Source organism: Macrosteles quadrilineatus, unplaced genomic scaffold (genome assembly GCF_028750875.1).
Source record: "Macrosteles quadrilineatus isolate MER2022 unplaced genomic scaffold, UCM_ALF_1.0 Scaffold_9__3_contigs__length_116548681, whole genome shotgun sequence".
In the NCBI taxonomy this organism is placed as follows: Eukaryota; Metazoa; Arthropoda; class Insecta; order Hemiptera; family Cicadellidae; genus Macrosteles; species Macrosteles quadrilineatus.
Window position 1 is genome coordinate 53797727 of NW_026542602.1, and position 288358 is coordinate 54086084.

At 34.6% G+C, this 288358-nt stretch overlaps 6 protein-coding genes across 10 annotated transcripts; 2 read left to right on the forward strand and 4 right to left on the reverse strand.

Annotated features, from left to right (window-relative positions):
* Positions 1-391: 391 nt before the first annotated feature.
* LOC129004332 (E3 ubiquitin-protein ligase Ubr3-like) lies at positions 392-77509 on the reverse strand. Of its 2 annotated transcripts, none has more exons than XM_054432886.1 (31): positions 76896-77509; positions 72189-72402; positions 70577-70705; positions 69410-69542; positions 61753-61867; positions 58962-59095; positions 57124-57352; positions 55750-55929; positions 54790-55016; positions 50948-51103; positions 21246-21427; positions 20087-20226; positions 19385-19527; positions 16174-16340; positions 15039-15279; positions 14145-14298; positions 12935-13081; positions 12057-12316; positions 11262-11485; positions 10825-11012; positions 10417-10550; positions 9517-9672; positions 9161-9297; positions 8171-8336; positions 7294-7516; positions 6357-6572; positions 5680-5942; positions 4820-4955; positions 3420-3628; positions 2476-2747; positions 392-1844 (listed from the first exon to the last, which is right to left on the reverse strand). In XM_054432886.1, exons 1-31 carry the CDS (start codon positions 77116-77118, stop codon positions 1727-1729), a joined length of 5616 nt encoding a protein of 1871 aa, XP_054288861.1. In that variant the 5' UTR covers positions 77119-77509; the 3' UTR covers positions 392-1726. The 2 variants fall into 2 exon arrangements, with proteins under 2 accessions (XP_054288861.1, XP_054288860.1); XM_054432885.1 differs by having other exon boundaries at positions 10417-10553.
* Positions 28457-45504, forward strand: LOC129004333 (uncharacterized). 3 transcript variants are annotated; one of them, XM_054432887.1, is made up of 11 exons: positions 28457-28761; positions 29340-29494; positions 30088-30290; positions 41999-42140; positions 42285-42457; positions 42640-42822; positions 43125-43217; positions 43549-43673; positions 43997-44223; positions 44355-44502; positions 45036-45504. In XM_054432887.1, the coding sequence occupies exons 1-11, from the start codon at positions 28523-28525 to the stop codon at positions 45349-45351; spliced, it is 2004 nt and encodes a 667-aa protein (XP_054288862.1). In that variant the 5' UTR covers positions 28457-28522; the 3' UTR covers positions 45352-45504. The 3 variants fall into 3 exon arrangements, with proteins under 3 accessions (XP_054288862.1, XP_054288864.1, XP_054288863.1); XM_054432889.1 differs by lacking the exons at positions 28457-28761; positions 29340-29494; positions 30088-30290 and adding exons at positions 38136-38283; positions 40927-41489; XM_054432888.1 differs by lacking the exons at positions 28457-28761; positions 29340-29494; positions 30088-30290 and adding exons at positions 38140-38340; positions 40927-41489.
* A 3561-nt stretch (positions 77510-81070) lies between the features above and the next one.
* Positions 81071-128768, forward strand: LOC129002551 (SNF-related serine/threonine-protein kinase-like). Of its 2 annotated transcripts, none has more exons than XR_008491587.1 (13): positions 81071-81318; positions 111620-111818; positions 114297-114586; positions 116488-116597; positions 117433-117574; positions 118162-118368; positions 119251-119352; positions 119903-120170; positions 120433-120814; positions 121004-121177; positions 122899-123141; positions 125827-125914; positions 126627-128768. XR_008491587.1 is itself a non-coding variant. In XM_054430433.1 (13 exons), exons 2-12 carry the CDS (start codon positions 111627-111629, stop codon positions 125899-125901), a joined length of 2133 nt encoding a protein of 710 aa, XP_054286408.1. In that variant the 5' UTR covers positions 81071-81318; positions 111620-111626; the 3' UTR covers positions 125902-125914; positions 126627-128766. The 2 variants fall into 2 exon arrangements, 1 of the variants encoding a protein (XP_054286408.1); XM_054430433.1 differs by having other exon boundaries at positions 122899-123089; positions 126627-128766.
* A 5526-nt stretch (positions 128769-134294) lies between these two features.
* On the reverse strand, positions 134295-143647 carry LOC129002542 (COP9 signalosome complex subunit 3-like). The gene is made up of 9 exons (XM_054430420.1): positions 143377-143647; positions 142752-142828; positions 142403-142646; positions 141134-141351; positions 140298-140492; positions 139377-139528; positions 138810-138969; positions 137996-138109; positions 134295-134743 (listed from the first exon to the last, which is right to left on the reverse strand). Exons 1-9 carry the CDS (start codon positions 143429-143431, stop codon positions 134594-134596), a joined length of 1365 nt encoding a protein of 454 aa, XP_054286395.1. The 5' UTR covers positions 143432-143647; the 3' UTR covers positions 134295-134593.
* A 14489-nt stretch (positions 143648-158136) lies between these two features.
* LOC129003452 (transcription factor Sox-10-like) lies at positions 158137-196624 on the reverse strand. The gene is made up of 6 exons (XM_054431747.1): positions 196410-196624; positions 170391-170537; positions 161339-161557; positions 160405-160562; positions 158651-158874; positions 158137-158214 (listed from the first exon to the last, which is right to left on the reverse strand). The coding sequence occupies exons 1-6, from the start codon at positions 196562-196564 to the stop codon at positions 158137-158139; spliced, it is 981 nt and encodes a 326-aa protein (XP_054287722.1). The 5' UTR covers positions 196565-196624.
* A 29580-nt stretch (positions 196625-226204) lies between these two features.
* LOC129003453 (N-acetylneuraminate 9-O-acetyltransferase-like) lies at positions 226205-248431 on the reverse strand. The gene is made up of 20 exons (XM_054431748.1): positions 248078-248431; positions 247596-247692; positions 246534-246780; positions 245416-245535; positions 242237-242368; positions 242037-242174; positions 241810-241881; positions 241654-241734; positions 240551-241588; positions 239705-239842; positions 239339-239550; positions 238822-238959; positions 238347-238495; positions 237546-237715; positions 236758-236994; positions 236291-236397; positions 233565-233781; positions 232646-232864; positions 230347-230477; positions 226205-228693 (listed from the first exon to the last, which is right to left on the reverse strand). Exons 1-19 carry the CDS (start codon positions 248268-248270, stop codon positions 230352-230354), a joined length of 3831 nt encoding a protein of 1276 aa, XP_054287723.1. The 5' UTR covers positions 248271-248431; the 3' UTR covers positions 226205-228693; positions 230347-230351.
* Between the last annotated feature and the right edge of the window lie 39927 nt (positions 248432-288358).

Consider the following 288358-nt stretch of genomic DNA (forward strand, 5'->3'; position numbering starts at 1 on the left):
CACCATAGATATGCAGTTATTTTAAGCCAAGTATGAATGGAGATGAGTAGCGCAATCTCATAGTGACTAAGGCCGACATATTCCTTAGACACAGCTGTTACTTAATAGCCCATACAGCCAATGGCAACTAAGGGACCTACAGTTTATAGTGGAATCCGAGCCACATTTTTGCCTTGTAATTAACAAATTGGTCTAATTATCAGGATAGTACTGCGGATCATCGTAGTGCTCGCTTGTGCGGACCTTAATCCACACCAGGGAGTATTGTATCCGCACTGCATGTATATAAATATCCACAGTTTGTGACCTCCTATTAGCTGGATTACAGGACGATGCCGTAGTCTAACAAGGATAACAAGGGATTAAGGGGTTTGTATAAAACAGAAAAGCATTTCATATCAAACATTTATTCATTCAATTAGCAGATTAAGCCTTTGTCTAGGCGAAGCTTCAACAAGTTATCATTTATTAAAGCGATTGAATAGCTTTGTACAATATATTTACAAGTCGTAATTGTTAAATACAATAAGATATAAACTCATCGAGTCCAACCACTATATACTTTATAATATACATGATATTACATCAGCTGACTCTGAAAGAGTCATGCTTAGCAACAATATAAATGATCATTATATCAGAAATCACATAGAAATAAATATCCCCGTAAAAGTGCCTCCAAGCCGAATCTATGTATTTGATTATTAATTGTTACAAAGATTCTTTTAGATCCTATATAAATGATTGTGAAAATTTTAATGTGGTTCTTAACTATCACTTAAGTTTAATTCTTAAAACATAATTAGTTAATAAACAAATCATTTTCATTGTTAAGCTTACCAATAGTCTTTCCATATTGGATACAAACTTCAGTTGTGTATCCACTATCACAGACATTAGGAGTTTTCTTTTCCTACAGAATCAACAAACCTACAACTTTACTACCTTTTGTAAATTGTATAAGAGTTCAATAATTAACTGTTTCGTGCCGATATAAAAATATATGCATTTCAGCAATAACATGAGCTTAAATATTAAGTTGTTATAGCGAAGGTATATTATTGTGATATAGGTTTGAAAGGAATAAGTTTTCTACTTACACTGCATAAGGAAAATATTTAAACAGTAATATTATAAATAATTAAAATTACATACATGGAGAATGAACACGAGGAAAATTGGAAATGAGAAGTAAAAGGTATCAAAATGCTAATTAACTATTCCGAAAAAACATGAACGATTGCAACTATGATTGGTAATTCAGGGTTTTTAAGAAAAACTATTACCAGTACAAAGATGAAAAACATGGCTGATTACCTTCTATTTTACAGACTTCCAAGGTGTGATAAAAAAAAACAATTTTTCATTAGTTTCTTTGTTTTTCTATGAGGAATTCATCTTTGTAGAGGTAAGCCAATTAACACAGAAAACCTACAAAAAATTGGGTGGAAAAGGTTTAAGGATTGAATCTGTTTGCATTATAAATAAAAATCTGTTAAAGAACAACAAAACATACAAAACTCAGTTCAGAAAAATAAATATCCTAAGAGTAGATAAACTGTAAAGATAATAACAACTCAACAAGTCGAAGGGCGAGAAGCCCGCAAATGTACAAAATAGTTACAAAATACGATGAAAATAAAGATCGAATCCAACAGAACTTTAGAAAGTGAATCGCAGATAATTTAATGGTTACGAGTGTATAAATCGTGAGGGAGTGAGTAGGTTACAGGGCGTCGCGATGCCATACCCACTTCTTGGGCGTGTGGTCGAAGTGATGTCCCAGCCATTGTTGTTGCAACAACTGATACCTGCCTGGACTCAGGTACAACGGCTTACCTCTCCTATAACAGCGTAATATGTAATTACTAGACAAAAGTACAACATTATACAATGAATCGTTATGTAGAGAAAGTGATGTGTTGGCATGACTGATTTAGTTTATTCAAATCAGTGACTACCAATCTACTTCTTTCTTCTGAAGCCCTTTGTAGGGGCAACAAATCAAGGTTGATGTGTTATAAAATAACTTTGAGGTTTCAACTACCTAGAACATTTATCTTAAACTCCGATTCAGGCAAGCCTGCTATCCTCACTAATAATAAAGGTTTAAACTACCTATTGTCTGTAAAATCGGAAATAAACTACAGCTGTTTCGTGCTGTTGGAAATTAATCACATCAGGTTAGGATGTACAGCACGATTTGTGTTAATTTAATTGTGGTGTAATTTAATGGCGTCTTTTTCGTGTTATTTCAATCTCCTGCCAAACTCCACCATGAGGGATTATTAGTTGGACATTCCAAGTTGATGATGTGCTCCACTTCTCTCAGCACAAAACAGCTGTTAATTATACTAGAACAAACCATATTGATAGACAACAGGTAACTGAAACCTTGACCCCTCGTAGGGGTGAAATATAAAACAAATTATGCTGTCAACTTTTTTGTTTAACTTTATTATTCGGTAAACATACTTGAGCTCTCTATCCTCCTCGCCGAAGCTGTCGAGGTAGACGCTGCCCCACAGACAGGCTCGTTTTCCCCGTATGACGATGACGTAGCTGCTGGTGACCACCAGGTACATCGCAGTGCCTGCACCACAGTCCACACTGTGCTGCACAGCTTCGCACACGTTCAGCTGTTTGCAGCAGTTCTCCTTGAGACACACCAGTGCGCCACACACCAGACACACCGACGTCTCCCTGGGTACGCTGTGGCACTGACTGCACTGCCGTCGGTGGTAGTACTGTGACACATAGCATACATCAACACTTGCAACTTAAGTAGTCCATACAGCCTATTCCTCCTGCATTTACACTAACTTCTTGATCTTTTCCTATCATGATCATCTACATGATGTTAAGATATGTAAGGAAACAAATGCACTAGATTAGCTTTTAGGTTGTGGCAAGATTTTTAATTTTTGCCTGTGCAAACTATACAATTCAATTCAAATATACAGAATAAGCATAAATGAATGGAATAAAGATATCTATTCACAATATTATTGCAAGATTCCCACTCAGAAAAAAAACTAAAATAATCCAAATCCTACCTGAGAAAAAAGAAAATTTACCTTCTGATAACTGGGTCCTCATTCCTCAACATATCAGTTGAATAGCTGGTATCCTGAATATTTGAATAATTGCCCCTTGCTACCCACCTTTCTGAACATTAGTGTGAAAAATTGCAACACGTAAAACGTGTTGGAAAAAACGTGTTTGTTATTTTGATACCTTGGATCGATCTACCCAAAAGCTACTTCCACATCCCACCAGTGATTCAGTTGATTGAAAAGCCAGTCTTATTTTTACGGCCATGTTTTCTTTGCTATGACATAGCCTAATGTGTTTATCAATCGCACATTAACATGGGAATAGACAGGTTAGCAAGGATTGCAATATAACCAGTAGCTCACCTGGAATATCTTGTCGTACAGCTCTGGCAGACTGAGCAGCCTGGGCTGATGCCACACCAGGTGTTGCTCGGACAGGAAACTTCTCGCTGTCACCTGGTTGTGGTTGATGAACTCCGACAGCTGACGTGTCCAGGCGAGCAGGTGACAGCCCGTCGGCTCCGGCCAGCTGAGCGCTACCGCTGCATTGAACAGCTCCAGAGTCATGCCACCTGTACAGGGTGGGAGATTAAAATCTAGTTTTGCTTAGAGGGGGATTTTTAGTACGAAGTCTGCTGGCTCGAGAGAAAAAATATTTTGTACAGATAGAGGACCCGTAGATTGAGGTGGATTGCAACAATATCAAGTAGAGTAAATAGCTTGTATAATTGACTACAGCTGATTCTTACTATCAGAAACAGACCACATCAGGTTAGAATGTTAGAATGAACACGAAAAACCCATCAAACCTGAAAATCGCTGGTTGGATGTGGTGGGCATTACCAAACCCAGATCCAATCTGTCACTGGGCCATCAATTAATGAAATTTTTAACAACAGGTCAATATTAGATAGTAACAAGACCAGGGTTTTGACTGTTCCCTTACAAAAAAACCATTAATAAATGCCTGGCACACAATACATTTTTTTGTACATTGTTATGAAATAGTAGTTTACGCAACAATTGCGTTAAGTGAGTCTTTACGACACGAGTAGAAAATTTAAGGCACGAGCCTTGGCGAGTGCCTTAAAAACTTCTACGAGTGTCGTAAAGACTATTAACGCGAGTTGCGTACACTACTTTACCTACGACCGTTTTTTAATTACTATCAATCTGGATTTAATTACTAACAATCACTAATGATAACTTTTTAGAGAGGTTATGTTTTCGTGTATTGTCATTGCCACTGAAAGTGATGCAACGACTTGTTGTATAATCAGCTAATTATGTGTTTGTTAAACTTCGTTAAATATTACATTGCTAGCAGCATTCTTACCATAAATAATATTGTATCAGGTACAATTCGGCAAATATTTCATTTATTTTTGGACTTCCACCAACTTAATTAAGAATACGCGAGTATCAACATGAACAAGTCGGATCAACAATTAAATTGGTCAACTGATCAGCTGATCAGCTGATAGTTGACGTTCGATGCATTACAATTTTAATTCTTTTCTCTCAATACTTGAACCTCATTGGTCCGTTACCTGTGTGGATATGATAAAACTATGCGGATATGAAATGAAACTATGCGGATATGAAAGTAAACAGCTGTAAAGTGAAACTTTTCAATTCTAAGAACTGGACTGAAATGGCTACTTTAAAAAACGGTCGTAGTTAAATATATTTTCCAATCAATATTAGAAGATTATGATTTTTTTACAAAAATGTTAATTAGTTAAAGGACATTGTGAACATACCTTCAACTAGCTCCAGATAGTAAACAAGTATGACAAATTCACTGGACTCTGTATGAATTTTAGGCAATTCTTGCTCATACAGATGATGTCTTAACAGCGCTGCAATGCGAAGAAATGGAAGACATAACTGTTGAATCTGAAACAAGGAATATACGAAACTATAATAGTATACTCGTTACACATTATTGTTTTACTCACAATAACTGATTGCCACATTTGAATAATGCAAAGTATACAGAACATAAATTTTAATAATGTGATTTGTGTGGCGAGTTGTATCGATCCTAATGTGATTTGTGTGGCGAGTTGTATCGATCCACCTCCACCATTTTACACAAACTAAAAAAGAAATCCAGATGCTTTACAGACAATCTGTTCAACCGACCTCCAAACCACCTAAGGAAACCACAGAAGACGCAAGAAGGAACCCCACCTATGACTCTAAGAGAGGACATTCTAAAATTTCCAAACTTGAAAAAAATATTTGAATGTAACATCACACCAATGAATTTCTTAATGACATTTTTACTCTGCATTTGCTAGTTCACATGGGACACAGTGGCCTGTGCGTGGAACGTATCCAGCAAAGCAAGGGGTGAGCTAGTACAGTACAAGGTCGAACTGTACTAATTAAAGTAGTTGTAGGTACCAGGACCCGAACCCACCACATTGCTGCCTTAGGCCCAAAGTCTGTGACGTTACCGACGCCACTGACTCACCAAAAAGATTACAATTAAGATTCTACATCTATGACTAGAAAGTTCCCCACACAACAGCATGACACACACATTCAGCTCAAAGCTGAAAGATGTATTGCTATGAACAAAATTTGTCAACCTACAATACGAGTATGTACAAACCTGGTTTTCGACGGCTGCGCGGTCGACAGTAGGCAGTTCCTGCGAGTCGCGCGCCTCGTCGCTGAGATACAGTGACGTGTGGTCCAGCAGGTGTATAGTTAGAGCCATCGCGTCATCCAGTGTACTGACAGGAGTGTCGGGGGCCGGCGGGGGGCTTCGTCGCCACTGACTACGCTGTGACTCTGACATGAGGCACGACAGCTGCACCGTCACTTGCACGTACAGCAGGTTGTACAGCAGCTTCACCACACACGAGAAGTAAGCTGCAACACCATCATGGTAGATAAGTTGGAACAGGTGGGATTGTGGATAAAGTGAAGGACATATGGTAGATGTTTAATTAGAAGGATGGTATTCCTTCTAGTAGGTTTTAAGCTGAATTTAAAAATTGTTACATAAAATAAATTTTAATTTTATTGTAAATAGTACTTTTATCTCATCTGTGACAAAACTTTAAACATTGTAGACCTTCACCCAGAGATGAATAAGGCAAAAAATAATTTAAATTTGCTCACCATTGTTAGAAAATGCAACAGTTTGCATGCCTCTACATATCAAAAATTATTATTACAATCTGTTACAGCTGTTTCATAAATGTTTAAAGTTAACGATTTTATTTATAAACAAATGGCAATAAAGATGTTTTTAACTCCACAACACAAAACTGTGTAACGTACTCTGGTCGAGGTGCAGCGGAAGCAGTAGAATGAACTGTGTGAGCAGAGCGCAAGGGTCACACAGCAGCAGAGGCACGGGAGGTCCGGCCACAGACAGTGCAGGGGCAGAGTCCTGCTGGGGCTCCTCAGTGGCCCCGGACAACTGTCTGAACGTCTCCCAGGTCGGCCAGTGGGCCAGCATACGAGCGTGGACAGCCAACACGTGTAGCAAAGGCACTGCAACACACAACACATAGTATTGACTTTGGAGAGGTTTATGAGCTACGTTTCATGTTACTTGGATGGTTTAATGAGGCATCAAAGGGATCTAGGTGAAGGTGTGACGTTTTAAATATGCTGTCACTTTGCATTCAATAGTCCTGTGTAACTTGGTAGAACTTACATTTTGATGTTTATAAAGGAATTTTTTAAATTTGGATAGCTATTGACTATTTAATAACACTACAGAACCATTTTGCGTTTATTGGTTAAATTTACAAGATTAACAAATCTTTTAGTCCAACATGAAGAAATCTCTGATTTTCAACTCTGCTCCCATGTGAAAAAATCCTATTTCATAATTGCATAACCACAAGAATAAAAAAAGACTCAATAATTACTAGGCTTATTTCCAAATGATTAGCAACTTAATGGAATATTTTACAGGAAAGCCAAGTAGCTGATTGAACATTTTTTCAAAAGGGATTGAATCCTCTAACTTGAATCTACTCATTGAATAAGTGTCCTGTATTGGAGAAAATACCAATGTAATGGTTTGTGCCTTTTCTCGTGAATCTATCAGCCCCATACTTTAAATTTTCTCAGATAACTCTACTTCTTTCTAAAGAAAACTAAAAATAATTTATGAAATAATACAAAATTTGAATCATTCTGCCTTTCAATGACAACAAAATCGATAGTACACCAAGACTTAACTAAACATATCAGTTTTACTCACTGATACACGATCGCTTGGGTATACAGTCGGTGCTCTTTGGCGTTACCAACGACCCCTCTCGCTGCACCAACTCCACCTCAAGGTTGGTCCGAGCGATGGACGTGACAAAAAGAAACAGTGTCTGCGGCAGCCGCGTGCCGCTCTTCTGTTTGAACTTGAGGTACGTCGAGTTGGTCATATCCTCCATGGACTTGCGCATGGCTTCCATCAGGTTGGATACGACCTGTGAGAGCAAAAACAGTTAAACTTTGTAAGATTATAGTTTTAAGTTAAGGATGTAGCATAGAGCACAAGGGAATCGTTTATAAGGAAATCCTGCTACCATCATAACTTGTAAAACTATATTTATTCTAATAAATATTTATCCTAATAAATAAAACTATGTCCCATCTAAGACGGGAATAAGATTTTACATGTCAATATACTTTTGTCTACTATGATTTGTTTAAAAAAATATATAGGTAAATGAGCCACTCCAGAGCGTGCTAAAATTAAAATCCCCCCCCCTGGTTTTGTTAAGGTGTTGAATTTTTTTATGTGACATCAAAGCAGCATTTACAAGAAGCCAGTTGGTAGGCAACCTGCCTCAGGAAACTTGAAATACATTAGAGGCAAGTAACCTGCCCCGTAACATTGCCTACTGGCCTCGTTTAAACGTGGCTTAAACATGCTTTGTTCACAATAAGTCGTTTCATTTTCAAGTTTTAGTTAAAAAATAATAGTATTTGATAGAAATGAGTAACTAATTAAATAAATAAAAACAGCTTTGTTGGTGGTTTAATTTAAATACTTCCACTTTCATTCTAAAAGCATCAAAAACTAACTTCAACACTGGAATGTGAAATCTACTACTCTATTACAGCTGTTCTGTACATACCGAGTTAGTGGGCGGATTCTCTTTGAGGAACTTGACCAGCTCAGTGATGGTTGCGTTGAGCGTGACCGGCCTGGAGCGGACGACGGCCGCACACTCTCCCAGCTGTGGCGGTAGTGGTAGCACTGAATTGGCTAGCCTTCGACACAGCGGACACGAGTACTCTCCTCTGTAAACAGATTTAAATGTTAGGCTTGATTAACTTACACGTTTTAAATTAAATCATACAGCGACTAAATCAATTCATCAAGGTATTAATGTTCTTCTTGGTTGTAGATTTTAGTTTTAGTTCTTGTTTGACGTGAGTAAATATGTAAACTGTAAATCTGTAAAATCTTTGGACTGAGAAGCACTCAAGAATAAAGGCAGTTTGTTTGATTGAAAAAAAAAACTTCCTCCAAATACACCTGGTATTTTAATTATCTATCACCCTATAGGATCTGCATTTGAACAATTGGCTTCTTTTGCTACTTTCGTAAGATATTGTATTTTGAATTTGAATTTCCCATGTTTTATTCTTTTTTAGCAGGGTTGGAAACAAGAAAGGTCTTAATGGATTCCATAAAATCGAATTTAGGTCGGATTAATACAACAAAATTATATTAAATAAAACACTTGGAACTTTAAAAATATAACCCCTGAGAGAAAAAAAAACTACTGCTGTAACAGTAAAATACATGTATTAGCTATAAATAACCAACCACTAAACTACGGCTCCGATCACACAGAAACCAGACGATAATAGAAATGTATGCAGACATATGAAATTGACAAACAGTGTGGTATTTAAATCTATGACAGTATGTAATGGGCAAAGCAGGTGTCAAATGCAGGTGTTTAAAGCCTGAAACGTATCTTCCATTGATTTAATTTCTATATTGTACAGGTAGCCATGTCACGCGGAAATACCTTGTAATGACTTACACGGAAAGTCAGATAACCAAAGATTGAACAATCATAACTCTACTGTAATCACTTTCACTAGACAGTTACCGTTCAGAGGAGAGCCTCTGTTGGTTACGCAGAGAGCGCAGATAAGCCTTGAGACAGTCGAGATGTAAATGATGTCCACAAGTTTGTACATGGACGCCTCCCTCCCAGCCTAGGTTGACAGACACTAGCCAGGACAACTGAAACACACAAGCACATCAGTAACATCACTCAGACAATCTGACAGCATAATCAACAGCTAGACATTAGGATTAGGGTGAGAGCACCAATGAATTAACGTTTAAGCTTGTGATTCCAATTGCATTTAACATCGGAGAGTAAGCTATTAAACTCCAGAGTAAAGAAAGCCTTATCTGTATTTTCCTGTTCCTCCTAATAAAACTGAATAAATTCTGTACCTGGTCAAACTCGCGGTCAAGCTCTTCAATCTTCCGGTCGAAGTCAGCAGCCAAACTGAGTTTGCCAGTCTGTTGGAACGCCTGCCTCTCTTCGTCTGATGTGGGTAGCACTGCAGGATCTGCACTTCGTCTCTTGTGTCCCAGCACACTTGTAGCCTACCAAGAAAACGTCATTAGTAAAAGTCCATTAATCCATTCATTTAAACTTTCAAATCAATATAATGTATATTTAAGTTCATGTTGAAAAATGAACTTAAGTGTTGATCGACTTAATCTATAACATTTCTTTTTTAACAGATAACAGTAAGGTTCTTGGTTTTTTTTAAAGTCTATGGAATTGAAATTAAAGAGTAAAGCTTTTATTTCACTGAAATAGTGTAAAAAACTGAAAACATTTATCCTTATTAATTCCCAATGCTACTGTAAATGCTACAGTAGGTGAAGGAAGACGTTTTTGCTTCTGTAGGTGGTTGGATTTTGTCATGAGATTAAGATTATTTTCAAGGTCGGAGTATTTTCTTGATACATGTCCTTGTTGCACAAGTAGGTGGAACGAACTTTACAAGCAGTGTACTTTACTCAATTGTTTCTTTGTAGGAATGTGTAATTAATTATTGGAAGTTTAAATTCAAACTATAAATGACAAAGTCTAAGGCTGTCTAATGCTATCTAAGGTCTAACTGCAGGAGAATTGGACAGTCAGCACAACACAAATGAAGAACCGTAGAGTGACATTTGCTTCCTTCGATTTAGATCTTGAGGAGACATTTTTAGAATGTATCCTTAGATTGTTGAATTTATTTTGAACTAGTCTTTTACTTGATGCTGCTTGAGCCTGTTAGCATCTATTTACTATAGCAAATAATACAGTAAACAGCTGAAAAACAACACATTACTGACCTGCACCAACACAGCCAATCCCATAGGCTTCTCATCAGTGCTCGGAGAAGTCTGGCTGCAGATAACACAATCATACTCCTTCTTGGTGGTCAACACTTGCTCAGCTCCGTCCCAGTCCATGCCTAGTGCTTCGTCTTCTGGAACCAGTCAGACCAAACACTCAGAAACAGTATCATTGAACATATGGCTGAATTTTATGGTAATCATCCCCGACACATGTAATTAAATGGAAAAATAGGAACAGCCCAAAAAACACATGTTGAACTTGAACCACTAAAAATGAAGTGTTGCATTTTTGATTTTACTTGATCAAATACATCAGTTTTTTGATGAAAATTTGTTTCACAATTTTTATTGATTGAATGGAAAAGTCATGTCTTAATTTAATCAAGGATGCCAAAAACCTACCGGTTTCCATCGCTTTCTCCATAAACTGCTTCTGTTTGGAGGCAAATTCCTCCATAAGTTTTTGTTGTCTTTCTTTCGCTTTTCTTCTTCGTTCTGCTCTCTCTTTTTCCTCTCTTTCTCTCCTTTCTGCTTCCCCTTCTTCTGGCTGCCGAGGCCATAACCTCTCTCTCGTCTGCACAACATTATCTCTGAAAACATTAACATTTTGTTAGTAATGGCATACTTCTCAGCTTTACAAACTTACAAAAGACTTTAGATACAACTGCATACATACAGTACTGAATCCATTAGTAATGCAAATTCCAGTTTACAGCTAATAAACATATAATAGTTTGCTAGTAGATATACATTGCACAAAATAACGAGGATAGACTGTTTATTTAAAAATAGAATGGTACTCTGTAGTAGGTTTAGAGTTTCATCTGGCATAATCTTACCGACAAAATGAGTCAATTTCCATAATTCTTCGGAGCACTTTTCCTACAAAGAAGGCACCGTCGCCTATCCGAGAGTCCCGGTCCACCTCCAGCTCATCTGGATTGAAGGAGTCCGGAGCACCGGAGAGGTGGGAGTGAAGCTTCAGTAGAAGTGAGATGATGCTCTCATTGGCTTCTATACTTCGCTCTGGACTGGGCAGCTCTACGGAGAAGTCTGGTTGTTTCTGCCACATCAACACAAAGGGAAGAATAAGCAATTGTTGTTGAAGCAGCCAAGTTTTAAGTTCACATTAATTATACTGCTATTTCCAGTACCACTACCTTGTTGCTTTAACACTCAAGACCTGTTACGTCAAAGAATAGCTCGTAATAGAACTAATAGTAACAGGATAGGCCTAATAGCATTATTATTGTATTTTATAACATAAATGAGATTATTTATAAAATAAAAATAAAATTTGAATAAAAAGAGAGATAATATAACGTAAATATTAGAGTTGTGCAAGTGGCTTGCTTTTTGAGCCGAGCTGAGCTTAGCTGCAAACTCAAATGAAACGCCAACGTAGAAAATTGTGCTTTAGTTGAGCTTTTACGATTGCAGTACGAGTCTGCAAGATCATGCCAGGTTCGTGATCCTTGGCTAAAGAAAAAGGTGATGTCTAGTCAGTAAAAATCTTCATACACTCCATTCTACACTCACTCTGCACAGCTCAAATTACTACACAAAATACATAATTGACTTAGTGAAGTGATTAAATTAAACATAAAACTAATTAGAGCGGAAAAAGCACCAACCGATCGATCGCTGTGTGACCTCTTGGAGAGCTGAACGACCGTAGTGGACGAGGTACCACTGGAGCTCGGGCCCGGCAGTGCTCGTAAACATTGACTTCCAGGTTGACGACGGAAGTTGATCATCTGACTGAGGCTGTTGCTACTACCGCTGCTACTGGACGGCTGGTGTTGGAAGCTGCTAGCAGAGATCATCTCATTGCCAGCAGTCACTGCTAGTGGCTGGGTGGACGGAGGCAGTGCTTCCATTGGCTCAGACCCTTCTGTTAAAGACCACCACAGTTACACAGGTGATGTTGAGAAAATACTACTAACCGACATTTTAACTCGGAGACAAAACATTCTGTAGATGGTAAAACGTACGTTTCTTGAGTATTTAATGTTTGAAAAAAATACTGGGTCATCCAAGAAGAAATTCACAAATTTTGTATTACATTTTTTCTAACAAACCTAGAAAGTGGAAAATTTAGGTAATCTTATCTTTGGCATCCACAACATTTGTTGACTCCATGCCTCAGATGAAAAACTGCATATTTTTAGAACTATTTCAATCCATCTTGTGCTACCAAGTTCACGCACGCTATCTGACTCAAAGTGTAGAAGAGGAAAGAGACAATGGCTAGGAGTCTGCAAGTCATTCCTCAATGGATATCCCATCAGTCACATCTCAAAGGATAATGCACTTGCAAGTGAAAAGATAATAGATAATTTTAAAACTAATTGATTTATAAAATGGTCCCAACCAAACCTGAGACAGGGTATACCAACATTCCTATGGGAACATTACAGCTAAACCTTCCCCAGTTTCAAGTAACATTGTCGAATAACTTCTTATCGTTTTGAATAACCCTTTGAATTGCACTAATCATCAACAATCTTACCAATAGCAGCCTGACTGTGTGTGTGAGGCACCAAAGCCATCGACTGGGATTGTGGGTCATCGTTGGCAGGCAGCAGGGCTGGCATGCTGGGCACTTGAGGCAGACCAGTTGGAGTACCACTTCTTACCTGCACCCACTCGCTGTCACCTACAATATTACACGTACACTATAGTCTCAATAATCCAACCTAGACCAACACAAGCAAGAAAGGCCTGATAACACAAAAAATAATAACTATAACTGTTGTGAAAATTATTTTCAAATCTTGTAGCTTTAATAATAATAATAATCTTTATTGTCATTCAGCAACATAAAATTACACTAGACGACGTCAGAAGTCAGGACACAAATATGACATCATGCTTAAATCTATATCATCCTACGAAGCATTGAAAATTTTGTTGCATAAACTGTACATATAGGTCTAATATTTAAATAATATTTAATAATATTATAAATAATAAATATTATAAATAATATTAATATTTAAAAAGGCTTTAAATTTTCCTTCCATTAAAACCACTCATTTACTTGTTTTGAGGTCATTGTTACAAACAGTAGAACCCCTCTTATCCAATATTGGCGTAACTGACTCTTTAGGATATCTGACCTTAGGTCTTATTAAAAGCTATACATATCTATTGAGGCTCGATTTTAAAGTCATGCGATTCTCGCCTACAATCTCGAGAGGCCAAACGCTAAATCAGAAAATTGAGCTCGAGCCGACGTTTACAATCACAACTGCAGGTTTGCAAAAATTGTGAAATCAAAAAATTCACGTTTTACTCCAAGACCCTGGAAATGATGTCGATTTGACCACGGTAGACTTCCACAATTTTGCCAAGATCGCAGGAGATGATTTTTACGTGACCACAGGTAAAATATTGTAAAATAAATAAACTTTCTTACTAGTATACAATTTTTTTTAAACATGGGTTGATGCCCTCGCGACGCTGTACAGTCATACTAAACAAAGTAACTTGTGGTTCATGGAACTCAATTGTCCACAAGGCGGGTTGGTAAAACAAAAGGTGACTGACGATCGGATATTCAAGACTCTACTATAACATATCTCAACCAAACAATTACTTGTACTGGCACAGTTTACATAAAAAAATAAACACTACACACTAAACACGATTATTAATACACCTGAACTCTTGACATCAACAAAACTCTTACTAAACATGATAAACACGTAGACACTTACTATCACTGTCACAGACAAAGATGGGCTCCGGCAGAGTGATTGACTGGATCACAGTACGGAGGTTGCAAGAGAGCCAGTCCGTCTCAAACCAGTTACCGAGGTCCGTATCCCTGACGTGTCTCGATTGAGGCGAACTCACCGTTGTCGGGCACAACTGCAAACATACACGTTGTAACTAGATATCAAGGCAAGATGGACTAGATAAATTTATCAGATGTACAGTTTTAGTTTGTTTGAAAAGAAAATTAATTTAATGTTGAAAATCACAAGCTATTTTACTTCTTATCTACCACAGGTTGAGCATCATGACACTGGATGGTTTGTTTGTTATGGAACTACTTACCTTAAGAAATTTAAAAGATAGATTTGACAAAAGCTAGAGAGAAGGAGAGGAATATCAAAACAAAGATATAATGGAAAGATATGTGAAGATGTGGAAAGATACAAAGATATGTGAAATGTAGTAAGTAATATCATACATAGATTAATCAACATCAACAAGTAGATTCATCTCATTGGAAAATCTCAATCCGAAGCGTGTTTTTCATGTCCAGCTCATGTTGGTGACACAGGGACTAGAGTCGACAAAATTTTGTTCGAATATTTTAAGGTTAATTTTATAAAGTGTTTTACTTTTTTGGTTATATAGCCAAGAGACAAGCTATTATTTAAGACAGATGTTTTATTTAGCTAAACAATGCTTTCAATTGCTGAAAGATCGAAAAACAAATTGTAAACAAAAACACATTCCTTGGCATTGGACAGAACTAACTTTAAATATCTGGTAATATGGCTGAGTCATTGACTGTAAGTAGTTTTGAATTTGTGATTAGGCTACACATACATTTTTGCAAATTAAAAACAAATAAACACACAACAATTTTTTTAAGTCACCTGATCTTGAGGGTCATCGATGGCGATGGCTTGCTCCAGCAGATATATCAAGATGGCAGTGACATGTTCACTGACTGTATGCTCCATTGTAGCCTTGTACAGCACCGTCCACACCAGCGCGTGGAACACCTTGGTGCGCAACACCTTGCGTGGGTCCTGGTACGCCGGGTGTACCGGCCACGGCGTGCGGAATGGTGGCCAGGCGGTCGTACCGTGTCTGATGCGTCCGATCTGCTGCGCACTGTCATACAACATTGTGTTTGAGTTAAGTTTATTCACATTTTAGCCCACAATTAAATTTGTCTTAACTGAGAAAACATATTCAATCTAGGACAAAATTTAAATCCCACTACAGTGGAGTCCCGATAATCCGAACTTCGGTAATCCGAAAGTACGCTTAATCCAAAACCAAAAAATATATATTTTTTGAAATTTTTTTTGAAATTTTTTGATATTTTTTGGAAATTTTTTGAAATTTTTTTATCAAACTTTTGACACAGTTAGCTGTACCTCGTCAAAGTATTCTGTAGTGGCTGGGCGAGATAAACTTTTTTTGTAGAGTATTTTAGTAAAATTTTACGATTTTTGTTATTACTGTAACATTTTACATTTTTGTCCGCCAAATCATAAATGGATTTTATCGTGATAATGCTGCAGCCAATAGGTCTAGCCTTAAGTAATGTGAAAAAACAATCCCGGGCTTGTGCCTGCGTCCGAAAAAAAGTAGTAAGAAGTAAGACAAAAAAAATTTCAAAAAATAAAAAAAAAATAAAAAAAACAAAAAAAACGTTTGATCCGAAATATTTGGTAATCCGAAATGGGCCCGGTCCCAACCATTTCGGACTAACGGGACTCTACTGTATTATTTACATAATTTTAACTTGACTCAAAATCTGAAATTGACTTTAAAATCTGTTAACACCAAACATCACAAAATGCCATAATTTAACAACAAAATGCCACAAGGTATCTGACGACCATCCTAAATTTCCCCACAACAAAACTCACACACTTTTCTCTGGTCCCACAAACTCACTTACAATTGCCGTTTCACCCAGTACAGTCAAATAGACTGCTAATCCTATGTTACAAATCCAAATATTAAGTACAAATAAAATAGAGAAGGTGCACTTACTACTCAGAGAATCTGTCCATGGAGTTCTGGAAGTCCCGGCGGTGTACGGCTCTCAACAGTACATGTATAGGATCATACAGCTGCTCCCACACTTTGGCCTTGGGTACGTACATGCCTTGCTGCATGTTACCACTAGCCTCCAGGTTGGGCGCTTTGTAGTCTGCGACCTGCACAACAATAAAAAACAAGTGTAAGGGATTGAAAACTGCAATTTATTGCTCACAAACAAAAAATACACAAGTTATTTGTTCTGAATGTAATTGTTTTAAGTTCTTGATCAACCAATAGCTGAGCTCTTCTGGAAACTTCAATCTGGAGGGTGCTAGACCCTATCAAAATTCAGATAAAATTTTATTCAAACATATTACGTGCAAATATTTTATACGGTTCAAATTATAAATGCATGACAAATTTTTTTTTTTGTCCACATGTATCAATGGTTGTTTATTTTAACACGTTGACCGCGCGTGCCGACTTTAGTCGGCGTCGCCAGCGCTCCCAGGTGGCGCGCGCCGACTAAAGTCGGCACCAGGCCAACAGAAATATTAGTCCAGGAGCTGAGGGGGGTTGAGCATGCATGAAAGTAGTACGCAATGTTATTGCTGATTATTGTAATATGGACTGTGGTGATCAAAATTACGTATGTCGCCTATTTCAAAAGTGGTCGATAAGGTGGGGGGGAGGGGGCAAACATGGCGGTTTGCGCTATGCGTTAAAACGCTGATAGTTCGAAAACGGTAAAAGATAGAACATCGGTTAAAACGTCGTTGTAATCCTAAACATGTGGACAACAATAATGGTCATTGAGTCCGAGGTCGTATCTCTATAAATAAACAAGTTATTGTATAAAATATGTAAAAATGGACTTTTCGTGTAGATTTTTTACCGAAAGTAGAATTAATTTGTGAGTGTCGCAAAGAAGTAATATCAAATATCTTTGCTGATAGTTGTAATATGGACTGTGGTGATACAAAATACGAATGTCGCCTACTTTTCAGGTGGTCGAGAACTTGGGGGAGGGGGGCAAAGATGGCGGAACGCGCTATACATCGAAATGACTGTAGCTCGAGAACGGTACGAGATAGGACATCGGTTAAAACGTAGTTTTAATCCAAAAAATATTACCAATAGAAAAGGTCATTGGGTAAAAAGTCGTATCTTAACTAATAAAAAAGTTATAACAATAATAAGTTTAACAAAATCTACATCGTACAGCTATTTTTTTCGAAAATCGTATGGATTGTTGATAAATAATAGTGTAATTACTTAATTACTCGGCTAAATATTAACTAGATGCATTTTCTTATAAGAAAAAAATATATTATTACGAATAAATATGGTTTAAAATGTAAAACACGGCCTCCAAACTACATATAATACTTGGGGTTTCGCCGCAATCAATAGCATAATACAGACTACCACTACAAATCCAATTTTAATTATTATAATGTTGTAGGTTATTACAATATGATTATGTAACAGATTCTTATTTAATACAGTTATATGAAAAAAAAAACATTACTACAAAAGTAAATACCTTATAATAAAAAATACGGCAAATCTCTTCATTCTATCCATAACAATTACACTGGTTGTTCATATTATTTGTTGAATTTAACTAGGTACCTTTTTAATTTCTCTTAGCACCTGTAATACAAATAAAAAATTGTAAATATTTTCTTTGATACAAATGTATATACATCTATATATAATTAATGCATGAGAGCGGTCAAGAAATTTAAAGTTTATGGTGTTTATATTTACAATGGAATTAAACTACTATATATTATATTTCATATTTAATTATTATCTTATTTGTTTGATTATTTATTTATCATTATTTCATTTATATACTCAGTGTATAATGAAATACAAAATACAAGCAATCATTATTTTAAAAACAGCAGCAATTATAACGCAACCTAACGGACGAACCCCAAGGCGTTTGGAGGCCGTGTTTTACATTTTAAACCATATGTATTCGTAATAATATATTTTTTTCTTATAAGAAAATGCATCTAGTTAATATTTAGCCAAGTAATTAAGTAATTACACTATTATTTATCAACAATCCATACGATTTTTGAAAAAAATAGCTGTACAATGTAGATTTTGTTAAACTTATTATTGTTATAACTTTTTTATTAGTTAAGATACGACTTTTTACCCAATGACCTTTTCTATTGGTAATATTTTTTGAATTAAAACTACGTTTTAACCGATGTCCTATCTCGTACCGTTCTCGAGCTACAGTCATTTCGATGTATAGCGCGTTCCGCCATCTTTGCCCCCCTCCCCCCAAGTTCTCGACCACCTGAAAAGTAAGCGACATGCGTATTTTGTATCACCACAGTCCATATTACAACTATCAGCAAAGATATTTGATATTACTTCTTTGCGACACTCACAAATTAATTCTACTTTCGGTAAAAAATCTACATGAAAAGTCCATTTTTACATATTTTATACAATAACTTGTTTATTTATAGAGATACGACCTCGGACCCAATGACCATTATTGTTGTCCACATGTTTAGGATTACAACGACGTTTTAACCGATGTTCTATCTTTTACCGTTTTCGAACTATCAGCGTTTTAACGCATAGCGCAAACCGCCATGTTTGCCCCCTCCCCCCCACCTTATCGACCACTTTTGAAATAGGCAACATACGTAATTTTGATCACCACAGTCCATATTACAATAATCAGCAATAACATTGCGTACTACTTTCATGCATGCTCAACCCCCCTCAGCTCCTGGACTATATATTGAGTCAGTGTGAGCTTAGCCTCAGACGGAGACGTTATAATCGTTGCTAGCCTGCCAGCTTAGAATGCGAGCTTTACTTTGGTGTAGGTTGGTACTAAAATTTCCCGTAAAGTCCTGTCTGGCAATGCTTTTGTCCCGGTTTTGGGGATTTTTTCTCTTCAACCCACATTACAAAGACACTGGATACGGATCCGTGCAGTGCTGCTACCTTTGGGTGTTTCAGTGAACTACATCCACTCTCGGGGTAACGCAGCACAGTCACCACTGCTCTTTTGTGATTCGTCAGACTGAAATATTTGAATGCCAATTGCGTTCGCTGATTCGGTTGCGCGCCGGGGCTTCGCCCGCCACTGGGGAGCGCCTGTAAAGTCGGTGCGCGCAGTCAACGTGTTAAATTTGGCACATTCTGCAAGAAAGGATGTATTAAAGTCTACACTAACCTCCTGCAGTACAGATTCAAAGTCACGGCTCTGCGCAGTGCCACATCTCTCTGGCATCAACTCCATCAGCTGACTGTGAGTTTTGTCACACATACACAGCAGTGTCACCATCTCCAGCTGTGACAATGCGCACGGTTTGGCTCCTGCAACAACCACAACAACCCTTAGTAAACCTCAAACTTAGCCTCAAACTACGATTTTGTTCCTATTGTTGTTATTGACATTGTATTAGAGAATTATGAGTTTACTGAAGGTAAATGTGTGACTTCATGACTTCAAAATACTGAAGACTGTAGTTCACAATATGTAATACCAATGGCATATCTGTATTGATGTTACAGGGAAAGTGCTTACCAAGTATTAAAAACTGAAAACAACACATTAAAACATACATTTTGGCTCTTAGACTTTATCAAACATACCCAGTAGCCTAAGTCGATTCTTACACTTATTATTTCTTGGATGTTTCTTAGACTTACCTAGGTTAGTTCTTTCAATTACCTAGTTCCATTCATCTTACAATTTGTTTGGTTTCAAGTCTTGATAATTACATAACATTGTCTTCACATCAAATACGCACCTATAGAGGTGGCGTCCCCATTTTAATTGGTGATAATTTAATATTACTTACACTTAATAAGGCTTACTTAGGCTTGTTCATTGTCTTGGTAAAACTTAGGTTCGCTCTAACACTTAACTTACCTAGGTTTGTTCTTAGGCTGATGAGTGACGCCAGAAACGTAAGGCAGCTCTCCAGCATTGGTGTCTCGGACTCAGAATCTGCTGTGTTGGTGTCACTCATTGGACTGGACACAAAACTGAGCCACTCCTTGATGTGGAACCTACAACACACCATCACATGTAGACACTTGTATGTGGTAGATACGAGACAGTAAGAAGTCCCCACTCAATCTTGAGAATAGAATTCACAGTCAAGTTTACTTATTGTCTGAAGCGTTGATTGGTAACTGGAGGCTTACGCAGGGTACAGACACAGTTTAGGCAGCGTTGTAGCTCTCAAATGGAGCAGTGTAAGGACTCCCCAAAGCTACTGGCATTGCAAGTTTTGAGGAATCAAAAAGCAGAACTATCCACTCTGTTTTTTAAAAATTTTAATCAAAAAATTCATGGCTCAATCCTGGTATATTGTGGTTGACAAAATACTCAGTAGGTGTTAATGGTTGAGTGGGTACGTTGCAAATAGATAATTTTTTTTTTATATTCAAAATTACATTGTTTAATCCGGTTGAGGGTAACACATACAACTGGGAAACTTAATACATAGAGACCACTAAATTAGTGTTACTTTCTGAGCTTAATTTACATGCATTAATGTTATATACTAATTAATTATGAGTTGGTAGCTCAATATTTAATCGTAGAACTACAAATATTTTTTTGAAAAACACTTATTTGACTAGAAGATCACCATTTACCAACTGCTTTAATCCTAACAAGGAAAACTGATAACTAATCCGTATAAAATTGTATTCTTTTCGTCATATTATAACCGCTTTTCGATTAATAAAAATATAAGTATCAGAAATACAACAAAAAAATCAATAAAGAAATTAATAACATTTTATGAATTTCAACATTTTAAGTACAACACACTTAAAAAAAAAACTATTTTAGAAAAAAATTTTCTAAAAAGACGTTAACATTTTTTAAGTGTATTCTCTTCAGGAGAGGACAATTTAAAATTTAAACACTTTTCCACGGTGTTCTGTCTAAAATTATACCCTGACAATACCCTGCAATTAGCATTATACCATGTATTTACTTTATTTAATTTTAATTAAAACATCTCTTTAGAACCTTTTACAAGCTATATAAGATTCAATCCCACAATGTCACTTACTTGTCAATCACAGTCTGTATGTACGTGTCTGCGGGGATCTGTGTCGCGCAGATCTGCAGAAGATACATGTCTGCGTCGACCATGGAGTTGCAGAAGTTACACTGGATGTAGGTCATAGCTTGTCCTTTAATCTGCAGTCCGTTTCGAACCCAGAGACCATTTAGTATTTCGTAGAAAGCCGCCTGTAACAAAGAGAAGACAACTGATATAACCTTATGCATTTTTTTAAAATATAAATTTAGATTAATATTTTTTTTAGGTTGGCAGCCTCTTTTCCTTGCATTTGCATGTCCACATGGGTCACAGAGGCTAGTGTGTGGGACGGTTCGAGCAAAGCAAGGAGTGAGCCAGTACAGTTCACAGGTGAAGTGACTGGGACAGGTGGTGTCGTCCTGTAATCCAGCTACTATGAGGTCACGAATTGTGGTATATTTAGAGGCATGCACTGTGAATGCGATGCTCCCTGGTGTGGATTAACGTCCACACTAGTGAGTACTACGACTATCTGCAGTACTATCCTGATAATTAGACCAATTCTCTAATTACAAGGAAAAATGTGGTTCGGATTCCACTATAAACTGACGGTCCCTTAGTTGCCATTAGCTGTATGGGCTATTAATTAACAGCTGTGTCTAAGGAATATGTCGGCCTTAGTCACTAACAAGACTACAAGATCGCGCCACTCATTCTACACTCATCCTTCACACATATTTGGGTTAAAATACGCACATAGTGGCGTCCCCATCTTAAATAATTGATAATAATTGTACTGATAAAAAGTTGCTTCAGGTACCAGGATCTGAACCGATTGCTGTCTTGAGCCCAAAGTTCAAGGCGCTACCGACTGAGCAACCGACTCACCCAAACTTTCTTGTCTACAACATTTTGTATGAAAGTTATAATAATAATAATAATCTTTATTTTCATTCAGCAACATAAAATTACAATAGACAACGTCAGAAACAAATATGACATCATGCTTAAATCTATATCATCTTATGAAACATTGAACATTTTGTTACATAAACTGTACATACAGGCCTAATATTTAAATTTAAAATTCTAAGATTGAATGCTCTTACACAAATTTATAAAAAACTTAAGTAAATAGTACTTCAAAACTAAACAATTTGTAAATATTCAGGAAATTTGTAAAAGATTTTTGGTCATGCAGGCTGCCTCGTAATGGCCAATAGTGTTAAGAGTTCAGAGTAGGTAATCATTTGTGTTTAAAAAATTGTCTATAGAAAAAAGGCTTTGCTAATTAGCCATCTTGATAATGTTGATTTGAAAAGGTTTATGTTATCAATTTCAATTTCTCTAAATAGAATGGGAAGTTTATTAAAAAGTTGTAATTGTAAATATTTATGGCTTTTTGTGAATTTTGAAAGTCTAACTGGTGGGATGTACAGGTTGTTTGATTGTCTAGTTGAGTGGTTATGTATTGAGTGACATTTAGTAAAATTTGTAATGTTTTGTTTAACATAGACTAAATTATTAAAAATATAAATACTTGAAAGTGTCATTATATTATTATTTATAAAGTTTATTATAAGTGTATTATAAGTTTTTTATAAGTTATTATAAGTTATTATAAGTTTATTATAATTATTTATAAAATTATTTATAAAGTTACTCAATGGCTTTTATGAAAAGTATTCCAAACCCTCAAATTTTTGTGGATATAGCACTGATTGAACCTGTTTACCCCACCAAAGTCCAAGACCTCAAGAAACTGGAGAAAGTATAGGAAATATGTTACAACAAAACAATACAAATAACAATTTTATTGAATTAATCTATTTGATTGAATACTGCTCTTATGTGCAGGTACTTTATGTGCTAAAATATTATTAAGTATAATATTTATTATGTTAGCGAAACTGAACACTAGTGTTGACATAATTTTGTTTATCTTATTTCCAGGTCAATTTTGATATTTTTTGGTTGTAAAATATCCACACTGCAGCAAACCTGCAGACTAAGCAAATTCCAATTAGTAAGTTAGGATTTTAAGTCAACTATTCCTATAAACCAGTTACATTTAAATAACATTAGATGTAACAAGCTCTTAGGCTGCTACGGGAAAGGGAAAAAGTGTTTGTTGATCAAAAAGAGTATGGTATGATCAACATCCATTTATAGGTCTATATTTAATTATTTACAGGGCCGGACTTAGGACTTCAGGGGCCCCGGGCAAATTTTCCAATGGGGCCCTAGGATTTCAGTTTGGGGGGTCTTCCGGGGGGATTGGGGGGCATGGAATACCCCCCAAGCCAAAGGGGGGTCCTCCTCCGGGAAAATTTTCTAAATTTAGGCTTCAAATAGAGCAATTTAAGGCCAAATAAGCAATAAGTTCTATATCAAAAATCGTTCTTAAAATATAAATATTTTTATATACAGCATCTTTTAATTATATACACAAAAAATAAAAATGTTTGAAACCTAATCTCTTGCATTCACTATTTAAACAAACTCTGACCAAATGTTTCAATTGCTTTGTAGTACCAGTGTCGGCATATTTGGTATGGTAGCGTGGTAGGCTACCATAATATATTTAGATTAGAAGTATTGATATATTTTTGTTTATTACGTATTTAAATTATCGATTATTGCCGTCAATTTGTATGATTTTTCAATATTACTACAATATAGGTGTGATTATTTTATTTTCATAATGGTTTTGGTACATATGGCATTCTCGTTTTTATAATATGTTAAAGTCCTAGCATGAAAAGTACCATTGAGGACTTTCAAGTTTGAGTTTTTTATTGACGAGCAAAATCTTGCAATGTCTAATAAACACTCACAAGCTAACTATTTATATGAGTAACTGAAAGATGTTTAAATTGATCCAATATCGATTAATACAACACAAACATCGCATTGAATACAGCATTACTCACTTCAGCTTTGTTTTTGTACTGTTAGTTTGCAGAATTACAATAAAATAACACAAAATTAAGACAATTTCAACCAACTTGACGTGACCACTAGTTTCAAAGGACAAACTATGGGAGTAAAGTGATTTAAATTGTTTTGGATAGGCGATAAGGCATTTTATGTGTGTGTATGCGCGTGCGTGAGACAGACAGGACTACACAGGATCCCTTATCAGCTCATTATTATTTATTGTTGCAGCTGCTTATCGCTTGTTTACGATTTCAGTCGACAATGCTCGCCCACTCCCAATAAATGTAATTTTTTGTTAACATCAGTCAGACGACTCTAGTTGTTTTAAAGTGTCTATATAGATTTTAAAAATCTTACTGGCGCTGTATGATTTTGACTCCAAAGACTAAATTAGAGATAAAAATTTTGACGCATAACTTAATTAAATACTATTTTACAAAACCTTTAAATTGAATGGATAATATACTTCTACTCCTTAAAATCCTGATTGGTATATAGGCCTACTTAGAGGTAAAAGAAAAGAATAACATTTAATAAAACATAAGCGGAGCAATGTTTTTATTTTTAAAAGTATTTGAACTCCAGTGAATCTCCATTTAACACAACACAATTTTACAAGTTACGTTCTACGTTGGGACAAGAGTTTTCATATTTATTGTATTTTTGCCCCAAGCGCGGGGCCCCTTCAACTCATTCGCCGCGGCCGTACGTTCGGGCGAGCGGCTTCGTAACTGAAACTTGTCCGTCACAGCCTAGCACATATGCTCGTGTAAACCAGGCCTAAGCGTGGGGCCCAGTGCAACTCTGAGGAAAAGTCCCTTAGGGTCAAGAATTTTGTTCCTAGTAATGCCTTAAAATGCACCTAACAATAACCTAAAATATAGGATAACGAAAATAAAAATAAAGCTGTTACAAAAGAAGGCCATGTGGTAAGTGTCTGATCAATTTTCAAAGTTATTAATAAAAACTACTGTGCAAGGGGGCCCCTGTCGGGGCCCCCCTTGGCCCGGGGGCCCCGGGCGCTCGCCCCCTTCGCCCATAGGTAAGTCCGGCCCTGATTATTTATCATGCATGTCAAGGAATATTTTGTTATATATTAATGCTGCAATGTAATTGGGTTACACCTGTTTTGAAGCATTGGAATGGAATGAAATAAAATAAAATAAAAATAAATAAGTAAGTGAACCTGGGGAATTTTTAATCTACATACAGTATAGTTTTGGGGGATTTTTCTGTAACCCTTAATTTTACAACAATATTTCAATATACAAAATATTTTGTTTTTTTAATTGATTTTAAAAATTAAGGTTGGAAAAAAAGGCTATAAAAGGTTTAGGCTATAAAAAATGAGTAGTAGAGTAGTGCAAGAATTATCTGTTAGTACAGTATTTGTTTTGTAAATATTAAGTTATGGCATTAGTCAGTTGTTTATGTAAAACTGTAAAGAAGACTTGTATAGTCAAGAGTCAACATATTGGTCTGGACAAGGATCAGGCTAAATAATACATCTTGCTTGATGTATGCATCATATTATTATAGTTACCTACTACTAAATTTCATATATTAAACAATTCTCAGCAGAGTTTCGTAGTATACCAATAAAATTTCCAGGATTACCATTGCCTGTAACCAACCACTCTGCTTTTTAACTAATTTCAATACTCATAAAAATCATGAGTCTTATCTCTTACATGTTAAAATAAATTAGGGTTGGGCCACTTGACCTCAGGTGCAGGTTAATGTGATGGTGTCAGTTGTTGCATTGCAGAAACTCTTTTCGTCTTCCCTGATTGCAATCCTGTCTACCACTAGTCAGGCTAATAAACTATATTTCAAGGTCTTTCCCATATAGGGAATAAGCTATTACCATAGTACTCATCGTAGTACTCATGGTAAGACCTGGACGCGGGACCGATTTTTTTTCGTTTTGAGGTCCCTAGAGGCCAAAAACACCATCCGTTCAAATTCATATATATATATGTCCGTCAGCACGATAACTCGAGCAAAAATGATCCGATTTTGATGAAATTTGGTACAAACGTGTAAACGTACGTTTATTCGAACAAGTTCGCGATCCAGCATGATCGGACCATGGGAACGGGGGTTTACGGGGGGTTTTATGGGGTAAAAATAGGTTTTTTTTCATTTTGACCCAAAAAAACAGAAAATTTAGCAATTTCTTTCCAAACCATTTTGTGGAGCTTAAAAAACAAATAATTTAGTATATTGAAGCGTTATTATGCGCCTAATGGTTACGGAGAAAATTCCAAAAAATTGAAAATTGAAAATTCCCATGTTATTCTTATGGAGAATTAGTAAACTGTTGTAGTTTGCTTGTTTATGAACATATTTTGATCAAATTTGGAAAATGTTTTTATTTCTTACTAACTATTTACATTTTACAAAAAAAACAAAAAAAAAACAGTTTTACCCTCCCTGATGCAGCAAACCTAAGTACTTGTTAAACTAATTCTATTTAAATCGAGAATAAATGTTATATTTTTAAGTAGACATTTCAGTGTAGCCTAAATCTAATCAGTCAAATGGAAATTCGCTTAGTCTGCAGGTTTGCTGCGGCGGGGGTATTTATTATATTATTTAAATAATATAAACTTTTGTTTATATTATTGGCTTTATGTAAATATGTGATTTTAAATATTATTTTTTAAGACGTAGGATTTGGAAATTTATTGACTAATGATATAAAATACAGATAGGATTGTTCTGATTTTCTTGATATGTGTGCAAGATATTCTTCAGTTGAATCTAGATTCTGTTTTCCTTAATAATTAAAACAGCTGATTGTTTAAGGTAACTACCAGTGATGCCAACCATTAACCACAGAAACTTACATTGCTTGATACAGTAAACATTGGTTTATTTCCTTATTTATAAACTGATTTATTAAATTTGGTATTGTTAGAGTTGTAAGTATAATAAAATTGTCTAAATGAGCCATTCATAAAACAGTTTTGTTTACCTAATGTGTATTATGTAATAAAAAAAATGTTAAGTCACTGCCATTTTGAAATCAAACCTAATTAATATACGAATAAAAATTCTCCTAAAATTGGTCTTTGCGTTATGTAGTAAATTTAAATTCACTAAAAAAAACGGCTAACAAACACCCTGAATAGGTGTAGGACCAATTTAAAAAAAGGTGAAACAGACACAAGTTTCACTAACAAATTACAATACGTGTCTTAGGCTATTTTGGCTATGGCACTTAAACGAGACAAGGCAAATTTAAATTATTTTTTTTAACCGACTATAAGTTTTTAAAGAAAAGATACAGTAGCCAAGATGTTATTAGTTAACAGCATCCGCTTGACTGCCAGCGCGAGAATGTCAAACGATTACCCGGAAAAATGACGTCATCAAGAGGAATGGGAATTCCAGACATTCTAACAACAATTTCTATATTTCGAAATTAATTCACAATTTTAATTTACATTCAATCAGTGATGTAAAATTTAAAATACATTTTACACCAAGTTAAAGAATGGTTATTAAAAAGCAGTAGATTACGTAGAGTAGCTCATTAGGCCTCGGGTACGATACGAGCGGCGAGCAGTGAGCGGCAAGCGGCGAGCGGCAACCTGAGCGGCACGTAAGCGGCGGTGGTGGCTACGATACAAGCGATACTTTTATAACGCTCATGAAATTTATCAAGTTTTATGAGTTAGTTTAGTATAAAATGGTAAACTATGCTTACCTGCAAGACGTATTGCAACTTTGGTTGCTATCTGACAATTGTTTGCCTTTAAAGAAAAACTTGTAGGTTTTAGAAAAACCTTAACCATAATTGTTTCCATACTTTTCTGGTGACTGAAGTGTTTTAAAACTTCCTTGCTGGTCATTCCACAAACATTACCTGGACTGCACCTCACGTATCGACTTGTATCGCATGTTTGCTGCTGTTTCCCTGTCATTTTAGGCCGAACTGAAGCATGACTCACCTGAGCGGCGAGCGGCGTTTTCGCGAAAATCGGTTTTGACTTGGAACCATGAGCGGCGCTGAGCGGTGTCGCTCACCACCGCTCGCCGCTCAGACGTATCGTGGCCACCCTCAACCAATTTACACGCAACTAAATGAGACCCGATGTCAGAGCGGCGCCGCTCATGCCGCTCGCCGCTCACCGCTCGCCGCTCGCCGCTCGTATCGTACCCGGGGCCTTAGTCATTGGGCACAAAAGAAAGGGAGATAACCTAGTTCAAGGTCATCTGACAGCCGTCTGCGCATGCGCGCCAATCAGCTGTTAGCTCCTTGAGGAGACATTCTAGACCAAGATGGCGGCCCGACACTAGCACAGCTGTTGTAACGGTCGTGCAGCAACAGCAACATAACCTCAACATAAACAAACATGACGATACGCGTGATATTACTAGTTTTAGTCGCGTCTCCGTTAGCCAATTGTTTGATTAGTCTTGAAGATGTAGGTGATATTATATCGTTCGCACACGAAGTAGTCATCGATGTTCTTCAGGCCTGGAAGCTGGTTAAGCCCTTTGTGGAGGGTGAGGGCCCTCAACACATAGATTTGCCGATAATCAAAAGCAAGGAGAAACAAATCCTGTCCAGGATTGCTTTGGTAACCGACAAGTAAGTTCCAAACTCATTTCATTTACTTCAAAATTTAAAGTTAAATTTTATTTTTTCCTTGAATAAGAAAAATTGCAGATGATAAAATTGGTTTTATACTTAGGTAGATAATAAAGTAGTGGTGATTAGTTTAGAATAAATAAAACCTACCATGACAAAACACGATTTGAATTAGAAAATAATATTTTACTTTGCACGTTTAATTTACTTTTTGTTTCTGTTTACTAAGATTTAATAAAGAATCATACAGTACTTGACTCTGAGGAGATTTAATCAACAGTAATATACAATACAGTATACAGTAGGCTAACCTCCTTACTTTTACAGTACAAGAAAATTATGTTATAGACTTAAAATTTATTCGAGAATGCATTTGAATTGTCTTAAAATAATTAACCATGACCAAAAAGCTTTGGCCAATAAATCTTACGGTACCTTAGATTAAAGGGTTGACCCGCCTTTTTATTTTCAGAATTGATTTCTCCTCACAACTATTCAGGTAGGCTTTAGCACCATAAGGCTATTATAGATTATTTCATTGTATCTTCCACAATAACTAACTGATTTTCTTGTTCCAGAGTTGAGCAAGTGGACAAAATGGTGCAGAGCGTAACTTCTGCCTCGATGTTGAATCTCAAACAAGACATTCCGTCCCAAATAAGACTTGAGCTTCGGATCGATACATTGCTTGACCTCATCTCCATGATGAATTTCGCAGATCACAATTTTAAGCGTAAGTTTTCTCAGGCCAAAGTTGACTCAAAGGAAATATATATCACATTTTCATGGAAGTCGTACACAAAGATTTTGCAAAAGTCAAGTAGAGCAGTTTTACTTGCTTAGAGATAACAACCCGCTTTGGCACATTGCCAATAACAACAAGCAGATAAAACAGAACTGAAGACATTCACTGAGCTCTTTGAAACATTGTTTTAGTATGATAACTCTTATCAAGTAAGCATTGGTTTTTTAGTTAGCTTTTGTTTATGTTGGTTTGCTCGAGTAATTTGACCTTCCTAAATTGTAATTTTGTCAACTGGTATAAAACCATAAATTCTTGATACAAAATTGTGAATATTGTAATCATGTTTAATTTGAGCAAATAAATACTGACAACATAAACAAATCAAATGCCGACAGAATGGGAAGAAAGGAACTTCTCCGTGGAATTTCTGATAATTTGCCATATGCAACTTAAATGGTATAGTGATAAAGATTCAGCGCAAATACTTAAACTCTGCTCTAAAACAATATAGTTGGCACTACCCCTATTTCAAAACATCTGCAATATTTCATACAATGCTTATCCACTTGTCTTTTACACAGAGTACGCAGACATAGACAACGGCACAGAGTTCAAGATAGAGCGTCACACGCTGGAGAGTTTTGCGTCATTCGTAGTCTCCCACAACCCTAACTCCGTATTGGGAATCCTGGATAGGCTCCACACCATGATACATCCAGACCTGGACCAGGGACAAACTTTCCTTCACACCGGAATATTAGAGCAGATCCGGCACGTGCTGCAGGTAAGTGTACAACAATCTAGTTTAACCAATTTGATTACAATATACTGACGCTTTTGATCCACTTTATTTTGGATCTATTTGCCGCAATTCAGAGATACTTAAATGGTTTGAAGTTACCTTAAGTAGAGATGTTTATCTTGATTTTTTTATGGTTTCAGTCTTCTAGTTTCAATAAAATGTGTGATAATGCAGTACAAATATCTTTAGAGTAAATACAATGTGTATTGAATAATTTAGTGATGTAGTAGTGAGTACGGTATGGCAAAATGTTAATGATTTTTCAGGATTAAAATAAAGCCTGATACTTGCAAAATACATGTGTAAATAACTTATTCATCCTCCTAAACCACTGCTTACCCCATGTGTATGTTTATTGTTTGTATTATGTTTTTGCCCTAAAACTCGAAACATCAACTTTAATAAATTGACTAAAAATCGATTAACTCAATGTTAATGAAAGATAATAGAAGGATCTTGTAAAAATTCAAATAATATTTTATAGTAATTTGTATGATTAATGTAGACTAATTGAATTAAATAAGTTTCAATGATAACATAATGGAGTATAATATTGAATATTGAAACTGAAATTAAACACTATACCACACTTAATATCTAAATAATGTCGCTATTAAAAGCAAAATTCAAATATTTTTCTACTCCATATGATTTACAAAACAAAATATTTATGTATTTAATCTAGAGATAATATTGGCAAACGTTTACTTTAATCTTTCTGTGTCTTTTGAAAGATGAAGATTATGAGATTGATAATAACGTTTCAATTTTCAGTCTGAGTATAGTTTGCAAAGCAGTGGTTTCACCAGACACCTTGTGCTAACTAAGTTTGAGTCAGCTTTTCACAATTCACACTCGGATATTAGGATGTCGACTAAGCAACTTACTGAGACAGAGACACAAGACGATGAAACCAAAATTGATCGTTGGTAAAAAGACACACAGAAAAATTCACCTAAACTTTGATTATAATGAATCCAACAAGGTGAATTGAGGGACTCTTATATAAATTAAATGGAAAATCATCAACATAAGTTTTCAAGATAATGCATACTCCTATATAGGAAAATAATTTATCACCCATGATTTTACCATCAAAGATAAATTAAGCCTGAAAACTAAATGGCTGATATTTTAATCACTTATTTTTCAGGCAAAGCTATGTCTAAAATACCCCTGCTGCAGCAAACCTGCCAACTAAGCAAATTTTCATTTGTTTGAATTGATTTTCAATTAAATCTATTTAAATAACATTGGGTACAGTAGAAATTTCTCATTAATTTTATTAATTTTACACTTATTTTTTAATCTAATATGAACATGCCTAATGGTGTACCCATTTATCTAACTTGATAAGGGATCTAATGATTATAATAAAGGAAATGATAATATACAAAGGATATTCTATTTTTAATAAGTCGATTCTTGACAGAGTTTTGACTTCTAACATAATGATTTTAATGGGCTTTCTCTTTCATCGTTAGTTAATTATAAATCATTTAAGTTGATAAACGCATATACTGTTAATAGAAAAGCAACCCCTCAAAATTACTTCTGTTATTTTTTATAGTCTTATATTATAAGATCACCTTGTTAGTCATAACATATATTATTAGTTAATGTTTGTATTGATTTGTAAACGATAATTTGGGTTTAATTTGTCACTTTTTCACCTACTCAGTTTATTATATAACTAGTTCCATATGATAAAAAACAGTAATTTTTTAAGCAATCCATTCTGCATTCCTACCACAGTATTCCGGTTCAATAATAAAGAAATTCTGCGTGCTTAAGTGACCTGTCCGTTTTTACTTAAAATGTGGTTCTACAGCTTAACGTGGGTCTTGAACCATAGCAATTGTCATGGTCAATTGTTGTTTGTGGTTAACAGGATTTGAACCCACGCCACCAAGGACAGAAGTCTACCCTAAACCATATAGTCCTATTTGGGATATTTCACATACCGGTATACTAGAGTGATTCCAGTCATCATTGTCGCTTTTGAATTTTGTGAAGCTAAAATGATTGTACAATGTACATGTACATTCGGCCGACCAAAACTCAGTATCAAATATCTTTCATTTAACCACTGCATTTAATACAATGCCTAAGGATTTATCACATAAGTTACTATGCAATTTGGAGAGACCTGACAGGTTATAGGAGGGAAATCAGTATTGATTTACTGGATAACAAATATAAGGCTCTTATTGCAGTTGACTGATAAGCTTTGGCTTAAGAAGAGAGAATGTATATTGAAGGATATTCTATATCTATCTCTTTGCAATTACTTTCCATGCACATTATCAATTGATTCTATGTTTCACAAAACATACACTATTTAATTTGATGATCGAATAGAAGCCGTTGTAGGAAATGTCAAATTTAAATTGTTGTGACAAAATCGTAGATGCCAATAATACAATTAATTTGGGTTTTGTATTTATAAGGGTAAGAACCGACTATAAATTAATTACTCTTTGAAAAATGTTACAAAATGTACGACCGATTTAAATATAATAGGCTACATGAAATAACACAGTTTCGTCCATAGAATACGTCATATAATCTATAAGACCACAATTTAAAAAATTGCAGTGTAAATTGCATTAATTTCATTTAATACAGTACATCACCAAATAAAATTAATCAACAAGCAAATGATAGTTGAAAAACAATAAATTTGTTTTAAGAACAATATTTGTTGCTTTTTAAACTTTTACTCAAAATTCTTTAAAAAAAATCCCTCCACGGAAGGAATCATTTTTAGCCAAAAACATGATCGCTTTGCAAAGAGTATCTTTTTGTTTTGTTATCTTTAAAAGTAAACAGGGTTTAATTTAAAAAATATTATACATAAGCTATTAAATAAACTAACCCAACTTGCATTCAACGGCTTTCAACATTCAAAGACTGATTTTTATGCTGATATTGACCGAGGTAGGGGGGGTGAGAGACTAAAAATCAGAAACAAAGATATCAGTCATGGGACTCGTTATCAGTTCCGACTCCTCGGTTCTAGGAACTCAAGACCAGCCTTGCACATATGCAAACTGATAAGCGCGTCCTGTCTGCTAACTTCAGTCAATAATGCCGTTGACTGTTGGAAGTCAATCGTCAAAGGTACTACAGTACCAGCTGATCAAATAAAAGTCAGCATGAACACTAGTGTATTCACGATAGATAACAAATCGCGAATGGAAACCAGTTTGTAAATGTGTTAACCAGGGCTTTGAACTTGGACTACATTGTTACTATGTCTGTAGGGTGATCCGTGCCTGGTATTTAGACTAAAATAGTTTCAGACATAAAATAATTAATTTCAATGCATTATAACATACAGGGTGTAAAAGAACTTCCAGAAAGGATTTCAAGTATTTGTTCTTTTGGTCAAAACAATAAAAAACAAATTTAAATTGATGTAAACTGGTTTTCTGTATGTGAATTTTAGAATTGTATCTACTCTATAACTTTTGAAACCCCTTTTGCTATTGACTTCCTACACATTTATACGTACCAATTCAAAATGGCAACCATTTAAAAAATGGGCATCTGAAATAAATTTGAAATCTAGCGGTTTTACAAAAAATTGTAATTAATGTATTAATTTATAACATAATGACAAATCTTAACGGTTCATCGATTAGAGAGACCGTGCATTGCCCAGACCATAATAGGGACATTAAAACATCATTCAACTCCTATACGTGGTCTAGTATAAATGACAATCTAAGTTGTTTATGAACCGAATTTTACAGTTTAAGCATCGTCGAAAACATGATGGTTTTTATTGGAATCGTTCATCATAAAACCATACAGTGTAGATTCACGTTTATGGCTTTTTATTGTTTTGACCAAAGCAATAAATGCACAGGTATCTTTCCAGGAAGTTTGTGTACACCCTGTATGTCACGGGAAGAACGAATGGATGTAATTTAGCCGATATAGGCAGATCGATCAAAATAATTTAAAATACAGTATACACAATAACCACGTACACACAAATAAACATAAAACAACTAAACACTGACCCGATATGAACGCGTGCGGTGACGTCATAAGATGAGTCAAAACGCGTGTCGTTCTCAGATAATTGACGTTATGTCAATCTTCTGGCCTTTCTAAAATCCTTATCTAAGGCACTACTGCCGTCGCTGATAATGTTCGCTATTATCAATTAGTTATGATTTCAAAGTTTATTGTTTACCAAAACTATCGTAAAACGCACGGTTTAATGTGATTCATTAATTTAGCCTATTGTGTTCATGTGATTTCCTATAGTGGAGGGATCTTAATGTGGATTGGAATTTGTATAATAGTATAATTGTTGCTGAAGTCGATGAAGTTGTTTGGTTGGCATTTTTAAGCGGAGAATGTTTAGTCAGCAAATTGTCAAGTGCAAGAGCGTGAGGTTTGGCCGATGTTGAGAAACTGGGACAATCTTATGTGATTTTGTAATTCCCTGTATTGTCGGTTTTATCAATTCATTCATTGCTCGGTAAAATAATACTTTTGATGAAAGACTATATACACAACATACATTTCATGTCGATTGTAGGATTTTACGAAATTTATTTACGAGTTCCGTTTTAGTTTTTGTCTACAATAAGCTGCTATAAACTTTTTAAACTGGAATTTATTTATTTAGTTCTATACTGTAATTACATTGGCTCAGTGCAAAGAAAAGTGATAAAAAATTAAAAGTTAATAAGTCAGTGGAATGAAACTTAGTCACCGAGTTGTTTTATCATACGGGAATCGTGTATCGCCGCACAAGTGGTTTTAGTCAGCTGAAGTTAGGTTTCCTGTATAATTAAACACATCTCTTGGAGTCAGGTACTGTACTACGATTTTTGCACTGCAAAGACGAAATGCTAGGTTTCGGAAAAGCATTTTATGGTTTTCGCTTCGTCGAAAATAAACTTAAGCTATTTACTATAAGCACTAATTATTGTGAGAATATTATCAGAGAGTTATTTTTTAGTTTATTATTTTTTCCTATAAACTAACAGTTTTAACCTAAAATAGTCTGCAAATAAATACGGCCAGCATTGTTTCTATGAAAAATACAATTTTAAATTACTTAAAGCCCACACAATTACCGACGTTATTAAAATATTCGTAAGTTGACGGTCGTGTGCAGGAAGTTCATTCGTAATTGCTGTGTCAAGTGATCGAGGCCAGTGCAGCTGCACTCTGCAGCAACGTCTCCCCACACAAAGCTTTTAACCTTTGATTTCCTACAGTCGATTTGGTGCTTGGTTTTATTTTTGCAAGACGTATTGGCAAAATAAATCTTCATAATAGCTCTGACCAAGTAGCAATTTCACATACGTGTTATAAGTTATTAACAAAACTACTGATTGATTTCAACAGGTAAAACAAATTGAACTGTCAAAACTCTGTCCTGTTTTGAGCACTGCTGACATTCGCAAAAAGCTGTTTGCTGAATCACGATAAAAATGGCAACACAGCAAAATCAAAGTACAAACAGACGGTGACTCAATCACTCTCATCTCTAAACAATGAAACAATTCAAACATTGTTCACTGAATCAAACATCCTGTTGATAAAACAAACTACTGATCGAACTACACCGCGAGTCCGCGACTTCTTAGATTTATTTGTTACAAGCAAACAGTTCCGTAACATATGATTGACAAGCGTTACTAATATTGCTCCACTTTGACGTCACACGACATGCAATAATGTGTAGTTTAAACAAACACAACATTCACAGTATATTCCATTAGACAGAGAAAGGTGATCGATTAATTTAGAGAGCGACATGCCATTGGTTGTCCAATAGAAATGCAGACTGGTTTTCAGATACGTGAGTGAAATTCGATGACTTAAATTAATTCTTTACAATGTTAAAAACCCCCTGTCCACTTATCTTATAGACTAAAAGTAAATTTACATCTCAGATGGGGTGAGTGAAAGATCCATACGAAATTTTATCAGCGGTAACAGCAAACTGACATAATTTCTTACATTAGCTTGTCAAACATTCTCATAATGGGGTTACAATAGGAAGTAAACACTGTACGATATTTCATGGCAAAATCACCAAAGTTGCAATAACTTTTGAACCACAATTTTAATAAAATTTTGGGGTTGTACTATCATGTTTAGTTATAAAAGATCCATAAGACTACTATATTTTAATTAACATCTTTTGTTTATGGGAAAATCGTCATTAAAATATAAATTTAAAAAGGAAACGCCTGGAAAGTAGGCTACTTACATACCACATAATCGGGCCACAGTCCTAGTCTGTAGCTCTGTAGGCCTACATATCCACAAACAGACATCACTTCGAAAAACTTTTTTTGGTTCAGCAGTTCAAGGGACCCAAAAAAGACCCAAAACTCAACCTAGAAATTTTTTTCGAAAAAAATACTTTCTCCATATACTATGCATGTTAGACTATCGATGCTATGTATAGAAGGAGTAAACAAAATGCAGTATACTGCACATTCGTATGCATAATTTCATCCTGTTGTTAGTAGCAAAACAGGTGTATTTGAGGACATTCGCACTGATGATTCATATACCGGGAATGTTCATCACTACGCACCACTGGACTTGGTCGCCCGGGCGTGCTGTTTCCTGGAACACTATTGTTACGTTTTCACCTCTCCAACTCTTCTTCGTAACGTTTACCGCTATTCGACAACTTTTCCTAGAGCCTGGGTCTACATCGAGCCAGTTAAGTCTGAAAATCGTCCGGTTGAAGTTTGACCCTGAGACAAATAATACTAAGTTTTTTTTTCTAATTCGCAGCTAGTTGCTCTATGCTGGGCTTTTATACATCCAACACCCATTCATCTAAAACTACGCACCATAGCGTTTCAACGACGTAGAAGTATAGTGTGAGTAAATCTCAAGTTCATGTAGGTGACTGCTTTTCGACCGTCCACAGTTTTTTATGCAATTACAATCATAAGACGTATACGCGTTTTAAACAATGCACGAGTGTTTCCTTATAATTTTAATGTTTCAGGTAATAATTAAAACCCTTAAATGAAAATGGAACTTTTGTAAATCACACCGATACAACTGTAAACTTCACATATTTAGCAATAAGAAACGACGATTCTGCTATGAGGATTCCAAAAACGTAGCACAAGTCAACGCCCTCTCCTCTAATGTTTTGTTCCAACCCCCCCCCCCCCCCCCCGCATAACAACACAACCCCAATTCCGTCACGGCTGTTTACTCACGCCTCAAACAAAACAAGTCGACAGTGATAAGGATAAAGGAAGCACAACTGGGGAGGGAGAAAAGGTTACGCCATTTGCGTTGGTGCGAGAGAGAAAGAGATTGTTGGTGGGGGGAGGGGGAGGGGGTAGTCCCAATGTCACTAGACAATGTTGGATAGTGGAGGGATTATCCTGGGAAATCCGACTGAGATTAGCAATACCAAAAATGTATTTAATGTGATATAGAAACGGATTTCGTAAATGTAAAGTGTTCAACTTTCTAAACCACAGCGAATCAAATGTATCTACTTAGTTTTCCCTATAAATCAGCAACTGAACTTTAAGGTTACAACCTTGTGTTTCATCATAAGGTAAACATAGAAAAAAATTAAAAAATATATATTCTGGAAAGTGATTAAGATAATTTAAAAACTTTACCGTAACCACTCACAAAAACATTACTTGTCCATTGATACCGAGAGTTTTTAAAGCGGACAGAGTTAATTAGATCAAAAAGGAAGTCGAAGCGAGAAGGAAGTAGCCCCTCCACACCTGGGTGGGGAAATCTGTCGCCGCAAAGGGGGAGAGTGGCAACACTGTGACGCAGTGAGTTTTTGTCACTTCTGTCAGTCGGAGACATTCAGTTTCAGTCAGTGTCAGTGTGTGTGTAGAAGTGTGAGGAACAGTGGATCATTAGGGATGTGATTTCAGTGTGAAAGTCCTCATGTGATAGTGCCAGTGATTTGTTCCTCGGCCTTGTCAATATAACGGTTTGCGACCAAACTGTTACACAACCTACTTAAATGCAACCCAGTGTTATCACAAATGTAATGATTTAATACAATTATTGATTTCAAACGTTCATAAATAACTGTTGTTTGAGTGGTTTCAATTCTAGATCCATAGATTATGTTTGGCTTTAGCTTTTGATCATGCAGGTTTACATAATATTCTACCTTAAATTAAAACTGGCAACATCTTGAATTAACAATACAAAATTTACACCTCACAAAAACTCCAGAATTAACTGTTTAATACTTTAAAAATAATTGTTGACCATATCAATCGTATTACAGACAGAATAATTAACTCGACTAAACAACCTAATGATAACAAATAGAGACTGTTTAAAATATATGCCAAGACAAATTAAAATTGCTAAATCAAATATTAACTTTGTTACTAGTTCTCTTTCTTGATGTTTTACAAAATTATACTAACTTCTCAAATGCACTTGTCAATATGAAATATTTCACTTACAAATTTATTTATGAAAACTCGGTTTGAAACAAGTATTTATAAATCTCAACCAAGATCAAATTCAAAATTCAAATTGTTTATTTGGCCATTAAACATTACATAATAGGCTAAAAATGTGTCACTTAACGAGAGTAGCTTTGAACATTTAATTCAGGTACAAACAATTCTATCATTGACTATAAACCTTGGTTTAATTGCAGGTGTAAAATCATTGTTTCTGATTAGCTTTTGATAAGGAGTTATGACTTAATTAGATGATAACTAATTTATAGGTGCAATTTTTACAGAGACCTGAATCATTCCATTGAAATTGAAGCTAGTTTTAATAGAGCTGCAGATTATTGACAATCAGAACTGGGTCCAACATCTAACATGAACTTGACATTGTTCGAATGATAAGCTTCATGATGTCAGAAATCAATTATAGGCGACCTATAGAATAAACTCCAACTATTTAAATGCCAGAAAACTAATTTCAACTTAAAAGAATAAAATTATAGGTACCGGTAGAATGTTATTAAAATTATGGATACCTAGATTTGCAAAGAATGCAAAAAGAGATAAGGATGAAGAGCAAAGGATAATATTTTTAAATTTGTGTTTTTTTAGTTACCAGTACCTAAAGAAGTATAATTCTCAATATTTTAAATTTGTTTCTGTATTTTTTTACGACAATTGGCAACATTTTTGTGGCTGTAGGAGTTTTCCTGTAATCACTTTGGAATATATATGACTTAAAAATGTGTTTCGCCTTGTTTCAAACCAGAATTTTTGCCAATGAATTTAAATTATTTGTATATTGATTTTTTTGTGCTAAGTTAATTATAAAAACTCTAAAAAAAGATTTTACACTACAGGAAGATAAAGTTAGATTACTAAAGCGGAAGGCATTGATAGCAGTTTAGCGTGTTTACAAGATGTTATGACATTCATTACTGATGTAGCCTCTTTAATTCAATCTTCAACCAATCTCTATGCCTTGTTGAATTAGCTGGATGAAGGTCAAATAAATATTACACACCCTCGTTGCATTTCTTGTCAATCAAATTCCATTGCAGCTAAGTGGCATTGAAGCCATGCAAAATAGTGCATCGTACACATTTAGGGATCAAGTTTTATGGTTATTGAACTGTAGGATTATGTGATGCAAATACAGGATTTTATTTTGTTAATAACTTAAAACAACCAGTCAAAATTATTTTTTAAATGTGACGAACACAAGCAACAAGCCTACACAGATCTGGCAATATATATTTTTTAGCAAAATGTTTTTTTTAATAGCCTTGAGTTATGGTTTAAGGGATATGGTTACTCAGGATAGTTATTGGGACTATGTATTACACTCCTTGTTATTCATACTTGTCTAAACCATCTTGCTTTGATGTAAATATTTTTAATGGCTGTTTGCCGTAGAAATAAATAAATAAACTGAATAATAAGAAAGGAAATTATACGTTTAACAATATTATCAGGATTCAATTTCCTACAAATAAATCGATTTCTGCAAATATAAACCCCAAAGATATTGCAGGGTAGTCCAATACATGATAATTAAAATAAATAACAACATTTAAGGACCAAAACTTAATTTTTTTTTACATTCAAAAAATGTTCTAAAGCTGACAACATGTTAAATAACTCCCCTGATTTAAAACAATTAATGATTACAGCTTGTTGAATGGTCTGTGCAAATCCCAACTCACAGGACAACAAAGAGCAAGTCTCAAGGACAAACATAGTCAGCAGGTGCAAATGTTACAACAACACAGTCTGTGTACAGTAATATCCTTCTGATCAGCACATGCCACACAATAATACCTTGTCATAACGTTTGCAAGTAGGCTAAAATAATTGTCCAAATTTAGTTTCCAATTGGCTTGATGTTTTAAAGTTTAATTTTAATTTGTCTTACTAATATGGAAATGACATTGTTTTCCAGTATTTCTGTTTTTGTTATAGCAGAACTAGGTCAGGAACTTAAATAATTACGACAAACTTGAATGTAATAAAAAACGCTAATTCATAATTGTAACAAAACATTACCAAACTACTTCACATAAACATTATTTATGAACACATAATTTTTTAAGAAAAATGCTTGTAGCGTTAAGATGTTTTACACTAATATGAAAAATATCCCAACATTTTTTCAGGTTCCTCAGCAAATGTAAATAAACCCAAGATGTTAAATCCAAAGATTACGTTAGCAATAGTGCTCCTAGTGGCCACGGCCACCGTCGAAAGCAGGGTACCTCACAAACCACTCAGCGAGGCAGATATAATAAGAAACTCAGCGATAACATACATCGACGAATTGTGGTCAAACATAACAGACAATTACGAGTGGATCTACAATGCGCAAAAATCGCACGGAACGGACTCTGCGATGCTACAGGCGTACAAAGTGATCTGCGATAGGATAGACCGTTTCGTCCCTGCTTCGATTCCCGATGTTTGCGACGATATTTGGAACTACGCTAGAATCAAGGTGGAGCTTGTCGGAGTGGACGGACTTTACGGCAACTTCAGGAAGTACCAGTTGGAGCCGGCGCATAAACACAAGATGTTCCAACGAGCGTGGGAGGACCTCGCGGAGTCCGTACTACACGAGTCTGATACTCTACATTCCGTACCTAGCTCTCTGGAGGCTATACACTACCTGGTGACTGGCAGTGAGCGAACCACTGAACCTTCCCTCTACACTCTCATGGGGGAGGTAAACACGACCATAAAATGCCAGTGCTCGATAATATGTAATTCTGTTTAATTTTTCTGCTTGAATTCAGTTTTGAATTCCAATTATACATATAAGTATTCTTTTTCATCACACAACAGAAATATTTTAAGCAATAAATTTGTCAAATGCCCTTTGCTGTTGAAAAAAAACCTCTTTAATTGTTATTAGAATCCATAATGGTTTTTGGCATTAACTATATTGTCTGGTGTAGATTGCTGTACGATGTTTCACCCTTACTTTTAAGAGACATCTTCAGTGGCTAGGCTGAGACTAGCAAAGACAAAACGTTTGACAAAATCCTTACTTGACAACACAGATGACGCGAAAAACCACTATCCATTCTAATTACATCAGCTGAAAAAGCCTACCAATGGAGATTTTCTATTGTAGTGTGCATTAAACCTAACATTTTTATCATGAAACTTGTTAATGATATTTTGCAGGTGTAATTTGAGAAATTAAAAATTACAAATCCATCAATGTTACAGGAAGGGGAAAACTCGCTATGTCACGTTCAACAATCACCACACCAGATCATCTACAACCTGTACAACTCTCTGCAAATGACACAACTCAAAGGCTACACCATGATGCAGTTCTCCTGGATGCTTCTGCGGCTTTATAAGAAAGGTAGCCTGACTTAATAATTTAATAACTATTATTTTAAAGTATAGATCCCTGTAGTAAGATAGCGAATTGTGCTTTCTGTTTTGTTTTGACTAGTACCGCGTATTACTAGTACTGTCATTGAATTTGAACCAAAATCTTTTACAGGAAATTTCACAACGGAATCACGACTCATGAGGGAGCGTTATCTGGAGAGGATGGCTGAGCAAGCGATTTCTCTCAAAGAGGCACTGAAAGAAGCGGACTCTGCGTATTGGAAATGCGACCCAAAACACCAAGTGGAGGGGGAAACTTACATCCAGCTGACTAGGCTTCTACAGGTAGAGTAACATAGAAATTGAGGTTCATAATCCAAACTACTGTTGAAGTAGTAGAACATATTACAATTAAAAGCAAAGTATCAAAATTATAATCACAAATCAATCTAAATCATTCATTCCTAAATTTAACGTCAAACAGAAAACCATCAGCTATCAGTTTTTCATGTTTGTGTGTTTTCCAGGGTTATATACAGAACGAAGTGGATATGAATCCAAAGCAGACGTGTTCCGAGAACTGCGGCTATTACCAGATGACCAAACAGCATAGTTGTTATGAGAACCAATTCTGCGCCAAACAGAGGGCTTGCCAGGGAGATATTGTCGAGTGTCAATACATCGACTCGGACATGTGGGTTTGTCAGGCTGTAAGTGGAGATTTATCTGATAAAATGTTAACAATTTTGTATAATACGAGTGGTTTTGCAATGACAAAAATCCTCTGAATTTAATTTTATATTTCACAACTTGCCTATGCAGCAAATTAGTAAGCAATTACTTCCAAAATTTTGCATTGTCAAAAACACTTAAGCTTATAATTTTTCCAATTGCTTTTAATTTCAACAATTTTAATTTTCTCTTAGCCCGTAGAACGCCTGTAATTCTTAAGTTTCACTTCTTTTGTCACTTGTCTTCAAATTTCACTACAAAACCATTTATTTTCCTACAGGATCCTACTGTGTCCAAACGTCGCTATGACTGGATTGAATATGAAAATGGAAGAGTCTTAGGCAACAAGGGTTCCTGCCATAGAACGAGCAAGGTAAATGTTTGTGTAGATCAATTGATGTACACGATTCTCAAGCACTTCTCATCATGTGTAATTGGTATAGTCTGTTGGAAAAAACTAAATAATGTAGTCTTGAGTAAGACTACTGAAAAAAAAATTATTAAATAAATTAAAATTAATGAACAAGATTCCTTTTTTGGGGCATTACTGTTTTGCCAATTTAGGTTGGTACAGATAGTTGACAAACTATTTTATTTGTCTTTATTTTTACATTTCACATGATTGTAATGAACACAAGATTTAACTATTAACTATAGTGTGAAAATTAATTGAGTATGAGTTAAACTTTGAAAAATATTTTCAGGTGGACAGCTGGTGGAGATGGCTTTTCTGGCATTGCTCATACTGTTTCTGCATGTGTGACGACCCTACAAACTCCGACAGATACTTCAGTCTGAGGAACGTCTTGTCTGACACGGATAACAACAAGTAAGTATCTTTAAACGGCCGTCCCTGGCATTGCGATAAACAATCAAACAACAGCACAAATTCCTTCCCTGAGAAGAATTCAAATAAAACATAATTCCCTTTAACACTAATTAACTAAAAAAACTTCTAAAATTCTCTAAATTTACTTCGCAGTAAAACTTCTACAATGTAACAATTGTTGACTTTAAGAATATGAATATATCCTTCCAAATTGTCCTCTTGGCAATTTATGGAATTGCCTTTAAATTCCTGCTGGTGAAGTTACCATAATAATAAATTGAAGACACACACCAACAGTCCAGTTAACACAATACATTTTCCAGAGTCGTCACCGGGATCAGATTCGTCAAGATGAACGGAGTCGTCCACATGCAGATCCAAGAGGGCTCGTTGGGTCGTTACGGACACATCAACGGAACTTCATGGCAGTCAGTCGACAACTTCAAGACCAAAGACACCATTGAGGGCAAGGACTACATGAAAATGTCTTACTACAAAAGAGCCATTGATTTGGACGATCTTTTGGCACCTCCGGAACACGTTATTACAGGTGAGTGAGGTGAAAACAGTTAAACAAATTTTTCCCCTGATATCTTGAATTCAAATCAAAGGACAGCTTAACTGAAGAGTTTCTCCTTAATCAATTAACAAAGTAAAAAACAATCATTTTTTTTCTTGCAGGAGTGAAATTCCGAATGGTTGGTTCCCACTTGAATTTGGAAATTCGAGCTACCCCGTTTAACTTCACGTCAGGCCAACTTCTCGACCCAGGCAGGAAAGACCAATGGCTGAGCAATGACAATACAGACGGATCACCAGTTAAACCAAGGTAACAACACTATCAGAAAACATTTCAATTGCTGTAGTCCAAATTAGTTCTTAAGCCAGTGTTTCTATTTAATATAAGGTTTTAGACCGTTGGAAAACTATGGATATTTTTTTAGATTTTTTTTACGAAATTTCAACAAGCCAATGAGAATTGTATGTAATTGATCAGGTAGAACTTGTCACTCACAAAATGTGTTTCAAGGTTGGTTTAGCATCAGTATTAGCCCCTTAATAGCAATAGGAATTCAATGGAAAATTCACAGTTAAACTACCTTTCAACTGTAATTTTTTTTTTTTTTTTTGAGACAGCAACGCCATTGCATAATTTATACTGAATGTGAATGCAACATGAATGTAGAGTAAAAAAAAAAAAATGATTTTCTGTAGCTTTGTTACCGATGAAGATTAGTTATTTCTTGAACCAACACTGTTAATTAGCCCAATTAATCCAGCAACATTTTGTTTGATCACTATAACCACTCAGCTACCAAAGCTGCTATTCTGCGAGTTACTACTTGTTTGTTGTGTTTGCAGGACTAAAGTGAGCCTAGACTCCGCAGACAATCCGCTCCACTCGTTGTCGCCCTCCAGAATAGACTCCAAGTCCGACCAGTACCTATTGTTCACCCACTCGGACATTGATCTAGACGCTGCCCAGACCACCGTACCCTTCATCGACTCTCAGATGGTGTCGCCACAGCCCCCCGTCCCACTCTCAGGCATCGGAGTCTACCACAAGGGAGTCAGGTGGTTCGGAGGATTCATCGGACTCAAAGTGTTCACCTACGACTTTGGCAACCACATCGAAGACAGCTTTACCGACCTTAACGGAATAGACACAGTGAACTAGCCGATGTATCAAAGTCTTAACTGTTGTATCAAATAGCCGTTATCAAGTCAGAAATAACCTTGAACCCTCACAATCGAGGGTGTAATAAAGAATTTATTATTTTGTAATATGTTTTTTAATTAGTAAGTTTTTATAAAGTAATTTTTTGTAAAATGTGTTTCATTGACATGTCCTGCATTAATTTGTATCCATTCATTTTGTAAGTATAAGGACAAGAACAATAAATTATAATTTGTGTAGGCCTAATGCACATTTATCATTACCGTAATTTCATTTCAACCAAAAAACTATTAACATGATTAGTTAATTTATCTTCCAAAGACAGCTTGTGTTTGAAATTTAGTTTCACAATAATTAACTCAAAGACTGGCACTAGGGTCATATGAGTTTGTTTTGACAACATTTGAGAATGACAAAACTATTATGATATATCATTTTATATTTTCTCAAATTTGATCTTTTACGGAATGGGCTTACATTGATAGGTAAACCCATTTCTAAAAGTAAAATATACAAGAGGATGCAGTAAAAACATTAGGTGCGCTGCTTGACTACTTATTATGTAAACATTGCATTTCATCCACAACACATCTTATCAGATCAATACTATCATTAAGTGTCCAAGTATTTAAATAAGTTCATCTTGTATTGTATTTAAATTTTAGTCTATAAGGCACTAAGGCAGTGATACAAACAAATTTACGTTTATTTTGTGGTAAACTAAAAATGACAATAATTTTATTACCACAATGGTGGTACAAAATATGAGATGTATTTGTTTACTTTATTGATTTATTACCAGTATAAATTATTGACTTGCATTTATGTGTTAAAATTTAGATGATTAGTGATTGCCAACTAGAAATCATCTTATTTGAATGTAAACTAGATTTAATTATTTGTAACAAAAAGACTTGCATTAATAAATGAATAAAGAACACATTCATTCAGCTCAACTTTTTATTCAACCATTTCAACCAGTTGTTAAAGCTCCAAGGTTAAATTTTAAAATAAACCTTGTGTTGTTGGTTGTATTTTTATTCATTCACTACAGGGAACTATAAACTTTAATCCGTTGGAGTTATCAGTTAATTAGTTCCTGTGCCAAAACTGGTGATAAGAAAACAATGCATGATTGACCTTGTAGAAAGAGATGATAACATTCACTGCTTCAGAGGATATGTGTTCCAGTAGTGTTTTACTGTAACTACAGACAGTGCTCGATTTGTAAAAAATGAGGTGACGGAACTGTAACTAGGAGTCTCAATCCCGGGATCCCGAACCCCGGTCAGTTTTTGATACCTAGAAATCCCGGGAATGGCGTCTATTAACCTATGTTTATTTTTTAATTAATTTGAGAAGTTTTACTTACAGATAATAAATAAAAATATGGCCAATAATACTTGAAACACATATACTGTTTACTTTTAGGATGATAAATTTATAAATGAAATATGGTATAAGTCGTGATATCTATTTGGATTGGACAATTAATTATCATTAAACTCAATAGGCGAACTTAGTGTATTTGTTTCTAGTTTATTAGACTTATTTTGATTTATGTTCTGTAAATGTTATTAGGCCTACATTAGTTAGAAGTTAATTAAAGTTATTTTGAGTTTTACTTTTGACATTAAACGCAAACAAAGCAATTGATATGGCAAACATAACATGGCAATCTGTAGTTGAAGTATTATTTCCTTAACAACATTGAAGGTCTAAAACACACTATTATTTTTATTAAGATTGCTTATATTTAGCATCTTTATCTTCATACTGTATTTGATTTTTAGTGTGGTGATTAAATTTTGTATAATCCAAAATTAAGTTTTTCGAAAACAGGTTATTTTCAAAATAATTGTTTTCTTGCTATCAACATGAAATCTTTACGCTGAAGCTGGGGATTCTTCCCAAATTATCATATTTTAACTTTATATATTGAGTTATTTAGTTTCTATATTAGCATAGGCATTATTCTTAGTAGTCAAATTTCCAGCTGTGCATCTTGGCAAGTTTAGTGAAGCGTGACGTGTAGGTTACATGCAAGTGTGGTTCTTGTTTTTGTATATTAAATTCTAGAGTGATAAATCAACATTTATACACTGTAAATAAGAAGGATGGGTGATAAAAGTTCCGTGTAGTAATATTTTTTTAAGTTAGAAAACGACAAAATTGCACTGTCTAACAATAAGGCCAGTTTAAAGCATTAGAGGACTCAACAAGGGGACTTCACGCTCATTTAAAATGGCTTCAAAGTTAAAACTAGGGATGGTCAAGTCTCGAAATTTTGGGAAATTTTCGGGAAATTTTCAATCTCGTTACACGAGACGAGATTACTTTTTGGCCGAGATTTTTATCGAGACGAGAATAAAAAAAAAAAAAAAAAAAAAAAATTAAAAACGCCTGCAAAAAGTCAATGCAATACCCGCAATACAGGAGCGTGTTGTAGTTGCCTTTCCTTTTCGAAGGCGTTCTTATTTAATTAATTCTTTTAATGTAAATATTACTTTCATTATTTTAATAATATTACTTTAATAACATTTGAGAAGTTTTGTTAAGTGTAAGCAGTGTGAGGAATGTTTTATTACTATAAAAAAAGTCAAAACAAGTAACTATTTTATAAAAATTAATATTGCTTTTATTTTATGATTTATTTTATTTTAGGATAAGTTGAACTCTACCCTAACTGATATCACCATGTTTCCTAATCGTAGGCATTTTTAATAAGTTAGGCGTGATTAATAAAAAAATGTTATGCTGATGTTATTTAATGAAAGATTGTAAATATTCTTGCCTATTATCATTATTTTAGTATTTAAACAGTCATCTAACAATGTTACAAAATCAGGTAAAAATTTTGAACGTGCATTTCCCGTTGTGTATGAGAAGAGAAATCTCGTCTCGAAATTTTATGAGAAATAAAAAATCTCGTCTCGTCTCGTCTCGAACTAAAAATTAAATCTCGTCCATCCCTAGTTAAAACCATAAAATAATATAATCCCGTAATAGGCTGAAACGAATCCCGAGATTGGATTGAAGGCTCCTAACAGTAAACTATTTATTGTGATTTGTATCTATTTATGCCAATATTTTTATCTTTCAGAAAGAGTTACCAGAACCCCCCCCCCCCCCCCCCCAAACCGAGCACTGACTATAGGTCGAGTAGTAATGTAGGCCGGGTACTTATACCAGGCCTGGATAAATACCCTAGTACTAAGTGTTGGTATTTATAAGAAGTATAAACACTAGCAATGTTTTGCATATTTCACTGGATATTTCATGTCAAAATGAGTAAAAATTGTAGTCATTTGTTGATTACAGGGTATATAATTTGTGATATATAGTGAACTAAAAGCTCACAAAAAATACCCCAAAGCTTAAGAAGTGGGTATTAATAACTTCAATCTACTTAACCGTCAATTTTCACAGATTTTAATTATCTTTGGATCAATACTAATAAATAATTATGTTTATTCATACTCTTCTACATAGGGGCAGCTCCAGAACGGATTCTCGGAGGGTCCATTGCCTGGGATTTTGGGCTTTAGGCTAATTACTCTCGATGGATTTAGTGTACTTGTGGGCCTAGGCGAAATTAACCAGAGATTGGAAAAACCGTGAACATCTCCACTATCAAGGGTACATCATCATAGTCACCAGTGATCACAGCGTTTTTGTACAACACCGAAGCGGCCCCCCTATTGCTTACGGCCCTAGACCACGCAATCACCATCATCTGGTTGAGTTGTTAATCTGATATGTCAGAATTCAATAATATTTTCTGTGGTTGAATAAAATGCCGGTGATAGATAAAGAGATCTTTATTTAAATAATCAACAAGTATGATTGAGCTTTGCCCATATGTTTCCTGGTGAGTGTGTTGTAACTGTTTCTTATAGTAGATTTAAAAAAGTGAATTATTCTTTTCTGCATTTTTCACCCCATAGCAAAGCAAGCGGGTAGAACAACTAGTTTTTAATATTGGTTGAAGGTGAATATTGCAGACATTGAGTATTTAATTGTAGATATAAGTTAATAGTTAGCAACGAGCCATCACATACACACTGCGGTAAGAGACGAATTGCAGAAGCGCCGGTTGTTACTTTCATTATTTATTGAATGTTTTGTTTTCCACACCACCATACATGCTTATAGTACATCTTACACATTCATGCCATGCATAAGTTGATAGGTCACATGCCAGATACGACTCAGCAAAAATCATAACTGTAGCAGCCCTGTTAGTATGAGGGTTGTCCGTAAGTTCAGGTTTTTCGTAATAGTAAAAGTCTCGGACATGATCACTCTGGCCAAACGGCTAATTCATGTTCGTAACCAGCACCTTTACTTCATCCACTACTATTATAGTCGAGTGGCTCTCTTACGAGACGATAAGCCCTGTCATAGTAGACGACAACCATTTGAGGGATAATCGACACTCCCCTGGCATCAATCGTGTTCTTTGATTAGATTTCTTTGGTCTCAGGCCAGAGACCCTCCTAAAAACTGATGGAAGCAAAAAACTAATTGAATTCCATTGCCAGTTGAAAAACATGAACAGAGAAAAAGGCGTAGAATATGTGTGTAAGGAATGAAAGACGTTCGGAGGAGGCCATAATCATTTGTACAGGGTTTTTATGTTTGCATCGGTTAGACTGACAGCAATATCTTATTGTTTGATTTTTTTTATTGATCAAAGTTAGGAAAGTTCTGAAATGAATTGCAGTGTAAATTAACGCACATTGTTGAATTGACATTCACAATTTCGATTCGAACTTGGGAGATGGTAAAGGATATTCACAATTACACTACATCTGCAATAAACTTCCATGAACACAGGAGGTGTAGGATATCTCTCCGGAATCACAGTTGAGTTGACGTTCTTAATTTCAACCTTGTTGTAAGCAAGAAACTGTTATTGCAGTGGTTTGTTTATGGTAAGGCTCTAGGCCAGATTTTGAATTGTAGAATAAAGGGGGATAGTATATTGTAGCTTAACTTGGAAGAAGTACAGGTAGGGTAGGCCATAAGATACATCAAACAAACAGTAGTTTTCTGTATGTTCTATGGCCTACCTGTACTTCTAAAGTAATCTAGCTGCTATATCCTCCTTTATTCTACAATTTGAAATCCTGTTATTGCAGTGGGTCATAAAAATGAGTGGTATTCAATAACTGAGGGTTTGGTCTTGACAGTTCCTCCATTCTGATTTAGAGGAACATAAGTTGTATAGCGGTTAGACAAGCCACCCTCGTCACAACCACTTGCTACAAATGTCAGTGAGCTTAGTGACTGAATAAGTTACCATTGGCAGAATGGCAAACTGGTGGGTTGAAAACGTCAGTGGCCTTTGAAAGGGTAATCAGTGGCATAATTGCATACCGGTGGGTCAAAAACGTCAGTGGGCTTTGAATAAGTAACCAGAGGCAAAATGGCAAACCGGTGGGTCAAAAACCTCAGTGGGCTTTGAATAAGTTACCAGAAGCAAAATGGCTAACCGGTGGGTCAAAAACGACAGTGGGCTTTGAATAAGTTACCAGTGGGTTATTTGCGGGACGAGTCGTATCCAGACATGAGTAAATAGACGAGTGCCTACCTGTACTCTCAGCGGATGCATCATGATCAGCTGCAGCATGTCCTGGGGAGGCAGCACCTCCTGCAGACTCACCCCTTGCACATTGATGGCCTGACACATGAACACCGACAGGTACCTGTGTAGAGGTAGGTGGAACGACACCTGGTTGCTGTCCGGCTGAAACACAAACAGTAAATCAGTATACTGGGCATGCCTTTTATACTTTCTTATTAAATGGCGACCATACAAAGTAGGTATTTTAAGTCAAGTATGAATGGAGATGAGTGTAGGAAGAGTGGCACGATCTTGTAGTCTTGTTATTGACTAAGGCAGACATTCCTTAGACACAGCTAATTAATAGCCCATACAGCTAATGGCAACTAAGGGACCTACAGTTTATAGTGGAATCCGAACTACATTTTTGCCTTGGTATATACTAATTGGTCTAATTATCAGGATAGTCCTGCGGATGGACGTAGAACTCACTTGTGCGGATGTGAATCCACACCAGGGAGTATCACATCCACAGTGCATGCCTATAAATATCCACAATTCGTGACCTCCTAGTAGCTGGATTACAGGACGACGCCACCCGTCCCAGTCATGTTGTGGTGTACAGTAGAACCATTAACCTTAAGATACTGAAGTATACATCCCTTATAAAAGGACCAGCTGTTGCCAATTTATTATTTAATGAGTCAACAATAACATAATTGTTTGAAACAATCACAGATTTTGCCAGCTTTTAAAGTTACAATTTTAAAGTAGGTCTACCTTATTTATGTTAGTGATATAGTTGGCATAAAACGATACTATAACTTCCAAAAAAAATGTCCTGTCAATTTAACCTGGTAAAAAAGTTAGAATATATAGTAATTTACATCGGCACAATCTGTCAGTGGTTCACTACGTCCATTTTGACTTTAAAACTGGCAACAACTTTAACATGGGGTTGGAATGTCTAGTTCTATCCATAATCAAAGGTAAAAACTCCATCAACCAAACCACTAATAACCAAAATACTGAAAACCGAAATGGCCTAAGAAAATAAAATCACCAAAATGTGCATTAGACAAAGCAAGAGAGAGTAAAGTGACCAAACTATAAAGGGCGACAGAGGATTTGGGATTAAGAGTCCTTGGAGGCTAGCAGCCATCTTGGATCGTTTCAAACAGCTGCTAAGAGTTATTAATTTATCATCCAACAATGTTTTTTCTAACAAAGTGATTATTATTTAAATATCTAGGACACTGTGAGAATATAAATTGTCTTTGTAGTTTTGAATTGTTTTCCAAGGGAGTCTAAGGTTAGTCCATGGAAGCTTATGACCATCTCGTGTTTGCTTGGCATAAGAGCAATGTTAATTTCGTTAATTTCAAACAGCCGCTGAAGAGTTATTTACCATATTAAAATATTTTTCAAACACCAAGAGTGATTGTAATTTAATTATCTAGAGTGGGATTAGAAATTTTCTTTGTAGTTTTTAAAACTATTTTATGAGTTAAAACGTCTAGGTTCCAAGGACTCTTAAGGCTATTGACTGATGGTCTTAGAGCAACTGTTTTAGTCTGTTTACTGTCTTTTTCTCTAAGGCCTTAAAACACCTCTCCCTTCTTTGGTTTAAAATGCAGTCAATTACAGTGAAATATTCTAATATTTTGTGTAAAGTGAAAAGTTTTGTGTTTCTTGTACCAGTTTGGAATATTTTGCATCTAGGCAAGTCTGCTATCACCACAAAAAAATCCTAAATAAATAGTAGTATAACTATTTGTTTTTAACCTCTGACTAATACAAAATTCTGTTAAGTTTTTCACATTTATTTGCTTTTTATAGCTGGGTCTAAAAGTTCTGGGTGTGTTTAATGTTTAATACTAATAACAGTAGAAGAAACTGTGTCTAATAATGTTTTAAAAAGTAGAAAAATCAAGGAAGAGACAAGTCTCGAAATTTTTGGACATTTTCAGAAAGTTTTAAATCTATTTCTACGAGACAGAAAAATATTGTTGTATCAAGATTTTTCCAAGACGAGATTAAAAAAACTAAAAACGCCTGCAGAAAGTCAAGGCAATACCCGTAATACAGGAGCGTGTTATAGTTGCGTTTCCTTTGCGAAGGCGTTCTTATTTAATTAATTTATTATTACCTACTTTAATTGTTTTATCATTTGAGAGGTTTACTACCGTAAAACTAGCCAAAACAAGGAAGTATTTTATACAAATTGATATTGTTTTTATTTTACGATTTATTTTATTTTAGGATAAGTTTAACACTATCCTAACTGATATCACCATGTTTCCGTAAGCGTAAGCGTTATTTTTGAATAAGTTAGGCGTAATTAATATACTTTTTTTCATAGGTACTGGTACTGATATTTTTTAATTAAATATTTTAAATATTCTTGCCTATTATTATTATTTTTGTATTTAAACAGTCCTCTAACAATGTTACAAAATCAGGTAAAAATGTCAAACGTGCATTTTCTGTTATGTATGAGAAGGGAAATCCCGTCTCAAAATGTTGTGAGAAATAAAAAATCCTTCTTGCCTCTAATTAAAAATCCAATCTCGTCCATCCCTAGAAAAATATACAGGGTGTTTGTGAACTCTCTCGAAAAAATTCACAGGATTATTCCTTGGGTTAATACATGAATATTTTACATTATAAACGTGGGTCGCCGGAGCCTCGTTTTCTGTCTGTCTGTCTGTACGTGTTTTTTATAAATAACTTTATAACTCGAGTTTGAATCGAGGTACAAACTTTAAATTTGACACACTTGTGTATTTTAACGTGTTACACAAACATGCAAAATTTCATTTCGTTGACTATAGCCGTTTCAAAATGGCAGCCATCTAAAATCTTTGACCTCAAATAACATGAAAACCACTAGAGTTACAAAAAAAACACAAGAATAACAAAATGTGGGAAATTTTATGCCAAACCCTTATGACACCTAGATCTTAAAGATCGGACAACAAACAGCTGAGTTATAAACTTTTTAAATAATTAATAATTTCTTCATCTGAATCAAATTATCTGATCCTTTCTAAATTGTCACAACAATGTAAGACAGCTGGTTGGACATACGATTTTGAGATGATGATCACATGATTATTTTGAGTTATTAATTTTTTTTAATAATTAATAATTTCTTTACTGGATTTTAATTGTTATTGTTTATTATTTGAAATCATCTGATCCTTTCTAAATTGTTACAACAATGTAAGACAGCTGGTTTGCCCTAACAACAACATTTAGTTTTTTTACTAGATGGTAAATGTATTAAGTGTCCTATTTTTACCTTAACTATTGAGATCTGTTTAAGGTTACGTAATGTAATCTGTATCAGATGATTTTAAAGAATAAACAATAACAATTAAAAGCCAGTAAAGAAATTATTAATTATTTAAAAAGTTTATAACTCAGCTGTTTGTTGTCCGATCTTTAAGATCTAGGTGTCATTTGATTTGGCATAAAATTTCCCACATTTTGTTATTCTTGTGTTTTTTTTTTTTTGTAACTCTAGTGGTTTTCATGTTATTTGAGGTCAAAGATTTTAGATGGCCGCCATTTTGAAACGGCTATAGTCAACGAAATGAAATTTTGCATGTTTGTGTAACACGTTAAAATACACAAGTGTGTCAAATTTAAAGTTTGTACCTCGATTCAAACTCGAGTTATAAAGTTATTTATAAAAAACACATACAGACAGACAGACAGAAAACGAGGCTCCGGCGACCCATGTTTATAATGTAAAATATTCATGTTTTAACCCAAGGAATAATCCTGTGAATTTTTTCGAGAGAGTTCACAAACACCCTGTATTACTACCTATAGTTGTCTTACAAACCATCAATTATACTTACAATATCGGGCTGTGTCATGTTGATTGCCTCGAGCCAGTCGCGCAGAGCGGACAGACAACTAGCCAGCACCCTCTTGGTGAGTTCAAGTGTGGACGTGTCGCGCAGATGACTCAACAACGCCCACATGGGGTACGCGCTAGCCTCCAGCTCAGCGGAAAACGCAGCATAGTACGTGTTGGGCTCAAACTCTACGTGCTGCACTAGCTCTCGCTGGTTGACGTTCATACCTGAAAAAACCCAGAATATATCAGTCAAACCGGTGTAAAATATGTTTGGATAAACTTGAGATTGACACTTGTTCACTTGTGTCACTGAAGAGTTATTATTGACTTAGCCAAAAATTATTGAGTAGGGTCAGTGGACATTTAGGGGAACTTCAGTTTTAAAATAACTACTAAACTACTTACTACCTAAAGATTACTTACTTAACTAAAACCTTGATTATCGGTTCTTTTCCTTCATCAAGACAGGATTTTTTAATGACGGGCGGACCCTGCTGCAATAGGTTTTTTCCAAATCGTTCCAAACCATCCCTTGCATTAAATCATCAAAATTTAATATTTAGAAATACCTAGGGGGTATCAACTGGAATTTTAGAAACACTTTCACAACTAAATAGATCTCTAAAGGGTCCATAACCATCTATTGCAGAATCAACCTATCATACTTTACCTGATTGAAAATAACACATCACTCACTTACGATCGGGAATAGGTCTAAAGGATTGAACTGCTAATGAACAATGTGCTGTGTATAGTCCTAATTTGAAACCGTTCACGGACTTGTTGACAAATGCCACCACCTATTGGGTTGCCTGATGAGGAGCAACGTTTTTAACACGTAACGAGGAAAGCTAGTCAAACCGTCTTGAAGGGTTAATGCAAAACTGTAGGCCTAGCAGCAAACATAAGTAATGACTAAGGATTTACCATTTATTTCAATCCAAATTTATTTATTTACCTTGAAACATGGAGAGGAAGTCAAACCACATCTCCAGCAGCGAGTTGTCACTCATGAACCTGACGGCAACCGGACGGTGTGACAGTACGTTGTTTAGATCTGACACCAGAGGCCAATAGCAATGTTCCTTCATCACCTGCAGGCCACAGTCTACCACCAGGTGAAAGTTCTTTTCTGGACCTGTTCAAACACAAGTTAAAACAGGTCAGTCAAATTTGAATTTTATTTTCTCTTAACTATCTTGATGCCTTTTGAATATTTTTTGTGTAGCATAAACTTCATGAAAAAGTAATTTGAATCTAGAATACCCATGATGAAAATACATTTCGGACGTTGATTTTTTTTTTACCAAGGCACCAATCCATCTATAAAAACCAAATGTTAGACTTCTCTATTGAGAATTTGAGAATCATTCTACCAAGACATAAATGACTCCAGAAATCTGTCTAACAATAATTTTAAGTAAAATCTAGGGGTCTGCGGTGCACCGAAAAAGTCGGTACGGTACCGGACGTTGATTTTTTTTTACCAAGGCACCAATCCATCTCTAAAAACCAAATGTTAGACTTCTCTATTGAGAATTTGAGAATCATTCTACCAAGACATAAATGACTCCAGAAATCTGTCTAACAATAATTATAAGTAAAAACTAAACCTTCCCACTTGGCTAGATTTTTGGCCTAGATGAGAAAATACAGTAATTTAAAAAAATCATGATTCAATAGGATTAGTGTAAAGACATTATTTCTATTACGATTGTAAATAAAGTTGGCCACAATGACAATTAACAAATATTTAAATTTTTACCGACTTTTCTAATCAATGTACTCTTTAAAGAAAACCTATGCTAAGATGTAATATCTATATGTTGTGTGACCTTTTTATAAGTCTATTTCAAAGGAAAACCAAGAGTTGTTGATTTAGGTGTCCAATATTGGGACGCAGAAACAGTGTTATGTTATTTGACATTTCATCGTGTATCTATTGGCCTTTGGATTCTATAGTATTTTAAAGCGTAAATGTTCTGAAATTATTTCTTCTTTTTGTTTATCTACTAAGTTTTCAACCTCAACATTCTCAGGTTGCCTTCAAATCTGAAATTTGCTGGTTTTTACAAATCATGTTGAACAATTCTAATGAAATTAAAACACGCAGACCAAGGTTGAGAGGTACATATCACTTTCATCACTACTGCAATATGGGGAGCAGGACTTCGGTCCCGGGTTCAAATCCCGCCAAATCACCAATGTATTTCATCCAAGGGATAATGCCGCAACCCCTAAGTCTAGCCTGAAGTAATGTGAAAACAATCCCGGGCTTGTGCCTAGCGTCCTAGGACAAAACAAAACAAAAACAATATTTCTGATAACTCACAATGCAGTGTGTTGGGTATGAGGATCTTGCTCATCATGTACTTGAGGCTGGTCACCATGACATGTAGCAGGTTCAGTTTGTCCACCATTCGCAGAGCAAGCGCCTCGTTGCTGAACAGTTGCACACTCACGTGCACCACTCGATTACTGAGCGTATCCGGGTCACTCGAGCACTCGAGCATCATCGAGATCCGACTGTAGTGCAGCACAAACGCTTGTGTCAGCGCTTCCTGTTGACATGACACAAGGGAATTGTGAAAAAGCACATGCTAACACTGTTCACCTGTTACTGATAGTAAGGCCTACTTAAAATATTATGATAGCTGGTAATTTTACAAGTTAATAAGTCTGAATGCCAGAAATCATTTTTTTACCTAGCTAGGGTACGGTTGATCCTAGCCGAACTTTTATTTTTGGGATCAAATTAGTTGTGACTGTAGAGGATGTTCTCGATTTTGCTTGGACCACAGAAGACACTATCAATTAGGGATGGACGAGATTGGATTTTTAGTTCGAGACGAGACGAGACGAGATTTTTTATTTCTCATAAAATTTCGAGACGAGATCGAGACGGGATTTCCCTTCTCATACACAACGGGAAATGCACGTTCAAAATTTTTACCTGATTTTGTAACATTGTTAGATGACTGTTTAAATACAAAAATAATGATAATAGGCAAGAATATTTACAATCTTTTATTAAAAAACATCAGCATAACATTTTTTTATTAATCACGCCTAACTTATTAAAAATGCCTACAATTAGGAAACATAGTGATATCAGTTAGGATAGAGTTCAACTTATCCTAAAATAAAATAAATCATAACATAAAAGCAATATTAATTTTTATAAAATAGTTACTTGTTTTGACTTTTTATAGTAATAAAACATTCCTCACACTGCTTACACTTAACAAAACTTCTCAAATGTTATTAAAGTAATATTTACATTTAAAGAATTAATTAAATAAGAACGCCTTCGCAAAGGAAACGCAACTACAACACGCTCCTGTATTGCGGGTATTGCATTGACTTTCTGCAGGCGTTTTTATTTATTTTTTATTATTTTTTTTTTATTCTCGTCTCGATAAAAATCTCGGCCAAAATGAAATCTCGTCTTGTGTAACGAGATTTAAAATTTCCCGAAATTTTGAGACTTGACCATCCCTACTAACAATAAATATTTTTTTTACTATACTTTCCAAAGCAACATGATTTTGACCGACGGCAAAAACCTTTTACCTGACTAGTTTCAAAATAAAAAAAATACTGGGGACTGGCCCAGAATCCCCTAAAGAAAACTACAGTACAAACAGTATTTGAAACTTCTTCCATTTCAAAATATTATTTCTTCATGTTTTTTTAAAGCTTAATCATAAAGAATCCTTTGTAGTTATGAGTGTTATCTGTCTACAGGGATTATGTAAGTAAATTATCAGTGATTTCACTTTTAGGTAGTGTATTTTGAAAATTTATAGAGCATAGTTTTGGGCAGTTAACCTCGTCATTCACACCAACCCGGACATGTTTTGCATCATAAGTGTTATCCAGAAGAACCAAAACATGAAAATTTACGGCTTCTCTAATTATAACTTTAAACAAAACATCTTTTTTTAAATAACTTTTTTATTGAAATTGTTTTGATAGCCAATAAAACTCGTTTTCATACTCAATGGAACTTGGAATCACTCGATTGTGTAAAAATTGATTTTAGTAGCCTACCAAACTGATTGAATTTTTTATTATGTTTTTCAGACAGCGATTTAAAAATACAAGCCAATCTCGTCAGAAATACTCCCATTGGATATTTTCATTTTTTGACAGTGTGAATCAACTCACCTTGTAGTCAGGGTCAGGCAACATGTTGAGTAGAAGACACACAACTTTCTGAGGAAACTCAAACTTGACAGTCCAGAACACAAGTTCCTCCAGAAACGTTTTATGTACCAAGGTTTGGGACAATGCAGGACAATCTGAAACATAAACAAGAAATTGTCAAATTTCTAACTCGTTTATTACCTAGATTACCAAGTCAAATTAATAAGAGTATAATCAAAACTAAAGGATGAAAGTGTGCACTGATTTAAAATTGAGGATTTTCAAGTTATAGGCTAAATTAACAAAAGCTAATTAACGATAGTTGTTAACATCTCTGCAACTGCAAACAGCTAACTAAGCAGATTTCAATTTGAATGATTAGATTTTTAATAAAATATCTCCTTAACAAAAAGTCACAATTATTCTCCATTTAAATAACATTTTTGTCCAACCCCCCCCCCCCCCCCTTCACACTCTAGGATGCTAGTTCTAGTCTGGAAATGTCTTACAGATTACTTCAGGCTAGACAACAGCTAGGTTGCAGCATTATAACATAAAATTCATTCGTGATTGGCTGATTTTTAACCTGGGCCCTCGGTCACCAAAGCCCTACCACTAGACCAGCTCGCTCTCCATTTAAATAACACTAGATACAGTAGACCCCCACTTAACCGACCCTAATGGGACCGGACCTAGGTCGGATAACTCAAAAGGTCGGATAAAACGGAGAATCCCTAAAATCATAACATAATGAAGTGCTATTCATTTGGAATTATATAATCATTATTTTGAAATCATAATTGCATTATTTATCAAATAAACTACTCTTATCTCCTTTTTGCTATTGATAAAAAAGTCCCAAATAAATACAAAACACGGTTAAGTCAAATAGGCCTACTTTCAGTGGAATATATTATAATACTAGGCAAGAGTCAATAAAATTCCTATTTTAATAACTTTGGTACTGTAATTTATTGATGCTTTACAAATCCATCGTAATACGGTACAGAACCTTTTGTCAAAATTAAAGATACAAGCAACCATTTTGTTACAAGGCAGGACGTTTATTTATAGCCTGGAGGCTCGAGGCACAAAAACTATCTTGACCTTGGAGTTGTTAACCCCCCTTCCCTGCCCTCCCTACAAGTTGCGTTGTTTGTTTACTCCAGCAATAAGATAATCAGTTCTCAAAATCGTAACGCACTTTATGATGTTATAAATTTGCCGCACAGATAACAAACAGATCAGATGCGCTCGAGCTACGAACGATGATGACAAACTGACAATAGGCTGTGCTATATTTTTTTTGATCAACACAAAATAACTGATTCTTACTCATATCCTGTGGAGATAAGCGCATGGTTCGGTTCTCATCGCCCAGCGTGGGAGCGGAAATGCAGAGATTCCTAGAAAGCGGCGGTTAAACCGAGCTGCTCTCAAAGCAAGGTCGGTTAAAACAAACTGTATTATTTTACGATCGATGGCGGATAATCCGATTATCGGTTAATACGAGGTCGGTTAAGAGGGGGTCTACTGTATATACAGTAAAGTTGCTACTGGCAAAGTAAAAAGTTTTTTTTTTACCAAATGTCAATAGATAAATACATTTTAGTAGGACGAAATAAATGAATTTGCAAAATTTGATCAACGTGAAGGCCTATCCATAAACTTCATATTTTTTTATTTATTTATATAGAATATTTAATGTGTAGCTTCGATGAGTTACTACTGAGACTCAACTATGTGCAGTTAGTGAAAGTGCTCAGAAAATTTACTGGTCTCCCACTGATTTTTCAGATCGCTTTCTGTAAACAACGGCTTTCTAGTATACCGGGTGGCTGAAAAGTAACTTGCACCCCCCCTTAACTTTTCAACCATTTGACATATTTGAAATCGGTTTGCGGCAACCTTCTTAGATATGAAGGGATATGAATAATGATGGTCAATTTTAAAAATTTTGCCCTTAGGGGTAGTGGGGGTTGGGGGTAGCTTAAAATTTTCAAACAGGAAGTATGGTTGAGTTTGGTATCATTTTACAGGTCTTGATATAACTAAACAATGAACATACAGAAAATAGAAATCGAACCATTAATAACAAAATGGCAGTTAAAAATGATTAAAACAATGGTTATTAAAACTAATTTTAACTGCCATTTTGTTTTTAGTAGTCCGATTTCAATTTTCTTTATGTTAATTGTTTAGTTATGTCAAGACCTGTAAAATGATACCAAACTCGACCATAATTCCTGTTTGAAAATTTTGAGCCACCCCCAACCCCCACTAACCCTAAGGGCAAAATTTTTAAAATTTACCATAATTATTGTAGCCCTTCATATCGAACCAGGTTGCCGCAAACCGATTTCAAATATATCAAATAGTTAAAAAGGTAAAGGGGGGTGCAAGTTAATTTTTAGCCACCCTCATGGTTATTTGGATTTGATACGTTTTAGGGCGCCATTTTGTTATTAGTGGGCCGATCTTCGTTTTCTTTATGTAAATTGTTTTGTTTCGTCAAGACCTGTAAAATGATACCAAACTCGACTATACTTGCCATTTGAAAGTTTTGAGCTACCCCCTACCCCCGCTACCCCTAAGGGAAAAATTTTCTAAATTTACCATAACTATTGTATCCCCTCATATCTAAGAAGGTTGTCGTAACACGATTTCAAATATCTCAAATGTTTGAAAAGTTAAGGGGGGGGGGGGTGCAAGTTACTTTTCAGCCACCCTGTATAAAGAGACCAGTAACCAGGTCCTTACTGTGTAGCCGTAGCGGGTCAAAATAGACTTATAAACTCTAGTAATTATTTACCCAGATATTGCGGATGAGGTTCGGGATTGGGCAGTGAGTCGAGAGCGTCCTTGTATATCCGCTGACTGTCCGTCATGTAGGCATTCTCACAACACTCGGTGAGGTGTTTGTACAGCTGAAACACCAGAGGTTAATTTTAATGAAAACTGTATGTGTAAGCCTACATGAGAAGTTCACAACCTAAGACTGATGAACTTTTGGACTTTTGTGTTAAGAGCAAAGTATCAAGAACTTTCACTATAAGTAAATTGTCATGCTAACGTTTGAAACCACTGTAAATATTTACCGACCCAATTTAATATTTACATCCGTTATCTATTAATGATTTTATCTGTTGATTATTTAAGGAAATATATTTTGTGTACAGTTGAAGATCTTAAGATGACAGGAACGGAAATAACATAAAAACCACTGATGTACCGAAATACCCTTTATAATATTCCAACCATTAAATAACTTTAAAAATAGGTTATCCAAAACCGCTTTACCCCTTAATTTTGGTTATCTATGCTAAACAGAAGGTTGATGGGGTACAAAACTACATTTAATTGAGGCATTGAAAAAGAATACTGTAAATGTCATACAATAAAACTTCATTTAGATGTCTAAGATGAAGTTTTATTGAATGATATTTACAGTATTCTTTTTCAATGCCTCAATTAAATGTAGTTTTGTACCCCATCAACCTTCAGTTTACCACAGAAACACGTCAACAATCTTAAATGCAACTTATTAATTTATCAATGGCATTAAACATAGAATTTTATGCGGTTGGGCACAAATGTACTTTCATACTGTGTATTAAGTGTATATTAAAATCCAATAAAAAATAAAACATTTATTTGTGAAAAATTTGTGAAAATCAATATTTCTTATCTATATAGTAACAACTATTATTTTTAGTTACTATATTTCGGTTCAAAAGTTATTGTAAATTATGTTATTTTCCCATAAAAACCCCATAAAATAACGGAAAATCAGATTTTCCCAAAATTAATTGGCTCGAACGATTTTGATAAAAATTTAGTATGTTATAGTCCTTTAAATTCTGAGGAAAATTGTACAAATCCCATTTCCGTATATTTACTCTCACCGCTTACATATGATGAAGGTTGTTGACAAACTTATGGGAGAAAGTATGTGTCAGAATGCTGATACCGTTTATTTTATAGTTTGATGCACTATTTGTAAAATTCCGTTATGTAGTTTCAGTTTTCAGTTTTATTTGATTAGGTGTAAAAGTTATATTATCTCCAGATTTATCTGGAACTATAATTTTTTTACAGCACATTCGGTTGCAAAATACTTTATGTTAAAAAAAATAAACATTAAATTTAATTTAACCACAAACTTAACTCCTAAAATTTGGACATTAAACGAGTATGTTTTCAAATAATACTTAGAAAATCATTTATTTGCAATATTTGTATTCATTTACTAAGGGGTTTTTATTATAGTACATGACTAGGCTTATTGCAGGTCTTAAAACATTTGTTTATAAATTATTATGCATCCATACTGTATTTTTTTATAAAATAAAGGTATTGATATCATGCAGAGTGAAATTTTCCTGACAGTTTCAACATAGATAAAACACTTCCAATCACTAAACACCTGTGTAATTACGTACTCATATGGTGTAGTTGTAACACATCTAGTGAACATCAGCGATACTGTCGTCTTGTGTACCGGTACCGCGTTATCCTGATGTCTTTCTTGACGATGAGGTGTTTTGTGCAAGTGATCACGTTCTGTGTTTCAATTCAAGTGGTAAGTGGTGATCCAAGTTATGGCGACATCGTGCAATCCATTTTTGGCCTTTTGCCCAAATTGCCGCTTAATGTTGGTAATAAATGTTGGTTTAGCAATCCACTGTCCACCGCCTACGAATCAAGTCGTCACAGCGCCGATGGAATTGTAGAGTGCGGGTGCGTTGGATGTTGGGATGTGACAATAACAGACGCTACCACACTTGAAAAAGATACGTATCATTTTTGGAATAGGAATGATCCTGCGTTCATATTGAAGGTTACAATCCACATACACGAATCTCACAAGTCAGAAATGACAAATGGATTGAAGAAACTCGTTGTAGGCTGCTGCAACCTTAAGACCTTGTACAGATATGAACCATTTGACGTCAAGACTGAACTAAAATTTAACGTGCAAAGATCTCGTTCCTTGGAGGGAACTGTCCATTGCGAATTGAGTTGGGAGGCCACAGATTACGGGTTGATTGACGATAAGAAGACACCAGAATTAGAGGCCGATTGGCCTTTATTGAAATTAACAGTGCGGAATATTATTTCCTCAAACAGATTTCACAAATTCGTTGTCAACCCGTTTAAAGGATGGCAAAAGAAATGCTTATAAACCACACCTGGTATGCAAAAAGACAGGCTTTGTAGTATTGTATTAAACTTATTTTTCATGATGGATACGTGTTTGATTCATTTCCCTTGGTAAGATTGTTGGGGAAAATAAAGGTAGGGTTAATATATTGTAATATAGTATTCAGTTTTTCTTATTTTAAATTTAAACTTGGAATATCTAAGCATATATTCTATGTAATACAACTAACTATCTTCTACTATAACTATTGCTAGTGGTTTAAATACCTTTTTTCTGGAAATCCGATTGTTGTATTCCACAACCTGCTAGGAGGTCGAATAACCACTATCATTAGTTACTATGGGTCTGCGGAATTAGCTAATAGTCCAGGAGCTGAGGGGGTTTGAGCATGCATGAAAGTAGTACGCAATGTTATTGCTGATTATTGTAATATGGACTGTGGTGATCAAAATTACGTATGTCGCCTATTTCAAAAGTGGTCGATAAGGTGGGGGTAGGGGGCAAACATGGCGGATTGCGCTATGCGTTAAAAAGCTGATAGTTCGAAAACGGTAAAAGATAGAACATCGGTTAAAACGTCGTTGGAATTCTAAAAATGTGGACAACAATAATGGTTATTGGGTCCGAGGTCGTATCTCTATAAATAAACAAGTTATTGTATAAAATATGTAAAAATGGACTTTTCGTGTAGTTTTTTTTACCGAAAGTAAAATTAATTTGTGAGTGTCGCAAAGAAGTAATATCAAATATCTTTGCTGATAGTTGTAATATGGACTGTGGTGATAAAAAATACGCATTTCGCCTACTTTTCAGGTGGTCGAGAACTTGGGGGAAGGGGGGCAAAGATGGCGGAACGCGCTATGCATCGAAACGACTGTAGCTCGAGAACGGTACGAGATAGGACATCGGTTAAAACGTAGTTTTAATCCAAAAAATATTACCAATAGAAAAGGTCTTTGGGTAAAAAGTTGTATCTTAACTAATAAAAAAGTTATAACAATAATAAGTTTAACAAAATCTACATTGTACAGCTTTTTTTTTCGAAAATCGTATGGATTATTGATAAATAATAAATTAGTTTTGGTTATCTATGCTAAACAGAAGGTTGATGGGGTACAAAACTACATTTAATTGAGGCAGTGAATAAGAATACTGTAAATGTCGTACAATAAAACTTCATCTTAGACATCTAAATGAAGTTTTATTGTATGACATTTACAGTATTCTTTTTCAATGCCTCAATTAAATGTAGTTTTGTACCCCATCAACCTTCAGTTTAGCACAGAAACACGTCAACAATCTTGAATGCAACTAATTAATTCATCAATGGCATTAAACATAGAATTTTCACAATGTGCTTTCATACTGTATTAAGTGTATATTAAAATCCAATAAAACATTAATTTATTTGTGAAAATCGATATTTCTTATCTATATAGTAAAAACTATTAGATACCTACACAATGATGCTCTGTCGAGCGTTTAGTTTTTAGTTACAATATTTTGTTTAAACTTTGTATGTTTACTCCGACGGAAAAATCTAAATTTTGCGTATTCTATCTCAACTAATATTTTTTCATGAGGATTTTTAATATAAAAAAAGCAGGTAAAATTTCAAATATCTCATTCCAAGCTAAAACTTCAACTAAAAAATTGTTACTCCAAAAGATAAACTCTACCATTTAAATAACCAATTTAAATTTGCAACTAATTTTGTATGACAGGTAAATTATAAACAGTGTTGTTCAAAACACAGCCGTGTGAGATAAGCGCAATAATTAATAAACAAGGAAGCGAGAGAGCCAGAGCCACAGATGAGGTATAAGGTAAAGTATGCAAGGTGAGCCAGGGGTCATTGACCTGGACCTTGGACTTGCCCAAACCCAGCGTTCAGCCAAACAGGCTATCATTAACATCTAAACAATGGACAGGCCTTCAGCATCGATTATCTAACACCTGATGAACTAATAGCTGGACTAGCTTCTCCGATATAATGTATTAATATTTAATAAAATCATTTAAAATATTCAATATTTTGAATTTGGAAATTTGCTTACCAATGTTATCACCACACATGTATTTTAGAAAACATGATTAATGGTAAAAATAATTTTAGTAATATATCACTCAAATTGTTATAATCAAATAAAATTAATATTAGTGGAAAGTGTGTTGCTACTTTTTTTCAAAGGATGAATTTAATACATAGAGATTAAAGAATTATTGTGTTATATTTTTAATTGTTAGATTTAGCCTAAATTGGTCCAAACCCATAAATAACTTTTAAAAAGTATAACTACTTGAACAAGCAATATGTTGTATAATCTTTCTAACCTATATTCAGAAAAGGAATTTCCATCACTTATTAACGAAAACCAAATGTACATGTATGTATTTAATCTTTGTAACTAAAATAATGCTGACAACAATTGACAAAACATCAACTGAACAAAAATAATACACTTCCAAAGTGTAAAAAAATTAGAAAAGAGTCTAGTCCATTTACAATTTTATCGTTGGATGGAAAATACCCCCGCCGCAGCAAACCTGCAGACTAAGCGAATTTCCATTTGCCTGATTCGATTTACACTAAAATGTCTCTTTAAAAATATCAAATTTATTCCCTATTTAAATAACATTAGTTTAACGAGTACCTATTTAGGTTTGCTGCAACAGGGAGGGTAAAAAGGTGTTTTTTTTTGTAAAATGTTAATAGTTTAGTATGAAATGAATGCATTTTCAAAATTTGATCAAAATATGACCATAAACAAGCAAACTACAACAGTTTACTTATTCTCCATAAGAATAACATGGGAATTTTAAATTTACAGTTTTTTGGAATTTTCTCTGTAACCATTAGGCGCATTATAACGCTTCAATACACTAAATTATTTGTTTTTTTAATCTCTACAAAATGGTTTGGAAAGAAAATGCTAAATTTTTAGTTTTTAGGGTAAAAAATGGGAAAAACCAATTTTTTTCCCATAAAACCCCCCATAAACACCTGTTCCCATAGTCCGATCATGCTGGTTCGCGAACTCGTTCGAATAAACGTAGGTTTACACGTTTGTGCCAAATTTCATCAAAATCGGATGATTTTTGCTCGAGTTATCGCGCTAACGGACACATATATATATGAATTTGAACGGATGGTGTTTTTGGTCTCTAGGGACCTCAAAACGAAAAAGTAAATCGGTCCCGGGTCCAGGTCTTACCATGAGTACTACGGTAATAGCTTATTCCCTATATGGGAAATTCGCTAAAATGTAAATTATTATATATCTTCTTATTTGTTATTGTTTTAAAATTACCCTAGAAAAAATTAAATTGGTACCCTGTTTTATTTATTAGGGTACTTGTGACAATACGGTTAAGGCAGTAAAATTGAAGATAAAATAATTATCATAATTAATTGTGTTTATATTCCATATGAATTATGACATTTAAAAGTATTCCTAGATATTAAAAGAAAAAATAATTTTGCTGGTTGATTATCCAAACAACGTGATAACCCAAAACAACCCCGGTTCCAATCAATTCAGTCAACTCTCAGCTTTAATCAATAGCTGTATAAGAAGATTCAAACACATGTTTGTATTGATTAGATTCAATTTTTCCTTGTTTGTATTTTGATACCTCAGAAAGTTTTCGATAAAGATTTACTTTGAATAGGAATTGTATTACCAAATAATCTATTCTATTGGCAGAGGATTATAAAATAAAAGATTGAATACAGAAATCGTTCAGTAGAACTATTAGTGACAATTACTATTAGTCCAAGTAATTACTTGGAAGAAAGAAGAAAAATAGAAATATATATTAAAAGAAAATGTGTAGATTCAAACAGTGCTTGGGGAAATTGTTTAACTGTAGCTTGGATATTTTGTGTTTAAAGGATTAAACTGGACTCTAATCTAAATTTAATGGCCCGATAGCCGTAATTTTGTTTATCAAGATTTGTTGCTTGGTCACGAATGATGAAAAATTTGACTTGTCATTTCAATACACAATTCTAGGTCCAATCCAAATCTAACACTGTTTTCTATACGGAGAGGGAATTCATTTTTTTTTTCATTTTTTTTTTGGTTATTTATCCAAAATTTTTACCCAAATAAAAACATAAAATTCCAGAATTATTGCATGCTCTCTTGTATTAGATTAGATTCATGCAACACTTCAAAGATTTTTTTAAGAAGTAAAAGGGTACACATTTTAAGGTGAAAATAAGTTAAGGATGGGCGTTTAATGGATGTATTCATGTGTTCAATACGTTCCATTCATCAATCCATCCATTCCTATTGGATCCATTCATCCATGTGTATGTGTATGGATAACTATATTTCTGACCAAGATCAGCTGGGTTTTTTACCAAGGTCATTTCCTAAAAACCCAATGATCAATGACAGCTGGGTCTTGTTTAAAACCATCAATATGCAACTAACATTTTAAAGGGTTGGTCCTGCCTTCTCGTTACGATAACACCAAAGCACTAAAATTTACCTTTACCTACAACCGTTTAACTTCCGTAAAACTAACCTTTTCAATTCAATTTATAGAATCAAAAAGATTCAATTTACAACACTAGTGTGGTAAAGTAACAGACCAGTGGGCTTTTAAAAGGATTGAGAGAAAAGAAGTAAAATAGTGATGCTTGGAACGCCAACTTATCAGTATCACCTGGTAACGGACAATTCAATTTTTGATCTACGATTTTCTAACCAACAGTTGTGAACGGTGTTAAGTAAAGTAGTGTAAGCTACTTGTTTAATAACCCTTTACAACACTCGTAGAAGGTATTCGCCAAAGCTTGTGCCTTAAATTTTTGGTTGTGTCGTAATGACTATCTTTACGAGTTGCATAAACTACTTTGACAGGAGACAAACATTTAATAAGATTAAAAGTGGCTGGACAAGGAACTTCTTGTCAAAACAATATAAAATAGAATAAAAGTGTACTTGTATTGTCCAAAGTGGGTGTACTTCTCATATTTATGATACAATCTAAAATTGTACAATCACAGAGAAGTAAGGTACAGAGGAAATATCCAATGGTACACTTAAGTGGTTTCTAGCACTATTCGCTGGTGTCTAGGGGAAAGTCCATCACCGTCCTTAAGTACTATAATGCTCACGGTGGAGAAAACCCCTGTGTGATAGAAATTTCTGTACAGTGCTCACTGTTCAGGCTCTTCCTTGCTCGGCACAGGTATATTTCCAACAATCGCACGGTTGTCCTATAAGCCAGTTTTCTCTGTACCTTACTTCCCAACAAAACTACCGATGTAGAAAATACAGTGTTCTGTTACCTGAGGGTTTGTGAGAGCAGCCGTCATAACTCTCCTCATGGCAGCTCCCATCGCACTGAACTCATGCAGCATTGTCAGGAAGTTATCAGCCTCCATGATGGCTACTATGTGGGCGTCATGTAAAGCCGACTTGCTGCAACACAACATAAGTGGTTGGTAACAACGATCTATTCATCAAAGATATACCTATTGGCAAACAAAATGTTAAAAAACTGACCTTAATTGAAAATTTTCAAAAAGAGAAACGAGTAGAAAATAAAGAGATTTACCTTAAAGTTAAGGTAAATGAGATTGTTAAATACTGCAAGTACCACAAAAACCTTAGTTGAAGACTTCAATTTTGTGAGGAATGCACCCTTGTATCATTTATCAAGTTTTATAGGCAATAAGTTTCCAAAAAAATAAGTTAAATTAATGACAAGACTCAAAACTTGACATTGAACAAAAGAAAAAAACAAGAGAGTCATTCGTTATGTATCCCAGCAGGGAAGGTCTACAATATTAAATTTCTTCCCGAAGCTAAAACTCTTACCGCCAAATTAGAGGTAAGAGCTAATTTGGACGGTCCAAACCAGTCATATATTCCAAGAAATCCTTTTCACTAACGTGAATATGAGCAATTTTCTGTTCCCAAAGACATTTTATAACATTACATACCACTTCTAAAAAATAATCCAAATAAATTAAAATGCTTAAAAATTAAGTGAATTACAACTCTTTTAACATCCACAGTCCTAAAAAATCTAACCAAAGAGCTTTCATTTATACCCGTTCAACCTGATTTAACGGTGTTTTTGGACCAATTCCTATAACTCTTGCTGTGTGTAGGCTGTGTACTGGATGATGCAAGTTATTCTTACACACCTACACACAGCAAGGAGGGGAGGTGATGGCATCGATCCCCGACAATCAAGGAACATGCCATTCTCAATTTGAAAAGATGATTGTCAATAATGGTCAAAAACACCGTTCATATGTTTCATATAGGCTACTGTAATATTTTTTTTTTAAATAACACCTTGTCAAAAGCTCAATGTCAAGTAACAAGTGTCTATTTTTGTGGGATAGTTACATAAATTACGAACAAATAACAAATACAGTAGATACAACAAATCATCCAGAGATACCGAAAACAGATATCAATTCTATCAACTGAATGCCACTAACCTGTTCTCGCGCAGATGCTGTATCAGTCGCAGAATCAGCCGAGGCATGATGGCTTCAGAAGTGCACATGAGGTCGGATGGCACACAGGGCTTGTTGACTTGGGCCTGGGGCCCGTGTCTATCACAGAATCTGCAACAACCATAGAGTAATGCATTTGTCATTCTTAGAAGAGAAAGAAGAGAAGATGAGAAAGTGATGTGTCAAAACCGAATCTCAAATCTCTAAACCATCAAAGCTATCAAAAGTTTCGGTTTTGATATTCGATCGGCCAGTTTTGAGATTCAAAGGTTTTGGCAAATTGATTTTGAACTGCTGAGATTTTTGAGGTCATTATTATTGTTTATAACACTATTTAAACACAAGCTAACCGCAATGATGCAAACGGATCACCTCAAACATTGATGAAACAAGTAATTTATATTCTGAACTGAAATTCAGGTATCACTAATGCTAGATCAATGTACAATACAGTTACATAGGTATTTCCTAAACTCCAATAAATATTAATCATTAGCCATCATATTAATCATCATAAGTGTTTAAATCTAATATGTACTCATGTTTTAAATATCAGTGTCAGGAGTTTCATTTATATTTTAGAGTGCAGTAGAACCCCGATTAACCGAAATAAAGGGGGGAGAGCCATTTCCGATAACCGATTTTTCGGTTAACCCATCAAATGCTAAAAATAGCTTATGTATTACTACGGTGTGTAGGAAAAATTAATTTAAAACAATGTCTTAATAATACAGTGTTTATTTTGGCTACAAAAAAGATAGCTTTGTTCTATTTGTAATAAAAATTAACAAAATCAACAAAACGAAGTTTTAATATGTAGGCCTACAATTATTCATTGATTTTTCATGTTCTTAAAACTGTATTTACTGCTTGTTGAGTTAGTTTTTGTTAGTAATCACTAGAAGGGATAGAGAGCTATTAATTGATTTCTCTTATCAACAATAATTTTGATAGACTAGCACACTGCGGTTGGTTTTATTTCACAATCATGATATCGAAAGGGATAGTTAAAACAGATAAATACTAGGCCCTACTGAATGTGCCAGATTGCCCCTTCATAAAAAATGTATAAGATTCTTATGATAAATGTTTATATTGGGCTGCCTTTTTGATTGACTTGATTAGTGTTCAGTGTTCCTTTAGAAATTACCAAAACGGTAAACGTAAATTAGGTGAACTGGGCAAAAACATTTTATTTTATAAAATTATTAAATCGAACAAATACATTTTTGTAGAAACATTTTAACCATCCAGTTTAGGCAAAGGTGTGTATCAGATGTATTAAACAATTATTTTGGACATTTCCTTCAGCTATAAGGCAGCCTAGGTCCTTAATCAGTCCCTAGCAGTACCGGTAAAAAATTGGCAGTTGAAAAAAAAACTTAAACTCCCAATGAAGGCAGAATATGTCCAACATGAGAAACTGTACGTGTAGGAGTAATTGACCAAAAGAGGCAAAAAAGCAATAACGCCTTGTTGAAATCACTGACAAATTATCAAAACGTCAAAGTGATGTAACACCCACAAAATACCACTTGTTCTCTATCACCGTAGCAAATTTCAATAATTAATTCAGATTTTTATGAAAACTCACCCGGTCTCCTTCATGACGGAAGTGTCGCCGCAGTCGCAAGCACCGCCCGCCTGACTGCGGAACATGTTGAAGTCGTGACCGTCATGATCACCCTTCTGAAAACACTCCGCGCAGAGTGACATGCAAGGTGAGATTCCGCACGTGCGACATCTGTAGGCGACAAAGTTGGCTGTCCATACCAATCCACAGGTGGTGGCGTTGTCGTACCTCCTCACTGTACAACAAAGTCTTGTGAGCAACAGAGATGGTATACTTGGTCAAATAATAAGTTCGCAATATGAAAATATTGCTTTTATTTTCTGCTGCTAACAAATTTCGAATACAGAGCCAGTTAGTCTAGTGGTAGAGCAAGGGACTTGTCCCTGAGGTCCCAGGTTCAAATCAGCAATTTTATCTAAGTTAAAATGCTGCAACCCCTAAGTCTTGCCTGAGGTAATGTAAAAAAACAATCTTAGCTTAGCGTCCTAGGAAAAAATACAGAAGCCTACTTGCATTGGGATGTACTTTTTTTAGTCTTTGGAATACAATAACTAGTGTAAGTAGGCTAGTTATGCTGGCCAAAAAGTAGATAAACCAAATTGCAGTTTGGGCCTTCGCTTACAAGATAAAATGAATGGTTATAAAATGAAGAATACATAAAACAAAGGACATAAGTTACGACAAAGAAATAACATTAAGAACAACATAAGACATTATGAAGTATGACCATTTTTTCTTTAACTGTATGCCTACTTATTTAAAATAATAGAGTGCGTTTTTACCCTATTCTATGAATGTTTGATGGATTTCAAATGCATTCATATAATTATTCTACAAAAATACATTTTCTTTACTTGGAAGATAAACTAAAGGCTAAATTCTAGATCTATTAGTTATGTTTTATTAAAGTTACCAAATAATATTTTGGTTTTCATCAAACTATGGTTGAGATGTGAAGGAAGGGAAGAGTTCATGGCTTTGTTAGATGAAGAGGCTCTGAAACTGTTGCTATTTTAGTCCTAATATGACATGGTAAGTAACCATTTGTTGTTTAACTCCAGTAATTATATCAAGCATTCTGGTAATATCTAGTTTACAATGCAAAATAAAATGTTAATTATTTAGGACATTAAATAAAACTAGCAGTCAAAAAATGTACCAATAAAAAAACAATTCACAGTTGAGACAGTTTTACAGTAACATCTGAGGTCTTAAAAAGCATATGTTTATTGAAGAGCTGTTATAAAGGAAACTATAAAAATATGATGAAGCAGTGTGTAGTTCAAGCTTGAGCATTGTTCTTATTGACTCAAAAGAGAAGCCAAATGGAGTGAATCCAACATGACAGGGTGGCCAACTGTTTGGCCAAACTGCCAACTCTAACGACTAATTTGGCCATAAAGTGACAGCTACCCAGCCACCTAGACTGGATTGAGAGTCTGCTTGTATCATTTTAAAGCAAACTGCATAAAGAAAAAACTTCAACATTTAACTTTACACTGAATGTCAATATACCCCCGTCGCAGCAAACCTGCATACTAAGCGAATTTCCATTTACCCGGCTTGATTTCTACTAAAATATTCCCTATAAATTTTCAGATTTATTTCCTATTTAAATAACATTAATTTTAGTGAGTAGTTAGGTTTGCTGCTACGGAGAAGATCAACATCTTCTCCGTAGCAGCAAACCTAACTACTCACTAAAATTAATGTTATTTAAATAGGAAATAAATCTGAAAATTTATAGGTGTGCTTTTTCAATTGAAATATTGATAGCTTAGTATGAAATATACCAAATTGCCAAATTTGATTAAAATATATCCATAAACAAGCAAACTAGAACAGTTTATTTATTCTCCATAAGAATAACATGGGAATTTTAAATTTACAATTTTTTTAATTTTCTCCGCAGTCAATGAACATTCAAAAACACTTCAATATACTAAATCATTTGTTTTTTTAAGCTCTTCAAAATGGTCTAGAGAGAAATTTAGAAATTTAAAGTTTTTAGGGTCAAAAATGAGAAAAACCCATTTTTACCCCATAAAACCCCCCATAAACCCCTGATCCCATGGTCCGATTATGCTGGTTCGCGAACTCGTTCGAATATGTAGGTTTACACGTGTTTGTACCAAACATTCGGTATTTGGACATCCCTAATTAAAAGATAAAAATCATTAAATCACACTGAATTGTTAATATAGTAGGCTACTCAAAACATTTTTATGTGCTGTCCCGTCCCAAGCTGTATGGGCTATTAATTAACAGCTGTGTCGGCCTTAGTCACTAACAAGACTACAAGATCGCGCCACTCATCCTACACTCATCTCCATTCATACTTGGCTTAAAATAGCCTAGGCCTACCTACTTTGTATGGTCGCCATTTCATCGAAAAGTATTAAAGTATTAAGCTACGGTACCTGCTAGGTACTATTCCGACTCACCCGACTGTATGAGTACCTAGTGAAAAATTATGAGTCTGGATAAAAAAAATGTTTAATGTTTATCCCTTCCCGCAACCTAACGAAAATGCTCCCACTGTGGGTCGCAACCCAAAGTTTGGGAACCACTAGTTCTAAGTTATCTGAATCAGTTTGCAAAATAATCTTATTTTGAAGCGGTCATGTGTTTATCAACAACAGCTAAAACTTAGATACAACTCAACAGGTTAACTTGAGGAAAAGCTTATTAAGTTACCGTAGGAGACCGTAACTTACTGATAAATTGATGGTTGACGTTGAACAATAACCAATCTTGAATTTTAGCATCTATTCCATAAGTAGGTATTGTATAAGTTATTGTAATTAAGATTTTGCTTTCACGTCGTCATGTGTGGTTTAGTTTCTTTAGTATCGAATGGTAAACAACTAACCCCTATAATAAATAGGCCTAGCTCGTTTTCTGAGGGAAAGTTTCCTAGCCAGCTAAAATTGTCTTTGGTAGGGCCAATCTTTAAGAGCGGAGATAGAAGTTCTTGCCATAACTACAGGCCTGTAAGTCTAGTTTTGACGTTCTCAAAGGTTTTTGAGAAAGCAGTAATTAGTAGGCTGTGTGATTTCCTAGAGAAACACAATATATTAGTTGGAAAACAGTACGGCTTTGTAAAGAAGAGTTCCACAACAAAGGCCATACTCAGCCTCATAAATAAAGTAGTCAAATATATTGATTCGGGACAGTCTGTGGCTGGCATGTTCATTGACTTGAGTCGTGCTTTTGACTTAGTTGACCATGGTCTACTTCTGGGAAAAATGCATGATGCTGACATTAGAGGCATTGCTCTTGATTGGTTCGCATCATACCCTGAAGGAAGAAAGCAGTATGTAGCAATCCCTACCATCGATGAAACAGGTCTTCTAAAGTATCATCGTTCTGCTGACGCCTCAGTCACGAGAGGTGTGCCCCAGGGTTCCGTCCTCGGACCGACCTTATTCCTTCTATTTAAAATCAACTTGCCCACTTGCGCAAACAAGGCAAACATTTGTCTGTTTGCCGATGATACATCTCTTACTGTATCCAGTCATTCCACAGAAACACTTGAACAATCAAAATTTCTTGAATCTTATAGCCTGCTTCAATGGTGTGAAGATAATCATCTTGTCCTAAATGCAAAAAAACCCAACTTCTCCAATTTAGCATTTCAAATCATCAAACAAAAAAAAAACCAAGGAACATTTAGCTTACTGTTGGGTGAAAATGAGATCCATCCCTGTCAAGAGGTTAAGTTCCTTGGTGTGGTCCTTGATGAAAATCTTAACTACCACAAACATATCAAACATGTCACAACAAAAATATCAGTTGGTATTTCCATGCTTCGTATGCTTAGCCAAACAGTAAATTCAGAAGTCCTCCTGTCTCCTTATTGGTCTTGTATATCCATATTTATCCTATGCTGTCCCTGTCTGGGGTAGTGAAAGTGAAAAGACGAAGTTTCTTTTCCGACAACAATTGAAAGCCATCCGCATTATATTTTCCCTACCCAAACGTCAGTCCTGCTTAAAGACATTTAAAAAAATTCTGAATTCTAACCTTTCAATCCATACATTTTTGAAACAATATCCTTCACCAGAAAAAATATTTCTTCTTTTTGTTCACAGCTCAACAATAGATAGCCTATCCATTTCGTAATTCTCCCGACCTTGCAATTCCTATACACTCAACGTCATTCGTCCAAAAGAATTTTCAATACAATGCCGTCAAGCTATTCAATGACCTTCCTCCTTCCCTAAAGACCGAACAGGATTTAAATAGATTTCAGAAAAAACTAAAGAATTTTTTGCTGGATAATGCCTTCTGCAGCGTTTGTGAATTTCTTTGCCCTAGAACTGGTAGTGTAAATATAGTAGCATAGTTGACAGTTTTAATTTATACAAGAGAGTTTTATTGTTATGTAAGTTAAATATTGTATTTTATTTTGATTTGTTGACGTACCGGTAGCTAGGCCTAATGCATTTTATGTTAATTTTGCTGAATAAACGACTTATGACTTATTGCAACAATGTTATCAGTGAGTTACATCAAAGGTTGATACCGACGGTGTAACTAGCCTCACCATCAGTGGTGAACATTGATGATTGACCTTACTTAAGTAGGCCTAAGTTTATTGATAACTTATCCGAAGTTAGGCCTACCCGGTACTAAGTTATAGACTGTTAGCCTACATAAGTTATTAAAGAGTGACTTAGCATTGAAACAAATCAAGTTAGCAATGATTGAGGAGTCTAAGCTTACCTATAGAGGAAAATTCATCAGGTGTTCTCCCACCAGCCATAAGCCATTTTATCCAATCAAGTGTCTCCCACTCATCAATATTTTTTGAAGGGTTTAAAAGAATATCTAAAATTTCACCTAATACACCAGATGACGTATTATTTGCACAATCAGCGTGTACATGTGCTGCAGCACCCCTTCTTCCCTTTTTCATGAGGATCTGAGCAGGGGAGTCATCACCCATCTTAAGGCTGTTTAAGTTATTCACTTATTTCAAGTAATGTTTCTTGTCAAAAATAAATTGAATCACCTATAAATGTAGACCTTATTTCCGGGTTAACCACCCGCATAGGCATCGTCTACAAGGTTAAAGGCTAGACTAGGACTAAATATGTGGACAAAAAGTCATAGCTGTCTGTCAAGTTTAGAACAAATGAAAACAATTATTAACAAATACGTTTTGCAACCCGAGAGAATTGGTGGCTAGCCATCACAAATGCACACAATATTCACTTTTACACAGAATCAAAGGGCAAAACATATAACTAAAATTAGGATTTAATCACTAGCCCGAGTTTTACGTTTCAGTAGACACAAAATTACAAGGATTACAAGACTAATGAACTTCCATCCATAGTCAGTGTCAGACAGAACGGCATTGCAGATGGCATTGGCAATCTTCATTAGGTCCCCAAAGAGAAAGAATAAATAAATTGTTAAAATGGCGGTACTATAAAAAATACATCAACAATAATTGCTATAACCATAAACTAACCATGTATGTTTTATCTATGCCATAACCAATCCTTCAGTTAATTATATAAAAACCCTTATGAAAAAAAAACGAATCTATGCATTTTAGAAGTTTTTAAAATATTTAAGTCATTCTAACAATAGTTCCTCTGTTTTTTACGGATTGTGTAGATTATGCGTAAGGGAGTGTGTTTAATCTATAATGGGCACTGTTCAAAGTCACGGCTAAAACGCCGGCCAATTATAGTTATAAATATTTAATTGTTTTTGTCTATGCTTTTATTTATTTTAGAGTATTAACATAATTGAACAGCCGTCCATGTATTCACTCTTGATCAGTTTATTTGTTACTATTAAGCATGCACAACAATGTATTTAACTGTATTGGTTGTAACCGTTAAATGAATAAATGAAATGAAATGAAATGAAATTTATCTAAAAGTCCATATTTACCGTCAGTGAAACCCATGAAAACCACTAATCCATGCCTTCTTTTAAACCTATCCAAGATCCGTAATCTTGACCTGTATCCTTCCTCTTCTATGTTTTCTGGCTGTTTTAATTTGGATATAAATCCAATTTTTATATATTATAACAAATATAAACGAATTCTTTAAAAAAAGAATCAATATTTGAAAAAAGTACAGATTTATTTAAACATGAATAGCAAACCATAATTTGAAACAGAAAAAGAACGAACTGATTTAAAGAGTCGTTCAGAGAGCCTAGTTACCCTCATTTCGTTCACACTTGGCTCACATAATATATATTTTGTCCATTCCATGTTTTCAAGTTTCCTTGTTCGCATCTTTCCGAACACCTGTACAATAATATCATAGGCGATTTTTTAAGGGGGGGGGGTTGGCACACGCCATACAGAAGTATTGGTATGAACATGGGTATGAACAAATTCCCTAAGGTTCTGCCTCAAAGGCTGCCCCAAAGGGAACCTTACATGCTTTCGAAGTTTACATTATTTCAATCAATTAAATGAAATAGCTGGTCAATCTATTAAGAGCAGTTTACTTATTTACTTGAAAGGATTTTTGATGGTATTTTTGCATTCTGTTGATTTGTGAGTTATAAGATGTTTATGTTTGGTTAAAGAAAGTAGACATTTTGTGGAATTTTGCTTTTAGCTTACATTGTAATTTATATAATAACTAGCTGTACCCGCGGGCTTCGCCCCGTTTAACTTCATAAGTATTCGCATGGCTCATTCACGTCCTGGTTGAAGTTCGTTCGCTACGCTCACTCACCTTTAGGTTGGAGCTCGTTCGCTGCGCTCACTTGCCTTCAGGTTAGCTCGTTCGCTACGCTAACTCGCCTCCAGGTTGAAGTTCGTTCGCTACGCTCACTCACCTTTTGGTTGGAAATTAGCTGTTGTCATAAATTAAAAAAAATTAATAGTGCTGCACCCTGTTGGTAATCCTTGTAACTTTTATGCTATTGCACATCATAGAACAGAACCAACTTGTTTAATTGAAACAGCTGTTAAGATTCATTAATTCCTTTTAAATATGAAAAATCATAAGATTAACATGGGGAACTACAGAGCCACTGGGGCGGAGCCCGAAAGGGTTTTTGAGATAAGAATATGCTTTAATGTTAATCGGGAATGTGAGCTATCATCATGCCAAATTTCAGCCCAATCCGTCTAGTAGTTTATGCGTGATTGAGCAACAAACACACAAACACACACACAAACATACACACAAACATACACACAAACTCACAAACTTTCAGATTTATAATATTAGTAAGATAAGCTACAGGTAAAGAAAAGAGGCTTGACTAAAATTGAAGAATTAAGGTCAAATATCTAAAATGTTCAGTTTGATTACTGCTAGAGATGTAACGAATAGTACTTTTGGCCGAATACTGAATACCGAGTATTCGGTGAGGTCTCAGGCCGAAGCGCCGAATATTCGGCGGCCGAATATTCTGCCCCAGTTGTAGTTCTTTTATGTCTAGGTTTAGCTATGCTATGACTCATTGACAAGTCATTACGACTTATTGTCTCTTTGTTATAGTGACGGGGAGAGGCATTGCACCATAATTTTACACCATCACCATCTCAATCATATATATTTAAAATTACTCAATCGAAAATCATAAATTTTATTATTTCTCGGATATTATATTATTTTAACGCTGCGGAGCAGCATGGGTCCTCTAGTTTACTATTAATTGATTGGGTTAATTGATTGTGTTTGGATTATTTATTTGCAAACTTCTGAAAATTAATGTTGGTTCTTAAAATAATAAAAATCTTTTCAAAATAATTTATTAAGGTATTATTTTTTGCACAAAGTCTAATAATTATAACTAAATGAGTATTCGGTATTGGGCCGAATGTCAACTAGTATTCGGCCGAATACCGAATAGTAAAAAATTGGCCGAATAGACCGAATACCGAATAGTAGGTAACCGAATATTCATTACATCTCTAATTACTGCAATGGCGTTACTGAAAAGGTATCAAGTACGGAAGGCTTTGAACGTATGTGTGTGCAATGATTTATTTTTATTTTTAGAGACTGCACCCCAAGATGTTGAGTGGCCTCCCAGCGGAGCATATATCGCATCGAGGACAGCGGAAAAAGTGTGTGTCGCGTCGTCAAGAATGCATGAGCAGTAAATACAGCCAGGTGAATTCGTTTTGGCCATCAAGGGCATGTACGACTGAACATAGCCGTGACTGACAAGAACTGCTTGAGATAGTAGTCAACCTTACCGTGCTGCCGTCCCACCCACAGTTGGATTTGTCTGATGATTCTGTCAGTCCAACGTCCTCGAGTCTCCCTCTCCCAGCTTTCTTGTCACATCTGAAAAGTGCGGAAGCGTCCTTCCCGATGTAGCCTTGTCTCTGGTAGATTGCTTTCCTCTCCACTGCCAAGACTTTGACAGGGATAACTCCAGCAATCACCAAAACGGCCGTTTCGGACACCGTAGGGTAAGCCGAAGCGACTCTGAGTGGACTGAGTGCCACCTGACGCTGCACTAGTGCGAGCCTCTACTTGTGTACGCCTCCTTGTTGAGCGCGTCTGCCCACAGTGTGGCAGTGTGCCCCACACCTCAGATCCATAGAGAAGCAAGGACTGGACTGCAGACATCAAGAGTCTTCTACGGCGAGACCAAGGACCACCGTCATTACTAAGATACATTACTATTTAAATAATTTTTCGTCCATTTATGCAAGTTGTGATATTGTTATACAGTATCTGTTTCTACTCACGCCGAGTTGTGGTTATATTGGCTAGTAAATTCCAAGAACACTTTTTTACTGTCTCTTCGAAACAGCCGAACGTTTATCGCGTATTTCTGTCGGTCTGTTTCTAAAAGAAAAAGAAGAACTATACACACACCACTGAGCTAAAATTATACACACAGACACAGCAGCAGCATCATCTAACTAAGCATCACTCACTACACTACAGCAGCATTTAACAACAGTAGTAAAGGGAGTAATGGAGCTTTTGTAGGCGTAGTTTATTCTGCAGTATTCGGGTTTCGGGTTTATAAAGTTATTTCAGCGTCCTACCTAGACAGTGTTACTTTTAGGGGTCTGCATTTTAAGGTAGTGAAATAAGTGGATTTTGTATTATTTTCAATGTGACTACTTATAGTTGAGTGACAGGACAAACTCAGGAGGAATCGTCTCCCCTTTACATTGCTGAAGAAGCTAAAGGTGAGTTTCTATTTGGTGTTTTTGGGCATTCTATTCTTGTGATATGTTTAAAATGAAATTCAATATCGCTTGAATGGTTTTTAAACGAAGCAATTAAAGCTCTTACTTGTTTTTAGTTCATATTTACTTTTAGAACAGAGCCGTAAGACTTATTCGAAATGACCTTAGCAGAACTGACGTTTCTTCGTTTGTGAGCCTAGGTTTGGATTTGTTTTGTTTGTTGAAATTATTTACTGTTGGCATATTTATAAACCAAGCCGGGGTACAGTTTCTTAATTGGGCTATGCTAATATCCATTGAAAATACCGATTCGATTAGTAAACCTTCATTCAATTTTTTTCTATGGTTTACCAAAACTATATCAATTATAAAATGAAACTGTTTTAACCTAACCTAACCAACCAAACTTGATAATAATGAGAAAATCGAATGAAGGTTAACAAATTAAATCAATATTTTCAATCGATTTAAGTGGTGTGTGTTAGCCCAGTTAAGAAACTAGCCCCAAGCTGCAAAGTTTATTAACCTGCTATATACCTATCTCTACGTATTTATAACTTACAATGTTTTGATTAGCTCAGTTACACAGTCTGGGCCACTGAGGTGGTAATAATGCTACTGAGCTATTAACCTAATTAAGTTAGTTTAGTTCACATACTCACTGACTAAACTTAAAAAACTTAGGCCAAATTAGTCGGTTGCATAGGTCCTTCAATTTATCGGTGTACCTAGCCTAATAAAATATACCTAGGTTTCTAACTTTTAAATATTTTAACCCACATAGGGCCTAACTGATGAGTACCTAACTCCTAAATATTGTAATTCAATATTGTTTAAATTGGCGAAATCCGTTGGCAATAAATAAATAAGTAGTCTAACTTAAGTGACTTCTTAGACAAATTTAATATCAAAATGTTCACTGACCTAAGCGAGGAATTCTGACAGCACACTAGGAATCACTTATAAGGTTAAATAGGGATTACTTGTAAGGTTAGGTTTGTCTATCTTAGGATACCGGTAGTACTTTTGTGTGGTCTAATTGTCATCATTCTTATTGTCTGGCTTCCCGGTAAGCTAAGATTGAAATAGCCCAAGTTATATTCAAGTTAAACCTGTCTTATTTGTCTAACCTTTTAAATACCTAGTAGGGCTAATTTACTGAGGCATAGGCCACTAAGTTACAGTAGCCTAAGTTAGGTAGCCAACGACACTGGTTTTAAACCTACATTATTAAGAGTGAAGTAAAACAGTGAATGACTTATGGCTAAGTTATAGGCTCAGACAAGTTCTATGTAGGCCTAAGTTAACTTGCTCATTATTAACTGATTCCAAGCTGATCTTGGAAGTCCAAGCTCTTGTCAATCGTTATTTAAGAAATTCTAAATGAAGCATTTTTTAATTGAACGGTTTTGGCTGCACTTTACTTTAGGTAGCACCTAAAGCCTACTCCTACTCTCCTACGGCCTACTCTCATTCGAATAAAAATATCGATTATTCTAGATGAGCGACCAATAAGATGTAGCCTACTGTTCCTAGACCATCTGCCCACTAAATTCACTGATTTTCCTTGATTTTATGTAGATATTAATTCATTGAGTTGATTGTATAAGTGAAAGTACTTACCTAGCCTAAACTTATTGATAACTGGCTGTTAAGGAGATTATCAAATTATGCCTCTATAGTTTTTTACCTTCTGATTCCAAATATATCATTATTTTTATCCGCTGATGAATATTACTCAAGATATTGCCGTAAAAATATCCCATACGGTACTTGTATAAGTTAATATGAGTAAAGTTTGAATATTTGTTACATTTCGATCTCGGAATTGGCACATATAAACACGTTTATACTTACGGTATAACTAAGTTCTGTGTCGCAAATAAGTTTAAGACCAGTGGTAAGCCAGGAAGAATCCATTTTTGCCGTAATATGCGTAGTACGTACAAACTTGAAAATTTAACATGGGCCTTATGGGACACCATTCTTTTTATTTGTTCACTTTTTATGACTTACATTTTTATAGTGTACTGTAGACAAAGAGAAAGAGAACACCTTTGCTCCTTTTCATTCATAGAGTAAATGACTTAATGAGCTGCTTAAGTGTTTGTACATTAAGTTATGATTCTAAACTTTCCAGGGTAGTAAGTTCCCAAAGCCAATAAGTCCAAGCTAATCCAAAACCAACTTATTCTAAAATCATCCTCAGCTTTAATAATTACTGTTGATTTTTAATAGTTTTGCTAAAAATCCACACGATATATCCTATTTTTTATATTTTCAACCTAACCATTTTAATAATTATTATCACTGAATTGCTCTTTTCGTCGGTTGGGTCGGTTGTCGTCTGATTCAGAAATATTCTGTCTGTCAGGAGTCTAAGGTCTGTTGTAATATTATTAGCCTAGGCTACCTAACTAAGTTATTACGTCTTGCAATAAACAGTGTGCGATTGTACTGGATGATTGGGCTATCTATTTCAGAAAAATAAAATAAATCTAAACAACTTAACTTGAGATATATGATATATTCTAAAGTTTTGGCCGTTTTGAGATGAATGCGCTTTTGGGTTGATGGTTATAAGCTTAGGACTAGGCTAGATATCAAAGTAACTCCCAATTAACTTATACCGGTAGCCTAGATCATATTTTGTCAGGGTCAATAAAATAGTGCAATTTGATCAATGACAGCCAAACTTGGGGGGTTTCAGGTACTACAACAAACAAGGTAGAACAGATGACATTTTACAAGTGGAATGAACTGCGGGTGAAGTAAAGTAAGCCTACGCTCATGGTTTTCAATTGGCATTTTTACACTCCGGTTGGCTATCCCAAGATATCCACTCTTGACTAATACATTTTTAAGCTAAGGTGAGGCTGGTTAGCAACTGAGCGATTCCGTTTGTTTGACAGGTGATGAGGGGCTACAATTTTCAAAGCAAATGTCATGTCCAACTTATTTTCCACCACTCAACTGACACTGATATTCTCAGGTTTTTGGCGATTTGGAGGTAATTTCAGAGATCTTGAAAGGGCGTAATTTCTGTTAAATTCCACCTCTTCCTACCGAGCCCTATGGCCTTCTTAGAATTTTCTGCCTACAGGTCTAACCAAAAAATAATAACCAGTAAACCTAAATGACATTAAAGTTAATTTGGAAAACCATAGATTTTATGAAAGCTGAAGAGATTGATAGCAAGCACTTTAAATCTCTTAAATCAATTGCGGGTGAACTAATTTCCCAGCTTCAATGATTTCTCTATTTATTGGGATTAGGACACATATTAATCTTTGTTTAAGTTACCTTGTTTTTCTAAATAGTGTTTGTTTAAATCATATTCAACACTAGAAAACCATAGATTTTATGAAAGCTGAAGAGTTTGATTGCAAGCACTTTAAAGCTCTTAAATCAATTGTGAGTGCACTAATTTCCCAACTTCAATGATTTCTCTATTTATTGGGATTAGGACTCATATTAATCTTTGTTTAAGTTACCTTGTTTTTCTAAATAGCGTTTGTTTAAATCATAATTTGGATAATAGTATAATAAATTTGCATAATTAATAGTATAATAGTTTGTTAAAGTTGTTAATCTTATGGTTGTCTTTAATAACAATTTACGGTATGTGAAATAAATATACATTTTACAACTTCTTGTATCTGTTGCTATATAAATCTGTGTCTTAATTTGTCATCATATAAATGATTTATCACAGAATTTTGATGCTTAGACTTTCCACAAATTGCATAAATGTACAAAACAATTATACTGTAGGCTGTACTAAGTACAGTGTTTCATATATTGATGTGGGATTTTGCTGCAATTGCTGATGAATGTTTGTACAAGTTACGTATACATATTCCTTTAAAATTTTATAAGTAAATAATACCTTTAGAGCTTCAATTGAATATTCGGCAATTTGTGCTTGCCCTTTTGACACCAAGAAGACGTCTGAATAAATCACATCGGCATCTTTAACAGCGAGATTTATCTCTGACACCATCTCGTACCTTCTCTAACAGCGCTATATTAATGTTCTCAGGCTATATACTCTTCTTTGAATGGAGGTCAAGGTTTGTTTGCAGCTTTTCCTGAACTTCAGCATTGTCGATTGCACTCCACCTCCTGAAGCAATCTTTTCAGCAATGTATTCATCACCACATGCGTAGGGCCTATATTGATCGTTGACATATTTGTTTAAAGATTTAGCTTCTTGGTTGCTTCCACCCTCTTCAACATCATCTTCATATATTGATAGTTGACATATTTGTCTGAAGTTTTAGCTTCTTGGTTGTTTCCGCCCTCTCCAACATCAAATTCATGACTGTCGTCTGTAGCCCTTATTTCATCTAGAAGACTCGGTATTCACTATTTTGATGTAAATTACATTTAAAGTTCCTGTAACTTAAATAAACAACATCATGTGGATATACATCAGTAAAATTCAAGTGCAAGGGATGTTTTATTTGAAAAATAATATACCTACATGTATGCTATTATATCTATTTGCTATAAGTAAATTATCTATGGAATAAAAAGTAAATACCATTTCTGATTTCAATATTGACCAAGAACCCTCCACTTTGCATAGTATAGACCTACAAAAGACAGCGCACAGAGTACAGAAAAAGTTGATTTTTCTATCTAGCTTCTTCAGTGCCTTTATCTCGAAATCAGGTGTTCTGATAAAAAAAAAAACCATTTCATTGATATATAGGATCTGAAGTAAAGAGCTAAGGATTTTGTTACAATCCATAAGAGGAACATCTAGGGAATAGAGCTTTTATTTCCCTCTAAATACTGTATGTTCATGTAATTAAGTTGACATGTCAAAAAGTCATTCTTAATAATCGATATATTTTAATAATATGATTGATAAGTTGGCCAGTTTTTAACGACAGTCTCAGCAAATTCTTTTCAATCTATCGACTTAAAGAATTAATTGTTTAATTAGTAAATTAATTTCATAGTAGTTTGCCCTCATGAGCAAAACTTGCTATTATTTCAGTAGGAGGGCTTAGCCTAACAGGTTTAATATGTTTGTTGGTGTACGATACGTCGTCATCATACTGTACGTTTTGGGGTCAGGGATGGGGCGTTGTAATAAATACACTTGTTACATTTTAAAAGGGCTCAGAGGGCCGCAAAGGGTATACGGTGTTGACGGGACTAATACATGGTGTGGACTGACGTGAGGAGAGGGGATTTAGGCTTGTTCGGAAAGGTGGTGTGATGGTGGCGTGATATGACGTCACGGGAAATAGCCATGAGCTGCTTTATTAGAAATATCGCCTGATTTTGCATATTGCCAACCTAAACAGAAATTGTGGTTACATGATGGTATGAGTGTCAAACTATGGTAACATTATGGTACAAATTATCAGAATATGGTACAGTTGGCCATACTGTCTTGCATTTGAAAGCTAAAAGAAGTACGCTGATCCAATGACCGGCTTCTTTTCAAGATGCTAAATACTTAACACAATAAAACTGAATGGAAAACTTATTGTAAACTGTAGCATATTCGATGCAATATCCAACTACGTAAACAAATTTAAGGAAAAAATAAAATGTTGGCAGTAGCACACACTAAGAGTTTTCTTTTTGAACTGTGTTGTATTTTAATCTTAAACTACAATTGTTGTAGCTAAGAGAATTTACATTTTGCTGATTTTCCAAATGGGTTTTTACTCAAAATATTTGCTTATTTTACTTAAAAATATATTTATTCCATAAGGTTTTAAAATACTGTTATTAAGTTTCAAGTTTTGAATCTTCATTCTTAAACTTAAATATAGGCCTAAAATAATTCATATAAAACAGCTTATTCCTTGTTAGTGAAAATTCGCTAAAATTGGATTTATCTGTTTGCTATGGATTGTATTTTGACTTCATTATCCAATTTAAAAAATCCATGCACTATTTAGGCCTGTTATAAACAGTTTCAAAAACTTTCTTCCCCCGAAAGTGATCCTATCACAACCTATTGTGGTCATAGTTATTTCTAACTGTGACTCTCAGTCGAGTTTCGTACATAAGTGTCGGTAACAACACGAGCATATATGAGTCAGGCCTCATGTTGATGCTAGCCGAGGAGGGAGGTTATGCCAAGAATCTGTTGATGTTAGAGTGGGCCAAGTTTTCCTTGAATGAATGTCTACGCAGGCGAGCTAATACTGGACCACCAGTGAACGTTTCTGCTTCGCTATATCCGTCAGTCACCGTCGTCGCTGCTATGGTCCCACACTTCCTGTTGGGGTATGGGCTATTATTGGAGGGGTATATTTGGAACTCCACACTATAGTGGGAATGTTCTCAGTTTTAATATTCATTATAAGCCTACAGCAGATTGGTGTAAGATGAAAAGGGTTTTGAAAGTCTTTTAAGTTGGGAGTTATTTTAGTTAAAAATTACAAAATATTGAATTGGGGCTAGAAGTCAATTTGTTGAAATTTTTTGATTATTTTAAATTTAGATCAATAATTTTTTCATGGGGTAGCTATTATTCTTTTCAGGATATTAGAGATGTTTAGGCTGATTTTAGGCCCAACCGCAGTTACCAAGACATCTTTAAAACCATATAATAACAGCAATCTAAAATTAAAAAAAAAATATATATATATTTATCAGGACAGGTAAACTATAAAATATTTACCTTGGCTATATTACATTTAAAAAAATATATTTACTTTAAAAGAGCTTTTTTAATCTTTAAATCTTCTGTGCAGCCTGAAGATATTTTTTTCTAATACTTTTTAAATATTATATTAGTGAAAGGCCTACCATCAGTGTGACATTGACTTATATATTCAATACGAATGAAATAATTCCTACAAATCAAAAATGTATTCAACAGCATTTTGAACATTCTGTTTGCGTCAGGTGTACGTGCGAGCAAATACCATAAACATATGAATGGAATAATCTACGTGTTATGTCATGTGATTATGCGGTGACGGCCTTTGCTAACGCTTATCACTGTTCAAGGTTACCTACCACATTCCTACCTGGCCCTGCAGTCTCTTACTTGGTTTTGTACTTGTAGTATCATAGCTTGTAAAATAAAATAAACAAATAGTATCGATCTATTTGTTGTATAAAGCTCGTCGGTTTTTTAAATTTTGTCATTCTTGTATTATTCAGCGCTTAAGGAATTATTGTTCTCTCAAATATTAGCGAATTTTCCTTATAGGCCTAAGTAAAGCTTTTATATTTTTTAGCTTTTTAGGTCTCACAGTAAGACCTGGTCCCGAAAGTTACTTTTTGGTTTTGATGTCCTCGGTGGCCAAAAACACCACCCGTTCAAATTCATATAGGCTATATGTGTCCGCTAGCAAGTTAAATGGAGAAATCATCATAAGATTTTGATGAAGTTTGGTACAAATATGTAAACCTACATTCATTTAAGCCATTTCACAAACCGGCATGATTCGACTTTGGAAACAGGATTTTACAGGGGGGTTTTATGGGGTAAAAACCGAGGTTTCCCATTTGTAGAGCTTAAAAACAAATAGTTTAGTTTGCTGAAGTTGTACAATTAGTAATGGTTACAGATAAAAAATAAACTGTAAATTTAGAATTCCAATGTTATTCTTGTTGATAACAATTAACGTGTTGTAGTTTGCTTGTTCAATGTATTTTGATCAAATTTTTCAATATTGGTTTATTTCATCTTAAGCTAAACATTTCACCAAAAACGGTACCTTATTACCTTCTCTGTTGCAGAACTGAAAATCTAAATACTCGTTAAACTTAGGGAATAAATCTGCAATTTTTAACAAAATATTTAGGTGAAAATCCAATGAGGATGGATATTTTGCTTAACCTTCAGGTTTTTATACAAAATTGTTTGTAAAATTAATTTTCTATTTTAATATTACTATGTAAAGCATACCAATTTTACTAAGCCATGCAACTTTTATATGTCAGACTCAGACAATAAATTTTAAAGTTTGTGGAGTTTTATTTTGAAGCCACTTCTCCCTCGTTTCTACTTGTAGGTCTCCATTGGTTGACAGTGTTCAATTTCCTTTTCGCCTCGGTCTTTTTATGTTTCAGCTTTACTAGCTTCAATATTTAAACAGTAAAGTTTATCAGTGGATACAGAACTCGGCAAGAATGTTGCCTTGGATGGCTGCCAAGCTTTGAGATAGTCTCTTTGGCGTGTAGCTTACTCCACTACACATAAATAAGATGCTAAGTAATGGAGATAAGTCTCTAAGACAAACTTTCCCTTCTACGTTTGAGGGTGTAGACCCGATCGTTTGTTCTCTGACTGTTTCTGTGTCCTCTTGTCAATCGATACACAAACATAATGTAAATTTGGTTTGTTAGACGTATAGTAAGCATTTGAATAAGACAACCACAGAAAAAGATCAAACTCACGATTTCTATACCACACAACTTGCCGTATTAAATATGTAAAACTTAAGTTGATTTCTTGAACAATTTATCTTTATTGTGAGATAATTCACATGTTTTAATATATTGATGAGTAATATTATTGAATACAGTGTAAGTAATTGCCTCAGTTTTTTTATAACCTTTTTTGTGCACCTTCTGAAATGTGTTCAATATAGTTGACATATTCTGTCTCAATAATTAAGACAGCTGCCCACACTGAAAACACTTTATAATAAAGAAAGAAATCACTTATAGTTGATAGTTTTCTTCATATAAATAATTTCATATGAATTGGATGGTTTAGTTTTGTTGTTTTCATTTAATTTAGACGTAAACTTTTCTTCATAAATTATATCTTTACATTACTGGCTGAATTTTGTAGCTTCTTATTTGGCTAGATGTTTTTACCTTGTTCTTCAATATATTTCTATGCAGTCCATTGTTGGAAAGATTGTTCTTGAAGAAACTCTGATCGGTTTTTAAACTGTTTACTTTATCATTGAACTGCTTGCATTTACGATCCAAATATTGATAACTAAATAACTCTTCAAGCTATACATTTTTATATGGTAAAATTTTGTTGTAAAAATGTATTACGAGAACTTACAGTTTTTAACCTAAAACTAGTACCTACTTGGAAACGTTAATTTCAAATTCCTAATCATTGTGTAGGATTTTATTTGTTATCTTATAGTCGTTCATGTGGGTTTTTTGAATCGATGTAATTTAAATATGAAGGCAAAATTTATTTAGACTAATAAACTACAATTACTCTGCTAAACCATCTAATTTTGTAGGCCAAAATATATACGGTACCTCGACGGTACTGTATTTATTTCCAAAAAGTCTCACCCTACAAATAAAAAAACATAAACTATTTAATTAGCTTATTATTAGCCGGAGTGAGAAATGAAAAGACATGTTCAAGATAGGAATGTCCTTATGGTATTGGATAATGAAGGTAGGGCCTACTCGCCCTGCCTACACTCAACATAGTAAATTAGGCTGGGTGTCCTTGTCACTAACACTAACACTGTTGTCAGTGGAGGGCTGCATGTAGAAAATACTTAGGAACAGGCGACTCTAGGACTTAGCTTGGGCAATTAACCAAAATATTTTATTGGACAAATAATTTTGTATTAGTTTCTTTATTTGACAAAAATTTAATTTACTTATTGTGAATCCATCAAACTACAAGCTTATTTTTCTTCATTCCAGCTGCATTGATCGTATTTTTAAATCTTCTCGGGTGTATTGGGTAGAAATTAACAAATTTCTTGTAAATAGTTGAATTTTTATAACTTGGATAACTTAACTTGAATACTTGGAGTATTCTTCAGTATCGCATCAACAACCGGGTCATCAGTTTTTTTTTTCTTTTTTCACTTCCATACTTTTTACATTTCCTCCTCCAGAAATATAACTGGTCTAGAGGTACATTTCTTGGACAGTGAAGTAGGCCGCTTGACTTAAATTTTTAACTTATTTTTGAATCTTTAAATTAATGGTTCTTGGGCGATATTCTGAGGCGACTTCCCACAGTAGTTTATAACTGTGATCATTCTGATCTATTTTAAAAATAGTTTTAGGGGAATTGATTTAATATATTCAGTGAGTTTAAGATTTTTAGGTTTTTAATAATTTTTCAAAATTATCACCAGGTCATTATGTTGGACAAAGGCACAGCTAGGCGATTTTAAAGTGGTAGGATGCCTTGTGTAGCTTTGTTACTGACCCCAAACTTTTATTTCAGCCAGTATCATTTTATTAAAATCCCAAACTATCAAGGACAGCTGGTTCAGTTTCAAGCTAATGGATTTTTTCAAAGGATCAGTGACCTTCTGAGCACTATAAAGTTTGTCAGTGCCAACCTGTAAACTGTTTCAATTTCACATTTCTGTGTTTAGTGTCATTTTTAATATTTTGCTTCATAATCATTACCCGTCATGTTCAACATCAGCTGTTTTTCATGTTACGTTGGCGTTTTCAACAATATGTTTTGGTATAAATCAGATCAGCTGATTGATCACCTGATTTATTGTTTATTCCGTTGTGCTGGTGGAACTAAATTCGTACACAGTACACACCTTAATTTATGTCAGCTATTTTATGAAACATATTAACATTTTCAAAATTCCAAATGGCAGTGGATTGAAAGTTTAGCAAAGATACTCAATCATTCATTGTGGTAATTAAGAGTCTGGCCTTGGGTACGGAAATACGCCAGAGAAAGAGTGTGTGTGTGTGAGAGAGAGAGAGAGTGTGTGTGTGTATGTGTGTTTGTGAGAGAGAGAGAGAGAGAGAAAGAGAATGTCACAGAGCAGACACCTTGTGTAGAGTTGTATAACTGTCTGTTGGCTGAGGTCCCGGTTGGTATCGTAGTCTCGGCTCGCTTTTGTACCATGTAGCCTAAATACGTCCAAACCAGCCGTAAATAAGTCGTGATAGAAAATAGCCACAATAATTCCACATTGTACCTAGTAAAAAGAAGTAACTTATTCTGATTGTGGTAGAAGCCTCAAAGAAATATTTTGGGAATGAGTTGGAAATATTATTTGGTTTACATGTGTTTTGACTGATTTTACGTTTATTTGTTTCCCTTTCTGACCATTTTTGATGATGATTAGGGGCGATAAATACAAAATACAATCAAGCTGTGTGTTGTATTCCTTTCTTATTAGTCATTATAAGTATTTATAATAAATACTTATTTAAAAATATATATAGGTATACTTATTCATTAGTTATTATTGAACCGTTTATTGATCATGTAAACTAAATTGTGGCTCAAATTACGGCTTATAACTTAAAACAAATCTTAGTTCTGAAATGGTGAATATGTATAATTTGATACATTCAAAACTTATAACGGGTGCATGTTATCTCATAATAGTTTTATTAGTGTTGTGGTACCGGAATTAAAATTTTTTATATCCGATACACTTTTTTTACAGAGTTAAAAATCAAACATAATTTAATGTAAATTTATTTCAGAGAAAACATAAAAAACTTTTTTCCCCTTTAATTTTCCTTTTGTTTGTCTGTTGAATACGTTGGCTTCAAGAACCATTTGACAAAGTGACTCAAATTTAGTGACTTTGCTGCTCATATTGTCAATTTCCCCCAGGAAATAGGTTTAATAGGTCTCATGTTTGCTCGGGTGCAATTACGCTGATTGTCTGCATAATGCATCTTAGAAACAAAATTGTCTTTTCGGCTGACAAATTATTTACTCTGTCTAATCTAATAACAGAAAAAATCTAATATTTTTAATTTAATAGGAGTCTGTTTAATGAAGAACTTGTAATGTTATGCATATTGTTGGATGTTTCAAGTTGAAAAATTCAGATGAAGTGGATTCTGAAAAAAATATTTTTTGTTTGAAGGTAATATGTTAAAAAAGATTAATTCACTCAAGTTTTACCACTCTGTTGTCATAAAATCGAATGATTTTTACTTGAGTTATCACACAGTGTTTAGACGGGATCACATCATTTGTCCGAGTTTTCAACTGTCCGAGTTTGTTAAAAATTACAAAATATTTGAAAAATCATTTGTCCGAGTTTTCAACTGTCCGAGTTTTGATAAATAACTAATAATAATTAGATAAATCAACTGTCCGAGTTTTCATTTGTCCGAGTTTATTAAATTATTTTAAAAAATATCGAAATATCAAGTGTCCGAGTTTTCATTTGTCCGAGTTTTTAAATTATTAAAAAAAATATCAAAATATCATTTGTCCGAGTTTTCAACTGTCCGAGTAGGGGCAACATCAAAATGTGACACTGCGCGCCGAGACTAGCATGTCTAAAGCGCCTGTTCAGAAGTCGATGTGAACCCCTTCTGTGAAGAAGTCAGGCATTGTGCGAGCCGCGAGAGCCCCTCACGTCGAATGAAGAAAAAATATTTTATTTTTATATAAGACTAGTTGTACCCGCGGGCTTTGCCTCGTTTAACTTCATATGTGAGCTCGTTCGCATGGCTCAATCACGTCCTGGTTGAAGTTCGTTCGCTACGCTCACTCACCTATACGGTTGGAGCTCGTTCGCTGCGCTCACTTGCCTTCAGTTTAGCTCGTTCGCTACGCTAACTCGCCTCCGGGTTGAAGTTCGTTAGCTGCGCTCACTCACCTTTTGGTTTCAAATTAGCTGTTGTCAAGTATTTAAAAAAAATAATAGTGCTGCACTCTGTTGTTAATCCTTGTAACTTTAATGATATTGGACATCATAGAACAGAACCAAATTGTTTAATTGAAACAGCTGTTAAGATTCATTAATTCCATTTAAGTATGAGTACTCATTAGGTTAACATGGGAAACTCCAGAGCCACTGGGGCGGAGCCCAAGAGTCCGATCAGAATAAAAACCACTTAGTTTTCCTATTTAATGCCTAAAGAATCAGTGTACCAAATTTCAGCCTCCTAGGTAAGTGGGAAGTGGGAGAATTAGTGATGAGTGAGTGAGTCAGTCAGTCAGTGAGGGCTTTGCCTTTTATATATATAGACTAATTTTACAATTATTAATTGTAAAATTAAATCCTCATCACCTAACACAACCAACCAAACTTGCTGATAATATAAAATACCCCCGCCATTATTATATTATCAGCAAGTTTGGTTGGTTGTGTTTGGTGATGACAGTTTAGTTTTATAATTAAAAATTGTAAAATTAGTCTTATAATAAAAATAATATAATTTTTCTTAAGTTGACGTGAGGGCCTCTCGCGGCTCGCACAATACCCGACTCCTTCGCAGAAGAGGTTCACATCGACTTCTGAACAGGCGCTTTAGACACGCTAGTCTCGGCGCGCAGTGTCACATTTTGATGTTGCCCCTACTCGGACAGTTGAAAACTCGGACAAATGATATTTTGATATTTTTTTAAATAATTTAAAAACTCGGACAAATGAAAACTCGGACAGTTGATTTAACGAAATATTATTATTATTTAAACCATACTCGTACAGTTGAAAACTCGGACACTTGATATTTCGATATTTTTTAAAATAATTTAATAAACTCGGACAAATGAAAACTCGGACAGTTGATTTATCTAATTATTATTAGTTATTTATCAAAACTCGGACAGTTGAAAACTCGGACAAATGATTTTTCAAATATTTTGTAATTTTTAACAAACTCGGACAGTTGAAAACTCGGACAAATGAACCTCACCCGTTTAGACCCCACTCGGGTTTAGGTCTTGCCATGAGACGAAATCAGATTATTCCCTCAGTGGGAAATTAAAAAAATAAATAAAAATGGTGGTGAAGTAATGAATTTGTTATTCCAATTTATTCAGGAAATAAAATACACTCTCCAAAAAAAAACTCTTTCAACAAAAAATAGTCAACAGATCTACGAAAACTCAAAATGTGTTAAGTTCTTGCTGTGTCTTGACTTGGCAGTTTATCAAATTTGGAACAATTCTATCTCATTTTATAGGGGGTTTTCAATTGTATTAGATTGTATCTTCATTATTGAACTCTAAAGTAAAGATATTAGTGTTGTATTGTTTTCTTAAATGTAATACATACAAAAAATGAAATAAGAACATACGGCCTTTCAAAAAGGAAAATGCAGTCATAGTATTTCAACAAACAAAAGATATAACCTAGCCAAAATATTACTACGGCATATTCGGGTCATAACCTACAGTAAGGGGCTACAACTTAATATAAACCAACTCAAGTATCTCTAAGCCACTCTAGACCAAGCCTTGGTAATTGCTTAACCAGCCGTACTTAGTTAACACGTGTTATTCAATATTACTACACGTATACACCTCTGATGAAATCTTGAGACTGGGTTTGTCAGAATCTTTAGAGAGGATTACAACACACAATTTGCATGTTCTTAGATTTTAAAATCTGTAAATGTTTGAAACAATATTCAACGTTTAATATTTGAGGCTCATCTGCTGGATAAAAAATTACTAATAAAATATTTGTTGAGTGTGTGAGCTCAACATCAGATGCTTGATCTGCTTTCTTAGTTCTTTGGGTGTGATTAATGTATGTATTTCTTCACATAGATGCATCCATTGATGGTAACAGAATTTTCTTGTAACTCACCTAAACCCTCTACAGACACATTACACCCCAGCATGCAATATCAGAATTTTTATGCCTTTTAGCGAATTTCCCATAAAGGAAATAAGCTACTGTATTACCATAGGTCTTTTGGAAAAACTAGCATGATGAGCTAGGGAACCACGTTTTTTTTGGGGTTTATTTTTTTTTTTGGGGGGGGGGGGTTTAAGATAAAAATTGGTTTTCCAAAGATGTACAATTTTGCAAATTCTTTCTACACTATTTTGTAGCGCTCAAAAACAAAATAATTTAGTACATTGAAGCATTGTTGTAAGCCTAATGGTTATGAAGAAAATTTCCAAATACAATAAATTTAAAATTTCCATGTTAATCTCATAAAGAATAAGTAAGCTGTTTTAGTTAGCTTGTGTATATGTATGCTAAAATTGATCCAATTTATTAAATTTATTTATTTCTTACCACACTATTAGAGTTACACTTAATTACATCAATTTTGTAGCAGCAAATCTAAATACTCACTTAACTTAATGTTACTTAAGTAGGGAATAAATTGGATATATTTAACAAAATATTTTGGTGGAAATTTGATCAAGTAAATGGACATTCACTCAGAGTGCAGGTTTGCTGCTGTGTGTAGTGATAAAAATTATTTTTAGAGTGTTCCCTTTAAATAATTTGATTTAGAAATATTGGTGTGTATGTATTTTTTACAGAACTATTTCAATATTTTTTTTCTTGGTCCCTTCTGACAATATTTTACGAGGGGCTCCCAAGAGCAAATGCTGCTATAAAACCATAAACACCTTTTTGACGACACAAACTTTTCTGTGATAACAAATTTAAGGCTGATAGGATTTGCCGACTAAACTACTCAAACTAAAAAAAAAATAATTAGCCTACTTATACAGATTATAAAAATACTAGAGAACCCGTGCGGCTCAATGAGCCGCATAGTATGAAACATAACGCCGAGGAAAACATTATGCTTAAATTCGAGTAACTTTAGTTGCATCTTAGAGTTGTTTGAAAACTTGTTAGAAACTAATTTTAAATATCTCTATTGGCGCCGTCAAGGTTCATCTACATTGTTTCTGCTCTCAGTTTTAACTGATAACTTCTAATAAATGCCAAACTATCTGCCTCAACTCGAGTTAACATGTTGCAACAAAGTTTTTCCAGCATTGAGAATTGCAGAACACTGTTACCTTACTGATAACCTGTCTTAAGTAATTTAAGTTGGGTCATTTTATTTCTTTGATTTGAGACATCCCCCTGATCAAATGAATTTTCTCCGTGAAGTAACCTGAAAAGTGGGGTGATATCAACCATTTCATGTGCTCAATTTTTTACCCACAAACTCTTGGTTACCAACTGGACAGTTATAATCTGCTTTGAATAGGCTAAGGCAGCAACACCATTGAAAGATGGTTGACATATTTTAACGTGTTGTCTGTCAATCACAGTAGGCTATATGCCCCGCATCAGAACGTTCTCACGTTGTTCAGTGCAGTTTCTCTTAATTCCTGTCCCAAAGTTTTGAAAGTATGTATACATTTATCGAAATAGGTTGGATAACTCTTGTAGCTATAATATTTGGATAGCAATTTTAATTTTCTTTTTTTGAACAGCGTATATTATATGCCTTTCCTGAATCATAAAAATAAACTTGGCTGTTACTACTCGGTCGTTCAATACATAAACACTAATTCCTTCACTTATGTATGGTCTAATATTGCCACTAAAACTTTCTATAGCAAATGAGTTTTTGAAACTTCTAATTTTTTACTTGAAATGTCTGGATTGTGTTGATGAATTCAGTCAAAAAACTTGGTATAAGTTTGTCCAAGAAACTGGCAACATAACATAGTAGTAAACAATCCATTTAAGTTTTTCTCAATTGAAGAAGAGAGTGTAATACAAAAGTTTACGATAAAAACATAAGGTAGCCAAGATTTGGTATAATCTTACTACTTCACTTATATTTATTATAGTCAAGGAATTATTATAGTTTCTACTAAATGTTTTGAAATATCTCAATCTGTCAGTGTCTGAAGTAAACATTTCTTGCATGCATTCATTTGATCTTACATTAGGCAAGTTTACTTTCCCACCGTGACAACACTATGAGCGTTCGTATATTTTTCCACTTCCAAAGTAAGTTGCATAGCAGAACTGGCAATTTTTATTCATCTTACCAAGTGAATGTGTATCTGGATGGGTATCTGTTGGACCAGGCCTCTCTTTTTATACTCTCCTCATACGCACAAGATATCTTATTATTAATTGTGTCCTCCTCCCGTGTTCAATATTTTCTTCTTTGAACTTGAGGCATTTTCTGTTCTTCCAACAAAACTGATTAACTGTTTAACTTGGTCTTAACCTACTGAATATACAAACATCAATATTTACTCCCAAAAAGCTAATGAGTTTCTTTTTATAAACAGCTGTTTTTGTTTTAAATTTGTTCTATGTATTTCTTATGGGGAAAACCTGACCTTCGAGAGGGTCTCACGCCGTTAAGAGCAGGAATTTTAAAATTCTAAAACCTTATTGCAAAACTACATATTGAGACACCTCAAACGTTGAAATTGGTCCACAAATAAGGGAGGAGTTGCGTTAACAAAAAACGGCTTCACGTATTATATATATAGATTTCAAGCTGGAAGTGTCCTATTACATTTATGTTTTTGCTAATTTCAAACAAATCACTGTACTAATTAATGGCACCCAAAATTAGTTTTTTTATGTTTGAAATATATTCATTCAAAATTATTAATTTTAAAATGTCATTTATAAATATTTTTGGTACGATACCCTACAATTTGTTGAGGCAAATAGATCAAGAATCAAGATCTTTATTGTCATTGACCTTTTACAAGGAATAGACATAGTCAACAATAAATAAAAACTAAAGCTATAAAATACAGTGGGTTCTAAATTAAAAATTAATATTAAACATCAGAAACTAAGTACTCTGTTATACAGTAAAATGGATTTTGGATGAGCCACTCAAACATTTTAGACTTAAACCTATTAAAAGGAACCTGTTTTGCTGTCAAACCTAATTTATTAAAAAACCGTATGCAATTTATTTTATGGCAGTTATCTGTTTTGGCCAATCTATGTGCAGGGATATCTAGATTGGATTTGCCTCTTGTATTGTAAGAGTGTATACTCTCTCTACAAGTGAATTGATGAAGATTGGCTTTAGTGTAGAGGAGTATGTGAAAAATATACAAATTTACAACGGTCATAATTTTAAGGTCTATAAAAAGAAGTCGACAGCTATCCACATTGCCAGCCCCACAAATTGTTCGTATGACTTTTTTTTGTAATAAAAGAATTTCATGGGTGTGGGGGGAGTGTCCCCATAGTATAATCCCGTAAGAAATATGAGATTGAAAAAAACCAAAATAAGTAATCCGAAGGTATTCATTACTAACAAAATCTCTGAGTTTCCAAATTAGATAATTTACTCTGGAAATTTTTTTACAAGTGATTTCTATGTGTTCTTGCCAATTTAATTTTGAATCAATTTGGAAGCCTAATAATTTTACAGATTTTAATTCATTGTCAAGTGGGGATAGACTCAAAAGAATTTTCTGTGTTTTTTCTTGATTACATGTCAATTTATTTGAAGAAAACCAATTTAGTGCTGATGTTATTGATTCATTAGTAATTAAATCAAGCTCATGGATATCTCTATTTGTTGCAATCAAAGTTGTGTCATCAGCATATACAACAGTGTCTACATCAACATTCCTCGGCAGGTCATTTATCGAGATTAAAAACAAGAAGGGTCCCAAAACCGAGCCCTGTGGAACACCTACTTCAACCAATCTTAAGTTAGACTGACTGCCTCCAACAGATACATACTGCTTTCTATTAGTTAAATAGGATTTTAAAATTTTTAAAGTTTCACCTGTAATACCATAAAATTCAAGTTTTTTGAATAAAATATCAAAAGGTACAGAGTCAAAAGCTTTTGTAAGATCAAATAAAGTTAATGAAACAGTTTCTTTATTTTCAAATGCATTTAAAGATTTATTAATTACTTCTAAGACAGCTGCAGTTGTTGATTTACCCTCTCGAAATCCAAACTGTGAATTTGTCAACAAATTGTTATTTTCAAAATATTCATTCATTTGTTTATGCATGAGACATTCAAAAATTTTGGAAAAGATTGGCACTATTGAAATAGGGCGATAATTACTAGGAAGATTTTTATCACCTTTTTTATATACTGAAATAATTTTAGAAATTTTGAGAAGGTCAGAGAAATAACCAATTTTCAAACATTTACTAATACAAAAAGCCAGAGGCTCACTTATAAAATGAATTATTTGTTTGATGCTATAATTTGAAAACCAGTAATGATCCATAGCTTTTGAATTTGAGAAATTAGCTACAACATTGTTAACCTCTTGCCATGATACCTCCCTCCATTGGAAATGTAATTGTCCTATAGGGGGAGTCCCCAGCAACTCATGCGCAGGTGTGTTGGTGAGAGGGATTTCATTTTCCAGCTCATTAACACATTCAATAAAATAGTTATTGAGATTGTCAGCATCCAAAACCTCCGACTTAGTTGATGTAGGAGAATATTCATGCGATATAACTTCCCAAGCAGCCTTGCACCTGTTGGGGGCCTTATCAATATATCTTTCAAAAGCTTGCTTTTTGGCTAATTTTATTTCACGATTGTAGGCCTTTTTACAATCAATATAGGTTCTATAGGCATTTTCCAAATTATTTGATTTATGTTTGAGTAAGCTCTTATAAACAGAAAAACAAAGAAGCATTTTTTCCCTAAGTTTCCTTAACTTTTCATTATACCAATTAAGTTTTCCTTTCTTATGTCTATTGTTTTGTTTGCACTTAACTAATGGGGAACTAAAATGCCACAAAGATACTAATCTCTTAAAAAATTCATCAAATAGTAATTGCTCATTAATTTTACCCATTTTATAGTCCATTATCATTTCCCATTTCTCTTGTACCAATTGATCAACAAAGTGTTTAATATTACTTTCATTTTGCCTTCGTATTATTTGTTTTGTTCCTTCTTTTGAGTTGTTACATTGTTTTATAGTTTTCTGTAAAAAATCTAATATTAAAGGTTCATGGTCTGCAAAACAACCTCCTACTGTATTTATGTTATATAAATCTGATGAAAAGTTTACAATTATATTATCTATGCATGATTTTCGTCTTGTAGGTTTTTTATTTGTACAAACTAAATTTAGACTTCGTAACAGATTGGCAAATTCAATAGATGTCTTCTTTTCCATTTTTATCATTTCTATGTTAAAATCACCTGCAATGGCTACAAATTTAAATGACTTTAACAGCTTTTTCACAGCAAGCTCAAAATTTTCCAGAAACAAACCAATATCACCACTAGGGGATCTGTAAACACTTAAAACTATAAGATCATAATCAATTATTTTAATACAGCTAAATTCACAATGAAGCTCAATGCAGAATAAGCTAACATCTATTTTGGTGAAGGTTAACCCTTCTCTTAAAAATATTCCTACCCCACCATTTTTTTATACTTTTCCTACACATGATATCTGCAGCAATAAAATCTTTAGGAACAAAGAATTCAACTTCCCGCTCCTCTAACCAATGTTCAGACATACAAATCACATGCACTTGCTCTATGGCACAAAAGTGTTCTAATTCTAACATTTTGTTCCTAATAGACTGGATATTAACCTGTAAAATTTTTAAGTATTCTTGATTTTCATTGTTATTTGTTTTAGCATTATTATTTACAGTAAAATCAAAATCATCCATAATTGCAGCTACCGGTAATATGTTATTTATTTTGTTATTTCTAAAAAAACTTCATCGATTTGTTCACCTAACATAGTACTATTTACAGTGGTATTTTCTACATTAATATGACATTTAGATTTACAGATTTCATTAATATTTACACTTGGGCTGATCACAGCAACCCCCGCACACACACCATTACTCTGCTTTAGTGTCTCACTGTAAGTGAGAACACCCGGAGACACTCTCACTTTATCACTGAGTGCAGACTCTAGCAGTGTAGGACCGGAGACAGTAGTGTGCAGCTCAGTAGTAGGTGATGTAAAGTTTGCAGTGTAGATGTTGGTTAGATCAGTGGAATTTACAAGAGATTCAGAAGACATGGTGTCATGTTGGGAAAGATCTCTTGAGGAATGGTCTCCCCTGTTGCCAGAATCATCAACACAAACAGCTTCAGTACCATTTGAGAAGGTTTCTTGAATGTTGGAAATATGAGACTGTCTTGGGACACCGAAGGATTGTTGTAGCATCTTGACAAATTCAACATATGAAAGGCCATTTCTTAGTTTTCTAGTTGACATTTCCTCATAGACTATGACATTTACGCTAGCACCGGTAGACCTTTGAAATTTTTTTATGTTGTCAATAAAAATGGAGGGTGGAATCAAGTCCCTGACACATCCCATTGGCGAACAATATAATGTTTTTAATCCTTTTTTTCTAAAATCCTGTATCAACTGTTGAAAAGCAAGCTGGTAGTCAAATATTGATGGCTTCTCGTAAAACTTGTTTTTAGTAGCTAGTCCATAAACAAAAACACCCTTATATGATTTTTGACATGTTAAATGTGAGTTGATGCGGTCAGAAAGCAGAGGTTTCCCAAAGTTATGTTTGAAGCTTCTTGCGACACCAGCACTCATACACCTCTCACTCGAGAGGTCACGTGAAATACAGTGAGCAAAAGCGGTTTGCTTGTCACCTCCAGCTTGTCTTATTACCTGATTCATGTGGGATTCAATTACTTTTATTTGATGTTCATTGGAATTTGGTTGCAGTCTGTCTAACAATTCAATTATTGAAAAGGCCAGCTTTATTTTCCCTTTAGTGTTCAGATGCATACCATGCCTAGAAAAATGTTTCCGTTCGAAGTTATCAAAATCAATCAAGTGTACTTGGTTAATTTCAACAACCAATTCCCTAATATAATTATTAACCAAGGCAATCTCACAGTGTACCGGATCATTTGGACTCACATCAAAACGAGGAGGGACAGTAGTGATACAGACTGGCCTTGCCTTACTTAGTGCTTTAAGTTCACTTTCCATATTTTGGTATATTTCCTGAGGTTTCTTTTTTGATAAATTGTTAGTCCCAGCTAAGAGTATGAGAGGTGAATTTGGAGATTTGGATGCTAGATTGTAAATTTGCTGCATGGTCCCACCAGGCTTAACTATTCCGCTAATCATCACTTTCCCTTTGCTACATGCGCCAACAATTTCCGGGAGTCCCCTTCCTTGACTGTCAGCATATAGTTCTGCCTTTACTTCCATTCTTGAGGATTTTATTTCTTTAGTTAAGTGAGCTTTAGTACTATTTTTGTTAGGCTTTGTTTTTGTTGGTGTAATACCCTGAGTTTCATTACCAAAATCCCTGGATACTTCATTTTCCGTATACAGCAGTCCATATTTGTTTGATGTACTGATGGTAAATTCTTCAGTGCTTTTAACTCTATGTCCTGGATTCACACCATGTGTCTTCTTTACATTTTGCCAGTTTTCAATTTCACTTTTTCCAGAGTCCGGTTTTGCATTTCCTTTGTCGTCAGTTTTATCATTGGTTTGAGTGTTAATTAACTCTGGTTGATGGAGTCCCTTATGCATCAAACCAAAAACAACTTCAGCATTAAGTCGTAAGGTAGGGCAGTTATGCCAAAGAAGCGCAAGTTGAGCTCTTTTGGTCAGAACAGAAGAATAGTCAATTTTACACGTCAGTTTTTTGTTTTCAGAACTAAATAAGTTAGGTAGGCCTACTTTGCTTTTCATTTCTTGCAACAAAATGTCGGTAAATATTACCAGGTACACACCGCAATCCACATTGTTCGGTTGTTGAGGAACTTCTACTATTTCGACTGGTATTTCAGATGATCCAATAAACTTACTGACCTTTGAAGCAATTTGTTGGGCATGACGTAGATTATATGTACCTTTTGAGTCAAAATAAAAGAACTTTTCTAAGCTTTTGACGAACACTAGCAAGCTCCAGTGTGATCCTTCAGTCCTATATGAATTTTTTGTATCTTCTGGATCATTACTATTTGAAGTGTGCATTGCATCATGTATAGGGAAAAATATGTGCGTCTTGGTATTTATCTTCAGGGGCTCAAGGATATAATGAAAATCTTGTAGACATTTAATTGCATGAGCCATCACAGGACTCATTAATAAAATGTTTTCACTGGGTTCAAGTACAGCCGAGAGTGTATCATAGTACAACTGTATTGTTTCATCAGTGATCCACTTATTTTCCAAAATTGATAGACTAATTGAAGGTATTTTATCAGTGCTAGTTTGCTTATTTACTTGTTTTGTTTCATTTGTATTACATGTTTTACAAGTTTCATGAGGGGAATTCACTTTACCAGATTGGGCCATTGTCTTTAATGACTTATTGGTCATAGACTTTGGTCGGCTGGGTGCACTTAAGCTTAATTTGTTTTGTAGTTGAGTTATTTTTTTACTATCAGGAGTTTTATTTTCATACTTATCTTTGACAGTAACTTTTCCTGTCAGTTTCTCAGCCTCAGAGAGGGCCAATTTATAAGTTTGTTTATGTTTATTGGCAACTGAATCCAGTGTATACTTGGATTTATTAGTATTATAATCACAGATACTAGCTTTGCCCAATATGTTTTTTTCATTCGTGATATGAGCATGATGTAGTATATGAGATGAGCATGATATACTCGTTCTGTGAGAGCCTTAGTGCTTGAAGCAGATGTCTTCATGAGTGGATTAGAATATAAAACGAGTCAATTTCAATATAACATACAGAGCAGTTGAGCCTATGTCTAAATATATTTGTTCTAGTAAAATGAATGTATTTTAAATATAATAGTAATAATTTAAAAAATCAACATTGTTTCAATAATCTCAGTTGAACATAGATGATAATTATAAATTCCTTAACAATCACAACCATGTTCCATGAAAGTACCTAGGCCTACTTCAATTCTTTAAAAAACTTGCAAATATATATTTTTTTCATTTTGTTACTAGATCTGTTTTTTTTTATAATCAATACCTATACATAAACTGGCATTTTAATACACTAAGTAACACCCTACTTTATTTTGTAACGGAAATATTCAACTGATTTAAAATACTTTAATATCAAACTATGGTGTTCACTATAAGCTGTTTTAAGCAACAAGGTTTCATTTACAATATTTACATTTTTACAAGTTAGCAACACATTTGTATATTGATTGATTTAAATTTTCATTAAAAAAAAACAACAAAATAGCTAGCCTATATGTAACAATGAGGGAGCAATTTAATTAATTGTTATACAAATGATGAAATGATGAAAACTAAAGTATACTGTGCTGCGATGTTATTATATTTCATTATTATGTCATTCAAATCTAGGGAATAAACCTGACAATTTATGGAAATATTTTAGTGAAAATTTGCTTTGGGGTGTAATAATCTCTAAAAGAACCTTTTTGGCGAAGAACTGCCTAATTTGGTTGGCCTAGTTTATATTTGCAGGCTTTATGCATTTTAGCACTGAATGTAACGTTGAGTGTGGATACAAATGGCTGGTAGACTCACAGACTCACTAATTAGCCGAGCTCATTACCAGATGTGATTATTAAGGTTCGTCTCTTACATAACTGGATTGTTCATCCCAAGCTCTACTGCCCACTTGTGACTGATGCTGTTTCTTCTCTTTTGTAACTCAGTTTTGCATAAATACTTGTTGGGTTCGTTAAACGGTAAACACAATAAATACTTCTTTTGGATTGATTTTGTTAAGTTATTTAATATTTAAAATACAATGGGAGAGTATTATAAGAATATCTTTAAAGAATTCAATTCAACTTTTTAATTTGGCTTTTTAGCGAATTTCCTCATAGTAGCTTCTTCCGTAGGTGGCACAGTAAGACCGAGGTCCAGGACCGATTTACTTTTTAATTTTTAGTCTCCAGAGGCCAAAACACTATTTGTTCAATTTTTTATATATGTATTTGTATGTCCATGAACACGATAACTTCAACTACGATGGGAATGGGGTCTTTTGGGGGTTTATGGGGTAAAAATTGGGGTTTCTCATTTTTGACCCTCAAAGCAAAAAGTTTTCTAGTTTATCTCTTATCTATTTTGAAGAGCTTTAAATAATTTAGCGTATTGAAGTGTTTTTGTACGGTTATTGGTTACGGTGAAATTAAAAAAAATGTTTAACCTAAAATTCCCATGCTATTCTTATGGAGAATAAGTAAACTGTCGTAGTTTGCTTGTTTATGGATATATTTGGATCGAACTTGGCAAATTTATTTATGTAATACTAAGATATTAATATTTTACTAAAATGAAATGAAATGTGTTTATTGTCTTTTTAATTTCGACAAATCATTGACAATGTCATATTACAGCTATAGTTTATAGCATTGTCAGTTAATAAATACAATGTAGCTAACTAGACAGAATGATACATATTTTAAATACAACAATTGAATAATCTTATTCTTAAGAAAATTTGATGGAATTTAGAATAATGGATGTGATTAAATCCCATAAACAACAAAATCCAACAGTACTTTGGTCAACTCTACTTAAAAATTAATACCAGGCATTAAAAATTGTTTTTTTAAAGAATAGAAGGGGTTTTTGAAAAGACATCTGTAGAAATTAGTTTTTTTTTTTTAGTATGTTCAGGATATTTTTGTATTATATGTATTAGCTTGTTGTTGTTTGCATTGCTTCCATGAATAGGAAACCAATTTGAATTACTTAGTTTTTCAGGGGGTTGGCACAATGAGGTTAATGGCCATGTCAACAACAGTATAAGGAATAAATTTCCACTCTTTGGCAGTCAATTACAAGGGAGTCTGGTAAATATTGTTTTTACAAGATGTGTATAAATCGTTAAGTAACGCTTGCGGTTGGCTAAGAGACATTTTGCACATCGTTTACTCAACATTACTCAATTCTTGATAAGTAAATATTTTGTAAATTAACTGTGTTTTTGGTAATATTTTTCAACAGAATAAGTTAACTTTTATAAAAATCTTTGCTTAGTAGTTTGTCTTTTTGAGGTTTGAATCTTCTCATTTTCGGTATTTAATGTATACAATGATTTGTGGTGTTACGATTCATTTTATGAATAAATTGTTTTGTTTCTCTTATTTCTGAAATCTTGTATTGAGTTTAACATTCTTTACTTTTGCATGGTTAAAATTGGTATCATTGTACAAATAATGTTCTTTCAAATTAAAAATTTCTTATCTATTTCTTATAAAATGTTATGTTATGAAGTTTTACTATGAAGTTCAACAGCCAAAAGTTACATTCTGTTCTGTCAATTCCAAATTTGTAATCACTGGATAAACAGTGTCAGGTAAAAGTTTTTTATTAAAGAGCATCTTTCATATCACTGCTGAAAACCGGTAATTTCTTGTTAAAACCTTACCTACTTGACAACTGACGTGCTTGCAAAGATGTTATAATATGTTTTCAATGATTTCTTGTTTCCTTTGATTTATAATTTGTTGTTTTTAAGCCTTAATTGAGCCCTAGGCCTAAGCTATTTTTTATCAACTAACTTTTTAAGTTAAGGCAAATTTCGACATGACTCTTTGTTTGAGACGTGTGCCAGAATTTCAAAGAGGAAATAAAAACAGGAAACTGCATGTTTTCCAGTGACAGATTTATTTAGTTGGAACTTTCTACTCACAAATCAAATAAAGTTTGAGTAAAGTTTCTTAAGGAAAAAACAAAAGTTTGTTTTAATCTCTGTGCATGCAACGTGAAACAAATAAGTCCAAACCACTGTTTGTAAAATCATCTTATGCTTTATAAAAGTATGTTTTTGTTTGGCATTTATAAAGAGTTTTTATTTTTCATTTTTACAGTTTATTTCTTATTTTCCAATTTTTTACTTATTTACAACCAAATGATTATACATTTATAGATGTAATTATGTGTAACTACTACATGATTTTGTTATTAAATGCCATATAAATTAATAGTTAATCACTGAACTGACATTTGAAATTGACTTGAAACAGACTTTTGCATTTACTTTATTACTAGAAAATATTTAGTTGACATCAGTACACTAAAATCCACCTCGTAAGACTCCGGGATTTACAATAAGAAGTGAAGTCTGCTTTGCAGTATCTTAAATCAATTTATTAGCCACTACTGAAATATCTGTTGAAAATACAGGCTTTGTTAGAATGTCTTCAAACCATCGTTTTTGAAAATTACTCATGAGAGAGTTGGGGTTTATTAACCAAAGCAGTCTCTATTTTTGCGGTAGCTACAAAAAAATAAAAAAACCTAAATGTTTGGACGCACTGGTAAAAGTTACTTGGATTTAAAAAAGTAATACACCAATACTATTTATCGGTTATCATCGATCATCAACCTTTTTCACTTTTTACCTACCTTGATTACCTCCTCCTTGACCGAGACCAGTAGAGCCGGATAGGTTGCGTCAATTTATAATATTTACAGTATATACACTAAAAACTTCCATAGATTGAAATAATAAGTACTTTCGCCAAAAAAGTAAAATTGCCAAAGTATTTTAAATTAATTATATTTTCCAACTATTAATGCTTTTTTTGAGAGTTTACCATTAATCAATTCTTTTAAAATTATCAATTTTTACCAAATTGTCAATTGGTATTTGCAAATCGTCAATTTTTTAATAATTTACAACTACTCTTGTAAAATTTGTCAATTTTTAAATCATCGACAACTTTCATAAAACGTTTTGATTTTCCCTCAAGGTGCAGATTTTGAAAATCCGTTGAACGTAAAACTTTTCTCGTTACCGTGGCTGAAGCAGACAACCCACTTGTGTGTAAACAGTGGGGAAGAATGGGGTGATTGATTATGAATTGATTGAAGCCCCTCCCCCCCCTGACGCTTACTGCCACTTTGTGCCAATAATTGACTGAGCTACGACACAGTGATTCTTACTGACTGACATTTGTGTTATTGAATGGGAGCAAGGTTTTAGGGTTTTGATAGTGTATTTGGTTTTCATTGCAACTTTGTAGATTTATTATTTGCCTCAAAATTTCAACTTGAAGGATAGAGAAGTATTGTGCAAGAGATAAAATTGCAAGATATAATGGACTTGATATAATCAATTGTTTTAGAAAACCATTCAGACTTTTAAGATTAGTTGTTTATGGAAAGTTCAGTTGTACAAAAAATAGAAATTACATTTGTTTTTAACCCAAGTTAAACTATGATTTTTACATTGTAGTTATGCATTTAATGAGTTTTCATTAAAATGGTCATATTTAAAGAACTTAAGAGCTATTTAATCGCCTCAATATAACATACAAGGCAGTTATTTTAATATTTTTCCTCAATTTATTTTCATAAGTCAGGACTTCTTTCAAATTTAGGAATAGGATACAAATGGAATTAAAAAGTATATTGAACACATTTCTAAGTTTTCCTTTTAACTAAAACCATTATGTGAGATTTTTTAATTGTTTATCAAAAGTGCAACTACTAAAATTTTAAAAACCATTACAATTTAAATTTGATAAACGTTTAGTTTATCATCTATACTTATTTAATACGCAAGCAGGATTTTTGTGACAATTACTCCTCCGAAACTACTGAACCGATTGTCATGTTTTTGGTGTCATTGAAAAGAGCGTAGCGTGAAGTTGTGCAGGAAACTTTCTTTTTAGGGAAATAATGAGAGAGTGAGGCCCTGGAGCCCTTTAAAGTTTCGTATTTCTCCATAAGATTAACATTGGAAACAAAAATTGTTATGAAACTCCAGCTGTTGTCAGAAATCAAAAGTGAGAAGAAGAGCATAGGTTAATCCTAAACAGTCAATAAGTTTGCTAATATAGTATTATAACAGTTTGCTACAAATATTTACTTAGCAATTGCTCGAATTCGAGCAACAGGGACACTAGTCAATAATAGTTTTCTTATGGAAATTTGTATTTGCAATGCAATGCAATGGAAAAGTGGTTGTATACTTCCGCTTACTTTCTCCATGTCTGATAGTAATTAACGACTGCAAGGCTCGGTTGCTAATTTCGCCAATGGAAGGTTATTGCCTATTATGCTGCTGGTTGCAATTCTCACCAATCACTGGAATACTACTTCCAGTTTTAAAACTTTACTGTCTTTCACTATCGATTGGCTTTAATTATTGCTGTTTAATGAAGTTAATGTGCTGCTAAGAAATAACTTAAAATCCATTAGGTAAATTTGTTAGGTATACTTAGGCTATTATTAAGTAAAATGTATTTCTACTTTGGTTAATTTGCTGAATTTTCAAAGCAAAATCATAATTGTTAACTTCTCAGGTTGTACTTGTAAATTAACTATAGATCTGTAGAATTGTCAGAAATTCTTGAGCTATTTAAGTTATGTTTTCTTATAACCAAAATGAAAGTCGATTATAATTGGAGTTCTTCAAAAAAACAATTGTTTGAATCCTTCTTCATTTTATTTTTAGTCAGATTGGCTGTGATTAATTATCAAGGCCTTACTAAACTTTTGTTTTAATACCCACTCTTTTTTTTTTATATTCACATTAAAACACAATGTCTGTTAACTTCTTATGAAGATATATCAGTACTGAAATGCAGATCATTGTAGAGGCTACTAAATATTTAGATTTTGCTCATTTAATGTTACTAGCTAGTATAAAATTTTCTCAATATATAGCATTCCAATTCATTGTTTAAAATTATAAAAATAATGTTGGAATTGTTACATCTAGCTTATAATATAACTGTTTATGTATATAATTTATATTTTATTAGTTTGGCAATTAATCATAAACTTTTTATACTTGTCAAAATTGAGTAAAATACATTGTAATTGATTTTATTTCTTTTAAGGTTCAAATTATTTTTAATAGAAAAACTGGGTAAATTGAAACTTGAACTAATTTTCTTATGATACTCGTCAAGGAAGTCGGAATAAAGTGAGTGGGCTAATCAGTCTAAAAGCTCGAGCTATAAAAGAAAATTGCAATGCGCTGAGGCCATTGAAACAAACCAAACACTTGTTTTTTATTGTTTGTAAGCTTGTGAGATTAAACAATCATACTAGACGAAAACTCAAGACGTTGCTGTCTCGGATTTTAGTTATTCTCTATCACGCACAGGTCACTGTGCCCCTTGTGATATTTTTATATTTATTTCTGCAAAAAATGTTTTGTTATCAATAAAGAATTTCTCTCTCTCTAGTCTGCTGCACTTCTGACTATGACAACAACTCTGCAATTTTTTTACATTTCATTACAGTAGACTCCCTCTTATCCAGACACCTTTTAACCGGACTACACTCAGCGGAAATAACATCTCTTAAACATGACAATTTTTATCAGCACTTTGGTTTAACCGGACTAAATTGGCAGGATACTGAAACAACTGTTCTCGTGGGAAAGATTTGAGACCAGTGATCCAGTGTCTAAATACAATGCTCTCCTAAATTTAAGTCAAATATGTATACATTATGCATTAAAACGGTCCGTTTTAACAAATTGTTGGGGAATTTTTGGCCTCAGTCCCGAAGAGTCCCAGATAAGAGGGGGTCTACTGTATAATGATTTCCAATGAAGGTGGACGATGTTCACCTGTGGCCTACTCAAATCAAGCCTTTACTTCATTTGCACTACACTATTTTAAAAGTTCAATACTAAATAAAACACTCTCACATATTTATATTTACTATAAACTTTTCTTTCATAAAATTTGTTTATATCTATCTAATTGTAAAAGATATATTTTAACATTTTCTTGACATGTTTGAGAACAAGTTGGTGACCAACAAATGGTGTTTCAGTGTCGAGATGCACAAGAGTCGCGCGGCGTCGTACGATGGCAAGATCGCAGGACTGTACGACCTGGAGGCGACGCTGGGCAGTGGACACTTTGCTGTGGTCAAGCTGGCGCGCCATGTCTTCACAGGCGAGAAGGTTGCGGTCAAGGTCATCGATAAGACGAAGTTGGACGACGTCTCCAGAGATCATCTGTTCCAAGAGGTGACAACTAGTTTATTTTCATAAAATCAATCTTATTTTTACAAAATCAATCTTTAAATTGTACAGTCAATATATTTTTGTAAAAGATTATGTACACTGTTGTAGAATCAAAAATTAATTTGTGTCGAATTGATGATTTCATTGGTGTAGATACAAAAATTATGTTCTGAATAAGTTTTTCGCCACACTACAACACAAGCACAGCTTCTTTCTTTTTAGACTAGAAAGTCGTTTACAGAAAGTGACCTGTAAAGTCAGCTGGAGTACAGTTAACTTAATAGTCTTTGCAATAAGCTTAAACAAAGGCTATGCTACACCCCCCTTTGCAGTGATAAAATAACCCTAATGGTTTTAAATACTGTAATAACAGGCCTACTATATTAAGTTTACAGTAGAGTTGAATTGGATAACAAATAGTTTGCAACAACATTTTTAGGGTGTGGTTTGCAGGAATACATTTAAACACAAGACAAGAGGCGCTTAATGATGATTCAAAGCTACTAATTTAGTCGACATTTTGACACTTGAATTCATGGAATAGTTTTTGGGTGACTAATCAATTTAATTTCTTCAATGCAAATACTTTTATAACATTGTAGACAAAGTTATATGTATCATTCACCATACTTTTTGAACTTAATTGTACAGTGACAGTTTTTCAACATAAAAATATCAATGAATGCATACTCTGTAATGAAATTAGAATGCCCCACTTTGATGTAGAAACCCAATAAAATGACCAGGCTTGTTTAGAGAAACTCTTTGCTTTTCAACCCAACACATATTGTTTGAAAAATTTGTGTATACATTTTAATAACAAATAAGTCTTAACAATAAAAAATCATTATTCTAAAATACATTTTAAAACTAAAAGGTTATTTTTAGTAATGTTTTTATTAATGTGTATTAAGATTTTTTTTCATTATAGGCAATGTATTCTATATCTAATCTGCAAAAAACAAATACAAAAGTAAAGTAAGGTAGTCTCTTTTATATCTGATTAAATGGAGACAGTTCCCGAGTCTTAAGTTGTACCATATAAAACTAGAGCTAACCCAGCAGCAAGGTCTAATTTATAACTCCAAAGCCAAGAAGAAAAGCTATAGAACAGTGTAAAGTGATTGAATACAAACATAACAAATATGCACACATTTCTTATTTCAATGACTGGAACCACATGTTTAGACAGCTGGTGTATATTTCAACGATGCAGTGCAGATGTTTAACTGTGCTTAATCTCATACGATATTTCGCCACTGTCACATTGATTTCTCCAATGAATTTTTATAGTATGGATGGCTTCACTTATTTGTTAACAAAACTATTGAACTACCCACCATTTTAACTCTTTCCGAAGCAAATTTTGACTCCAATGGGGTCTTTAAGCGAATTTCCTATAAAGGAAATGAGCTGTATTTGCAAGTCTTATGGTAAGACTTGCATCCAGGTCCAATTTACTTTTTTTGTTTTGATATCCCCAGAGGCCAAAACCACCCTCTGTTCAATATGAATATATATTTATGATTACAGCGACTACTTAAAGCCACAGCCTTCTGTAGGTCAACAAAACGAGTTATTATACTGTTAATACTGTTCGATGAAATGGCGACCATACATAGTAGGTATTTTAAGCCAAGTATGAATGGAGATGAGTGTAGGATGAGTGGCGTGATCTTGTAGTGACATAGACATAGACATATAGACATTGACATAGACTTTATTTGCACAAAACATTCCATACATGTCATAACATTTAGAATAGGTGCATTGTCAAAATTAAATCCATACATAAAATATTTAACATTAAAACTTTTAACTTAAAACTAAACACTTAAAAAAAAAATTCTAAATTTTAGTTCTGTAAAAATCTTCAATTAAGTAAAAAGCCTTGTCAATAAGAAAATTATCTATTGTATCTTTAAATTTGGTTTTGCTTAGTGACTTATAGCATGGCGGAAGCACATTGTACAATCTCAGCCCAGCGTACAATGGAGATTTTTCATATAGGGCCAAACGGTGTCTGGGGAGTCTAAATATATTTTAATTTCGGGTTTCATACCTGTGATTAAAATGTATTGTTTCTGGTAGCTAATTTTTAACTGAATGTATGTAATTTAATAATTCTAGACTATACAACCCCGTTAATGTATGAATTCTTAAATTTTGAAAATGTTTCTTACAAGAACTGCGTGGATGAGAGGTGGTAATAATACGAATAATACGTTTTTGTAACCTGAATAAAGTTTTAATACCAGTAGCTTGACCCATAAAATTATGCCATATCTTAACACTGACTCCACATAAGCATGATAAACTACTTTAAGTGTCTCAATAGAAACACAGTCCCTTGAAACAGTGTTTAACAACACTTTCAACCAACGCACACAACATTGCCAACACTTCCTCTCCACAATATTTGCCCCCTACTATTACAGGAGTTCGTTTAGTCTTACTTTACTCATCATCAACTATCTACAGGTGCGATGTATGAAGCTGGTGCAACACCCGAACGTTGTGCGGCTTTACGAGGTGATAGACACACAGACCAAGCTCTACCTCATACTGGAACTGGGCGACGGAGGCGACTTGTACGACTACATCATGCGACACGAGGCAGGACTGAGTGAGGGAGTGGCGCGTGAGTACTTCCGTCAGATAGTGCGTGCCATCTCTTACTGCCACAAGCTGCACGTCGTACATCGGGACTTGAAACCGGAGAATGTGGTGTTCTTCGAGAGGGTCGGGGTGGTTAAACTGACAGACTTTGGGTGAGTTTGAAGATAATTATTGTCTTTATGTTTGTTATAAGTAGTAGGGGAAGTGTGGGAATGGTGTTCCAACTCTGCATTTGCAACAAATCCTATCGGTGACCCTTGGTTTTCAAGAAATAAGAGATGTGTGTAAATGTTCCCTCACTGAAAAATTTATGATTACAAATTTACTATTTACGGCTGTAGTGTCTATAATACAGGTTAAGCACCATATGTTATTGTCAATCCACTATTATTACTTGATACTGAAATCTCCTACTGGAAGAACTGATGTGCCGTGGTTGTCAATTTGTTGTTGGCCTTGTTAGTTATAGCTTCACTTTAAAATCTCAGAAGATAATCAAATTGTCACAAACTCGTATGGCCAAGGGAATGATTGAAGCACGTTAAAAAACTCATTAAAACAGTAAAACGAATTGGTAACCTGATTGCATACCTGACCAAAACGATTAAGGAAAGACACCAAAATGAGTTCTCAAGAGTTGAGGACGGAGCTATATCGCTCTGAAACTAGTAGTATAATAAAAGGTGGGTGATTGACCATGACCTGAGGTGCGTAACTTATATTATTGACGTTGGTTTAAAAAACCTATCTGTATATATGAACATGGTCATAAGTTGCATAGAAAATTATCATTTCTTTATCATGTTTTCATAACAAAAATACCGTACCTACATTTTCAAATCTGGGGTTTGCAAAGTGCTACTATAGTTTTGCAATAGTTTTACTATGGGGTAATAGTTTTTCATTGGTGAGTAGCTGCCTTTGTTGGCATTTTTTATACAGGGTGGTAAAAAAGTCCCTGGACAGTTCAATATTTTAAAAAATAATGTAGATAGAGCTACAATACTTAGTACAAAGTTACAGGGCATAAAACTCTATTTTAACACATATTCAGTGATCCAATAACTCTTCAGGGGGACGGCCCTCAAGGAGTCGGAAGAAAATCTTAAATAGAAGCATAGGTCAATATGCACATCAAATTAAAGGTCTTTTTTAGTAGAATACAATGCCGCAAACCGCACTTCAAAAGGTTGATCCTGCGCAAAATGGCAGATGTTCAAAGATTTCTTAAATCCGCCATTTTGAATCTTTGAACGACTGCCATTTTTTACTCAGGCATTCTTTTGAGCTTGAATTTACGGCATCGTAATCTACAAGTGAAGACCTTTAATTTTATGTGCATATCGACCTATTCTTACGTTAACAATTTTCTTCCGATTCCTAGGGTTGTGCCCTGAGGAGAAAGCGTATAATAGCAATGTTAATTAAATGAATCTTTGAACAACTGTCATTTTGCGCAGGATCAACCTTATGAAGTGCGGTTTGCGGCATTGTATTCTACTAAAAAAGACCTTTAATTTGATGTGCATATTGACCTATGCTTCTATTTAAGATTTTCTTCCGACTCCTTGAGGGCCGTCCCCCTGAAGAGTTATTGGATCACTGAATATGTGTTAAAATAGAGTTTTATGCCCTGTAACTTTGTACTAAGTATTGTAGCTCTATCTACATTATTTTTTAAAATATTGAACTGTCCAGGGACTTTTTTACCACCCTGTATAGGCACTGTATGATTTAGTATGAATTCCTTTACCACGGAAGATTCCACAGTTTATAAACATCTTTTAAAAAGGAAACAGAATATCTAAAATAGTCTGGCACCTCTAAATAAAATACAGAGAGTCGGTGTTGTCATTAAGGTCCCAAACAAAAAATTAATTTGTTTGGATAAATTCGAACAATTCCCAATAACTAGAATAATTAACCATCCACATTAAAATAATATTGCAACTCTATACCCAATCTAAATAACAAAAAAATAAGGTCCATTTTACCTATTATTGCTAGTGTAACTGGAGGTTGAATTATTTTCCTAAATCCTCGTGTTGTCCAGTTTCAGCAATAGATTCTGTCCTGGCCAGAAGCTGGAGACTTCTTGTGGATCTCTTGCTTATTCAGCGCCGGAGATTCTCCTCGGAGATTCTTACGACGCTCCCGCAGTCGGTTAGTTGTAACTCATTTAAATTGAATACCATGTCTTGTACTTAGTTGTGGCATTTTGATAATGCCTAAGTACGCATGTGTAATATGTTTTGGAATGTTTGTGCATCTAATACTTTAGTACAGTCATGCTTCATGTAAAATTTCCGTCTTCAAGATTTGTTTGGTTTGCTGCAACATTTATACAGTGACGGTGAAATAAAAATCAAATTTATCATTAAAACTAAGTTTTATCGAAACGGGTTAAATATTACCTACTAACTCTATAATTATTCATATTTACTTCTGCTTACCCACTTTGAATGGCATCATTAACATAAAGATTATCAACCTAGTATTAGTAAACAATGTCATAAATTTTTAACAGTCCCGTACATTCTAAAGCAGTGAGTGTTGATTCAAGTGTGATTATCTGTGTATGCTCAGTCAATTCTCATCAGGCACAATTGCAGTAATATTCCTTTTTAAAACTCAGCTTATTTAGTTTATCTAATAGAGCCTTTAAAAGTAATATTTTTTAAACTTGACTGTTGCTTATTTATAAACTTGGGGGAATTTTAGGTAAATGAATAATAGAGTTAAGCTAGTTCCCTAAAAAAGTTAAGGTCACAAAACATACACAAACACAAAACATAACTCTGATATTTTGTCCTGATGTAGGACTTTTTCAAACGTGTAGTTGTACCAAGTAGGCCTACCAACAATACACATGCAATTACTTCTGATGTTTCTGCAAGTCATAAAAGGATTTTTTAAATCAAGGACTCTCAATACATCAACTTGGCCATGGATTGTATTTACACATGGTTGGTAACAGGTACCATATGATTTGTTTCAGACGTCTGGTCGTTGGGAGTCATACTGTACATGTTGGTGTGTGGCCAGGCTCCCTTCCAAGAGGCTAATGACAGCGAGACGCTCACTATGATCATGGACTGCAAGTACACTGTGCCAAGTCACGTCTCTGATGGCTGCCGCAGGTAAACCTCACCTCACGCTCATGTGGGTTATGTCTTCATATAACTTAAGTCGAAACTTTTCACCCACCTGTTTATTTTGGCAGATAAGATTTTAGTCCGAGAAATGGTCTTTCTACTTTAAAATAGGCCCTACATTGGCCAAATGTATTGTAATCTTTGTTTAGCCATTTCCCGACAGTTGTCAGAAAAGATACCAATGCTTACTAACATTTGTCTATAAACCTGGATTGCAGGGTTTTTGAATTGGAATTGACTGATACAAAGTGTTATCGAAAAACAAACTCAGCAGGACCAGTGTGAACAAGTCTCTTGTTGTTAAACGTATCCTTGATATTGCCTCTTTAAACAAAGGATATGATCTTAAAAACTCTGATATTAAGATTGCACTAGGCCTACTTAATTTCTTGCACCTTCTGTGAACTCTTTTACTCCTGCAATGAAATACCTGTGACTAGCCCTTTTGCTAGTACTGCAGCTCATTCACATAGCTTTAATTTGATTAGCATTCCTATCGTTCTGCAATTGATCCTCAATCATGATTGAGTGTTCACACCATTGGCATTTTAATGGCACAATTATTCTTGCAGGCTGATAGGCCGGATGTTGGTGAGGCAGCCGGAGAAGAGGGCCACTCTGGAGGAGATAGCCAGTGATTCGTGGCTGGTAGAGGGAGATACGGGTCAAGACCTGTCCATGCCTCTAGTATCCAGACAACAACTGTCAGATGAGGACCATACCCTCATAGTGCAGAAGATGGTCAACGGAAAGATTGCTACCAAAGAGGAAATATTGGAGTGAGTTTATTTTACTAATTATGAACCTGAAATGTTGGGGTCTGCAAGTCCTCAATATTTTCGGGTCGGGCCGGAACAGTAGGTCCAAGGGATCGGTTTAGGCCGGGAATATAATTTTCAGCTGAGCCTCAATTTCTGCGATTGCACCAATTTTGTCTGTGAAGAATCATCAATTAAAGGTGTCAATTTTGTCACAATCCCCTGTTATGTTCTCAGTCTTGATCAATCAACAATGATAGTCTCGCTTTTGTTGTGACTTCTGAAGATATTATAAAATGTAATATGACTGCAGAATACGTTCATGAATTCACTGTGACCACAGAAGATGTTCACAATTTTTCTGTGACCGCGGAAGCAGTCACTATTTTCATTTTGCCATTGCTCGGAAAGATTCTCTTGATTTAGCGGTGACCGTGGAACAGATCAAATCAAATAAAAAAAAATCTTTATTCATTCTTCATCAGTGCATTTATACAGTATGTGTCACAGTTTTCCCCCAGACCACAGACAATGTTCATAATTATGTAAAAATGGGTTGCAGTATTAGGATTACAATTAATAACATTTTCAATACAATACTTCCCAAAGCAAAACTTGTTACCCAAAGTAAAAAAAATTGGCCCTAAATCTCTACTGAAATATTATATTATTGCAAAGGGATGAATAAGTTGTGGGTATTGCTTGTATTTTAACTTATGATAATTAATTCAAACAAATTACTGTCAATACTTTAACTTATAATCCCTTTCCTTTTAAAAAGACCAACTCTCTTTAACAAAAGGGTCCTATCTACACTTACTCTGCATTTTTATTCAGCTCAAGCATTGAGTGTTTTGTTGTAATTCTTAGATAGAAACTCTATTTACTTGTTATTGTTTGCAGTGCGCTGGATAAAAACGAGTACAACCACATAACGGCGACCTACTTCTTGCTGGCCGAGAGGAAACTGAGGTCGCAGGAGCCGAAGCAAGTCAAGAGCCCGGGGTGAGTGGAATGTTGGTCAAATGTATTCTACACTTGATGTGCGCATGAGTCTACAGATTTTGCAATTTTGATTCTTTGCCATACACAAAGAAAGCTTTTGAACATGATGAATTATTTGGCACATTTATTTTTGTTGCTACCAAACCTATCTTGCTCTTTAATAGTGAATATAAGGATGCACTTTCAGCAGTTTTAATTGTCCTGAGAGACTTAGTTATGATAAAGCTCAGATTCAAAGGCAGATATTCTAAATGTCTGCCCAAAAAACCTAACTTGAGGGCAATCTGGTATTTTACTAATTTAGATTTACCACTGTCCTAATCAGGTAGAGTCTACCTGATTTAATTTTATCTCATTTAAATTTGCTTGATTTAAACTTTTTAAATACTGAAATTATTACTAATTTTTGCTTAACCTAAAAATTGGTATAGTTAATAGTACATTTATCTTTGAATAGGTATAGTTAATTGTAAATTTATCTTTAAAGAGCTTATCGCAGACATGGTAATTGGTACATTGTGATGATCTGTATTGGACTGACCTGTTGCAGGGTGTGTGCGCCGAGTGTGCGGGTGGACTCGTGTGAAGGTTCGACGCCGGTCGTTGCACCTGCGCCCACGTCCGTCGGACTGCTGAGGTCGGCCGAGCGAGCGCGCAAGTGCAGCATCGTGGCGGAAGAGGAGGACGACGAAGATGACCGAGGCAGCTGCGGAAGTCACTCCTCTTTGAGCCGTCGTGGCAGTCGCAGTGAGGGTAAACTGCATCTGGCCGTGCAGGAGCTGCGGAGGGAAGCAGTACCAGTCAATATCATCACTGAGGTAGGTACCAACCAGCTGACTCACAGTATGATAACAGTTAACAGAATAGTACCCATAAGTCAATGATTAAACTCATTGGGAGCCTCCTTTATCTCTGTGTTGAAAGTTTTTCTTTACTCCAATTTTTTAAGTTATTCTGCAAAATATCTACCCCACCCCATTTGTCTTTGTACTTGAAACTGAATGGATTTCTCTAAGAGTGTTGTTTGTTAAAACAAAACTCATCATGCATTATTCCCCCTCATGTATTATCTTTGTTTAGGCGTCCACGGCACCCAGTCCTCTCCACACGTCGGGACACGCTCCAGTAAGGTCAGTCAAGACACTTCCTGCTCCTCTCCCCACCGCACTCAGCTCACCTCAGATAGGTCTGGGCGAGATCTCCGAGGAAGGGAAGGAGGGGCAGGCCAAGCCCACAGGCACGCCGCGCTTCACAGCCTACGAACAACGGAGAAACAAGTTCCGCAAGACTCGGACTGCGTCGTGTAGCTCGTCTGACGCCAGCGACGAAGACTCTGAGGGAAGAAAGAAACGTGGGAGTACCAAGTCCCTACACAGAGGGAGAGATCCCCAGGATCCGGGGGGAAGTGGGGGAGGTTCCGGAGGGACAGGTGGAGCTCCACCTCCGGGGGGAAGTGCGTCAGGTGAGAGTTTGGTTTTACATTGACTTTTTTTTACTCTCTTAAAATTTTTAAGTTGATTGATTTTTACAATGTCTTTTTATAGACCTTCTCTCTGGTATACAAAACTTTTAAGATACATAAGCTGCTAACGTTAAATTTCAAGATGTGTTTGAAAATGTTGTTATTGCATGTATGTAACATGTTGTGTAGGGGGAGCAGGTAACTTCCCGCCAGCCAGTAAGGGTCTAGGAGGTGCTGGACCGGGCCAGGGAGGCCCCACTCAAGGTCATCGCCAGTGTCTCAACAGCCGTCACCGTCGCAGGGCCGGGGAAACACGACTAAGGGAGAGTCAGAGTCTCAACAGGATTACTGAGGTTCAGGAAGGTAAGTGCCAACTACCAAGTCAGCATAACATCAGTTCAGCCATAGACTAGCCAACACAAGTAGACTCCTCATCCCATTGTAAATTTTGAAGCTCGTTTTTCGTGTCTAGTTCATATCCGGTGACAATGTTTGCTAGTGTCAACAAAACTTTGTTTCTATTATTTTAGGGTTAATTTAACACTTATACCGAAACCCTACCCAGCCTGACCGAAACCCTCGGTCTGTGAGATCCCATTTGAAAATAATGGACCCCGCTTAGAAACACACAATCCGAAACCCTGGGTCTGTGAGACCCTGCTTTGAAATTCACTAATGCTGGGCTTTTGAGACGGGCATGATATGAACAGACAACCTGTCAAGGTCATGGCACCCACGCAAAATTAATAAACAATATATCAACAGGTAGGGGAGGAAAAGGGGGGAGGTATTGGGGGAATGGAATCCCCCTAGTTAACAGTGTTGCCAACATGCGTTTGTAAAAATTCCCATGGGCCTGTCAGACCGGGGTTTCAGTATAAGTGTTAATGATTTGTGCGTTATTGTTTGGTTATATAACTAGAGGATCAGTTATTATTTATGATTAGATCGTTTTATTCGGTTAAACGAGGTTTTTAATGACTGAAATAACAAGAAAGAAATTGTAAACAAAATACCCCCGCCGCAGCAAACCTGCCGACTAAGCGAATTTCCATTTGCCTGAATTGATTTTCAGTTAAATATATTTTAATAACATTAGGTTTAACGAGTACCTAGGTTTGCTGCTACAAAGAAACTAATAAAGTGTGTTTTTGAGTAAAATATTGATAGCTTAGTACAAAATAAATAAATTTGCCAAGTTTGATCAAAATATATCCATAAACAAGCAAACTACAACATTTGACAATATGCTCCATAAGAATAACATGGGAATTTTAAATTTAAAATTTTTCTAATTTTCTCCGTTACTAATAATCGAACAAAAATTCTTTTATATACTAAATTATTTGTTTTTTTAAGCTCTTTAAAAAGTTCTAAAGAGAAATCGGGAAATTTTGTGTTTTGAGGGTCAAAAGTGAGAAAAACCAATTTTTACCCCATAAAACCCCCCGTAAAGCCCCGTTCCCATGGTCCGATCGTGCTGGTTCGCGAACTCATTCAAGTTTATCCCGCTTTACACCTTTAAACCAAATTTCATCAAAATCGGACAAAAATTACTCAAGTTATCGCGTTCACGGACGTATATATATATATATATATATATATATATATATATATATATATGTCTATATATATATACATATATAAAAATTTGAACGAATGGTGTTTTTGGCCTCTGGGGACATCAAAATGAAAAAGTAAATCGGTCCCGGGTCTAGGTCTTACCGTGCCACCTACGGTAATAGCTACTTCCCTAAAGGGAAATTCGCTAAAAGGACCTCTACAGTGTACCAGACAGAACTAACAATAAAACTATCTTCAGCTGATCCATAAGGATGAGAACTTCACTAAAGTTTTATCTATGGTTCAGCTATGGAGTTATAGTACTGGACCTGATCTATGGCTCACAACTTCTTTTATTACTAGGTAGCATCAATAAATCTGCTACAAACTTCCTTTCAGTAGGATGTTTTCATTGATTACAAGGCATAAGTTGATTTTAAACTGTGTAAATCAAAATGTGATATTTATCAGGAACTTGGTTTACAGGTTGTGTAGTGTGTAATGTGTCGCTATGTTTGTAGGAGAGCCGCCGGTGTCACCCAAACTACCGCCTAGCCCTGTAGAGCGTGATGCTGCAGAGGTGAGGAAACACCAGTCCAAGCGTAACGCTCTCATCGGCCGATACCTCAGTCTGCAGCGCAAGCTGTGCGTGTGGAGCCGCGGCCGCGTACGCAAGGACATCAACCAGAACCTCGGCTCTGCGGCAGTCGCGGTACGTGTCATTGACTTCAGTTCTAGAGGTTGAGTTCATAAATGTCGCAAAGGTTAGTCTGTTTGGGGGGAAAATGTTTAGGAATACAATAAGAGAGGTAGCGGATATACAGTCTAACCTTGATATAACAAACCTCGATATAACGAATTCCTTGATATAACAAATTTTTGGAATCCCCTAGAACTCTCCATATGACACAATGTATGTTATATCTCTACATAACAAACAAACCATATCAACGACCTTGATTTAACGAATTTTTTATGATCCCGGCTAAAATATGACACCTCAATATAACGAATTTGTCATTGTCAGAACCTCTACATAGCGAATTTAACCTCTACTTAACGAATTGTCTGCGTCTCTCCCTCGACACAACGAACCCACCACCCCATCATTGTTTTTTTTAAATAAGTTTCTTCATCAAATGAAATGGAAAGGTGACGTCATCGTTCGCGCTAACATTCGTCTGCTCCATTTTAACACATCGCTGTCTGCCGTCTGCTGTCGTCGCTGCATGCGTGCTATGTTAGAACTGAGAACTGATTTCATTCACTGAGAACTGATGACGACGTAATGTGTAGTAAGCTGTGATCGGGTGATAAGTAAATATGGTGAATTGTACAATTTTTGGAAAGTAAATAAAAGAAACGTCTTATAACACTTAAAACATATATTTACGCTTATACTGTTACTCACAAGACGGTAAATATACAAAAAAGGTGGTAAGTGGTGATCGATTTCGATTGGACACTCCAATCATCATCAGACCCAATAGGCGAATGACAAGAATCTTGAATTGACTTATACCCTATTGGCTACCGGAAGCACCGGCCAATACATTTTTATAAGTACAACTGGAATCAAAATGTATTTGTTCATTAATCAACTTATCTCTATCTTTACATTTTTCCTTATAAATATACAATTCTTCCCAAGCATTCATTACATATCCTTTCTTACAATTCTTTAAAATATCTAGACTATCCTCCATTTTTCCTAGTGAGTGCCCATTTTGTAACAGGTGTTGTGCGACATTTGATCTTTCCGGTTTGTTGTTCCTCCATGCAGATATGTGGTTTTTGAAGCGGTTAACGAAGTTCACAGTCTGTCCAATGTAGAAGCTATCACAATCGTTACAATTGATTTTATATATGCCTGAAGTGTAGAATTTGTTACAATCTTCTATTTTTGGATGCAGTATTTTACTCATGGTGTTCTGAGTCCTGTAGGCTATTGAAACTCCGTATTTCTTGAATCTGTTAGCAGTCCTTTGTGTTGTAGTCCCCGTGTAGCTAAATGTGATATATCTAGTGTTTTCCTCTTTTATCTCTTCTAATTTTGTTCTGCTGTGTAGTGTATTCTGTCTATCAATTTTCCTCCTCGTCTTCCTTGCGATGTCCTCTATCGTCTTGGTCCGAAATCCATTCACTTGAGCGATCTTCTTAATGGTGTCCAGTTCTTTTTTCCTATTGGCTTGGCTAAGTGGGATCTTATAGGCTCGGTACAGCATAGATCTAAAGGCTGCTGTCTTGTGGATTGTCGGATGGATAGACTTGTTGTTGATTGTAGTGTCCGTTTGCGTAGGTTTCCTGTAGATGTCAAACTCTCTATCAATTTTCAATTTCTCTACAATTTTTGGATCAAGAAAATCCTAAGAAAGAAAAAAATAGAAGAACAAAGCAAAGAGAAAGAATAGAAACATCGTTATCTTAACATTCCTTTTACGATTGTTTTTATTATCTTTAAGTTGGCTATGATTATACACTTTTATAACGACTTATCTAATAATTTTATTATTTTCATTTCAATACGATTTGTTTAAACTAAGGCAACACTAATTCCATAGTTGATGATTATTACAGTATTGACATTCCTCTGTTGTGATTTAAAGCAGTACTGTAGCACTGTAACTGTAGCCTACCGGCCTATCACGAACAGTAGCTTATAAAACTCTCTACTGTTTTGTTTTGTTCTTAACGTGGTTTATTGCTATACAATACCTACAGTGTTTGGCTAGGTTTTAGGTGGGTTAGAGAAAGCGAAATTCCTGCAAACCTAACCTCAATATAACGAACCTCGTTTTAACGAAATCCTTGATATAACGAATATTCAGTTCGGTCCCTTCAGATTCGTTATACCGAGGTTGGACTGTACAACTAACCCAAATAAAAAAGTTCCAGAGAGTAGAGAAATTAAAAAATTACTTGATATTTCGCCTCACCAAAGAGCTAGTGCTATAAAATAAAATAATTTACTAAAAAAAATTTACATCAGTTACATCAATTGATGTCTTGTTAATTTACAATGTCTAATCTACTAATTTGGTTGCCATAAAATTAAGCAAACCAAATACTTAATCTATTAACACAAGTTCTTTACATTTGAATACAATTGATATTCCAACATATAAATCAAAGCTCCTCTTGTAATATTCTTGCCTCTCTGCAGCCTTCTACCATGGACTAACCAACACAAGTAGGCTTCTCATCCCATTGTGTGTAGTTCATGTTGGTGACACTGATAGCTAGTGTCGACGAAAGTTTGTTTCTATTATTTTGGGGTTGATTTAATGATTTCTGCTGAGAACTAACAATATAATTGGCTTCAGCTGATAGGGATGACAAATCTACCAAAGGAGTACGTTTCATCTTTATTGCTATTACACTAGTAAAATACCAGTTTCATGTGTTGTGTAGCAGTCGGTTTATTTTATTTTTGTTGATTTATGATTCAGGTTGCAGCTTCCATCGGGATGTGTCACCTGCATTCTCACATGGGAGGTGATACCAAATGCTGCAATCTCTGCTGACACAATATTAACGGTAAGTACATTCATGTTAGTTATCCCTCAACCTGTTTGACACTGTAACGTTAAGCTCATAAAATGACACCAAACAGTAACAATTCATTTATTCTGCAACAACATCTAGAAAGCTAACACAAGTTAACTTAATGTAGGATCAGTCAGTATGTTTTAAATAACTTGCACCTAGGTAGTTTTCAAATTCTAGTGATATAATTAGTTGTTTTTCATTAATTGGAATTGTCAATTATGTGCTGCTACGGATAATGAAACCGTTTTTAAAGGTAATTTTTAAAAGCTACACTTATATTATTACGTTGTAGAATTTTATTATCGAAGGAGAAAATTAAGATTTTAGAGAGGACACAAATTTATTTATTCATATGTATGAGCTGGCAACACTAATACACAGATACAGGCTATAGCAGATGCTCTAGTTATTACTATTGGTTATTGAGAATGCTGGATTACTAAACTTCTTCTAAAAAAGGCAATTTTTTTCAAAAACTAATGGAAATACTCTAGTGGTTACTTGGCGATCGCTCATGACTACCAAACAGGCTGAATCTTGAAAAGAAAATTTTTAAAACCTTTAGACCAATGCCGGTTTATTGAAAATGCCCGACCATTGTATGTCAGATTAACATAAGTGACTTTAAAGTACATTAATTTTCCAATAAGGTTGAGGAGTGTAAATGGTAGGTCCTAATGGTTGTTTGTTTGTTGTACAGACTGAGCCGTGGTGGGGACGTTGTAGGTCTGAGTTGTTTGTTCTCTGCTGGTCGGCTGACTCCAACCCAGATCTCCGAGTCTCACTACGGCCAACACGACAGAATCAAATCTATTCCAAAGTCTTGTGTCATCTTCGTAAGTCACCACCAAAGCAATAATAATAGTTGGATTTCCGTCGCCTTTTTGTTCGTTTTGAACTTTGGTTACGATATTGATCGTCAAAATTTTAAACACAACCAAAGCTGTAATTTTAAGGTTATCGCTTTAAACGTGTCTTAAGTAATTTATTAATGTTATTTAATGTTAAGTCCATTCTGTAAAATATTTGTACATATAATTTGCATTTGTTTGTTATGTTTTTTAATAGTTTACATTTTACATTTATATCCATCCGTTTCACTGTAGTTGATATTTAAGTGTTTAATATTTTTAGTCATTTTTCTGTGTTTGTGTTAAGTCCATCAAATGTTATCTGGATTTGAAAATGGTTTGCAATGGTTTTACTGTTGACCAGTTTTAATGGTTTCTATACAAATAGTAGATTTATGTATATTTCTGTTATAAGAGTTATCAAACATTTATAGCAATTTATAAGATATTTTACTAAATATTTATTATTATACATTTATATTCTAAAGATGTGAAATGAAAAAGTTAAATGAACACTGCAAGTTCTTGTTTAAACATTACAGGTTTTTATTCCAAATCCTACTAAACTGTCCACGGGCAACTGCCTAAAAAACGTTCAGAAACATAATAAATAGTTTATTAATGTTATATATATTTTATGAAGGTGCTGAGGTATGTTGTTTTAGTTTGTCGATAATTTTTTTTTTTTTATCATACCCAACACTTAGCTAAATTTTATTCAATTTGTTTAAATATGAGGTTTGTATTATCAAACAATGATCGGGATGTTATTACATGGTCGTATTTCCTTATCAGCAGACACGGGGGTTGCCAAGGACCTCTTCCTGGAAGGGGTCTCAAAGAAATTTATTTACTCCTGAAAAAAGAATTTGACCGATAGTTGATTAGAGTGTTTGATTTCCGAGCCAAATCGATTATCTCGATCACTGATAGTGTCTGTAAATATTGTGCCATCGAAAAATACTATTTAGACAGTGAAGTCTGTGCGACCGCAAACGATGAGACCTACAGAAATAGCTTAGTCCCTATATGGGAAATTCGTAATTTTAATAACATATAATTTTAAATATAGAGTTTTTTTTAATAAATACTTATTGAACATTTAAAATTTATATCAAGAGATCTTATTTATTTGTATTAAATTGCAATATGATATGGAAAACCCCAATTAGTGATGTGTTGAAGCTAAATCTTGGATCTTGAATTTATTAAATATCAAAAAGGAATTGATGTTTAACCTTCAAATCACATGGCCATTCTCAACCAACACACAAAATTAAATTGGATAGGAATGTTAAGACAAAGAAATTGTGGAATTTCGAGTTACAGTTTTATTGTAGCTTCATAATAATAAATGAAAGTACCAGTGTCAAATTTTTACAGCATATTCTTAGTATTCCAAAACCCTGTATAAGAGTTTGAGATTTAAAATTCTCAGATTCAACCATCACTAAATCTAATTGTGTGCAATTTTTTATTATTTCATATTTATATATAGTTTATTTAACTTTTATCATGGTTTTATTATAAAAAGATTAAAAAGAAGGCATATTAAAGGAGATAGAGTTTATATACATTAACTTTTTTATGGTTTTACTAAGTTAAATCACTAACTAAAAAATCACTGGTTGATGAAATTGAACTCAAAAAGAAATTTTAATACAATTGCAAGCCATTATTGGAGAAATAGTGAGTATCAAGTACTCATTCATTGTTTTTCTATCTTATCTTTTGGTTGCTAAATTTTTTTAATTTTTGAGATTAATTACATTTTTTCAAATGTAAATTATAATCAATCTGAGCATAAACTAGTCATTTATTTTAGCACTATTTTATCCGTCATATACTTAATATAGTTTTATTTTACACACATAGTGGTATTTATGTATGGTTTATATTCATTTTCATCTGTATAAAGTCTCGATCTCCAGGTTTTATTCTGTTTGAGTCTTATTTTGTCACTTTTCAGTTCTTTGTTATTGTATTCATTTTTTCACTCTTATACTCTTTGTAAAGCAATTTTCTAATGAATTTGTCTCTTCACTTGTGTTTTCATTTATTTATTGTAAATTTTCTTTAGTAGTAATTATATATAGATAATAAACAAATTTGATTATTGTTTCTCTTGTTGATTTGTTTACCTTATTTTCTTTTACTTATTTTAATTTACCTTTTAAAAATTGTTTTTATCTTTTTTTATGAAGGTTGGATATTTGTGACTTAAGTTTTCTTTATTGAATGACTTAGGTTTTTTAACCAAGTGGTTATAATAGTGCTCGCCTTCAAATATGAAGGTCGCTTGTTTGATTCCTAGCAAAACCATTTTTGGACACAGATGCCATCTGTCAATCAATTAATGATGCTATCTTTTAGATAGTTGACGTTAGATTGTAAGACCAGGTTTTTGACTGTTTCCTTAAAAACTGTTAGAAAAATACCAATGGCGAGGAAACTCGATGAAGCTAATAAAACATATTATTAGATTGTGGGGTGTCATATTAAAGTGTGAGATTCGGAATCTAGTCAACTTGAGACTTAAGACTTGGTCCCATTGACCATTATGATAAAACAATATTTTTTGTATGAATATGAAACTAAGCTATACAGGGTGTCCCGGAACTCTCTACCAATATTTTAGGGCATTGATCCTGGGTAAGAAACTTACCTAAATATCATATTTAAATTGTCCGGAAGTCCTTAGTTACTCACACAGCCACCATTTAGTTTTTTCAGTTATTAATTTTTTTCTAAAGAATGGTTAAACATACGAAATGGAAACTTTGCACAAACATTTATGACAACTAGAGCATGTTACAAAAAAATTATGACGATTTTTCAAATTCATAAAACAAAATGGCGGCCATTTAAAATTTTCTTTCTTAAATAACTCAAAAACCATTGATTTTACTGAAATGTTAAATGGCTGCCATTTCGTTTTATGAATTCGAATAATCGTGATAGTTTTTTGATAGCTTTGTCTAGTTATCATAAATGTTTGTGCAAAGTTTCCATTTCGTATGTTTAACCATTCATTAGAAAAAAATTGATAACTGAAAAAAACAAAATGGCGGCTGTGTGAGTAACTAAGGACTTCCGGACAATTTAAATATGATATTTAGGTATGTTTCTTACCCAGGAGCAATGTCCTAAAATATTGGTAGAGAGTTCCGGGACACCCTGTATATTTGTTTTGTTTTTAACCATCAAAAATAGGAACCAAATTAACCATAAATTTGATGTAAAAAATAAAACACCTTATAAAAAAGTATTATTTTATGGCTATCCCTCAAGGTAGGTACAGTAATCTTAGAGATCTTGCATTTCAAGTAAATTAATAACTTCATCCACAACCACAAGTAATTTTACTTAGTTACCTTGTACCTGCTGAAGATGGAATATCATCTCATATTTTTGGTTTTACTGCCATTTAATTTTGTGAAAGTTGGCCTTTACTCAATTAGTGTTATTGGAAACTCCTATAAATTCAATATAATCGCCCAGCTACTTCACTTTTGCATGAACACTTAAGCCTATGTTCGTTGATACTGAAAACTGAAAATTACTTTTTGTCAAAATTTAACAAGCGTACATATCAGCCTGAAAGATAGTAATATTTACTTTCAAGTACCGTACAGGAATTTGATTTTAACAGAGATTTCAAGGTTTTAGAGAGTTCTTGAATGTAAATTGTTGTTTAGGTTGGATGTTTACAAAATTGGGTATTTGGGACTAAATTCAGGCATATTTTTTATGAAAACTGGATGTTAACATTTTTTTTAGTGTTTAATGTTGATCACTTGTTGGTACTATTTGACATCCAAAATAAAATATTGTTCAATTTAAACCATTGCAATCCATTTTTCCTAAAAATGCCAATTGTCCAAAACTTGATGTAACGTTATTCTTTTCTTGAAACATATTCTAGGGTAAGGTTAGCAGTTATTGTTCAGAAGGTCTTCCAAGAATGGAATTACAAAAGGGTTGTATTTTTTCAAACACGTTATGTATACAATAATGTAGTGTGGAAATCTTAATAAGGTTAGTTAAAACTGGTTGATGTTTATTGTAGGTAAGTATAAAATTATTGTATCTTTTTTTTACTTGATTGATAAAAGTAAAGTAAAACAGAGATCAATGTTTTAATGTTCTATGTCCGGATTATTTTTTTGGTTAAATGTAAAAGTGTTTACAGTATTAAATTGAATAAAAAAACAAGTTCTTTTATACCTAACTTCAAATTATTAACTAAACAACATACACCAAATTAATTCAACACGAAGCATTAAATATTGCCAGTAAAATATGGGTTTTAATCCAGAGGAAGTAAAAAAAATATATATTCCCAAATTTTTCTTCCTTTCCTTATCACTCTGCTTTATTCCTCATCGATGTTTGTTTTACTATTTATTTATGTACAAGAATATATCTGGAGTCAAAAAGAAAAGTAAAGAAAAGTAGTGGCATTGTTTATTTTGTTAAAATTTTATTCAATTTTATCTTATGTCAGTTTAAAATTGCTTTATATTCTGTAAATCTGTATTAAATCCTCCTGTAGTACCTCAAATCCTCAAACCTACACACTCCGTTATAATACCTCAACATTTCACTTTTTAGTTTCGTGTTTTACAATAAGGTTTTTTCTCTGTTTTTTATAGATTACATCCATGTTCTAAACCCATCACTGTCCCATAATACCTCATCTTGAACCTTGATATTCCGCTGATGCTTATCTTCTCAATATCTATACAGTTGTCATGTTTGTACGTAGCTTTTGTACGTGGAGCAAGTGAGGTTAGCTTGTACGTTAGTTTAGGAATCATCTTGTACGCTTATAAGGCAGTGGCTTGACTGTATTTTGTACGTTTGTACTGGCTATATACCTGAAAGATTAGATTCAGAGCGAAAAGCAATTTATGTGATCTGAGCATTTAATATTGATACAGTAAATGTTATAAGTCGTTTCATCTGCTTCTAGATTTACATACACTTGAAACTGTGTTTGGATTCATGAAAAACCTTGTTAGTGTCAAGTTAATCTTATTGAAATTATTTATCGGGTTTTTTTCTTTCTCTGACATGTACTCTGTCTGTAGATTCATTAGAAATACCTGTTCACGAATACTAGAAAAGACCCAGTATGCATCATAAACATAAACAAATTACGTTTTTGGCCCGAAAGTAAACAAAACCATTTGTTAATTAATGCTATTAGTAGAGGGGTTTTGTTTACTTTCGGGCCAAAAACGACATTTGTTTATGTTTATGATCCATACCGGTATTTTTCTAGTATTCGTGTACCTGCAAAAACCAATTCTAAACAAAGATTTAAAGTCATATTTTAACCCTTTTCATTGACACAATTATAATTTAAACCATTTTGCTAGCTCAATTTGTTTATATCAATTGGTTGGTTTATTTTTAGAAAAAGCACTTTTCTCAAGTCTACATTGAGTAAAAAGGAATATATACAGAATTAACATACCTAAGAAAACAGTTCCAGGTGGTTTAAAGCACAAAGAAAGTTCACAACAAATACAAATATTTCGTACCTAGGGCCGAAAATGAGGTTTTGCCGGCTCGAGATATTTCTCGAGAGCTGTAAAACCATTTCAGTCTGTGGTACGAACGCTATTTTTCACCACACTATACCCTATAACCACTATTCACCACAATAATAAATAATGCACACTGATAGTCAACACAACTACAAATTTAAGGTTGTGTGAAGAAATAATTTGAGGAATCAGCAAAAAAAAAATAGTTGCTAGGCAACGGTGACAATAATACAATTCTATTGCAATGCTATGGATACTGATTGTGTATTTAATATGCATTCATGTTTTGAGAAAGTAAGCGGGCAGCTGATTTTGCGGCCCTAGGGACGTAAAAACCTGCTCGGTCCCCGAAGGACGATGACAGCTGGCATGGCCAGCAAAACTTAATTTTCAGCCACCAATTAACGTATGTAAAACAAACAGTTTAAACATCATAGTGTGGTGAAAAACTTATTGTGTCGTAAACATTGGTTGTGCTTTCAACTATCTGCAACTATTTCCTTCGGTAAGTTGTTCACAAAATGTTGGCACTTTAAGGGGAAGGTTTCATGGGTTCCCCCACCCCTGTTTGAAGCTAAATATATAATATAGCTATCGGCTGCTATTTCAAAGTCGGAGCGAGGTGGAGGGGATGGATTTGCTTCCCCTCAAACGGCCTAAAATTTGTGAAGGACTATAGTTGTCCATTCTTTCTTCCTTATTTTTTTGGTGGCAAGAATTCTTATGTTATTTTGTTTCTTTTAAACCAATTATTATAAGATGTATATCTCTGAGACTAACTTTTTAATTTCACAATTAAAAAAATTCCTTCACAAATTCTATATTTTAAATCTTAATATTATAAACTCGCAAGAATATAATATCTATCTAATAAAGGTGCTATTTTTGCTCTAATGTCCATTGGTTGTTTGATAAATCTGCTTTTAGGAAATAAAGTAATGAATGACAATAAATAATAATGTATTATTATCTTACTGATAATGTATTATTGAATTATAAGTTAAAATTTGTTTTGTAATTTAACGTTTTTATTAAACAAATAGGCGGGTTGTTTGTGTATAGTAAAATATGTAATTCTAACTGATTTGATTTTTTTACGCATATCTGGAAAAAATAACAGAATTAAAAAATAGGGGTTTTTGTAAATTGGGCAGTTCTTAATAATGTAATTGTCAATATAATTATTAACTAATCCCCCCCCCCTTATTAAATTAAATAGTTGTAAAATTACTTTTTTAGCAATGCTCCTATAAATCCATACAATATATCCTAATAAACCATGTAAATAGTATGTGATCAGGTATGTAAAAAATATTTGAAGAATATGTTATAGTATTTAATTTGCTTATTAATGTGTTATTTTGTCAAAAATATTGTGTATGTGTTAAAATTTAAAAGTAAATGGGTTTTTGTGTTATTGTTGTATGTATAGCTGTGTATATTGTAAATACAAGCAAATAAACCAACTGTTTGGACTGTGCTAATGTGTTTTTGCCAGTTAAACCACAGACATGCTACAGTAGTTGGATTCATTGGTGATGAGTTTTGCCTTGTTGCGAGAGACATTCACGGTATCACTGAGATCGCTTGATTTGATATAGCAACGAATGTTACTACAATCGCGAGAGACGATCATGATATAACAATGAGTTATCACGATTGCAGGAGAAGATCGCGGTATCGCCGAGATTGCCAGAGCACAGGTTTTAGTGTGATCACGAAAGATGATTATCGTTATCAATGTTTGCTATCAAACAAATTTCATTTCATCATCCTATTTACTACTGTACTGCAGGTCAAAAAAATCTGCTGGCCGGCGGGATGTACCCGTGGATTGTACGTTTTTAAATATCTTTTTTAGTCCATTAAGATTTTAGTTGATCACACCAACTGGGTGTCCCTCACTAAATATAGTATGTATCACCCAGTAAAAATAGTTCAAGGAATAAATAGAACAAGAACTGTAACAAAAATTATTTATTCACATAAATTGTTGTAATAAAATCACAAAATAAATAATAAAGTAATCCACACAACAGTCCGGTGGCAAACCTAACCAACTCATTCACCTCTAGGTTGATCCCTACCCCACGGACTATTAGCGAAGGATTCACTAAGAGAATTACAAATGTATACTCATGTATTATTAAAATTTCAGAGCAATACATAGATGTTATTTTTAGTGAAAATATCTGCATCGTCGCATCATACAGAATTAATATTAAGATTTGGAGCAAAGAAGGATTAGCACAATTGTTTGTTTACATGGAGTAGGTTGATATTTTTGTTCCTTGGGTAGGAGTCAGATCGTCGTCTTGAGCCCCGAGACATTTCTTGACATACTGAGGATTTACGACAAGTTCTTCCTCCATCAGTTGAATGTGTCGGTTGAAATCCATGCATGTGCTCATCTGTAGCAATAAGATAAAAAAAATATTTAATTATTAGTTCACGTCATACCTTACATAATAAAATCAATAGGTAAGAGGATGTTTTATATTGACCATGTCAATGCCTAATAACAATAAAGGATTTTATGACAACCTGAAAAGAGTGTCACAAACTCAAACATGTCAATATTTATTGCATTTCTTGTAGAGAAAAAACCTCGCATTACACTATCATACGTTAACGATTTAATTACGGTATTACGTTTTCGTCAACTATTACCTCAAGATTATAAGTACAGTAGAGTCCCACAAACTTGGCGTAATGTGGACTGGAAGGATGCCGAGTTTGTGAAATGCCGGGTTATCAGGAACTAGGGTTTAAAACTAGGGTTGCTTTCAGAGAGGTGAAAGCCAGTTGAGCGGAACAAACGTGATTTGATATTTGTATAAGTAACTAAATGTTAAAAGGTCAATAGATTTATTTACTAATGCTGGTTTTAAAGACTAAAATTATAATAATTCAAATTTACCTCTTCGAGAAGTGCATTATGGTAGTTTTGACCAGGAAAATATTACAGTAGTTGGAATCTGATATTAACATCCAAAAAGGGCATTAAAGTATAAAAAAGAGAAAGGAAATTTAACATTCAAATTCAACTGTAGCCTACAACAAAAACATTGGACTTCATTTTTCACCCTTACAATTGGTTAAAGTATTTAAGTATAAAAAACCAGTACCTATTAAAAAACGAGTGTTGTATAACAACAGGAGAGCAAATGTGACATTTAAATTCAACTGTGCAGCATAAACATCGGTTATTGTTAATACCAAGTATTCTTGATGGAGGATATGATTGTAATGTAACTGGAATGTAGGTCTTCTGCCATATTAGGACGATTTAGAGACAGCATTTTAATACATAGGGATGGAATGTCTAGTTGTATTGATAGTCAAAGATAAAACATAGGCCTACGAAAAATGTAGGGCTATTTTAATGCGAGACTCAAATGTAAAACGCCTTTAAAAGACTAAAATAAACTGAATTATCAGTCATGTATTTCAATGTGTAAAAACGTAAAAACTGCAAAAAGACTTACTTATTGAACAATAAAATAAGATGGCTGAAATGTAGGTATAAACATAAGTAATAAGTAAACATCGAATTCAGCTGATTTAAGTGAAAACAGAATAATATAATAAGTAGGGAAGTAGGGGCCTTAAATATACAATGTAGATAATATAATTAGAAATTAGTAGCCTACTTCTGGACAGGCCTAGACAATTATCCATACCGTGGTTAAAAGTGTACTTTTATAAGCCCAGGTTTACTTATTACGGTTGTAACTGGACGTATATATAGTCCGTGGCTTGGCAATCAAATAACAGTATTTATATAGGATAGGCTACTGTTATCAACATTTGAAATGACTGAATTGTTACTAAATTACTGTTTCACAAAATGCAGATTCCATTTTCAGCCGAGCAATTAAAATGAGGATTTGCCGAACAATTAATTGTTAATATTACAGAATAGTATATAATGATATAAAACTTTTCACATTCCATAAATTATATGTTAGTTTTGCTATGGTCAAAGGTCCAAATCCAAATGTTCTCTTTTCTTTTGGTCAGTATGTAATAATTTGCTAGAATCATTGACTTTATATAAAGTCAAAGCTAGAATACTGTAGATGGTTTGTTAAGTTAAGACCATATGCAAGCATTTTTGAAATCGTTTCCCCGTTTAACTTTAACCAACTATTCCATTCCAAAAGATAAAAATTATATGGTGCAACACAAATAAACAACCCGATCACCTACCTGTAACCTACACTTTACCTTCCTAATCTAACCTTACTTCAAAACACTTAATGTAGTCACGAATACTCATAAACCCCGACCTACCTCCCCACATGCCTAAATTAGATCAGTGTTCAATCTGCGTTTTATCAATAAGTGTAATAACTTACTGTACCGTCGATGTAATTCAACATAATATAACCTATGAGGTATTATCGGATTAAATACCGATTTCGATGCGGTTCGATATATCGCTTATTAAATCCTGATTTCTAACATTGGCTGTTTCTAATCAGCTGGCAACACAAATAGGTTCCCAAGAAAGTAGTCACCGGTCCGTATCCCTCCGCTCCTTGTTTATGCTCCGCGCATTGATAAAGTAGTTCCGTATATTTTCTCGATTTTCAGTGAATTCCGCGCCTTAAAAAAATGTTTTAACGGCATTTTCTTGTTTATTAAAATCATAGGAATGGTTTAAAAACGTTAAAAATAGAAGTATAGAAAGTTCAGAAATATCTTATGATTCTCTTGTTTACATTTTTCTTGTAAACAAAAAAACTGTCATAGCTACTTTAGTCCCATAAGCCTAATGTTAAAAATTTGAAATTTTAAGTTCGTTTTAAATTGCATTAGCATTATCTAATTGAAATTTGTTTGTTTGCAAACCATCTCATTATTAGTCTAAGTAGTCTTGTTAAGTTTGGCTGAAATGTGTTCAGCCGTTATTGAGTGATGGTGTTATATTGTTTGCATTGAAGTTGATCCAAAAGAGCTTCGCTCGCTCCGCTCAATAAGAAAAATACAAGTTTTTAAGCTTTTTAATCGCTTTTTTTTATTTATATTTATATTACAAGTCAGTATTAAGTCATCAGATATAGTACAACAAATTCTTGGTATGAGTTGCGAATGATTTGACTTGAGCTGGCTTGAGTCTATTTTTAACACGGACTCAAAAAATCACTAATTTTCTGAGCCAGGTGATGGCCGAGTTATCCAGACTGCCGGGTTATCGAGAGCCGAGTTTGCGGGACTCTACTGTATAAATGCATTGCTGTCATGGTTTTGATTCTATAATTTTTGTAGAAAAAGGTAAATAAGATTACAGACATAAAAAAATAAGTAGGTAATTACCTGAAACTTTTGGAAACTAATCAAATAAGTACAATTATTGTTCAAGGTTGAACTCTAAATTATTTCTTGTAAGTGGTAAATAACAATTGTATTTGTTTAGTTTTGTTTGGGTATGAAAACTACTTGTTTAAACCCATGAATTTTTTTGGGAGCGAGCTGGTCTAGGGGTTAGAGTGCGGGACTTCGGTCCCTGAGGTCCCAGGTTCAAATCCCACCAAATCACCAATGGATTTTATCAAAGTCACAGGCTCGTGCCTAGAATCTTAGAACAAAAAAACCATGAAGCAGGGTCAATATAGAGTTTATAAATCAATTGTAAACCAGTAATCAATTCAACTTGCCTCGTCCTCCAGCCGTTTCAACATCGCTGGTGTGTTATACTTCTCGGGGTCATCGTGAAAGCTGACCATTCCGTCTTTTTGGTTGATTGCCGCAAATATTTCCCCATCCTCAATCTGCAATAAAAAATATGAAAGTCTATATTAGAATTTCAGAACAGATTGTAGTTGAAGAGGGAAGCATTTGATAATAGAGAAGGGGTTTTATGGTTTTATTTAAAAATATAATAACTTCACTCATGCCTAACAATTAGGGATGGATGGGATTGTACTTTTATTTCAAGATGGGATGGTATTTTATTTTTTCTAAAATGGAAAAAAAGTGTTTTAAAAATCTTGACTAAACAATTTTGCTGATAGCAATAATGAAAAATTAAATCAATTTCCAGTCTTTGTAGCACCATAAAAATCAAAATTGGGTCAAAATACATACCTTACAAAAATTGTCAAAACAAGTGAAAGTGTGCATATCAGGGCTGTGTTCAAATCTGACTAACTAAATAAGAAAATATTTAAAAATCAATAAATTTAGAAAACCCCATTATAAATATAAAGAGTTGTTAAAAACCTCTGAATTTGCATTTAGGTGTTGTTCATGTAATAAACTATGTTTAACTCCGTTCTAAGGAGTTAACGGTGGATAAACTAAACATCCACCAGTCCATTGGAAATCCATTAATTGAATCAGGGCCGCATTAGCTAAAGGGTGTAGGGGTTGGGAGCACAAGGAAGAAAAATATTTCCCCAGAAGGAAGGTGGAACCCACACAACTATCTCTTGGACACACACATGCAAACCTCCGCTATGAAATACAAACCATGTTAAGGATGTGCTTCTCTGCGTCGGCAGGACTGGGCAGGTGCACTCTACTGGCCACATCAGTCAGTGACAACGTCAGGAACGTCTTGGTCAGCCTCTGGATGTTCTTCTTATATAGAGACGCAACCACTTGCTTGGTCAGGCCAATGTTGGTGTCCCTTTAATAGGTAACAAACAATTAGCTTTATATTACAATTTACAAAGTGCTTTATCCAACACAGAGATTTCATTTCATTTTTCAGGATCGAACTAGCTACCTCCAGGGTTGAAGGCACGCACTTGTTAAAACATACATTTAAAAACTACTGGTAGTTTTGAATATTTTCTATTAGGCCTAAATCAATACACAGTCACATAAATGCTGGTGAGTTTACCAGCTTCTATCCCGGAAGTTATTCTAATGTATTATTGATAAATGAATTTATTATATAAAGCCAAAATAACGCTTTTCAAACAAGGAAATGACTGATAAGCAAACTTAGCAAGATTGCAGAAAGTAGCATAACGCTAAAAATAAATGAAACTCAATTTAATTCTTGGTATGGTTGAAGGTTGATGGACGAACCTGTTGAATGTGTCGTGGTATTTGGTAAGTATGGCCTGGGCCTCGATCGCGTTGTTGGTCGTGCAGGCATTCGCCAGGTCATGGTAGGCTTGGCTCAGTGGTTTGATAAACCTAGTTACCGTCACAGTCATGTACTTGGGGACGTTCTGGATCTGTCAAACATACGACTACATTAACATTATACACTAATAAGTATTATATTACATAAATTCTAAAACTACATAGCCTAAATAAGGTTAACAGATGTACTATGTTATGTAATATTCATAAATATAGGTAGGCCTACCAAATAGAGTAAATCTTTGATAGTTCAACACTCCTTGTAGTTTGACACGGGCTGAGCTATTTTGTCTAGTGATATTAAATGGTTACTATTGTGATGTAAGCTGACTTGAATATTAATTTGTCATTTATTGTTGGCTTGAGACTTCAATAATGAACAGTGGAATTGTTAAGCTTCTTAGTATTTCATCAATTTTGGTGATTTCTTTATAAGACTTGTGTTTTAATTTTCCTGTATATTAAACTCCATTTACTCCTTATAGTTCGACATTTCGATAGTTTGACACGTCCCTTAAGTCCGCAAAGTGTCGAACTATCTAGATTCTACTGTATATAAATATACCAGGTCTGTACTTTTAGGTCTAGGCATTAATAAGGCATTTATTCCGTCATTCAGCACATTACAAATTAGCAATAGACATCGTCACATTTTATTTACAAGACTTCTCACGGTCTAACAATAAGAAAATGTAAAATTTAAAAACACATCTGACATGTAGGCCTCTAGACCTTCTTTCCACCACAATCTCCAGAAATAGACACATGTTGACATATAATTGCTATTTTCTTCTCCCTACTCTAGAGATACTTCACTATACAGAGCTACTAGAGATACATCACAATGTGCAACATACTGACCTTGCCGTACAGTATGAGAGAGATGAGGATATACTTCTTGTAAGCCTCCAGCATGACATGACTGACCGCGTACGCAGGCGTGGTGATCACCACCTCCAGACAGTACAAAGCTTGCTCGTACTTCTTCAAAGCCGTGTAGATCATACCACCGTAGTAATAGTACGCTAGGAAGTGTTTGCTGTTGAACTGGCTTCCCTAAAACAATATTTCAATATTGTTCAATATTCAATTAAAAGGTAAACAACATAATTAATATTTCAATTATCTGAGTATTTGTTGTAAGCTTAGTAGTGTATGTTTTATTTTAATAATATGCAAACATTGCAAACCATTGTAGTTGTGACTAAAGTAGGTCTAAGTGTTAACTGAATTCTAGCTATTTTGAATAATAAGGCTACAAGAGATTTTTTTTTCAAAAGTAATACCGGTACCTAATACATTTTTTTTAAGTTGATAGAAGGCCTATACAATTTTTTTACTAATAATCAGTCAAACAGCAATGATTGAAATTGAAACAAAAAATTTAAATGTTGCAAAATAAACATTACAGTAGGCCTATTAAACAAGTAAGATGTTTAACAAGTTGACAAAATGAACCTGTGGAATAATTTTGGGAAAAATTAAAATTTTATTATTATTTCCCCGAATTTTATAACAATGATTTCGTGACGGTAGAAGAATAGAACGCTTGAATTTGATAAAAAAATTTACAGTAATTCATTATGTTGTTAATTTTATTATTTTTACGTAAAATTGTTTATTTTCTGTTAACCTGCGTATAAGTTTGCCTGACTTTCTTTCTCCCCTTTTGAAAAAGGATATGTAACAAACTGTACCTCCTCGCTTATTGTGGTGATGTCCGTATCCAAAAACTCCAATGCAGGCTTAAAACATTTAGCTTTAAGGCAGAGCTGGCAAAGGTCAGCGTGAATGGATGTTAGCTGTGCTTCTGATGTCTGGATTTTGCGAATAGCCAACTTTAGGAGCGAGATTCCTCGGATCGCTGCTTTCATTTCAATCAGAACTCTAGTCAGCTGATGGCACAAATTTGCATCTGAAATGTTAGAAAATAATGTTAGCCATACGGTAGGCCTACCATTAAAGTAAAAAAATAATGAAAAAAGAAAAAAGTTAATAAAATTACAAACAAGGATTTTGTAAGAGGGGAAAATCTATTTGATTCGGTATCTGTCATTTTGATATGTTCAATAATCTGGTATAAATCTATTTTTATACATTGAAACCTTACAGGAGTGTTTGAAAAAAGTTCACTAGTACCGGTAATCAAATAAATCAGATATTGCGGAGGTTGGGTATACTGAAAAATTGAAAAGTTTTTAAAAAATTGCTTTGTTACCTAGTAGGCAACAGATGTGTGAGCCCTTTTGACACTCATTTTAGTGGATTACACGCTATTTGTGCAGTAACTACTATTTTTTATGGCCCTTAGTAGCCTAATCCAAAATTGTATTAATCTAGCATTGATGAAATTCCGAACATGCCAAATTAGTTAGTACCGGTAGCTTATCTATTGTAGTGCCTAGTAAAAAAAAAAAAAACAAGATCAACTAGGCCTTGCTCTTTAAACAATGTGTAGATTGAGTTGTCAACAAGTTAGTTAGGTAATTAATGCCAAATAGGGTGTTTTGCTAGCTTAGTGGATAGCATTATCAAACTTAAAAAAAAAAAAACTGTAATGGGTTTGGACCGCGTATCCTTAAAGTTCCAATTGACTAAGTAAAAATGCAGCTAGCGTTAACACAAGCAAAAAATGGATCTAGTCTTGAGCCGGTGGGTAAAAGAAACTAAGGTTGATTGTAATGTTATCAGCCTGAATGCCCTGAATGATGATTTTTGGGCTTTCTACCATTTATATTGGCCAGCATGGCTTAATGACTTTAAAACGATTTTAGACAACCAGGATGGATACGGCTCATTTGATGCTAGAGCGCAGTTGATTGCTCATTGTGGAGACAAGCCATTTAATAAGTTAACTTAGTTCAATTCCAAATTGAAGAATCAGTGACTAATTCCATTAACTTACATTTTCCTAATTGCAAATGTTTATAAAGCTTAGGCCTGCTGGTAACTAAAATTCTACTTACACATCTCTGCGGCAAACCGGACTTGCTCTGCATTGCAGCCTATTATGAACTCTTGGGCTTGGGTAAAGAGTATCTCGTGATAGTCTGTAGGTCCCCCACCTCCACTCGGGGCAACAATGGCAACCGGCGGGATCGCAGGCTGCGGCGGGGAAGTGGAGCTTGTTGGTGGAGGCAGAGTCAGCTTCGCATTCAGGACTGCCAACATACCAAGAGAGTGCTGCTGCAAGTCGAACATTTCCAGTACCTAAAAAATCAAAAGGATCCCACAATTACAATAACATTAGACTCATGGATTAAAAATTCATCTCAACATGCAACAATCAATAGACCTAAACTTAACTTAACTTACCGTGTCAAGTTGAGATCCATTTCGCATCAGCACATCTTGTGACTTATTCAACATATTGACCAAGTCCCGAAAGTTCCCTGGAACAGTTCATTATGGTATTCAATTTAATTCTTCTTCAAGAAAATAATGAATAAAAGAATCCTTAACGCCCTTATCACCTCTACCACTTTCTCCGTAGGTAACGCAAATTGTGCTGTACATGTATTTAACTAAAGCCGTCCAATGATTATGAAGTAATGATACCACCCCTTTATGGGCAGCTCTACACTAACCTCTTTAACAATCGTTTATATTAGGCCTATTTAATATTTTGAAAGATAGACCCTAGCCTAACATTTGAATAATCTCTCTTTATAAAAACTAATATAGCCTAGAAACTGCTAATATTGAAACTGTATGTTTCATATTGCATCTATAGCTTTCTAATGAAATTTGATTGAAGTAAATATTTATGTTACAATACTGGAGATGTAGGCCTACATCCACAAGCCTAGCTTCAAGAAATGAACTGGTCTTTTGTTTATAAATTCATCCTACTTTTCAACTAACCTGATATTATGTGGTCCCCTAATCATTCGTTATGTTTGCAAAGTTACTAACATATTTAAGTCATAATTAAACTCACCTTGTTGGGAATAGGTCCGAACATGATTTACAAATTGTTCCAGTGGAGATGCCATTTTCTGGTTATGTTTTCAAGAAAATTGTAACAGTAGGGGTTCACGTAGTCAATGGTAGTTTCTAATTGTAAACTACACTCTTTGACTAGCTAAATTATGACAAACTTTTACTATGAAACATTCAAATCACTCGACGAATAAAACTTTGCATTAACTGTAATCAGAAATAATTGTACATTCACACACAAATACAAATACACAAACAACACAACACAACCTTTTAGAGGTTTGAGGTTATTATGATTCCATCCAATCCATTTCATTTCATTTCATTTGTAATTTTTTCGAGTCATTTTCTTCAAGCCGGTTGATTCCAACATGGTTGGCTCAAGCTTTCAGCGCTAGTTTCAGCATTGATTATAAAAACTTGAGCAAAAAAGTAATTTTTAAATAAATTTAACTTACAATCACACAATACTGTAGCCACTAACCGGATATAATGTACCCCGTTGTTATTGGTGTTATTAATCAAAGCAACGGTTTTACGCCAAAAAAGTTTAGCGTATGTAAAATGTGACGTATTTTCGTAAGTTGTTAATAATTTTTTTATTCTCAATCTCGGGCAATGATTTGATGTTTCCAAATACAAAACTAATTTACTGGCAGATTGTAATGTTGTAGCAGAAAATTTACTCTTCATTCCCTGTACCCCTATACCCTGGAAACCCCACCAACACAAGATTTGACCTACAACACTTTTTCTGGGGTTGGGGGGCGAGAACCTCTTGGTAACTAGGTTTTTGAGATTTTTAATAAGGAACATTGCCTTTATACGTTTCTAGCAAACCTATGTACTATAGTTCGGCCGCTTAGAAAACGACCTGCGCGCTAATGCTAAACCAATGTTGGAGGAGGTCGCTTTCTAAGCGGCCGAACTATAGCATGATCATTAATTCCATTCCATGCCAGTTTACTGGTCTCATGAAACCAGTTTTACAACATGGTTTAGTTACTCAGTTACTTTTCAAATCTTGTAAGTTTTGATTCTTCTATAAGATAGATTTCCAACACATATAAAAAATTATAAAAAAAAAACTAAAAACATATCTTGTATATTTTCTAAAAATACATCGCCAGATAACTAATCACCCGACATGGTTAGCATTATACAGATGACCCCGGTAAATACCAACATCACAGAGATGTGTTGCATCCGATAACTCTTATCTATCACGACCCTAATAATACATCTAGGTGACATTAAACTGATAATAATACCCTTCTACGCCGCATAGCTCAAGATTGAGTTTAACTTTTGTGAAATTCGTCGGAGTACTATGCAAAATAGATCTGGCTTTTTAGGTAATTATGTATTAGATCAAATGCTCTAACTCCCATTTTCAGGAGTGTTTAAACCAACATTGCAAACTACAAACCAATTTTATTAGTATACCACCAACACCCCACGCCACGCAATACGCCATTGGAATTCTTTACGTTTTTTACGAGGGAATTAATTAATGAAAAATGTCTATACGAATATTAATAGTGGATTTTAGATGGAAAGCTGGTATATTTGTCAACTTTATTGATTAACAGAGGACAAATTTAAAGTTCGCTTTTATCAAGCAGAGTGAGATTTTTAATGTTTGGTAGGGCCTATATTTGCATATAATTTCTTTTGAAATTTTAACAAAAATATGATTAAAGTTTCGTGTAACCATCTATCCTATACGTTTTTGGAGGCACAATTATTATTTTTTTGTTTTGAAACTGGAAACGATTGCTATTTTTTTTAAACGTTTGGTGTAATCTATTATTGCTTGTCCAGGCCTAGTGGTAGAACGCGAAACTAACTGAGGTCCCGAATTCAATATCCCGCTTCACCAATGGATTTTACTCGTGATAACGCTGCAACCCCTAGGTCTATAGCATGAAATGATGTGAAAAACTACCCCAGGCACTGTTCCAGAATCAAAAAATCTATTCATTACATCGGTAAAGGAAAGAATGCATTGTAAAGATTTGCCCATTAATTAGGAAAGGGAAACCTATTTGGACTACGACGATACCATACACGTAGGCTATCGAAATAATGACTTCACACTATGAAATATAATGATAGTTTGTACCATAGAAAAAAAAAAAGAATTAAATACTTTTTTGTCTATGGTTGTACTTGCAGTCGACAAAGTATATGTGTGCTTGAACTCACCCAACAAAGGATAGTAGGCTACGAGTATATTAATCAGAGTAATAAAAATAAAAACATAACTAGATTTGTTTAGTTTTTATTTATATGACCTCCGTAGGAATAAAATAAAAATATATATGGTTAAACAAATAATGTACAAATAAAAAAAGTAATTTAAATCAATTAAGTACAATACTTGAATTAAGCCTACTGTCTGCGCTTACTTAACTATGCAAAATTACGTTCCATTTGGAACCACACAGGTAATAAAGCCAAGGCTCAGAGTGAAATTATTTGAATCATACCTATCAATGAATAGATTAACTAATATCTACATTGATTACCAAATACGTCAAAGTACTCTCTATATTTACAGTGCTTCCAGAGTGTTTGGATAACAATAATGCCAACATTTCACAGTTTTGTTGCATTGTGGTACTGTAACTGTATGTTTTGGCAGCCAAAGAGGTCAGGGTTGGGCGCGGGTCATGTGGTCAAAATCAAAAACCTCTCCACGGCTCTTCAGACTCTATAAGGGGGAGGGGTCGAGTTCGCGCCTTACGTTTCCAGTTTCTAAAAAAAATATTAATTGTCAGTCCCGAAAAAGTATAAGGTAGTACACAAAACTTAAACTTCATCACTTTTCCAGAAAGTTCCCTATGACTTGCACTTTGATAATTTTTCGAATTAATTTTTATAATCTTTAGCACATTCATTTTTAATTAGAAATGACATTATATATTTAATCATATGTTTTCTTATAGGTAATAGTGGTCGAAGACTCGACCAAAAATATGTAATGAACAGTTATCTCTATTTTCACTTCACGCTGTAAATAAAACAAGTGATTGGATTTTTTCCATTTTTGTTTTGATTTTCTATATCGTTGTCTTTTCGTCACCAGCATGGCAACCCATAAGGCCCATGTCAATTTTTTAAAGTTTTAAATTCATTTTTGTGCTTATTTTTAAGCCTATTTTGATGTATAAAAGGATTCTGCACATCTACTGGAAAATGTATTTCTAACAGTACCTATGCGTAGATTTCCTGCGATGCACACAAGATGAGAAAAGTGTTTTCAAGAAACATCCTGGCTTATTAATATATAGAATTCATGAGACTATATAGGGCATACACCTGTTGGAAAGTTGTTTTATAAAAATTATATTCATATATTGTATGTTCCGTGGTTAGTTGTTCAGTATGACCATTTTGTTTCCTTATGGTATGGCAACGCCTCGATAAAATTACATTAACTGCAATTAGATCCTATTGTAAAATTTGAAACATGTTCTGGAATTTTTCCTGCCCGTAAGCTAAGGGTACGTTGATTTCTAATGCCAATATTTTTATCAGTTGACAACATTTGGAATTTGTTTTAACTTTCCTATTGCAGTCTTTATATGCTCACAATAATTATATCCATAGATCATCATTTCCTTAGATACAATTAATTCCTGACTGTCGATCATTATAAGATGCCTCAGTAGCGTTGAGAATAGCAAAAGCTCATAAAGAACATGTTTATTTTGTTACTATTTCCACAACCCAAAATGAGGAATTGATCATATTTCTAATCAACCTCCACGTCTGGCGCCCAAAGTTGAAATTCAGTTTAGGCACGTCCACGGCCCAGATCAGCCCAAAATTTACGACGGGTTGTAGACTACCGGGTTTATGATATTTCTGCCACGACCCTATTTCGATGATTTATCGTTTGGTCTTTTTTCAGTTTGTCTCAGTTATTGTTATTCGTTTCGCTTAAATCTTAATCGTTTCGAGACACTTTGCATGTTCGATGTTCGCGCAAATGTAAAATATTGCAACACAATGTTTGCTTGAAGCAGAAGAAATATTTTTAGAAAAAATTACCGCTGGATAATATTAGGATTTGGAAACCCAATATGAATAAAATACAAGTCATGGCGGGACTCGAAAATTCAAAAGAAAAACATTTGGATTTGTATTCGAGTAGTGACCCCAATACTAATTGCAGTTCTTGAGCGATGTGTTGTGCACGTATCATGTAAGAAACTAAGTTACTTAAATTTCCGAAATAGCTTACTGCAAAAACCATCGACAACCACTATCAAAAATAAACAGTACTGAAATTGAATCAGCTGTAGTTGCCATGGAGAAGGCCACTGAGTCAATTGTTGATTGTTGGCTTCGTGTTTATTACTTCTTTCTTTTGAGGTTAGTTTTTGCTAACACGGTGCCCCTAACAAATTTTAAGAAAACTTTATGGTAGAGCATAATTTTTGCTCAAACGGAATTCAACGTGCGGGTGGGCCAAGCTTGTCACACACTGCATTACGTTAAATACAGTATTTACGTAAGATGTTCGGTAGCGTTGAGCATCCAGAAATTAAATATTTCCGCGGATGGAGCTTACCCATGACCAGAAATAAGGTTAGTATTCTTTACGTAACAATTGTTTCTAAGTAAAAAATACTCAACAGCAATACAATATTGCGAGGATATGTAGATTTCGATTTGAAGTTAAAATTCAAATTCTAATGGTTGTCAACGAATCTGTGGAGCTAAGTATTAATTCAGTGTTACAACATCTTGCCAGTCGCAATGTGCTTTTTCTATGTCATTTTAAAGGTACGTTTTGCATGGAGCGACAGGTGCGACGGTCGCGCAGCGACTGTCGCCGAGCGGCAGTCGCGGGGTGGTAGACTGTTTTGCTTGGAGCGACAACTTCTTCTTCCTGGCGTCACGAGACGTGGCACCGTCAGTGCACCTAACCTCAAAAGTGCGCACTAAGTATAAAGTCTCTAAATAAATTCGATAAATTCACTTAGTAAAACAGGTAAAACTTAACAATAAAGTATTCTTTATAGGCCTAGTTATTTGTTATGAGTAACATTCCAAAACTGCCATGTCACAAGCCAAAATGTAATAAAATTACTCAATTTCTCCGTAAATTGCAGTACACAAGCATAACTTGAATTGGAAATCAGTGTTATAAACAACCTCCTCACAGAGTGAAAATTATATTTTGTTGATTGTATTGTAAATGAAAAAATACCAAATACATTATATACTCCATTAATATTTGAATAGCCTCTTCTTAACACATTACTTTAATAATTGGCATTTTATATATTTACATATGACACGCCTGACTTTTAAGCCAATTTGATCAATAACCATTTATACAGAACAATATTTTATTAAATCACCTAAACGAAAATGTAATTAGAAGTCTTTAAAGTCGACAATATAAATAATCTACTAATATGTTAAAATAACTTATAATATAATAACATAATATTAAACTAACCTGACGTTGTCCTTTATTCCTTGGTCTTTGTAGGATATAATATAAAGCGTGGAGTGTTTTGCCAATTCTTCTAATAAACTGTCGTCTTCCTCACCACTAAAATTTAACTTAACCACAGACGTTGTCCGACGCCATATATCAAAAATAAAAGGTCATTGAACTTGTCAAAATGCTCTACACTATAAAAACAATCAGAAATGTAACTGTCGCTAAGCGACTGTCGCTCCTGACTGGTCTTGGAGCAGTACCCAGCGACTCCAGCTCGCGGCTCTAGCGACAGTAGCTCCAAGCAAAACACGACTATGCAAAACCCCTAAGATTAGTGTCCCGCGACAGCCGCTCGGCGACTGTCGCTGCGCGACCGTCGCACATGTCGCTCCAAGCAAAACGTACCTTTTAGATTTTATAAGTCTAGACCCACTTTTCCAGAAAATGAAAAAGGACAAGTCTCTTAGTATAGAGTAAAGTTTCTCTGAATTGAAAAGTTCGCTACACTTGGCGTACGATCAATCTAGAACCACTCACCTCAATCAAAACAATCCTTGACAATAATTTATTCCTTTTAGAGTTTTGTCGAATTCTCCTAAGTACGTTTGAAGCTCGGCTGTGTCGGGTGGGCATTGATTGCACCAAATGACCTGAGTCAGTTGGGTATTCCTGAATTGCGCCAACTACTCCAGAGAGCCACCCGAGATGTTCTTAAGCCAAGTGGCGACCGTCTTTGACTGTATAATTGAATAGGTTAGGTTAGTAGGTTAGGTTAGGTTAGGTTAAGTTAGGATAGGTTAGATTAGGTTAGGAACACGTAAACAAGGACGTTCCTTCTGCAACTCACCCCTACCTGGCTTGGGCTTGGTGCAACATAATTGATTGATATAATTGATACAAGGAACATTTTTGGAACTCTTTGACTCAATTAATGCACGACCGCTGTGTCTGTGTCGATGTTGGACGGATGCTGCGCCCACCGCCACGGCCAGACTACGCTACATGTCACAAGATAGCATCTCAAACTGAGCATGCGTGACGACAACATCTCACGGTCGACTAAACATGTCTGTCTTCATCCGTCATAACATTCAGGAATTCGTTTTAGCTTACGAAAGTGAATTTCTGCACCATAATTTGTTTTGTTGATAAACACTTGAGCCTTAAAAAATGTACAATTTTTCAACAATAGAAGGTGTATGAACCAAAAAAAGCGTGTTAGCTTTTTGACGGTTCGAAACTGGACCCAGCTGTTCCTGTTCATTGTGCTTTAAATACATGATCCTGACTAATGAAACAGCTGATTTGTAGTCAGTTACATAGCTATACGAAGCATCTCACTTCATTATACACTCACCCTCCACTCATATTTTGGTTCAAATACACACTTAGGTAGCGTCCCTCAGTTGACAACTTGTACTGTACGTGTAAAAATATAAAATATTCAATCAGATGACTGACCAATGATCAGATAAGGTTGAGTCAATTGAAATCCCCCGTGTGAGGTGAGAGATGAGCTTTTAGGGCGTGTGTTGACACCCACAGCGCCCCTGCCCCCCTGCCCCCCTCGGGGCCCCCTGGTGCCCCTGGCGCCCCCAGGGGGCTAATCGGTTTCCTTTCGTCACAGCTTCAATTGACTCACGATTAATTATGTCGATCTAAACAAAGTCGCAGCCGTGAGAAGAGCGGTGGCCTCGTTTGATGAGGAAATGTTGCAATTGGAAACTCAAAATGGTTAAGTGATTAAGGAGAGTAGCTACAGGGAATATTCATATTCATAAACACAATTTAATACTAGGTAATATAGCGTTAAATTCAAATAATTGTTGTACAAATTAAAATGCAATATCAACTGAGCGACGAAAGTGTTATTTTGTATGATTAAGTATTCCTTTGTCAATTTGAAAAACATATAATTATTTTGAACCTGTAGACGTTTTGTTCGATAAATAATCCGAATGAAGTTGAAAAATGGGGAAACTCAAAATTTTATTATCTTAATAGCTTAAAGGAAGGCTTATCTTGGTGCTAAAATATTTATCGATTTATTATATTTCTAATATTATTCATTTAAATTTTTAATTTTTTTATACTAATTGATATTATTTTTAGTTGCCTGTCTCCATAAACATGTATTAAAATTGTGTATATTAATCACTTTTTAAAGGAATATCTTCAAATCATTATCTTTTGTCTCCCTTATTCCAAGAGTAACATTGATAATTACAATATTGTTTCATGTAAATATGTTTTGTTAAATTGTACAAACATTCTCTCCCACTATATTTATTTTTCAAACGTTTCTAAGATTAATTGGATAGTATAATTTTGAACGAGAAATAAACAAAGGTGTTGTTTACTAATTGGCAAATGATAAGTTACTAAGAAAAATAAATATTATCGTGTCTAATCATTTTAGTGATAAACATTTTTTAAATGATAGGCTAATGGATTTTATTTAAAAATTTATTCGGTTACCGGTACCATTAAAAATATTCTGAGGTTGTACATTATGTTAGGTACCATCATAGATAAAAGAAGTAGATCTATGGTACTATTCCTGCAAATAGTGGGAGTGGCTGTTTTTTACGTAGCTTAAGCTGATTAAACATGTTTGAAAATGCATTTCTGTGTTTATATACTAAAAGGGATATTTGTTACATAAGAGCTTCTAATTTTAGTTTTACTCAAACTCAATAACTCGTTTATTGAACCAAATAGACACAATTACATGTATAGGTTAGGTCTCAATTATTAAACTCTCCAACAGTTTGCGTCACTTATCCCTCGTCTCCAAAGACCGCCGAGTTAATGTCTCATCAAGCTCAGATTTGGTGGCCTTTGTCCCCAATAAAAACAGCATGGACGATTGTCTAATCGGCTGTCAACGGCGTTATCAGTATTTATGATAATGACTTTGGAACCGAAGTAAAATATGGGGCATTTTACTGGAATCGAGGGGTGCTGATTTAGAAGTATGCTCGGGAAACAATCGCATACTTAACGATTTCTGAATAAGAAATTAATACTGTATTGATATAATTTGGTGTCATTAAACAAATATTTTCTTTTGATTGACCGATAAAGATAATTCTATTACACAATTTGTGGGACAGTAAATTGTGATTAAATATTCATTAAGTCATAAGAATTGTAAAAAAATGTCGAGAACATCATGGATTGTTTATGTATTATTTTTATCCTACCTAAATTGCATGTAATAATTTTAACTTGTTCACCAAGTTCTTCCTATTTTAAGTAAAATATTAAATATCTATGGAGAAATTTGTTATCAGAAATAAAGTAAATATGCTCAGTACTTGACAGGATGGCTATTGCATCTGCAAAAGACCAAATTTGGAAACGCGATAAATATAATGTTCTGCTACACTCTGCCATTCTGTGAGTAATTACGCGTATTTAAATAGCTAGGGTTTGTGTATGTTAGGTAAGATTTGTTGCAAAATTAGAGATGGACGTTGATGAACACTTGTTTCAATAAAGATGTTTTTATCCATTCATTATTTGAAGGCTGCTGTATTGTATTTGGGTCCTTTTTACCTCTCGTGTATCACAAGTAAGATAAATTATTGACTTAAATATTTTAAGTGAATAAAAATATGTAAATTATTTTCATCTGTATATATTGCGAGGTAAATGCAAACTTACTGAATACCCACTCTCCCATCCGATAGAAGTTAGAAGGGGAAGTACCACGTATTTTGAACAGAACCGGTATGTATGGACCATAAACATAAACAAACTATGTCACTCGCCCAAAATAAACATTGTTTAACATTAATGGAACTCTCCAAATCATATGTTAATGTTAACTAGTGTACATGTTGCTCGAATTCGAGCAATTGCAAAGTATTCTAGGAGTTATTTAAAAACGAATGACAGTCATATTTAAAATAAGTTTAAAAGAGTCAACTCGAAGATTACCAGTGTGTAACTCAGACCATGTTTATCTTCGTTATTGATAAACCTAAAGCATTCCGGCCGGTTTTCTCCTTCTCTAAATCGTGTGCTCCCGCTATCTCCGCGTTCCGCCATCTCCGAACCCAAATGCCTCTAAATGCCTCGCTGTACAGGCAACACAGGTCATTGATAGAGGGCCAATTGAAAACGAAAAGTCGTTTTGGGGTAGTGTTAGGGCGCATTTGTAACCTAATAGTTGAGATTGTCCAGGGTCAGGTGCTGACTGTGATGAGTTAAGCCTATTACGCGCCACTGTTCTGCTGCGGTCGTTATCACGATTACGCCTCCTGTCTATGTTTCGTTTTCGTCGCGTTGGGGACATTAAAAAAAAAAACAACAAATAAACAAATTATAGGTACACAAAACAACAATAAATGCACAAATTGAAGTTAGAATCATGCTAACACGATCCATAGCGACACAAAACAACGATAAATACACCAATTTGAGATACAACCATACTAACACGATCCGTCTTGGGGTTTTGTTTAGACAAACTCGAATAATAAATAAATGTACTCAATGCGTTTCATATGGTTTCATTGAATTAAAAAATAAATCACAGCAATTAAATTATACAGCTGATCAAAATGTAAACAATTATGTTCTCCATAAGGATAACATGGGAACTTTCAAAGCCACTGGGGCAGAGCCCAAAGGACTTTTTCAAAAATGTAAGGCCAGTTTGCAAATCTACACGACACGCTCTTTCCAATGAGACGTCAATGGATAAAATCGGTTAAGAAATGGCGGAGGAGTTCAACCGACAAAGTTTCATGTAGCGTATTAATTATATAGATAATATAGGATTCAGGCCACTAACGTCATTTGTGTATGTTTATGATCCATAACGCTTCTGTTCTAATATTCTTGGGAAGTACTAGCGTACAGAAGGTAAATCGACTTCCCATGTAATGTAAAAATTTGAAGAAAAAAGAAAACATGGTGCAATCTGTTGAGATGGTCACCAACTAATGACAATATTCTGTGTTAAGTAATAAATCAATCAGCTGTTTGCTATGATACTGCATTGGTTTTAATTAACATTCAACCATTGACTATTGGCAACCCAATACACTAGTACACTCTGGTGAGATGGTCCTGAACTTCATCCATTTTCTTGGCTTCAAACTTTCATATCACATGGGAAGTCTATAACATGCAACATTTGCTGCCTCAACTCTTAAATCTGAGTTATCATTACAGTTGGTCCCGACAGCCGCCATCTTGGAGATGATATCTTGCTTTGGCGCCATTAATTGTATCCGCTCCGCGATTCAGGAATGTGATTGGAGGGGGTAATGCGATGTCTCAAGTCCCCTTTTCTTACATTCGTCTCATTCATGTAATATATGCAAGTACTGTAGCCTGCTATGCAGTCTCCCATGGCTAAGCCCTCGCTGGATAGTCAGAACAAAATAGCGGGGCACCAAAATAATCACAAAATGGCAAATCAAGTTCCTATATAATTTAAAATTTGAATAGACGATTTATACAAATCAGTGATGCATGATCAAAGGGAAATAAATACTGTTTTGTTTTTATTCTTATTCAGTTTGAAATAAGGGTGATGAATCAAATTAATACAATTAATGATTTAGCACCATCTAAGTGCTTTAATTTTGTTTAGGTAAATACCTACATCATGCTGTAAAAGATCAAGAATTTATTTCAAAGGTATTGCAAATAACATTACCATAAAAAAAACCAGTGGTGGTCCCAGGATTTTATTTCGGGGGGGGGGGGTGATCACCGGAGGATCCCCCTTCGTAAAAAAATGTGGAATTTATAGCCTAAAACGTGTTTTATACGTATTTGAGATCTAAAATATGCTCAAAATTAGTATTTATGTTAGCTAATAAAATATCAAAACTAGTTTTTACCCACGGGCTTCACCCCGTTTGATATTGGAAAAAAGAAAGTCAATAAGTTAATAAATTACGCACTTAAAAAATTAAACTTCTTATTCACACACTATCAAAAATTATTTATTTAATTGAAAACATAAACATAACTGTAAACGATCCTACTTTGAAAGTTCTAATTTTGTATCACAGCTGCTTGGTTGAAATTAGCAACGTTGTCATAAATTTAGACAATCCTGTTAGTGCTGCATCCTGTTTGGTACATTTTGTAGCCTTTTAATGCTATTGATCATCATAGAATCAATTTGTTTAGTTGAAACAGCTGTTAAGATTCTTTAATTCCGTTTAATATCAACATGGAACTCAAAATGGGAAACTCCAAAGCCACTGGGGCGGAGCCCTTTTGACGGATATACACAAAACTTCACACAAACCATCCTTGAATAATGCTTAATAATACCTGAAAGTTTCATGCCTAAAAGTATGATTGATTAGTCGATACAGAAATGATCTGATAATGCACATTTTTAAGGAGATAAAAATCCATGGAGGCTAAAAACTAGTTAATTCCAATATGAGCGATAGGGAAAAATTAATTTTAGATTGATCCTTTCACATAAAACTTACCATTTATTTATTTGACAAATTCTTAAAGACTATGGTAACGAAGCCGTCAAGTCAACATTTGTTAAGATTAGGCAATAAGACCGGATTATTAACTCCAAAAGCTTTGTTGTATTTCAAAAAGCTTATTATTTTTTGTATATTTTTGTTTGACTACTTATTCTTTTACAAAAGTATTGATTTAAAACGTTTTATTTTGTGCGTAAGATTCAGCCCAAGGTTCGAGTTCATTTAAAGCTATAAATTAATTAGGTTTTGGACGTTTTATTAGCATTATGGCAAAACGCTTTCGATTTGAAGGTTTTACCTAAGTTTATTAGGTACTTTCATGTTAAAGGGAACATTCATTATTATAGATGATTTTGTTTCGATATATCGATATTTTTGTTTTCCGATCAGATCCATTACAAATTGACAACAATAACTAACTGATCTTGTTTAGGCTAAAATAGTCTAATATATGGATTAAAAAATGAAACTGTTCTAAAAAAATAACCTAACATAACTAACAAAACTTGCTGTACCATTTAAAAATTCCGTTTGGGTTTCATAATAGAAAAGGCAAGTTAAAGACGGAATTTTTAAATGTTACAGCAAGTTTGGTTAGTTATGTTAGGTTATTTTTTTAGAACAGTTTCATATACTGAACAATATTTATCGTAGTTGTCAGCTGATATGTTTCAATTTGTTAATATCGATATATCGAAAAAAATCATCGATAATAATGAATGTTCCCTTTAACAGGAAAGTACCGTTTAGGTATTAATTGTTACATAATCGATTGATTTGGTAATAAGTTAATTATTTAATGCAAGTGGTAAAAAAATTATAAAGTACTCTAAAGTATTGTAAAGAACTCTAATGATGGTTTTATTAAACTAATAATTAAAAGTCACCTAGTGAGACGTTACGGTAAATCATCGGTCTTCAATTATTCAAGAAGTAAAATCATACTTAACTTACCTGTTACTGTTTTGAGTGGTACCATTGACTATTAGATACTAAAGTTGTATTAATAGTCAAAGGTGATAAAAAATTTTATCCTTTAATTATAACTTAACTGATATTTTAATTTTCTATGTTTTGAGAAGTAAATCACAGTATGCAGCAGCTGTTTCGGTAGGCCACTTTTTTCTCGCCGCGGCCTTGTACTCCAGGACAGGAGGCCATAGTTCCGTTTTTTGACTCACTACATCCAATGACTTTATATCTACACGTGTAGATATAAAGTCAATGCTACATCTAAGGATACATCGTGGATTAATTGTATAGTTATATTTAAGTATACGTATACCGTGATAAGCCAAAATCTATTTCTTTGTAATTCAACATCACATCATATACATAATGCCATTAGGAAAACAGATAAACAATTACACAAAGACTAAAAAACAACTTTATTATTATAAACGATACGTACTTAAACACTTTATAACAATGTAACTTAATTGGTTTATGATATCTATATACAATTTCCTGAGGTGGAGATTCTATTAAATTTTTTATAAAATAATTAACACTAGCGTATATTTACATATCAATCAAACTATATTGTAATATGAATAAGAAAAATATATTGATATTTTAGAGATTCTGTACATTTTACTTGTATTCTAGATTCTGACATAAGATTATTGTTTTAATATGTTTATATACAGTAAACTGTTCATAATGAATCATTCAATACATTATCATTCTTCAATAACCTATACGTGTTACAATATTTTACAAAAAACTGAAAAACCTGTGGATTGATTGAAAACACCATTAGCCTATAAGAAAAACATGACTAGAGGTTGTTTCCATAAATAATTCATCGTATTTTACAAAACAACCCTTTATTTAGTACCTTTTCGCGTAGTTATGGATAGTGTCCATGTCTATAACCAGATTTAATCATTTTTACGAGACAGTCGTACAATTATTTGCATACTCTTGAATTACCTATAGATTTATTACGAATAGAACATGTATTTAATAGAAACATGCGGGTTGTAAGGCACACAAATCATGAAATAATACATTTTAGGAACTTCATAAAAAGTTCATTAAATAAGTTAGGTATGATAGGATGATTTTACTTAATCCCCAATTTTTTTGCATAACACTTTTATTCATTATCCTTGAAGAGGCAGTGCAGACTATAACTATTAAAATCTACTATGGCAATATTATGAAATATATACACTTATAATGTTTAAACTTTGTCATAAACGATAATAAGATCGAACAATAGAGATTCTTTATCAGATCTTAAGTTTTTTACACACAAATACTGTACAAAAACTATATTGTATCGACAATTACAAATAAACTTAAAACTAAAACGGTGTAAATATACATTTTCAAATCCCCTACAAACTGGTCACGACTATTATATTCTTCCCAACTATTTATTTTGAATGAAATTCTTGTTTTCGACATCTATTTGTAAAAAGTCTTTAGTGTAAAACAATATGATTAATCTTTAGATAATTTAGTGTCATTACACATTTTAACAAGAATATCTTAGGCATCAGGCTACTAAAAAACACTTGAATCTAGGTTGGTTCTTAGCGTAAGATGTGAAAAACAAGTTAATCAACGAACAAAACATGACTAATAAGTCTGTACAAAGCAAGGAAACCCGATTTCTTCACAATTCCGTACTAAATACCTACCTACTCAAAAAACTCTTCAAAATAAAAAAATCAATAAATTATCAAAAATCATTAACAACGCTTTTGATGTTGGGAAAGAACAAGGTGTGTGTGACTTTTTACAGAAATGCTATACAACATTATGTTAATTTGGTTTATGAGCAATGAGGAAAAGTTAGAAGTCAGTTGTAGTTTGGCCACGAAGTGTCCGAAGGCCTCTGTTGAAGGTACTGGTACGACGGCAGGTACTGGTTGTTCCACTGAAAAAAATAGTGAAAGTTATAATCAGCTGATTAACAAGCTATTGACGAGCATTGCATGAATCGTGACCTTTTCTAATACAAGGCCGCGGCGAGTCAAAGTGGCAACGTCGCAGCACCGGCTTACCTAAACATGTGTTATATTCATAATAGTGATAGACCGGCCGGTGCGACGTTATCACACACCAATGCTGTGACCTTGTATTAGAGGAGACCATTGATAAATACTTCAATCAGATGCACATACACATTTCTACCATATTTATGTAACAATCTTTAAAATACTTTTTCTCCGTATCTCATGACTAAGAACCAGAATTTCCTCAAGTTAAAGTTGGCACCAGTTTTAGTTTTAGAATGCACATAGTTCTCTTTTGAAATGAAAAACTGTTATTTCAACACAAACTACGGAAACTTGTTCCAACCACCTACTCACCTGGGCTGGGTGTGCCTGATAGGTCTGTTTGCTGGGTTGTAGCTCGTGGTAGTGCTGACTACAGGCCGCCCCTGAATAGTCGGGGTAGTGGGACGTCCCCTGGGGATGGTACTGGAGATACTGCTCCAGCTCCTGGTAGTCCACTGGGGCGTCGTCCACCAACCCCACGTTGACCGCGGGCAGGTCCATGTCCAGGGGACCACTGGGCTCGCTGAGGTCCATACCTGCAGAAGATCGTAAGTTTGTGAGTTACAATGGTGAAGATGTGAAAGTTACGTTGGGACCTAACCCCTACAATTCTACATTACGTAATTTTTCATAGCCTAATCTAATGCAAGATTGGTGTATGGCAACGTCATTTGCCTATGGTCATACCGGCCTCTTATTGCCCACAGTAACAACATTCATGTAAACATAAACATTGATTTTATTATGATTTAGTAATACAGCTCTTTCGGTAAGCCGGGAGTGCGGCGTTGTCATTTTTGTCTTACCACGGTATTGTAATAGGAGAGGCCATGCTTTTTCATTAACCGAAAAAAACCAAATTATTTGTGAAGAAATTCACATTCTTCATCACTCATAATGAATTCGTCTAGTTTTTACTGTAAATTTTACCACTGTACTTAGTGATTATTTAACATAAGAGGTGAGGACTTCCACAGTCAGCAGCCGGTTAACACTTATCACTACAAAGGTTTTCTGAGTACGGTCACGACTGAGTTAACAGACAGAAACTCGCTGACGTTTCGGCTTCGTTACAAGCGGCTGTCTTCTCAGAGCACCGGAACTGGCGTCAGACGGCACGGACATGTGCAACGTGGCCGACACGTCAGCGTCTGGCTGTGACGCTGTTTTCCCAAAGGTCCAAATTTGCAGAAAATCGATTTTCAACTAATGAACTAAATTGAAATGTGCAGTACTGATACTGCAACTGTTTCGACTTAAAATCAGAAAATTTATCCAATGAATCAACCGGAGCAACCTGAATCAATCCTATTTTCTTACTTTACATTCCCTATACCGAGAAGTCCCAACAAAACACTAGCGTTAACCAAGAGCCAAATTTATTCACTCAAACAGTACTGAAGTTTCTAATTGTGTTACTGGAGTCCCTCAAGGCAGCACCCTCGGGCCGTTCTTGTTCCCGCGGTCGCGCCACAGGCGGCGGCGACCTCTATGAGTGTCAGTGGGTGAGAGAGAACCTTAGGCCACCTAGGGTGACAGCTAAGTGTTTAAGCTTGAACTCGGTCGATCATTTAATTTGTTGGTGTACTTGGTTTAGAGTTGGTAGAAAGCGTACTCAAGGTGTTTTGTACTGGGGTGAAACGCTGAAAAGAAAGGTCCATGTGGATATGTTTTTGTCGGCAAGGATAATATGGATGGTAATAAAATACTTACTAATGGACGTAGTATATCAATCCAATCTACTAAGTTTTTACTTTATGCAGATGACAAGTTATTTCCGAAAAAAAAACATGTGTACAAGGAAAAATCCTCCTCCCAAATATACATGCAAATTAACCTTCCTAATCCTCCTGCAGTGTCGTTTATTATTTCAATTTTCTTCCAATTACTCACATCAACTTTAATTCGCCAAAAACTAATTCTCTCTTTTAATAAACGGTTATTTTTCATTTCCCTGTCTTAAGTCCATATCTAGCAGCAAGGACAGAGTAAGGACATCTTTTACTTCTTCACAAGAACTCTCACAAATTCGTTGACCCTGAAAATATACATTTCACAATACCCACCTGGTAACTGGGAGCAGGAGAGTGGCAGTGACATGTGAGGCCCCTGACGGACCCCTAGATGTCCCCTGTTAGGAGTTGTAGGGGGTGTAGGGGGCCCCTGGCTGTGGGGGCTGCATCGCTCGTCTGCACTGAGGCTGCATTCTTCACTCTTCATCGTTCTGCAAACACACAAGATTGCTGAAGTCAGGCATATTTAGAGTACAGCATTTTGAATTGGTTTGAAATATCTTTGGTTTTTTTTCTGGATTAAGTTTGATAAGTAACAGGTCTAAGTAAATCTTTGAACTCATTGGGATATTTTATTCGTTTTCCAAAACTTGTCGTCATTTTGATGACTGACTGAATCCCAAAACGATGACTTGAAAGTCTAAGATCTAAAACCAGTAGTTAATTTATGTGTATGGGACGATCAATGAACTATCCACACTTAACCACTTAGTTTGGTATCAACCCCACATTGGTGGAATTCACTGTAAACTCTAAAAAAAAAATTAGTACATCAAATTAAATTTCTTCATCCTGTGAACAAAACAATTAGGTTTACCTATGAAACTAAAAATACGAATTGTTTGCCTAACAGTCTCTTCTGTTCTAGCAGAAGAGAGTAATTTTAATTTTGGTCTGAAAATTTGATATCTTCTCTATCGAATATTAGAAACGGTATGGACTATGGACTATGTTTATAAGCATAAACAAATGACGCCACTGGTCCGAAAATACTTCAACAAAACTGTCAGAAACCCTCGAAACCAGCCAATACTGCAAATAATTTTAGGGATAGTGACGTCATTTTGTTCATGTTTGCGATCAATACCGTTTCTGTTATAATATTCATGGTTTTAAGCGTTCATCCTCAACCAAAATGTTTTACAAGCTCTTGAATTTACTTACACAAACCTGCTAACCCTTTGTTATGTAATACACTACTATGTACCTGGTGCAGTCGTCGCCATGCCGCATATACATGAGGGGCCGAGGTATCAGCTGCTGGTGACAATGTAGGTCCGAGGGTTTGCTGGGGCCCGGACCCAGCGGCTTGCCCACCTTCCTCCGTCGTGGTTGGTACTTGTAGTCCGGGTACTGCTTTTTGTGGATCAGCCGCAGTCGTTCTGCCTCGTCCTGGAACGGTTTCTTGTCGTGGTCGCTGAGTTGTCTGCGAAAACAACAAAAGTCATAGTATGGTTTTAGAGAAGAAAACTATCTAATACTTTGAAATTAACATAGTGCAAGTGATCTTATCAACCTATTATATAATCTGAAGATAATTTGTTGGTGAAGTTTGAATGTGCTGTAAACTCACCTCACAATATTCATTTTAGGCTAGGCCTATTCTATAAATGTTTAAAGTCAATAACAAAGATATACGAATTACAAAATATATTTTATTGAAACAAATGAACAAACATGCAATGAAATTTAAAAAGGCTAAGTATGTTATAGTTAAGGGACTGACAATGGAGTGTGGGCTAAAGGTTTAAATTTACAATAGGCCTTGTATAAATTTAGATGTGCTATATCTCAGGGTAGGGTGTCGTGCTGGCTTGAATGCTAAGAATTAATAAATTAAATAGTGTCCAAATAATTAATGTGTTAAACTTACAAAATCCCAACAGTGAAAAATCTAATTTTGAGGTTTTCCAAAAGGTAAGTCCAATATGCACTGAATTTAAAAGAGTTTAAAAGAAAAGTTTATACTTAATTTTGAACATAATGTTGGAGTTAGTCCTCTTGAGGTTGACTATAATATAACTTGAATATAAACTGGTTTTTCTTGATGATATTAATTGATCTAATTTAGATAAAATCTGGACTCCTTCTTTTAACAGTTTCAACTTTCAACTATGGCTTCCCTTCTCTCCCAATGTTCACATAGGTGTATTGTTGAACAAATATATAGGCTATGGAATGAATATTATTAATGATTAATTGAACAGAATAATGAAATTGTATAAATTAGGAAAATGAATACTAGGCCAGCCTTTCTGAGTAGTGATTAATAACAAAGGTGTATGAACAAAAGTTAACATTTTAAGAAACTTAATACTAAATAATGAATGAATGAAATTAAATATTACAGTGCTGATGTCAAGAGGTGACTTTAGGATGGATTTTAAAAGTGAGTTCTCCAATAGAAAGTTCACCTTGTCTCAGATGTCCGAAAAGATAAAATGAAGGACAATATAAAGTAGTGCAGGATTATTCCGATGCTTCTATGGCAGGAGAGAGATGTATTTTTTTGAACATATAAAAGAGTGCTCGTATAGTATGAAAGGAAAGACGACACGATGCGATGATATAAATCTATCTATTAGATAATTAAAGTGGTATAATCAAATTTTTAATCTGTTAAGGCCATTCATCAAATACAAATATAAGCATATGGCACATCAAAATGAAGCTTAGAGTGTATATATTTGCCGAAAATTATAGGTATGAACAAATTTCTAATGCGCTCAGCCCCACAGGCCGATTTACAAAGGGCTACGCCTGACATGCTTCTAAAGTTTAAATTATTAAATTTATTTAATGGAACAGCTGGTCAATGCAATAAACAGGTGTTTATTTATTTACTCGAAAAATGTGTTTGTGATGCTTTATGTAGATTGAGGAAATAATGTGCATTATTTAGTAAGAGGGTTATGTTTGGTTTATAAGAAAGGTTGTACAAATTTAGTAAAGTATTGATCAAAGTTTCATTTTGTAATTTGTATAGCCTTGACTAAAGTTGAAGAATTATGGTATATCTCATTCATGAGGCATCCATATGAAGCAATTGATGCTATTGCTACACTGAGGTACCGGTATGGGGTCATATTCCTCTGTAATATTCTTTTGGATCTATTAACGTTAAGATCGCGCCACTCATCCTACACTCATCTCCATTCATACTTGGCTTAAAATACCTACCTTGTATGGTCGAAATTGAATAAGAAAGTATAAAGTATAAAGTATTAAAAGTATGGATTTTAAAGTAAGTGCGTTTACACTTTTAAATCGTTTTATCTTTTCAAAATCATGGACTTGCTTTATTTTAAAAACACACATCAGCACCACTTACTTTAATGGCTGTCTAGGTCATATTTTCTTCCCGTTGCAAAGCACGGGTATAGCAGCTCGTAAACGATTAAATCAATATCAAAACAAACAATTCGAAAGAGTTTTCTTGTGAAAATGGTATTAAAATAAATTATACTAAGTTTAGACTAATGTGACAGTAGTCGGGGTCACATTAATATCTTATAGGCTAAGTGAAGAAGGTAATCATAAGAATTCTAGTAAAAATCTTTCCAGTCAATCAATTGATTGATTTACTACACCAATGACTTGAACGTTCAAATTGAAGAAGCTCTCATAGACGACCGACTCAGACAATAAATATCTAAATTTATTGGGGGACAAATGAGCCGATTAACAGTGATTTGGAAACAATATGATAACCCTAACCTTACGTTTGCCGCTGCCCCATAATTTACCTCAGTTTAGACACTGTTATCACAACTGTTGATAAGGCTGTCATCGTATGATTAGACAATCGTAAATTGCTGTGTTTATTGGGGACAACGGCCATCAAATGTGGCTGTTAGATTTTGGGACGTTTTTGGAGGGTTTGTAAGGACTAATTAATGTACTATCTATAACTAATTATTGTGATAGTGTAATGTGGTGTAACAGAGCCCCTAAAATACACGAACGCAAAAATGTTGTGAAATATATTCTAGAGAACACAAAATATGTGTGTCTAAATGTAGTCATGCAAACAACCAGTTTAAACATCTATGATTATTAGTATATTTGTATTACTTATAATAATGAAGTAATTACGATGGAAATCAACAAATTGTCTGACATTTTTTAGGTAATTTCTCTCCGTATTTGAAAGTTTTTCTTTTGTCATTTATAAAATTACTAGCTGAACCCGGCAGACGTTGTCTTGCCTTTGACTATTTATAATCCCGCGGGCTTTGCCCCGTTTAAGGGGATATGGCACTGAAAATGCTAATTTCCTTAACATTATCACTAGGTCTTTCAAACTTATACCATGTGTTTTATAGGCATAAGAGTAGGTATAAACATAGTTAAAAGTAAATTTTTTCGTTAAGTTACACCCTTAATATTTTTTTTGTTTTTTTAGGTAATTAACTAAATTTGATATAACTTCAGTTCTAATTATTGGATTTTAATCATTACTCCATCAGTTTGCAGGGAATAATGCCCTCTAAATATTTAGGTAGAATTATAACAGTATCTTTAATTATTAACTTTTTATGGGCCATTTTGTAATTTTTAAAAAATAAATTGGTTTTCTGTGGAAATAAAAAAATCTTTTTTAACTTTAGAATAGACATACATTTACAATTCTACCTAATTATTTAGATAATGACATTCTAAACACTTGGTAAAAATTTGAATCATGTAGCATAAACCGTTTTGAAGATATAACAAATTTAGTAGTAAAAGACGCTAAAAAACTGATTAGCGGGAATCGCACGCTAAAGTTACACTTGGCAGTGTAACCATGGTGATACTTATTGTTGAGTTATGGATCAATTTTTTGTTTATGCAAGCATTTTATTATTGTTTCTTATATTATTATGTAATTATTACTTAATTATTACATAATTAATATTAAGAATAATGATAATAATTATTATTATTACTAAAATAAGTCAATGACCGGATTTTTAAAAAATATCTTCCGTATATTTCTTAATATAGCCTAAGCACAAAAAAATATTTTATTTTTATTTTGACCAATTTTTCTTATTTTTAGCATTATAAATAAAAAATAAAAGACAAATTTAAAAAATCACTTTTTTGAAAAAAAAATCATTATTTCAGTGCCATATCCCCTTAACTTCTTAATTTTCAAGATGATCTCGTTCGCATGGCTCATATAAAGTGATGGAACAATTAATTTGTCTACCTACTGTAAAAATACGTTAATATATTGCAATGCTTAACGATATAAAAATTTTACATATGTAGCTTCAGAGACAAGGGAATAAGGTACAGTATGTATTTACTTAACGAGAACCCCATGGTAAACAAAATAGAAACTCCCTTCAAATGATAAAAATCTTTAGGTTGTGATTATATACTTGGGCTTGGTACAACAAACATGAAAAACATACATTTGGCTATTCTCATTTGTATTCAGTTTAACCAACATTTTCACTACCCCAAAACTTACTCATCCTTTTAACATTTCCTGTCGCTTTTTAAAGGAAAATTGCGAATCAAACCAAGCGAGACAGCGCGTCTTCAAAGGGTTTCCCAGGAAATGGCGACTTCCGCTGATAAGAGCGTCGGCAGCTGCGGCCCAGGTGCTTATCAGTTTATCAGTTTGTCACCTTATCACTTCCTTGACGGCACGCGACTCTTGCTTCACACTGCGCAACCAAACACGAGGGATTCACTTGCGCAATGTTATCAAATGACGCAATCGAGTGGGCATTTGGAAATATTAAATTGGAATATGTACCTGCCTCCTGCCAAACCCACACATTGCAGGAAAATACAGCTTGGTTAGTCAGAGAATAAATATTTGGGCAATTTCCAATTTTCAAGTTTCACTAGTAGACCAGTAGACCCGACTTTTAAGCAATGTCCCATATTTTACTTCGGTTTCAAAGACTTTTATCATAAACGCCGTTGACAGCCGATTAGACAATCGTCCATGCTGTTTTTATTGGGGACAAAGGCCACCAAATCTGAGCTTGATGAGGCATTTCGGCGGTCTTTGGAGACGAGGGATAAGTGACGCAAACTGATGGAGAGTTTGAGTAAAACTAAAATTAGAAAAACTTATGCAATAATAGTTTTTTAGTAAATAAACTATATAGTGGATATACAGTATTGTTAAAATCGTTGAATCATCGTGAATTATCAAAACGTATATGTATTTATAACATTACCTAATATCGCCTACAAGGTTAGTTAGTACATTTAAAAATGTAATTAAATTAAATACAGAGTGTCCCCAAACTCTACTGGATCAAAGTAAAACTAAGATACATACAAATTTTCAAAACTAAAACATTGTACAGCCGCCATTTCGTATTTTTCACAAAACTGTTTTGATATTTTTACGGAATTTTGTAGTACCAGTAAATTGAAATTTTGATAAATAAGTTATGTCTGTTACATAGTTTATTTAGCACTTGTTGTAAACAGTTCTGAGGCTAGTTTGATTTAAATTAAACCATAATTATTATTAGGCCTACGTAATACATTTTTGTAGATTTCTGCGAGATACATAGTTTGACTGTCCAATTTAATTTCTTTTATCAGCCTAAAGTAACCAATTTGTTTTAACCAACGTTTAAACTATAATAACGTAGCCTACACATATTCGGTGCCAAATTCAAATCTTTAAATCCACCTTTTGTTACTATAACAAAATACACGAAAGAAGTTTGGCTTATACATTTCAGAGGGTAATATATAGTTTTTGTATTGCATAAATAAGCTGACTGTTTCTGATTTAAACTGTGATTTCGGGTTTTCATCAAAATCCAAAATGTATTTGAAGTATGTTAATTTATAACTCGTTATACCTGTTATACAAACTATAATTTTTATTTCAATTACATACACATTTTGGTAGACAGCACCATCAATTTACACTGTATTAAATAGGTAAACTCAAAGTGAACTAGATTAAACATACACGAGTATCTTTGACCAGCAACACTTAACAGCTGATGGAAAGTAAATATCAGCTGATGTGTTTCTAATACCAGCTGTTAATTAGACACCCACACACCCACCACGGTGCTAAATATCTTGAAGGGTTCCCACATCTCTTAGGGCAAAACCGAAAATTAGGGCTTCTCTAAACAAACAGAGGGGACAGACTGGTGATGGGGGGGGGTGACGTCACATATGCTGCCTAGAGTTGTCAATTTCAGATAGAACCTTTAAATTTTAAGATACTACATGATAAAAATAAATATTTTATAAGCATGACCATATTATAACCTAACTAATATCGTTGCTTGTTCATATCAACTCAATACTCGTTATCATCAAGTGTTGATTAGATTTTGGTTTCTTTTTAAATCTTTTAACCATCTTTAATAACTTCGTGATAATAAATAACGGTTAACTGTTAGCCTAAACTGATGATTAATTGTTTCATATAGCAATGCAGTTTTGTTCAGATATATTTTGGCATATGAGTGAATCATTTTACACTAAGGGTGTCTTTCGCAGCTTTTGTGGGATTCAGCGATTTTTTCGATTTGGAGGTTTACTCAAGTCTTCGTAAACCTTTTTATACACTTTAACTTCACATTGGTAATGAGAACGTGGAGGCACGTTTACCTTTTGCCACGTTTGGTTTTACCGCTGCCGAAGCTCTTATCAGCGGAAGTCGCCATTTACTGGGAAACCCTTTGAAGACGCGCTGTCTCGCCTTTGGTTTGATTAGCAAATTTTCATAAAAAACGACAGGAAATGTTAACAGGATGAGTAAGTTTGAGAGTAGTATATTTTCTGTGGTTTGAGGGAGTAGTGAAAATTATTTTTGTTACAGATAAATGAGAACAAACAAACTTAAGTCTTTTATGTTTGTTGTACCCAGTCCATACAGCGTAACCAAAGGTGTTTATAATTTTCGTGAAATAAATTTGTGTAATACATTCCTCTGTTTTTAAATCGTGTCTATCGTGGGATTCTCTTTAAGTAAATACATACAACTTCTGTAAAATGTCCATATTGTCAAGCATTTAAATATATTTACGTTTTATGTTAATATAGGCAGACCTCTCTCTTGTTCCATCACTTTATATCGGTTAAATTATTAGCGTGAAAATATTCTATTTCATTACTACTATATAAAACTGATTGAATTCCAAACATATTTTTGGTGTTATGCCTCAATTAAGTAGGTAAGTAAAATGATATGCTTGAAGGTGTATAAATTTATGCTGGTTTTCATATTTATATAGATTGGATTTACAAACGTTTTATCATTATTTACGAGTATTTTTCCTTAAAAAGCGTCACGTAACGTAGAACAGTACTCTTCCTTAATTTCCAATCACGTCCATGTAAAAATCCATGCTGAGAAAATCTTACCTTAAGTTTTCATAAAACAGTATTCTTAAACCAAAACTAACTTTTATCCAAAATTATTACATTTTAATTAACGGCCTAGCGTGTATCCATCTCGTTCATTCTATTGGCTACATTTATCTTCCCAATGCCATTCAATCTGCATAAATTTTGTTTTTCACATTTCGGCGTGGGTTTCTTATCATTATTCAATATCATTAGTGAGCCAGAGATGGTGAGATCATGGGTCAAGTGTTGATCTTTGGATTGCCGCCATTTTATTAGCAATTTGATTCAAAGATGGCGCCAAGAGACGCGATAGAGAGGCCGACCACGCTAAAGGACGCATACTTGGTGTAAATATAAAACATGAGACATAAGTGTATCTAAATATTTTAGTATATTTTAACCACAGTTCTCTTGATAGTTGCTCAGGCGAGTAAACACCTAATTGTTGTCCTGCGCAAGTTGCACCTATGTTAGTAGATAGGTGGTAATTTAGTTAAAATGTTAGTTTAGTTTATTAGAACAATGATCGTTATCATCTGTTCTAACCCCTTGAGATTCAAAAACAGGTTAGTAGAATAGATTAGAATGGATCTTAAGTATGTGCATATTAGCATAGATTAAAAAGGCCCTAATCTATGATATCAAATTCTTGTAAGAATTAACATTTTTCATGGGTATTGACTGTTAAGATACACGTTCCTGATACATTTATTTATTTATTTATTCTATCAACGGTAACACCATTTTTACATTAGAATATACATTAATAGGATTCAATCACTTTATAAACATAGCATAATTAGGTAATAAATATGAGCAATAATAAGAATAAATTACATGTTTACTTATACGATACAATGAAATATTACAACTACAATACTTTCTAGTCAAAGACAATCTGTAATTATTCTGTACATCTTGAGAAATCATTCTTTAATAGGGTGATCTTAGGAGAAAAAGAAGATTTAGAATATAGAATATCACGAGTTTTACGTCATTTCGGTTTAGTTTCCATTTATCATACAGAGTATGGAAATTTTGTCAGACAGGCGGATTAATAACCGAAAGACAAACTAAATCATAACTACTTTACAATTAAAATTCCTCATTCGCTACTTGCTAGGCCTAATAATATTCAGCATTGAAGACTGATCATTACTCAGTTCCGAGGACTCCACAATGGCCTGACGCTCGATATATTTTTTTAGAAGACAATAATTGCTCCACGGCCCATTTTTCCAGCTGAGCCAAAAGATGGTATCAGCTGATTTATTAGATCAGCTGATCCAACCATTAGCTTCTGCGGCTCGTTGCCGCTCGTTGTAGTTGGGTGGAGTCGTTTGCTATTTTTAATTTACTTTTTTAAGTTCTCCAAATCCTGGCGAAATGAGCGGAGACTAATTACTTGTTATGCTATGCCGTGATTGTTATTAGTTGATCTTGATCTGGTTGGGAATGTGGATACTTCGTTCGTTAATTATCTTTTAAAAGTGTATATGTAAGGCATTACTGTACGTATGAATAAAATCTTAACCTTAATGTGTTTAATGGTTTTTACAGAAAATAACGGAAGCATGGTATGTGTTATGTCAGTCTTGGTTATTCTTTGGACATTGAAAGGGACGGTGTGCCGTTGTCACACACCAACAACCCGGTGGGGGGGGGGAGGGGACACACACCAGTAGATCGAAAATTTTACTTCATCGTTTGGCCACTTGACCGCCAATTTAAAATGGTGGTCAAGTGGCCTAGCGACGAAGTGAACTGTCGATCAACTGTTAAAATCCACACACCAACACCACAGCCTTGTAAACCATTAAGGCTATTTCACTAACTAATTTAATATGACTAACATTTCTATAACATATCTTTACCCTATTACAGAACGTGTCTACAACGTGAGGATAGTGGATACTCACTTCCACATGCGGCCCAGTGTCTTGCTCAGCTGCGCATTGTGCAGGTGGGGGTAGTGGTCGGCCAGTTTGCGCCGTGCAGCTTGCGCCCACACCATAAACGCGTTCATAGGACGTTTCACATGACTCTTGCGTTTGTCCGAGGACGTCCTGGAAACAAAAATACTATTATATGTAACAGAAATAATTAAAAAGCTCTTTACATCAAGTCGGTTTGTTTGGTTATAACTTTTACGACCTTGAAATTAAATGAAAAATTATTTATTTACACAGGCAACGATAGATCTTGCACTATTACCAAAGGAATTGAGATTCTTCTTTTCCATTTGGTTTTGGAATACTAGTTTTATTGCAATTGAAATCCCTTCATGTAATAAATTTACTTTAAATATTTTATAATTATACATATATGTTGAAACCCATTTACAGTATTATTTTATTACCGGTACATAAAATAACAATTTTACCCACAACGTTAAAACGTTTATAAATTTTCAAACGAGTTGTGTAGTGTAATACGAGTTTTCCTGAGGTAGTGGCTTTAACCAATCAAATTTTTCCAAACTTAAAGCAAAATACTGGATTTTGAGATTAATTTTACAATTACACAAACATACATAGATCGTATAGAGTATAGTATTAATAGAGTGAGATGATTAAAAAATGCAATTTTTCCTCTGGACATTGTTAGCTAAAATTTATTATATCCCAAATGTATTCTGCGTTATCGTACCCAAAAGTAATTTTACCAAAACGTATTGACTATAAAACGAAGGACATTCTAGATATATTCCAAAGATAACCCAAGATCGTTAAATATTCCCGAAACACCGAATGTTTGCGTGAACCATCGCCACGTCGCACTTTTCACATTTCGAAAGAGCGCGTGTTTGGAACAATAATGAGATGGCGCCTGCGCTTTTACCGCCCACCCGCTAACCAGGGATATTATATTTGTTAAGTTGCCCAAACTGCTAATATAACGCGGCCGTGGCGCACCCTCTGTTTAGTAGGGATTTTATTCAAAAACCGTCCGACAGTTGGTAAATATGTTTAGAGAACCGGGAGGTGCAAGAATGGACGGCGGAGGCGAAGACGGCGGCACCTAGGGGGTTGTTGGCTAAGGTAATTAAAAAGGTGGGAAAAGCTCTGTTTTTGTTTAACGTAGATTCTGCGTTGTGTTGGGTAAAAACAAACAAGTCTATGGGTGATCGAGTTTTCAACTTGTAATTTGAATATTGTATTCTGTATGATAGTAAATAATAGGACTAGAAACCCCCACCGCAGAAAACCTGCGGAAAATGCAAATTTCCATTTACCTGGTTGGATTTTCAAATATACCTTTAAGATAGGCAGATTAGTTTTCTTATATACTAATATTAATATCGATGAGTAAGTTTAGATTTGCTGCTACAGGGAAGGTAATAAAGTTTTGATTGAAATATTGAATAGCCTTAGAATGAAATAAACAAATTTGATCAAACTGCTGTACAGTATTTATTTTCCAGAAAATAACTTGGAAGTTAAAATTTTCTTATACTCTATTTAATCATTAAGCGTGCAATAACGCTTCAGTATCAAAATTAAATTAATTTTAAGCTCTACAAAATAGTTTAGCAATAAATTAAAAAACTTTAGCATTTGGGTTGAAAATGGGAAAACTAATTTTTACCCAGTGAAACCCTGTCCCCAGAGTACGATCATGGTAGTTGGTCAATTCATTGGAATAAATGTTACGTTTGTACAGTTTTTGCGTATTTGTATTTCGCTTAGGAAAAATTAATTTATTTATCACCTTCCCGTAGTGGCAAACCTAAGTACGTGTTATTAATGATATCCAAATAGAAAAATAATCTGGTTATTAAAGGAATATTTCAATGAAATTCTTCGACATTTTACGTTCCCAAAAGGGAAAAATTGCCCAAGGCAAGTTAAAAGCTGACTTAACAAGGCAGGAAAAATTGAGTTCATTCATAACAAGTAGCCAGTAGGTTAACTAGGTGGACAACGGCGTCTGTATCTGGAGGACAAAGACAGTATTGAGCTCGGGAAACGAACCTCCGCGGCACCCGGCGCTGCTCTGGGCTGGTGCTTTCTGCTTTCCCCCTACATGCGGAAACACATTGGCTTTGAGAATATACTCCTTCAGATACATTAGGATCAGAAAATACTTGTTCAGACACAGTACATTTACATTAGAATGTAGGCCTACTTACTTGTTAAGATACATTATTATATACTAGTCCAGATACATATTTATGTAGCTTTCTTGGTTTGTCATTGTAATAGTAAATGCACTGATTCAATGTAAATCAGGATTAATAGGAAACGAGAAAGATATACGAGTTAAGATTCTGCAAAACTTTTTTGAACGTTGGCTGAAATAACGACCGGAATTATTTTATTCTACGAGGAATTCTAAATCGAATTATTATAGGTACTAAAACGTCAACGTCATTATTATTATTGAATTAGAGTGATACCTTATAAATTAAGGTTGTAGGTCAGAGGGTCCCAGGGCAACCCAGACAAGGGTCGGTCGTAAAATGTTTGAGCGAGTGCGGTCACAGGGTCCCAGGGTTACCCCTCATTAGCGATGGGACTCTCTGGCAACGCCAGCCAAGAGAGGATTAACGCGCAAGTCACTGAAATACCCCACATGTGGGGTTAAGGTGCATTGTCCCTGAAGCGACTCTTGCGATAGTAGCTGAGCGATAGTAGCTCAGCGATAGTAGCTGAGCACTGGTTAGCGTTGTTTCAAATGGGACCATTGTCCTTGACGCGACTGCGACTGGAGCGGCTAGCGGCTGAACACAGCGACTGTAGCGGGTCTGCTCTGAGGGCAGTCAGAGTCGCAGTCGCTGAGCGATTCGTGTTGTGTGTAGACTTGTTTTGCTCGTAATGTCTTCAAAGAAAACAAAACTGTTTTTTACCCATAAAGAAGATATCAGATATGTACGTAATATTAAATCGCTACTATTATAAACTATAAATGAAAATACTTTTTAAAAATGCAACGTTTTTAAACGCACTATAAAGTAAAAAATAATTTATAAATATGTGGGGAGAATAAATACTTGTAAGATTAAAAAAAACGTGGGCGCATGCTGATTTACAATTATCTTTACCTATTGAACTATTATTATCTATTGCATGCACCCCACGTTTTAGTTTTAAATATTTTAAGTATTTCCCTCCACATATTTATAAATTATTTTTACTTTTTAGTGCGTTTAAAAACGTGGCATTAAAAAAAAGGATTTTTATTTATAATTTATTTTCTACTTTTTAGTCTTTAATGTGTAAATATGTTAAATCTATTTTATATGGCCTGTTAATACATACCAAACCCTTATTATCTGAAGTCATATGTTTTATATTTCCTTTGAACTGCTTATTTTATATTTAGAATCTCTCGGGAGCAGAACCTGTACCTCTACCCAAGCTTTTCGAACTGTCGAATTTAAGTATTTACGGCTGACTTCAAAATGTAAACATGGAAAATTTGGAAGCCCATGGGGCTTAGCCCAAGGAAAATATGAAAATTAAATGTTATAGTATTACATTGTCATCCATTTGTGAGCTGTGTTCTCTAGTTTCATTTCTCTAGCTCGTCGGGAAGTTAGTTTAAAATTTATTGCAAAGTTTGTACCGGACAAAAAAGCGAGCTAGTAAAAACGTTTTAAAATTAGGAGGTGTCATGGCACTCATAGCACCAATTCACTCGAAAGTCAGCAAACTAATACTATACAGAATCGCTCTAGAACAATCGCTTCAGGGACAATGACATGGTTAGCTACTATCGCTGAGCTACTATCGCTGAGCTACTGTCGCTCAGCTACTATCGCAAGAGTCGCTTCAGGGACAATGCACCTTTACTGTTGGAAATAAATTATTTTGCGTTTCAGTAGCATTACAACCTTTACTATATGCACAATTTACTATGGAGGTAAAACTCTATGTACTCTTAGTTTCAAGGAATATATCTTTGGTTTGTGTATTTTAATCAGCCTTGTAGAAATATCAGAATTAAAAACTTCATTGAGATTTAAATGTATCTTCCAATAAAAATCTATTAAACACCTGGAAAAATGCAAAATAGAAAAATAAACAATCAACTATAAATAAAAGACCAATGTAACTACTTACACACTGTACTATATCTACACAATAATATCATACATAGATCTCAAGGGGAAGCACTTTTTCATGAAAGTTACAACAGCCCCCAAAATGGGGTATTTTGGGGGCAGCCCCAAATTTTCAAATGTAAACACCTATCATGTGACCCCTTGTTTTAAAGGGTTTATCAAGAGAAATTGAATGGCGCAAACCAGAGTTCAATATCGCACCCCTAATCAAAATGGCAGCCATTTTAATTTTAAGACGAGCGAGCAAGATAAAGTTTGGACACCCCCAGTTAACTTTATAACGTGTGGCAGTGGGTAAACCAAACTCGGCACATGTTTTTAACAACAAAAAAATCACTTTTTCATTAAAGTTAGAACTTGTACCCGGAACCCAAAATGGGTTATTTTGGGGGCAGCCCCAAATTTTCAAATGTAAATAGCTATCATGTGACCCTTAATTTTAAAGGTTTTCTCAAGACAAATTAAATGGCGCAAACTAGAGGTCAACATCGCACCCCTAATCAAAATGGCAGTCATTTTGAGTTGAAAAGTTAATAGGAGATATTTAAAAATGACTGCCATTTTGATTAGGGGTGCGATATTGACCTCTAGTTTGCGCCATTTAATTTTTCTTGAGAAAACCTTTAAAATTAAGGGTCACATGATAGCTATTTACATTTGAAAATTTGGGGCTGCCCCCAAAATACCCCATTTTGGGGGCTGGGGCAAAGTTGTAACATTCATGAAAAAGTGCGATTTATTATGTTGTAGATATGTGCCGAGTTTGGTTTTCCTAATGCAACGCGTTAAAAAGTTAACTAGGGGTATCCACACATTTGCCCAACCCTGTATATGGAACGTTTTAAAATTTTAAGTGACAATTCTTTGTTAAATATTGACTAAATTTACTAAGTTGATCCTGAAAGATGGAAATACGCTGCCCCTTGTCAAGATTAATCAAACCCGAACCTAATCCTTTCCAGGCGACTGCGGTCTGAGGGTCCCAGGATTAATGAGGGGTCGGCCTGGGACCCTGTGGCAACGATCACCAAAGCAGGCAAAGGATTTTTAGGTAGATTTTGAGGCTGGGACTCTCTGACCGTCTCCCATAAATTAACTGCCGATTTTGACGGATCTCACTTAGGTATTGAGATTTTAAAAATAGGTATTCATCTGTTCAAACTACAATGTATTTTTAGGTAAAGCCACTATTTATTTGCTAATTCTTCAAGCTAGGGATGATCTTTTCTATTTCTGAGAAAAATGATCGGTAATGTTAACTTCACTGTAGCGCCCGGGGAAAATGTAGTTGCGGTGCCCCCTCCCCACAGTACTAGCCGCATTCGCAATAGCTTCATACTAAATTACGTTTACATTTTGCCTCATTTTTCAGATTCGTACATTTTAACGCCATAATCTTCACAGATAACCTTTACAATTCATGCGAACCTACAAGATTACAAACACAATTTCCTGCAGCGCTGCGCCCCTTCAGCCATGGCGCCCGGGGCAACTTGCCCCGGTTGCCTTCCCCCTTCCCTTCGGGGCCACATACAGATTGGACAATGGTTTAAGGGTCGTTTCTAACATACAGATTGACCAAAGGTCCTAATGAGCAGGGGCAAAAAATGGGGGCGGAGCTTACAGCAGCGATGTCCCGTGGGGGAGGAGCTTGTCTATTCAAGTCAAGTGTTTGTTAACTTTTTCTAATCTTACCAGTCACAGAGGTGGCCAAGATCAAGAGACGAATTTTACTTTTTAAACACTAAGTTTTATGTAAACTGTTAAGTAAACAAATAAGGTTTTTACATTCAACTATAGCTTAAACAAACAGTGCGGTATTCTAATACAAATAATAGGCTATAAAATCTAACTAATCTATATAATTAATACGCTACATGAAACTTTGTCGGTTGAACTCCTCCGCCATTTCTTAACCGATTTTATCCATTGATGTCTCATTGGAAAGAGCGTGTCGCGTATATTTGCAAACTGGCCTTACATTTTTGAAAAAGTCCCTTGGGCTCTGCCCCAGGGGCTTTGAAAGTTCCCATGTTAACCTTATGAAGAACATAATTGTTAACATTTTGATCAGCTGTATAATTTAATTGCTGTTATTTATTTATTTACTATTTGAGTTTGTGTAAACATAACCCCCAAGATGGATCGTGTTAGTATGGTTCTATCTTAAATTAGTGTATTTATCGTTGTTTTGTGTAGCTATAATTTGATTATTTGTTTTTTCTTTTAAATGCCTTGGACGCGACGACAACGAAACATAGACAGGAGGCGTGATCGTGATAACGACTGCAGCTACTTATATCCAATTCCAATCCACAGTGGTGCGTAGTAGGCTTAAATCATCACAGTCAGCACCTGACCTTGGACAATCTCTACTATTAGGTTACAAATGCGCCCTAACACTATCCCAAAACGACTTTTCGTTCCCAATTGGCCCTCTATCAATGACCTGTGTTGCCTGTACAGCGAGGCATTTTGAGAAGGAGAAAACCGGCCGGAATGCTTTAGGTTTATCAATAACGAAGATACACATGGTCTGAGTTACACACCGTTAATCTTTGAGTTGACTACTCATTGTAAATATGACTGTTATTCGTTTTGAAATAACTCCTGTAATACATTGCAATTGCTCGAATTCGAGCAACATGTACACTAGTTGCTTATTAACTCACTATCAATTTTTTTTTCAAGTACACAAAGTACATTTTTTGGGAGGTCGAGTTGGTTACGAAATTCTTAGTTTGTTTGACCTAGTTATAGCATTAAGGATAATGTTACCATTTAAAAGTCCTGAAGTGTTCATTCAAGGATTCAAGATTCAAAGCATAAGCATTCTCGTTTTTATGTGTATACCCATTGTTTGAAAATTAACTTGAATATCTGTCTTAGTATTTCGCACACGATGTTCGTTTTTAAGTTCACAAAACCAATCTAGCAATATTCACTATAGGAGTAGTATTTTAACAAAAGTAAAAAAAAAAAAGGAAAAAGATATTCCATTGGAAGTGAAATAACCTGAATAAAATGTTCTACCCCAGAGTATAAAAATCTACTCACTTATTCAACATTTACGTAAACCAAAAATTAAAATTCTAAACTTCAAATAATTCTTATCATTTTGCCTTAAAATCCTGAAATAAATAATAATTTGTTATTAATATTCAGTCAGCTACATTTTCACTTGCCGTTAAAAGAAAATAATAACTCCAAATTGGAGGTATTATTCCGTTTGGATGATATCCCGTGAAAGCATATAACCTCGTCATATTAGCTTTTAAAATTGCATAGTTTGTGCTGAATTCTGTTGTCAATCATCTGAACTTGTTCAAGTTTACAATGAAATTTTGTTTACATCAAAACATATGTCCATAGTACAATTTTGTTTACATCCATACGAAAATTGGGTTATCTGTAAGTCGGTGATGTTTAAGTTAAATCAAGAAAATGTTGTATTATCTATACTACAGTATTATATAAAAATCTAATGGTGTCTCTGTATGTGTGTTACTAATAGGTGCAAAAACTACTGAACCAACTGGGCTTAAATTTTACAAAATTATAGCTACCACAACAAGGACCATTTTGGACTATTCACATTTCAAAACTGACCGTAGGCTTTTGCCCCTTTGGCTTTAAAAGTTCTGAGGTGAACATTTTAAAAGTAAATATTGATTGGTCTCCATGGCTGCGATGAGAACACTAACAATGTTTGTTTACATTTGCTTTGACATTTAAATGTAAACAAGAACTGCTAAACTGCATATTTCACAATTTCAGACAGCTGATACAAAGAAATTAAATATAATATTTTCCATAAATATGAGGTAGGTTTATTTTAATCTAACCATTTATCATGGATTATTTATTCTAAAACTACGTCAATGATTATAGAAAATAAAGATTTTATAACCGTTGCTGTATCAACTCCGGCTCTGCTTTGGATTTTTTAAAGCGTCTAAGTTATGAAAATAATGTTATTGCTATGTTTTCATGGAAAAAGTATGAAAATTACAATGTATAGATGTTTTGTATGAATTTGGAGGCTACTTTAAACAAATTCAAACTGCTTAACTTGTGTTAGATTAACTTAACATAACTTGCACATCACATTGTTTTTTTATATGTATATTTAATTTAGGTAAATTAAGTTATTATGTTTTGCTAAACCTATGCTTAAATTAAACCAAACTAAAGAATATCATCAATAACTAAATTGTACATCGTTGATTTTTGTTTTCTAAAATCTGTTGTATATGTGTAACTATATTTAATTATCAAATGGTAATACAAAATACTCTTTTTTATCTTAACATAGCTTTCATTTCACATTTACTTTATTTGATATATTTATTATTTGTGTTTTGCCACTCCACTGATTAAATTAAACCAAGGAAAATATCATAAAACTAAGCAGTACACAGTGTTCTTTTGTTTCTAAAATCAATGAAATGTCTGTTACTATGTTTACTTAATGGTAAGTGTGAAAATGTAAAGGCAATGGACGATGGAACTGATTAAAAGAACTGGTTTGTATATTAAGTTGTTTGTTGATATTTTGTATAGAGTAGAATCAGAGATGCAATGAAACATATACTGTATTTGCTATTATATTTTTTAGTCCTTGATGCTTTATTAGTTTTGTCTGTTGTCTGTAATGCTGAATTATTTGTTTAAAATTTTTTATAGTACCTATAGATATAGTTTCTTTAATATTTCAAAAGACTGTATTGATAAGGCACAGCAATATTTCTAAAGTTTATAACAGCTGACTTAGTTTTGCTAATGATTTATTGTGAGTGAAGAAACTTAAGATTGAAGGATTTGTGATTTAATATAAAGAAGAGTAAAATTTAAAAAAGTGTTCATTTAAATTTAATAATTAGTATTTTTGCAACTTCAAAATTGAAATTTAAAATGTCAATAGTAAATTAAAAGATATTTAACCTAGGGGATGAAGGTAAATCATGTATGTCAAAGTTGTATTCGAAGATTTTGTCAGGTTTTCTCGAATTTTGTTTCTAAAAGCGTTTGCGGATGTGTAACTATTATATATGCAACAGATGTAAAGATAAAAATGATCGCGCACGCAATGAATATAATAGCGATATGATGAGACATCATGTTTTCACCCTTAAAAACTACAATATATCGTAGTACTAATATTGCGAAATTTTGTGAGTTTGTTTGTTTGTTTGATATCCAATCACGCATTAACTACTGGTCGGATCGGGTTGAAATTTGGTATGAAGATAGCTCACATTCCCGATTAACATATCTAGACATATTCTTATCCCAAAAATCATTTAGGGCTCTGCCCCAATGGCTCCATAGTTTCCCATGTTAACCTTATGAGTATTTATATTTAAAATGAATTGAAAAATGTTGTCAGCTTTTTCAACTACACAAGTTGGTTCTACGATATTCAATAGCATTAAAGAGACCACCTCTGTATCTAGTAAGATTTACTTGAAAAGACTAGCTCCTCCTCCACGCACATCACTGCTGTAAGCTCCTCCCCAATTTTTTGCCCCTGCTCATTAGGACCTTTGGTCAATCTGTATGTTAGAAAAGACCCTCGAACCATTGGCCAATCTGTACGCGCGCCCCTTCGGCCGGCCCTGGGTGATACTAATTTTTAAAACCACACATATGCGACGAATTAACTATCACAAAACCAATTAATTTTGAATAAGCTGTCAAACCCTTGATCCTTTACAACGAAAAATCAACGATGTATGTAACCTATTTCAAATCCCAAACTCGATCCTCTTATAGATTATAGAACTGTTCTCGGCGTTCTCGGGACGCCTCGACATAGAGTAATGAGTCAATTGTTATTTTAATCCCACCGCTGACAGTATATGTTGCGTGTAAGCTTATTAGAACTGCATCACTGGAGATGGTGAGTAATCAAGGTTGGCAGCCCTGAGGCCAATTACCGCTCCCAGTGGTGCCAACTGTAGACAGATGACGCACCTGTGGCCCACCTGTCTTGCTATCATCAAATCTTCATCTCCGCCGCTGTCGCCAACTCTGATAACGGGATATTTACATCCTCCGGTTTGGCAGCACTGGTATTTTCCGACCCCGTTTGCTCTGGGGTAGGATTGATTTATTGTTTACATATTTCGAGATTCTCAAATTTTCTCTTTTATGTCTTTGTGGCTGCGTAATTCGTCTAAGCCGATCTGAACAATAATTGATAAACACTTTTAGTTGTAGATGTCCCCACATCTAAAAATTTGTAGGGAAGACGTAAGCTCAACAGCACTCTTTCGTAAGACCACCCTTGGATAAAAAAAAATATAGACATGGTGGGGGGTAAACTTCGATATGGTGGACTGTATAAAAAATGAGGGATGTGAGATATATTATGTTAAGATCGGTTTTAGAGACACACTGTGAGCACAAAATAATAAACTTGTAAATAGGAAGAAATGTGATTTGGTACCTTCCTTTTTACTGAAGTGATGTCTAGTAGACCGTTGACGCACTTGATGTTTGCTGGCCAGCTTTCGCGTACGCGACCGGTAGTTGCACCAAGAACAGTTTGAATACAGTTTTTAACTATTCAGTTCACTTTTTTGTTAGGTGTGTCACAAATAAATACATAAGATAAACATACGATAATATATAAGTTCAATTTATATGCCACAAATAGAGTAGGGGAATATTATAATAAAAAACTAGGGAAAATGGCGAGAACATGATGCCGGGTTGAAGAGTACATGGGGAATGGGGGGAATTGCCAGACATCACGTGACAGGGCAAGGGTCAGAACAAAATATGAATGAAGTCTGGATTCACCTAGGTTGCGTAGATGCTTGAATACGGAACATGCCGCCCGCCTTGAACCATACATGGTTCAACAGATTCATAAATTGATTCATTGACTCATAAATGGGCACAAGTAATACAATGTAGATATATATACACAATAGATAATGATGACACACCTAATTATAGATATGATATATATGACAATTATAAATATAAATAAACATGAAATAGGACATTAAATAGAAATATTTTGTGATTAGGGGAGCGGGTACACCTTGGTAGCAGGGCGACAGAAGATTCCTCTCGAAGTCTTGATGGAGACAACTCGAACGATGCCATCTGCTCCAGGTGATGTCTTCACAATGCGACCAAGAGGCCAGAGAAGTGGTGGTGTTTTTGGGTCATGGATAATGACTAAATCGCCTACTTCAAGATTCTTGTTTGGCTTTATCCACTTTTTCCTTTGTTGAAGCTGGTGCAAATACTCTTGGTGCCACCTTCTCCAGAAGCGTTGATGTAGAGCCTGAACTGTTTGCCAATGCTTTAGTCGATTGTCAGGAATATCGGATACATTTACTTCAGGTACTGCAACAAGAGATGTCCCGATGAGAAAATGACCTGGGGTGAGTGCTGTGATGTCAGATGGATCTGCTGATAGAGCTGTTAGTGGACGAGAGTTCAATACTGCTTCCACCTGCGTGACAAGAGTTATCAGCTCCATTAGTGTTAGAATTTGATCTCCAATTACTCTCTTGAGATGGTACTTTGAGCTCTTTATGGCACTCTCCCAAAGGCCTCCTTGGTGAGGCGCGGCTGGTGGTTGGAAATGAAAATTAATTGAATGATCGAGGGCGAAGTTAGTGAGAGCATCTTGAGTATTCCTTTCATCAATGAAATTCTGGAAGGTCTTATTCAGTTGCTTGGAGGCACCGACATAGTTCGTTCCACAATCAGAGTATAGGTGAGCACAAAGTCCACGACGAGAAACAAATCTTTTAAGAGCAGCAATGAATGAGTCCACTGAGAGATCAGTTACAACTTCCAAGTGCACCGCTTTTGTGGTAAAGCAAACAAATAGGCAGAGGTATGACTTAAGCTTTTGAGAATTCCTAGTGGTGTGTACTTTCACTTCAAAGTGACCGCTATAATCCATGCCAGTATGATAGAATGGTCTTACAGGCCGTAGTCGAGTTTCGGGTAAGTCTCCCATAAGTGGAGGTTGATTTGTAGGTTTCAACTTAAAACATCTTTGACATTTAAAGATTACAGATCTGATTACACTACGAGCAGATAATATCCATACTTCTTGAGTGAGGATCGATTGCAGCAACTGAGGGCCTGCGTGTAAATATTTGAGATGATAGTGCATGACCAACAGTTTTACAACATTATGAGATTTAGGTAACAGGATTGGGTATTTGGCATCTTGAGTAAGGTTTGAATGTTTCAACCTACCGCCTACTCTTACCAAACCGTTATCGTCAATGTAAGGTGATAACCGAGCCAGTCTTAAGCTGCACTGAGTGCCCTTTTTCAGAGCTGTGATGTCATCCTTGAAAGATGAAATTTGAATGAGTTTGAAGAGATTCATTTTAGCAGAAGAGATCTCTTTATAACTAAGTTGTCCAGCTAGTCGGGCGTTCCCACAAATATTATGGATGAATCGTAGAACATAAGCAGTGACATTTACAAGTTTTCTAAAGCATGAGAATTTTTCAAGTAAATCAAATCTGTAATTTTCTAACTTTTCAACGTTAACTAGGACATTCAAGGGATTTGGTTTGACTTCAAGAGTGTCTTGGTCAGTGATTAAACTGAATTCGGGCTTTGGCCAAAGATCTGATGACAAGTATAACCATTCAGGTCCCTTCCACCACAATTGGTGGCTTAAGAGTTGAGATGGGGAGAGTCCTCGGGTTGCACAATCTGCTGGGTTGTCTAGGGACTTGACGTAATGCCATGATTCAGGAGAAATTAATTCTTGTAGTTCTGAGACACGGTTGGCCACATAAACTTTTAAGCGATAGGGGTGAGTGCGTATCCATGTAAGAACAATGGTAGAGTCACACCATGCATACATCGAGTCAATCTTAATGTGGAACGAAAGAAGATTTGAACAGTATTGCAGGAGCTTTCCAAGTAGGTGAGCACCGCACAGTTCGAGACGAGGCAGAGATACTCTTTTTAGTGGGGCGACTTTAGATTTGGCCATTATCAGATTAATTTTAACATCATTCGATAAGTTGATCACACGGAGGTAGACTACTGCAGCATATCCTTTCTCCGAAGCATCGCTGAAACCATGAAGTTCTGCAAGCTTATGAGTTGAGGTAAAGATGTAACGTGGGATCCTTAGGTTTTGGATCACGGGTAGTTCTTCTAAAAAGGAAATCCATTTTGTTCTTATCTCATCTTGAATTGGATCATCCCATTTTAGACCTGTGGTCCAAAGATATTGAATGAGTGTTTTAGCCCAAAATATTACAGGTGTGAGAAATCCTGGGAGATCATAGAGTTTAGCGATTGTTGAGAGAATCATTCTCTTGGTTAGCAAGTGGCCTACTTCAACATTCTTTACTTTGTATGAGAGCATGTCTGTCTCTGGGGTCCATCTTAAACCCAATACACTGTAGAAGGCCTCACTACCATCAGTCAACTCCACTGGTGATTCTTTGTGTTCGACTGGAATCTGATCCAAGAGTTGGGGTGCATTACTGATCCACTTACGGAGTTCAAAACCGCCTTTAGACAGCAATGTTTTCAGTTCATTTTGAGCTGACATAGCTTTATCAAGATCTTCAGCTCCAGCTATAATATCATCATAGAAGATAGACTTGGTCAAGATATCAGAAGCTTGTGAGTATGGTTGACCTTCGTCCAAAACTAGCTGGTGCAAGGTTTTGATTGCAATAAAAGGGGAACAATTAAGCCCATATGTAACTGTATTAAGTTTGTACGTTTGGAGTGGATCATCTGGACTAGCGCGCCAGTATATCATTTGATAACTTTTGTCCTTATCAGAAATTGTCCTCACCTAGGTTGCGTAGATGCTTGAATACGGAACACATGGAATAACATCCCTTAATTAGTTACCACCCCCCCCCCCCAGTTAGTTAAAAGTAGTTACTGTAGTAGTAGGTGTGTGTAGTTAATGTAGTTAGTGCAGCTACAAAGTCAAACTCCCCTACGCAATTGTCCTCGATGGTATCAGCATAACTTGCTTTTCATCGCGCAATAACATTAGTATTTTAGTAATCTATCTGTACTTTGTTGCTAGGATACATTTCACGCTCCAGGTAAAATCCCTTTACTAATTCCCCCCCCCCCCCCAGTTCAGAGCCCATATTCCTTTCATATTCTCCTTACTACTAAAAAATCATCTACGATGGTGCACTACTCAACTATAATACTCACAATACAATAATATGTACAAAATAAATAAGATATTTAAAATAGCGAGTATTAGTGAAAATAATATTATTTCCCTAATTTCCTAGTAACGATAGACCCAATAGATTTTTGGTGATAAGTCATTTACCTACATTCATACAGTGTTTTACGCAACCCAAATAATATTACAACGACAGTGAGAAAATTTAAAAACAAAAACCAGCTCATGTGATTTATGGTATCCCTGGTTTCTTTACTTCATTGACAATCAGCTAATATTCATCGTTCTAGTTATCTATGAGGTTTAGTGTTATTGATAATTAATTGTAAATAAGGCGTAATATGTTTTTTGCATGCTCAAATAGACCTTGCAAAAACGCCAAGTTGAAAATTATTCACAATAAATTCCCAATCAATAACACTAAAACTTATAGATAGTTATGCAACAATGCAAATCAGCTGATTGGAAATGGCAACAAATACAAATAATACAATGACAACAAAATGTGAGCCAGTGTTTTATGGTAGACTCCTTTTAATTTGGGTTGAGTAAAGAAACACCCTGTATATCGTTAAAAACAATACTCAATTTTACAACAACGCATAATTTGATACAGTATGTTGTAGCGTATGCAAATATTGGTTAGTATAATCGTATAATGTATTTACCAAAAACCTCTATTTTTTTCCTCATAACAGCTGACTGACATGTCTCTACTCGCATGATTTGCTAGCTTGTTTTTGTTATTGGTTCATTGTTGTTTTTGTTCGCGTCGTTGAACGGTACGCTACGTTTTTAATGTCGACGCGAATTTTGTTCTTGTGTTCGTATGTGAACGTAGTGAGTGTTAGTATGTATCTATATCAAGTAGTGTTTGTGAGTGTATTTTAGTAGACATTTACCTAAAAGTGTTAAGTGTCAAGTGTACAATTAATTCAGTGATATTCTTTAGGTTGTTTTCCTGTGACGACATGCATCCTGCTTCTGACGATTCTTTTGCAGTATTCTGGTTAGTAGGCATATTTTGTATTAACTTAGCTTTAGTATTTAGTCCTACCTTTTGGAGAAACAACATTTAATTATGCAATATTATTGTCCTACAGTATAATTAACGAATAACGTAATAAATTGTTCAATAATTCCGAATAGAACCTCATTTTGTCTCAGGAAATGTGTGTTAGAATCGAGTTAAATATACTGTTTTTCGAATTACCAAATTTACATTTGTATAATATTTACGAACTGTTGCAACTTCAGAAAATATTTGTTTGTCAGAATCGATTTCTTGTATAACTTTTGTTTACAAAATGTTTTGAAATTGGTCAGAAACAGATACAATACAGCATATAGCAAGATCGTCCAAGGACCGTGTTTTAGCTAGTACAGCGTAATCTTCAATGAAGAACTTTAATCTAATTAAACCGGTAGGTACAGTATTAGTTTGAGATCAAACGTATAAAATGTCACTTCAATTTGAAAAATTTTGGAAGTGCGTCCTCTGCAATTGTAGGACTGTAGACTACACACCCTTCACAAACTGTTTAATGTTAAAACTTATTCTTAAGTATTTTAGTAGGCTGATTCCAACAAATCTTTATCCAAATCGGCTCCTGTTGGAAGTGGTACATCCGACCGTGACCAAATTACAAATAAGTAGATAAAAAAAAACTTAACAATTTCATTTAGTTTGTGGATTAGTACTGTATATTATTTATTAACTTAAACATTGTCGGTTGCAGTCTGGTTGAAAAACAATTAGACTACTATTGACTAAACTACTGATGACACAATACTCTTATCATTTTACACCTTTTGATAAGTTAGTGGCAAATCATAAAATGAAATGTGATTTATTGCTCGTTAAATCATAATAGGAAGGTCTTGAATGCAGTTAGGTACAACCAAACGATACAGTAGGCTACTTAGTTTACTTTTCACTTGTAGTAGGTATTAATTCCCGGCTACAAGTAAGTTTTTAAAACTAGCCTACCGGTACCTCAAAAACAGATTTCTTGAAAATGCCTCCAGGTCTAAAAGAGATAGCCTACCTATTGGTTTGAAATAAATGCTAAGTTAAGTTTTGATGAGTTTTTACGATCGTTTTTAAATTTTAGGTAAATATTTAAGAAATTTGTAATTCATAAGGTAGGTATCTAATATTATTCGTGGCTTCATATATAAAGTGTCCTTATTAAAAAATATAAGGCTATGTATCATTATTCATTCAATTTGTTCGTTGTAAATTGTGTTACCTTCAATTTATTTCAATTCAATTTAGTTTACAGTACCGTAACGACTTGAACTATTTTTGTCAATATTGTTTTAAAACTATTAAATTAGATTTTTCTGTTGTACATTTTGTGACTATAAATATCCTAATTAGTCTACCCTAAACACGCTTAAAAATGCATAAAGGAACTTTTATGTGTGTCTAGCGTTTAAGAACAGCTTTAAAAAAAACATCTTAAAAACTCTTTTAAGCACACTTCACTCGTGTTAAAAGCTACAAAATGTTGATTGACACATTCACACGCCCCTTTCCAAAACATACAAAAACCAATCGGAGCCAAACGGGCCGGAACATTGAACGGGGGAGGAGCTCCAATTATCCACAAACCCTGATAAATTGAAACATCCCAACAAATTAGTACATGGCGGAAGGGGCCCCCACTTTTTGAGGTGCCGACAACATTTGTTTTCATTTAGTGGGCGCCTCGTCCCCCCCCCCCAATTTGCAAGACATGTGTCGGAACATAACTCCTGACCGAAGACAACCCTTCCCCTTTGATGTGCCGCTGTGGATCTCGAAATACCCCCCCCCCCTCCCCCCCACTCGAATAGCGTAAAGTCACCTCGTGCGGGAGGTCCCTATTGTGTACTTGCTACTGTCTGTCAGGTATTGTGATTGCAGGAACCTGTTACTTTTGTGTAATCGTTACTGGAACGGTTGAGTGTAAAACGGTGAGGTGAAGGATTGGGAATGTATTTTGACTTGACTGAATTAATTTATTTCGCCTTACGGTTGGATTTAATTTGTATCAATGCAGTGAGTTACAGACCAGCTTGGTTTTCTTGGTTCTGATTTATATACATTCAAAAAAAATATTCGTTTATATTTAGACATCAGAAGCTTTAAACTTTAAGCTCTTGTTGAGAAACTTAATTCATTAAAAATTTGTTCACCTGTTAGTTAGGAGATTCGGACTCAAAACAATGCCTGGTCTTCGAGTTATCTTTACTTCGTATCTTATCTTATATAGAAGCAATTCAGTACCGTAGGTTGTAGTATTTGTTGTATAAATTTGAAGTTTGTCAACTATTTTGAATTGTTTCTTAGATTCGATAAAATCTACAAAAAACTGTTGTTCTGTTCCTCGTAGTAGCAAACACAACACTTGCTAAAAATAACAAATAAGGTTAAATTTCAGTGGATAAAGGTTATTTTATACTAGCTGTGTGTCCGATCTACGCACGGGGATCTTGTCATAGTATATAAAGCACAGCAGTTGGTTTGCATACTTTCATATATGCTGACAAAACTATCCCTTCGCAAATACAGTATCTGACAGTTTCAAGCCAAAACTAATGCTTCGCAATTAAATGTCACCCGGATCTTGTTGGTCCATATGTTAAATCCAATGATTACACTAAATAAACGGTATCAGCATTCTGACACATACTTTCTCCCATAAGTTTTCAACAACCTTTATCATGTGTAAGCGGTGAGAGTAAATATACGGAAATGGGATTTGTACAGTTTTGTTCAGAATTTAAAGGACTATAACATAATGGTTAAAAGTATTTTTAAGGTACTACCTCAACCTCATAATTTAACACTTTATTCGGGTTGACATTTTCATTATCAAGGTGCTCTTGTCCTTTCCGTGAAACACTGAGAAATAAGGACATTAATGCGTTACCAACAGACATACACACAAAAATACAGACCTTAATTAGGGAAGGACAAGAATATTCATAAATAGACATGTTTCGAACAAAGATTGAAGATGGAGTCAAAACCATAGATGTAATTACTATCGATGTATGTTGGACAGTACATCATTGGTTGTTCGAAACATCCTCAACCCCAGGTGGCTTAAACTAAATAGTAAGTATACGAATCCTGCAAATACTTACATAGGTGTTACTACGTTCTGATTTATAAAATCCATAATAAACCCATATTCACTGCTTATGTCTCACGCCGTATGTCCGTTGACCCAAGGAACATAACAAACGATCAGTAAATAATGTCCAACATGCGTGATTAAATCAGCTGACCGGCCCCATAGATCAGCTGTGATATGTAAACAGCTGATCGAATGTCACTTTGTTTAGGTCTACGGATAAGCCAAGCCAAGGACAATCGTATTGGTTTACGATGTAGTTGTAATACACAACTGTTAATTTAAGGTTAAACTGGGCAACAAACACAAACATGAATGATTGAACAAGATTATGCATCATAACAATTATCTGTTTTCCTACAGTTACCTAACAATGTACATGTTCTCTCACTCATTTGAGAAAGCAAAGTGGCCAATTCGCTCATCAGTGGGACAATGTTAACATTGTCTCACTCTAATTACTTTGTCTCACTCGCTCCAGATTTGCAACGTGAAATCACGAAATTTAATAGTGAGCGCGTAAACATGCAGACAAGGCCGTATGCGCGCGAAATACGTTGGCAGCACTGGCTGTAAATCAGCTTGTCAGCTGTTGTACTGTTGTATCATTAAATTTTATTTTAAAAGTTTACTTCTGTGTAAAAATATGTAACGTTTCTTTACCAATTTATTTGTTTTATGGTAACTGTAGGAAAAATATAATGTGCAACTCGAGTCGAGTGTAAAGTGCAATAATTGCCTCACTCGTAAACCATTCAGTATTTATCTCGTATTTCTCTCGAGTGAGTCAATTGCTCCCTTTGCTCACTAGTTGCACAAATAACTATTGTTGTGGGTTTTTATCTAGGAAATATAGCAATATTTTTTCTCGAATCTATTGATATATCGTTTTTGAAACTTATGGAGGATTTTAAAATAAAGTATTTTGCCTTATTTACCTTTAATGTTTCTTTCACGCAATCCGATTTAGACCGGTCGAGTTAAAATTTTTAGTCGACCATTGGTGTTATGGTCCCTTTCTTACCCGAAACCAAGACCGATTATCCTTCGGGTAGCGCTTGGCTGGAGCCACCTGCCACTGCAGAGTCCGACTCCCGGACGAGTAAAAATCGTAAACAGTCCAGTGGACCATATGAGCGCTTTCACACTACCCGATGTTTAGCCGTCCGGGAGCCACCCCTGAGTGCAGTCAAACTCTGTCCAAAAGTAAACAGGTTTTTATTATTATTTAAATTGAACTGTCAAAAAACGTACAAACCGTACGTGAATGTTATTCATATAAGGTTCGAGTAACAATTTTTTGTTTATGTTTATGATCCATATGTTTCTGATTTCCAATATAGTTACAATAATTTTATCAGCTTGGGGGATTTTTTAACATCATGTTGGCACCTACCAATATCGTCTTTATCACCATGCAAAATTTGAAAAGATTGCTTCATTAGCTTAGGAGTTTGCGTATGACGAAATGCAAGAGTCAGCGTACAAAAGCTCGCTTTGCTCAAAAACTGATGTAAATTAAAGGACACAAATAACTGAGGGCTAAACCCATTTCACCTGGAAGGTTTTGCCTGTAACTGGTATGTAAGTTTGCTATTTTGTTTTGCTTGGCTTGCTGATTTGATTTGTTTTTTTTTATGCATGGTTTGCTGTGTGAGTTTGCATTTTGTAATTTACTAGTGAACCTGTGCGGCTCAATGCGCCGCAAAATAACATATGAATTTAGAAAACAAATTCATCGTATCATATATTGACTCGACGTCGAAAATTAAATACAATAATAATGAAGCCTTGGAAGGGAAGCTGTCCAGCCATTTCCTAGCTGTATGTGTATTATATTTAGTAAATTAATAAGTGTTCAAGTTCAAGTATGTTATAGGCAGCGAGCAAGGTTATAGGGTAGTTATGTTTTAAAGATTTTATAACACATTTAACAAAACATTTTATCATATCAAACCAATAGGCCTATGTAGCATATTTTGAGGGTCATAAAAATGCTGCTTGAAGAAAACACACTTTTAAAAATAAACACTAAAAAAAATATTTTTATCACAAAAGCACTTCCATGAATACGGTACTACGATTTTAGCCTTAAAGTTACCTTCAGGAAGATTACCTTGGTCAGAGTTTTCCGTAACGAATATGCTTATCCTATTAATAGATGTAGCCTACTTAAAACAACATATAATATAGTTGCTCATGACTGAAATTGGTCTGGGTAAGAACAGCGCTGCAAATGCCAAAGGTAACAGAAATTAGCATCTTTCCATTTTAAAAGGTAAGTTTGTTTCAGACGGGTAAATTTTTATCCTCGAAATCAAAATATGTCCCCACTCACTTGTTCCAGTTAAGACTTTACATTCTATTAAGTTGTTAACCATTCTGATCACAAAGCCTTGTGCCATTAATAAGGCCCTTTTTGATGTATTAATATTCCTCATCAATAAAACCACTGCCCCCTTTTATTAGTCTAATCTGTGTCTTGGCAATCCACTGGGTGTCTGCGCCTTCGTCTGTTTCAAGGACCCACTCTTCTTCCCCTTGGTAAACTGACAATTAATTTCCTGACTTGTCAAGTTTATGTAGTAATTCATTAATACTGTTAGTTTATAAAGAAAATTTGAAAAAAGTTACTTGGCTTGGTGCTTTCATAACTGCAAACTCAAAATACACCCACAAGTAAAAAAGAATCAAGATATTGGTTAAAAAAACTATGTTTGTGTAATAACATTATTCACATGAAGTAGATGATTTGTTTGATTTGTCGATCAGCTGTTTAGTTTCAAATGAATTAATGTCAAAGATTTGTGATTTAAATACATAAATTATTATAGTAAAGTTTTTAAATCATGGTACCTAACTTATTCTCCACTAAATTTTACTATTCCCAGCATTAAAATAAAGTAGTAAGATCCATTATGGGTAAACTTTAAGGTACACAATCCTTCATTGAAATGTAGTAGGTATACATTAAGAGTCATAATACACAGCAATTATTATGTAGTAGACTTTGACTATTTTCAAGTAACAAACATATGTTTCTGTAAATAAAAATTATCTCCCATGTTATCCTTATGGAGAAATACGAAACTTTAAAGGGCTCCAGGGCCTCAATCTCTCATTATTTCCCTAAAAAGAAAGTTTCCTGCACAACTTCACGTTACCCTCTTTCCAATGACACCAAAAACATGTCAATCGGTTCAGTAGTTTCGGAGGAGTAATTGTCACAAAAATCGTGCTTGCGTATTAAATAAGTATAGATTATTTGGAATGATTTATTTATTTATTTTAGCAGTTAAGTTATTTAATGTATGAGACAAAGCCTATTGTACATTTTGTATCGAATGGTGAATAAAGCTTTTGAATCTTTGAATCTTTTGAGCTTAACTTCCTATTATTCTCTACATTTGGAGGATTTCCGTGATTTGTTTACACGTAGATAGCCAAGTGGTGATAGTACCACCCCTGTCTTATCACCGGTCTGTCAGTGATAACGTGGTTTGTTTGAGGGTGATAGGGGAGCGTCTTCAGACTTTGGGCTTGACGATGTGGCAAAGCATCTGCAGAGTAATTGGTTAAAATGTCTTTAAAAAATATATGTTCATAAATAATAGTCAATTAAATAATAAAAAAAATGTCTCAACATGTATAACATTTATTTATTAGCTTATCAAAATTATTCTCTAAAGCAATGGCTAATTTAAAATTATCCCACGGCAGCAAAGCTCAGCATATTTTAAAATTGTCTGATTTGTTCCTCACTTAAGTGAAATAAAATGTTCAATGAGTACGCAGTTATGCTGCTACAAGGAAGGTAGCAAAGCGAGTTTTTTATTGAAATGTTAATAGCTTACTGTAGTATGAAATGAAAAAATCTTGATTTTGATCGAAAAACTATAAACAAGCAAACTTCAAAAAGAGTTAATTTATTCCACATTATAATAACATAGGAATTTTAGATTTAGATATTTTCCCGTAACCAGTAGAAAACGCAACAGCACTTCAATATAACTAAATTATTTGTTTTCCAAGTTATACTAAATTGCAAAATATGTTTCGGGTTTCAGAAATTGGAAAACCCATTTTTTTACCATGTAAAACATCCATGCAATCCCGTTTCCAAAATCCGCTCATACTGGTTCGCGAACTCGTTAAAATAAACAAAAGTTTACATGTTTGCATGATGGTTCGAGTCGTATTTCATCAAAGTCGGATGAATTTACTCTAGTTATCGTGCTAATGGATACACACATATGTACGAATTTTAACGGATGGTGTTTTTGCCTCTTGGACAACAAAACATAAAACGAAAAGTAAGTGGTTCCGGGAACGATTGAAATTCCTTGTACACCCTTATTATATAGTCAATTAATAGTTGATGCGTTAAGATACAACTCAAAACTCTCATGACAGTAGAAGTCATAGCTAATGTTTACCTTAGTTTAAATAGTTTAACATAACGAATCTTTGATCAGATGAAGATGACTTCATCAAAGGTTTGGAAAGAATAGTTTGGCAAATAAAGTTAAAAAAACGCAAACGTCGGAAGAAATCGTGCAGAATAACTTTAGACAAAATTAGACCAGGGGTTAAACTGCAAGTTCTTATTGCAGACAACTTTAATAATAAAATAGTGCCTTTTTCTAAAATATCAAGGTGTGTAAAACTCGACTGTTCCAAAATAATTAGTAATTAATCGGGACCTTCAGAGTAGTATCAAGAATAGATTTATATTATTCAAACCAATTTAATGAATATTTATAAAATTAATTAATCACGTCAGAAACAGAAAAAAGACATTTCGTTCAAGATTTACATTATACTGTATACATACAGAATTCAATAAAAATGAAGTATCTTATAATGAGGTCAATAAACGTGGTGATAATTAAATAAACTCCTCCTTTACTAAAAAGTCGCCAAAATATATTTATTAAAATCGTAATGTGATATAATAAATAAATAACAAATATTTAAACTTCAGGATAAAAACGTCCGTATATTTCGTGTGAATATTTAATTAAACTGCGATTTTACACGAATTTTACACGCGTGATACGTAGCCAAGATAGATGATTGTACAAAAGTCGGCTTGGCGTAAAAGTGTGACCGTGGAAATTGTGATGAGACGTTTCGTTCTCGGTTTATTAAAGTGTTATTCAAATTGCTTCTTTTATTTCATATGCTATGGGATAAGTAATCGTCAAAAGCCTGAAATTTTATATATTGAAAATTGTGTAATTATAGAGAACAGCCTAGTGTGTAGAAGCATTCTCTAAACAATTTCTTTATCAGCATTGTACTTGTCATTAAATTTACGGAAAGTAAGTATAATAACATCCTCGTGTAAATATATGTTTTAAGTGTTATAATACGTATTTTTAAAGACGTGTTTTTATTTACTTTCCGGCAGCATTCTCCTAAAGAGACTATTACATAGACAAAAATTGTATCTGTCCACTACTAAAAAATTAAACTTTGTTCCAAAAAATTTAAGAACCGTGTATTTAGTGTTAAATTAAGGTAAAATTTACTAATCATCCTCTAAAAGTAGATTTTGCATTTAAACAAAACTGCTATAGCCTAATATAAACTGTTTGATTTGTAATCGGTTCAGTAAAACTAATTAATTGCTATTTTGAAATTATAGAGACACCACTAGATACTTAGGTACTTACTTTCCGTGTTCGGAAATCAGACTTTGCTTTTCCAAAAATTAGCTACCGATATGGCTTTCATTTGCTTGTAAAAGATCATCTTATGATATCATCTTATCATAATGTGCAAGACTGGTCTAGGCGTGGACTTTTTAATATTAACTACTAGATAAGCTGAATATACGAAGTTTATAATTAGCCAATCAATCAAATACTTCGTTGCCTTTCATACAAGATACACGGTATAGTTTGATTGTATTACTATTTTTTAGGGGGAGGAGGTATTAAATGTGTAAACGGTATTAAACGGTGTGGTTGGGTAACTAAGTGAAAAATAAACGGCCCTGTAGTCCAAGTTAAAGCACTTTTAACGATTCATTATTTGAAAGCACAAAAATACGTCAAATAACACTTATAATAATATATTTACACTTCCTTATACTGTTTACTCTCAAGACGGTAAATACCGGTACATATACAAGATGGAAAGTGGTGATCGATTTCGATTGGACACTGCAACCATCATCAGACCCAATAGGCAAATCATTAAACTTTTATATGTATTTACCGTCTTGTGAGTAAACAGTATAAGTGTAATTATATTATTATAAGTGTTATTTGACGTATTTGTTGTGCTTTCAGGTAATTTAATAACACGCACGATGGTGATCAAGAAGTTCTTTAGAAATAAATAAACAAAAATGTCTATTGGAAATCCTATTTCCATAATATTTCATCTACGTTAAAACCAGTACAGTCATTGGTTGATAGATAAATAGATAGAATCGATCTATCTTATTAAGGACCTTTCTTAAACAATATAAACTACTTTACATAAAGTGGGACAGAAAGGTGCTGTAGCTTTTCACGGGAATTTAATTTTATTGCTAGGTATTTAATTAACATGCTATTGTTACTATAATATAATTGTATCATTAATGAATTTTATAACTAATAAAAATTGGCAATAAGGAAATGTGATTTAGTCAGACAGCCAACATCTCGTACGGGATTGGTCTGGAAATTCAAATCAATATAAAAAGATTCATTTTAAAATCCACATACATTTGTTATTATGCTGTTTGCTTGAGTACTTTTTTTCAGAACCAGAACTAAAAAATATTATTAACACTGATACAATAACTTAAATTTGAACCACTCGAATTACTGTTCACGATGACACGTTGGCATAGTGGTTGTAAGTCTCGATTGTCAATAGTATATTTACGCAAATTAATGTCCAAACTAGGATTTACAAAAAGTACTGAAAATAGTCACAGTTTGTTAAGACGATTGTCAGCAGCTCGGTTAACTAATAATTTGAAACTGTGTTCTACATTCTACTAGCCAAGACATCCAAGTACAGTACCTTGCGTTTATATAACAATTCGTTGAAATAATTACTTAATGACAAATTTGATTACCTTAAATAAATGAAGGTATTTTTTCCAGTCTGTTTCTAACCCAGTTTTTGGGAAATAATCCTTTGCAAGCACCTTAATGCGTCCAAGAGGAATGTGCACTTCAAGCTCTTTAAATAAGGGAAATTATCTATACCCCAGGCCTTTGATTTGCACGGGATTCGTCTGGCTGTAGAGATAATTGCACCCCTCCCTACCCACATTATGGGAGATTTTCCCCCCTTTGCGCCCCAAACAAACCCAAAACCTCTTGCATCACTGAAAACGCTTATAAAAGCTGTCCTATACTTTGTGTACCTATTTGAATTTGTGTACCTACCTTTGTGTGTACCTATACTTTGGATTTTACAACTTATAAATAAGCTTTCTGTTTTCTTGTTTACTCTGCTTAGGAAATACCTCCGTCCAAGCGGTGCCCAATGGAACCGTGCACACCAAGATCAATTCCAATTGTTATAGAAGATCACCAAATATCAATTAATGTTTTCAACTTACTTGGAAGCTATTGGAACCAGTGTCCAGTCGTAGCCCTGGAGTACTTTGCTGACGGCCTCGTTGATCTGTACATTGTCTGGTGACGCCGGTCGTGCTATCACAGCCTTGGCCGCCGCCGCGACGCTCGCCGCCGCCGACGCCGTGATGGTCACCATGGGCTTGTCCCGCGCCCCTAGGCCACTCCCGCACCCTCCGTCGTCGTCCTGGTACCCGGGCATAACGTAGTCCTTAGCGTCACCGTCCGCACCGCACTGATACCGTCATTCATCTGGTCTGATAGTGACAGCTCGCCGAGTAGTCGAGTATTCGGTAGATATATCGATTGGATTGTTCGATAGTCGGTTTTGTACTCTGAATAATCTAAATAATATTTTTCTTTTGGGTGGGGGGGGGGGGGGGCTAGCTAAGTTATTTCATTGGTATTTCCTTTTGGGTTAAGATTATGGCAACACGTAGTTAGTTGAATGTTGAAAAAACGTCATAGGAAAAATAAATGTATGGGATGGTACTTATTGTCATAATTGTAACTACCGTGTAACGAGCGTTTCAGCGTTTAATTAACAAAATATAAATTAGGAGCCTATTTCTATGGTTTTACATTTTACTTTTATTAATACTCTGTCGGGTAACTTAATTACTGAAAAGCTCAAATTTTTGATTTACATCTGAACAAGTCTGACTGAGGTCAAAACAATGTATTGTAGATACAATTTCTCGATGCCAAAGATCTAGGATCGCAAATCAAATTCTTGTACAAGTCATATAAATAATATTGGATCCAACACATATCTTTGAGTAACACCATAAATATAACTATGTATTTCAATCGGGTATTGTGCACTATAAGAGTTAGGCGATCAGGTAGAGTTAAACAAAAAATTCAAATAATTTCATATCGCATCGGACAATGTATCGGATGGGTAATCGATATAGACAGTTCGATATATCAACACCAAACACATCCACCGATACTGTTGCAGCCTCATTGGTCCATGACGCTAGACCACGCCCACTACCCCCACCACTCATTCTTCCCTCCCTCTTGTTCTAATCTGTTGTTCACCAAAGCATGACGAGAAGTGTCGACGCTTTCGCTTTGCGTCTGAGCCAACGATATCGTTGGTCTGAGCTCGCCTCCATTTTGCTTACTACTAGTTGACGAATTTTGGCATTTTAATTAAAATGTATTCAGGTGATGATAAGACATAACAAGAAGCTTTATTGGTGCCAAATTGTTAAGTGCAAACAGTACAGAAATATTGCATACAGATATGTAGGCCTACCTATAAAAGTAACACAAATCATATTAAGTATAAAATACTCGAAACAAAAAGGATCTTTTACGCTTCAAAATAAATTCGTTTAGTAAACAAGTTATTCAGAAATAAACATGTATTCTGCCTAAAAGTCGGAATCGGGGTTTCAAATTATCTAGACCTACGTCCAAAGATTCTGTACCCAGAGGTGCCCATCCCCCCTAAACCCAGAGGCGCAATCCCCCCCCCCCCAAGCCAAATGAGTAGTTCCCCCCCCCAATTTATGTTGTCGTTTATTTAAACCTACCCTCCCCCCACCAATTTATCTGACAATTTTCCCTTTACCTCATAAAACGAGTATTTAAAGTATTTAGCAAACTCGAGGTACAAAAAACAAACTTGCTGATTGAGAATCAAAATTAAATGTTTAATAGGAAACGTCATTTAACAATACATATCTAACTAATCGTTGAATTAGAAGTTTTTCAATTTACAAAATTCCGAATTTGTATTGTCAGCCAACATGTGCTCACTATTGCTATAGACAACGTCTTCAACACGTTCAACAATATACTCGGTGAATTACTCTACTCCAACACAGTACTGTAACTGTACAATATATTAGGTGGCGTTAATGTTTAGAGGGCTTAAGAAATCAAACAGCTTTAAGTGTATTAATAATACTTTGGCATAAAGTATCTTAATTGTTTAAAAATTATAGGCAGAGTCACGAAATAAGTCAGACTTGTTGCTCGCCACATCCAGGCTGCCTTCTACAAAAATCGCCGGGCAAAATACCATGCCACCAGAACAAAAGGTTTTTGTGACGAAGTAATCTTATAATTCATTTTTATAGCCCCAGGATTGCCTTTAATGACTAAAATGGTAGGAACGCATCTTGTCAGATAATCCGTTTGTACACAAAACACGAAACGATTACAGATAGGCCTATCAATTCACGCGTGTATATTAGACTACCGTCAGCAGGACTAAACTGAAGTAAACTAAATCAGGTTATGACGGAAAGACGTGGTTTCTGGATTGTCGTCTGTGTTATCAAAAGCTGATATTGGACTAATTGTAGTGACGGAGGAAAGTATGTTGAAAGTATAATGGGATTCATAATTTGAGTTTTCCATTCAAAACCATTGACAATAATAACCAATTTATATGCTGGATATAAATGATGGTCTAGAAATTCTACAGTACTGCACGAAAGGAAATTTATTAAATACTTTGAGGAGTTTGAAATATATGAATACATAAAATTGGGGACAGCATAAAATTTTTGAGTGAAAACACTCAATTAATTATGAAACCCATTATATTTTCAATACTCTTCTGAGTCACTACAATAGTCCAATATCAGCTGTTGAAAACGCAGACGACAATCCAGAGACCACGTCATCGGTCCATCATAACCTGAATCTGATTCAGTATACTTCCAGTCTTGCCGATGGCAATGTACATGCGTGAATTGATAGGCCTATCTGTAATCGTTTCGTGTTTTGTGTTAAATGTTTGTAACGTATTCTGACGACACCTCCAGAAGGGGATCTTTTTTAAATCCTGACTATGGTGGAGTTAAAGAACCAACAAAACATAACATGTAAAATTTGACACTGGCATGTTAAGGATTGTATGACGAAGTACCATTCTTAGAAGCAATCTTAATTACGAACGGCAAAATGTTGATAGTGTTGATAGTGAGCTACTTTTAGTGAGAAACACTTTTTCGGACTGCTTGTACAAAATTATACAGCCATTATGACAGCTAGCAAAAATTAAAAATCCCCCCCTAAATCTCTTAAAAAAAGTCCCTCCCAAAAATTCCTGTGGCGCAAACGCGCCACTTTTCCCTCTGGGCACCCCTGTCTGTACCACTTTACTACTGTACCGACGGTACCAATAAAATATCTTAAAATATTAAACATTTGTTTTGAAATTTAATAGTTAATTAAAAAAAAATCATATATCCTGAACAGCTTACACACTTTGTAATGCCACAATTTGTCAAGAAATATACTTTTAGATACCCAAAACCCACTTGAATAAAATAGGCACCGGTAATTCTTGAGTAAATATTTTAATTAAGGATACAACCATATTACTTTTTTAGTATAAAATTTCAAATTTTATTTTGTTACAACACTGATGGTAAGTAACTTATTTAACACTGTTTGAACAAATTATCTATCTATCTATCTATCTATATATTAATAGGCAAGCATGTTTCTTTAAAACCTTTTTTCTCAGCTCGTGTGCATCGCAGGGGAAATCTACGCATACTGTTGGAAAGATATTTTCCTGTAGATGTGCAGAATGCTTTTAAAAATTAAAATAGGCTAACAAATAAGAACAAAAAATGAATTTGAAAACTTCAAAAAATTAACATGGACCATATGGGTTGCCATGATGGTGACGAAATAACAACAAAATGTAAACAGAAAATCAAAACAAATGGAAGAAATTCCAATCACATGTTTTATTTACAGTGTGGGGAGAAAATAGTGAAGTCTGTACATTAATTATTTTTGGTCGAGTTTCGACCACAGGACGACCACTAGTAATGATAAATGTAAGTACAGTACCTTTATACACTTCTATACAAGCATTGACAATACAGTACTAGTATACACGTCGTGTATACTGAATGATATTAGGGAAATTGGCTACTAAACCAACCTAAACAACTTTAGAGTAGCTTCAGGACTAACATCTAACCACATCGCTCTAGTCACATAAAATAAAAAAATATTTATATTAAATTCTTAAAGTATTTTAGAAATATTTCATTTGTTGTCCATACGATGGAGAATAGTTACTTTAATCTTCCAGTGATTCTTTTAAAATTTCGACAGTATTTCAGCTTTACAATTTGTGAGTTGCGAAAAGCCTACTCAATATATAATATTAAAATACAGTTATATATTGATTGTTTCTCTAGCCCCCATCGGATGGCTTGATGGCATGTATATATACTTTCAGTATATATTTTACAAAATAATATACATTTTGAGGGTTTTCATGTTTTATTGTAATTTCCAACAAAAATATTTTAAAGATTTCAAGACACACCTGTGATCGCGTTTTGACGGAATTCAGGGTAGTCGTGGCATCTCCAAACTTTTTTCCATTTCGATTTTTATGGTGATCTTTTCCATAAAACCCAATAAAACGATTTGTTTAATGGTTCGAACGATTTTGATATAAATTAGTATGTTAAAGTTATTTTTATTATAAAAAATGGTAAACCCATTATTGCTGTAGAAACTGAACTGCGGGTAATATTTATTGCACCTTTTTTGTTAATTGTGTCCATAAAATACTAAAGTTACTCCATCCGCTTGCATATCATAAGGGTTGTTGATATAGCTGGGGGGAAAGTAGGCCTATGTAAGATTGCTGATATAGTTTATTTATTTTTTCTTGCCTCCTTTCAAAATATATAGCCATCGCACAATTACACCTTAAAAAACCTACTCCTACATATTCAGGTAAAATACTGTCGTCTCCAAGGGAATTTAGATTTTCAAAATGACGTCAGTTGTGTGTGTCGGAATGTATTTCCCGGGCTAAGATACTTGGCGCACACTATAGTGGAGGAAGGGGTTGCCAGACCAGCTGGTTACCATCGTGAAAACTAAACGGCCCAGAACTAATGCCATCAAAACATGGACAGATGAGAGCCATCGGCGGCGCACCCCGTACTGTAGTCTGGCCACAGTTTATAGAATTTCCGGGTAAAAAGTGACCAAGCGTGGCGGGGAGTTTGATACAAACAAGGGTTTAAAAAGTCGTCTGTATTTAGAGTTAATCTGAAATGTGTAGAGGTATGAACGTGGTGATGATATTGAAGGGAATATGTGTTGGAGTTGTGTGTGTGCACGGGTGATACAAGTGTAGTTCGGTAGATGAAGTTGTGGATTCGTGAAAAACATTGTACTGAATTGAGTGATGACAGTCTAACTTAGATAGTTGAGTTTATTTTTCGTAGGTGTATTACGTGGACTGCGTCTGGCTCCTAGCATAGGTTAGGTTAAATAAACAATTTTGTAAGATTGACTATACTACGGCAATTATTTTAAACTGGTTAATAGATTTCAATCATAACAAACACTAATTTTTTTAAATTTGAATCTTTATCTCCAGCAAAAACAGTTGAAAGGAGTTTCACGTACAGTTGTGCTTGCGTGAGTTTATGTCTCACTACAAATTCATTTTTTTTTACATAGATTATTTTACTACCTCAAGATTGCTACGATCAAACTAAGGTCAGTAAAGTGCGAATAAATCGCATGGCCATAAGGTAAAAGTCCTTTGATGAAATGTTTAACATTGCATTGTTTTTACTTGGAAAGAGTTGTTGATTAGCTAATGGGAGTAGTGGAACCTCGATAAGACCCTCAATAACGAGAGACACTTGATAACAAGTGTAATTTTCAAATAGCATTGATTTTATATGGCCCTTAAATGTTGTAAACCTCTATAAGGAGTCAACCTTGAAAACAAGTCATATTTGATCATCCCCACGAGGATACAAGGTGTTACGCGTCAGATGGTTGATACCCTTTATTGTTGTATAGTAATCTAAATACACGTTTGGCTGTGCCACATAAACACGGACAGTACAGTAGTACTTGTGCAATAACGGTAGAGTAGTCGGCTCGGCGGCTATGTTACAAAAGGCGTCACTCAGGTATCACGAGTGTATCTGTGATGGAGTGGACTCGAAGGTCCCTACACTAGACGTGAGCTCTGATATCGACTATCGAGAGCCGTCTTGGTCCACACTGGCCCGGATAAATATTTTCGTCACACTGCTGCGAAACGGTTGTTTTCAATACGTAGGGTCTAAAGTACTTTTTTGTTTGTACAAAGTGTGAAAAAGAGTCAGCTGGTGTTGAACAGATAAATTTGTCTGCCTTTAATATTCGTCCGCTGTTTTAGCTGAAGAAAATATGTACCAAATTACTGTCTTTAATGTTTTTGTGTTTCCGTGGCGGGTCCAAGGGGGAGAAAATGGATTATTGAATTGCCTCTAGATTGTCTAAATAACACACGAGTTCAGTTCAAAATTTCCAAAATTTCCCGGTGGTGGGGCCCCGGAACTCCCTTTACTCCATACCCACGAGACCCCCCCCCCGAAAGTTTACCCTTACAATCCAGCTTGCCCCCCCCCCCAAAATCATGACCTGGAGTTGCCACTGGTGTGTTTGCCATTGTTACACATTGTAACAGTTGTATACAATATCAAGAAGGAAATCGTTTTCTGTTCCAATTTATAAAGGTAAACAATTCGCGAAATGATCGTTTTCTGAATCAGGAAAAATTTAACTGAACATTTAAACTTTTCTGAAGGGTCAAAATATCTTTTTGGCCCATACTAATTTTTTGACCTCGGATTTCCCTATGTCATTAAACTAGAGTACTATAGAGACATTCCAAACACGACGTGATGTTTTCAAGGCTACGGTCCCGTGATGGATGGGGTACACTACGGTCCCCTGACAGTGGATTGCAATGACGTGGTCAACGGACGACACTCAATGCCTGTCTTGTTCTCCAGATGCAATCTTTCAGAAATAAATCAAGATTTTTTACATTTCCCTCGCTTTCATGTTATACTTATTCTCTATTTGCTCCCCTCTACGAATATGGCTAGACCTAAAGTATTTCCTCCGTTTTTTAGTTTTAGAAACTTGTCATAATGCATCAACGTTTCCGTTCCTACTACAGTAATTTGTGCCCGGCACAAATCCCCGAGTTTGTATAGGGTGGAAACAGCCTGGCACAAGTGCCGGTGCGACTTTTGTGCCTGCAATATTACGTTTTCTGAATCTATATTAAATTGATGTAAAAACATTCTCGAGTTTTGTTGGGATGTAGGCTATTACGCAAGTGTCGCACCATAGATGAGATAATGTCAAATTTATTTTATGTTTGCGCTGTATTGTATAATTCAGTAGGGTTTGTTTGCACCTAATACATTTACAGAATTAATTAATCAATGAAACATTTTTTAATTGGTACACGTCATATATAATTGTTATATAGTAAAGTGATCCATATCACCTCCTCCAAACTATCTAATAAGATCGTGATGTTCAAATATATACAGATATGAGATTTAAACAAACGTAAATCTAACTTCATTTCAAATCCATCTTTGATCTTGTCTGGTGGTCCTAGTTCTTCCTGTCAAATTAACTTGACGAGCAATCAATAATATCTTAGAAGAGCCCTCGCCGCGGAATTTACCGACAAAGGGAACGGTCCAATCCCTGCGGTGGTCCTCACCTTGTCCCACACAGGAAATGGTAATGAAGTCGCGGGGGCGGACAGGACTTCAAACAGGGAACTTCTCGCGGAAATGCAGGAAAAACTGCTACGCATTCAACACAACATACAGGAGCAAGGTAGTAGATTTTCAATTATTATTTACCAATATTTATGGATATTTACTTATTTGTTTTCACCCCTTTTGAATTGTCTTGACTAAATAGTTTAGGCTATGCTGTCTCATAAATGCGTGCCATTCGTATGACGTACATCCGTATCAGCTGAAGACAAGTTTAATGAATATGTAGAATTTCGTTTTGGGGTTTCTATTTTTTCGTCATTTCCCCAACTTCAACCTAGTAGGCTATACATAGCTAATAGTTATGAAACGCACAGTAAATATTACAAAAATAATAAATTACAAACGTTCAGTTCTATCGTAATAGATAAACCAATTAATTAAAGGTAGCGTATCTCAATTGAATGAAAAGTCTACAAGGGATGCAATAAACTAACTGATTTTCCCAATTCAAACCGTGTTCTACTTAATCATATTTTGCATTGATCTTGAGAAAAAATTAAATCATTAATCCCTAATTGAATACAACTTTTTTAAATCTATATTTTACGAAATGTTGAAGGCCTCAACACTTTTCTCAATGTTTTACAGTATAACGTCCGAGCCATTCGCGTCCGATTCTAAAACAGTGTTGCAAGCGAAGAGAAAGCATACTAAATACTTCAGTGGGTCATTATGCTTGTCGAGGCTATATGGTACAAAACAGGCCCGCCTCGTCTAGAAGGGGTTGAAGTGAGCGGCTCAGCGGCCCCAAGTGAAAGATTTACCTCCTTGACCCCGGGCCCCGGCCGCTCCCGTCACTCAAAACTCAAATTTGAAAAGTTACAGCCAGCAACATGTTTTTCTTCGAAGGGGGTGAAACGGATATTCGTGGCTGCGAGAGACCTAATCGTGTTTTTTTGTAAGTGTTGAGAACGTTCTCTTTTTTGGCTTGATTGTAATTCTACGTTTATGATGGAAGACACACGGTGCTTGCGTGTAGAGATGCAGTACTGTGAAATTTTACCTTTGTAGAACTTTAAAATGCATTGCTTTCAACACGAATTTTTTGTTCTAGCGTTGATTGAATTAATGACGCACCCACTTTTTGTGCATATATTTCAATAACAGATATTTTAGTGCCAAGTCAATAGTTATGTTGGTATTTCAACTGAACAGTAAACATTCGCTTACTGTTAAATAAAGTAAGGTTCGTCGAGAAGACTTCGTTACGGGGTTTAAAGTGGTAAAGTTATTTAAATATTTTATTTACCTTAAGTTTTATTGTTTACTACTATTTATTTAGTTTATTTGGTTTCGGGTACAAACTGCACTTGTAATGAAATAATTAAATTTAAATACACTGTGCTACCTTAACTTTACTTCAAAATGAATGTTCGCTTATTTCAGCGCTAGCCCATTATTAAATAAAATATTTATTTTAATTTTTAGTGGTTTCGTTCACTTAGATGGCCCAACATCCTAATTTTCCTGAACATGCCTCTACGGTAAAAGTTATCTACACTAAAACTAATTTGTTTCCAATAATTGTGTGCTTGTTGTGCTCCTAACATATCAGAGCTTGCATTGGGTGTAGCAAAAATAATTTGTAACCATAATTTATAAGTTAAAATCGCATGTAAAAAAGGCTAATTTACGGATTTTCAAAATGATTTTGTAAATACTTAAAGAAACAATACGAAGTTTCAGTTCACCCAGTCCATAGGTCAGATATTTGTGAATATTTTACAGTTTATTTAACCCAATTAGGCCTAAACACTTTAATATAATGCCAGGAGATTCTTTTTGTTGGAACATTTAATGAGTGGTAAACAGTTTTCGGCGCAGTATTCTGTTACCACATAATTTATTTTTTCCATTTTATGTTTGTGATCTCAAATGTCTGAATACATCCAAGCAGGATATTATTTTAATTGTTTTCATGGAAACAAATAAATTAAAATCAAACAACTCTTCAAATACGCCAAATTTACTGGGATTGATTTGTTTACCTAAATAAATAAAACTGCTTCACTATATACAATTCAGTTTTTAAACACTAAATTATTTTCATTTATAGTGTAGTTTTTTAATAGAAGTGAAATGGGTCGATAGTTCGAGGGATCAGTCTGATCGTCTTCGTAGTCGGTCGTTCCTGAGTATTGTCTTGTTTACATATGTTATTGAGTTACAGTATTTGATGGTTCTTGACCTCTCTTCGTACTTTACTTATTAGTTTTTACTTCTTTGTAAGTGGTGAGAGTCATTGCTATTTTATGGAGGGAAATTCACAAAAGCCGCAACATCTGTGGAACCATTATTTTCACAGCAATGGAGTTTGGAGTAAAAATGACTATTAAATACAAAATTGATATCGAAATCGTATGAGTAGTTTTTTTGTAAAAATTTTATTTTATGGCCAAATCGCCATTAAAAATTAAGATATTCGAAAATGAAATATACATGGTTATACCATGGATTAGTACATACCGAATTTCATCACAATCTGACCACCAATGTCAGATTGGGGGGGAGGGGGGGTTACTATACTTAACCCCTCCCCACCCAACCCACTTAGGCACGCACACTCTTACAGGGGAAAAAGGTAAAATAATACATTTCTTGTAAATAAAGTGTGTTATATCTTAACTATGCGAAGAATAATCGTACTGTTTCAGTCTACAAGCTTTAGTTCAAATTAATATTGTCTGTAAGAACCAAGAATGAGGACAGAAAAACACATCGGATCATTTACGATTATGATCTTTATCTTTGGGCGATAACTGTTGACTTTACCATTAACGTTTCCTCAATGGAATTCCAAATCCCTCAAAATGACAAATTAAAAGACTCCGGCTTCCTTGATTGAGTCGTAACGTTGTGATATCACTCTTGGAGGGTCAATGAGATCCTAATCATTGTATTCCAAGAAGGAGTTTTCAATTAGTTTGCCGCCGAGTCGATTGATGGTAAATTAAAATACCGCAAAAGTGATAAAGTGGTAGGATACTCGGGTCTGGAACCTCAGCTGGGTAGGAAAGTGTATTTACCATTATACTGCACAGAAACAGGTACTTTCCACACGTATTGATAGGCTGGAAAGTTGCCCTTTGTCGTGCCTACACACGAAAAAGTAACGTGATGTACTTTTACCGTACACTTAGATGATGGAGGAAATAGCTTATTGCAACGGCCAATTTTATTTTCAGAAATATAACAATATTATAATTTATGTTATCTCCTAAATAAATTGTGTTATTAGTTTAAAATGTACACATTTTTATGTGAAGTAAAGTAAAGTAAAGTAAAGTAAGTTGTAAAGTATCGCACGTCACTCGCCCGGTAAGCTTTACCGTACTCGCACGGTAAAACACTACTTACCGGGCTAGTAACATTAATAACGTAATTATTATTTCGCCACACTACGATGATTTAGCCGTTTTACAAAATGTTATTTTTGAGACTGAAAGCTACGTATTGCCACGTAGACGAACTGCTGTCATCGTCATTTGGGGACCGAGTAGGCTTTTGCGGCCCTAGGGCTGAAAGTCAGCTGTTCGCTTTAAACAGTAGTAATACACAAGCTGTGTATCCATATGCATTGCAATGGACTTGTTTTATTGTCATCAGTTCTTATCCTATTATTAACTATTAACTATTATTATATTATTATATATTATTATTAACTATTATTATTATTATTAACTATCTATTATTATTTTTATTGATTACTCTAATTTCTTCACATAACCACATTCTTTCGTGATGTGAACGATTGACGCATTGGCATTGAAGTAAACAGAAATCAGCTGTAAATGGCTTCGAATGCTATTCTTATGGAGACCATTTTACTTTATGTTTAGTTTTGTGTTAATACTTTGTGGATTTCACTATATTTTTCCCGACGTCACGGGATAGGAGCGTTTAATTTGAGCCCTCACCCGTCGTTCTACGACTTCTCAATCACCCACAATTTTGATGCAAAGAATCGCCTTACGTTATTAAATATATCAACAAAGCTGTACCCGCGGGCTTTGCCCCGTTTAGCTTCATAAGTATTCGCATGGCTCATTCACGTCCTGGTTGAAGTTCGTTCGCTACGCTCTCTCACCTTTTGGTTGGAAATTAGCTGTTGTCATAAATAAAAAAAAATAATAGTGCTGCACCCTGTTGGTAATCCTTGTAACTTTTATGCTATTGAACATCATAGAACAGAACCAACTTGTTTAATTGAAACAGCTGTTAAGATTCATTAATTCCTTTTAAATATGAAAAACCATAAGGTTAACATGGGGAACTACAGAGCCACTGGGGCGGAGCCCGAAAGGATTTTTGGGATAATAATATGCTTTAATGTTAATCGGAAATGTGAGCTATCATCATGCCAAATTTCAGCCCAATCCGTCCAGTAGTTTATGCGTGATTGAGCAACACACACACACACACACAAACACACACACAAACTCACAAACTTTCAGATTTATAATATTAGTAAGATTAAACATCCTATAAGCAAACAGTTACTGTTTGCTTATAGGATGTTGGCCAGTTGGCCTACTGTAGGCCCTATGTGTTTTAAGAGTTATTGAATGTATTTATATTTACTTTCCGGAAGTGAAACTCCTAAAATATATAAATATATATATATATATATATATATATATTATATAAATATAGGTTTTGCAATCCCGGGATTTCTAGGTATAAAATCTGAGCGGAATTCGGGATATTTTATTTTTTTGCGAAATAAAAATAAATAAATTTTATTTATTTTTAACGAGATGTTAGCCCGTCCTACGTACGGAAATTGAGTAGTCAGTTAAAACTGTGTACAATTCAGAACAGCTAGTTTACACGTATAAAGACAAAAATATTTTCTTGCAGTTTTAATGTGAAAAATCATCTCGTAAACAAATGTTGAGTGGCCAATTATGTTTTATTCCATCATAGGCCTATACGATATGAATTTTAAATCCGATAACTTTACAATAAAACAACAATTTTGTGACGATGTGAAAAGCGTTGAAGTGAGATTTGCGGCCGATTCGCACACTGATTATAAGTAGCCTACAGTAGAGAGTAATAGCTTTGACTATTGATATAATAATGCCGTATCCAATAGTCAATGGCAATAGTCAATTGAGAAGTGTGTAGACCTAGTCAACAATACCACCTGCCATCGCATACCTGCCTCTTCCATAATTATTATCACCACAATACTATTACTCATACTATACACAATTTACAGTAGGTCTGAATAGAAACTACCTAAAATAAAACGACATTATCCAATAAAATTCACAGTAGGCCTACACATAATATAACTTTGGTATCCTAACATCATTAAACGTATCAATTTCACTGAATCAATTGCTAAAGAGTAAACATAGAAAAGTAAAAACAATAACATATCGTTTGTTTTGAGACAGCTGTTTGGTTAAACATTCATTTGAATAAAGAACTGGTCACATATTGAAGGAATTTGAAAAGTAAACACGCTAGTAAAGCTAGTGACGTAATTATCTATGTTAATAATCCATACCGTTATCAGTTCTAATATATGTAATAATTACCCACCTATTGAATCAACCTACAGCGTTATTTCCCATATTAATTTCTTAAAAGTATAAGATATTTATAGTTTAAATGAAAGTGATATTTTGTCTACATCAGCGCCCCCACACGTAACCATAACTAACACACGCCAAACAATCTTTTTTCATAAAAGGATGGTTTGTCTAATTGCAGTATCAATGATGCCGCTGTGTTCCATCTCTCAATTTATCTTTAGATAAAACCCGGCTGCTGTTGTGGTGGTAATTTAAAATCGTGATTCCTGATTATATTATTCTTGATCTCCTTTTCTATGACATCAATATTTGCTTAATCCAAACAAATTGTAAGCAGGCTAACATTAATTGTAAACAAAAAGCTACCAAGACGAATTTTAATACATGTAAGTATTGTTGTTTTCCAACTCTTTCCTAAAAAAGTTGAGCAGTAAAATGGTTTGCATATCCTTTTCTTTTAAGACTCGTGTACAGAGCCTCGATTTGTATACAACAATGGTTTTACTTATCTCTGTGGTCTAATTATATACCTATACTAATCTTACTTATTTCCTATAATCAATGACAAAATCAGAGTAAATAAAATAACCTAATAGTTCTATAGAATATTTTTATATTTAACCAGCTGTTAGTTAAAACAAAATTGTATTGCACTAAAACAAATCAAATATCGCTTTAAAAAAATAATTTGAACATCCTAGTATTTTACTATGTATAATTTAATTAATCTGTCACCCTCTTACAGAAGAATTGAACGTATCAATGATTTGCATTACACATAGTATAAATAAGTCAACCCTAAATATGTCTTTACATTTTTATCCAAATGGTGAATTTGTGACACAAAAGCTGAATGTTTACAGCTGTTATGTTAAGCAAATTATTTTATGCCAAAAGCTAGTTTAGAATCTTAGCGTCGGCTGCTAGACTTTTTAAAAATTAAAACTTAATTTCTAAAAAACTGGGAGCCTAAACTAAATTTATGGCTTCGACATTCCCTAGTTCTCAAAATTATCTTTCTTTCAACACAAAAATTATGAAAATCCGTCGAGTGGTTGATTCAGAATAGTGAAATAAAAAAACCCTGTTTCGTTTTAATATTATAGATTTTGTATGCATCAAAACAGCATACTGTACAAATTCCATTTACATTGCAGCACTATCTTCGCGTACGTGTCTCGCCTCCTCTATCCTCTATCCCATCTGCGTTGTGAAGGTCGGTAACATAGAGTAGTTACTAACTAGAGTCGGTAACCGAGCGGCAGAGAACAAGCGCCTGCACTCTGGTGAGCATGTGAAGAACGACCACTGGCCGTATGCCTAGTGTGTACTGTGTGGGTGCACCGTGCCACTGGATTGTTCTCCTAGTCGCCGCTAGGTGTCTCTGAACAACATAACATAGAAGTTTATTTATTTATTAGTATTCTTAAACTATTCAGGCACAATAAACCAATTTAGCACTCATTAAAATAAATTGCAAGTTAAAAATTAAAAAAAACAACTTACAATTTTGCAATTTAGAGCCGGGGTAGTTAACTATGAATGATTTGTATCCGTCGACACTCGCAGGGAATTCTGAGAAGCTAGAGCATGAGTACCGAGATTGGCCAACGCCAACTTAGAATCAAGGCTCAATACTTTATTACCATTGTTTGGAAAGTCGAGAGTCGCGTCTCTATGAGACCGATGATTGGCTTATAATTATATTATAACTAGTAACAGAACCCGCTGTGGTTAAATACAACGGTCTCTAGTAAAACTAAAAATGGTTATGAAATCCGTACACCACTTTACTCACCAATTTTCATGGTACAGATTGAGATTAAGCTCATAACATTTAGAATCACACACTTAACATAAGGAACACACTTTAAACACAAATGCAAATTGTTAACAACAACATTTAATCTAAGAAAAATCAATTCAAAACAATATAACAATAAGCTGTTAAATTATTAACACATGTTTCGTATGATTAGTATGCATACTGGTAAACCATCTATAAAAATTATTGGTTTTTCTTTCCCGAGTCGGGTTAGCTCTTCTACCCGACTGATTTTCATAATTTTGGTCTTAAAAAAACTATGCAAGCACATATTTGTCATCAAACATCATCATCAAATCAAATCAAAATAGCTTCGTATGTTTATTATGCATACTGGTAAACCATCTATAAAAATTATTGGTTTTTCTTTCCCGAGTCGGGTTAGCTCTTCTACCCGACTGATTTTCATAATTTTGGTCTTAAAAAAACTATGCAAGCACATATTTGTCATCAAACATCATCATCAAATCAAATCAAAATAGCTTCGTATGATTATTATGCATACTGGTAAACCATCTATAAAAATTATTGGTTTTTCTTTCCCGAGTCGGGTTAGCTCTTCTACCCGACTGATTTTCATAATTTTGGTCTTAAAAAAACTATGCAAGCACATATTTGTCATCAAACATCATCATCAAATCAAATCAAAATAGCTTCGTATGATTATTATGCATACTGGTAAACCATCTATAAAAATTATTGGTTTTTCTTTCCCGAGTCGGGTTAGCTCTTCTACCCGACTGATTTTCATAATTTTGGTCTTAAAAAAACTATGCGAGCACATATTTGTCATCAAACATCATCATCAAATCAAATCAAAATAGCTTCGTATGTTTATTATGCATACTGGTAAACCATCTATAAAAATTATTGGTTTTTCTTTCCCGTGTCGGGTTAGCTCTTCTACCCGACTGATTTTCATAATTTTGGTCTTAAAAAACTATGCAAGCACATATTTGTCATCAAACATCATCATCAAATCAAATCAAAATAGCATTTATTCTGCCAAAATATTTACAAATTACATCATGTTAGTTCCATACAAAAATGTTTACAATATTGTTTGGTTTTTTATTAATAAAAAAGTTAATATAAACATAAAAATATAAAAAAGCTTTTTAAATTAGCGAAATATCTTCCACAAAGAAGGAATACCTATGTGTGTGGAAGAGAGTCGTATTATATATATTTATAATTTGTTTTAAACTAAGTGATGATTAATTCTGTCACTCAAAATTTTCTCACCAAACACTTCACTAATCTGACGATGAATTTCAACGGCTTTCACACTTTTAGCACTTAAAAATATAATTACAACGCGCGCTTCGCAGTCGGCGGCAGTCTCATTTGGCGGCACGATTTCAAATGCTGGAAACCGGACGTAAACATGGCCGATTGTTGCCGAATTTCCGGTGCTGGCTTGCCTATAGATGCACGTACACAGCTTAAATGTCAAAAATGCTAATCACAGCACTGGAATGGAGAAATTTAAAAACGGCACTTACTTAAAAAAACATGCCTCGTAGCTTATTGCAACGGCCAATTTTACTTTCAGAAATATAACAATATAAGGTTATAATTGATGTTACAGTATGTCCTAAATGAATTGTGGTATGAGTTTAAAATGTACTAATTTAACGTTACTCGTCCGGTAAGATTTACGTACTCGCACTGTAAAACACTACTTACCGGGCTAGTAACAGTTAACAGTAGTAACGTAATTACTATTTCACCACACTACGATGTTTTAGCCGTTTTACATAATATGTTAATGCTGAAAGCTACGTATTGCCACGTAGACGAACTGATGTCAAAGCCAGCTGTCATCGTCATTTGGGGACCGAGTAGGCTTTTGCGGCCCTAGGGCTGGAAATCAGCTGTTCGCTTAAAACAGTAGTAATACACAAGCTGTGTATCCATATGCAATGAAATGAACTTGTTTAATTGTCGTCACTGCTTACTGCTTAGTAACTATCTATTATTATTTTTACTGATATCTCTAACTTCTTCACATAACCACATTCTATCGTGATATGAACGATCGACGGCATTGAAGTAACATATTTTCCCGACATCACGGGATAGGAGCGTTTAATTTGAGCCCTCTCCCGTCGTTCTACGACTTCTCAATCACCCACAATTTTGATGCAAAGAATCGCCTTACGTTATTATATCAACAATTAAACATCCTATAAGCAGTTACTGTTTGCTTATGATGTTGGCGTACTGTAGGCCCTATGTGTTTTAAGTGTTATTGAATGTATTTATATTTACTTTTCGGAAGTGAAACTCCTCAATATATATATTATATAAATATAGGTTTTGCAATTTCGGGATTTCTAGGTATCAAATCTGACTGGAATCCCAGATATTTCATATTTTTTTGCAAAATAAAAATAAATAAATGTTATTTATTATTTATTTTGCATGCATCAAAACAGCATACAAATTCCATTTACATTGCAGCTCTATCTTCGCGTACGTGTCTCGCCTCCTCTGTCCTCTATTCCATCTGCGTTGTGAAGGTCGGTAACGTAGAGTAGGGACTAGAGTCGGTAACCGCGCGGCAGAAGACAAGCGCCTGCACTCTGGTGGGCATTTCAAGAACGACCGCTGGCTGTCTACTTTTGTTCCCTAGTGTGGTGCACCGTGCCACTGGACTGTTCTCTTAATCGCCGCTAGGTGTCTCTGAACTACAGAACATAGACGTTTATTTATTTATTAGTATTCTTAATTTATTCAGGCACAATAAATCAATTTAGCACTCATTAAAATAAATTGCAAGATGTAAATTAAAAAAATAACGGACAATTTTGCTATTTAGAGCCGGGGTAATTTACCAAGAATGATTTCTATCTGTTGACACTCGCAGGGATTTTTGAGAAGCTAGAACATGACTACCGAGATTGGCCAACGCTCACCACTTACCAACCCCATTAAAGTATGTTATATTAACGCTATTGTTTGGAAAGCCGAGAGTCGCGTCTCTATGAGACCGATGATTGGCTTATAATGATATTATAACTAGTAACAGAGCAATAGAGCCCGTTGTGGTTAAATGCACCGGCCTCTAGTAAAATAATGGTAATGAAATCCATACACCAATTTACTCACCAATATTAATTGTACAGATTAAGCTCATAACATATAGAATCACACACTTTAAACACAAATGTAAATTGTCAACAACAACATTTAATCTAAGAAAAATCAATTAAAAACCAATATAACAATAAGCTGTTAAATTATGAACACATGTTTCGTATGATTATTATGCATACTGGTAAACCAATTATTGCCATCTATAAACATTATTGTTTTTTCTTTTCCGAGTCGGGTTAGCTCTTCTACCCGACCGATTTTCATTATTTTGGTCTTAAAAAAGCTATACAAGCACATATTTGTCATCAAGCATCATCATTCATTTATCTTAAGTATTACTCGACGAAAAATATAAATTTGATTTTCTTGAATTTTTACTTCGCAATTAAAGAAGTATTCGATTCCAGCAGTTTCTAATTACATCACCCTATATGTTTTGGTCTAAAAATGTTTTAACAAAATCAGTAATATGTACCCAATGCGTTTCGTTGAATTAAATAACAACAATTAAATCATAACAGCTGATCAAAATGTGAACAATTATGTTCTTCATAAGGATAACATGGGAACTTTCAATGCCACTGGGGCAGAGCCCAAGGGACTTTTTCATAAATGTAAGGCCAGTTTGCAAATCTACGCGACACGCTCTTTCCAATGAGACGTCAATGGATAAAATCGGTTAAGATATGGCGGAGGAGTTCAACCGACAAACTTCGTGTTAGCGTATTAATTATATGGATCATAATTTATGTTATCTATTAAACCAATTGTGTTATGAGTTTGATTAAAATGTACTATTTTTTCTGTTTAGTATGTAAAGTATCGCACGTCACTCGCACGGTAAAACATTACTTACCGGGCTAGTAACAGTTAACAGTAGTAACGTAATTACTATTTCACCACACTACGATGTTTTAGCCGTTTTACAAAATGTTAATTTAGGCTGAAAGCTACGTATTGCCACGTAGACGAACTGCTGTCAAAGCCAGCAAGCTGTCATCGTCATTTGGGGACCGAGTAGGCTTTTGCGGCACTAGGGATGGAAATCAGCTGTTCGCTTAAAACAGTAGTAGTACACAAGCTGTGTATCCATATGCATTGCGATTGACTTGTTTTATTGTCATCACTGCTTAGTAACTATCTATTATTATTTTTACTGATTCCTCTAACTTCTTCACATAACCACATTCTTTCGTGATATGAACGATCGACGGTATTGAAGTATCCTAAACAGAAATCAGCTGTAAATGGCTTCTAAAGCTGTTCTTATGGAGACCATTTTACTTTATATTCAATTTTGTGTTAATATTTTGGGGATTTCACTATATTTTCCCCGCCGTCACGAGATAGGGACGTTTGATTTGAGCCTTCTCCCGTCGTTCTAAGACTTCTCGATCGCCCACAATTTTGATGCAATGAATCGCCATATGTAATTAAATATATCAATAATTTAACATCCTATAAGCAAACAGTAGGCCCCATGTGTTTTAGTGTTATTGGACGTATTTTTATTTACTTTCCGGAAGTAAAACTCCTCAAATAAAAAATAAAAAGATATATATAGGCTGTATAAATATCAGCGAGCAAGGCTGAAAAATATAGGTTTCGCAATCCCGGGATTTCTAGGTATCCAATCTGACCGGAATTCGGGATATTTTAATTTTTTTTGCAAAATAAAAATAAATAATTTTATTTATTTTGCATGAACAAAACAGAATACGAATTCCATTTACATTATTGCAGCACTTACTTGGCATGCGTGTCTCGCCTCCTCCATCCCATCTGCGTCGCGAAGGTCGGTAACGTAGACTAGAGAGTAAACCGCGCTGCAGAGGACAAGCGCATGCACTCTGGTGAGCATTTGAAGAACGACCGCTGGCCGTGCACCGTTGCACTTGACTGTTCTCCTAATCGCCGCTAGATGTCTCTGAACTACAGAACATAAACGTTTACTTATTTATTAGTATTCTTAATTTATTCAGGCACAATAAATCAATTTAGCACTCATTAAAATAAATTGCAGGCCTTTAATTAAAATCCGACGGACAATTTTGCGATTTGGAGCCGGTGTAATTAACCAAGAATGATTTCTATCCGTTGACACTCGCAGGGATTTTTGAGAAGCTAGTACACGACTACCGAGATTGGCCACTTGTCCTTGTGTAGTAAACTGGGCTGGATATGACTTAATAATATTATTATTTTTTCACCACACTATGATGTTTTTGGCTGTATTACAAACGTTAATTGGTGGCTGAAAGTAACGTTTTGCTGGCCATGCCAGCTGTCGCCAATTTGGGGACCAAGCAGGTTTTACAGGCCGGGGCCGCAAAATCAGCTGTCCGCTTACTTACTTCGAACATGAATGCGTTTTAAATACACAATCAAAATCCATAGCATTGCAATATAGAATTGTGTTATTGTCACCGTTGCCTAGCAACTATTTATTTATATTTTTGCTGATTCCTCAAATTATTTCTTAACCTTAAAGTTGCAGTTGTGTTGACTATCAGTGTGCATTATTATAGTGGTGAATAGTGGTAATAGGGTATAGTGTGGTGAAAAATAGCGTTCGTACCACGGACCGAAATGGTTTTGCAGCTCTCGATCGATTTAAGTTCTCGACTTCGTCTCGAACTTAAAAACTATCTCGAGCCGGCAAAACCTCATTTTCGGCCCTTGGTACGAAATATACTATAAAAGCCGAGAGTCGCGTCTCTTAATCAGAGACCGATGATTGGCTAATAATAATGATTAAATCTTAATGTTTGTTAGATCTTAGTAGATGATTGAAGTCTTCTCTTCTCTATGAGTTAAGAGGGATACCGAGCACGTTTTACCATTGACTATATGGGTTTTACCCTGTTAAGGCAGTTACTCTCTGTCACAAATACGTCTACTGTGAGTCAAAAATGGCAGCCGTTCAAACTTAAAATATATGTTAATTGAAAATTAATAATTGAAAATATATGTTTAATTCCGCGTTTAATCCATGGAGCTGATGTCGCGAAACTCAAAAGTTCGCGGCCGGAATTTTACCCCCTGGTTTGTGACGTCACGTTTGCCCAGGGGGTAAAATTCCAGGGGGATAAAAATCCGCTACCCCGATAGTTGGAGAGATCAGTTTGATCGTCTTCGTAGTCGGTCGCTCCTGAGTCTTGCCTACCTGTGTTCATTGATTCCTTTGGTGGTTCTTTAGTAATTAGTTTTTACTTCATTGTAAGTGGTGAGAGTCATTGCTATGTTATTGGGGGGGGGGGGGGTGATGCAAAATTACAAAAGTTGCAACATCTTGGAACCGTAATTTTCACAGTAATTGACGCTATAAAATATTGTGTAGAGTTAAAATGACTATAAAATACAAATTGGTATCGAAATCATATGAGTAGTTTTTTGTAAAAATTTTATTTTATGGCCAAATTACAAATTAAGATGTTCGAAAATTAAATATACATGGACATACCATGGATTAGAACATACAATCGGACCACAGGATTGGTCTGTAGCTCTGTACCCCATCCCCCACACACTCACACACACACAGGCATGCACACTCTTACAGTAAAAAAAGGTGAAATAATAAATTTCTTGTAAATAACGTGTGTTATATCGAAACTATGTGGGGAATAATCGTCCTGTTTCAGTCTACAAGCTATAGTTCAAATGAATATTGTCTGTAAGAACCAAGAATGAGGACAGAAAAACGCATCGGATCATTTACGATTATGATCTTTATCTTTGGGCGATAACTGTTGACTTTACCATTAGCGTTTCCTCAATGGAATTCCAAATCCCTCAAAATGACAAATTAAAAGACTCCGGCTTTCTTGATTGAGTCGTAACGTTGTGATATCACTCTTGGAGGGTCAATGGGATCCTAATCATTGTATTCCAAGAAGGAGTTTTCAATTAGTTTGCCGCCGAGTCGATTTATGGTAAATTAAAATACCGCAAAAGTGATAAAGTGATAGGTTACTCGGGTCTGGGTAATGTTTTAAACCTCAGCTGGGTAGGAAAGTGTATTGACCATTACACAGAAACAGGTACTTTTCCACACGTATAGGCTGGAAAGTTGCCCTTTGTCGTGCCTACACACGGAAAAGTAACGTGATGTACTTTTACCGTACACTTAGTCAGATGATGAAAGAAATAGCTTATTGCAACGGCCAATTTTATTTTCAGAAATATAACAATATAAGGTTATAATTGATGTTACAGTATCCCTAATTGTGTTATGCTAACTAATTGTGTTATGAGTTTAAAATGTACTAATTTAACGTTACTCGCCCGGTAAGATTTACGTACTCGCACGGTAAAACACTACTTACCGGGCTAGTAACAGTCAACAGTAGTAACGTAATTACCATACTACGATGTTTTAGCCGTTTTACATAATATGTTAATTTGAGGCTGGAAGCTACGTATTGCCACGTAGACGAACTGCTGTCAAAGCCAGCTGTCATCGTCATTTGGGGACCGAGTAGGCTTTTGCGGCCCTAGGGCTGGAAATCAGCTGTTTGCTTAAAACAGTGTTAATACACAAGCTGTGTATTCATATGCATTGCAACTTGTTTTATTGTCATCACTGCTTACTGCTTAGTAACTATCTATTATTATTTTTACTGATTCCTCTAACTTCTTCTCATAACCACATTCTTTCGTGATGTGAACGATTGACGGCATTGAAGTAAACAGAAATCAGCAGTAAATGGCTTCGAATGCTATTCTTATGGGGACCATTTTACTTTATGTTTAGTTTTGTGTTAATTGTTTGTGGATTTCACTATATTTTTCCCGACGTCACGGGATAGGAGCGTTTAATTTGATCCCTCTTCCGTCGTTCTACAGCTTCTCAATCGTCCACAATTTGATGCAAAGAATCGCCTTACGTAATTAAATATATCAATAATTTAACATCCTATAAGCAAACGGTAGGCCCCATGTGTTTTAGTGTTATTGTACGCAATTTTATTTACTTTCTGGAAGTAAAACTCCTGCTGCGCTGCAGAGGACAAGCGCCTGCACTCTGTTAAACATTTGAAGAACGACCGCTGGCCGTATGCCTAGTGTGTACTGTGTGGTGCACCGTTGCACTGGACTGTTCTCCTAATCGCCGCTAGGTGTCTCTAGCTGGAATTTCTAGCTGGATATGGCAAAATAATATTATTGTTTTAAAAGCCGAGAGTCGCGTAACCCGAGACCGATGATTGGCTTATAATTATTTAATTTTCTTAATGATAGATGTTTGAAATCTTCTCTTCTCTATGAGTTAAGAGGGATACTGAGTAAGTTTTACGCTATTAAAGCAGTTACTCTCTAATTGTCACAAATACGTCTACTGTGAGCCAAAAATGGCAGCCGTTCAAACTTCTAGAATATGCAATTTAAAATTATTCAACTTCTGCCCCTGCCTTTTTTTTGTCTCAGTTGTTTTGACACGGATTTATTTGTTAGCTTGTTTTCTTGTCTGTTTGATACAAATTTTGCAATCGATAAACCAACTTCCCGATGAGCTAGAGACTTGAAACTGGAAACATAGCTCACAAATGGATGACAATGTAATATTTTATTTTCATATTTCCCTCGGGATACGCCGATGGGCTTCCAAAATTTAAATGTTTACACTTTGGTAGGATGTAAATATATCCAATTGAAGTCAGCTGTAAATACTTTAATTTGAAAGTTTGGTTTATTCAAAGAGCAGAAGTTAAAAGGTAAAGACTCTGTTCCCGAGAGAATCTAAAAATATAAACAAACATTATGAATGTAAAGATAAAACATCTACTTACTTGTTTTCAATTCTGCTAAATCGGACTTGTCAATTCTGCTAAAAAACATCTACTTACTTGTTTTCAATTCTGCTAATACAAATAAGCAACTGTTTAGTAAGTGATTCAATCATTTCGTCCATTACGATTGTGTTACAGTATGCCTACATTATAGCATCGATATGTCGAGCGATCGACAACAATAGGCTAAAAAGCTAAAACCTTACATAATAAATCAATTGATAAAATAATTTTGATCGATACGATTGCCACAATTGAAATTTACAACGGTTTACAACAGCTGATTTTTACTCCCTAGAAACTAAAAATGGGTTTTAATCCAATGCTGCTTTAGACCCACAACGCATGCATAAAAAAGACTGTTTTTGCTGCAGTATGACGAAATATTATATTTTATCACTAAGGCCTAAAGTGACTCTTTTTGACCCGGGGTCAAGTTTTACGTTCGAGGCGAAGCCGAGGTCAGAAAATGAGTGAGGTAAAAAGTAGAAAATAATTTATAAATATGTGGAGAGAATAAATAAGTGTAAGATTTATGACAAAATTTTTGAGCTAATTCCACCCTGTAGTAACGTGAATGGTGTTTATTCAGACTCATTTTAAACTTTTGACTAATGTTATTGTTATAGAATTTGTTTTTAAAATAAGGTAATGTTAACTTCGCACCTAATTGATTCATTGCATGCGTTAACTATCTCTCAATAAAAAAATTCGAAAGTTTTTGCAGCTAGAGCAGCTTTGGCATTAAATATTGTGAATGGTCTAACGGGTCTAACCCTTTACTCAGTTCCATAGGATAACCTTAAGCTTAAGTAAATGAAACACAATTAATTATTAATCGCTCCCTATTGTAAACACAATCCTTATACAGGGTGATTGATATAAGTGTGCCAGCTGTTTTATTCGAAGGTTATAAGAGATATCAAAAAATGTTAAATTGTAACTGCCTTGGATTTTTTATTTAAAAAATGTTGGTCAAGTTGAAAAAATAATTATAGCCGCCATTGTTTTAATATGGCCGCCAACTGTAATTTTTCTTACGGAAAACTCTATATTTTATGATTTATTCAGAAATTTTATCTCATTTAAAAACATTTTTATTCTTGGCATAGTTCTCTAAAGCTACTCGTTGAGGAGTTACAGCGTGTTAAGACTAAGAAAACATTACTCGCAGTGTACATTCTGCACCATGTAGCTCATAAAAATGAGTAAATTTAGAGAGAATGTGCTAAGAGTAAATGAGTGTGTATTAATATTGAGTCACTAAATTTGAGTCACTTTGTCAAATGGTTCTTGAAGCCAACGTATTCAACTGACAAACAAAAGTTGTTTAAGAGAAATTAAATAAATAAACAGGTTTTGATGTTTTCTCAAAATAAATTTACATTACTTTTTTTCGATTTTAGATCTATAAAAAAAGTTTTTCTTATCCAATTTCAATACTGGCACCGCAACACTTATACAATTATTATGACAATACATTCAACCGTTATAAGTTTTGAATGTATCAAACTATACATATTCACCATTTCAGAACTAAGATTTGTTTTAAGTTATAAGCCGTAATTTGAGCCGCAATTTAGTTTACATGATCAAAAAACGGTTCAATAATAACTAATGAATAAGTAAAAATATATTATTTTTAAAGTATTTATTACAAATACTTATAATGACTAATAAAAATTGACAACCCTTAGCTTAATTGTATTTTGTATTCATCGCCCCTAATCATAATCAAAAATGGTCAGAAAGTGATACAAATAAACGTAAAATCAGTCAAAAGTCATGTTTTTATGTAAACCAAATAATATTTCCAACTCAATCCCTAAATATTTCTTTGAGGCTTTTACTTTCTAGTCTCACAATCAGAATACTTCATTTTAAGTAGGTACAATGTGGAATTAGGCGTATTTAGGCTACATGGTACAAAAACAAGCCGAGACTACGATATCAACCGGGACCTTAGCCGACAGACCTTATACAGGGTGGGGCATTGAAAACACCCCAATTTATAAGCTGTAAAAACTCAATAATATTCGCCCTATGGATATAAATAGCACGTCAAATCACAGCTTATCTTTTGCCATTTTAACTTACCAAAGTCCATTTTCCATTTCTTGAGAACAAAATCCTGCAAGTGACGTCCTTTTACTACTTGACATTCCTTTTGCGGCACCCACCGATTATTTTTAAGGTTTAAGTGTTTATCTTAAATAATTCACCATTGCTTTCCAATCTGGAACAGCGCCATGTTGACCAAGGATGGAATGTTGTCTAAACAATCTCTGGGTTTTTGCACAAGAATCACTATTTTAAAATAGGTTTCCACATCAAAATCTCGGTGTTAAAATCCTTAGGCATAATATTTACTAAAATGGCATAGTTCAATTGATGTTATAAGCACAGCTGATCATTCGTTGTTGCAACAATTAACATGTGACAGCTAAAACAAATTGTGGCGTTCTCTTTGCCTCACCATGTACAACTCTACACAAGATGTCTGCTCTGTGAAATTCTCTTTCTCCCTCAAACACAAATTGACAAATACACATAATATACTCGTACAGGGGGGAGGGAGTTGACGTCGATATCATAGATTAAACATACTCCCGTTTAATCTAAGTCGATACTCAAAAAACGGCGGCAGGCCAGGTCGGTAATGTAGAGAGAGAACCACGGCACGGGCACAGGACCTGCACTCTGGTGAGCATTTGAAGTACGACCGCCGTGGCCGTGCACCGTGCCACTGGACTGTTCTCCTAGTCGCCGCTAGGTGTCTCTGAACTACAGAACATACAGGTTTATTTATTTATTTGTATTCTTAAATTATTCAGGCACAATAAAACAATTTAGCATTCATTAAAATAAGTTGCAAGTTGTAAATTAAAAACCAACGGACAATTTTGCGATTTAGAGCCGGGGTAATTAACCAAGGAAGATTTGTATCCGTCGATACTCGCAGGGATTTTTGAGTAGTTAGTACATGACTACCGATATCGGCCAACTCTAAATATTAACACAAGAAAATGTAAGATCTCTAACCAAGCTACTTTTTGGAAAGCCGAGAGTCGCGTCTCTAACGGAGACCGATGATTGGCTTATAAATAATACAGATATTGACTGAGAGTCTGACTTAAACCACAGACAATATAATGGTTTATTCCATTGTCCTCACCCGCACCGGGCCGATGCCGTGACCGTGACGTCAGTCTGTAGTCTCTTACCACAGACAACAGAAACCCTATTAACCATTAAAGGATTTAAGTATTATATTGTCTGTGCTCTTACTCTTCTCTTGATGGAACACCGAACACCATTACCGTAACAGGTGGCTGTGCCGTAACGCAACGTGTTACGTGACGTGTTATCTGTGACGATACGGTCACGGTCGATACAGAGTAGAGCCATGAGTCTCAGTTATAATTTGTTATAATTTATTTCTCAATTTGTTTAGGTGAAGTTGTAGAACATTATGGCTGGCTATGGTTGATGTATAATACTATAGTATACCGTAAATTTAAAGAAGCAAATTTTATCAAACTGTGTCCTCTCCCATTGAAAAACTAAGCTTGAGTATAAGTGCAATAAGCATTTTATAATGGGTGGTGCAGAGGAAACGCATGTTTTTAATACTGAATTACTGGGACACAATGGGTTGAAAATAATACAAATATGTATTAAATGATAGGTTTATTAATGCAGTTGTTGTTGTTAAAATTACGTACCATATTTAAGTTCGGAAAATAATATCTGTGAGAAATCAAATGTCGCATAATGGATGGAATGTTTATGGAAGATCACGATGCTACAGTCTATCATGAGTGATGAAGCGCATTTTCATCTGTCGGTATTGGGCATCGGAGAACACACAAGAATTACACCAAAGACCTCTGCACAGTTTAAAGGTAAAAGTGTGGTGCTGCATTTAAAAGTTGGGGATTGTTAGACCCTATATTTTGAAGAGGAAGGAATTGCAGTTTGTTACATCAGCTTGCTACGTTGAAATGTTAAAAAACTTCCTTCGTCCAGAACTTTAAAGGCGTCAAGTGAACATGAGAAACATTTGGTTTCACCAGGATGGTACCACAGCTCTCACGGTGAGAACGTTCATGGAAGTGGTTCGACAAATGTTCTCAGGAAATGTTATTTCGAGATTTGGTGATGTCCATTAACCCCCTCCCTCGCCCGACCTGTCGATATGTGACTTCTTTTTGAGGGGACATTTGAAATCAAAAGTGTACATCAACAAGCATTGCACACTCGATGACCTTGAAATTGAAGCCGCGCCAAATGAAATGTTGGGAGAGCCGTCCGTAATTTTCAGAACAAGATCCAAATTTGTATCCAGCTAAAGGACGTCTTCTCAAAGACATTTTTACGAACGTAAAAATGGTAATTTCAAAAAATGCATTAAAAGCCCTTTCGACATAAGGTTAATACTTGTTTTTATTATTTTCAACCCATTGTGTCCCAGTCCCAGTAATTCAATATTGAAAAACATGCGTTTCCTCTGCACCACCCTGTACTTATTTGCCAACCTCGTACGAAGGGGGCTCTGCTAGTAAATTATGATTGCTAGAGAACCAGCTTGTCATAACCAAACAAAGCTATTATCTATCATCCACTAATCCTTCATACATAATGAGTATATAAGTACTGGTGTGTCGGCTTAGTAAGATAAATACTAAATACTAAGATAAATAACGTATAAGTAAGATAAAAACTAAGATATATTGCATTGACTATACAGTATAACATAAAACTAAATGATATTAGGAAATCGACACTTGTTCAGTTGCTGTTTTTGTGTAGTGCATGCTAGTACAGAAACACAATCATACGTACAAGAAAAACGTGTTGCTGGCTGGCTGCGAACAGGAGCTATTTATTTGTATCACAACAGACGGATAGTTGTTTGGTACTTAATATTTATTTGAGGAGGAAAATAGTTTCAAACAAAGTGTGGTTGGATGTATGATCGATTTTTACTTTCTCTCCCTGTCTGTACATAGTATGATGAAAGCATTGTATTATTGTATGTCAAAAATTTTGAGTTTGAGTTTTGGGTGGGAATATCTGTTTTGAGGTGAACCCAAAAAAGGGTTTTAATTCTGAGTGTTTTTTCCATCCATCTATATTTAAGATTACAACATTAATATTACAGAGGCTAGCATTAAGGTGTGAGTGCAAGAATATTTCACTAAATACTGTAGGTGGATTACATTTTGTGTTGATTCTGCAAATGACAAGTTTCTATTTAGTAAGCCTCAGACTTATTTACTCCTCTGTGGCTTTAGATTATAACTTTAACCTGAATTCACCACCGTTTTCATTGACCTCAACAATTTAACTTTTAGCACAGAAAACATACTACTATAACCCAGAATGCCAACTGCATGGTAAAAACCATTAAGTGTTTTGAGAGAGCTTTGCCTGTCAATCCGTAGGCAGCGCCACCAGCGTTGCTATGCTGAGTGCATGTGGCAACGCTGGTGGCGCTGCCTACGGATTGACAGGCAAAGCTCTCTCAAAACACTTAATGGTTTTTACCATGTGGTTGGCATTCTGGGTTATAGTAGTATGTTTTCTGTGCTTTTAGCCATGACTGATCAATATTTCTTTCACTTTTCTATTTTTGATGTCGACACAAGTGGCCCAAATAACACTATTAGGGAAAGCATTCCAAACCCATATGGATTGTGGAATTAAACTCTTTACTTCCTCATCGAAGTCTGAGACGCTAAGCACTAGGCTAGCAACACGTTCAAATAAAAGTGCAAGTTCTTGCAAATTAATAAGAGATTAAAAATCAGTTATTTTAAACCTGTCAGAGAAAAACACTTTCAACTTCACTAGTCACATTCTATCCTATAACTTACAAATTTACAGGATTGGAAAAAACACCAAAGATAATACGGGTAATAAACTATCCATTTATTTTCAAATCAATCCTTAAAACTGTTACAAAATCGTATTTCTAAGCTTAAAGTTAAAAGTATCACAATGTATTTGATCATATAAATATTAGAAGCTAAAACCACAAAAACACTATGCTTAAAAATCTGTTTTATTTAAGCATGCATTGTGTACCGAGGCCTAAATCGTTGCCTTTCTTACAACAAACAACCATTTTCTTAAACTTTAACATAAAGAGAGACTGGAATGTATTACTGAAAAGAAAACATAACCAGGGTGTCCACAACAATTTTTTCATTAATTTCCATGACTTTCCATGACTATCCATGACCATTTACAATTGATTTCCATGACTCACGAACTTTACACGCAAATTATTATATAACATACACACACAAATAATACTGCCTGGACATGTTATTTTACAGAGAATACTAAAATATGTAATAACAGATAACGATGGAGTACAATAGGTACAACAATGAACTAAAACAAACCGAAAACTCATAAAATAATACAACTGTAATGAATTGAATTGTGGAACATTTGTGAAAAATACTGAAAAATGCTACAACAGTCCGGGTTACAGCTGACTAGAGCATTGAATGGTCCCCTCAAATCCATCCATAATTGGATATTTCCATGACTTTCCATGACTTCTTGCCTATTTCCCTGACTTTCAATGACCAAAATTTTTTTCCATGACTTTCCATGACTATCCCTGACTTTCCAGAATGTGGACACCCTGATAACCCCCACAACTATTACTATCATGATCAGTGATTTGTGGGAGAACACCTACAACAGCACGCGGAACAACGCACAACAGCACAGAGCAACACAACGCGGAACAGAGTTACAGTACCCGTGCTCTTAGTGCATGTACTCTTTTAGACACATATATATATTGGCATAAATAGGTAAATAAATAGGTACAAATCACATTAAATAGGTTAAACAGTTCTGGCACCTCATTTTTGTGGATATCGAGCACTGATCATGATTATTTAATAGAGTGGATATAAACGGATCAGAGGATTGGAAAGACTAGTAACTGGAGAACAAAGTGTTCTTACAATGATCTTGTAAAAAATAACATTTTGAACTTCTGTATCCATTTGGTATGGTTAAACACTTCTAAACAATTTCAAATCATACAACGGTTTCAAGTTCTTCTAGACTTTGCTTAGCTTGTGATCCAAGTTGTTTAAAACACACATTTACAAAGATACACATCAAACATGGATATATATGTGTAAATTATAACATAAAAAAAATGTTGAAGGTACATAATTTAATTGCTTTAACGTAAAATACATGGACAGCTTTATCAGTGGTGAGCAATATTGTAACTCTGCTTTCTAACTTGAATTCAATTAACCCTATTATCTACCTAAACATTAAAAGGTAAAAGAAGATTTCTTTCTTGGCTTGGCTCTAGGATTATACCAGTAAGGGATAGGATTAAGGACTACTCGAGATCCCCGTGAATTTATTTAGTCTCAATCAAAATAACATCTGAAATTTTTATTTACAGTTTTTTAAATTTTCTCTGTTACTACTAGGCATACAACAATGGTTTAATGTAGGCCTACTATATTGTTTGGTTTTTTAGCCCTACTAAATAGTTGCAAAACTTTATGTTTCAGGGGTCAAAAATGGAAAAACCAACTTTTGCTCCCTAAAACTCTGTTCCTATAGTCCGATCATGCTGGTTCGCGAACTTGTTAGAATAAAATTATGTAGGTTTACACCTTTTCAAGGAATGAAAAATTGGATGATTTTTACTAGAGTTATCATGCTAACAGACACATATAAAAATGAATTTGAATGGATAGTGTCTTTGGCCTCTGGGGACATCAAAACGTGGTAAAAGTAAATCGGTCCCGAGTCCAGGTCTTATCAGAAGGCATAGTAAGACCATAACATTGTTTTGATTAATGTGTTAAAAGTTTTTACCAATCCAACTCATTAATTGCTTAACACAGGCCTGAGACCCATGGGGTAAGCACGCATAATTAAAGCAAATGCATAATTAAAGGAGTCGGCCTATTCAGCCTTTTTGAAATGTACTTTTTTATAAATAAAGAGTCATTTGAACTAGTTTCCGTTTGGGAAAAATACTGAACACCATTTTCTAATTCGCCAATTGATTGAATAAAAAAAACCAATCGGATCTATCTTATCTACTTCATGTAGGTATATTTTTAGCTGAGCTACTATATGTCTTGACGCTCTTGGGAAATGGAGAAGGGCAAATAAGTCATGAACACTCAAATCTTGCGAAATACAAGGCATAATTTGCCAGAATTTTCCTAAAATACAAGCGTACAACTCATTAAGACAAACACACAGCAAATACCAAGCCGCAACTGGACGGTAAGTCAATAAGGCATTACTGCCTATTTTGTGAGATCTGTTGCCAAGTTGTCAATACTTCTACCTGGCGCATGTATTTGGTTTTATGTTCTGGGAACACGAGTCATCTGGAACACATTAATATAAGAAGGTTAACCTTCCTTATTAATATAAGAAGAGGTTTAGTTCATAAGAAGGCAAGTAAGAGAAGATAAGAAAATGTATGACAAGGTTAGCATAATTTTACAAGATACTTAGGTGGTAATTTACAAACAAAATTATCAAAATTATCTTAGACCGTGCTGAATCAAAATTAACTGACGTTTGATAAATCTACTTATCTTATTATCTAAATTACAACAGACCCCAATCAAACCGTTTTTATACTTTAAATAAATAAGCCTACTCTAAAAATGAAGACTCCAAATAGATCTCGATCACTGGGGGAATCCTGATTTTTACTAGTGATTATAGAAAATGTTCTCAGTAATACCAATACCTTAGATAGCTAAATAAATACTTAAGAATAAAAGTGTCCAATGAAAAATGTTGCTTGCATATTCTTAAATTCATGATTTCCTCTGTCTCACAAGCAATGTGTCCAAACACTGTGTCTGAAAACGGTCGGCAGTCAAGCCAATTTTGACACGATTAAATAGATGATACATGCATCCGTTCCTACTAAAAAATTAGTATTAGTTTCTCCTAGACTATATTCTCATGGTCTAATCTAAATGTAGAGGGGAGCGAACTAATCTAGTGGTAGAGCACATGACTACAGGACTGTAGATACTCCCTGAGGTGCCAGGTTCAAATCTGCCAAATCACCACCTCCACCCTAAGGTTGAGCCTAAAGTAAGTAGACCCCCTCTTAACCGACCTTGCATTAACCGATAATCGGATTATCCACCCTTGATCGTAAAATATTACAGTTTTTTTTAATCAACCTTGCTTTGAGAGCAGTTCGGTTAAACCGCCGCTTTCTATGAATCTCGGCATTTCCGCTCCCACGCTCGGTGATGGGAACCAAACGCTTATCTCAACAGGATGTGACTAAGATAAAACATTTTTTATTTAGGCCTATCCCAAAAAAATTCCATATTGCCAGTTTGTCATCATTGTTGTAGCGTGAGCACATCTGATTTGTTATGTGCGGTAAATTTATAAAATTGTAAAGTGTGTTACGATTTTTATAACTGATTATCCTATTGCTAGAGTAAACAAACAACGCAACTTGAAGGGAGGGCAGGGGGAGTTAACAACTTCAAGGTCAAGATAGTTTTTGTGACTCGAGCCTCCAGTGAGAGGCTATTAATGAACATCCTTGTCTCGTAACAAAATGGTTGCTTGTATCTTTAATTTTGACAAAATATTCTGTATTGTATTACGATAGATTTGACAGCTACTTAAGTTATTAAAAATAAGGATTTTTATCGACTCTTGCCTACAACTATAATTTATTCCACTGAAAGTAATAATTGACGTAACCGTGTTTTGTGTTTATTTGTGACTTTTTTATCAATACAAAAAACACAAGATAAATGTAGTTTATTTTATAAATAGTGCAAGTACGACTTCAAAATATTGCTTATACAATTCCAAATGAACAGCAATTAATCATGTTATGTTTTTTTTTTTAGGGATTGTCTGTTTTAACCAACCTTTTGAGTTATCCGACCTAGGTCCGGTCAGTTAAGAGGGGGTCTACTGTAATGTGAAAGTTGATAAAAAAGCCAATGTAGAAGTTAAGCAAGAACAAGTTACGTAAGTTTTTTTATTACCTTGACTAGAACATTCCGTCATGTATTCCAATGGGGATGAGAACCATGAGGAACAGTCCAACATTGCGCAACACAAGTCTCCAGTCATTGGGAACAGCAAAGGGCAACAGTCTTCTGGTGATGGCGTGGAGCTGTCGACAACACACAAATTACAAGTTTTTGTCTGACCTACATTGAACAAACTCTACCAAGGCAAAAGAAAAGTTACTGATATTTCAAGAAGTACTTACAGGCTTATTTCTCCCTCGGTGGAAAAAAAAAACTCCAGTAAAAGTGTACAAAGTGATTTTTTCGTATCTTGTGCCAGGATGGACTTTTTTCAATTTAGATAATCCTTGTACTCCAAGAACAAATCTCATAAACCTAAAATTAAGCTTTCCAAATTCATTGTAACATTTCTTTGATTTAGAACAAACTTTCTTTTCCTTTGGTAAAAGATCACCACAAACTGTTTGAGCCCCCTTCCTGCTAATTTTGGTTAACTAAACATATCGTTTAGTTCATCTTTGGTAAAGGATAGAATGAGAATTATCCAACGGAAATTGGCCAATCAACAATTACATCTATATATTTAATACGCTAGGCATATTTTTGTCATAATTGTTTTGGAGTGGTGGTGCTACTGATCACCATGTCCAAGGTGTCATTAGAAAGGTCTTAGCATGTAGTTTTGCCATCAAACAAAAAAACTTTGGAGTTCCATCAGGGCTCTGCCCCAGTGACCTTCAAAGTTCTCATGTTATTCTTAGGGAGAAAATGTTTGTTTACATTTGAACAGATGAATACTTTGAAATTGTTACTAATATTTGAAACAGCTGGTTATACTAAAATTGGAGAAATGTGCTATAAGGATTTATTAGATTAGTTGAAAAGATTGTTTCACTGTTTTAAGAAAGTTTTAAGCCAGTTTTTATTTGCACATAGCCTAATCATAACATAACCAAAAAAACGTTCAACATAATGGAGACTATAAGACGTCGAGCAGGACGGCCAATAGGAGGCTGACTAACTTTAACTGGTAGACGTGAACGAAATACAAATAATACTACAGCAAGCACCATCCGTGTTGGGTTTAAATAGGAGAGAACAGGAAGAGGTCTTGGATAGGAAAGATCTGGAGATGAGAAAGTAAGACTTTATGAGAGAAAAGGAAACGATTGAGACATTTAGGGAAGTAGATAGATAAATAGGCAGCCAAGGATACGCACAGGCTTTTAAATTGAAAAAAAGAAACAAATGAAAACTTCCCCATGAAGGTGAGATGAAAGGTTAGAGTGAATCCCAATGATCCCTATCGCTCAGGGCAGAAAGAGGAAGGGAGCCATGCCCTTAGGGTTTTGACACATATTGTGACTGGGACGAGGATTGAGTGGTGTGGCCAAAGCCAGAGAAGAAAGAAGATTATTCCTGGGAAATCGGCCTGGAAAATAAGTCGCAGGCTTAAGAGGTGGTGATGGGAACGAGGGGCTTTGGTTGATCATTTAGGCTATCATCTATTTAGTCAAAAGATAATCTTTTATTGACTTTCAAAAAAAAAACTGCAAACACAGCACGTAAACTGCAAACTTAATTAGGCCTTTAACCATCTCCACCTTTAACAACAAAACCAAGAAACCAGAAAACGTCAAATAAAGAAGATCAATAAAAATGCTTCTTCTCCTAGGTCTAGATTGCGCACGATTACGTACGCCAGGATCGCTAGTTGGTCATTACCAGCTGATAAGTTGGCGTTTGAAGCATTACAATTTGATTTCATCTCTCTGAATCTTTAACACCATTGGTCTGTTACTTTACCACACTAGTGCAGTGAAGTAAGTAAACAATGTGGTGGGTGAGTCAGTGGTTCAGTGGGCCCAAGGCAGCAATGTCATGGGTTCCGATTGTGGCACATGACACTATTTATTATCTGTACATATCACTCTTGTTCTGTACCTGTTCACCCCTTGCTTTGCTGGAAACATTCCACGCACAGGTGTGTAGCGTATGTGGACAGGAAAATGCAAGGTTAAAAAAATGTTAAAAAAAAATAGTTTAAAACACAGTTATAGGTAAAGAAATCTAAAAGATAGGCCTAAATTATGAAGCGGAGTTCAATATTGATCACCATTGATTCTGGATCCCAATTCTATTTGTCATTGGGCTGTAAATTAATGATGCTAACAAACTAAACAAAAGGTTGACGATAGATCTAAGTCTTGGACAGTTCCATAGATTAAAAAACCACAAGTACAGTAATAAATAAAAAAAAACACAGGACTAAAGTATATGGTACTGACAATTTAGCGAACTTTATACAGACCTCATGCGTTATGCACACCATGATGTAGCAAGATACCAACACGTTGAGTACAGGATAGCCAGGTAGCAGCACCAGCACCCCGTGATTGTCTGCGGCCAACCACACGTGATACGGAGTCACCATCAGCTCCAGCGACAGTCGTCCGAACCACGCGAAGAAGCTGGAGTATCTCGTTCGCAGGATGCCCGACACATTACGCAGGAAGATGTAACTCACAATCTGAACATTACATATATACGATGAGTGACTTTGAAACATGTGTGGATGCAAAAGGTCTTCTATCAATGCTTTGATATATTTACACTTCTACCATAATAATTTACAAGATTGTTAATCTATTTACGTGTGCATAAAAATTTTACATTGATTATTGATGTTGAATAGTCACATAAGCTCCAATTGAAGACCATCTGTCTTAAAGACAGGATATCTCCGTTTGCTCCTGTTGTTGACAGTATGACTGGTCTAAATGGATAGTTTATGGGAACATGTTTAATTTACTGTCAATACTGTGGAAAAGTATTAAATAAACAAAACGGGGTGCCCTGAATGTTGATCGAATTTGTTTGTCTTGTATAGCAATTAGTAATAAAATCTACATCCGTCAAACTATTAAAGTATTAATATTTATTTATCCATTCCTGACCAAAGCTCATTGAATTACCAAAGCGTGTGATTTGATTGAAACATTTTCTACCCTACTCCATCAAAAAGAAAAAAGAACAATTTTTATATTTTTATGAGGTAAGGTACAGGTTGTTTAGATCTGGGATTGACCATTCTTCCCCTTTACAAATAAGAAACTCAAACACATGCAGGCAGGATCTTGTTCCGGCAGCACTTTATCCTTACTTTGATTCCTGATGATTCAACTTAAACCCGCAACAACTGGTCATGCTGTGACAGCTGAGATACTCACAGGGATGGCGACAGTGTAGGAATGTACTTCGTTACACTCCGCCTTGGACTGACAGAGGAGATCAAACGTGGTGGAGCAGCCGATGCCGACAAAGGCGAGGAACACGGAACAAAGCGCAATACGAGAAGTGAACAGGTTGCTGTGGTTGTTGTCATCTACTAGGCTGAAACTCTGCGCTACCAGCAACAGCATGCCAAACACTGCTCCGTAGGAAGTGCTGCAACAGAGGTGGTCAATGAAAGAGATTACATCTGTTAACATTTTCTATGTAACACAAGGGTTATAATAGTGGAATAGGTATGATTCAAATTATTTGTTTAATTTGGATAAAATGATAATAGACAATAATAGGTTTTTTACATACCTCAGTCAAATAGTCAAAAAATGGTATTGCTCAACAACTTACATGTTCTGTGGGACTACATTGTTCTGTGGGATTCTACATGTCTGTGGGAAAGGTAGCAAACTTGACACCTTGGAGGAGTTCGAGATTTATAAAATTTATAATGACGAACAGTGTAAGGACCACATCCTTAACGAAAAATTACAGTTCCAGTCTCACTCGATTTTTAATACAATATTAAACTCAGGAACAGCTGATCGAAGATCTGATAACATCAGTGATAACAGTAGAGGAGACGACGTTACGTGACCTCCAGTCTGCTACCAGCCCCGCGCCGCGCCGGACCAAATCAGTATTATGATAGCGCTATCTAAATGTCAATTGTGTATTCGTACCGTATTAATGTCTTCTGTGTTCGTGTTTGTGTTTTAAATGTGTTTTTGACGAGTTGCAAGCTTTGATAATGTTGTCTTCGCAACGAAACATGTAAGCTGTTGAGCAATACCATTTTTGGACTATTTGACTGAGGTATGTAAAAAACCTATTATTGTCTTAACAATATAGTCCAGGGGCCGAAAACATGAATTTTGAAAATGATAATAGTAAAGTATTAATAACAACATTTTTAGAGTAAATTTTGAAATGGAAATTAAAATGTGTAAATCATAAATCGGCCGGTTGAGATTAGCACTGTACTGAGCATCTATTAACAAAAGATTTCAATATTCTTTGGCACGGTATTCCCCCCTTTTCATTATTCAAACAAGTTCAAGACCTTTCTTCATGAGGAGTAGGTTTGAGGGAGGCTCAGATTCATATTTCTGGTGTGATGATTTCAGTGGTGTGAAGCCGATTTATGTGCTGTTACCATTATTAACGACAGCAAGATAATGCCGTAGTGACCGTGCGTAACTAAATATTGACATTTATCACCTGTTTCAAGTAGGGATTAGCTAAAAGGAAACATACTAAATTTTAATCAACCGTCTTTTTAAATATCTTGGTTTTACATTATTTTATGGGGTTTTATGGGTAAATCAGCATGTAAAAGTATTGAAAAATAAAGCCTGGATACTAGGGATGGACGGGATTGAATTTTTAGTTCGGGACGGGACGGGACGGGATTTTTATTTCCTTCCCAATTTTCGGGACGGGACGGGACGGGATTTTTTTCTGTGCATAAAAAGAAAGTACTGTATTGCAGTTACCAAAATAGACATACAAAATAAATTTTTACCATTTGTGGTGGCACTGATCTATAAAAACAAAAAAATGGGTAACAATTTACAGGTACCTATAGAAACTTGTGACTCGCGGGTCACGGAGTGATCGTCTGTATGACTCACGGTCACGGCGCGATCGTCGTCATGACTCCGCGGTCACGGGGTTATCGTCGGTATGACTCCACGGTCACGGCGCGATCGTCGTCATGACTCGCGGTCACGGCGCGATCGTTGGTATGACTCCGCGGTCACGGGGTTATCGTCGGTATGACTCCACGGTCAAGGCGCGATCGTCGTCATGACTCGCGGTCACGGCGCGATCTACGGTATGACTCCGCGGTCACGGGGTTATAGTCGGTATGACTCCGCGGTCACGGGGTTATAGTCGGTATGACTCGCGGTCACGGCATGATCGTCGGTTTGACTCGCGATCACGGCTCGATCGTCAGCATGACTCCGCCATCACGGCATGATCGTCAGTATGACTCGCCATCATGGCATGATCGTCAGTATGACTCCACGGTCACGGCGCGATCGTCGGTAGGACTCCGCGGTCACGGCGTGATCGTCGATATGACTCGCGGTCACGGCGTGATCGTCGGTATGACTCGTGGTCACAGCGCGATCGTCGGTAGGACTTCGCGGTCACGGCGCGATCGTCGTTATGACTCCGCGGTCACGGCGTAATCGTCGAAATGACTTCGTCTCCTGCGTTCGCGGACCTATCGCTCGCAATAACGGCGTTATCGTCACTCGCGAAGCGGAAAAATCGCCGACGATCGGACCAAATCCCGTCCCGAAAAATTCCCGAGTCAAATGTAATCCCGTCCCGATAATCGGGAATATTTTTTTCCCGAAAAATTCCCGAAATTTCGGGACCCGTCCAGCCCTACTGGATACACAATCGATTAGTATTCTACTTACATATCACATTTCATAAAAATTGTACCACAGGTGTAAATCAGCAGCTCTGTACACACCCACACAGAATTAAAAAAAAAAAAAAATTGTTTTGGGTTCAGGGCCCAAAACGGATATTTCCACCCAAAACTCAAACTGAAAGATTAAAAAAAACATTTTTCCCATATAGAGGGGGGGAAAGTAAAAAGTAGTTTAGAGTTAGTTTGGTATTTCCGGACTAACAATGTTTCTAAGGTTACCTGTATCTGTCCAGCTTCCATCGGAACCACCAATCGTGGATGTCATCATCAGTGGTGACAAACAGCGCCTTCCACGGTCTTGTCACAAATACTTTGTCAAAAAATACCTGTCAAGGAAATCAAATAAGTCAAAAGAAAAAAATATATGCAGACACAGAGCTGTTGTTGGATAATTCTTAGTCAAAGGGTTTTTACATGAGTATGATGGTAGCAAATTCTATTCTGGAAAATTTTTCCTATAGGGAAGAAGTTATTACTGTAGGCAGTACAGGAAGAACTAGACCCGAGACTGCTTTCAATTTTCATTTTGATGTCCCCAGAGGCCAAACACGCTATGCTGCTAGTGACACCCAAACATCAGATACTTTTGATAGAGCAATTTAATCACCCTCCTATCTGCTCACAACATTATCCTGAGTATAAACGGAGTTTTTGTTTTTACATACATTAATTTTGCAAACGCTCACCTCGCTCATGTATAACATGATAATGAAGCTGAAAAGTCCGACAAACTTGAGCACCAGGTAGAGGTAGTGGAGGTGGTTGTGTTCACACGAGGCCTGTGTGACCCTGGGTGGAGCGATCAACACCAGGTAGAGCAGGGTGAACCAGAACGACACGACCGGCACAAACTGGTAGAACTGGTACGGTCGGTTCATACAGAGGCATAGCACCACTACCAGCATGTTGAGGCGGAACAACACCTGGGAACAACAACACTTGTTAGAACAACATTCACAGCTGGGTTAGTCAGGGTTAAAGCTGCAGTTCCATTTTTTTGGATCCTGGTAAAAAGAGTGTCTTCCTCATTTAACCTTGCATCAAAGGCTCTGGACTTGTGTATGGAACGTATCCAGCAAAGAAAGTGGTGAGCCGATACAGTACTGATAAAAGTGGTACCAAGATCCGAACCCACAACATTGCTGCCTTGGGTCCAAAATGCGTGGCGCTACTGACAATTTGTTGCATTTTGTGCAATCAAAAACTTACAATAAAACATTGTACGCAAATGCGTAAGATGATCATGATTATTTGGCTATTGCAGAAGATATTCAGGATTTTACAGCTTTCGCAGGTGATGACGACTTATTTCTAACTGCACTTTTGCTACAGTTCTCTGACGCATTGTTGCATTTATTGCCCACCTTGAACCTGGTTTAGATTAGATTAGATTTCTATTACGCAAACACACTAGGATAATCAACGAATAAAAATCCTTACTGTGGTAACCCTGAAATATATATGGAAACCTCACCTGAAAGAACCTAACAATTCCAGCGTCGTTTCTGTGCCACAAATAGTAGAAGTGACCGTAGCCGCTGATGAACAGATAAGCTGATATGAGGACTCTGATGTGGTTGTAGATCTGCAGGTTTGTAGAGGCTCCGGTCATGTTGTAAATGAGATAGACCAGAATCATCCAGCCTGGAAAAACATAGGTCTTTAATATATTTTGTTACAACTCAACATACTTTTAATTTCCAGAAGTAACAGAGAAAACTGTAGCAAAAAAGATGGCCAAGAATCAGAGTCTACAAGATAATGTGATGCTCTAAGGGTTATTTTAGAATTTTTTGGTTCGACACTTAAGCTTCATTAAAGTGAACATAAAATTAACCTTAATACCTTCATGCTACAATCAAATAATGACTAAGAGGGACCTAAAACCTTGCACCACGAATGGATTATTAGAGAATTTATTCAGACAATTTTTAATGTGGTTTTCTTTACCTATTTAGACTCTGCTATTTTACCTTAACCATATTTCACATAATTATTTTGAACAAATTTTACCCTCAACCTAACAAAACTTTGTAGCAGGAACACTTTCCCAGCAGTTTAGTACCTCCAACAACACTTGAATCTTATCTTGCCCGACCAACTAATTTTATTTGTTTTGTTTTAAGCTCAAATACCAAGTTAATCCTTTAATATTTGCAAAATGGTTTAAAAATTGTATGTTTTTTTAATAAAATGTGTATACCAATACTCTGATCAACATTTTGGCACACAAAAAAATACATGTCAAGTTAAAAATATGCTAAGTGAAACCCACCTTTCCATTCGTCTGTTTGGTCTCTGTGGAGCACTTTTGTATATCTTGAATCTTCAGTAAAGAAGAGACCAAGAGCAAACACATAGCCAATGGGCAACCAGAAGCTAACAGGCGAGTAATACTTGTTCTCCTTCATGAAGAAATTCGTCCTGAACAGAAAACATCTTCAACTCAAGAGCTTTGATAATTGCGTTATTGTAACAACTCCATCAGGCATTTTCATGAGGTAACAGTACAAACGGTTAAGAAGTTTATAAAATTCATGTAAGTACTGTAGTCAGTTTTAACAGAGGACAACAATAATATGTTTCATTGGTACAACGTCATAACGTACATATTTGTGAGACATAGGGACATACAAGAATACCCATTGAACCTTACTCTTAAGACTAAAGAAAACTTCTAAGGTCTGTTTTTTCTGCCTTGTAAAGAATCAAAGAATCTTAAGTCCTAGTATATATTTTAGTTAACTCACCGATCACAGAGGTAGAAGTAGGCCATGATCAGCCCCAGCTTGGCCAAGTTGGTACTCAGCACATAGACAGGGGAGGGTGGGTCAGCTCTGGAACCTTGTAGTTTACGCTTCACTGTCATAGCACAAGCCAGCACCAAACTGTACAACAACATGGGGTGTAAAATCAAATAATTAACAATACGTTCAATTTAGACTAAAATTGACACATGTGTTTATCTGACTTGAAATACAATTGCTATTCAGAAAGTAAGGATACATTAAGTCTAATGGCAACAGTCACACGCTAAAACATGCACATTCTTGTACAAACAACGCCTCCCAAATGACTGTTCATTCTTTACAGCGGAATTGTGGTTGTGCTGTTAATTATTGTAATAGCAATTTTTATGAAAAAAAGAAATTTAAGTCAAATGATTATTGTTTAATTCTATTATAAAATGAAACTAAAACTATTCACAAAAAACCTTAAAAGTAAAACGTATAATAGACCTAAGGACAATAAGGTCTGACAACGTACCAAACACCAAATACAGCAGCAGTGACAACTTGCAGAGATGTATGAGGTTCAGCACTGCTGCAGCACGTGCCATCATTGTAGTTCATGTGGTCATTACAGTAGGTGTTAAGCAACATCTGGGTGTCATGAACATAGATGGACTTGCCCAGATATCTGGTCTGAGCCACCAGACGACAGCTAGACCACACCTTGGCTGAACTCTGCTGTATCACCTGTAAACATTGTAGTGCATGTGGTCATTACAGTAGGTGTTAAGCAACATCTGGGTGTCATGGACATATATGGACTTGCCCAGATATCTGGTCTGAGCCACCAGACGACAGCTAGACCACACCTTGGCTGAACTCTGCTGTATCACCTGTAAACATTGTAGTGCATGTGGTCATTACAGTAGGTGTTAAGCAACATCTGGGTGTCATGAACATAGATGGACTTGTCCAGATATCTGGTCTGAGCCACCAGACGACAGCTAGACCACACCTTGGCTGAACTCTGCTGTATCACCTGTAAACATTGTAGTTCATTTCAATTCAATTCAATTCAATTCAATTCAATTCGTTTATTCACGGCAGAAGCCATTGTACAATAATGCCATTACATACGGGAGATAACAAGCAATAACAAATACTAAATAATACCACAAGCAATAATAAATACTAAATAATACAATAGGTGAATACAAGATGCATAAGGATAGTAATACTACTGAATAGAACATACAAAATTAGTAACAGGTGGACTATGAACAAAAGAAGCTAGCATTACAAAAATATATGCAAGAGGATATCAGGTGACGTGCGAAAGGCATAATAATAATACTGAAAGAGAAACAAGATGCATACAAATCATAATAGCAAGACATGTAATAATATTAATAAATAGTGCCATACAATAGTGAGTAAAAATCAGACTCTGGACAAACCAAAAAAGAAAGAAGCTAGCATTGCAACTAAAAGTACAGATGGTTAACGAGCAAAGAGATACAACTGAGAATGAGACACAAGATGCATACGATACATAATAACAAGATATAATAACAATAATAATAATAGTGCATACAATGGTAATAAGTAGCTCTGACCAAGACAAACACAATAACAGGATCGACATGAATGAGAGGTGATGTATAATTAGACCAAGCATGGTCATGATTAAAAAAAAATAAAAATTCAAGGTGCAACACTACATTGACTCACTACACGCTAGGCTCACAACACTCAAAAATGCATCTCTTCTGAAGGCAGTAGGACAAACTCCGAAGAACTCCAGATGGGCGTTGTTTCCGAGACGCATCAGGCGAGGTACAGGACTATGGTACATGTATGAGGTAGGGTAGTGCAGCTTGGCAAAAACGTTCTGTAGCCGTGTTCTCTGAGGGACCCGGAAGTTCAACATCTGAAGAATCTCGGGGCAGTCCACCAGGTAGTTGACAATTTTGTACAGGAAAATCAGATCCAATGCAGTTCGTCTTGATAAGAGCGGCAGCAATTGTAGTTGAGCTGCAATATGATCAGTATTAACGTCCATATAGCGAATCCCTGCTCGAACACCAACCAGGCGAAGGAAGCGCTTTTGAACCATTTCCAAGTAATTAATATGGCCAACTTGGAACGGAGACCATACAGTGGAGCAATATTCGAGAATAGGTCTCACCAAGGAAACATACAAGATCTTCAAAGTATTGGTAGAGAAAGCACCACTCCTTGAAATACGGGCAATTAAACCCAGTACAGAATTGGCCTTCATGCATATTCTCTGTATGTGTTCACCTGGGTCCAAAGTAGGGGTTATGAACACTCCAAGATCCCTAGCCCCATTCACTCTCCTTAGCTGAGTGCCTAGAATTGTGTAGTCGTAGACAAGCAAGTTCTGACATCTTCCAAATGACATAACTACACACTTTCCAGCATTAAGTTCCATCAGGTTATCGGTGCACCACATGACAACGGTATTAAGAGCTTCCTGGAGTTCATGCTGATCTTGTAGAGAAGACACTTTCTTGTAGATCTTGATATCGTCTGCGAATAATAGATACTCGCAGCCCAACGAATCCCCAACGTCATTGACAAACAAGCTGAACAAGAATGGTCCCAAGTGTGACCCCTGTGGTACACCAGAAGTCATTTGGTCATTACAGTAGGTGTTAAGCAACATCTGGGTGTCATGAACATAGATGGACTTGTCCAGATATCTGGTCTGAGCCACCAGACGACAGCTAGACCACACCTTGGCTGAACTCTGCTGTATCACCTGTAAACATTGTAGTTCATTTGGTCATTACAGTAGGTGTTAAGCAACATCTGGGTGTCATGAACATAGATGGACTTGCCCAGATATCTGGTCTGAGCCACCAGACGACAGCTAGACCACACCTTGGCTGAACTCTGCTGTATCACCTGTAAACATTGTAGTTCATATGGTCATTACAGTAGGTGTTAAGCAGCATCTGGGCGTCATGAACATAGTTTGACTTTGCCCAGATATCTGGTCTGAGCCACCAGACGACAGCTAGACCACACCTTGGCTGAACTCTGCTGTATCACCTGTAAACATTGTAGTTCATGTGGTCATTACAGTAGGTGTTAAGCAGCATCTGGGCGTCATGAACATAGTTTGACTTTGCCCAGATATCTGGTCTGAGCCACCAGACGACAGCTAGACCACACCTTGGCTGAACTCTGCTGTATCACCTGTAAACATTGTAGTTCATGTGGTCATTACAGTAGGTGTTAAGCAGCATCTGGGCGTCATGAACATAGATGGACTTGCCCAGATATCTGGTCTGAGCCACCAGACGACAGCTAGACCACACCTTGGCTGAACTCTGCTGTATCGCCTGTAAACATTGTAGTGCATGTGATCAGCAACTTCCGAAGGCTTAGTGAGTGTTTTACCTACCTCCATAGCTGCCCGGTTGTACAAGTCTATCTGGGTGTTGGCCTCCTCATCTCTGTCGTTGTCTCCTGTGATGACAGGTTCCTGCAGTGCCCAAAAAACCTGTCCCTTGCTTTCTATTATGGTGTTCATGCTCTGTAACAACATACCGCAAAGTATATTTAAAATGTCAACAGGTGTAGCGTGATAACATTTATTAAGAGGGGGAGTGGACTGGCAAATAAATGGTTTTCAAATGAGGGTTAGATCACTCCACCAAACACAGGGCTTTATTTGGATCAGGCTATCTCTTAACGATAGATACATCAAGAAATTTACGCTGGCAACTCAAAATTTATTAGTGGTGTGCAGTTGTCTGGCTCAACTACAGTAACCTAATACACACACTAAATATATATTACTAAGAATGAGATTTTTGCCAGCCAGAATTTGAAACACTAATGTTGTTTTTAATGAATTAACCAGTGAATTTGGACTTGTTTCTCCACTTTATGTAGAAGTGTTGCAGTCTTGATATGATTGTGAATAATTAGCCAACGTTTAGAGTTATATTCCTAAGGGTACTGCAAGAACCAAACTGTTGATTTATGTGTAATTATTTGATTGCCATCTCCATCTACCATCTCACAAACTCAGTTAGTACTTCACAAACTCAGAAAGATTAAGGGGGTAAATGAGGGTTTTCTTCACTCTGGATCTTCTTAAAAATGGTAACTGATTATTTCGTAGTAGAATGATCCCTGAACAACATAATTTAGCCAATTAAGGGTTACTTCATTGTATAGGTTAGCCTCCGTATTGCCAAATAATTGAGCGAAGCTCTTTGGGATCAACTTCAATGCAACAAATAAAGCAACATCACTCAATAACGGCAGAAGACATTTCAGCTAAACTTAACAAGATTACTTAGACTAATAGTGAGATGGTTAATAAACAAACAAATTTCAATTAGATAATGCTAATGCAATTTAAAACGAATTTAAAATTTCCAAATTTTAACATTAGGCTTATGGGACTAAAGTAGCCATATGACAGTTTTTTGTTTACAAGAAAAATGCAAACAAGAGAACCATAAGGTATTTCTGAACTTTCTAGACTTTTCTTTTAAACGTTTTTAAACCATTCCTATGATTTCAATAAACAAGAAAATGCCGTTAAAACATTTTTTTAAGGCACGGAATTCACTGAAAATCGAGAAAATATACGGAACTACTTTCTCAATGCAAGGAGCGGAGGGATACGGACCAGTGACTACTTTTTTGGGAACCTATTTGTGTTGCCAGCTGATCAGAAACAGCCAATGTTAGAAATCAGGATTTAATAAGCGATATATTGAACCGAATCGAAATCGATATTTAATCCGATAATACATCACAGGTTATATTATGTTGAATTACATCGACGGTGCAGTAAGTTATTACACTTATTAATAAAACGCAGATTGAACACTGATCTAATTTAGGCATGTGGGGAAGGTAGGTCGGGGTTTATGAGTATTCGTGACTACATTAAGTGTTTTGAAATAAGGTTAGATTAGGGAGGTAAAGTGTAGGTTATAGGTAGGTGATCGAGTTGTTTATTTGTGTTGCACCAAATAAACTGATAATATTTTCCTGGTCAAAACTACCATAATGCACTTTTGGAAGAGGTATCTGAATAACAAGATGTAGTAAAAACAAATCTGAATTATTATAATTTTAATCAATAAAACCAGCATCTATTGATTATTTTTACATTTAGTTACTTATACAAATATCAAATCACGTTTGTTCCGCTCAACTGGCTTTCACCTCTCTGAAAGCAACCCTAGTATTTAAAAAGGTTCAAATACCTGCTATTAGGCAATCCAATGTTGTTGTAAACACAACTAGATTCGGTACCATCATCAGGCTTTACAAGGACGGTCTTCTTTCTTCATACAAAGAGCGTCATATTCGTTAGCATGAAAATAATAAATAAATATTTAAACACGACCCAAACACGAATACGAGACATGTTTATGGTAACTGATCAGTTAAGAAAACAGACGACACTAACCAGGCAGAGTTTGAATTCCACTGGTCAGTGCAGTGGTGTACGCCTGTTATCTTATCATCCCAGGTTGCATCCTGTAAATCATACTTCCCCTCTCCAGTAAACTGATGACAGTGTTATACATAAAATAGACGAAAAAAGAGTTGCTCATTTAGCACATTTTGGTGGTTGGATTTTACTTACTGCCTTATATAGCCTATCTCAAAATCTTCCCAGGTAAATAGAAGTGAAAATGAATTGTTGAAGTATTAAATTTTCCAGATAATAAATGTCTCGTAGTGTTTAAATGTCCTGTTTATCACATTCCGTTGCGCAGGATTTAGAATTGTCAGTGTGGCTCTGCCGGTCGCCCGAGCACTTTGAGGTTATGTTCGATCGATAGCTAAAGCTCTGTAGCGTGTTTGGTTGCCGTAGTTTCTCGGTCGGCCCAAAACCTGGACCGGTCTCCCGTGAACGGTGCGCGTGGGACTTAGAGTTGAAACATCCACTTGTTATACATTGTAGTGGATATAAAACATTACATATATATAACATTTAAAAAAAAAAACAATGCGAAAAGAGTTTGTGGAGGCGCGACCACCCAAATCGGCGTGCGTCAGTAACAGCTAAAAAGTCCCTCATGTGCGGCCAGGTCTCCGGTGAAAGGTGATTTCAAAATGACGAAATTCACAGAAAAAATCCACGGAGGACATTTTTGATTACCGATCTTCAATTACAACATATGAAGGTATGTTTTTATGCAATACAAATTTTTCAGCATTTTAGGTTCGGGTATGTCATTTTTTAGCAGCAGTCAATGTGTTAAATGTTTATTTATTATTTTTGTGTTAACCAATATGACGCTCTTCGTATGAAGAAAGAAACTCGTCCTTGTACAGCCTGATGATTGTGCTTCACAGGTGCCGAAACTAGTTGTGTTTACTTACAACAATATTGGATCGCGTAAAAGCAGGTATTTGAACCTTTATAAAAATCAAGGGTTAACCTACTTTACTTTGCTTCTGTTTGGTGATCCACATATGTTGTCAAATGGTTCTAATAATCTAAACCATCAACTATCACTGATAATGAAAACTATACAGCGTTGCAATTTTTGTTATGCTTGAAATAGATGTGATTTAAGTAAATTGTAAGATTTGGCTACTTACAGTAACAAGCCGAGTAAGGTTGAACGTGTATTCTTCTACAGCTTTTGCAGTAGAATTGGTGAATTTTGTACTCCAAGCAGCGCTGCCTGCCACCACCATACTAGGAGGAGGGTTTGCCTTCTGTAACCACAACATTACTGTCACTGAACCGATAAACTAATGTTCGTACTCCCTTTTCTATAAGATGGTCTAAGAAATAGCCAAATATGGCAAAATCTGCCTACTTGCGATGATATTTTTCAATCATAACTACAACACTTCAATGAGTCACTGACTCAAATTTGAACGGCAGCAATGATGTGGGTTTGTAGCCTCCTAGGTTACCATCCCTTGGAGGCTACAAGCCCACATTATTACTAGATTTTAATAGGATGGTCAGGGTATCTAGCAGAAATTTGTTCAACTAAATTTCAGTGACTTCTCAGTAACTTTAATGGGGGAGCGGGAAGACGATGTTGAAACTCAGATAAGTCAATACTCTTCATTGACTCGAGTCAGGCATACAATCTTTTATGTCTTAATTATTTGAACTGGTTGCCTGCTCCCAAATTATGTTCACTATCAATGATTCTTTTGCATTATGAGTTTAATCACTGCTCAAAGCAAGGTGCAAAAAAAGTTAGGTCTGAAAAACTTGATTTTAGTTAGGCCCAATTTTTTTGTGACTTTCAGGACCTTAAAATGCACACGTTACTTTTCAGCGACTTTCATGATCCCCTTGTAAAATCAGTGCCTTTTTCATTAAGTACTTGAGTGATTTTTGTGACCCCTAGACTGCAGTTCTTAGAAGTCCAGTGATAATATGTACTGTATTCCAAAAACTTTCTAAATCAATATACTACAAATATAAGACGGAGAAGCCACAACCAAACCGACTGCCTGTGACATAAAAAATAATGCATCCGTGAGCGTTTTCGATTCTACATACCAAGCTCCAGCTTGGTAGTAGAATGTAGTAGAATTTAGTAGTAAATAAAAAGACTCCGTGAGTCTTTTTTCACGATGTGGAATTCAATGTATGTCACCATGTATGTCGCCAAGACTGGCCATAGCCTTAGTGTTTAAAATACCGTACTAACAAAATAAAACAGTCATTGTACAGAATGACATGCACTCACAGCCCAATGATGGAACATGTTGACCATGACGTCCGATGCTGAAGGGCTCCAGAAGAAGTCCACCGTAAGCCTCAGTTGTTCATCATACAAACTGTGGTTGCTAGGCGTCGTCTGCGGCTGACTCTTGTGGCCAGTCAGATGGTCTATGAATGCCAGATACATCTGGTGTACCCTGGAGTCTCCAATGAACACAAAGTGGTTGTGTCGCCCCCAGAACGCAAGATAGCGCATGCATCGTCGAGTGTCCCTGGCCAAATAATGCAACAGTTATGACTGGTTGAAATAGGTTAGAGTGACGCATTACAAGTTAACGTGTTTTAATGTGTAATGGTGAACACTCATGATCTGTGTGCTGGTATGGTACTTTAAAAAATAGCTTAAAACATTCATGGATCTGTTGTTGCACTCACAAACAGTAAAAGTACGTTTCTTGTAAACCTCCAAACGTGCATAAGTTAATTGATTACGATAACTAGGACGCTATGCTATGGTTGGCGTGTCTGGATCCAGACGTTCCTTAGCTTAAACTAAAACGCTGAAAAACTAGGCCTAAGTTGCATTGTTATTAACCACACTTGTTCAAATTTGCTATTTTTTATTAGGAATTCAGCATAATATACAGGAACTTAACCTAATAATTTCATCTTGTTTCAGCCAAACAACAGGAAAGCAAGTTAAAGTTATTCTAGTTCAAATTTGATTGATCTGCTCGTTTTCTGTAGGAGGGTAAGTGGTTAAGTTATTCTTCCCTCTTTCCCTAGGTCATAACTTAGCTAAGGATTCCTTTGTTTTTAAGCATGAAACTGTATAGCCCAGGGTGTAAATATTTCTATAACTTAACTTATGAAAAACCCTCTTTGCTAAATTGTGCATCGTTTTATACCTTAAGTTCTGTATTTTTGGGATTGACTGATAAAGGGGTTTTAAGGCCTTTACTTTGATGTACATACAACCGACCTTTGAAAGATAAATACTATTACCTGGACTTATGACTTATGACTCACTGTTAGACGTAATTAATGATACTGAGCCAGAAACTTAACACTACACAATATTACTCACGTTTGGCTGTATCGATGCATCATACAGCCATATGGTTGCCACTCCATATCTCCTTTGTATCTGCCGTCTGATAGAAGCCATTTACAAGAATCACTTCCTGAATAAACCAAAGGAAAAATTAATAGATAAAATTGTATTGTAATCTAACATAACACATTGTGATACAAAAATAACAAGTTGGGCAGATAGGCCTAGCTAATAATAGCCTTAACTTTGAGCAAGCTACTCATATCGTTTATGGATTTCATAACCCTCGGTTTGGCCTATATCTGAATCCACGATCAAAAAATCATGGTAACCCTAGGCCTATATCTCGGCCTAGGCCTATTGCATGTTTTGAGCAAGTTACGAGCATTATAAGCCATAGGGTATTCTCTCAAATAACTTAATCTTTCAACTGTTCTGTGGCAGTTAGCATATCCCAACACAAGGTGAGGTAGAGGCCTACATACTAGTAAGCTACATTAGGTTGACAAACTTACCATATCTTAGATGGATTATCCCGTGATACAAGATGAATCCCAACACTAGACTGAAAGCTACGTACTTTGCATTCTTTGCATTAATCTTTTTAATCAATTCGGCATGTCTCTCAGGTTTTCTTGGACAATCATTAGATTCACCCCAAAGTAAAGGCTCGGTAAGTTCTGAACCTTCATCAAGTTTAATAACCATGTTTAGATGTTAAACCTAACAACACTTTTAGAGGAGTTGACACATTGCTAAATACACACAGATTTATACTAAAAAACAACAAAATAACAATGAAATGACGCTATTAAGTAATGAGAAGGGAAACTATTGCAAATTGCAACTAAACTGTATGTGGGCTGGGCATAACCTAAAAAGTAAACAGCAAACAGCAATATGACATTTTGGAGCAGACTCTTTTTCTCCGCCTATTCAGGCTGTATTAAATGTCACTTAACTCTTACACACTACAGTACTAAATTTGTTAGGTGTATGTAAAGTATGGGTGATTAAATAATCACTTTCCGTATCTTATAATCACGTTTACAAAATATAAACTTAAGTAAGGAATTCTCAGGTGCTTAATACCCTAGAATATATTATCTTAGAATGGGTGCTAAGCTAGCTACAAAGAAATATAGCTCTTTATAGCTTTACTATAAAGCACACCTATCCAGTTGACATTTCAACTTCATATAGACATGGCGATACCATGATCTACCCTTTACCAATTTATCTGCCGCAAACTAAACTCAAGGTAGACTTTATAACTTAGGTGCTACATTTTCATCGAGTATGTCCATTTTTGAAGACAATCAACTATAAGCTGCCAAGTTATAAGCTCTTCTTACAGCTAGTGACCTGCAACCCAAGCCAGAAGAATGTGGGCCCATCTTCCTCAGGCCAGGCCAACAAGCTCAAACCATACCCATGCTCCCTTCCGGTACTACAATCGTTGCCAGTGTAGAAGGGGAGACAGCGCCACACGTGTTTGTTCGTTGGTTTGTTCCCGGCAGACCCGCGCTCAGACCGTCGAATTCCGCTTCCAATGAAGGTCGCGTTAGAGCTCGCCTACAAATAAAAAGGGGTTAGCATGATGCACGATGCGCTATGGGCCCGAGATATAAGTGCGACCCTCACCACCTACTTTGGAGGGAATTTTTCTCTTCCTTGCGCCCCCCAACATTAACATTCCCAAAACTTCAACTTAACATTCCTAGAACTTCAAGGCAACAAAAACCAAAAAGGCAATTCCTAAAACCTCTTGTCCGGGTCCTATTTATAAAAGATGGTTTTTTTAAAGGTTGCCGTGCATTTTGGCGAAACTGGATACAGCTGTTCCTAATCATTGGACCTTAAATAAATGATCTTTAGTCAGCAACAACCGTACACAGATCATCTCACTCCATTTAACACTCCTCCTTCACTCGAATATTTTTGGTTGAAATACGCACCTAGGTGGTGTTCCCACCTCAATAAAACTGTAATTAGGCCTAATTATAATAATAGAATAATTTTTGTAAATGACTAAATTAATAGATAAATTAAAATGTAAATAATCAATTTAGTAATTTATTAAATGGGCACGCATAGTCCAATAAGCTTAATCTCTGCTTCGAAAATAATTACTACATACACTTTATTGACATCGTATCGTGTGTGTTACTAACCATTTTAAATAAATTATTCCTTACCAACATTTCAGATAACTATTTCATTAGTCCTACACAACTTAAATACACAAGTAACTGCAGATATGTATGACATTCAATATTTACAACAGAGGCATAAATTCGTCATAGAGCCAAAGATTTTTTTAAAATTTAGTGCTAAGGCTAAGTGTAACAATTGTTTGTATAATTTAGATTGCTCATATCCTTTATCGGCTTTTGCGTTTCTAACTAATACACAGACACCGCCCTCCTACCCCTCGTGCGTATCAGATGTAAACAAATCTATCCATAATCCTCTCACCCATGTCCCTTTGGGAGCTATTATGCACAAATCTGAGATAGACATATATAGGGATTAGGGAACATACTAATTTGGTTTGCACAATATATCGTTGGTGGTAACTGGAGGTTAATTTTCTTAAAGTGGGCGTGTTCTATACCTCTACAAAGCTTCGTCATAAGTTTGCTATCGACTTAAAACTATCAGTGAAAACCCCGACATGGTGTTAGTGTTATTTTACTTTTAATAGCCTTTCTGAAATTAAAATTGAAATGACAGAGTAGTGGTGTATTTTTTGGAGGGTTTACGGGGTTTTAAGTTTTGAGGTTATAATTTATATGAGGTTGAAACCAAAATTGTCTGTGATTACAGAACATCCGGTTTATATTTGGGTTTGTCCTATATTACTCCCAAACTGTTGCACGTCGATATTTTTAATTTTAGCCCATATTAAATTCAGAATATTTAATGTTTGAACAATACTGCACAATCGAGAACTGAAATGTAAGAATTTTAAGTTAAGCGTAACAACAACCACGTAATACATTTTCAACAACATAAAAAATAAGCGGTACTGCGGTGTTTAATTTTGCAAACACTTATTGAATTAAAATTTAAATCCATTTCAAAAACTCTGTTCAGAGACATTTCCTAGGAGAGCGATTTCCCTCCTTCATCTAATTTACTCTGTTGTAATTTAATTTTCCAACACAAACAGAACAAAGAAGGATTTCCAAGAGGCTAACCGATTCTGTTCTTTCAATACAGTTACATTTTCTGTTTGCCATCTACAATAAATTATTCAATATCTTGGAAAAAACTAAATAAACTGATAAGATAATAATAAAACGACATTATTGTTACTCAGAAATTTATTTTTTAAGTGTTGCTTCTCTTCATCCTTGGTCAGCGAATTAAATAATGCACAAATTAGGTTCCAGGCCCAATATTTTAAAAAGTCAATTGGGCAAAAGTATGGTAACTACCGCACACCCCATACCTAGATGTATAGACCAAACCAACCCAAACCCATGCCAAGCTTTACTGAGCTTTCGTGACACCGAAGTATTCAAATTTTCTATGTAAAAAGGAAATTAAATATTAGTTCGGAATACTGTATAGGTTCATGTGTCATGATTTTTGTTCAATTTGAATGTTTTGTCAGTTATTTGCAATAAAACATACAACGTTTTGTTACACATTGTTGCCAATGATTAAGATTTTTGATGAATTTTGAATTAAACTACAATATTTAACTAGTAATTAATAATTTATAGTATTTAATAATTCCTAGAAATTAACACCCACGAAGGTGTTATTATTTTGAAATCATAAGCCAGATTTATCAAACATGTTAGTAACTTGAATACCTACATAGGCTAACAAATATTTGTGAAAAAAAATAAAATAACACCCAGAGTTCTACTTGATTCATTCCAATCGTAAAATGGCGGAACATCGAAATAATGCTGCGTTTTCGATGGTCATTTTTATTGCAAATCATTGCAAATTATTTCTTGACTTTTTACAGCGTTGCTTAAATAAAACACATAAAAAATAGATGAAAGAGTGGTAAATTATAACTCATTATTATTTGATTCAACCCTTCATTCGAACTGATTGATCATAATCAAATGATAATATATTTAGTGTTTAGTTTTATAAATACACTAGTTAGTCTGGGTCTCCCCTATATAGTCGCCAAGCCCCATGTGCTCTCCCTAACACTAATCACTGGCGAATCCCAAACATGCAATTGCTAAAACAACCACAACCTACCCTTAACTCTTTGGTAAGCTCATGATTTATTTTCATGAAGTCTGTAAAATACATTGGAATCATTGTTTAGTTGTCTTAAATAAACTGTTTAGAATTAACTTTTTATGATGTGTTTTATCATAGCTCTTTAAATTATTCTCGGCAAAAAGTAGTTTGCTTCTAATAAACAATGATAACCGTCCACAGACGGGAAGTTAATATAAACTTGAATAACGTCAGGGAACACAAAAACAGTTTTTGGACAATTCCTAGCTTTAATTCTGTACAGGAAATTTATACAAAATCCTCAGTACGAACATTAAAAGATAATTGAGCGGAGCGAGCGAAGCGAGCGAAGCTCTTTGGGATCAACTTCAATGCAACAAATAGAGAAACATCACTCAATAACGGCTGAACGCATTTCAGCCAAACTTAACAAAATTACTTAGACTAATAGTGAGATGGTTTTTAAACAAACAAATTTCAATTAGATAATGCTAATGCAATTTAAAACGAACTTAAAATTTCCAATTTTTAACATTAGGCTTATGGGACTAAAGTAGCCATATGACAGTTTTTTGTTTACAAGAAAAATGTAAACAAGAGAATCATAAGGTATTTCTGAACTTTCTAGACTTTTCTTTTAAACGTTTTTAAATCATTCATATGATCTTAATAAACAAGAAAATACCATTAAAACATTTTTTTTAAGGCACGGAATCCACTACAAATTGCGAAAATAGACGGAACTAATTTCTCAATGCGCGGAGCATATCGCAGTGACTACTTACTCTTGGGCACCTATTTGTGTTGCCAGCTGATTAGAAACAGTCAATGTTAGAAATAAGGATTAAATAAGCGATATATCGAACCGCATCGAAATCGATATTTAATCCGATAATATCTCAATGGTTATATTATGTTGAACTACATCGACGATACAGTAAGTTACTTATTAATAAAACGCAGATTGAACACTGATCTAATTTAGGCATGTGGAGAAGGTAGGTCGGGGTTTATGAGTATTCGTGACTACATTAAGTGTTTTGAAGTAAAGTTAGATTAGGTAGGTAAAGTGTAGGTTATGGGTAGGTGATTGGTTTATTTATTTGTGTTGTACCATTTTTTATTTTTTATTTTTTGGAATAGTTGGTTAAACGGGGAAACGATTTAAAAAATGCTTGCATATTAAGGTCTTAACAAACCATCTACAGTATTCTAGCATTGACTTTATATAAAGTCAATGATACTAGCAAATTACTACATACAGACCAAAAGAAAAGAACATTTGGATTTGGACCTTTGACCATAGCAAAACTAACATATAATTTATGAAATGTGAAAAGTTGTATATCATTAAATACTATTCCAGTTACAGCCGTAATAATAAGTAAATAATTAATTACCTGGGCTTATAGAAGTACACTTTTAACCACGGTATTGATAACTGTCTAGGGCTGTCCAATGTTTTTATTAAGGCCAGTATTAAAATGCCGTCTCTAAATCGTCCCAATAATGGTAGAAGGCCTACATTCCAGTTACATTACAATCATATCCTCCATCAAGAATACTCGGTATTAACAATCATAAACAATTTCCAGCAAAGAAAGCTGAGTTTAACCGATTGCAATGGTTGAAATGAAGACCAATGTTTATGTTGCACAGTTGAATTTAAATGTCAAATTTCCCCTCCTGATGTTATACTTTAATACTCGTTTTTTGAATAGTTACTGTTTTTTTTTTATACTTAAATACTTTAACCGATTATAAGGGTGAAAAATGAAGTCCAATGTTTTTGTTGTAGGCTACAGTTGAATTTGAATGTTAAATTTCCTTTCTCTTTTTTATACTTGAATGCCCTTTTTGGATGTTAATATCAGATTCCCTCTACTGTAATATTTTTCTGGTAAAAACTACCATAATGCACTTCTAGAAGAGGTATCTGAATAACAAGGTGTAGTTAAAACAAATTTGAATTATTATAATTTGTATCAATAAAACAAGCATTAGTATATCTATTGACTTTTTTACATTTATAGTTACTTATACAAATATCAAATCACGTTTGTTCCGCTCAACTGGCTTTCACCTCTCTGAAAGCAACCCTAGTTTAACCTCAATCCCATAAATGATATTAAGTGTTTGGTTAGTTAAAAAATACGGTAGTAAAACTTGCAGTATAATACACATGCACTGCAAGGAAGGTTCTTTTCGTTTGCAAACCTCCATTCACATAATATACTCTACTAAGGAACTAAATTGGGGAGGAATTTTTAATCTTTTTAATAAAAAATAATAAAAAAAAAAAAAAAAAAACATTTGTTATGACACTTGGTGAAGGTTGAGGCATTTACACACCTACGAAGGTCTAATGTAGATCGTTGCATTATTTCTTTAATTATATTAATTATATAATCAATACATTTATAACGTGTAAACATAACATTGTGCAGACGCTCCTATTATTGCAACAGCTGTTTCGATAGGCCGGGACTGCAACGTTGCCACTTTTGTTATGCCGCGGCCTTTAAAAGAGTAGGCTATGGTAAAATCCAAACGCCACAACAATGGCTGAAAATGAAGCGCAAAACAAGCAAATTATACGAGTCAATAGTAAATCAGCTGTGTATTCTGTGTAAGTGAAATGTTGGTTTTGGGCAGGTGTTGATGGAAGCGAGATAAATATGCATGTACCGTTAAAATACCACCAGACTCAAGTGGAAGCACATTGAGTTTTAAAACTGTCCAAGTGTTTAGTAAATAAAAGGTTTGACAGAAATAAGTGGACGAGCCTCTAAAGTGGTTCACGAGTTATGTTGCAGGATATATTGTAAAACCAAATCTCTAAACTTTATATTATAATATACCGTACTTAAAAAAAACAGGTTTAAATGTCCACATATATTTTTTACATCCAAATGTTTTGTTTGTTGTCGTTTGTTGTCGTGCATTAACTTTTGGTAATATTAATGCATTGTCCTGAAAGCTTAAACAAAATATTTAGTTTTTGTATAGTATTTACCCATCACACTTTTGCTCCATTGCAAAAATCCGTTAAACATCAACATAATTGATCCAACTTGTGTCAATGTGTAGAAATAATGGAAAATTGTTATCATAGTAATAGTGGAAAACATTACAATGATTCACGATATGTCTGAATATAATATTATGCCATTTAAACTTCGATGATCAAAGGATTTAAATACCTACGTTTCAAAAGTTAAGACTGAGTGTTTTGTTAAACATTGCAATAATTCTTTGAAACAATAGGCCTAAATTTCCCACAAAATTTAATTGGAATCTTGGTCGCCTACCACCAAGTTCTGCACGTAGCCAAAGTCAAAAGTTTTTCATACCACTTATACAATCATAAGTCCTGTATATAGGTATACTATATAAGAGAATAATAATTTTTTAGACATGTTATTTTTTACTAATTATATCCTTTTTACGTATTATTATTAACCTAACAATCACAAAACCGATAATTACCTATAATTGATGTCCAATCAACATCTTACCATGAGTTTACATTGATTAAACCAATAAACACCCATTTGCCCTATAATTACGTTAAGGGAGGGGGACATAGGTGATAATGTCCATAATAGGGAGGAAATGGACTATCTGGGGTGGGTGGGGGAAGGGGTGTCGGCGGAAATGCAAAATTACAGCACTGCCAACCTCGTACTAAATGAAACGTGTCATGTAGCTTAAATATATTCAGTGGTACAAAGCGCTAAGTTTAGTTCCCTAAAATATCTTTTGACCACTCAACCAGGTCAATATAAATGTCTATAAACAATACTAATATAACATTTGGCTGCAAAAAATGTGTTTTTGAGATCGCTGACTGTTAGTATGGGTTCACAAATAAAATATACTTCATTGTATATTTGCATAGCCTCTTCTAATACAGGGCGTTAAAACTTCTGAGTTTGAGCTAAGGGTGGAAATTATATGTTTTGGGTCCCACTGAACCCAAAGAAGTTAATGTTGAAGTGATGTCTGTGTGTGTTTGTGGATGTGGATAGAGATACAGACTACAGCGGTGGTCCGATTTTGATGAAACTTGGTATGTGGGTCCAAACCAACTAGGAGATTCGTAATATTTTTTAATTTGGATTTTAATGGTTATTTCCTATAAAACTTATATAATAAAAAAATATATTTTCCCAAAAAATTGAGGGTTGAAATTAGTTTGCAATTTCTATGGTTTTATTTATTAAATATTATGTAATATAAATGTTAACAAGCTAATGCCAGTTGTATGCGTCAGTTTGCTGATACAGTTGATTTCATTGAAAATATGGTAAATAACACTTCAGTTTATAAAACAATAAAGGTTATCCCAAATAAAATTTTACAAAATGTGACCTTGATTGATTTTGTACGTAATGAACAGATTAATGGTCAGCAGTAAAACTTCTGCTGCTACGGCTGTTTACGGTACAAAATCGTGAAATCATATGTCTACTCATCTTTGTTGATAGGCCCATCTTTGTAGCATAAAACATCTTTATGTCCAGCCGGCGACTGAATCATAAATTTACCCATCAAACCACCATAAATGTTGGGTGGAATGATTTGAAACCGCTACAGACTAGATTGTGACTTTTGGGTGTTCACAGTTGAATTATGTTGTTAATTTTTCAATAATTGTTCACAGTGATTTAAAATTACTAGTGCAAAAACCAATTAAGGTTACCGGTACGTATATTTTGTCTTCTTTCAAAAATATAGATGATTGTTGAACGCATTCACTCGATACAAAGAGGTACAAGGAATTGTTTACCTTTTGTACTTTAATAGATCAGTATAAGAACAATAGAATAAATAAACAGTCTGAAAATGAATTCAGTCTAGATATTGTGCTTAAAATGAAATGTAAAATAAAAATCGAAGGATTCTATATTTACTAAGCCGGACACACATTGTGCGCCGACTTAAAATACATGAGCTTGACTAATACAAAAGTTTACTTTATTGAAATTATTTTATTATTTTTAGAGCATTTGAAGTCGGTTGTATTATTTACAAAAATAAATAATTGAGTCAAAAACATATTTGACCCAGCTTAATAACTATAGCTCACAGCTAAAACGTTTTTCAACACTTCATATACGATGCTTTACACAAATATCATTTGATCCATAGTTTTTATAAGATTTAGGCCAAGGGAAATAAGCGTTACTGCAGATTGCTATGTGGAGAGTGGCCATAAAACCGTCGTTACATCTGCCAGGTCGTTTCTAGGAATGGTATATTTATAAGAGTGTAACGTTATAGAGGACGTCAGGTGTAAACCTGGTATTGGGTTAATCAATATTACACCGTTCTATCTTTATAAGCTTATATTCTTCTAAAAATACAGGGTGTTTTTTTTTTTTTTTAACTTGCATCTTTATTTATGTAAAAACAGCAATAGATAGAAATATGCAGTTTGCGGGAATCATCTATTGACGTAGGGGGCCCAATGTTTTTGAATTCAAAGTTACATTCACATTCCCCCTTTTCTCCCCTGCCCCAACTTAATTTTTTTAAATAGCAAGCTACCCCTTGTGACATATCAAATGAAAGAGCATAGAAAAAGAAAATGTTTAATGAAAAAAATTTAAAATCGGTTCATAAACTTGTGAGATATTCCCCCCCCCCTCCCCGGAATTTAATTTTTTTTTAATAGCAAGGTACCCCTTGTGACACATCAAATGAAAGAGCATGAAAAAAGAAAATGTTTGGTGAAATTTATTTTTAATTTGATATGTCACAAGGGGTACCTTGCTATTAAAAAAAAGTTATGGGTAGGGGAAAAGGGGGGGGGGATTATCTCACAAAAATTATGAGCCGATTTTCAATTTTTTTTTTCAACAAACATTTTCTTTTTTCATGCTCTTTCATTTGATATGTCACAAGGGGTAGCTTGCTATTAAATAAAATTAAGTTCCGGGGAGGTAGGGGGGGAATATCTCACAAATTTATGAACCGATTTTCAATTTTTTTCATCAAACATTTTTTTTTCATGCTCTCTTTCATTTGATGTGTCACAAGGGGCACCTTGCTATTAAAAAGAAATTAAGTTGGGGCAGGGGGGAATGGGGGGGGGGGGAATGTGAATGTAACGTTGAATTCAAAAGAATTGGGCCCCCTACGTCAATAGATGATTCCTGCAAACTGCATATTTCTATCTATTGCGGTTTTTACATGAATAAAGATGCAAGTTTAAAAAAAAAACACCCTGTATATACACTTGTAACAATCACCTAGGCAGTAGTTGTGCTCAGCGGTTCCATAAAGATGCAAAAGGTTTAAAGGGGTGTGTTTAATATGTTAATGCATGAAGATTTTTATACATACTGCATCTTTTTATAGATCAAGTTTTATAGATTAGGTTGTTACTGTTAGTATTATTTGACAACAGTTGTTACGATAATCTGTTGTATCGGAGAAACGCTAGCAAATAAAGTAATTTTTCCTACAGTCACCTGACAAAGTTGGCTTCCTTGCACTGATTATAGCACAGAAAGCTGCTAATTGCTGCATTTACTTACTTTGTCGCACGGTTTATACTTTGGCGCACACCAGTATTCCAACCAAACAACACAAAACAGCGTGGTTTTATTATGCACGTAATCCGTGTACACTTTGATATAGGTTGGCAACACTTAAAGATACTACTACTATGATCAGCTGATTGACTATTGACACTCCGATTTAACCTGTCGTTTCGTGTTTATATTCTAGTTTCGTTTAACGCTTGGTTTGAACATAACCTAAAGTGTAGTATTTGAAAGAATAATTATAAGTGGACCTAACATTTTTGAGAACAATGAAATCAGTGATTGTGAATATATGTGTACACCAGAAGAAATATGTTGCAGAAACTGCAAAACATTTTTCATTAAACCTGTTTCCTGAAAAATCAAGAAAGAAGTATGAATGAGCATACGAACTGTTTTCTTATTGGTGCGTAAGTAAGAAAGTTACAAAATTACTTGTTTATTAGCGAATTTCCCTATAGGGAAGTAGCTATTACCGTAGGTCTCATGGTAAGACCTAGGCCCGGGACCGATTTACTTTTTCATTCATTTTACCCCCGCCGCAGCAAACCTGCAGACTAAGCGAATTTCCATATGTCTGATTGGATTTACACTAAAATGTCTACTTAAAAATTTAACATTTATTTCCTATTTAAATAGAATTATTTTAACAGGTACTTAGGTTTGCTGCATCAGGGAGGGTAAAACTTTTTTTGTAAAATGTTAATAGTTAGTAAGAAATAAAAACATTTTCCAAATTTGATCAAAATATGTTCATAAACAAGCAAACTACAACAGTTTACTCATTCTCCATAAGAATAACATGGGAATTTAAAATTTACATTTTTTTTGAATTTTCTCCGTAACCATTAGGCGCATAGTAACACTTAAATATACTAAATTATTTGCTTTTTTAAGCTCTACAAAATGGTTTGAAAAGATTTTGCAAAATTTGTTTTTTTTGGGTCAAAAATGGAAAAAACCTATTTTTACCCCATAAAACCCCCCCGTAAACCCCTGTTCCCATAGTCCGATCATGCTGGTTCGCGAACTCGTTCGAGTTTATCCCGCCTTACACCTTCAAACCAAATTTTATCAAAATCGGACAAAAATTACTCAAGTTATCGTGCGGATGGACATATATATATATATCTCTATATATAGATATATAAAAATTTGAACGAATGGTGTTTTTGGCCTCTGGGGATTATTACTATTATTATTATTTATCTGTCTATAGGATTATTACTGTTTCAATAGACATGGTTTAGCCCCTGAGCTGAATTGATGACTAATATAATATAAATACCTCGTCACAGCTCTGTAGTTTCTGTAGATTACAGCTGTTTCGGCATTAAAATGCCATCATCAGATACACATACATCCACCTGAATTGGCGTCGTTAAACTGTACATATACACGAACACGATAAAAACACAAAAACACGTAAAACAAGAGACAGGCCTGTCGCGTACATGATTGCTACGAGTACGGAAGCTGACTCCGTACTATCACTTATAAACTGATATTACTGTTTATAAGTGTACTCTTGAAAATAAGTAACACCTAGAGATACTACGACTACAATCAGCTTTTGCAGTGTTTCCCATTACGTTCAACGGTTGGGTTTACCCTAACCTAAAAACGTTTTGTATAGTGTTTGAAAGACTAATTGTTTACATGCTGAGTGTAGGAAAAATATAATGAGCAGCACGAGCGCAAATGGCCTTTGCTGCACTTGAGAAATATTCCGCACTCGCCGCAGTGCCACTTTGCTCACTAGTTGCACAAATAACTACTCATTCATTCTGTGGTTTTAAAAAACTGATAGACAACAATTTATGTACACAATTTTCTCATTGCTAGGCACGTATTTCCTCGGTATTTGATGTGATATTCATATACCAGGGCAAGACCATTGCTTAGGGTGTGTTCGCTATTATACCGGGGATGTGTCCCCAGTAACTGAGATTTGTACCTATTATCCCCATGGGTGAGGGGATGGAGACAGTCAGGGGAGGCTATTAGGAGATTTGTCTGCATAGTCTGACATATTGCCAACCAAGGAGAAGGTTTGTTAATCAATTGGTACTAATTGGTCGTTTTCGTTTAGAGAACTGAACAGCTGTGATGATAGTTCAAATTTAACATTTACAATACAAACACCTAATTACAATTACAATCCATGGCAATTAATCTGAACATTATGATAATTTTTAAATACTTCAGGAAACATCTATGCAATCGTGGTGGTGATAAGAAAAATTAGTCATTAGCTCCATAAGAACTATGCAATCCAAATTTAGGTATAATATACGCATGCGTTATGGTAAAGAAACTTATTTATTTATACATTTGATGTCCCTTCATTTTGAACTTTTAGCTTAAAAAAAAATGTGACGGAAAATTTTCCGTATACAATTGGTTTTCCGTACAAATAGGATCAAAATAGCAAAATTCGAATGAAATTATAATATGCCTAAATGATGTCCAAAAGCATGAACAACAAGAAGTATTACAGTTCGCTTAGAACTATGATAATATAAATTAATCAGGGAAATCATGTCGTACAAGAATGACGTAATTTAAAGAACTAACGATACTGTCTCGAGGGCTTCAACATTTCATACTAACTTTTAGCAGACATTGTTTAAGGTTTATAAACTACAGTAGTGACCACGAGAGTCTGCAGCTGGTGGCAGCCAAAAGCAAGACTGGACTAGCGCGACGTTGCAACATAACCCTTTCACTACTTTTGGACACTAATTAAAATGTACTAAACAATATTTTCATATCAGCTGGTATTATTAGATTTGGCAACACCGCACTGTCCTCATTGGCTCCTTCGAAGTCACGTGGTAAATAGGCTCCTCCCTCAACTGCAGACTCTCGTGGACCGTTGCTTGTATTTCAATTGTTAAAATAGTTCTTCTTGTGACCTTGATATTTTGGTGGTACTATAGAGACCGAATAAATGGTAAATAACCTAAATCTGATCAAATTAACGTGTTTTCGATATTCTTTACTTACTTTATTATGACTTAATGTAATGTATTTTATGTTTTGCAATTACTAGTTTGTTTTATATTGTAATTAGCTCAACTTAAACACAGTTCCCTTAAAAATGGTGCGCCAACCACTGGAAATAAAAAGCTCATAAACTGTCTAGTGGTTATAGTGCTTGCCTTCAAATATGAAGGTCGCTGGTTCGAATTCAAGCGATGTAGTTTCATTACTCATTTATGCGGATGTCGTTGGGTTATAAATTAATGATTGCATCTAAAAAAGTTTGACGTTAGATACAAGACTAGGTTAAGGACCGTTCACTTATAAAAAGCGAAATTGCAATGGTATAAACATTTATTCACAAATAAGTTAATAATTAGCGCTTTAATTTGGTCTCTTAGTAATGTAAAAATAACCTTCTGGTTGTTCTAATCCAGTAAACAATAACTTCCGTTCCCTCTACCATTGTGTTTCTCGTCACGTATGATTCGTTTACAACAAAACTTGGCAAAAACTGTTCAACTAACTGTAAACTTTGCCCGCATCTGCGAGAGTAACATGACATATCAAAGAGTATTTTTATTGTTGTGCACCCTGTTGGTAATCCTTGTAACTTTTAATGCTATTGAACATCATAGAACAGAACCAACTTGTTTAATTGAAACAGCTGTTAAGATTCATTAATTCCATTTCTCATAAGGTTAACATGGGAAACTCCAGAGCCACTGGGGCGGAGCCCCGAAGGATTTTTGGGATAAAAATATGCCTATATGTTAATCGGGAATGTGAGCTATCATCATGCCAAATTTCAGCCCGATCCGACCAGTAGTTTTTGAGATTAGCTCATACAAACACACACACAGACACCACCTCTTCTTTATAATAGTATAGATAAATATTGTTATCTTGAATAATATAATGTCTTAACTTCACTAATTCAATATTTAAAATCAACTTATTGGAATTTAAGAGAAATGTAGTTCAGTAAACAAATATTTGAATATACCGGTCGTGGTATTCTAGGGTATCAAAGTTTGTTTAGAGTTCACATAAAATTATTTTAATAATGCATAAAAAGTTGACGAGATACTTTAAAAGATACCAACATAGTGTAAGTGAACTATAGCGAATTACATACGAACACCATAATTTCACTGTTTCTACATAGAAGCAGTTCAAAGCAGTATATTTAAATTATTAAAAAAATTGTGAACGAAATTAGTCATAGTTGATTGTTTTGTTGGAGTCATGTAATGTCAATTTTGTTTTCTGATTGGAACAAAAAATAACTGGAAAATCAACAGAAGAATAACATTGAAATTAAAGAGTGTTCAATCGTTGTCTTGGCAAAGTATGAACAACACGGAGGTTGGGTCAGCAAAATTTAAAAGTATTTTATTAATATTTATTAGATAAGTTGGTAATATTTAAAGGAATTCACATTGACGATTACGCAGACATATCTAGCAAGTATAAGAAAATCTTAGCAAAAAGTAATTACGAAGTAAAAGTCTCCTATATACCTATACCAAAACTTATATTTTATCATATTTAATTTACAATTTTTTGTATACATTCAAAAAGTAATCTTTAGCGTCTTTTTAAAACTTTCCACTCAAAGTTTACTTAACTAAAAAATAGTTTAGTTAAGTTTAGTTTTTGTAAATAAATTATATGTCTTTAGCGTTAATATATTTGGTTCTGGATTTTAAAATGTTATAAATTTCTGGGCCAAACTCTAAAAGGTATTTCCTTGATTGTCAATACGTGTTTAATTGTGTTAACTTATTTTTGTTGACTTGAACAACTTCCCTTCTAAAACTCATCATTTTATAAAACTGGTTTTGAGTAATTTCCTGATTATACTGCCTCTTTCCATCAAATTTCAGAAAAGACCAATACGATTTATAAAATTGTAATCCACATACAGGAAATTATGTCACAAAAATATTCGTTAAAGCAATGCAAAATAAACTTTGAATTCTAAAACTAGATCCTTAACACAAAACTACTTCGGAGTTCCAGTTAAAACAATGGAAACACGGGAATGAAACGCAGACTAAACTTTTATCTAATTAACTTTAACTTTACTGAGTTAAGTTATGGTTCCGCGTTAAATTGGAGATAAAAAGTAAGTAAAGTAATTGGGTAGAATGAAAAGCAGAGTCGAGAAGTTCTTTAACTTTATTGTTGATTAAAACCTCATTCGTACTCCATGCCTTTCCCAGCTTTGAGTTCACTGTTCTTACTCTGTGTAAGCTTTTAACAGACTTTTTCGTCTGTTTGAAGTACTGTCAGACATGTTTGTTGTCATTGAGTATTCTTCTTCTTGGTTTACTAAAAACGTGTTTCCCGGTCTACTCGAAATTGTATTTGAAACAGCTGTAAGATGCTCATGGGCTTGAAGGGTTCAAAATTGGAAATAGCTAAACCGTGAAGGTGTTGAACGTGTCAACGCTTAGTCATTAATATCTGTTGCTGTTTGGAGTGTTTAACTAAATACGTCATCAATTATAGCTCATCATTTTGACAGCAACATCATTTAGTTTAACAGGCTATGAGGCTATGCAGTAACATATTATCGTTGACTGTAAATTATACTACTAGGTTAGTTAATGTGGATACGAATATTAGAATAGCGGTACTCTGTTAATGTGATTTATTTATTTCAAATTATATTATACAGCATATTTAAGTGTAGTAGTATAAGTAGATCAAGAGTTAAATAGATCGCACGTGGTTTTAAAATTTATTGAACAGATTTTAAATCATACTCGTAAAAATAATACCAATCTAAGAAATAATAAATAATTGGGAAGCTGTATTGGATTTCAAATAGTAATTTAATTAATTCAAACAATCTAAATGTATTATAAACATCTTTAAATGTGCTTGGTTATTGTTAACTTCATTCTTATACTTATACTTTTTTTACTTTTCTTTGAAATGGCGACCATACAAAGTTAAGCCATACAATGTTAAGCCAAGTATGAATGGAGATGAGTGTATGATGAGTGGCGCGATCTTGTAGTCTTGTTAGTGACTAAGGTCGACATGTTAGACAAAGCTGTTAATTAATAACCCATACAGCTAATGGCGACTAAGGGACCTACAGTTTATAGTGGAATACGAACCACTTTTTTTCCTTGGTGTATACGAATTGGTCTAATTATCAGGATACTCGTAGTACTCACCCGTGCGGACGTTAATCCACACCAGGGAGTATCGCATCCACAGTGCATGCGTATAAATATCCACAATTCGTGGCCTCCTAGTAGCTGGATTACAGGACGACGCCACCCATTCATCTATTTCATGATTACGAAATTGATACTTTTACTTTATTATGGAAATAATGTATGGAACACTGAAACTATGATTTTGAAACTTAATATAAAAACATTATCATCTATAATATTTTGACACATATTTTCTCCCTATTACACAGCAAAAATTTAAGCTTAAGCTTACTATTTCAGCCACAAGTTCCAAAAAAACTATACTGACACAAATTAGTTCAATTCATAAATCAGTCTCTGCAAGAATATTTTTTATCTTGTACAATTTTAACAGATTTCAGCAACACATACAAGCTATATAGTAATCTATTTTTCTAATTATACTACTGTATGCCAAAGTGCATAAAGTATTATAATTTGTGTTACTCTGCTAGAAGCGCGTTCACAATACGCTTTTTAAGAACTCAGTCGCGCAACATTTGCTACGGTAGAATCCCCTTCCTCTATTTAAAATTCTTCCTGTTTGTAATTCAATTTCCTTAACGCAGATTGAATGATAAAAGCCTCCAAAGTGGGGAGCCGCTCTTTTTCAATAACGGAAATACATGTTTTTGTTTTTCTTAAAAAACCTTTTCTTAAAACAAACGTTATTCGAAATTTAGGTACACTAATCTTAACATATTTTAGACCACATAGATATGTAGAGTACATTTTGATTATAGTGTTTCTTGACATTTCACTGACTTTAAAGCTTGTTTAGTTAAGTGTACTATCCTTTTGTAAACAATTGCTTATTATTTCCTTGTTTAAGGAGCACAATAAGTACATCACAACATACACCATAAAATAATGGAGAAACATTGATTACAGTAAACTTTGTTTACAGTTTTAGAAAATAAATTAAAACTATTATTTAATGTTTTGTGATTTAGTAACAATCTACATTGTCTGGCACTGAAAAATTGTGTTTAAGCTATAATGACACAACGATGTTAAAAGGGATGTTAAAGGGTCGCGTTTTTTACTGGCCGTTATGGGACTTGAAAGTATTGGATGAAAATATCCTTGAGTATATTTGGCTAATTTGGAATGTAATACAAATCTATTCTCTAAATACTATTGAGTCTTTGGTGTGGTAACAACGAAGACAGAAGGGCAATTTTCAATGTAGAGGAAAAGGAGATTTGAGGGTCAATTTTGTAAGTTGTATAAAATAAGAAATTCCTTTCCTACAAAATAAAGTGTTTAATAAAAACTAATGTACTAGTTTTATGTTTCAAAGTTCAATGGTTAATTCCTTTATGTTTTAAGTTCATGCATTGATCGAACCAAACGAGCAGGGAATAAAAATACGCACTCTCTTAAAGAGTAGGATCTTCTATTGTAAAATGGGTGTAGTAATACCAAGTATTTCATAAAAAAATACCAAACGAAACCATTGATTTGATTTCAAAAATAACTTATATGGACAACATTGCTTGAACAATTACACACATTTCTATATGAATACAAACATTACTATCTGTAGAAACATTAAATCATCATATACTGTATATTTAAAAGGTTGTAAGAAACTAATTATTGGTCTTTTAATTAGAATTGTTTTATCAAATTTCTCGTGGTGGAGTATGTTATTGTAGTAAGTATCATGGCAATACCTAGTATTTAAACGATTTAATTTTTCGTTTTTGAGTTCCCAGAGAACAAAACACCATCCGTTAAAACTCACGTGTGTAGATATGTGCCCGTTTGCAGAGTAACTAATTTTTGTACAATTTGGTAAAATGGTACCAACAACTTGGTAAAACATTCCAATATTTGAACGAGCTCGAGAACCAGCATGATTGACTATGAGCACGAGGTTTATGGGGTGAAAAATTAAGCTATTCTATTTTCGACACCCAATAGAATTTTGTAATTTCTTTTAAAATATTTGTTAGAACCTAAATACTAACGGTTTGATACATTGAAGCATTAATATTACGTTTCAATGTTGCGGAGAAAGTTAAACAATCTGTAAATTAAAACTTCCCAAGTTATTCTTATGAAGAATAAATAAACTGTTATTGTTCGCTGTTTTAGAGGTATCTTTTAGATCGAATTTAACAAATTTATTCATATTGTAAAAATCGATTTAAGTTTGAAAACACACTTCATTACTTCCCCTGTAGCATCATAAGGACTCATAACACTTAATGTTGTTGGGAAATGAATAATTATGACAATTTTAATGAAATATTTTAGAGAAAATCTGTCCCGAAAATATATATTCGCTTAGTCTAGAGGTTTGCTGTGGCGGGTATTGTAGTTCCAGACAATTTATAAAATAATCAGACAATTTAACCTATCCAATTTGATCTTGCACAGTTGTCTCAACCAATTCAATAACAGTTGTTCGTGCGATACCTTAGAGGGAGTTAACTCATATAAATATTTAGGAATAATTTTTGACTCACATATGAAATGGATAGAGCATATTAATTTCTTGCAAAATAAAACTAGAAAACTTATATTTGCATTTAGACAGTTAAGTGATGTTCTCAGTTTTAAAGAAATTAAATCAACATATTTTGCATATGTACAGTCGGTTTTGTCTTATGGAATATTAGCTTGGGGAGGGGCGTACAGTTCACATCTCACAGGTCTGATTCTGGTTCAAAAGTCTATCCTAAAAGCTGGTTTCAAAAAGTGTAAAAGATACCCCTCAGATTTACTATTTCATGAAACTGGAATATTCCCCATTGCAAAATTGTTTATCAAAGATCTTCTAATTTTTATATTTAAAAACTTCAATTCAATTTTTACTTCCATAACCCACACTCATAATACAAGATATGCAAATAGAATTGGAATTTCTACTATTCAGCAGCATAAATCCTTTTCAAAAACAAATTGTTTCTACATAGCACATATTTTATTCCGGAATTATTCCACTATGTATAAAGCAACTCAGTTATTTCATTCACCTACATTAGGTGTATTCAAAAATCGAGTTAATAGATGGTTATTGGATATCAGCGATGAAGAGGCCGAGGCTCTTATCACTACTGATAACAGGAGACCTGCCACTGTCTGACAGCACTGAACGGACAGGGCCTCTGCAAACTCTGGCAACCAACAAAATTCTTTTCCATTTTATTTATTGGCTTCCCCTTAAACAATTCTGTTCATAAAAATTTAAATTAATATTTACTCCAATTTTTTATATAATCTTTAAACTTATCTTTATCTTTACACGTTCCCATAGCACATAGTACATTTTTATTTAATTTTAAATTATTTCTTCAATTTCAAATTAGCTCAAAAAATATATATAATTTTTAACAACTCGAGTCTACGCACAGACCACTGAGGTCCATGTAGACTCATTTCCATTATCTATTACTGTACATTAGTTATTATTCAAGCCGGAGCAAACATTCAACTAGTATTTTAGTTTTTATTATTATAACTTTATAAATTTAATTTTACTAGAATTAATTACGTAATCATTTTACTCTATAACGCTTCAAGACTACATATATTTGTATTTTATTTTTAGAAAAATTGTAAATGTTTTATATATTGTGGAAATAAAACTGATTTGATTTGATTTGATTTGATTTAAAATTGTTTGACAGAGCACAAATTGAGGCTATGAATACTTCCTTAGTATGAAAATATGATAATGTATAGTTTTACCAAATAATAACGGTTGATAATCAAAGGTTTAAATTTACAGTTGTACCAGTCAAAACCTTGTCCCAAGACTGCAAGAGGCATGAATAGTACAGGGTTCACGCAACGGTATTATCCTTTAAAATAAAATGCTTTTCCTTGTAATATTTTGTTATTAGATTTAATAAATTGATGATAATTAATTAAAAATAAACTGATTTATGTTGAATTCACCTCATTAAATTATTCTCATTAGGTCTTCACCCTAAGTCGGGACTTTGACTTTATAGTAAAGTTTTAATGATCAAGCAAAATCTCAACGGTTAAATCGGCAAAGTCAGCGTTCCAACAATGAACTACAGTTTCGCCAACATAACACTTTGCCAAGTTATATTCATCCAATTAATCCATACTGGGAAAAAATTAAGAAGATATATTACTGTTTTTAGTGGAATATTTGTTTAGGGAAGTGAACTTCTAGCAAAATTGCACATTTGACATAACTTTGTCCATCAAAAATACTTATATTTAAGTGCTGTTAGAATTCGGGGTCATGACTCATTTTAACACTAATATTGGATGTTAAAACGTTTTGTTAAAATATAATATCATTTTATTATACTCCATTTAAAAATATTGTAGATATAAAAATCAGAACTATAAGTTATTCTAAAAAACACCGAATAGTGAAACTGTTTCCTCGTGGAAAAATAGAATGTTTTTCTCCACTACACATTTTGGTATTTTTTTTTAAATACATTGAACAACAAATTATTTGTTTGAAGTTAATTTTTTGTGATGGTGGGTTTATGGATTTTGAGGAATTATTGCGACATTTTTCACCACGATTGGTAAAAAATACCCCCACCGCAGCAAACCTGCCGACTAAGCGAATTTCCATTTGTCTGTATTGTCATATATAACAATTTGAACGAATCGTGTTTTTGGCTTCTGGGGATATCGAAATGAAAAAAGTTAATTGGTCCCGGGCCTAGGTCTTACCGTGCCACCTACGGTAATAGCTAATTAGGGAAATTCGCTAACAAGTGTCCATGATATTTTGGGATCTGGACTCTGATCCCGTTCTTATGTGAGAAGGTGTCTAAAACATAACAAGATCAGTAAACAACCCATACCGAAGTTGGAAAACCACATAAAATAGGCACACAAAAACTGTATAGTAGTCTGAACAACAAGCAAAAATAAAATACAACGAATAACGTGGACAACAGAGTACTGTATATACTTTGACATTTCACATAGGTTTGAAAAGTTTGTTTAATGTAACCATCTAATGGTATTTTTACTTTTTTTCCATCAGATAGGAAATTACACTATTGATACTTTAGTTTACATAAATTTTACGCATTAAATGTAGTAAATTGAATAAGGTATTTATAATCCTGTAATATTTAAATAAGAATTTCCAACTGACGATGAATGTAAAACTGTTGATATTTGTAAAACATTTTTATAACTTAATATACAACCTTAAATGCTAGTTATCAGTTTCTGTTAAACCCAGTAAAAAGGATTTACACACTAAATATATAGGGATTTACCCAATACTAAATATTAAAACACATTCTATAGAAAGAAAAGTTAGTGATGTGCGACTTTTACTATCCAGAGACTTATGTTTACCATTTTACGGTTGTTGGTGTTTACGTTGTCTTTATGTCTAGTCGGGAGGTATATCGTAAACTGATCCATCAACCAGTCATAAATGTTGAAGATTCCTTTGGCCAGACAGTGGTTTAGCGCCAAATGGGTTTACAGTGTAAGGCGAAAATGAACGTATAAAATATCCAACCTGCAGACTTTGAGTGAATTTCCATTTACCTGATTGGTATTTTACCAAGTTATTTACTTTGACTTAGCAGATTTATTTTCATAAAAAAAAATATTATGTTCAGCGGTTAGTAGGTCTACTTTGGGTTGTTGCTACAGAGAAGGAAAACAGGGTGTTTTAGTAAAAATTAGGATTCTTAGAATCCATTATTACTCATGATAAGGGTTGTTGACAAGCTAATGGGAGAAAGTACGTGCCAAATAGCTAATTCAGTTTGTTTATTATCTTACAAACTATGACGTATACCTGTAAAAAGAGGTTGTTGACATTTTGAACAGTAAATCTTTTCATCCACAAGGGCCCCACTCTTTTTGGCTATAACAGAACAAATTAATATATTACCCAGTTGTAAAGTGAACGATATTGTTGATTCATATTTAGTGTGAGTCACTGGGCCGTAGCGGAAAGATCGTGTCGTTTTGTATGTGCTTCCAATGGGACACTTTCCTCTACCTGCTTAAGTATAGTATCGAAGATTCGGCTCAAACGGTGTTAAAAGTAATGTGGTGTAAGGTTTGAAGATTGTTCGATTTTTAAATGCTGAAGTGACACATCAATACACCAGAACACAATTAACGATATCTCTCAAACGTCCCCCCTCCCACCAGCACCAGGCATTTATCTGGATACCCTAAAAGACGTCCAATGTTTACAAATCGCTCTAATTCTATTATCACTTCTGGAAACCGAGTCCGGAGAGAACAACCCCCTTAATATTCATTGAATCTTGGCAACAACAAAGGCGGTTTAATAGCTAGTTTAGTTGCTTGGGTAGCCCATTTGGTGGTACTTGCATTGTAGATGTTGATAGTATGATGCTAATATATAGACATTTGAAGACACTAAATTTGCTCTAAATTTACATTATAGAGCTCTGAATTGATAAGAAGCGATTGGTTGAATAATTGATTGTGCATTGTAATTGTATGGTAAGGTTTTCTATGTTTCTATTATCAGGAAAGCGGTTCAACGCATAAGTTACGTTTGTAAGAAATAAAATGCTACATTATATATTCTATAAGGGGAAATACCTAGTAAGTACATATCTGTAGAAAGTGAAGATAGTATTTTTGTAACCTGGAGAGATGGCGTTGAATGAAAAACAGGTTTTAAAATCAGTAAAACGTAATTTAAGACATAAATTGAACAAATAGAAAATAAAGGAGTGATTTCAGCTAGTGATTTATAGTTTTTTTTTTTTTTAGGATAAAGGTAAACAAAACTAAACAAATGTTCATCAACATTTTTTAACGATAAGTCTCTGATGTTAACATAAGCCAGTAAGTTATTTTTTTTGCCAACGATAGTCATCTATATAAAATCCAATGTATGTTTGTTTGTATGTATGTTTGTTTGTCCTTTATGGACTCCGAAACCACTCGACAGATTGTAATGAAACTTTCAGGCATTATTAAGCATTATTCAAGGATAGTTTGTGTGAGGTTTGGTGCAGATCCGTCAAAAGGGCTCCGCCCCAGTGGCTCTGGAGTTTCCCATGTTAACCTTATGAGTACTCATATTTCAATGGAATTAAAGAATCTTAACAGCTGGTTCAACTAAACAATTTGATTCTGTGATGTTCAATAGCATTAAAAAGTCAATAGGTCTACCAAACAGGGTGGAGCACTATTATTTTTTTTATTTATGACAACAGTTAATTTGTAACCAAAGGGTGAGTGAGCGTAGCGAATGAACTTCGACCCGAAGGCGATTTAGCGTAGCGAATGTATGGTCGTAATGGTTGTAACCTGATGGTGAGTGAGCGTAGCGAACGAACTTTAACCAGGATGTGATTGAGCCATGCGAACGAGCTCATCTGGAAAATGAACGAGCATTTGACATAAAACCACATTAGGACAGGACGACGTCTGTCGGGCCAGCTAGTTTGTACATAAAACCCCTTTTTATTAGCTCTGTCCCGTATGAGGTACATTCAAAAACAAAGTAGGTCTATTGTAAAATATTAGTAGAATAATATACACATGATACAAGTAATGTTTTGAAAATAAGAAAACCAGGGAAATTATACGAAGATATTAGAATAACGTGTCTCGCTATTGTAGAAACTTTTTAATATAAAGCCTGGATGTATAATGAAAAAGCGTGCGGCAAACGCCTGCTATAGTCGCGACGCATTTCATATACTGCGTCTAAATTGCCTACTTCACTCTTGCAGGATTGCATTCAAACGCATCTCATGTGCACAATTTCACATTTTTTTTGTTTACTTTCTCAATTAAAGCAATCAGTTACGACAGAGCATTTTATAATTATTTGGCTAATTTCCTCGTATTTTTATTTTATAGATGAACAGCTCTAAAAGTCTGTTTGTATAATTGTCCTGTATGAATTATAGAATTCAAATAACCTCAATTATATCACTGTGCACCTTTGGATTCTGTTCTTTATTTAACTGGGGAAGTTTTTATATTATTCCTACCCTTACAACTTCGCTGACCTTTGTCACCCAAGCTTTAAAATTATTAAGGTTAAGGTTAGTCACATGGGAATTATTTTATAGGCAAGTTAAATTATTATGTTTGTATTTTATTTTAGTTACGGACATTTCCTTTGCCTAGTGTTTTGACTACACGTTTAGGTAGGTAAGAAAACTCCTCCTGTTTTCAAGTGACTAAATGTTAATCTTAATTTACTAAGAAATCTATCCAACCTCACCTACCTAATGTATTTTTTTACAAATTGATTTTATATATTACATGTTAGGTTAGGTAGGACTATTAGGGGAATGTGGATAATAGTTAGTTACTTGAAAACTGGAGGAGTTTCCTTACCTACCGAAACACGTAGTAAAAGACTATGAAAATACTTATCCTTCACAATTATAAGCTTTAAAGAATGTTCATCTTCTTCACTTTACTATTTTTATTGTTACAATGCCACACAACAAGTAAATAGTTCCAATGTTTGTGGATATTATAGTGCTTAGCTGAAATTGTGAATGTTGTTGGAGTTTGGCGTACTTAATATTATTGTCATTAATTATTGTCATATCGGAAAGTTTAACTATTAAGGATCGTGTAAATAACTGAATATTCACAGTACTTCAAAACCTAATAATACCTATGACCATAGACAATGTAACGTTTTTTACTTATTTATATAAAAGATTCTTTGTCACTCAATCTCGTAAAAAGCAGTGTAGAGTATTATACTAAACTAGTAAAATAATTAATTATCCCTTTACTATTATCACGATATAAGGAATCCAAATAATTTACAATAATGATCTTCGTATTTTAAAATAAAAAAATACAAAATAAAAATATCGTATTTTGAACAAAAGTTATGCCGATTAGTATCAGACCCTAGACAAAGGTGTTATAAGATGTATTTTAAGAATATTATTTAAAAAATTCCAATCGAACTTATATTTTCACCTACTAACTTTTCCGGATGCTAGACTTAAATAAAAGTCTCATTTTTCTTGCTATTAAGTTTAAGTCAAAAACATTCGGCGTACAAATCAAGTTAGTGTATTTGTCACCTATATGAGAAAAATCTGGATTTTTGGCCTACCTCATTTTTATTTGGCTGCATCAGTAACATTAAAGGCAAAAATCGTTTTGACCTATTCTGTAATTTAAATACTGTATCTACTAAATGAAATGAATACATCCTAAGTGTTTGACTCGATAACACATATAAGTGCAGCACCAGTTTTTGTTGATATTTTTACATTACTGATATTTATGTTTCTTATCTGAGGGAAAATCAAACTAATTACGAATTGATTATTGAGTGCAAGCTGTGATTTAATCAAGGCTTGATTTAAAGTCGCATTAAACGTCTGTAACTATTTTACAAACCCATCATTAAGGGAATTGGTTCTGAATGATTAAGTCATTATCCTCAATTTAGTAATCATCTCCGGGAAAGTTAGCAAAACTACGCAATTATTGGGGACATTTATAACGGTAAAGGTCAATTTACTGTGCCATGTGGGTAAAATTTCTATGTAATTGTATCTAAATATTGAAAGAAATACCATTAAGTTGAAAACTATTTGATTTATTACAGCTGAATAATTAAATACAATTTTTAGCTATTGTAATATTGTTTTATTGTATTATGTTGTTCACTACTTTTGTATTTCCATACATTATCGTGTACTCATTCTGTTATATTTGTATTCAAAACATGGCATAACTAAACCCGACAGATTGTACAGAATCTGCGCAAATACTAATTTTGTTTGTTTGAGACTGTTGTTATTAAATAAAATTAAATTTGTTTGAGACAGGTTCTAAATTAAATATACCTAACCTATTTATATCAGCAGACAAAATCTGGTCTTAAGACGGTCACTAAACACTAATGAACTGAAAAAAATTATTAAGTGTTTTCTCAACTCTAGGTAACTATTTTTAAACATGAAATTTTGTTTTTGAATGAACTGAGTTGCAATTGAAGTAACTTGTAAGGTTTTGGGGTTTTAAAACTACATAGTAAATTTATCATAAATAAAACTTACTTAAATTACCTTCAACAAATAAGACACACATATGCAAATTAAAACAATAATTCAAAAGTAATTGTACATTGTAGACTTATCACAAAAACAAATTAGAAAAAAAATACATTTAATCTATAATTCATAAAATAGTGGAAAACTTATTCCAAGTTTGATATGCAATGTTCCATCATTTGCTGAGCAAAAAGAGCAAACAATACAAGACATGTTCTGTGTGTTTCATATTCCTCGAAGGCATAACAAGTTGTCGTCTGTAACGTAACAAGGTTGCAAACTTGGAATTGACTAACTTCAGAACTCGACTTGCGTATTCAGAACGTGTAAACGAAATACATATTGTCAACATTGCATATTGTGAATTTAAATTAGATATTGTGATAGAGAAAAACCACTTGAAATTTTACCACGTGTTTGATACTATAGGACTTATAAGGATTTCGGTGTTATGGTCCATCTACAAATACACTTTGGATTGGTTTTTTAACGACGAAATTTGTCCTTAATTCATCGCAATAAATGTAATCAATTACATGTTCAGCTAGTCGGTTCAGTTATATGATTGTTGATATCCTTGAGTTTTATTGTTGTTTGTGTTTTAGGGTACTAGAGGTCGTCAAGTGGTCGAAAGCTCAACCAAAAAATATGTAATGCATTATATAAAATAGGATTCTCTATTTTCACCCAACGCTGTAAATAACAAAAGTGATTATAATATATTCCATTTGTTTTGATTTTCTGTTTATATTTTGTTGTTATTTCTTCACCAGCATGGCATGATATTTTTTTAAATTCCAGATCCATTTTTTTTATAAAGGGATTCTGCATATTTGCAGGAAGGTATATTTCTAATAGTATGCTTAGATTTTCCCTGCGATGCACATGAGCTGAGAATAAGGTTTTAAATAAAACATGCTTGCCTATCAATATATAAAAATTTGATAGAGATTTATTTATTTAACATGAAATAAGATTACCAACCTGTCGTCAATCAGTCCTATATTTGTCGTGATAACTATAGTTTCGGGGTTAAACCCCCATTTTCAAATATTCAGTCGTCAAATTGTCAAACATAATATCTCCTTGTACTTGCCGTTGTCAATAATACATCACACATAAACACACCAATTAAAATTAAAAAAAAATTATGGCTGTCTGGTTTTGTTTTTTGGCCGGCCTCACAAGTATGTACATCATTTTTTGTTAATCTACTAAATGTTTCCGTGTATGTTTATGTGTGATATATTGTTGACAACGGCAAGTGCAAGAAGATATCATGTTTGAAAATTTCACTACTGATGATTTGAAAATGGGGTTTTAACCCCGAAACTATAGTCATGACGACAAATATAGGATTGATTGACGACCGGTTAATAAGCACATTTTATGTCAATTAATTAATCCTTGAGGCTAATTATGTACAAATTATTTATTTGCTTTACGACCCCATCAGATGGTGAGTAGTTCTGGTCTAAGATGAGTAAACGATGAACGAATGAGATTACGGCTTATTTACAGCTAATTAGGCTTTTTGGTCCATCAGCAGAGACTATTTAATTAAAAGCTTATCGAACAAGGATGGCTGAACCTAGTTTTGACTAGTCAAAAATATATGAAGTTTTCCAAGGCAAAAATTGGAAAATACTAGGTTATCCCAAAAGGGCACTCCTTTATTGGCATTTTCATAAAAAGTGCTGACGTTTGTCTTAGATCAAGGCAATTCAAATGGAACCAAGAGTAAATACTTATCTATAAATTTTAAATTATTTTTATGCTTTCTGTAACTGCTTTGTGTAACCCTCGTAGCTTGATGATCTAATTTTAGAATGACTTTCGTTTTAAGCATTTTAGTGGAAAGAGTAATCATATTTATCTTCGCCTGATAAATCCACTTTTGGGTTTGCGTTTTTGTTTGTGGTTTTGGAGTTGTGTGTGTGTAAGCTTGTGTTTTTTGTGTTTTTGTTTTTTGGTTTTGGGTTGGTCTTTTCGTATGTCTGTTGTAAGTTTGTGTATTTGTGTGCCTCTTTTTGGTTTGTGTTTTTGGATTTTGTTGTGTTTTTTGTCAACCTACAACACTAGCGCATTCTACATTTCTTTTTGATAAAAATTTGGATACAGCTGGTCCACATAGATGGGAAGTCTACTTCAGTATCCAATAGTCAAAGCTACATCTTAAGTTAAGCTCTACACAACTTAATCATGACATTATCACATCGAAAACACCATTAGAGATTTATAAGATTTGGTCTCAATTACACTCATCGAAAACTTCGTGAAACATAACCTCTCCAGTCAACACATACTGTTTGGAAAACTAGGATACGTATTGTCTATTCTAATTACTCTAAAGCACAAAGTAAACCAGTTATTTAGCAAACATATGGGATGACGCTACAATGTTGACTTGATAGAACATTGGATTGAATAACTTTGTTGAGAAGGTCTGAATGTATAATACAGTGCATACTATCAAATGATACCCGAGGTTTAGCATTGAAGTTCACGTGTCATAAGAAAGAAGTTTAATACATGTATTTTATGAATTTTTCTGCCTTCAATGTTTACTTTGTCATTTCTTTTACTAATTTATCCTTTTTTATATCGTGAATTTATATGGATCTATTAGAACAGTACTTGATGTTATTTAATACAACTTTTATTGTATAAGTAAGCCATTTGATTTACAGTTTAAAGCTTGAAACAGGGTTGAGACAAATGGATTGGAACATTAGTCTAAGATTTGATATTTGAGAGTCCTAAAATTATTCTTGATTCACAAAAAAGAGAAACTAAATGTCTTTTTATGGTGAATATAAGATAATTTCGAGTATATGACGATTTATTAAGTGGGTAGAAACAAATGAAACATCTATAGGTATCCTTAAAGGGGGGGGGGGGGGTTTATAGGGTGTCTGTTAAGTATTTTTGGGTATTTAGATTTTTTCAGGAAAAAATTTATTTAGTTTGTTGCTAAACCACATACTCTACCTTTTCGTTATAATGTGCTTAATGTATAAAAAATACATATATAAATAATAGGACACAGTTATTTCTGAAAACTTAGATAGGTTTGGTGCGATATTAGTGCAGTTTATCATTTATCTTTTATGTCATTTTCTAAAAAATAACAAAAAAAAAAAAAAAAAACTTTATGTACTGTTAGTGTTCAAGTCTGTTTGTATTTTCATTCGTGCAGAGATATTTGTAAAAATCTTTGTTTTGCGTTGTAAACTATTGCTGTACCTATTGTGTAAAATTGTGCATGCCGTGTAAAATATATAAATAAAAACCCCATCCGCAGCAAATCTGCGGACAAAGCGAATTTCCACTTGCCCGATTGGATTTTCAATAAAATCTATTTAAATAACATTTTCTTTAACAAGTACCTAGGTTTGCTGCTACAGGTAGGGTAATAAAGTGTTTTTAGTAGAATATCAATATCTTAGTATAAAATAAGTTAACTTTTGAAGCCAACTTAATATTTTTTAACAATAAACCATTATCCAATGATAATATATAGTAAACCATGGGGTTTAACGAAAAGAGCAAGGTTATACATGTACGAAATCCTTTAAATTAACACAAACATGGCATGGTAACAGTTACTACGTACATAACAATAACAGTTGACTCAGCAATTAAAATGCTGCAACCAAATATGGTTATTGTTATGGCAGCTAACAACAAAACGCTTCTTTTGTACATTAATATGAGAATCATCGCTAACCACATGGGTTCGTGCTGTTGGGTGTATTATATACTTTTATTTAAAATGTCGAGCTTGTACAAGTTCGTAAGTGACAGTAAGTAATCTGAGTACAAGTTTAAGCATATTATACTTGCTACTGATAGGTGCAATCTTTAAGTTAAAGCATCAAAAGCTTCTCGCACCAAAAGAATGGGCTTTTATTAGCATTTGTTTGCAAATAGTAATGATGAAAATCTAATAAAAACGTGGCCGACGAAAAAAGGAAACAAATTTAACTTACTTTACAAGATAATATTCCTTATAAGACATTTTCAGCTCTTTATAGTAAAGCTTATGTCCCCCCTAGGGTTTTGAGAGGTAGCCACTATTATTTCATCTATGGAACCCTAAAAAACCCAGAAAAAAATTGAGGAAAACAAACTAACCAACCTCTTTGTAAATGAAATAGTTGCACCAATTAGTCAGTAACAGACAGTATTTAGAGACAAATAGCAACCGTTGCAAACTATAAATACAACTCATCACAATTCAAACTCTAATTCTCTTCCTATTTCCTCCCTTTATGACGTCATCCTAATCAGCTGCTGCCAGTTGTTCTTCCCATAAAACAATTAACAGCCGGTCAGTAGCCAATAGATTAGGGAGGGTCGGCAACTGCTGGCAGATAAATTCATTTGAGCAGGGGTTCACTCCCACAGCTAATTGAGTAGAAGTGCAAACTGTTTGCCCGCTGGCCATTGCCTCTCGTGTACACAGAGGTTTGCAACCCATGTTTGTACATAGGGGTTGAGTTGTTTGCACGTAGAGGTTTTATACTTGTGGATGCGGGTAACATGTTGGGAAGCTAACTCTAAAAAGCACAATCTAGTTATGTGTAGTTTTGTTACTAATATCAACTGTTTCGTAAGTCCGGATCATTTATTTTCAAAATACTAGGGTTAAATTTGTATTCCAGCTTTAATTAAATTTTAGGTCTAACGTATAAGAGAAATATATTCCAAATTAACCGTGTAGAATCTAAAATTTGAAAAATAAAGTTACAGCTTAATGTTTTCCTAGCTTTTGTACAAAGACAACATGAAAACAAAAATGAAAAGTAAACGCTACATTCTCTTTCTAATATGAAAGCAGCTTCTACCCCAACCCCGCGGCCCTCACACGACGCAGGATGTCCCAAATCATCGACACTCACTTCGGTTATTTATAAGTCACTTAAGTGCGGCCGAGCCGGTGACAAGCGCCGACGTTTTGTAAACGGAATAACTCGCAAACTAAACATGGAACAGACTACTGTATGAGCGTCCCTCGTTTTGTACAAGTGCCGTAGAGCCTTGGCAGTTTAGGTATGTGAAGTTGGCCTACCCAAAACAGCCTACCCAAATAAGCCTACCCACAATTTTGCATTATAATCGTTAATCCGTGTTAGTTCTAGGTAGTTCCATGACATTTTTCGTTAGGCCTGATAGAGTTAGCGAAACAGTTACAAATTTATTTGGATAGGGTTATTCACGCTAGCCTAACCATATTTTACAAATCGTTTTAGTAAGTGCTTATTGTTAGTTCTGTGATAGTTCTGGATAGTTCCATCAAAAGTTTCGTTAGTTCCATTAAAATAGATGGTAAACCCAACAATCAAGCATCGGGATTTGGGACTGGTTTTCTTCACGGTAGCCTACCCATATTTAAAAGGTCGTTTAAATTAACATTCTACCCTCATATTTGACTCGTAAAGCTAAAGTACGCAATGATAATGATCTTATTATTTAAGTTTCGTGTTCATTATGTATATTTCACTGCTTCTTAACCTGATGTTTTCTAAGTCAGTCGTGAATGTATGATTCCAATGAAAAAAAAAATACTCTACTAGGTTTTTCATGAAGTTATACAAGTTTATTACAGGCAACACGTCAACAATTGAATTTGAGAATGAAAGAATCTCAGGGAAAACAAAGTCGTCAAACCGATACTATCTCTTGTTCAAATAAGTCAGATCACAGATAGATTATAGACCTACAATTATTAATAGTAATCATAAGCAGTTTCGTCTTGATAAATGGTGCCAAAAATGTTTATTCACTTAATTGTCCATTTACTGTAGATTCAGTACATTGCTGCCATAGCTAGGGTTTATACAATATCCATATTCGTTAATCAGGAACAAAGATGTTTTTTGCTCCGGTGTTTGTTTTCTTCTGTTTGGACAGTTCCATAGAATAATACAAGCACGTTTTTCAGGCCAGTGACGTAATATTTTTATGTTTTTGTCCATGCAGTTTACGTTTCCGGTAGTAATCACAAGCTACAACAATTTTACTTGTTTGATGGTTTTTCTAATTTCAGCAATACATTTACCTTACCTATGGCCCTGCATGCAGTAGTATTAAATTTACTCTTTACAGACAATTCCCAAAAGCGGCATAAACAGGGGTCGGTCGTGGCTTTTATGAATTTTTCATCCTTTGTCAGAGAGCCACGCGTGCGTTTTGTTTACTTTTTAAACATCACGAACTTGGCATATTCGTGGTGTATTGTTGGCCTGCAATGATGCATGTCGACGCCATAGTGGGACGGTGGGGAGGCATTGGTGGGAATAATTACGTAACTTCATTTAAATGATCAAATATTTTTTCGTCATACTTCAGCAAAAACAGTCTTTTTAATACATGCGTTGCGGGTCTAGAGTAGCATTTTTAGAGAGTAAAAATAATTTTTAGTCCCTCGGGAGTAAAAATCAGCTGTTGTAAACAGTTGTAAATTTCGATTGTGGCAATCGTATCGATCGAAATTATTTATCGATTGACTTATTAGGTAAGGTTTTAGCCTATTGTTGTCGATTGCTCGACAAATCGATGGTACAATGTACTGTTTATTATTATTATTATGTGCTCGCTGACTGTAACACAACCGTAATTGATGAAATGATTGAATCACTTACTAAACAGCTGCTTATTTTCATTAACAAAATTGAAAACAAGCTGGAAGTCGTTTTGAGAGGTTATCTTTACATACACATTATTTCGTTTTCTAGCTTTGTTTTTTAATTAATGATGCAATATGACGGAAAATACGGGTAAAAAGTGCATTTTTGACCCTCGCTCATTTTCCTCGGGTCAAAAAGAGTCACTAATGATGAAATATGCTATTTTGTGGAATGACCCATCTATGATATAATTTAAGCAAATAAAAATGTTAGAACGTTAAAAAATTTAGAATCTACTATAATAATTTTCTATATAATATCTTAAAGAGTATATCTGTTGACCGTAAAAGTGTTTGGTACTTATTTAACAGTATCTATCGTCAAAGGTACAACCCATTATTATAATTTGCTAAACCACAAATTCTCCATTTTATAAATTAGTTTTTAAACCACAAAAACAGTCTATCTTACTATCCCAGATAATTTTTTGAATGAATAAATTCGTTTTACACTCACTAGATTGACGAAAACGGAAACAAAATTTCAACGTTTATTTTTAGTATAAGAAATACAACTGCTGAACTATTTATTCTCTTGTGACAACTGAGTTTCAATGCTAAACACCCGATGTTATTCCGAGTATATAATGTATTATACATGCAGACTGTTGTCTGTAAAGTTATACAATCCGAAGTTGTGTTTAAGTCAACATTGTAGCGTTATCCCATATGTTTGCTAAATAGCTGGTTTAGTTTGTAACTATTTGGGTTAGAAAACCATCTATAATATTAAAACGAAACAGTGTTTTTTTATTTCACGATTCTGAATCAACCACTCGACGGATTTTCATGATTTTTGTGTTGAAAGAAAGATAATTTTGAGAGCTAGGAAATGTCGAAGCCATAATTTTAGTTTAGGGTCCCAGTTTTTTATAAATTAAGTTTTAATTTTTAAAAAGTCTAGCAGCCGACGCTAGCAATTCAAAGTATTTTCAGTGCTGGTTAAACTAACAGCTGGTTATAAACTGTCATTGAAATGTTTATGTTACAATTTGTTTGTATACAAAAATATTGTTCTTCGGTGTTGGCCTGCATACTATTTCACTTTAAAATTTAGTTTTTTTCCTACCGTGAAGGATCTGCTTTATCAGGAAATGTGTTATTTTGATCTATACATCTCAAACAGTTTAATCAAGTTTTGTCGTAAATGCAAACTGTGTAAGTAAGTTATTTAGTTTATGCCATGGAAATTTCATCTCATATTTGGGAAATCTTTTTTCAGAAATTTATTGCTTAATCGTTTAAGATATAAGTGGTTTACATGTTGATACTTCTTTTTCTGTATGTCCGAATGTATGTGAGTCATACTATAATTTTGGTTTGTAATTAAAGCGTCAATAGGTGTAGTAGGTCTCTACAAAACTGTCCAATGAGCTGCAAGGTGCAGTAGAAACCAAAGTCGACTCATACCATACCGGTACCATAATTCTCCCCGTAGTATTGAAAAGTGCAGACAAAATATACGGACCAGTTCAAGATAACGGAGGTCGAGATAAAAACAAACAGAGAGCTAAGAGAAATGTGTAAACACCCAGATATAGGGGTGCTTTCCAGAAGTAAAAGGCTTGGATGGGCAGGCTATGCGTGGTGGATAGGAGATAAATCAACTTTTAAAAGTATATTCCATCGTACCACAAGATAAAAGACCACTTGGAAGACCAAGAATTAAGTGGAAAGACCAAGTTATGAAATACATCCTCAGACCGGGATCTAAATTAGAAGAGACAGTGGATGGAAGAGAATGGGTGGCCAGAATCCTCATAAGGTGTCAGTCTGTGGTCACGGAGGTAAAGGTGCGGTAAGTACATATATAAGTGGTATATGCAATTGTTGCAACTCTACGCAATACCAGTGTGTGTGAATCGGTCCCCAATCTCGCTCCAAGTCTTTGGTAAAATTATCGAATTTAAAATGCATATCGCTATATTTTAGGTCTATAATCGGATGGAAGAAAGACGAGGTAGTCACGTGACATTTGTTAATAAGGTCAACAACTAAAAAATAACAATTAATTGTTAATTAGGTTGTTTTGGGGGCAGTTGGCCCCCATTAAAACTGCCAGAATTTGTCACTGTGCGTGTAAACTAGATGTTCTGAACTATTCCGTTTTAATTGACTACTCGATTCCCGTACGTAGGACGGGCCAACCGCTCGTAGTAAATTAAAAGTCGAAACTAGTTGCAACTGCAATTAAATGGATTGCTTGATAGCAGGTATTTAAACATTTTTAACAACATATTTACAAGTTATCCTTTCCATCCAATAGCATCTTTTCGTCAAATCTGTTTTCACTAAACAAAAGAATAACATGATACACACCTTTACAAAGAATAAACCAGCGTATGCAAAACGCTTTGAACTAAAAAGCGTAACAAGCCGATGGTTGAATAACAAATAACAACGTTGACATCTTTACACAGGGAAATCCATTCGGTATTAGGTCTCATATTTTGTCTAACAAAAGGGTACTTTTATTTATTTTGTCTATATAAGGTTTGTTAACGTAAATTACGTTTATGTCAAAAGTTTTACCAATAAAAACATTATATCACAAGATTTTAATTAATTATGATATTAATTTTACGTCCGGCTTTTAGAAAAATATTCATGCAATTGGTTAAGTTTTATTTATTTTCAACATTCAGTAGCTACGGAAAAATCGTTCATTTTCTTGTACCCAAAACTGATGTACAAAGAGTAAACCCAATAAATAAACAACTTGTCTGAATCAATTATTATTTTCGAAAGTGTTAACGCCTGAATCAAGTAATATAAACACATGCTGTTACAATATGTTATAACTTAGGCCCACTTACAATTGTATTTATGTATACCGAGTAATCAGCCCAATGAAAGACGTTGGAGCTAGTCCTTAATGATAGTGTACAAAACAGTAAGTTATATGATTACCGTTGGTATAACATTAAGCAATGGTGTTACCAAAAATTATAAACCAACTCACATATATTGGTAACATATTTGATTAAATTGTTTCAAATGGTCAGCATACAAGTATATAGTACATAGTACAATTAGTCTAAAAATCACCCTATATAACAAAACGATACTGGGCTAAAAACGTAATTGAATATTTAATACCATAAGATATTTAGTATGGTTTTATAAGCCACCTAAGAAGACTAGATTTCAATTGAGAGGTTGAGATAGTAAGACTATACTTTAATTACTCGCAGTCTCTTCATTTGGAGCAGAAAAGCAATTTTCCCGAGGTGGAAATAGCTTTTAATAATCTCAGTAACTCTTTGAAGTAAGTCGGCAGGTTATTGAGACAAAGAAATAATTATAATTGAAAGCCTTTGAAAGAGATTTGTGAATAAGTTAACTATTTGTTTACCGATGCAGTTTATGAAAATGTTATGCTTTAAATGTTTTAATTTTCATCGTTACATTGTAGGTATTGTTCGTCGATTTTGTTTTAGGTTTTGAGACAATTTTGAAAACCAAGCATGCCAATTTATTGAATTACATACTGAAATTTTCATATTTTATCGCATTGTTTGTGTTAGGTATGATAATTTGAATAAAAAATAACCCATAACGTTTTAATAAATGTAAGACACCTCTGGACACACTTTTATTTTGGCTATTGCATTCTTAGTAAAACAAATAACACGAGAAAGAAATCTTAAATCTTTTGGGAAAACACATTTTCATATTAAAATAAATTATTACGAAAATGTATATAGGCTAATTAGTTAAACGATATGAAGAAATTGCTTAAATACATGGATTACCAGCTTGTTGTTAAAAGTCCTTCAAAATTAGTAAATTAAGAACACATAAATGGCCAAAAAATACAAGAACTCCATACCATTTAACTGATTTTTTTTTAAGTAAGCTAAAAAAACTGATTCAGACATTGTTGCAGATACCATAGCGCAAATTAAATAAGGAGTTAAAGGATTAGTTTTAGAACTAGCCAAGCTCCCTGATTACTTTTTACGACAAAGTCTGAGAGGGTTAATTTCTTTTATTGCAGTGAACTGCTTGAAGGGGTTAAGGAACGAAATCAGTTTAAGTTTATTCTTTTGTTGGATAGAAATGTTAATTTCCCAGTAAAAGGTCTGAGTTCTCAATGGGGATTAACACACATGACTCATCTCTGTCATATGAATCTGCTGGCTAACCATTTACCAGTTGATTTATTGATTCTTTTAATAATAGGGAAATTACATTTGCTGAATGCTACCACCCAATATAAATAATACCCCCGCCGCAGCAAACCTGCCGTCTAAGCGAATTTCCATTTGGCCGAATTGATTTTTAATTGATCTATTTAAATAACATTAGGTTTAACGAGTACCTAGGTTTGCTGCTACAAGGAAACTAATAAAGTAGTGTGTTTTTAGTAAAATATTGATAGCTTACTATAAAATAAATAAATTTGCCAAGTTTGATCAAAATATATCCATAAACAAGCAAACTACAACATTTTACAATATTCTCCATAAGAATAACATGGGAATTTTAAATTTAAAATTTTTTTAGTTTTCTCCGTAACCAATAACCGTACAAAAACACTTTGATATACTGAATTGTTTGTTTTTTTAAGCTCTTTAAGAAGGTTTAGAGAAAAATTGGGAAATTTTGTGTTTTGAGCGTATAAAGTGAAAAAAACCAATTTTTACCCCATAAAACCCCCCATAAAACCCTGTTCCCATGGTCCGATCATGCTGGATCGCGAACTCATTCAAGTTTATCCCGCCTTACACCTTCAAACCAAATTTCATCAAAATCGGATAAAAATTACTCAAGTTATCGTGTTCACGGACACACATATATATATATATATATAAATCTATATATATATATACCTATATATATATACATATATAAAAATTTGAACGAATGGTGTTTTTGGCCTCTGGGGACCTTAAAATGAAAAAGTAAATCGGTCCCGGGCCTAAGTCTTACCATGAGACCTACGGTAATAGCTACTTCCCTATAGGGAAATTCGCTAAAAATTCGATGATTTAGCAGTTGGGTTTGTTAATAGAGGGAATACAGAGCATTGTTTTTCTTGTATTCCAAAATAGCATATTCAAATAACGGAACTTTCGTAAATATACAAATATGGGCGTGGAGTAGAGATTATAAAAAATGATTTTCCTTGCAAGCTGATTTGAATGGGAAGAAAGGAATTATAATAATGTAAACACTAATAAAAACCTGCAGCCAATGATCGGATCTGGCTCTAGGTGTTAATATTTGGCTTGAGGTGAAGGTAAAGATCCCAGAGTAGGTGTTACTGTGAAGACAGTTAATATCTTAATTGAATTTAGTGAAGTTTGTTAAATATTGAATGATGTTATAAGTTTAGGAGGTTTCTAAAAAATCATAACATGGTTTTATAAATGTTTCTGTGTTAACACAAATTCTTTAGAATGATTTTGGGAGCAATTGATTGGGTGGTTCACATGTAGGACGAAAATATGTTTGATAGAAAAACGTCAATACTATAAATATGTTTTCGTGGGTAAAAATTTTGAGTGAAACTGGTTAAACGACTTGTTATTTAGGTACAGTAACTCAAATGAAACAATCATAGCTAAAAATTAGACAAAGCCAGTTTTTATTAATAAACCTAAAACTCAAAGACCTACATATTATGTAAATACTATAAAAACTTCCCAGTTTCTTCTCATAATTACCCAATCGATACTAGAAACCCCGCTTGTTTAGCTCGTTTCCATCAGGGACAAACTGTAAGGACCTTTGTTACGATGCAATTGCCGACTCTAAATCAAAACAATCTTCTTTCGCAAACATTCAAATCAAAGGGCTTAGCCAGCGGCTTCGCTATTAGGACTGATTCTCTTTGATGGATAAATTCTAAAGTTACGAGTACTGTACAAGTCAAGCTTAAATTCCAATTGAAACCGCTACGTTTGCTGGTTTTATTCAACAAAGAGATTTTCGAACCACAGAAAGTAGAATTATTTCTAGAGTGTATTTATTTTGGTATTAAAAAAAATCAGGGTGTCGTTTAATTTATTAACTTCATTCATAAAAAGGTTTGTTAACTTAAACGAATGGAGTGGATTGAGTATTTTTTTACGTTTTTACTATGACTTATGATTAATTAAGTCCTTATGTTATGAATTATAGTGATGACTTTGGCTTTCTCATTTTAAGATCGAGTCCATGAAGTTTTAAATCAGCATAATAATATTGGGCCAAAGAATAGTAATTTACGCAACGATCGCGTAAATAGAAATTTAAGTGAATAGTAATTTAACCAATGACAGATTACTCATTACTAACAATCACTACACATAACTTTAAGAGTGGTTATGTTTTCGTTTATAACCTCTCATAACCACTGATTATGATGCAACGTTGTCCCAACCACACACTCATTGTTCAGTCATTGGTCTTAACAGCTGATAACGTTCCAAGTATGCAATTTTAATTCTTTTCTCTCAATTCTTGAACCTCATTGGTCCGTTACTCGTCTTGTAAAGTCAAACCATAATGTTGTTAAGTAAGTAAACAGTAAATAAATAAACAAATAAATAAGATCTGAGTTTGGTGATTATTTTCAATTCTTAGAACTAAACTGAAACGGATAGTTTAAAAAACAGCCGTAGGTAATTAATTAATATAATATTTGAAGATAAACGCAGTTTCAATATGTATACAAACCCCGTTATTTGATAAAAGCTTTTCAAAGCAAAACACGCGGAAGCTAGAAGGATGGTGGATGGTTAAACAACTCAGATTTTATTGAAATCATAAGGTTGGTTTCATAAGACGAACAGTTAGGGCAAAGCAACTAGGTGATGTTAAAGACGCCAAGACAGTATCGTTAGTCTGGAAGATTGCGTCGTTAGTTAACGAGATGATTTCTCAGCGCGTTATTAGACGATATTATCGTTAGTCATCCAAACGATACCACAGCCCTCATATTTTGATGAGCACAATTCATTTATGAATGTATTTATACTCCGGAAAACGTTAAAACAAGTTCTATTAGATTTTGAAAACATAATTGACCTCTAAAATTTAATTAAAAGTTGGATGAAATATAATTGTTGACTTACTTTTAGTACTTTTAATCTGAAACATAAACTAGTTTTTACGTAAACAA

Bases quoted from the DNA above. Each gene is read 5' to 3' on its own strand.
- LOC129003452 (XM_054431747.1), bottom strand. From the start codon at position 196,564: ATGGTGACCATCACGGCGTCGGCGGCGGCGAGCGTCGCGGCGGCGGCC. The intron at 170,538-196,409 runs GTAAGTTGAAAA...TTTTGTTTCCAG, and splicing joins CTGGTTCCAATAGCTTCCAA to GACGTCCTCGGACAAACGCA. The intron at 158,875-160,404 runs GTGGGTATTGTG...GATCTTCTGCAG, and splicing joins CTCCTGCTCCCAGTTACCAG to GTATGGACCTCAGCGAGCCC.
- LOC129004332 (XM_054432885.1), bottom strand. From the start codon at position 77,118: ATGGGTGATGACTCCCCTGCTCAGATCCTCATGAAAAAGGGAAGAAGG. The intron at 19,528-20,086 runs GTAAGTTAAGTG...TGGTTGTTGCAG, and splicing joins CAGCCTAAGAACAAACCTAG to GAGCCAAACCGTGCGCATTG. The intron at 10,554-10,824 runs GTAGGTTTTTGG...GACTGGTTCCAG, and splicing joins GGAGAAAGCGATGGAAACCG to AAGACGAAGCACTAGGCATG.
- LOC129003453 (XM_054431748.1), bottom strand. From the start codon at position 248,270: ATGGTTATTAAACTTGATGAAGGTTCAGAACTTACCGAGCCTTTACTT. The intron at 242,175-242,236 runs GTAGGTAAAACA...CAATGTTTACAG, and splicing joins ACAACCGGGCAGCTATGGAG to GCGATACAGCAGAGTTCAGC. The intron at 237,716-238,346 runs GTGGGTTTCACT...ATGTTTTTCCAG, and splicing joins CCAAACAGACGAATGGAAAG to GCTGGATGATTCTGGTCTAT.
- LOC129002551 (XM_054430433.1), top strand. From the start codon at position 111,627: ATGCACAAGAGTCGCGCGGCGTCGTACGATGGCAAGATCGCAGGACTG. The intron at 111,819-114,296 runs GTGACAACTAGT...AACTATCTACAG, and splicing joins GAGATCATCTGTTCCAAGAG to GTGCGATGTATGAAGCTGGT. The intron at 118,369-119,250 runs GTGAGTTTATTT...TATTGTTTGCAG, and splicing joins ACCAAAGAGGAAATATTGGA to TGCGCTGGATAAAAACGAGT.
- LOC129004333 (XM_054432887.1), top strand. From the start codon at position 28,523: ATGACGATACGCGTGATATTACTAGTTTTAGTCGCGTCTCCGTTAGCC. The intron at 42,141-42,284 runs GTAGCCTGACTT...AATCTTTTACAG, and splicing joins TCTGCGGCTTTATAAGAAAG to GAAATTTCACAACGGAATCA. The intron at 43,674-43,996 runs GTAAGTATCTTT...TACATTTTCCAG, and splicing joins TCTGACACGGATAACAACAA to AGTCGTCACCGGGATCAGAT.
- LOC129002542 (XM_054430420.1), bottom strand. From the start codon at position 143,431: ATGGCATCTCCACTGGAACAATTTGTAAATCATGTTCGGACCTATTCC. The intron at 142,829-143,376 runs GTGAGTTTAATT...GAACTGTTCCAG, and splicing joins TCGGACCTATTCCCAACAAG to GGAACTTTCGGGACTTGGTC. The intron at 138,970-139,376 runs GTTCGTCCATCA...TACCTATTAAAG, and splicing joins TACCACGACACATTCAACAG to GGACACCAACATTGGCCTGA.